Source organism: Cololabis saira, chromosome 20, assembly GCF_033807715.1.
Source record: "Cololabis saira isolate AMF1-May2022 chromosome 20, fColSai1.1, whole genome shotgun sequence".
Classification (NCBI taxonomy): Eukaryota; Metazoa; Chordata; class Actinopteri; order Beloniformes; family Belonidae; genus Cololabis; species Cololabis saira.
The window spans coordinates 19,504,222-19,777,971 of record NC_084606.1 but is presented as its reverse complement, the minus strand read 5'-3'; the positions used below and the strand labels follow the sequence as shown (position 1 = coordinate 19,777,971).

The window sequence follows — 273,750 nt, the reverse complement described above, 5'->3', positions numbered from 1 at the left end:
CGGCATGTGGTATATATAAATAAATGCTAAATACGTGTCAAATTGAAGGTTGAGCAGCATAAAACATCAGGCAGGGGAGCTGAATTGTTGGTGTCCCTGCACCCAGTTCTTCCTCTACCTGTTTTCTTGCCTTCATCACAGATCTGTCCTCGGCTGCACGGTTCAGTGACGCAGTCGAACTCACACCTTGTTCACATCCCCTGGACTCTGAAACTGACAGCCGAGTCAGAAGTCTGTGGCTGCATAATGGCAGAGGAAGACGCAGGAAGCAGGAAGAAGGAAGAAGCCAAAGGCGTTAAAACTGAAACCGTTCCAGATAAACAGCAGCATGTTGGAAAGAAATCAACTTCACCTGTTTCAATGGAAGATGGTAGAACAATGCGCAAGAGCCACAAGACAGAAAAATATTTATAATAATCTAAGAATGGCATAAACAGTCACGGATGACAGGAAATTCCATTCTCGTTTGACTCCTTGCTCACAATTGTTAGAGTAAAATAGTTTGTGCATTTGTAATGAATATACGTGCAAGCTTGGTTTCAGATTTCATTGCTTCTATTCTTCCTGGTTGAGCAGACAATATCTCATTTGTCCCCCCCCTCAGAGGGATATTCATGAGGACATCTCTATCTCCCTGGGAACTGAGAATTTTGGTTTGAAACCAATTTCTCTCTGTCTCTCTCTCCCTCTGAAACTATCCTATAACAGGTTGGCTCAAGGGTAGCACAGAAAGGAGGCCACACATTACATTTAAATAGAATATTTGATTTAACATAGTTGAAAGGAAATGAAATGTATTCACAGAATGTGCATTGTGAAATAAACTCAAACCAGCCAAACCCTCGTAAAGAGAGACTCCAAAAACTTAAATAACATCAGCCAATCAGCCAACTTGGCTGTAAAGTGAGTTGGATTGTGACAGCCCTGCGGTAAGCCGACCTCCTGAGGCGCTCTTCCCCTGTGGGGGGCTGACAGTAAATCATCGGGAACAACTCTGTCTTCATCCCAGCATCAATCCTCCATCTAGTTCAAGAATGGTCATTTGGAAAAAGCTAAAAGTTTAATGACGATGTCACGCAGCATCAGCAGGTAACACAAATGATCTCTTTCATTAGAATACATAGTGAGACACCGATAGCAACAGATCAATATCACGGAGTTACTCTTTTCGCTGTAACATGTTCAAGATTACACCATTTGTGACTAACAGGCAATACGATCCCTCCTGCTTCGCTCTTTACTCTTGACTAGGGTTGCCACCCGTCCCGTAAAATACGGAATTGTCCTTTATTTGAGAAAAAAATGTTGCGTCCCGTATTGAACTAATACGGGACGCGATTTGTACCGTATTTTCATTAACTTTTACACCATATTCTAGTTGAATTATTGAAATAAATTAACCTTTACACCAAATTCTAGTTGAATTATTGAAATAAGTAACTTTTACACCATATTCTAGTTGAATTATTGAAATAAATTTACTTTTACACCATATTCTGGTTGAATTATTGAAATAAATTAACCTTTTACACCATATTCTAGTTGAATTATTGAAATAAATTAACCTTTACACCATATTCTAGTTGAATTATTGAAATAAATTAACTTTTACACCATATTCTAGTTGAATTATTGAAATAAATGAACTTTTACACCATATTCTAGTTGAATTATTGAAATAAATTTACTTTTACACCATATTCTGGTTGAATTATTGAAATAAATTAACCTTTTACACCATATTCTAGTTGAATTATTGAAATAAATTAACCATTACACCATATTCTAGTTGAATTATTGAAATAAATTAACTTTTACACCATATTCTAGTTGAATTATTGAAATAAATTAACCTTTACACCAAATTCTAGTTGAATTATTGAAATAAGTAACTTTTACACCATATTCTAGTTGAATTATTGAAATAAATGTACTTTTACACCATATTCTGGTTGAATTATTGAAATAAATTAACCTTTTACACCATATTCTAGTTGAATTATTGAAATAAATTAACCTTTACACCATATTCTAGTTGAATTATTGAAATAAATTAACTTTTACACCATATTCTAGTTGAATTATTGAAATAAATGAACTTTTACACCATATTCTAGTTGAATTATTGAAATAAATTTACTTTTACACCATATTCTGGTTGAATTATTGAAATAAATTAACCTTTTACACCATATTCTAGTTGAATTATTGAAATAAATTAACCTTTACACCATATTCTAGTTGAATTATTGAAATAAATTAACTTTTACACCATATTCTAGTGGAATTATTGAAATAAATTAACCTTTACACCAAATTCTAGTTGAATTATTGAAATAAGTAACTTTTACACCATATTCTAGTTGAATTATTGAAATAAATTTACTTTTACACCATATTCTGGTTGAATTATTGAAATAAATTAACCTTTTACACCATATTCTAGTTGAACTATTGAAATAAATTAACCTTTACACCATATTCTAGTTGAATTATTGAAATAAATTAACTTTTACACCATATTCTAGTTGAATTATTGAAATAAATTAACTTTTACACCATATTCTAGTTGAATTCTTGAAATAAATTTACTTTTACACCATATTCTGGTTGAATTATTGAAATAAATTAACCTTTTACACCATATTCTAGTTGAATTATTGAAATAAATTAACCTTTACACCATATTCTAGTTGAATTATTGAAATAAATTAACTTTTACACCATATTCTAGTTGAATTATTGAAATAAATTAACTTTTACACCATATTCTAGTTGAATTATTGAAATAAATTAACTTTTACACCATATTCTAGTTGAATTATTGAAATAAATTAACTTTTACACCATATTCTTCACCTGTAGGCTATATTACATCTGGGCTGATGTGGACATACGTAGCATAGGAGGCTATTTCAGTTGCTAGTATGGTTGTCTGTCTGTACAGTCATGCACGTTCAATGCTATTAAAGCACTTTAAACTTTAAATCAAAGCATTTTGTTTTTTCATATAAAATAAACACATTTTTATTCAGTTTAGAAGTTTTGGGGCTTGTTTTTGGCTCCTGCGCTGCTGAAATCAGGGCGTCCCTTATTTCTATTTCTGAAAGGTGGCAACCCTACTCTTGATGCTCCGTTTGCAGTCTGCCTGTATTGTTTCAGATCTGGATGGAGAATTGTTGGAGTCTGGAACATGTTCCTGCTGCCGTGTCTCAATGAAGTACCAACAAACCAAAGCATTCAAAGCATATCTTTTAGAAAGTGGCCTTATGTGTCTTATGTAAAGAGCTTTGAATTGTATTCTTGTAAAAGGTCAAACGGCAAAACAGACTGTCCCTTCTCTGAGCCGTGTCTTCATGAAATTAAGCTGCTGCTATCTGGAAGATGATCTGCAATAACATTATATCTATTAAGTGCTTGATGCTGACCAGTTGCATCACTCGGTCTACTGGGACGTTACATAAAAGCTGAGATTAGATCAGATTATATTTTCAAAACGTTTTATGTATTGACTCCATTGTGTGTTTTACTAATACTGTATCTAAAGTTTTAGCAGGACTCATGTGTCCTTCATAGGGCTTATGTCATGTCTTTTTGGCATGACACAGGAACAAAGAGACTCCACATGTCTCCACTGCCTTGTCTGTCCCACACAAGGAACCACTGTTTACTTCTTAATGACCTGTGTGTGACTTTTGAAAACGTCAGAGCCAGAAACAAAAAAAAAAAGTCCGTTTCATCTGTGTGTATGTAATGTTTTAGAAAGAGGCATAAGGGAGAGTAAAAAGGATGCCGGTCTGCTGGAACTGACTTCATGAATATGTTTTGACACCTACATCTGTTGAAGGCGCCTCACGTCAGCTTACCACTCCTGGCCTCCTGCAGCTGTTTCATCGCTCGCTCTTCTGTCACCGCAGATATTTACTGCTTCTGAGACACTGGGATAGAGGCAAAATGAGTGAAAATATAGAAAAAAACATGATGAACTTGTAAGTCTGTGTTAGTGTCAGAGCTCCAGTTTGTCAAGCCCCTACTGGTGTACAATATTAAAAGGTGCCTGTTTTGCTTGCTTACAGCCAGATAAGTCTTACAAGGAAATATGTAGTAGGAGTAGTGTTTGTCCAAACCACAGTAGTCAAGAAAGGAAACTGAAAGACTAAAAGAAACTTAAAAATATACTCTGCTAGTTTTAATAGCATCTTTAATGCTACATGGTGCCGGTCTGTTACCATGTATTTATAAATATTTTAGGCAAATCGTGTATTTTCTGCGTCTAACTCCATCCAACTACAACTGACAATCCTGCGTCTGATTTTGTGACCTTCCAGACCACCCCAGAGCTCTGTTTTTCCTTTTCATCCGCTCAAATAAGTGAGCCACTGATGGACTTGTGTAGATCGGTGACAAGCTGATGCTGATGCAGTCATTTGAATAAAGCTTGTGGGAGCCGAGCAACATCCAAATCATGCAGAACACTGGGTCCTAAGGACCAGGAATAATGAACACTGCTCTGATGAATCCCCGTCCTGAATTGTTTTCTTCCCTCTGTTCTCTCCTTACCTCCTCTTGTCTCTTCTCTCTCTTCTGATTGCTTGTCTGCTTCAGCTGCTCATGGTTACCGACACTTGATTGCTCCAGTTCAGCATTGGAGCTTCCCTCTCTCCCATATCCCAGCGGCAGATCACTCTAGCCACACCACCATACCCAGCCTTTTTAACCGTATGAATAATTGCTGTTGCCTAACTAATCTGACTTTTGCAGCTTTATTTATTTATAATGTGAGATAAGTGTAATGAGCTATGAGCTGTGTGAACTATTTTGTAGATCCATTTGAAGTCCATATGGTTTTTTTGAGGGAAAAAATATGACTAGTCAGACATTTTGATGTTTGTTAACTGTAATGACACCATTACACCAAAACATTACTTCAATTCAAGGGCGTAGTTTTGGTCTCAACATTGGTAGGGACGATAGCATAACCTGCATGTACACTTTTTGCTGGGGACGGGACATTAATAAGACCAAACAGATTGGGTGAACGGGGGTCAGGGCTACATTTGTCACGAATATGAACCTAATTAATTGATAGGCTAAATGATCAATGCTAAATAAATCTGTATCGACTTATACTAACTTCCATGTGTATTGGTTCACCTGATACACGGTTCGATTCAAACCTTTGTTTTCAAAAACTACTAAAGAAACATTTTGAAAACTTCCAGAATATTCCAGGATTTTATTAGCAATTTAAATTGCAATATTTGAACATAACTTAAATTATATTGACATACACAATAAATGTATTAAGTGTACTTATTAATAATCTCTTAACTATCCAGAATGCAAAAAATAAACATTTGTTTCAAGACCACTCAACATTGTCTGTCTAAATAAACAAATTAAATATAACTGAAAAAAACTAAAATAAATAAAAATGGAACCTTCCTTCAGGTTAAACGTGCGTTTGAGGGGAAAAAAAATGGACCGGGCACATTCAGCAAGTGAAAAAGGGTAAATGTAAGTCTGAACATAATGAAAATAATTAATAATGGTAGGGTCAATTTTATCCTTACAACCTTTGGGAAGACAATCTAAATTACCTATATATCTGAACTCATTATATAATGCAAATAAGGTTGCTTAAAAGTTGGTGGGGACAATTTGAGCCTCCTGAAAAGTTGGTAGTGTTATGTCCCTACCGTCCCTATGCAAACCTACGCCCTTGCTTCAATTTAACACTCTTTAATGACAAAACTTGACAATAAGGCAAAAAACATCTTTGTTTATCAACTCAACTTTACTCAACTCAATTCAAGCTTTATTGACATTAACGATGTACAGAGTACATAGTATCAGAATGAAATGTCTTTGTACAGCTCAAGCTACAAAAAGGTGAAGAGATGCAAGCAACATGCATGTAATGGTGCAGTATTGATCTTCTCAGCTGATGCACATGCACTTCAGGTTCCTGCATTCTAGTGCTGTGTGCAGTTTCCAGAACTCTTTCCACAGCTCCTCTGTAAAAGGGGGTGAGGATGGGTGAAGCGTGGCTCTGTCCAAGGCATTTTTCCCTCTACTTCTTCTACACAGTGGCATAAGTGGCTTTGACAGGGAGTCTGTTTGAGATGTGTGCACCGAGGAATCTGGTGTTTCTGACCCATGAACAGCAGTGGGCTGAGCATGCAGGCAATGGGGGATACCAGTGTTCAACATGATGGATTTTGATGTTCTGTTTCTGATGCACGCTAACTGTGGTCACTTAGACAGGAAGTCTCATTATGTGCCACTACAAGCTCTTGCAATCATATTATTATTTCATAATTGTGGATTGTTTTAGGCAATCCACAATTTAAAACAAGAGATGCATGAAGTGTTGTATTTTTATGCAAAATAAACACAGCATATTCAAGTCTTGCTAACTCTAATGTGTGACAGTTTATCCTACTACGTCATGACATGGAGATAACCTTGATAGCTCAGATTCTGCCACAGACTGAAGAGGTTGTGGGCGTTCCTGAGACAGAAAGATTGTGGTTATGCATCATGATGGTGCTGCCCAGCCAATGGGAAATGGGGACTGAGCCAGTGTAGTGTTAGATATATATGAAGCTGGCACACTGTATCAAATGCACACTAAACATTAAACAACATATCAGGTGTTAACCTTTCACTATTTCATGGAGGAAAAAAAATTGAATTTGATGGCAGCAGTACATCTCCTAAAAGTTGGAACAGGTTGATGTTTGCCAATGTTTGGCCTAAGGTTTTTCTCCCAGTAGGGGCGTTTTTACCTGCCATTGTTTATGTTATGTTTATGTAATAATTGCTCAGGTGTCATGTTCTGGGTCTCTGGAAAGCGCCAAGAGACAACTTCTGTTGTAATAGACGCTATATAAATAAAATTGAATTGAAAATTGAATTGAATTGTGGATCCCATCTTCTTTTAACAACTGTCTATAAACATCTGGGAAGTGAGGAGACCAGTTGTTGGAGTTTTAGGAGAGAAATTGTGTTCCTCTTCTTGTCTGCTGCTCAACAGTCCTGCAACTTTGTTGCTAAACTTTTCATTTCATGATGCGCCAAATGTTTTCTGCTGGTAAAAGGTCTGGACCGCAGGCAGGCCAGTTCTCTCCTCCGTCACATCTGCAAAGCCGTGCTGTAGTTAAGGATGTAATGTGTGCTTCAGCATTGTCTTTCTGATATATAGATGGTCTCCACTCAAAGATATGTCTGGATGTGAGCATATGTTGCTCTAAAACCTCTATATGCTTTCATTATTGATGAAGCCTTTCCAGATGTGTAAGCTGCCAACACCAAAGACACTCATGCCATACCAGCAGAAATGCAGGCTTTTGAACTAAGTACTGATAACAAGCTGGGTGGTCCCTCTCCTCTCTAGTCCGCAGGACATGGTGTCTACATTTTCCTAAAAGAATTTCAAATTTTGATTTATCTGAGCACAGATCCCTCTTTTCATTTAGCCTCAGACCATTTTAAATGAGCTTTGGCCCAGAAAAGATGGCAGCATTATCGTGTTCACATATGGCTTTTTCTTTGAATGATAGAGCCGTCATTTGCATTTGTGGATAGTACTGTGAGCTGCAGTCACAGACAGTGATCTCTTCAGTGATCTCCTGCAGAGAATCATGTCTGTTTTTAATGTGGTGATGCCTGACAGCTGAAGATCATTAGCATTTTGATCTCCAGCCTTGTCCCTTGTGCATGGAGACTCCTCTTGATTCTCTGAACACTTTTGATGACATAATATAAATGTAGATGCTGGGATCTTCAGTGATAATCTTCCATTGAGGAACATTTTTCAAAAATAATCACAATTCTTGGAATTTGTGGCAGATTAGTGAACCTCTGCCTATCTTTACCTCTGACAGACTCAGATGAAACGCTCCTTTTACTGACCTGTTATCAGTTAAAGTCAAATCCTCCTCCAGTTGTTTCGGATTCGGGCCGGTTATTTTTCCAGCCTTTGTCCTTGTATCAACATTTCTGAGATGTATCACTGCCATCAAATTCAAAATGAGCTAATATTTCCCACAAAATAACAAAATGTCTCGGTTTCAGCATCTAATATGTTGTTTATGTTCTACTGGGTAGGAAATATGGGTTTATAATATTTGAAAATCATTGCATTCTTTTTTCATTTACTTTTTCCACAGCATCCCGACTTCCTTGGAGCTGGGGTTGTATATGTTCACCACCTTCATTTTTACAGTGAAAGTTGTTGACAGCACACTCAGGAAACAATGATCAACCTCTACTTTGTAAATTATTCTGATTTTATTTCCATAAATGTATATTTGATTTGGAGAATGTAACATCTTTCCCCTTTAGAAATCCAGCTAAAGTTAAATCCAGATAGAGAGAGTGGGATTTTTAGACATCAGACAGATCTGTGCATGAGTGTATATGTGGCAAAAGACAGGAAAAGATTACGGCTCTTCTCTCTCTTTCTTCTTTTGTTGATTGGGAGGAGTGACATGGAGCGAGGGAAGTTTAAAGTGAACAATGACAGGCATGACAATCACACCTCTTGCAGACTTATTTGCCTTTGCCTCTTGGCAAGTTAAACTGTTAAATAACAAGAGGCTTGGATAACTGACAGATGGAGGAAATGGAGGGGAAATAACAAATACAGTTACAGAGAAGTGCAATTAAATGCATTTATACAGCTTGCATAGCTATGACATTGTATGAGGGAGTCTGACGGAGCAGAGAAGTATGTTAAGGCCTTTTTAGATTAGACTTCATCACTTTCTCTGGACAAACAATTTGTATTAAAAGTGCATTGGGCAGTGGAAATGCAAGTTATTACCTCATCGGTGCCTGAAGCTGAGTTGAGGGGACGGAAGAGGAGTCAGGACTTGTTATCGGACGGTACTACATAACATGGCGGCCCGTCGGTCTGTTTTGTTGGCGTCGCTGACTTCACCAACGTCAGAAGAGCTGGCTGATGCCTGCTGGGTGCAGGAGATGGAGCAGGTACCAGATCAGGGCTGAAAAACACTGGAATTTGCCCAATTTACGTAGCACAAAGCGAAATATGACAAGTCTCGTCCTCCTCAACTCAGGTGAAGAGGCTGCAGGAGATAAGGTTAAACGAAGGCAAATGATTGGCTGGGGCGACACCTGAAGGGAACAGCCAAAATAAAAATGAAAATAAAGCTTGCATGAATGACTGCACTCAAAGATATAAAATCTTATTTCTTAAAATGTTAATCTAATAAATATGTTCTGAATTCCACAATTCATGAACATGTTACAGCATTGATGCAGACGTCTACAAGGTTAAAAACAGAATTATAGGCCCAAAAGATACAGAATTTCAGACTAAAAATAACTTTATAATAAATAATAATTTTTTAATTAAATACTCAATCTTTTCTGTGCATTAACTATCAGTACATGACCTTTGCCTTCGGCTCTATGCGTTTTTAATGAAGTTCACTTGTGGGCTTTGAATAAAATCTAGTCAGGATGTTAGCTAAAGGGAAGCCAACGGCCAACAGCCAAATCCAACACTTTGTTGCTAGGCAACCAAGCAAAGGTCCCTGTTTCAGAGGATGGATGGACAGATTTGATGAGAATAATTTAGTAATGCAAGTTTGTATCATAGGTTAGGATGAGATCAGTTAAGTTAAAAAAAAAAGAAGTATCTGAACCTACAGGTTTAATTGTGGCAACTAAGTTACATGTTCCAACTGACTGCAGTCCTGTTTGTTCTGCCATCGTGCTCAGCTTTGAATTACCCAGGGTCAGGTGGAGTCGGCTGTTTCATCAGTGGTTCACATCTGTTGCCAATCTGGGGACTTGAACCCGAGTCCACCAGGTTCAAGCCTGCCTCTGTAACCACTCAGCTTGCACTCAGAGTTGTGATTTAGCAGGGGAAATTATTCATTTTCCTGGTTTCTTTTTAAATATTTACTGGCAATCTCTAAATATAGCAACCTGGAAAAAGATATTTCAAAGTATTTATTAATGCCGACCCGCGGCAGATCTCTTCCACCAAACTCCCACAGGCTGTAATGCCTGTGTGTGTGTACTTTAGCTTCTTTACAGGTAGACTATTCAGCTTTGTCTTGGAGCCTCCTGGGAGGAGAAGAGGCTCGTATTGAAATTTAAATTCACCACCATCAACAGTTGTGATTAACCACAGACTCACAGCATGGTGCATACTTTTCCCCACATTCAAACAGGGAGGCTTGAAGGAGCGACAATAGCTGCAAATGCATATATTTGTACTTGTAATGAGGCCATGACCCACCAATTAAGCAGGACTGGAATGTCTGCATATGTGTGGGTGGACCCGTGGTCCCTGTAGGGGATGGAGACAGAGCCCAGCAGAGAGGAACCGACCCCATTCAGAGTTGGTAATCCAATTCTGAAAGCTGTCTTTCAGAGACGGAGGTGTGTGTGTGTGTGTGTGTGTGTGTGTGTGTGTGTGTGTGTGTGTGTGTGTGTGTGTGTGTGTGTGTGTGTGTGTGTGTGTGTGTTGGTGTGTGTGTGTGTGAGTGCACTTCTAGCAGACGACATGGGGCAGTAAAAGTAGCAGAGAATACTTCTTTAATGTGAATGGAAAGCACTAGAGGGATCAGTTTACTCCCCTCCACCATTCTCTTGTAGTCATTTGTCTTTTTTTTTTGCAAATCTTTAACTCTCAAAGGCCTTGGAGACACTAAGGACCACTGCTGCAACCCCACCACCCCCACAAGTAGCTCTGTGTCCTTCTGCTCGATACTGCAATGGCCAAGTACTCTTATCAGAGGCTCAAGTTTCACACTGGTGCTCTTTGAGATCCTAAACACAAAAAATGGCTTTTAACTCAGTTACATCGACTGATGATGCATCAATTTGACTTCTGCTATACAAACCTTTACACTTATATGGGTAAACAACTCTATTCAGCTCCCTAGGTGCCTCCAAGCTCAGCGGTATCTGCGCCTCTGGACTCGGAGGCACCTGTGACGGGTACCGTGTGCTCCAGACGAGAGGGAAAAAGGACCATCTAGACCAGGGGTCGGCAACCCGCGGCTCTAGAGCCGCATGCGGCTCTTTAGCGCCACCCTAGTGGCTCCTGGAGCTTTTTCAAAAATGTTTCACCTTTTTTTCCCTTTTTTTCTCCTTTTTCTTCTTTTTATCTTCCTTTTTTCTCTTTTTTTTCTCTTTCTTTTCTCTTTCTTTTCTCTTTTTTTTTCCTTTTTTTCTTTCTTTTCTTGTTTTTTTTGCTTTTTTCTTCTTTTTTTCTTCCTTTTTTCTCTTTCTTTGGGCCAATCCCAATTCTCCTTCACTCGCCCTTCTTTTCTCCACTCGCACTTCTTTTCTTCCCTAAGCCCTAAAAAAGAAGGGGGAGATTTTAGGGCACTTGAAATCTAGGGCACTTGGCCCAGGTGCCTGTCCCAATTCTCCCCCTACCCCTCGTTTCCATCCCTAGCCTGATCAGGAAGCTGAGAGCCAAAAGCTGTTTTAATGTCAGCTGTAGCGCTGTTAATATGGCACTTATATTCCATATAAAAAAATGTGCACAGAAATATTTACAAAAAAAAAAGTTTGCAGTGTATGTGCTGCTACTGCTGATGAGGTGTCCTGTCCACCATTTTCTCTAAAAGGTTCAGGAACCTGTCCATGTGTTCTTCATATAGTTTTGTACTTGTGTGGTTTTACTCACTTGGAAATACTTTTAAATTGTCTAATAAAACTTGTTACACAACAGTTTTCTCTTCTGGGGTTTCTCAAAGTAAGGTAATGTCTCAAATTATAAACTGTACAACGAGATCAATAGTAAAATAAGGATAGTGAGAGAATCTGCAGTAAAAAAGGCTTTATTTGCTATATTCAAATACAATTTTTAAAAAGAAAAAAGTAAACATTGCACGCAGAACAAAGAAAGGTGCTGTTCCATATAAAAAAATTTGCACAGAAATATGTACAAAAAAAAAATTTGCAGTGTATGTGCTGCTACTGCTGATGAGGTGTCTGGTCCACCATTTTCTCTAAAAGGTTCAGGAGCCTGTCCATGTGTTCTTCATTCTTTTGACATCTTCTGTCTTCTTTGGCGGCCTCAGCTTGAAGGAAGTCCTGCATAGAGAGTTTCTTTTTTTTGGGGATCGGGGGGAAAGTGGACCTGATGCCTGAAGCTCCAGCTTCCTCTTCCAGCTGGTGAGGCAGAGCTTGAGGCCGATGTGCTGGCGTCTTCCAAAGTGTTCTGAGATAAAAAAAAGATGGATACACATGTTGATTACACACATGACTGGACTATCATACACACCCACAACATCATACCAGGTTCATTATCACTGTATAAATAAAGATTACCTCTTTGCTTTGCTTTGCCTCTACCTTTCCCTCCAGTTCCAGCTCTTTGATGAGTTTCCTGTAACAGAAAACAGTGATGAATAGTAGTTATACCATGGTTAAGGACCCCATCACAGATATTCTGCAAGCAGATAGCTAGATCACTCACTCCCACAGTGGTTTAGCAGCATATTTTTTCTTAGTAAAATTCTCCTCGTTGGTAGTCCTAAAGCTTATTAGGTGTCGGACCTGATCCGGAGTCCCTGGAATGAAATGTGATTACTGCAATGCACAAACGTCCTCGTAAAAAAAAAAACAAACAACAAAAAAAAAAAACGTTTGAACTATGATAACAGGCAGCAAGCAACGTTATTATTACTTCGTAACCCCCCCCCAAATAACGTTGCTGCCTTATAGTAATGTGAATTATACAACAAATTTGTAGAAAATATGAGAGTTAACGAGTAGTTAACAGGACACGGCAATGTTATCTACCCGACTCATCATGAACAGCCACATATTATCTTACGTTAACTCAGAATCAGAATCAGCTTTATTGGCCAGGTTCTAACATTGTCCGACAAGTAATTTGACTCCGGTAATTTCACTCTTTGGTATTAAAAATAAACAATAAACAATGTGGTATTTCTATGTACTGTTCAAACTGTTAAAACATACAAAAGCACTGTGATTTTTTTAATTCCATGGGACATTATACTTACATTTGTGGGTTCAATATCCTCCTGCTCTTTGCGGTTCGCCATTTGACTCAAAAAAAATGAAAAAATGCTTGCTTGCTCAAAATCGAGACGAGTCTGTAAAGCATGTTTTCCTCGGTCGGCGAGCTTAAATAGACGCAGCCTACGGCGTAGCTTACGTAGGTTACGTAACCACATTCCGGCGCGATCTTAGCGAACAACGGACAAAAAAGGGATGATGTACATTCACTGAGTGAATATTATGAAAGTAAAATATCGGTTTGCGCCGAGAAATGTAATCAAAATGCATTTTTATGCAGAAACTAACTCAAAATATTGATTTTATTCCCAAAAAAACAGGAAATGTCCTCCATGTTTTTTTTTTTGATTCAGTCCGCAAATGACGACGAAAAGCATTCTGGGAAATTTTCATACCCCCTCGCTCGCCAAGGGTGCGTCCCAATACTCCCCCTCGCCCTCCTTTTCTTCCCTAACCCTAACTTTTGCGCGTTCCCGTGAAGGTAGTGGTGTCCCAATTCCTCTTTTCACCTAGGGGGAGGGGGCATAACGAGGGCTAGGGGCTGAGAATAGCCCCTTCAAATCGAGGGATTTCAGATGCTGACTTGGCGAGCGAGGGGGTATGAAAAAAAGAGGCTCTGCGTCGATTTGACTCGCCGACCGAAGGCAAACAGGCAGACTGGTCTCAGAGAAATAGAGAGAAATAATCCTGTGACTCGTCAGATTTGTTTTGGATGTTTCTGATATAATAGTCTTCAGAAACCACAAAGTAATCCAGCTGTTATCTGGGTAATTTTTTACACACTTTCAGATAAAGTTGCGGAAGATCACGCCAGAATAAAGGGATTTATGGTTCCGCGTTACACCAACGCAGAGCCTACGGCGGAGGTTACGCAACCTACGCCGTAGGCTCTGCGTCGATTTAACGCGGACCCAAGCTCCGGACCCGGCAGACAGAAATCTCTAAATTTCGGAGCAAATTTCTTAACAGGCGTAGCTACAACTGTTAGATTTCATCTATTAAACCAACATATTCCTAAATGATTTATTTCAGCCGGCGTGATTCTCAACAGAGCTGCGTCCCGGGAGAGAGTGTCTCTCCCGGGGCTGACGGAGCAGCCTGACCCGGCGGAAACGTCTCTTCTCAGGCTGTGAGCTGAGGCTGCTCCCCGGGGCCGGCGGCTCTTCTCATCTCCGAAAACATCGGGTCAAATTTCTTAACAGGCGTTATTTGGATAAACTGAGCCCCGGTTGGGGATCTTAAGGTTACCATTATACCTGAAAAAATATTAAAACTTAATAAAGTGCCATATTAACAGCGCTACAGCTGAAATTAAAACAGCTTTTGGCTCTCAGCTTCCTGATCAGGGAAGGGATGAAAACGAGGGGTAGGGGGAGAATTGGGACAGGCACCTGGGCCAAGTGCCCTAGATCTCAAGTGCCCTAAAATCTCCCCCTTCTTTTTTAGGGCTTAGGGAAGAAAAGAAGTGCGAGTGGAGAAAAGAAGGGCGAGTGAAGGAGAATTGGGATTGGGCCCAAGTCAGCATCTGAAATCCCTCGATTTGAAGGGGCTATTCTCAGCCCCTAGCCCTCGTTATGCCCCCTCCCCCTAGGTGAAAAGAGGAATTGGGACACCACTACCTTCACGGGAACGCGCAAAAGTTAGGGTTAGGGAAGAAAAGGAGGGCGAGGGGGAGTATTGGGACGCACCCTAAGTCTTTATTTTCTCTTTTTTTCTCTTTTTTCTCTTTTTTTCCTTTTTTTCTTTCTTTTCTTGTTTTTTTTTCTTTTTTCTTCTTTCCTTTTTTTCCTCTTTTTTTTCTTCCTTTTTCCTTTCCTTTTTAATCTCGACATTTCGGCTTTTTTCTCGACATTTCGACTTTTTTCTCAACATTTCGACTTTTTTCTCAACATTTTAACTTTTTTCTCGAGATTGTACTTCAACATTAATCTCAACATTTTTACTTTTTTTCTCTAAATATTGACTTTTTTCTCCACATTTTGACTTTTTTTTCGACATTTCTCCTTTCACCATTTGTCTTCATTCTAAGGTTTATACAAGACCTTTCATTTTTTGCGGCTCCAGACATATTCGTTTTTTGTGTTTTTGGTCCAATATGGCTCTTTCAACATTTTGGGTTGCCGACCCCTGATCTAGACTGTAATCAGGATTACCGTATTTTCGCGACCATAAGGCGCACATTTTTTTTTTTTTTTTTTTTTTAAATGTGCCGGGCGCCTTTTGAAACGGTGCGCCGTGTCTATTACCTGAATTACGGTAATGTAAGGCCGGCCACCATGAGAACGGTAAAGGGAGAAGGGGGCGGGTGAAGCCCCCCTGAGTTGCGACGTGAATGAGACTCCACTGAGCTGTTTAATGCGAAACAGATGATGAAAACTTTTAAGGATTTGCTTGATGTGTAAAGTGAAATAAAATACAATCAAACTAAGTTTTGCTCCGCTCTATTTAAATAAGCACACTTGTGTGTGTGTGTTCTGCAGCGCGTGTGTTTTGCATGTCGGGAACCAAGGAAGCACCTGCCGTGGGTTTGCAGGGTCCGATCGCCGCATCCCCGCTGCAGATCCAGTGCTCTTTCCCCGGGAGCCCCTGCTACAAGTCCATGTGGGCTCCTGCGGTCCTGGCCGGTCGGAACCGGTGATTTTCCCCGGTTAAAGCAGCGGCTGGAGCAGCGCGGTGATGCGCGTTGCTGCAGCCGACTTCCTGGTTCCCCAAGCGGTCCGATCACCTGGTTCCTGGCCGCTTTACGAGAAGGGATTTCTGGGGTCTGTCTCAGGTCAGATCAGCTTCACCCTCCGAAATTTGCAGCCAAATCTGTCGGTTACAAACCCGGTACCGGATCCCGACATGCGCGTGTGTGTTCGCGACGCGACACACACTTACTGGTTTATGTGGCGCTGGCCTGGCGCAGCTGATGGACAGAAACTGTGGTGATTTTTAAAAGAAAAACTTTGCATAAGACATTTCCAGCCGGAGTCATTATAAGGGTGAATGAAAAGAGGGGGCTGGATGAAGGGATGATGATCAAGAAGCCGAGACAGGTCTGGAAATTCGGACTGGCGCAGCTGAATTAACGGAGCTCCTGTCAGATAGGCTACAACCCGGTACCGGATCCCCGACAGCGCGTGTGTGAGCGGGTCCAGCGCGGGGGACCCGGGACGCGCCCGGGACCGCCGCGGGACCAGCGCGGGGGGGACCGGGTCCCGGTAGAGCGCGGGGGAGCAGACAGGGAGCGGACCCGGTCCAGCGCGAGGGAGCAGACGGGGAGCGGGACCCGGGACCGCCGCGGTCGGGAGTTTTAAAAGAAAAGCGTTCCCTAAAGAGACTTTTCCAGCCAGAGTGAAATGAAAAGGGCTGGATGGATGAGGAGATGATCAGTGGCTGAGACAGGTTTATGTGCAGCAACCCGGTTGTTTTTTAAAATTCTTTAATGCAGAAACAGAATATGAACCTTTTTGAAGGGTTTGATTGATGTGAAAAGTGAAACAAAATATCAAACTAAGTTTTGCTTCCGCTGTATTTTTAGCGCGTGTGTGTTTTGCAGCGCGCGTGTCTGCAGCTCCGTCTCCTTAGACGGCGCCTTTTGGGTCGGTGCGCCGTATGTGTGTTTTAAAACCAAAAATGACACACAAAACTGAGGGTGCGCCTTTCCACACAGTGCGCCATATGGTCGCGAAAATACGGTAAGTCCTAACATTTAGCTCTGTGATGGTATGGCCTTGTACCAGTGCCCTAAACAAAGGAATTTTTACATTTGTACAATTGCATTATTAATACAGAAACATAATTTATTTTTTGTCTTTTACACTGTTCAAAAACAGCCTTGTGTACAGAGTTTGCCGCGGTGAGTTCGGGAAGTAGTTGAGTGAAAGTGGAGTTGAGTCTTTTGAATGATGCATGGAAGGAAGCTTAGGGCTGTTGAATTATTGAAACAAGGCAGCAGAAACGTGTGCACTCTCCTCAATGAAACACGCAGTTGTTACCATATACACCACGTCTTCCTGACACACAACATGAATCATTGTTCTCCACTTATGTTCCGTGTATGTTAGAGATGCGAGACGATGATGGAAAGATGCAGTAGGGTGAAGTGAAGTGATTTCAGGGGGGGGAAAAACAATCAAGTGGAGCAGATAACTGGCACATGGCTATGCCTGGGAACATAAGAGAGAAAAGGGGGAAAGAGGAAGAGGAGCTGGTAATGAGTGGGGCGAGGGACCCCCCATAAGGCCCACCAGGTCCCAACAGGCTGCTCGGAAAATGGAGCGCATCAACAGAGCGGTCGTTATTTTCTTTGTGAGCCCAGGAAACCGGAGATGCTCCACTGCCCGACTACTGAGTGACATCAGCCGCTTGGGGAGAAGATACACACAAAAGTCTGCTTTAAAAACACACACAAAGGCCTAACCACCAACACCTCTTACACAAACACACAAAATCCGAAATGATCTAGATATTTGCATACACTGCCGTTCCAGTCATCCTCCTGTCTTTGTGTGCTGACTCTTTATCTGCTGGTGGACTTAGGACTTCCTCATTATGGGAAAAGGGATTTTAAAAAGTGTTTTTGTGACAGCCTGGGCATTAATGACTTAGTTACTCCATCCATCCATCTTCTAATGCTAATCCAAGGTCAGGTCGCAGGGGCAGTAGTCTCGGTGGGGGAAGCCCAAACTTCCTTCTCCTCGGCCACTTCATCCAGCTCATCTGAGGATATCCCGAGGCCTTCAGGGACCAGATGAAAGGCACAGTCTCCTCCAGCGTGTCCTGGGTCTTCCCCGGGCCTCTTCCTCATGGGATGTGCACAGAAAACCTCACCAAGGAGAGAGCCACCTCATCTGGCTCCTCTCAATGAAGAGGAGCAGCAGCTCTACTCTGAGATCCTCCTGTATGACTGACCTTCTCACCCCGCCTCTTAGGGAGCGATAGGGACACTCTGGAGAAGAAACTGCAATCTTGTTCTTTCGATCACTACCCACAACCCCCTTCCCTCACTAGAGAGCAAGACCCCGCTATCATAAACTCCCTCACTTGGGGTAGATCTGATCCCCGACCCAGAGAGGGGAACCCTACCCTTCTCCGACCATAGTCTTGGGTAGCGGAGCCAGAGGGGGGGCAAGGGGCAGTACTGGAGTTGAGGGGGGATGAGGGGGGATGGCATCCCCCCTGTAAAACTGCCATCCCCCCTTTCCATCCCTTATGCCATTTCATCAATGAATGTGGTTTTACTGCTATTTCAACATTTAGACTCATCACCAGAAAAATAACTTATTTGACAATTTTCACCTGTTTCAAGTACATTTTCACTTGAAATAAGTAGAAAAATCTGCCAGTGAGACAAGATGTATCTTCTTATTACAAGCAAAAAAATCTTGTTCTTGTACTTATTTCAAGTGAAAATCTACTTGAAACAGGTGAAAATTGTTGTTTTTTCCAGTGATGAGTCTTGTTTTAAGTTTGTTTTTACTAAAATGAGACATTTTAACTAGAAACTAAATTTGACTAAATTTTGACTTATCCTGTGAAGGACAGCAGCATATTGATAAGTTCAGTTCAGTTCAACTGTTGCTATGTCCTGCAGTATTTCTGCAGGTGTTTTGGTCAGTGCTATTATTTGTAATATATTATATTATTTGTAATCAGCACAAATTATCTGTCCCCATATGATAAAATCCACCATCCCCCCTGATTTTTTTTTACAACTCGAGTACTGGCAAGGGGGCGGTCACCACCGGGCCCACAAGCTCATAGGGCCCAATGATAGGGCCGTGTGATACGTTCATCTATAATCGTAAATTGTAGGCTATAATAACGATAAAATGTGCATTGTGCGGCCAGTGTAGGTTAATTCTTACTTTACAACTGTCCTGAACGCATCGGGTCTGTGAGCCAACGCTGATTGGCTGTAACAGTTACAGCCAATTTGCCGACTCGGCACGTTTGCTGCCATGAAGGAGATGAGCGCGAAACTTTAAAAGAGGACTAAGCATGTACAAAGTTTTGAATGTTACCTTGTTTTCCACGTACCTGGATTATTATGTGCGGGCCAAGGGTTATGGAAGAGTCAACTGCCATTGGTGAGTCAGTGTAACCTTCATAAATAATTTCTTTATCAGAATGTTGTGGTAGCTTTGACCACCTGCCTATTTGAATGAGCTTTGTGTTGTTATCAACTAGACTAGAGTCTATTCTCTATTATAGAGCTCAGAAATTATGTTATAGACCGCTGTGTCTATATCTATCTAAATAGAATGTAATTTTAGACCAATTATGTTTTTTTTGTATTTAAGCTGTATCAAAGATGGAACTGAGTCAGTCCGTGACTATCTGAGTTTTCAGCACCATGTGATTTACAGCTGTCAGGTGTGTGTGTGTGTGTGTGTGTGTGTGTGTGTGTGTGTGTGTGTGTGTGTGTGTGTGTGTGTGTGTGTGTGTGTGTGTGTGTGTGTGTGTGTGTGTGTGTGTGTGTTCTTCTGAACAAGTTTGTGACTTTACTCTGCTTTCTGCAGCATAGGCCTACAGGCTTGCTTGGCTCAATAAAAGTGAGAATAAATGTTGTTTCATGGGTAGGATGGGGTGTTGTTGAACGTTAAAATGACTATCATAAGGGCCCATTGAGAATGCTCCGCCCCCTCAGTACTGAGGCCCACGCTCCGCCACTGGCACTGCTTATCATGCCTGTTTCAGCATTTCTTCCTAAAAGTAATTTGAAATGAAATTGAAACTGATATTTTAAGGTGCTGCTTTAATTGTTTGGCTTAAAATATATACTATATATATGTTCCCGATAAGGTATAGATTCTGAGGTGTGAGTGATGGCTTAGAAAAATTCAGAGGACATTTGTGGTTTCCACAAATACAAAATGTCATCATTTTATTCTGGTAACTGGGCTTCAGCCTGCTTTAAATAGTTCGGAAATCATGCAAATCGATTTCATTCTTATCCCAAGAGTAGAGATGTTTCTTTTTGTGGTTGAGAGACGTGTGAAAGTTCAAGTTAAAAATACCTTCTTGGTTTTGGGATATCTGAAGGAAATTAAATCAAAAAGAAAGTGCACTAACTGTCAGTCACTGTCAACTTTAATGGCACGAATCTTGTTTTTTTTTTCATAAACACAAACAGCATTTACTTAACCACATCATCTCAGATTTAGCTATGATGAAACAATTTCCTTGATTCTATAAGATTCATGGTTGTGCAATAATATCAAATCCACTGCTCTGAAGCCACTTCTCACATGTTTTTTTGGATGCTTCATACCTTTAACGCGCCAACCCCTAGGTGTTTGTCTAGCTCGCCATCCGATGAAAGAAAGAAAAATCATTTTCTTTGATGCTTTCACTATTTTCTTTCTCTCAGACTCGGGCAACCTTCCCTGTCCAGATAACGAAGCACTAGTTTGAATTCACATCACAGCTCCTGTGTGGGCACAGGGTCAGAGCGCAGCGCTCTCCTGAGGGAAGCACAAATGTGTGCATCTCAGTAAACAGCAGGACTGTGGGTGGAAGCGTTAGGTCTGCAGAGGATTCAGCCGCTGGAGCTGCTGCAGGTGGAGGAAGACAAGGGCTGTGTGTTTTTGATCTGCATTTCATTCCTGGGAATCCAGATAAATTATTGTATCTCAAGAATACATCTTGATATACAATCAAGGAAAGTATTCCATTATAAATGTTCTTAGGAGAGGTGTGTGATCAACAAGTAGCTTAGCATACAATAGTTACACAAAAAGAAATGGCTTCAGACTTGGATTTGTGTGGGACTATAAATGGTTCTTTCCATATTCAAGTTGCAGCTAACTAGTATTTAATGCATAGACATGAAAGCATATCAATCTTGGGATCTCCTGTAATTATGCTCAAGACATTTCTGGGACGTCTGGTTTGCCTGGAATGAAGAAGACAAGATGTTTTTCTAGCTCTCACTGCAAACATTTAATTTTTCATCTCAACACTGGCCAACTGAATTATTGTTGAGCACTGAGTCAACATACAGCGGAAACGATGTCTAAATCAGGGAAACATCCCAAACGGGACTGTGTAGGTTATTCTTTATTTAGTCCAGCCAGCAAGACTAGCAAATCACCACCGTGCTCAATCAACAATGACCTGCACACGCTGAGGACTTCAAGTCAACATCCCCTATTTTAGACATCGAGCTGGACCAGATGCAGGCTGTGGTTTCACATCTTAGTGTGGGTGTATCCGATTTTATAATCCAGGCCGGAATGTAAACCATCCAATCTGGAGAACATTGGCATTGTGGGTTTAACAGAGTCAACAGAGGGCTCACTTCCCTCCTGATGTTTCCAGAACTGGACAAAACCCATCTCAGCCTGGCACCTACAGTACACACAGCCAGGAAGACTGACCATGTCTTGTGATCATCCACTTTCACGGTTGGCAAGTAAAAGAGTGATGAGGGAGGCCTGTAAGCGAGGTAACTGGGAAAACTGCGCCACAGGCTTCGTTTCTATGATGAATATAGAACCAAAGTTCTGAAGTTGGCAGAGCACAGGGATGTTACGTATAAACTTCATAAGAAAGGACCCTCGTTCCTCCACCTGGTGAAGCTCCACATCCCTCTAGTAAACGACAACATGAAGTGCCTCAAGTCAATTCATTTGACTTGTTCAGCATGAATTCCCAACTCAATGAACTTTACACATTAAAGGAGCATGAGGCAGGATTGAGGCATGATTTATGAAAAAAAATGCGTATATGTTTTAAGTTTTCTAGTAATAATGTCAGATGAAGCGTTCCAAACCCAAAAGAATGAGACCTCTAGTGTATCTCTCCTTTGCCTTGAACAGGCTGTGTGCTGCAAAATGTGCTGCAATTCCGGACCGGAATTTCCCGCGCTGTCCTGCGGATGTGACGTCACATGATGCTGCATGCGCGTTCTCCCCGTTCTCCCGTGCCGGCTTCGCTGTTGCCTGCAGTACCCCCAACGGTCGTTGTAGTGCTAATGAGTCTCATTTCTTAGGCCCCGTTTACACATAGCCGGGTATTTACAAAAACGAATATTTCCCCCTCTACGTTTTGAAAAATTCCATCGTTTACACGAGATTGTTTTCAAAATCTCTTCGTTTACACGAATCCGCATAAATATGCTGTTAACGTCATGCCAGCCAATCAGAATCCTGGAAAAAACATCAACAAATGACACGTGTAACTTCCAGTTAAGGCTGATTTATGGTTCCGCGTTACACCAGCGCAGAGCCTACGGCGTAGGGTACGCGGCGACGCACACCGTATGGCGCGCATCGCCGCGTACCCTACGCCGTAGGCTCTGCATCGATTTAACGCGGGACCATAATTCAGGCTTTACTTCCAAGACGGAACGAGAGTCTTTCGTTTGGAGTGACAGAGAAGTGGAATTACTTTTAAGTGTGACTTTAGAATATAAAACAGGTAAAATACAAGAAAATATTGACGGTGGCCAAACTAATTGTAAACACAGGTCACACACATGACGCTGGTGCCGTTTCTGTTGCATAATGTGACGTTCTGAAGCCTAAATCTCCGTTTTCCTCTGTTTAGATGCAAATGTGAAAACTGAGTTTTTGAAAATCTCCACTTTGGCCGGAGTTTTCAGAAATGATCGTTTTTGGTGACTTTGAGCTCCGTTTTCGTGTAAACGAACGACCAAAACGCATGAAAACGCCTCAGTTTTTGCTCCGTGTAAACGGGGCCTTATTCTTGCCTCAAGCTCCTTTAAGGAGTTAAAGTCAAGAGAGTTAAATACTGTCGAGTTAAGTCTAAAGTTGTATTCAATTTCAGTCCAATTCACTGCAGTTCGTGCATTGTTTGTTACAATTCATAATCCAATACCGTTCAATTAATTGTAAAACTAAAAATGTATGTAAGACAAATTCATATAAAAATGAACCAATCGAACCCAATGCTGCTCCATTTTTGTTTTTAATTTGGAGGCTCACCCTGACCTGTATCATCATCCTGCTAACAGTGAGATGCAAAAGGTTGCTGTCCCAAGTTAAAAACAAGAGCAGACCTTTGGAAAACCGTTGTCTGCTGTTGAACCTTTTTTGTTGAGCCCACGAACTACAATACCAGGTTTCCGAAGCCCCTTTTACATTGGCAGATATCCCGTGTTTAGCATGTCTCCTGTCCGTTTCACATTAACTGACATGGGGTCAAGTTTCAAGTTGTCCCCCTCAATAACCCTCCCCCAAGGGAACACTGCTCTGATGTAAATAAGTTGATGCAGGGAGGTGGAACCTGGGTGGGATTACTGACGACAAGACGAGGAAATCTGCAAGCTCCTCATTCTCAGAGCTGAGGGAACCGTAAATTGGTCTATTACACAAACCATAATATGCAACTGGGTAGTAAAATGAGAGACCTTGGCTTTACAAGACGCAAAACTCGGGCCATTGACAAATCGAAGAGCCTAAGAAAGGAGTTTTGTGGTCAATGACCACAATGGGAGGAGTGGCAGAGGAAGATTGGACTCCTCTTATTCCAATTTGTGCTATGTGATTTGTGGGAGAATCCGCTCTGCAAATCCTGCTGCTATTCAGGGTAGCATGGATCTGGCATCCGCTGCATCTCCTGCACCGAGCGAGCACTGCATCAGCCAGGTCTCCCGATGTTGGTGAAGCCGGCCAGACAGACAGTGGAGAAGTCATGTTACACAGCACCACTAGATAACGCCTCCTGACTCTTCTTCCCTCCCTTAAACCCGGCTTCAGGGACCAGGGAGGCAACACTAACCCTTTTTATTACACTGTCCAGAGCATGTCAAACAAGAGTTCCACCCCGTGTTGTGTTAGTGGGAGTTAAACAGGGAAAAGTACCGGAAGAAAATGCTTGAGATGGACATTGAAATGATTAAAGCAGTCCTCAGTTATGTTTTTAGAGAACAAAACATAAGAGGAACAGCTGACTCATGGGTTTTTTCCCCTTTTTTCCCCTCCCTTGCAGGGCTATACTCACATTCTCTTACAGCTACTGTTTTAGATGACGCATGATCTCAGTTGTATTAGCTGGAACATTGACGGGATGAACTAACCAGAAAAGAGGAAATCTTCTAACAATTAAAACAGCTCAAGGCAGGCATAGCTTTCCTCCAGGAAACCCGCCTACATGGTTTGAACCTGTGGCATCTGGGGAGTTGCTGAGTGGGATGTGTGTTTCACTCCCACTTCAGAGGAAATGCACGCACGGCGCCGCTATTCTTATTGATAAAGACATTGCTTTTGAGACCTCTAGTATTATATCTGATAGAAACTGATCATTTATAATCAATCGCTTTTTTTCCCCGTTTTTTGTAAAGGATGATTCATGGCTTTTTTCTTAAAGCCTGCAGCTAAGGCTCGTCATCTCAGACCACGCTCCCCTGACAAACATTTATAAATTGTGGTTTCAAGGAGGGGTTGAGAACTGGATAAGTTGTTGTTGCTCAAGGACGGGTGATTTGCAACACACATATCTACCCATCTTAAAATGCTCTGAAGCACAAATACAACACCAGATGTTCATGAAAGCATATATATAAGGGGTGTGTTAATCTGTGTTGAGCTCATGGAAAGAGATGCTCAAAGCAGAAGTAAACTGAAATTGCTGACTGTGTTCAGGACATCAGACACTATGCTGTCTCGCCTTTTCTGAACTGCACCAAGAACACTTAAACCTCCCGACTGAGTTGAAAGCCAGTTGCTCAGGAGCAGCAGTGATCTCTATGAGAATGGTGAAAAATGAAACAAACTCCAAGCCAACCAGTTGCATGGATTACTAAAAGTGAGTTTGGATTATAAGGTTAAGTGAGGTTATAAGGATGAATTTAATAAGAAATTATACATTTTTCTATTAAAATTTGTATTCATCAGAAAATGACTTGTATGTCAAGGAAACAACAACCGAGGTATGAACAACTCTGTATTTCTCATCTCCTTAAACACTTAAGAGATAAACTTGAGGAGCCAATTAACACGTAGGACATCATATTAGCAATCGTGTCCGTTGCAATCAGGCATATCTCCTGGCCTAGATAGGTTCTCATAAATATAATACACGGCGTATTCTGATCTTTTGAGTCCGGATTGCTACCTCCTTTATTCAACCAGGTATGCATCTCTTTGCTACTAAAAAAAGACAAAAACTGATTGGACTGTGCCTCTAATAGACCAAGTTCATTGCTTAATTCAGGCAAGTCAAGTTTATAGCACATTTCAGCAACAAGGCAATTAAAGGTGCTTTACATAACAAATACAATACAGAGTCTGGGCACACCTTCTCATTCAAACAAATGGGGAAGTGTGTCCAAAATTTTGGTCTGTACTGCATATGAAGAGGAGAAAATAAAAAGTCACAGTGAAGTGACAGAATAAAGAAAAGTAGACTGAAACTAAAGTTACAATTAACTACTACATTGTTTAAAGTTAAATTCAGAATAGTTTAAATAATTCAGTCTAAGGCAGCTGTAAACAAATATCTTTTTAATCTTGATTTAAACGAACTGAGGGTGTCAGAGCGCCTGCAGTTTTCTGGAAGTTTGTTCCTGATCTGTGGAGCATAAAAGCTGAATGCTGCTTCTCCACGTTTGAGTCTGATTCTGGGGAAACGGAGAAGACCTGAACCAGAACACCATGGCAGCAACAGGTCCCTGATGTATTTTGGTCCTAAACCATTGAATGATTTATAAACTAACAGAAGTGTTTTACATATCCTCTGATGTACAGGGAGCTGGTGTAAAGGCTCCCTGCACAAAAGTGAAGATTGTTGCCAAAGGGCTATTCCAATGTATTTTTTTCCAGCATTGTTTGGGTCTCGGTCTGGTCATCTCCTAGATTAAACATTTGTATGCGGGCCCTTCAGCTTCCTTTCTAACAAATAATCAACACTGATTAGAATCTGAGCTGCACTGTGGGACCTGTCAGGGCTGTTCTTTTAACACACTGTTTGTTGTCCCAGTTGGGGAGGCTAGGACCCAAATACGGGACACTCAAGAGGCCGGAGTTGCAAGTATTAACGAAAAACACTGCAGCAGGCAGGAAAACCCCCAAACCCAGGAGATACTATAAACAAAACTAACAAAAGAAGAATATAAAAACTTAGTTGTGCCTCCAGGGCAGAACACATTAAAAAAAACCAGAGCTGCTCTACTAGAGCACAACGTTGGGGATGAGGATGAGGATGAGGGACTCCTGCTTTTTTCAAAGTCAACTGCATCCTCACCAGATACTGCGACTACAGTATGTTAAAGGTTACTATGTTTGATTTGATTTGATTTGATCTTTATTCATCTTGAACAAAACAATTAAAAAAAAAACACACCATACATCAACAATAATAATAAAGCACAACCAGTTTTGTTCAAGAAGGGACAGGAAGAAGCAAATGCTTATCTAGTCCGGCCCCTTCTTGCAATATAAGAGTATCCGATATATAAAAGAATAATAGTAGCAATAACAATAATAATACGTATATACAGTATATACCCTTCTTCTTGACATATAAAAGTATGTCAATATAAAAGTAATTAAAAGACATGTGAATCAATAATAAAAGTAGCTAAAACGAAAGGCATCAAGCACAGTAGAGAAGAAAAAAAAGTCAATGAAAAAAAAAAAAACAATCACCATAATAAAAGTAGCTAAAAAAGAAAGAAAAGCATCATGCACAGAAGAAAAAAAGACAATGAAAAAATAATAAAATAAAAAATCATGGTCATTATAACATCAATTGTTGGTAGTTCAGTATGAGAATCTGCTTATAGCAGCGTTTGAATAGCCTGATGTTCTTGCAGACCTCCACACTTTCATCAAGATTGTTCCAGAGTGTTATACCATACACTTGTTCAAGTTACAAACCAAACTAAAAGTGAACAATCAGGAAGAAAGTTTTGAAATAGTGTACAAAACTATAAAGTAAGTATAATATAAGTAAAGGGAAGAGCAGGACAGTAGTGTTTTGGGTTTTCTGGTGCTTCGGGTTGTTGCGACAGGCTGTGAAAGAGCAGGAGAGGAGAGACAAGCCTGTCAGCACGTTAGTGTTCAGCAGCACAGTAGAGCCCGTTGTTCTTTGTTAAAAAGTAAAGAATAAGCTTCTAAAGCCTGCAGACACAACTGAAGACCATGTCAGGTGGGGTTTTGAAGCCCTCTTCCAAACAGGAGGGAACTGTGATTATTATCTTTTTGGTCCATGTTAGTGGTCTTTTCTTCTAGTTGCTCAATGTTTGCACAGACTTTTTTCTGGTGATGTACTGAGGCTATTTCATTCCTGAACACAGAGATTTGAGGTAGTTTTAGCTATGTCAGCTATGCCATTGAGTAAAACGAAGCTTTTGTCTGCCAGACTGAGTGTCGCTGCATTTTATCATCTGGGACTTTCTCTTCTGAAATCCCACATAATTAAGCCACTGGAAAGCCTTCACAACCTCATCCTCTCACTCCAGCTTAGGTTGTGATCGTGTCCATTTCTCCCACCTATGTCAGAAATTGCAGCGCCCATTCTGGTGACTATACTGCTATTAACTCAAACGCTTATGTGGGCCTTTCAGAGTCACCACATAACCCCTGCATAGACTTTGGCTGTTGCTAGAACACCCAGGCTGTCTCAAAAACAGATACAGAAAATGAATGATGACAATTATATTTTCATAGTTGTTAAGCCCACGCATGATCCAGTTCTCCCTAATGGTGGATGCCCTTTAGGCCAGCTTTATGTGGTTTGCTCAGCACCTAAGGTGTCTTTAAATGATACAGGTTTATCATTAATCACATAAAATCAACACTGGCAATCACACCTGCTTGTAGTAGGACCCAAATGTACGAGAGGAGGCCCCATGTGTAGTCGGAAAGAAATTCATATAAACAAAAACCACTGCTAGGCAGAGAAACTAAAGAACACGGCGTACAACAGGATATGAAACAGTACGGACCAGCAGGGAGGAAGAGAAAGACAAGACAAGATATACTCACAGGACTGACAAGACACAGAAGCAAAACAATCAGGGCGGATGGGAACATGGGAATTCACAGTAGAGCTAAAACGCCAATACACATGCTTTCAAAATAAAACAGGAACAAATCAAACCAAATCACAGTGACATCGAATAGGAGCATTAAAAACTAGGAATAAATGATGTAATTGGCAATTCTAACCCGACGCCAAGCAAAACAGAATTGGTGTCCATTCCCTGCCGCTCAAAAGTTCACTATGCGTGACGTGATAGAGGCGTTAATCAAAATAACCTTGTAAAATTAGAATTTTTTACACATTTAGTGCCAATTAAAGACTGAAACATTAGATGCGGGAAAAACGACTAGTTTTTACCTCCATCTGTATGTATGGATTTTTTATTTTTTTTAATTTATTAACATACAGTACAAACAGCTCATCATACTCATACTGAACTACCAACAATTGATGTTATAATGACCATGATTTTTTATTTTATTATTTTTTCATTGTCTTTTTTTCTTCTGTGCATGATGCTTTTCTTTCTTTTTTAGCTACTTTTATTATGGTGATTGTTTTTGTTTTTTTTCATTGACTTTTTTTCCTTCTCTACTGTGCTTGATGCCTTTCGTTTTAGCTACTTTTATTATTGATTCACATGTCTTTTAATTACTTTTATATGTCAAGAAGAAGGGTATACACTGTATATATGTATTATTATTATTATTATTATTATTATTATTATTATTATTGCTACTATTATTCTTTTATATATCGGATACTCTTATATTGCAAGAAGGGGCCGGACTAGATAAGCATTTTCTTCTTCCTGTCCCTTCTTGAACAAAACTGGTTGTGCTTTATTATTATTGTTGATGTATGTGTTTTAAATTGTTTTGTTCAAGATGAATAAAGATCAAATCAAATCAAATCAAACAGCGACAAAAGACGACATCAGTTACAATGATATGTATCTAGGTGTGTATGTGTGTGTGTCTGTATGTATGGATATCTGTTGGATACCTGACATCCTAACCTGCAGTCCCGTCCCCTGACCACCTCTGTGTCTGCTGTCGACATCCGCTTATATACCGTAGTCATCTCTGTAGTGCACCAACTAATCATGTATCTGTCATATGTACATAGAACTATTAGTTCTCCAGCTAATAAATAATTAATACTAATATATCTTGTCTTTTGTACCTTCGACAATATGTCTGTGTCTCATGTCTCTGTTCTTCATTCTCTCTGTCTCTTTTCCTGCCCCACCCGGCTGGTCTTCTGCAGGCGGGCCCTCCCTTGTGATCCAGGTCCTGGTCCAGGTTTCTTCCCTCCTAAAGGGAAGTTTTTTTCTGATCGCTGTTTGGCTTAAGGTTTTTCTCCCTCTAGGGAAGTTTTCACTTGCCTTTGTTCATGTGATAATTGTCCGGGGGGTTCTGGGTCTCTGGAACCCGCCTGGAGACAAACACGTTTCTCTAACATTTTGCTTAAAAATGGTAAATTAGATACTAGTCTGTAGTTATTAAGAACATCTTCTTCAGAAGGAGCCTAACCACTGCTGTTTTAAAAGCAGCAGGAAAGGCACTGGTCTGAAGAGAACAATTTACAATATTTATAAGCTCATCTTCAAGAGATCCATAAAGTGTTTTAAAAAGTGATTTGGGAATTGCATACCAAAGGCGGGTAGATGTGATTCCTTGGGAGAAAAGTGTCTTAAAATCCACCAGGTCAAACCGTCCAGTGTATCCTCAGTTAAAAGCAAGGCTCAGTTATTTAAAATAATTTTCTGTTCTGATAAAATGCTAGATCTAATAATATCAATTTTACTCCTAAAGTGGTCAGCTGTTTCATGTTTCAGTTAAAAATAAACAATAAATGTTGTTGTCTACAATCAGGTAATTCATTAAAAATGTTTTGTTTAGAACATTTAATAAGGCCATATTAAAAGTTGCTGGGGTTTTACCAGTTACCGGTTATGGACAGATGGGACGCAAACAACATAGATGTGATTTTTTTTGTTTTAGTCCCACTTGAACGGCCCTGACTGTGATATGAGTTTGTATTATCTTCATTGTCTGGTGGAACCGCTGCCAAAAGGGGGTAACAGGGGGCGCCTGTGCTTGGGGTGATGACCTGTGTAGGCACCATAGAGGAAGACGGGGTGTGAGTACCAGATTGTATCGGGCTGAAATATTTTCCCCGGAAGTGTGCATTTTTTCCCCACAATGGTATTTTTTTGCCATGTTAAGCTAGGAAGGTAGTTTTTCACCATGTCTTCACATTCAAAACGTCATTTTTGGCAATTGCGGATTAATCAGTGAGCGCTTAGTTGACGTTACATTTTTTTATTATATTTATATAATGTATTATGACTATTTTGCTTAGACATTTACAGATTCAACAATGAGAACATATAGAGACATACACTTCTGTAAAGTCAGAAGCAGCAGATCATAGTGGAGGTAAAAGGGAGAAGAAACATATAACTGCTGTTCACGACACGACCTTCTTTCAATGACTTCTCTCTCTCACTCTGTTCCTGGTCTTTTCACGCAAACGGTCAAAAGCCAATCACAAGACGGAACGCCATCACGTACGGGAGACCTGCGATTAAAAAAAAGCAGGTGGGAAAAAAAAGCACCGACACCGGTAACGCGCCAGTCACTCGTCTGGACAGTGTGTCGAATGTTGTTTGCTAACACTTTGCTACCTACTCCGCTGGAATGCATCCTGCCCACCCGCTAAAATGTGGAACGGTTGCAGAACAGTTTAAAAAATTGTCAATAAAGATAAGATAAGATAAGCCTTTTATTCCAACATTCACACTCAGGCATTACAACTGTCCACACAAGAGACATCAATTCAATCTATCAAGGTTACAAGATAAGGCTTAATGTGAAGATTTGAGCTGAGCCAAGGGTTCATATATTCACATATTATATAACGAATTTCAATTCAAAAGCTTTTTCTAGCTGTCATTTTAGTTTGACTTGGCATTTGAATAGCGAATAAAGACCTACCAATCAATAATCTTTGTGATTTTAGAGATATTATGGCTTTGTGTGCAGTCTATTGTGCTAACAGACCAGCACAACCAGCTCTGGGCTGCCCGGAGGGGTCCGGCCGGGGATTAAGCTGAGCTAAGCTGCCGGCAGCGGTTACCTTCGCCCCCGGCCAAAGACCGCTAGGGACAGTTACTAATTCATACAAATTAATGTTAATTAATGATAGTGATATCTTAGTATGAGACACCTAAACAAGAATGAATAACTGAATCATAGAAATTGCACTTTATGTTTGGTCTTTTCCTGGCAACAAACAACAACCGAGAGCTGAAGTTTGTTCATCGGTCTGTCCCGACGGCATGAAGTTTTGATCACAGTCACATCCATCTGGCACGGGTGATCAGAGATGACAGAAGTCTGCACCAGCCAGGCTTTCATCTCATCCCAGATCCTCTCATTGCTTCATCACTTTTCCCCTTCATCTGCCAGCCTCCTTTCCAGATTTTTCCTCAGTGAAAGGGTGCACAAAATCCAAAGAGGAAGCAATATGTGGATGTGTATGCCAAAAGTCTGAACCTGAAAAAAAAAATTGAAACTGAAAAAAAAAAGAAGTGAAACTGAAAAAAAAAGATTTGAAACTGAAAAAAAAGAAGTGAAACTGAAAAAAAAAATTGAAACTGAAAAAAAAAGAAGTGAAACTGAAAAAAAAAGATTTGAAACTGAAAAAAAGATTTGAAACTGAAATAAAAAGATTTGAAACTGAAAAAAAGATCTGATACTGAAAAAAATAAAATTGAAACTGTAAAAAAGAATTTTCAGGTTCAAATTTTATTTTCAAATTAGCAAAACTTTTGGCCTTGATTTGGCTCCATAGATGTGAAGATATAATTATTAACATGACGTGTAAGAAAACATATAGGAGAAGCAAACTCCGGAGGCAGTAACAAATGATCCTAATACTCTGCTAATGTGTCACAGGAGTCATGATAAATGAGATGATAATGAAATGATAAGATAGCTTGAAGCCGGCCAAGATGGGTTTACTCATCATAGTGGTCTTGCAAATATTGCAAGAATCTAACAGTTTCATAACAACACAACATGACTGGGACTGTAGATGGACTACTTTGGAAACAAAGAAACACTCATAAATAGCCCATTGCTCATTCATATGGTATGTGGTGTGGCTAAACTAGTGAACCTTGACATTTATCTACCTCCTTCCCCATTCCTTTTCATTTCTTGACTTGACTTGTAAAAGTAACTTGAACTTGGAAAAACAGCAGCTCCTTGACCTTTACAGTTGAGGTTTTAAGTGCCTCAGTTGTATAATTTCTACATGACAGGACTATATGGAAAAGTTATAAACCCAGCCACTGCAGAGGAGCGAAAGAAAACAAGAACAAATGTTATACTTGATGTTGGCGAGACTTCCAAGTCCAAAGGAGCATTTATTAATAGCGGGGACGGGTGTTCTGACACATTCTGAGTCATAAAATGCAAAATCACAGTGAAACCTCTGTGCTGAAGTGCCTCTTTGTGCTCTGTGACTCACAAAGCTGGACCACATTTAGCTCGCACATATCCGTCACCAACACAGCCTGACAAAAAGGCTGCAAAGTGTGAAGCTGAATTGTCGAGGCGGTACAAAAAAAAAAAGTTGAGATAGGAAGTGAGATATCAGAGGAAAAGTAAGACATTATGCAGTGACACTTTTGTCATTTAAGAAAGAACAAAGCTGCTGCTGTGGGTTGGCTGTCGGGGCCGAGGCCAGATTTCTGATGAAAAGTCACTATGACTGGTAAATTTACTTCTCTCGATGGACCAGGAATGAGGAACGTGTATTATGCAAGACTACAATAGACGACAAAACCCTTTACATCTCCCTGGAATAACCATGTCCCTTATCGGTTGATAACACGTTTGTGTGTTTGGTGTGTCATGTTTGTATCCTGGTTTGCATTTTTATTTACCTCCCCAAAGAGATGAGACAGGAAAGGGAGGATTTGTAGCTTCAGGAAATGAAGAAAATGGAATATATATGCGTGGTGATCATTTCATCACAGGTGATGATTACTAAAATTACTGTTAAAGGCCATAGTAGTCAAATGTGATGATATGATATGAAACCCCAAATACTAGCTTGTCACTAAGCATCAAGTATAATCATGATGTAATTAGTTTACATGAAGTCAACACTGGACAGATGGCCAAAGCAGAAACATAAATACCTCTATGTTGGCAGAAACCTCAAAACCTACTCACCAACAGTCGGGTTCAAAAGGATGTTTTCACCCGACAAGACAGGCTTCATGGCACGGAGGGAGGCAAAGTGCCAGATGTGCTGTTCTCATGTATAAAAAGAGCAAACAAACACTGAGTCAACTCCAGAGGGGCCGGATTATTGTTTTCTGAACTTCTTCCGATATTTACTTTGGGGAAAATCCGGTTCCTTCCTTCATTCTTGAGCCTTTCCCAGAGCTCTTTAGGAAAATTCCTCTTAGTTTGCTTCTAATTGAAATTATTTGGAGAATCTTCACTGAAAGTTTAATTTAGTTTGGAGTCACCTTTGTGAAGGACATGTACTGTACATCTGCGAGTTCCATCTCCTCTATGTTTATTGCCTATCTTCATACACTTTTTTTTTTAATAATACTCAGAGATACCAGCAATGACTGGCCAGAAGCCTATAAGACAGTTTTCTCAACATTGTATTTTTTTTTTTAAACATATACAGTATATGAGGGTGATCGGGGGTGTGGGGGTGAGGGGTGGCATCCGCTGCAAGTCTGAAATGAGAGAAACACAGGGAAACGCACAACGGGCACACAAGCCTTTGGAATCTGCAAGAGAGAAAACAAACGAACAGAAACGGGAACAGGCAGAGACATAAACAGCAACCGTTCCAGGTAGGGCTGCCACCTTTCAGAAATAGAAATAAGGGACGCCCTGATTTCAGCAGCGCAGGAGCCAAAAAAAAGCCCCTAAACTTCTAAACTGAATAAAAATGTGTTTATTTTATATGAAAAAACAAAATGCTTTGATTTAAAGTTTAAAGTGCTTTAATAGCATTGAACTTTCATGACTGTACAGACAGCCAGCCATACTAGCAACTGAAATAGCCTCCTATGTATGTCCAGATGTATAATATAGCCTACAGGTGAAGAATATGGTGTAAAAGTTAATTTATTTCAATAATTCCACTAGAATATGGTGTAAAAGTTAATTTATTTCAATAATTCAACTACAATATGGTGTAAAAGTTAATTTATTTCAATAATTCAACTAGAATATGGTGTAAAGGTTAATTTATTTCAATAATTCAACTAGAATATGGTGTAAAAGGTTAATTTATTTCAATAATTCAACCAGAATATGGTGTAAAAGTAAATTTATTTCAATAATTCGACTAGAATATGGTGTAAAAGTTACTTATTTCAATAATTCAACTAGAATTTGGTGTAAAGGTTAATTTATTTCAATAATTCAACTAGAATATGGTGTAAAAGTTAATGAAAATACGGTACAAATCGCGTCCCGTATTAGTTCAATACGGGACGCAACATTTTTTTCTCAAATAAAGGACAATTCCGTATTTTACGGGACGGGTGGCAACCCTAATTCCAGGTCTCTAAAACTGAATCAAGCTAGGCTACTGCGGTTATCTGTCCCCCAAAACTGTGAGGTGAGTATGTAGGTGAGTGAGCAGGTGTGTATGTCTGTGTAACTGTGTGTGTGCAAAGTGAAAAAAAGGTTTTACCTAAACTGCAACTACAGGGGAGGAAAGGACGGCACAACCACGCCACCCGAGACATTTTATCTTAACTTATTAACTTGTATTTCCTTGTTTGGTTTTCAACCCCTCATGACTAATACCTAAACTGCAACTACAGTGAAGGAAAGGACGGCACAACCTTGCCACCGAGATGTTTTACCACCTTCAAATACCTTCCAAACTTTTATTTCCTTGTTTGGTCTGAAATACGCTGCATATAAGGAAAACATGTTTTTCTTACCTGTAGTCAATGTTTGGTTATAGTGGTGCCTGGAGTTCAAACCAAAAACTTGGTTTGCGCTTTCAATCTTAGGTTTGCTGATTATAGTTTGTAACATAGAGGATCATTTCTCTGTACGTACAGTGACAAATCTGTACGAACAGTCTCCAAATAATGTCCTTACACCATAAACTATCTGAGAAGAAGTGGAGAATCCCCCATGACATCACTCATACCTTTCTGACGAGTGCTTATAGGCCTCTTTTTTTCTCCCATCTGTGTGGTTTCTTGTTGAAAATGTGCAGAACCAAGAGGCCTGGAAACTGGCTGGAAGAACCCCACCTTATTTCAGTCATAAGTAGTTACTTTAGCTTTGCTGGCTTAACTTATGCTAACTTATGATGCAAGTTAATACAGTAATACTACATTCATTCTGATCAATTTTGTGCAAACATCCTCATTTGCTGTTTTTCTCTCACTTTCCGTCTTTCAGGGGGACATACTGAAAGAAAATAATTGCAAAAGACTGATTAAGGCATAAAACATTTGCTTTGAGCCGTCAGCAAAATGGCAAATGTCAAAAAATTTAAGAGAGCAGCTTTCATTATCTGTCATGTCTTTATTGCTGCTTATGAAGTGTGTGTGTGTGTGTGTGTGTGTGTGTGTGTGTGTGTGTGTGTGTGTGTGTGTGTGTGTGTGTGTGTGTGTGTGTGTTGTGTATTGTGTATCTGAATCAATCTGTGTTGAACAGCATAATAGTAGAGTCAAGAATTTTCACTCGAGGATGAATTGAAACCATTCAAGCTTTATTCATCACATTTACAGTCTGTCATTACAAAGCTTTGGAACCCTTAGTGCTGATTGTCTCCAGCCTTTTGTTCAGTCCTGTCACCGATCACAACGTTTCCACGCAATCACAAAAAGACGAAAAATATTTCTGAATTTACAGATAAATCCTCAAAAAAGGAAACGGAAATAAATAACATCAGATCAAAGAGAGGAGAATTATCAATTTGATAAAGAACCACTCCCACTTTCCTTCCCTGCGACATAAAGGATCACCAGAGACACAAAAAAACGTTCCATCTGCATAAAGGTTTTGCTTTGTAACAAAACAATTATTATGATAACAATAAAAACAGCTTTGTTGGGACAGGGTAGCAGCTGATGTGAAGATGATGAGATTTCAGCCAAGCCTTTTTTACAGCCCCTCCGGCATTTTCAAAGAATTGCGGGCACTTTAGACATGACAGCACGGCTATTACTGAGACACTCGGACAAAAAGCACAGCAGCAAACGCCTCTTACAACCAAAAGAGCACTTACAGCAACTCACAGCCTGGGAGAAATGCATGGTAAAAAAATAAAGATAAAAAAAAAAACAGCTGAGAGTGAATAGACACGTTCATGTACTGGATCAGCGTCAGACACAGACTTGTGTGGAAAAAGACTTGCTTTGATGACATCTAATTTATTTACCTTTATTTGAGCCTGTAACTGACAGAAAACTATACTTTACAGGGGTTCGAATGTATTAGAGAATCAGTAGTATACCAGTTATGTACATAATTGCAGTGCGTGAATGACTATGAGGATCCAAAGTGTTCAAAATGACGTAAATAACTCCTTATGAAATAAATAACTGGAAAACAATTTGACAGAACAAATAACGCAGTGTAAAATAAAAAAAATAAGAAAATTACATTTTTTTTACCACTTTTACTGAATTCCATTATTGTTTTTCTTTTTGGGAAATTTCACTTTTTCCAGTGTAAATGTGAAAGTTTCATAGCTGCCTTCACCTCATTAGTTTTTGTGAACAGATTCATATTCTGCAATGAAAGGGGTCCCTTTGAGATGGTATTTTGTGGTAAAAATATGCTTTAAAAAAAAAAAGAAACCCAAGAAACTTCAGCTCTATAACAGATATAGCATATATTCAGTTTGATTGAAGAAAATGATTATTTACTTCATGACGTACCATTTATCTAATATAGGATACTGCAGATCTATAAAAAACAAAATTAGTGTCGGACACAAACATATAGTGCAGCATATTCAGTGTTTTCTTGTCACTTTACAACATTCTGATTCCTATTTATTTTACAGCAAGCTCACGTGTGGTTAACACAAGTTAAAATATTTCTGAGGAGCATCGACTATCGGCTACTTTCAAGGATGAGACTGGAGATGTATGAAATATTCTTACTGTGAACAAATCCCATGAAAAGACCAATACCCATGATGAACGGATGTTATGAAGTACTCTCTGTCCAATTGGTGAGGGACAACTGGTGACCTGTCACCTCATTACTGTCATGATTATGTCACTCATCTATACAGATACAGTATTTGCTTCAATTTTCCTGAAAGCAACAGAAAGACTATGTGCCAGCGGTTTTAAAGGAGACGTCATAGGGTTTTTTTAAATAGTTTTTGACATTTCCTGAGATTTTAATGAATTGTCTGTGACGTACTTTGGTCAAAATACAATGTGGTGCAATTTACAACCATGTCATTACAACTCTGTTCAAAGCTGACAGTTTTAGGTAGCCGAGCATGACTGAATAGAAACAACTGGACAAAGACTCTGTGACATAGATTAGCTACGCAACTTGCATCCCTGGATCCTTCCAGGCCAGCACAGAGCTGGTCGTGGTGGTTTATTAGTACAATTAACAGCCCAACGAGCCTTATGACCTTTAAAATAAGAATAATTATACTCGTTTAGGTCTTAAATCACAGCTCAGCAGTTAAGTTCACCAAAAGTATTAAGTAGCTAAAGTTATTACAGCAAACCGTTTGACTTGATAGGAAAAAAAAGCACACCTTCAATTATGTCAAAATTTGTGGTTCAATATTACTTAATTATTTTAAAACTTTTTTGTTTTGGACTAGGCTGTAAGTACTTTGATTTTAACTTTAAAACTGAACATCAGGTTCAGAAGAAATGGACTCACTCGTGTTGCCAGCCCCTAGTCAGCATTCAAGGAACTGAACGTTTTGGGATTTCCGCATTAGTGATGGATTAGCAAGACAGAGAGGTCGTTTCTCAACATACTTGTCTGCAGTTCACTTGTGAAACAACATCAGTCACAGTCGAAGCTCTGCTCCAATTCAAAGCAGGTATCTGGTGTAGTACGATCACAATCCCTGGAAATGCTCCTGCTCCAGGCATCTCACTCAAGATGTATAGACTTGAGATCGCAAAGTATCCCAGAAGACATGGCGGAGGAGATATCAATAACAGAAAAAGTTATGACTTTGTTGTTGTATAGTGGAATATCGTTTAATTTCATATCGTTTAACTTCAAACCACTCCACTCCAGTGCTCCAAGGGTTTCACGGTCTTAGCAAGGAAGTTTGTTGTGTTCTTTTATGGGATTTGTTATAAGAAAAACCAAGCCTCGTCCCAATGATTGAATTAATTCGTACACATATTTGAACATAATTTAAATATTTTAAATAAATAACATAAATTGCTGCAGATCTCAGGAATTCAAAGCTGAGGTTTCCCAGCGTTTTCACATCTCAGTCTGATATCCACTTCATAAAATTCTTGATGAAATTACTTTAACCTCATTCAAGCCTTTCCCCCGGCTGCTCAGCTTTGCATTCCTGTCAGAACATCAGAGCTTTGAGTGTTTTCATTACTCCACGCTGCAGTAACACCGACCACAAAATCATTGTGTGGTCGAGCACTTACAGGACATGAGATGCTGCTGAATGAAAAATTAATTTTGAAGCACCTACACTTGTTTAAATATGCGGTTTCAAAATTGATCTTTCTAGATGTGCATTATGTAAAAGAGGTTTACAATGAAAATGTCCTATTGTTGCCGCATGTCACTCTGTCTCTGCTGACTGAAGTGATAAATTAGTACCACAATGAACCCCTTTTCTTCAGTGATTCATGTCAAATAAAATAAAAAATACAATAAAACCTTGGTACGCTCTATCCCCTGATAATAAATAATACACACAGTAGTTCTGATAAGTCTCGCTCACAATATTTCTTTGTGTTGCCATGCTAACGTGGGTGGCCATGGAACCTGGAGCTCTTACTCATCTTATCAGGAAAATAAAAGATGAGGCCATGGTGACCTTTGAGTTGCCTTTTAACTGCAACAAACACCAGTAAAGATTTATAAAATAGATAAATAAAATTTGAGTGGTTGTAATATGTCAGCCCTGTTATTTTCAGAAACCAACCCCTGTTCATTTTCATTTTCTTCTCAACTTCAAATCTGGACAAGGAATACTTAAAATCATCCCAAAACCATATCCAACTCCATTCTACGTTTTTAAAACCATTCACAGTTTCACAAACAGACAGAATTGCTTCTAACTGGCTGAACCCTGGAAGAATAAGGTAAATTCAATAAAACCTTAAATATCAGAATAATATTTTTTTTAAATGGATCCCAGATGTTGACAGTTGTGACTGTTCAAGCTCTAAGACAGTTCGCCTGGCTTACGAACGTCATCAGGTTTGAAATATCCAACATCTGGCTTCATTCCTTCGATTTAGGGCTCAGAATGAGCGGCTTTTACTTAGTTGATAAGAAACCATTTAATATTCAAAAGATTTGACCCTTCATAGCGTCAAGCCTATAATATAAGCCATAAGAATTAGAGATATTATTGCAATAACATGTAAGCAAAAAAAAAAACAAACAAGAAAAACACATACAAAATCTTGCCTTCAACATGAAATCCCTGTCAATGCAGGATGTGATCGCAGCTGATGGTCCAAGGCATAGCAAGGTGCACAAAAGCAAGATGTTAGTGCCTCCCTCTCATTAAAGAGGCTCACAACAAGGTAACAGCAGGGATGACAGGCTGGAAAATGGAGAAAGGGATGCTGAGGGGAAAGCAAGGGAGACCAAAGGCTAAAAAGACTCAAGTTTTTAGACTTCAGGTGTCCGCATTCTCAGTGTGATTCTTAGCAGTAATGGACAGTCAAACTGGGTATCCCAGCAAAGAAGAAGAGAAGTTGTTTTGTGCTGTTGTTGTAATGGTTGGAGGAGTTCTCAACGTCTCTGGAGGCCTGACATCTGATCTCCTTATGTCATTGTGCCTCTGGACTGTAAGTGGCATACGTTAACGAGAGAAAGGGAAACAGAGCTCAAAAAAGAGAATAAAAAGCAAGTAACAGGATCCCAGTATGAAGCACACAAAGTGCGCTCTGTGCCTTACAATAGACCCGATATCGCCACTTCTCTACTGAGTCTAAGTCACAGATAACAGATTTCTCTCGAAAGCCCACATCCATCCACCGTAGCCAGCATGCACAAATTATTAAATGAGCCCAGTTCCAGTTTAGTTCCAGTGTTTTTTTCCTGCCTTTTCTAGGTCCACAATGCCGTTCACAGGTCAGGGAGGGTGGAGATTTAAATTCAGACCACTTTGCTTAATATTATCCAAAATAGTGTCAGCAAGGAAGAGAGGAACCATATTTCATCCATTTTCTCAAGGACACTTTTGTTCCCAAAGCCCTTCACCAAACAAGACTAATTTTTGTCTTGGAACCAGGATCAGTAGAACAATGCAGTCTGCTGGGCGCTCATTATGTACAGATTCTTCAGTCTACGAGGCCTTGGTGTTTGAAGATTTATCCTCCATCTTTTTGATTCCTTCTGCAGGCTTTGGGGTAGATTTGGACCCTTGAGCTTTAGGGGCTGTTGGTTGGTTGCGGCTGACCTGAGAATGACGAGGCAGGATGGTGTGTTTGGACTGTTGGACGGTTTGTGTCTTCTGTGGAGTCCAGTTCTGATAGTTTCGACGGTGCCGCAGTGACTGGGAACGAAGAAGCATCCGTGTGTATGATATCTCTGGCGTGATGTACTTGCGGCAGACATCATGCGTCTCCTGGCTGATATTTACAGGGAGGTCGTAACCAACTATGTCAACTTTTTCATTTGGCTGCCAGGGGCGGAGATCCTTGTTTTTTATCTGATCGCCTGTACGGAAAAGTGGCATATGTCCACCAAAACAGTTTTTCATCAGCCTCTCTTGGTGCTGCTGAAGGAGTCGCACCTCCCTCGACACGCAGCCTGGACCAAGAGCTGACAGTTTCCGCCACAATGAGGCATTAAAGTAGTCGTAAAGGTACGCATCTATGGAATTCCAGGCTCGGATCTTCGCAGAAAGACCTGGTGTCAAGCTCTTTTTAGAACCTGCCGTCCGCATGTTGAGCTTTACGTACAGGATGTCCTCCAAATCCCAAGAGAGGAGATGCCGAAGGAGGACTAGAGATTCGTCAAAGTACTCTGAAATCATCACCAAGGTGAAAACTTGTTCCACCTCTGCCACAAAGGCTTGTGCGTACGTCACATCTGTCGGTGGACGATCTTTGTCTCCTCCCAAGTCGAAAGTCAAGGTGTTGTGTGCGTACATTGACTCGTTCTCTTCTGGTCGGTAGTAGCGGAAGGGCTTATCTAAGAAAGCCTCCAGTGAACCATTGGGGACCCTTTTGAAGCTCTGACAGTGACGACTGTAGTAAGTGAACAAGGACTCAAACATGGAGGCTGGCTCCCTTAGGATTGTCACATATATTGTGTCATTCGGCATCAAGTGTTGTAGTTCGCTCTTATTGAAACGCAAGTGGTTTGTGATTATGTTCGGTGGCATTGTGTGGGGATGGACGAGGTGGGCATTGAAATTGCGTGGATAACAGAACTGGTGACCACAGGTTTGTACGGGCAATGCCACCGTCAAGTTGTTAAGGTCCGCAAAACGAAACAGCAAGTTCTGCATGGTGGTGCTGGCCGTTTTGTGGGTCTTGAGGAACATGATGTTGGTGTGTTTCGGTTTCAGGCCTGGGGATGGATGAGAGCGGAGGGTAGGACATCCAAGGTGGAAGGCCTCCATGGTCCTGATGGTAGAAAAAACAAGTTATCAATTATAAGCTATGTCGCTTTACAAAAAAACTTCTAGATAGAATAATGACTCTGGAGATAAGTTCACAGACTGGACAGGTAGTTGGGCAGATGGAGCTGTAAAACAGATTGGTATAGGGCTGGGCGATATGGACCAAAAGTCATATTTCGATATTTTCTAGCTAAATGGCGATACTCGATATATATCTCGATATTTTTTCTGTGCCATAATTGGGGTTTCCCCCAAAGCATTATAGCATAGCATCTCTGTTAGCTTCATTTTTTTCTGAGGCAAACCCTTAAAAAAACTAAAAAACTAACTGTATTAAACAGTTTTAATACAAAGCCTCGTGCCAAATGTCACACAGGTTCCTTTATTAACAGAGGTCTGCACAATATCAAAATGTATAAAACAAATGAAATAAAAATAAACTTCCTGCATATATAGAATAAAAATGCTTCTTGAATAAAATAAAACAAATATCCCTTTCCTGCATAACAATTAAATTAAAATACACTGTGCAATTAATACAATGTAGACAGTAACAGCAGACTTTTCCACTGAGGTTGACAGTTGACAGTGCAAATAACAAAACATTTGTGCAAATCTCAAATAAAACATTCAAGTCCATTTGTCACAAAATAAGCTATATCAAAATCATTAAAAAAAATGTAAAAAAAAAAATAAAATAAAAATATATATATATTTTTTTAAATCGATATAAACGATATTGTCTCGTACCATATCGCGTTTGAAAATATATCGATATATATTAAAATCTCGATATATCGCCCAGCCCTAGATTGGTACAATAAGAGGTGTGTCCGGTCTACTTTGCTGCTATATTCCTTTTGCTTCGTTGGCTGCTTCAAGTGATTGGCTTCTTGGAAAGTTACTGCTCGTTACTCATCAAGCATTTCTTCAGGAGTTTCTGAATATACTCTCGTAAATCTACTGGCTTTCAAGCCAATGAAGAGTACTTAATCTTATGCATGGAAGAGTCATTGGTTTCCAGCTTAAAGAAGGTGAGTAACACAGCACTGAGATTCTGACAGCTAGAATTCCCTACTTCTGTTAGAAGGCTATTGTGGATCACTTATATCTGCTGCATAACCAAAACTGCTGTCACAGACAATACATGGGATGTGGTTGTGCTTTCTGTTCCACGGAGAAACCCCTGAGAGGCGTATCAGGGTAAGTACTGTAGCTAATGAAAGCTATTAGCTATGTCTACAATGACAATTTGGTACAAATCAAGCTGTCCACTTTGACTAAGAGGACATTTGTATTAGAAATTGAGTATGTGTGATGTAAAGCAGTTTATTTTTAAACTATCATACTCATGCCGTTACCAGATCGCTAGTAATCAAACGTGGTATGATGGCATCATCCACCGAAGTTAACAAACCAATAAAATGTCATGAAATTTGGTGGAAATATAAACTAAACCAGTTTGTGACCAAATGGGCAGTTGGTGTGCATAGGAGATGAAAGAGTGATACATGTTAAAGGGGACCTATTAAGGCATCTAATACCTATTTTAAACAGGCCTTGAATGTCTTAAAAACAAGCATTTGATTGTTTTTGCTAAATAAATGAGAAATTCAGCCTCCGACCCATGTCTTTATCATCCCATTCTCTAACTTCCTTCTCTATGCGGGATTCTGAGTGGGCAGGGAGGCTATGATAATGAGGCACTGTGCTGATTGGCTGCCTGAATGACGCGATACACCGCTACCGGTGGAGTTAGTTGTGGGCGTGGTTTCACGCATCGGAGGCCAACCTATGTAAATCGCTCCCGTCGTTACGTAACGACAGGAGCAGAATCTGAACGGCTCGTAGAAGCCACGTCACACTGGACGGCTCATCCGGGCGGCTGTACAAACACTGCAGAATTTGGTTGCTTTCCTCCTTCTCTGAGTTGGCAGGCTGAGGGGAGACCACTTTATATATGTTAAAGCAAAGAGAAAACATGTTTTTCATAATAGGTCCCCTTTAAGTTACACTATATTGTTGAATCTTTGTTGATTTTTCTTTTAATAGACTCTCCCAGGATAAACTCCCACCGCCTTTCATCTTCATAGACTGATTTGTTGACGGAAAACTGTTTATAGGATAGTTCATACAGTCAACTCTCGAAGTGTGAAATTCAAATGGTTTCTTAATGATAAAACACTCTGCCTTTGGGCTTCGATGAACATAAATTAACACCTCTCCTCTAAAAGCAGAGTCTATGGGTGGAAGCTGGGGAGGAGGTGGGATCTGCAGAGTGGCAGTGAGATCTTCAGGGGGAGAGACATCACAAGGCATGTGAAAGTAATTGCTCCTTTAATAGATCTACTGCATTAACGAGATGGAAACTGGAAAAAGAAATGCAGAGAAAGCGAGCGTGAGACGTTGCTCGAGATGTCCTCCTGAACCAGCTCCATGGGTGTTACAAATCGCAGTATAAAAGCGTAAAATCTAAGTCAGTCACACCTTCTTCTGATCCACTGCTACAGTCCGGTCCTGGACCTCAGTTATGTACCTTTATACAACCCCATCATCACATTCTCCTAGGAACTTTAGGAAACAGAGGAACTGTGTTTGACATGATTCAGTCTGCACTGCTATATGAGAAACTCCAGAAGACACAAGAGGATTGCCTAGATTATTGACTACCTGTTAAACAGAGTACAGTTTGGGAGAATGAAAGATTGTGTGTGTCTGAGTGGGTGGTCAGCAGCACTGAAACACCACAGAGTGCTGTACTTCAAAATATTTGTCTTCACTCGCTACAGCTCAGACTTAAAGTATAACTGAGACCTCCTGTCATCTGAAGAAATACACAGATGACTCTGCTGTCGTGGGACATGTCAGTGATGAGTAGACTGGGTATAAAAAACTAGTAGACCGCTTTTTTTCTCATCTCATATTGCATGTGAACCAAAACAAAGTTAATAACTGAAGGACTACGAATGAGCCAAGAATTATTTTCAACCTGGGAGAAGATGTGAAAGGTGGTGAAGGAGGTAACAAGGTGTTCACACGGTCAACAGCCTGGACTGGAAATACAACACTGAGGCATAAGCAAGGAAAATGAAGACTCATTCTTAAGGAAGCTGACATCCTTCGGCATTTGTAAGAAGTTATGGCACATCTTCTATCTTTGTGGTAGTTTTATCTGAAATCATGTGTGGTGGAGTAGCAGCATCAGAGCCAGAGACTTGAAACTGAACAAACTTGCTGAGAAGGCTGGCTGGGTTCTGGAGCTGGTTGTGCAAATAAAAACGCTGAATCCTTAACACAACATAGTGATTAAATAGGGTCTCAATATTCAATATAATTTATTTTGAGGATTAATAAAGTATTAGTGAAATGGACTGAAAATATTGTAACGTCCTCAGCTGTTTTCTTTCTCTCTTTAATGTTCATCATGTTGGAAAAGGTTACAAAACCATTTTCATAAAAAGTAAAAAACATCAAATAAATAAAAATCACCAATCCACTCACTCATCTCATTCTCATGAGAGAATGAGAATACGCAGTTAAATTGAGTATAAATGGAGAACATATCCAAGAATAGTGATGGATACCGTATCACCAAAATGTAAGTTATGTTTGAACGAAAGAGCCATAACGCATCTGTTAGGCACGATAGTAGTATCACGGTTTGGGCTTTTTCTTGTTTTGTTTTTTCATTTCGACCAGAATGGTTTTCCAAAAAGTGGGTTTTACCTGGTTAAGCAACCTGCGGTGTAAACCCACATTTAAAAAAAGGGTGTGTTAATGACTTTGAAAATGTACGTGAATGCAACCTAGAAGGCTGTAGGTTCTGTCCAGGTCATGTCAAGTCTTTCAGGCTACAGTTTGGTCACTGTCACACAGCGGCTGTTTAGGATCAACAAAAATATATAGAGACACAAATACTGTTGAAAGGGACAAAGCCACTGATTGATGTGTCTTTTTATCCCCATCTTTTGTGTCGCTTGATTGTTTTTTGGACTAATCTTTATATTTGACATTAAAAGTCTGACATCTATGTAAACACAGCGTGCCAGAGAGCGGGGCCGGCTGGTCACTCCACGGATGATGTCTACAAAGGACTGTGTACCAAGGGGAAAATAGTTTATAGTGAACTAAAGGATTTTTTAAAATAATGAACTTAATTCAAGCGAAATGTAATGGAAAACCAGAACTGAGAAGTTCATGTCAGGAAATCCACCCACACCGCTGCCAAGGTCATGGGCGTTCAGAGAGGCAGCAGGTGTGTGATGGGTATAAATATTATGGGAGTATTTCAGTCACTCACCAGCTGAAGTTGCCCCCATTGCGTAGCAGAAAACTGGCAGTACAGATGACGATGAGGACCAGGAATATCTTCTTCTGCGACATCATTTGCTGTTTCATTGGAACTGCGGGGAGGGCAGAGAGAAAGAGAAGGAGTCAGATGTGTGATGACAAAGATAGAGCAGAAATGAGGGCAAGAATATGTGAAACAAGGTGAACAAAATGGTGAAAATGGATGTGATGGAAGAGGAGAAAACAAGTAGAAGATTGAGTGGTAGAGAAGATGTAACTAGGTAAAAGGGAAGAGGCAAAGCAAACATGCATGTATTCAGTAGATATTTACTGGCATCTATTGGCATAAGAACACACTTTGTCTGTTTCTTTTATCAGGAATAATATGATTTATATCTTTATGACTGTCCTAATATGTAAAAGTCCTTTACGCTGTCGCCTCCTCATTGGCTCAAACCCTGGTCCGGTGTTTCTGTACTTTAGATCCCAACAGCGCAAAACAAACAAGCTGTAGAAACCAGCAAGTCTGTCACGGGTTGGAGGTGGAATTACAGAGTGAAACATATAAAAATAGACAAATATGTGAACAACGTCGTAGATCCTATATGTCAGGACTAAGGGGGGCAGGGCTGACCCCTCGTGGGGATGCATGCGTGGGCTGGGTTGATCTGTGCATGGAGTTTACCAGTCTGCATATGCAAAACCTCCTTGTGTGAGCTGAAAGTCATTTTGAGATGAAAAAAGATTTTTTGGCAGAAACTCAAAACTTTTATCTACTTTTATCTTCCGCTTAATCAATCGGCTTTGCAGCATGAAAACTGAGTTTATTACACCGTGAGTCAGTTTCGAACCTTTAAAAGTCATGAAAAAGTTTAATATGAGACCTCGGAGCTCATAAAGATCATTTCACAAGAACAATAAAGCAGTGATGTTGGAAAAAAGTGAGTCACAAAATCAAAGTAAAATTTAAAAAAAATTTAGTAAAAAGTTACGTATGAACGATAAACTCCATCATTTTTTTTTTAAATACGATAAAAAGCCTCAGACGCTTTTCCTTTTGGTATTTCAAAAAGGGTCCCTTTTTTCTTCAATGACAACAATGTGTTTGTTGGACCTGGCACTTTCCAAAAATGGGAGCAAAACAACACATTTTTATATAACTTCTCACATTGCTGATGTAGGAGCATAAAGTGATAATAATAGTGCCCCCAAAGATGATTGGACGTTGTGATCTGAAGATCTTGGCCTCTGAGTCACAATCAGCCAAGTAATCAAATTGATTTGTTGTTAACTTTAAAATGCATCTGCAAGTCAAAAATTTTAAAAAGCAGTTTTACCCAACATTGCTTGTAATAATGTACACCAAGTTTGATGAGATTCAGACCAACCGTCAAGGAAGACTTTGTTTAACTTTCACCTTCAAAGTTTTTTGAAAATGTTGTGTAAACGTTAGAGGTAGGGGTTGGCATGCAGGTTCATTAGACTCAGGGACATCCAAAGGCTAAAAAAAGAAAAAAATATGACCATGAAAGCTTGATCCCCGTCTCTCAGTTTCCCACATCACTGTTAGCAGAGCGGATGACCTCATTAAATAATTTACCAAGGTACGATATTTCTTACTGTCGTTACAGATCTGTTACTGTAATTTGAATGAAAGCAAGAGGATGTCTCAATGTGGCGAGTTGTGTTTCAGAGGGCAGACCTCAAGATAAATAAGTAAATAAAACAGTTTTGTAGAGCACTGCATGGTGTGTACTGGTGTTTTGTCTGGGTGAATGAAATCTGAATACCTCTATCTGCTGTGACCCACATGCTGACTCAGTCAACGGTAACTTATCTTCTGAGGAGGAAGATACACAGCAAACACACAGCGCTGGTTATGTGCTGCGTTAGTCTCAACATACTGTGTGTTGGTGTATGATTCTGATGATTTCTCTGGTGTGATATGGTCTGAAACTGGCCTTATGTCGCTCAAGTAAAAACAAAACAATATAGCTAACATTGTGCAGCATTAACTGTGATGTCAGAGCCATCAGCTCTGGCATCCAGCTTCTCCTGGCTGCAGTGAAGAAAATCCTTTGAAGTACAAATGTGTGCACATTTGCTGATATTATCATGATTTGTTGCTTTAATGTTCTGTTGAAGATGTGAAAAAACTGCTTCTTAGTAAAATATCAAAGTCTTGGGTCAGATTCTTCCAGCTGAATGACCATGAAAATCTCCAAGAAGCTGAGCCTGGGAGAGAGCGCAGGATATGCTGTTCATGTGGAAAACTGTCATGTAATGACATGTTTGAGGTATAATTCAGTGCTAAATAAATATGCAGAGGTTGGACACTGTGACACAAACAAAACAATCAAAAGGTGGAGGATTATTTTCTCATGAATTTCAGATGTGGTACTAAGACGAGGCTTATATTATGTAGTGTACCAGTGGTGCTTAATGTCTCTTAACCCTGAAAAAGTCTTGAATATGTGAAATCTTCATGAAATATCATAGGATATAAAACTGAAACAAGTGTACTGATCACGCCGGACATTACTGTTATAACAAAAAGGAGAGTACATCCGTAGTTTTTCTTACTCTTCCATTTTCATTCCTCTGCCATCATCCTCCCTCCACCTCAGCCGTCAGGATTTTTTCAGTAAGTCCCGTTCAGCTTTCCCAAGCATGTGTTCTGCTAAATCAGGAGAGATATAGCCACTGCTCGACTTTGTCCGCTGAGGAGAAGCTTGAACAACGCTCTGATGGGATTGCAGGTTGGGTATAAACGGAGGTTGTTGTACAAGATGACACGACAGAGCTGAAAAAGTCTCAACATAGTCACTGGTTAAAACATAGCTCTTTAATAAGCTGACTTGGATGATATAATTTGTTTACTGTGTTTCCTGAGCTGTCTCAATGTGGCAGTGAGTTCTCAACATTGCCTGAGATCTATGAAAAAACAACAAAAAATGAAGCTTTTCCTGTGCATGAGGCCATTTATTTGAGTGTTTGAAGCCACAATGAAGTCAAAAACTCAGCAATAACTCAACCCTGAAAACCTCTCATACAGTGAGCCATTCAGATCTCTGTGGGATACTGTGAAATCTCATAAGCCTATATTTTATGGGGAATAGTAAATCTCAAATCTTGAGATACATTTAACCATTTTATTAAAAAAAATGACCTGTTTTTTAATTTGATGGCTCAACGCATCTTATGAAAAGTCAGGATTTGAGCAACAAAAGGCTGGAAAAGTACGAGGTTCTGAGAGGAAACTCCTGGAGGAACATCTTCCAACTAATTAGGTTACTTGGCAACCCGCCGACATAACTGGATATATAACAAGAACATTTCAGAGAGGCAGAGCCTGTTAGAAGTAAAGATATGGCTGAAAATCAATGTTGGATGCCTGAGATTTTCAAGACCTCAGGCAGTAACACTTTTAAAAAAAATATGAATTTGTAATGGGAATCCCTGCCTGGGCTTAGGAACGTGGAACGTCACCTCTCCGGTGAGGAAGGAGCCTGAACACACAAGGTTGAGAAGATCCGGCTAGATCAGGGGTCGGCAACCCGCGTCTCTAGAGCCGCATGCGGCTCTTTAGCGCCACCCTAGTGGCTCCTGGAGCTTTTTCAAAAATGTTTGACCTTTTTTTTCCTTTTTTTCTTATTTTTTTCTTTTTTTTTTCTCTTTTTTTCCTTTTTTTCTGTTGTTTTCCTTTTATCTCTTTTTCATCTTTTTTTCTTTTCTTTTTTCTTCTTTTTTTCCTTTTTTTCTTCTTTTTTTCTTCCCTTTTCCTTTCCTTTTTAATATTGACATTTCAAATTTTTTCTCAACATTTCGACTTTTTTCACGAAATTTCTACTATTTCCTCGACATTTTGACTTTTTTCTCGACATTTTGACTTTTTTCTCGAAATTGTACTTCAACATTAATCTCGACATTTCGACTTTTTTTCCTTGAAATTTCGACTTTTTTCTCGACATTTCGATTTTTTTCTCGAAGTGCATAATGAAAAAAAAATCTTCCCCCAGTTATAACTAATATAGAAAACAAGCAGCATGTGTTGCCTTCATTCTAAAGCTTATACAAGACTTTTCATTTTTTGCGGCTCCAGACAGATTTGTTTTTTGTGTTTTTGGTCCAATATGGCTCTTTCAATATTTTGGGTTGCCGACCCCTGGGCTAGATATAGTTGGACTCACGTCAATAGAGGGCTCAGGCTCCAGAACCAATCTTCTCGAGGGTTGGGCTCTGTCCCACTCTGCAGTTGCCCGAGGTGAGAGGCACCGCGCAGGGGTGGGCATACCTATTGCCCCCCGGCTCTGTACCATTTATGCTCATGCATCCAACAGCAGTTCAGAATGGCCTCTCTTTTTGGGGACCTTGAGTGGGGTGCAGGAGAGTGCCCCCACCGGGGACTCCCTCGTTCTGCTGGGGGACTTCAGTGTTCACGTGGGCAATGACAACGAGACCTGGAAGGTCGTGATTGGGAGGAACGGCCCCTCCAATCTGAACCTGAGCAGTGTCTTGGATTTGGACTAGGGCTGTTCGATTAATCGATTTTAAATCGTAATAGCGATTATGTAATTAGAACGATGTTAAAACGTAAAAACTCGTAAAATCGATTTTTCACTTTTTTTTTGTTTTTTTTTGTTTTTACCTTGTCTGCACACATGTTAATGATTGATGGAAATACCTCTCAATACCTGCGACAAGTGCCCCATCGGAGAGGCTCTTTAGTGTAGGAGGGGGCGTTGTAACATGCCACCGGGCATCCCTCAAGCCAGATGCGGTAGACCGGCTCGTGTTCCTTGCAAAAAACTTGCAAATGTGAACAGCAAATGTAATGAGTGACATTACACACCTCTACCTCCTTCCTGGGTTGCATTATTATTTAGCATGCAAAGACCCAGTTTAGTTTAATTAGAAAATGTCTTGTTTTATTTAATTGGAAATATAACTTACTGTATGTTTGCAAGTGCTGATTTTTCAGTGATAAAACTTTATATTTTATTATATTTTTTAAAACTTTTTTTCAACTTATTTTACAGAGTTTTGCACTTTATTCATTCATTTTTGGTTTAATAAGAGCAAAGTTTGCACTTAAAGCCCAATGGGGCAAATGTTCAATAAAAAAACAGCATATTTGCAATCATTTCTTTGCCTTTTGTCAATTCACAAAATAATCGTAATCGTAATCGAAAATCGGATTTTGAGAGAAAAAAATCGAGATTTTATTTTTGGGCAAAATCGAACAGCCCTCATTTGGACTTTAGTGCTCATCGAGGACATTGAGTCTGAGTGGACCATGTTCTACACCTCCATCATCTAAGCAGCTGAATGGAGCTGTGGCCGTAATGTCGTTGGTGCCTTATGGGGACAGAAATGGAAAAATATCCCAATATTCCACAAACTGGTCTTCTGAGTCCCTTTGGGTTTCGGGACAGTTGTTACTCTTCACATTATTTCCTTTTTTTTTTATAAGACTGGTATATTTCCTCTCTTTAATGATTCCTATGTTCTATCGTGAATAAAATATATATCTTCTCCTCGACTCAGTTTAATATTATGATGCATTTTCTTGTGAAACACCAGTTTCAAATGAGGTGAAATATATAAGCTGACTCGTCCTACGTAAAGACGGGTCTATAAAGGATATCATTTGGACTGCATGCTTGACGTTTTGTCACAGACATTTGATTAAGAGCCTCAAGAAATTGTGTCAACTTTGAAAACAAAGATCATAATATGACTCATTTAAGACAAAGAATATTAAAAACACCAATCAAACAGCTTTTCCTAAGAACTATAATTAGATTACACACCGAATTATACTGGGCTCGTCATCCTCAACCACAGCCTGCTTTAAATGAAGCACTAATGAGATGAAAACATAGCGGTGCAGACTAATTCACTCCGATTCAGCCGATCGTCAGCCCGGCGAAGCGGCACATGTTGCAGGAAGAGGAGCTGGGTGACTGTCCCGAGTGAGTGTGTGCATTGGTGGGGGCAGACTCTGTGTCACAGAGTTAATAAGAAAGGGATTTAAGTGGCTTTCAGAAGACAGACCTTTTCCCCTTCCTCCTCCATCCTCTACTCCTTTGACCTCATCGCTGCCCCCCCTCCTCACCCTGCAGCAACCCCCTTAGCCTCTTTAATTAAAATGGTCTGATTGGGTTACATTAACGATCACTGAAGAAACGATAGCATAGAGCGGACACCCAATCGCAGACACTGATCGGAAGATAGAGAGGGATCTTATTTGTTTATTGATTTAATGATAAAGTAAGTCACCTGCACAGTTTCTCTTTATTGCAGTATCTAGTGAAATTTACAGTATAAGCATTTTGCTGCCCAATTAAGTCCTCCCAGGCACAATGAAAGCTGCCACTGAGCATTTGTGGTATCTATCAGTAGTGACCCATTGAAGAAAAAAGAAAAGAATCCTTCAGGTTAATTGGACATTTCACACGTCAAATAGCTCTTTGTCTTTTGTCTCTTTAGCCGTTTGCAACTTAGCATTATACAGACATAAAAACAGAGCAGCAGAGATTTTGTTACCATGCATATATTACAATTACAAACGGTATCTGAGGGACAAAGGCTTTTGCAACTTCAAAATTAAGCTGGAGGCTGCACCATAGTTCATTACAACATACGCCATCTAAAAGGCATGTAAAAACCCTTCATTTTCCAATGAGTCTAATGCTTGCCATGTTGTGCTGAGAGATACTGAGTAGGGATGGGCGGTATGGACTAAAAAATGTATCACGATAATTTCTGGCATTTATCCCGATAACGATAAAAATGACGATAAAAAAAATACCAATTCAACTCCACCTTTTTAACTATAAATCTATCTCGCTCTCAGATCTGCCATGTTTGTTACACAAAAACGTCATCAATGGGAATTTATCTTTCTTTCTTTCTTTCTTTCTTTCTTTCTTTCTTTCTTTCTTTCTTTCTTTCTTTCTTTCTTTCTTTCTTTCTTTCTTTCTTTCTTTCTTTCTTTCTTTCTTTCTTTCTTTCTTTCAGGCTCATTTCTTTCTTTCTTTCTTTCTTTCTTTCTAGCTCATTTCTTTCTTTCTTTCTTTCTTTCTTTCTTTCTTTCTGGCTCATTTCTTTCTTTCTTTCTGGCTCATTTCTTTCTGGCTAATTTCCTTCCTTCCTTCCATCCTTCCTTCCTTCCTTCCTTCCTTCCTTCCTTCCTTCCTTCCTTCCTTCCTTCCTTCCTTCCTTCCTTCCTTCCTTCCTTCCTTCGTTCACGTACATAACGCAGAACCATAAATCAGTTTTACACAAAAACGTCATCAACGGGGATTTATCGTTTTTACCGCGAGATGACAAATTCTTACCGTGGGGAATTTTTTTGACAGTATATCGTTAACGGTAAAATATCGCCCATTCCTAATACTGAGCAACAACTACTTAAATAAGGTAACATAACTGAAAGCTATTTTCCAAAATTCACAGCCAGCAACACAAGATTAAAAGGGCTATGGAGCACAGACAGACAGGCTGCAGCTAAAATGCTGATATGTGTGACAGCATGCACAGTTAGAAGATGAACCGTCGCTGCAGAAAGATCACTGTGATTCGTCATACCGAATGAAAACGGTGACATCACCTTCTCGGTTCTGGATCTCTGGGTTGATAATGAACCTTCACGGGGATCCAGAAGATGAAGAAAGATTGTTGCCCATTTGAAAATCTATGTAAACACACTTACAGCAGGGACTGAGATAAAGAAAGTGTGTTATTATAAAACCATTACGGGCAAAGGTGACGATCCTCTTAAACTGATCCATAGATATGAACTTGTGAGGGCGATGGCTTTAGACTTTGCACAGTAATTGTATGCAAAAAATATAGCTGAGGGTCAGGAAAGGAGCCTGATGAAGATATGTGAGCTCATTCTTTGCTCTGATCAAACAGAAGATACCTTTGTTCAGTTCCGCTGAGGTCTGGCATGCTTGGTTCCAACCTGGCCGACTTCATGACAGTCTTTACAGGGCAAAACAGGTGGGAGAGCGACAATATCTATTATACTGTACTTACTATGTTTATAGTACATTTATTCAGTTTACAGTACACCTGTTCAGTTTCAGTTTCTTTTTTACTGTATTTTTTTTTTCATACTTATAATTTATCTTTATCGTTTATTTAGTTTGAGCTGCTGTAGCACCCGAATTTCCCCTCTGGGGATCAATAAAGCACTATCTTATCTTATCTTATCTTAATTTGGAGCTTGATGAGTTCTGAAGGCATGGAGGAGTCTGACGTATAACATGCAGAAGTTTGAATATTAACGGTCTTATCTGACACACTATGAGTCTCAGACTATATATCTATCCAAGAGTTTAGATTAAATAAAGTATTTACATAGAAACAGTTAATTTTCAAGTGCTCGTTGGTGATTGGCTGATAAAGGCAGTTTTCTTATTAGAATATAGTTGTGTCATCCACAAACACTGCTTTGCCTCGACTCTTAAACCTTTAGATTCAGTGAAACAGTGTTTCTAAAATCGTAACTGTCATTTATGTCAATCTAAGCTATGTTTGCTTATGAAGTACGTGAGGCTCAGTTTATTTTTTTATTATTTATTATTAAGATAAGATAAGATAAGATGTCCTTTATTTTCTCCCTCAGTGGGGAAACTTATTTGTTGTCAGCAGTACACACGTATAGGGGAGGGGTAAAACGACTGAAAAGTCAGAAATAAAAAATATATAAAAAATACAAAAGATACGTATAAAATATAAAATGTGAACACAGGATATGAACAGTATATACAGTTTAACAGTGCAGAAAAGCAGGTGGAGTGTTGTGAGGTAGATTGGCAGATATTGCACATTTTTATCCCATATATTCTTGTAACATATGGGATTAGAGTTAACTTGTAAATGGTGCATGAGTGTTTTCTGTGTGGCTGTGACAGAGAGATCAGACAAAGATGTGGGAAACAACCACAGGCACATCACTCTTCAGTGCTCCCTGCAGGTGATTGAAAGTTTACTCCGTTATTTTCTTAATTCACATCCATTTTCCTGGCAGTTTTCCTTTTGCTGTGTAAAAATAATGTGGTATGTTCAAAATGTCAGCTGTTAAGTAATTACAAAAATAAAACAGAGCTATCCATAAATCTCTGCTTATCCTGGTTTGGGGTGCAAGGACAGCTGCCAAACAAGAGTCAGACCTCTCCCCAGGCCACCTTCTCCAGCTCTTCCAGGAAGACAAGCTGAAGATGGAGGGCTGGGCATCCCTACCTATCTCATCTCTTAAAGAGAGTGCAGTCACCCTCCGGAGAAAACTCATTTTAGCCACATGTATTCAAGATTTTGTTCTTTTGGCCACAACCAACGGTTCATGATTATACACAAGAGTAGGAACCTTCTTTATGGGCTCCGCTCTCTCTTCATAGTTACAGACATAGAAGACATTCAACCCTTTTCTGAGTGACAGCCTCAGATTCGGAGGTGCTGATACCTCACACTCGGCTGCAAAACTGCTCCAGTGAGTGCTGGAGATCGCAGCTTGATGACACCAACAGGACCACATCATCTGCAAACAACAGAGATGACGTCGTGAGGCCAACCTCCCACTCCATAAGTTCAGACTCTGGAACGGCACATAATAGGGCTGCAACTAAGGACAATTAGTCAACTAATCGGATTCTGAATCTCATAATTAGTGAATTATGTAGCTCTTAGCTTTTATATGTTGCATGAGGTTGTTTAAATGATGTGCTAATTTAAAATAAAAGACAATAAGAATGGACACTTCATTCAAAAATACATCTTTTGATGAACTTTGCCAGTCCCCGTGGTGTTGCATTATCCGCCATATTGTTTACCTGGTGCCATACTCTATTGCACATGTGCAGCAGCGATAGGAAGGATGAAGCCTGACTCTGTCGAAATTTTCTTTTTGCTGACAATAGTCGACAATTAAATTTCTTTAGCAGACCCAGTATTCCGTGCTCACACGGCCCACAAAATACGAATGAGGGACATGGCCGAATGCCTTTTCAAACTCCACAAGCCCATGTGGAGTGCTTAAGCAGGTTCCCATGCAACTCCAGCAAGGATATGGAGGGCATAGAGCTGGTCCAGTGTTCCACAGACAAGACAGAACCAGTATTGTTCCCCCTCAATCTACAGACCTTACCAGGGCTACTGTGATTCCCCTATAACTGCAACGGAGGGAGGGAAGGAAGGAAGGAAGGAAGGAAGGAAGGAAGGAAGGACGGAAGGAAGGAAGGAAGGAAGGAAGGAAGGAAGGAAGGAAGGAAGGAAGGAAGGAAGGAAGGAAGGAAGGAAGGAAGGAAGGAAGGAAGGAAGGAAGGAAGGAAGGAAGGAAGGGAGGGAGAAAAGAAGGAAGGAAGGAAGGAGGGAAGGAAGGGAGAAAAGAAGGAAGGAAGGAAGGAAGGAGGGAGGGAATGAAGGGAGAAAAGAAGGAAGGAAGGAAGGAAGGAAGGAAGGGAGAAAGGAAGGAAGGAAGGAAGGAAGGAAGGAAGGAGGGAATGAAGGAAGGGAGAAAGGAAGGAAGAAATGAAGGAAGGAAGGAAGGAAGGGAAAAAGAAGGAAGGAAAGAAGGAAGGAATGATGGAAGGAAGGAAGGAAGGAAGGAGGGAAGGAAGGGAGAAAAGAAGGAAGGAAGGAATGATGGAAGGAAGGAAGGAAGGAAGGAAGGAAGGAAGGAAGGAAGGAAGGAAGGGAGGAAGGAAGGAAGGAATGAAGGAAGGAAGGAAGGGAAAAAGAAGGAAGGAAGGAAGGAAGGAAGGAAGGAAGGAAGGAATGATGGAAGGAAGGAAGGAAGGAAGGAAGGAAGGAAGGAAGGAGGGAAGGAAGGGAGAAAAGAAGGAAGGGAGGAAGGAAGGAAGGAATGAAGGGAGAAAAGAAGGAAGGAAGGAAGGAAGGAAGGAAGGAAGGAAGGAAGGAAGGAAGGAAGGAAGGAAGGAAGGAAGGAAGGAAGGAAGGAAGGAAGGAAGGAAGGAAGGAAGGAAGGAAGGAAGGAAGGAAGGAAGGAAGAAGGAAGGTTCAGTCCCACTTCTTAAGGAGAACCAGTGCCCCACTATGCCAGTCCAGATGCACTGGCCCTGAGGACAGATAAGACAGCCCCACATCACCCAGAGCCTTGAGGAACTTGAAGCGCCGCCCGGCAGCCGTGGAGCTGTCACAAAACCAGCCCCTCCTGTGGTTTCTTCACTGTTGCTGGAAAAACACTGCTTTCCCTTCCTCAGAAGAGTTTTTTCATCAACAGGCACAATTGTAATCCTTAAGGGGTATGTTTATTAAGTCAGTAATTAGTTTATTTATGTGTCTTCCTGCTTGCAAACTGGGATACAAATTGCTTCCCTACGATTGAAAATACAAACACAACAACTGCTGCATCACACAAGAATGCCGAAAGTAGCAGCAGTGCACAAAATGACACATGGAAGTTCACAAGTTCATAATGCACACACTTTCTCTAAGACACACACACACATATACACACACATATACACACACACACACACACACACACACACACACACACACACACACACACACACACACACACACACACACACACACACACACACACACACTCACAGCTTACTATGACCTAATGAGGGTATGAAACTAGCTTCCTCCTCCGGGGTATCAGCAGCTGCTTCACTCTGTGATCTTGTCATCTGTGCTGATGTCATGTGATGACCTCTGACAAGTGAAGCACTTTTGCAACTGTGTATGACTCCTTGTAAGGTTTCAGAGAAACAAAAGCACATACGCACAGTTTGAGACGCCATCTTTTTTTTAGCCCCAAAGTTTAAAAGGTATCATTTATCTTGTGCTGCCTGTTTTGTGCTTCTACACCAGGGGTATTCAACTAGATTCAGCCGGGGGCCACATCTGCAAAAGGACTGTATGGAGAGGGCCGCACAATTTGAAAATGTGGGGGTTTTCAAAATGTATTTTGCACTCAAAGACGAAGACTTATGTAAATATAATACACTTGTATACATTTGAATATATCTAGTTTACATATTAATTATGTATTAATTGTCTCCAGATTTAGTAATTGTGAATGTTAAATATAATATTCAGATAAAGAAATATTATTTTGAATGCAAGTTCATTTTGAAACCATGCATTGTGCAAACTTAATGAAATTGATATTGACCTACTTTTAATAAAACACGCCATAATGACAAAGTACCACTTTCCACCAAGATTTCCTTATTTGAATATTATATTAAGCATTGAGCACAACCATTTTAGTCCATAGTAGCCAGTTATAAAAATATTATAAAAAAACAACAACAAACACCCCCTTTTTTGAAATATGACCAGGGGCCACATAAAAGCTCCTGGCGGGCCGCATGTGGCCCGCGGGCCGCCAATTGAATATCCCTGTTCTACACCATCTAATGTATAAGAAATGTCAAGTCATGATGATCACTGACGACTGAGGAACTTACATTAACTTGTCACAACTGTCCCTTTTCCCTCAAACACACACACGCACGTACACACACACGCACGCACGCACACACGCAAGCACACACACACACACGCACGCACGCACGCACGCACGCACGCACGCACGCACACACACACACACACAGGGCACAGCTGCTGCTGCTGCTGACAGATGGCTCAGCCATCAGTATCAAAACGACTATTGCTCTGAAAATAAAAAAAGCCCCACCAAAGCCCAACATCCTGTACTGCCCAACACTCTGAACACAGGAACAAACAGACACTCACACGCAGTCTAACCTGACCGTGTGTTCTTGTCTGAAAATTGGAAACTGCACAAGCAAACCAGTGATCCTGGAGCAGCAGAGCGAAGGCAATCAGAGGCTCTATCCCAAATATCAGTGAAAGCTTCAGTTGAAACAGCTCCTATGTGCGGCAGGGGCTTTCCTTCAAACAAAGGACAGGAATAAGATAAGCTTGACTCTGCTGAATGAGGCTGTTGGGTAAAAGGTTAGCTGAAGGACTTAGCCCTGAAAGAGTTTTTAATTTGTTCTGCAGTATATGTGTTTACCAAAGCATCTGAAAAACCTTCGGCCGTCTGAGATCAGCTGCTTCCTGCATGTAAACATCACAAAACAAAATATATCACAAATCTAGAAGCATCTAGGTTTTAACACATCACTGGAGCCCTCCCGGCTCGGGTGCAGCTCGCCCAGACGTGTGGCCTCTCAGTGCAGAAGAACATTTTCTTCATCCCTGCAGGGATCATCGAGCATCCCTTTCAATTATTACCGTCTTTCAATATAAGACGCAGTGATGCAGGTCTGACTTATTTCTCAGGGGACGCAGTCTCATGTGTCGACCCCAGTCGAGGATGTGAACGCCGTCCTGGCAAACAGCAGCAGAAATGTGTCTGCAGCCACTTCAAGACATTAATTTCATGATGGGAGGATTTACTCCACGGCGGTGCTGTAAAAGGCTGAGACTTTTTACTTAAAAGATGAAACATGCCACACAGCCTTACTTCATAACTCAGCTTCTTGAAAATCCTTAAGGCTCTTTTGGATGATCGAAGAAATCCGCTCATTTTCCAGGAAGGCTGTTTGCTTACTTCTGAGGCTTTATCTTTGAAATCCCCAAAAATCCATCAGCGATATGAGGCTTGAAATTATTTTCCACACTTCTGACTCACTCCCTGTCCCTACACTCCTTCACCTTGGCTAAGAGAAGTTGTTTTGTTTTTTTTAATCCTCAAATCACATGAATATTTTACATCTATTTCATGTGTTTATTTGAAGCCTGTATTAAGGCATCATGTGCTACACGGTCAACAAAGACAAGCTTTAGAAGTCCAACTAGTGGAGACGAGTGCATCACAAACACAGAGACCAGGAGCTATTTACTCACACTTGACTACACATGTCATTTTCAGCAATATTCCATATTTATTATCTCTGTTACATATTGGGGGTGTAAGCACAGTAAAAAAAAAATTACAAAATACTGAATTTATTGAATTTAATTATGTGTGCTGATGAGCTTTTACAGAATTGAATGTAGGCAGACGAGAAGCTGCACTCATTTCATTACAGGTCCAATTAGTTGGTATTTACAAAATCAGAAGCATTTTCTGAGTTCAGAATTCAACACAAGTGAACAATGAATACAGCTCTGCATCAGCGTGAAACAAACACTCCTTATCTTGTTTGCTTTGAGAGGATAACAGCTTCTGTCTGCACCCGTGAACAGACTGTCTGTCATTCTGCTCTTGCCCGACAGCCTCCCTTCTATCCTTATTATTTTAATCTGTAACTCGGTGACCCTCCCATCACCAGCCCCCCATCCCTCCAACCTCGCCCTCGCCCCTTCTCTCTACACCCCCTCCCCCCTCCAGCCCTTAGTGTTTACAGTGAGGGAAGTCAGTGTTTTCTGGCCTGAATCCTTCCTATAAACACATGTCAGACACCGTTCTTGGACCTGCTAGAAAGAATTGCATCAAGTGCATGTTTGTGCTTGGGGCACGTATGTTTACGTGTGCATGCTGGTTTTCTTCTGGGGGGTTTTTGTGTGGATCGTTACTTGTCTGCAGGCCGGACTTCCCCGTGGACTCACACAAGCTGAATTTATCTCACACCAAATCACCCTCAGGAGACTGAGGGGCGGAGGGCTGGGGGAGGACGTGGGGACGGGTGGAGTGCAGGGTTGAGAGAGGATGATGGAGGGGGGCAAGAGATGGCAGCAAAGGGAGGAAGATGAGATTTGACAAAATACAAAACACAGAACAATGGAGGGAATGAGCCATGAGACTAAATGCAGGATCAACATCAGGCCTTTTACAAACGTTCTTATTGATGAAAGTCTTATAGATCGTTTCTCACCAGCAACCGCTTTAAACCAAATCCGGGGAGAGAACAAGAAGAGAGAGGGAGAAAACATCCCAAACACAATGCTCTCTTTGGCAAAGTCATGCAGCGAACACGATTTCTCTTCTCATCTCTTTGAATGGAAACACCCTCAACGTCCCCTTTCGTCTGATCCCCACAGCGAGAAGTGCTGCATCCTGTCTCAACTTTTTTTATAGAGTCTGAGCAGCATGGACAAAAACTAACGGAAAAAATACTTGAAATGAATGACAGGAACTGGACTTTAGTCCAACCAGTGGTTCAAAACTTCTGGAAATGGATGTGTATGTTTATTTTTCATCCTTGTCTATGACTGCCTTTACAGTTGGGAGCAGCAATTAAGAAGAAAACTCTAATTAAAGTGCTTAACTTAAGTTAGAGGTCCTAAACGTGAAAGGATGCTCTTTGTTTGAGACAGATGTGAGTTTGTGACCATATTTTAGTTCAGCTGGACTGTGTCTGTGTGTGTGTGCATGTGTGTGTGTGTGTGTGTACCTTTTGAAAATATCCCACCCTCCCCTTCTGCATTCATATTCTGCTCAGCGAACCCAATGTGCTTTCGCGCCTCAGCTGTTCTTTTACATCAGACAGCTTCCTTCTTTTGCCAAATGAATTTGATCTTCTGTGGCAAAGCCAGTAAGAGCCTTCCCTTCCCGAACATGTCGAGGTATCCATGTAGGCATGAGCTAAATTGACCTATGCTATTATAAATACTTTTTCTCTTGCTGCAATTAAAAACCTACAATCAGAAGGTGTTTCACAAAACCCCCTTCGGCTCCAATTATGTGCCCCGACCAGATGGATCCAGTGGGTTTGCTTGAACCGCAGCTCATTTTGGTGTTTTCCGTATTTGCAGATGGCAGCAGAGCTGCAGTGCTCCACTTGGAATATTTTCAACCTGCCTACTAAACATTAATAAGAAAGTCTGACTTCTCCAGCCTGATAAACAAGAAAGATTTATGGATCCAAAGATACCTACTTCTAGCCGCACCACTGGGTATTTTCCGCCGTAATCTTTTACCAAAACCCTCCACTTGTCTCCCACACCACCTGTAGGAAGTGCCGTATATCCAGCTGGAAAGCTTTGATTCTGTCTGCACCAAAAGCAAAAAATAAGCCAAAAGAGGCCACCTGCACGCTGCAGTTAAGCTGGATGCTGTCACAGTAAGAGACAAATAAGGAACATTAGAGGAGCTGCAGAGTAGAAGGTAAAAAGTATGTAAATGATTGTTTGCTTTCATGAGGAAGTTGCAGATGCTGCAGATAGGGGAAGGTAAGGCAAGTTTATTTGTAGAGCACAATTCAACACAAGGTAATTCAAAGTGCTTTACATCAACATTAAAAGCGGCAAGACACAATTAAAACATAAATAACAAATAAAATGAAATAAAATGATAAGAAAAGAGGTAAAATAATAGAAAGCACAAGTTTTTAAAAAGTAAGGTCAGTAGAGTACAGCAGGTACACATCACATTCTTAAAATGGCAAGAATTACGTTTCTATACGGTCAAAACGTACAAAGGCCGGGTCAAATACAGTATTACAAAGTAATCTGTGTCGATTCGTGCGGTGAATCAAACCAATTTGACAATTCTACGTCACAATGCCTGCATTCAGGGCTTATCCATAACTTTGCGCGGTTTTCAAAAAGTATTTAATTTAAGAGTACGCTTAAATAACAAATAAAGTGAAATAAAAAGATGAGAAAACAGGTAAAATAATAAAAAGCACAAGTTGTTAAAAAATAAGGGCAGTAGAGTACAGCAGGTAAGTATTTAATTTAGGAGTATGCTTCAGTAAACAGTAATGTTTTTAGGCCTGATTTAAAGGAGCTGACAGTTGGAGCAGACCTCAGGTCTACAGGAAGTTTGTTCCAGATGGGGAGGGATAGATAGGTGAAGTCTGTGGCAATTAGTATGAATATCAAAAGAAATACTGTACATCTGGATCAGGTACATCGCAATATATAAAGAGACTCTTTCATTAATTCATAAAAAAAGGAAGTCTGTGCGATCTCTGTGTGCACAAGGCAATCATTAACTTAAAACACTAGGAAAAAAGGTGCATGCAGTCGTCCTTTAGCGACCCATCTCAGCTGGTCTGGTGCTATTTAAATGCATCGCACCGTTTTCACAGACTTGCACACCATTACAGATTTTCACAATATTCTTATGTTTGCTCACACCCGCAGGCTCACACTATCACATTTAATTTTTATGTTCATATACTTGAAAATCAAAAAAGTCTAAGAAAAGCCCAACAAGAACCAGAACTTCCTAGTCAGGATATAAAATATTATGCAAGCTAATGGTGGTAGAGGATTATTAGCTTATTTCCTTAAGATAAGTGAATTATAAAACTGCTGACAAGAATTTGCCTTTAATAGTGATGCAAAAGGGAGGTACAGTGATTGCAGCTTGACATGAGGGTGAGGTTGGGTGGAGGTAGAGATGGGGTGGGGGGGGGGTAAATCCACTCTAAGCTCTGTGACTTAACTGCACCTTGCAAATTTGAGCAGCCAACCGTGTAAGATATTCTCATCTTAAAATAGAAGAAGCAACAAATACTGTGATAAATCTGGGAGCCGTGAATTAGAGCACTGCTTGATGATGCGTTCATGAGGGCTACCGGCCTTTTAAGCATCGGCAGACATTAAACCGGTTGAAATCTGTACTTTTTCTGATGTCATCCAAATCTCAGACTTTTGGTTCCAGTCACCACTTCTTGGTGGGACAAACAAAAGAAGACGGATGGAGGAAGAGAAGAGATGGTGCTCTGCTGATGACGAAAATCCTTCTCTTCACAAATGAAGCCCTTAAAGACCGATCTTGAGCATATCTTAAAATATGCACAGAACCATGTTATATCAATGGAGCAATCTGGTCTCATACTGCAGGCTTACTTGTGATCCTTAAATTTGAAAAGCAAATCTCTGGGTTTATAGTCTAAATACTAAAATACTATTTATCAGTCAAGTTTTGTAACCAGTGTTCATTCTATTAGGAAGCAGGATGCTTCAATCCCATGCCAATCTGCATTCTGACACACATCCATGATTCCATCTGTCCATCTTCTTCTGCGTATCCGGGGGCAGTTTGAGGGGGCAGTAGCTTAAGCAGGGAAACCCAGACTTCCCTCTCCAGCTCATTTGGGAGATCCCAAGGCGTTTCCATGCCAGCCAAGAGACATAGTCTGTCTAATGTGTCTTGGGTATTCTCAAGGGTCTCCTCCCACTGGGGCGTGCCTGGAAGACCTCACCAGGGAGGCGTCCAGGAAGCTTCCTCATCAGATGCCTGAGCCGCCTCATCTGGCCCCCCTCGATGTGGAAGAGCAGCGGCTCTACTCTGAGCTCCTTCCCGGATGACCGAGCTTCTCACCCTGTATCTAAGGGAGAGCCCAGACACCCTGCGGAGGAAGCTCATTTGTGTCCATCACTTTCTCATGGGTGAGGATAGGAACGTAGATCTGGTAAATAAAGACCTTCCCTTCTCGTCTCAGCTCCTTCTTCACCATGACAGATCGATGTAGTTTGCAAAACTGTAAACGCTGCACCAATCAATCCCCTGCTCTATTCTTCCCTCACTTGTGAACAAGACCCCAAGTAGGAATGGGCGATATTTTACCGTTCACGATATACCGTCAAAAAAATTCCTCACGATAAGAATTTGTCATCTCGCGGTAAAAACGATAAATTCCCGTTTATGATGTTTTTGTGTAAAGCTGATTTATGGTTCTGCGTTAAATCCACGCACAACGTACGTGAAGGAAGGAAGGAAGGAAAGGGGAGAAGGAAGGGAGAAAACAAGGAAAGGAGGAAGGAAGGGAGAAAAGAGGAAGGGAAGAAGGAAGGAGAGAGCAGGAGGAAAGAAGGAAGGAAGGGAAAAAGAAGGAAGGAAGGAAGGAAGGAAGGAAGGAAGGAAGGAAGGAAGGAAGGAAGGAAGGAAGGAAGGAAGGAAGGAAGGAAGGAAGGAAGGAAATGAGCCTGAAAGAAAGAAAGAAAGAAAGAAAGAAAGAAAGAAAGAAAGAAAGAAAGAAAGAAAGAAAGAAAGAAAGAAAGAAAGAAAGAAAGAAAGAAAGAAAGAAGGAAGGATAAATTCCCGTTGATGACGATGAAGTTGAATTGGTATTTTTTTTATCGTCATTTTTGTCGTTATCGGGATAAATGCCAGAAATTATCGTGATCATCTTTTTAGTCCATACCGCCCATCCCTAACCCCAAGATACTTGAACTCATCCACCTGAGGCAGGATCTGATCCCCGATCTTGAGATGGCACTCCAGCCTTTTCCAACTGGTCTCAGATTTGGAGGTGTTGGTTTCTCATACCAGCTTCTTCACATTAAACAAACTTCTCCTGTGACAGTTGCAGGTCATGGCCTAATGAATCCAGCAGAACCCCATCATCTGCAAAAAAGTAGGGTCCTCAATTCTGAGGTCACCAAACCAGACCCCCTCCACCCCTTTGCTCATGAACAGAAACGATGAAAAAGGTAAACTTTGGCGAAGTCCAACCCTCAATGGAAACATGTCCAACTGAATGTTCAGCTAATCAACACGAACCTGTGTTCTACAGTTCAGGACTACATGTATGCACATTAGGGCTGTTCGATTAATCGATTTTAAATCGTAATCGCGATTATGTAATTAGAACGATGTTAAAACGTGAAAATCGTAAAATTGATTTTTCACTTTTTTTTTTTTTTTTTTTTTTTTTACCTTGTCTGCACATATATTAATGATTGATACCATATTAATGATTGATGGAAATACCTCTCAATACCTGCGACAAGTGCCCCATCGGAGAGGCTCTTTAGTGTAGGAGGGGGCGTTGGAACATGCCACCGGGCATCCCTCAAGCCAGATGCGGTAGACCGGCTCGTGTTCCTTGCAAAAAACTTGCAAATGTGAATAGCAAATGTAATGACTGACATTACACACCTCTACCTCCTTCATGGGTTGCATTATTATTTAGCATGCAAAGACCCAGTTTAGTTTAATTAGAAAATGTCTTGTTTTATTTAATTGGAAATATAACTTACTGTATGTTTGCAAGTGCTGATTTGCTGATTTTTTTTTTCAGAGATAAAACTTTATATTTTATTATATTTTTAAAACTTTTTTTCAACTTATTTTACAGAGTTTTGCACTTTATTCATTAATTTTTGGTTTAATAAGAGCAAAGTTTGCACTTAAAGCCCAATGGGGCAAATGTTCAATAAAAAAACAGCATATTTGAAATCATTTCGTAATCGTAATCGAAAATCGGATTTTGAGAGAAAAAAATCGAGATTTTATTTTTGGGCAAAATCGAACAGCCCTAATGCACATGCTTAACATCAGCCCCGATTGTTTCTTGTGATGCCTCTGTGCAGTTTTGCCAAACTGAATGGAGAGCTATAGTCTGAATAACTGAGCACACGAGAACAATAACTCTTCTGTTCTCACGATTTCTTCTCATTTTAAATATGTCAAAGCAGATGGCCCACTGCCTGCAGCAGGACTCTGGTCTGGAGTGAAGACAGAGGCAAAGAAGCACAAATAGATTGAGGAAGACAGTATATGTTTTTTTTTCCTTCTCATTTTGTACGGCGCAAGGTAATACTGCTATCATAGCTAATATATATATAGTGCTGGATGTGGACATGTATGCAAATTAAAACTGATTCCAGAAACAAAGATGAAAAAGACAAAAAAAACAAGCCTACATTCCCCCAACAGATGATCACTGAGATCAAACATTTCCGCTTGGTCACTGACATGAAAAATTAAATCAACTATGTGTGGAGCAGATGGGGGGAAATTAAATAAATGTTTCCTGTGATGTGACTTCATCTTTGCACTTAAAAAAGCTGAGCAACACTCATTATCTAGTGTTATACAATAAAATGCATATATTTAAATCTTGTTACTATGTTTATATAATTAACAACTGAGTTGTGTCTTGCTCTTCATTTAACGCCAGTTTTAGATTCAGATCTGAGATATTAATGCCTCTGGTTGCAGACTTGGCACTGCGAATGCGACACTTGCCTTCTGTGGTGCTTGGGTTCATGGTCAAATAAACGATTTTATTGACAGCAGATGCGGTCAGAGGCTTATTAGGAGTAAAGTGCCTCTGGACTACAGAAGAGGTGTGGTAATTGGAATATATCCATATACTTTCTCATACACGGCACATTCTCCCCAGTCATGTGGCTGTAGAGTACACAACATCCATACTCAAGCAGATGTACCGGCAACTGGACGTAAAGCTAACTCTGTCAATAACTTAACTGTATGTATTAATATAAATGTTCAGAGGAGTAATAGGGTTATAAAAATAAATGCTCACCACAACATGGTTTAAAAAAAGAGAAGAAACAGAAGAACACACTATCATAATACATAAAGCTAACAAAGAAACTGAGAGTTTCATTGATTAAGATGCTAAAAATAGGTTTCTTTGATGGCTTTACTGTGCTTTAAAAGGTATCTTATCATTAGCTGACGTGGTACAGTGTAGATAATCACTGTAGACTGATTTTGTAATACACGCCTTCCTGTTTCGTACTTTATGGTGAAACAATCAAGAGCATAGATGGTACATCACTCTTTCCTAAGAAAGAAGTAACCCTAGTTAACCTGGAGGTGAATCATTTACATTTTATCTTACTTAGAAAGTTCCTACACTCAGCTCTTACTTTTGTTTGATTACAAAACTATTTCCTTTGACTTTATTGTCTAACTTTTAATTAAGTTACTTTACCAAAAGTTACTGTGAGTCTTCTGTGCTTTTGAAAAAGAAAAAACTGACAAAAGAAAACAGAAAAGGTCCGCCCATGTGTAAACTACTGCATACAATCTTCAAGACAGAAATCTAAGTGAGCTATTTGAAACATTTAGGGGACAAATGTATGTCTCAGACCATTTAAAGACGGAATACCAGAAGACATCTGTATTCGCTTTATGGTTTCTTAATTACAGACTTTTCATCAGTGATAGAAAATTCCTATCAAGTGTTTGTTTGGAAATTGTATCTCTGCAAGAGTTAAAGGATGTCTGCATCATAAAATATTTAAACTTGTTAATCCGCTCATAAGATGATTTGCATGAAGACGAATCATGAATTAAATATTCAGCCGATGCCACGGTTGAACGCTTCTAAAAGCAACGACAGTTATAGAAACGTGGATTGAGATGGCCAGTGAAATCATAATTTTACAGGGAAAAAAACAAACAAACAATAGAAAACAAGATGCGATATGTAGCCAAGCATTGTGCCGCTAACTGTCCCCCCTCTTCCAACTGGCGGGCACACAGGAGGGCTCAATTCTTGGAAATGCCCTCTCCGTCGCCCTGTCCGTGAGACACTGCTTCAAGTGTTCAAGTCTTGGGGGTGGGAGATTGACCAGATTAGATCGGGATAGCATCTGCAGGAATGTAGACGATGTACTGGCCAATCTGAGTCCTAAACCTCAGCTACGGTCGTGATTTGTGGGTAGTGACCAAAGGAATGAGACCACGTGATTCTCTTAGAGAAAGGATGAAAAGTGCTGCCTTTCGAGAGGGACTCTAGAGCTGCTGCTCCTCCACATCGAGAGGAGCCATTCAAGGCGGTTTGGGTATCTGGATAGGATGTAACCATGATGCCTTCTTGGGGAGGTGTTTTGACATGTCCTACCAGGAGGAAGCCCCAAATTTCAGCTAGGATATGCTGGAAAGAGTACATCCCTTAGTGTTCCCCTGGAGGAGATAGCCAGGAAGAGGGAGGTCTGGGCCTCTCTGCACATGTGCTGCTGCAGCCACAACCAAACTCTGGTAAGGGGACGTTAATGGATGGATGGTTTTGCTATGCACATATTATTTTTATATTCCTGGTCATGTAAGAAGATGGCTTAACACACTGAGGCCACGTTTACACGTAGCAAAACAAAAACGGATATTTTCCCCTCTACGTTTTCAAAAATATCCTCGTTTACACGGACCCGCATGAAAACGCTGTTAACGTCATGCCAGCCAATCAGAATCCTGGAAAAAACATCAACAAATGACACGTGTAACTTCCAGTTAAGGCTGATTTATGGTTCCGCGTTACACCAACGCAGAGCCTACGGCGTAGGGTACGCGGCGACGCACACCGTACGGCGCGTATCGCCGTGTACCCTACGCCGTAGGCTCTGCGACGATTTAACGCGGGACCACAATTCAGGCTTTACTTCCAAGACGGAACGAGACGAGAGTCTTTCGTTTGGAGTGACAGAGAAGTGAGTTACTTTTAAGTGTGACTTTAGAATATAAAACAGGTCAAATACAAGAAAATATTGACGGTGGCCAAACTAATTGTAAACACAGGTCGCACACATGACGCTGCAGCGTCATGTGTGAGTTTTTGGTGCATAATGTGACGTTCTGAAGCTTAAATCTCAGTTTTCCTCTGTTTTCCTCCGTTTTCCTCTGTTTTCCTCCGTTTTCCTCTGTTTAGACGCAAACGTGAAAACGGAGTTTTTGAAAATCTCCACTTTGGCCGGAGTTTTCAGAAATGATCGTTTTTGGGGGCTTTGAGCTGCGTTTTCGTGTAAACGAACGGCCAAAACGCATGAAAACGCCTCTGTTTTTGCTCCGTGTAAACGGGGCCTGATTTGTGAATATTTTTATTTCAAGAAAAAGTGACCACTTCAAAGGAAAAGTAAATAAAGCAAATAATAATCACATTTCCCACGTCTGTAGTGTTTTGTGAGTTTGTGATCGCCTGCCAACTGGTTTTATGTTTAAGATCCTAAAAAAAGTCTTCAGCATTTGCAAAGATCGTGCTGTGATAATGTATCTCACCACTGGGCAAGAGTAGCGAAGTAGGAAGTGAGAGGAGAGGAGGGACATCAGGAGGGGAGCCAGACAGTGCAGGTGAGGCGGCAGTAACAGAGTCTGCCCTCCTGCTGCTGAGGCTGTGTAAGACTGTTATCACATTTCACATGCTGCTCAAGCATGTAGGACAAACACTGCTTTCAGACAAACAAATTGCTTTTGAACAGGAAGAATGTGTCTACAGAAGGATATTTTTCTACTGTGACGACATTCAGTCGGTTCTTGTGATTTTGAAGGGCAGTGTGCTTGGGTTGTAACATGGTTTTAGCTCCGCATTTAACTTTCTGTTGGGCTTTTAATTGTGCAAGTCAGAAAGAAAAAACACAACCAGAATCTTTGAGACAAAAAAACCCTGCAGAGAATGGCAAATGCTGTTCGGTTAACAAGAGCCAAGATGCTAAATGTAAAGTTAGAGCAACACTGCCTGCAGCATCTCCTAAATCAATAAAAAGACTGCAAGTTGTTGATTATAGTCCTAAGATTAAAAAAAAAAAATAGGACTGCCCAAACTCATTATCAGCAGACCTGCCTTTAAGAAATGTTCAATGTGGTACAAAAAAAATGGCAATTCTCTAATATGAATATGAAGCAAATCTACAGTAAAAAAAAATTAAATAAATAAATAAATAAGTCGAATCACAGAAATCTGTTCTTTTGATCAAACACACGTTGGTTTAACCTCTTAATGCCTGATGTAATAAATGCCTTCCCCAGATCCACAAAGCACACGTGGACTGGTTGGGCAAATTCCCATGAGCCCTGCAGAGGGTGTAGAGCTGGTCCAGTGTTCCACGACCGGGACGAAAACCGTATTGTTCCTCCTGAATTCGAGGTTCGACTTTCGGCCCTGTTATCCTCTCCAGTATTTAGTTTATCCTTTTTTATCATATTTTATTTTCATTGTTTTATCTTAATGTTCTATCTAAATATTTTAGTCATTATTTATGGTCTATTTTATACATTTTACTGTCTTATTCCTTTAGTTTTTAATGTCTTGCTTTTTAGACATACTTTTAGGATTTTATGTTATGTTATACTTTTTAAACTCTTTTAGTGTATCTTATCCTGCTTTCTTGTAGCTTTTATCTCCAGTGTTTCCTCATGGGGAGCCTCCATGCTGGGAGTGACTCTGGCCTGCAGGGGGTCGTCCTGGGGGTGGTTCTGGCCTGGATGGTTGTGGAGCTCTGCACCACGGCTTCACCGCTGTGGTGTGGACTCCTCTATCCATCCGGGCCGGTATGGTCTCTGTGGGCCCCCCCACCCCCCTTGTAGCTGCGGGCTATGAGACCTCCTGGCCTGGACGGCTCCCCGTTACCGTTTCCTCACCTGGATCCTCTGTGCCTAGCCATGTCTGCACCGTGTGTCTGTGTGTGTGTCTGTGTGTGTGCGGGGAGGGCGGGGGGGGGGCATTAATACATTTTATGTTTATGTTTTATGGAAAGCACTTTGTGTTACATTTTTTTTGTATGAAAGGTGCTTTATAAATAAAGTTTGATTTGATTTGATTTGATTTGATATCCTGGCGTAGACTGTCCCGGGGAGGCTGAGAAGTGTGATCCCCCTGTAGTTGGAAAACACTCTCCGGTCCCCCCTTTTAAAAAGAGGGACCACCACCCGGTTTGCCACCCCAGCGGCACTGTCCCCTTCTTCCATTTATCTATTTTTACAAGCTTTCCAGACGGGAAGTGGTAGCCTCGTGGTTACAGAGGTGGACCTGGGTCTGGAGGACCCAGGTTGAAGTTCCCCGGTTGGAAACAGAGGTGAGAGAGGCCCTTAACCCCCCAACTACCCCCCGGGTGCCAGAAAAATGGCAACATGTGGAGTTACAGTGACAGCTACGGTGTTCAGCTATCGAATGTCCAGTTTCTATATAACAGATCCTATAAATAAAGTATCGTATGGCTCGCTGTTACACAACCTGAGCCAACGCTGTGAGCTCTTATTGACCAGTATCAGTTTTTCTCCTAGAACTTTGTGCCTTGTCTGGCATAAGCTGTCTTTCCCCTCAGAGGAGGGTTGTGTTTCCTCGGGGGGCATGGGAACGGCATGATTCAGAGGGCAGTGGTGGGCCGTAAATACAACACTAAACTTATCTCTTTCTCAACTGCTTGCTTCAGTGTCGTCTGTGTGTGGTGGTCTTCTGATGCAGCTCAACTAACGTTTCCTCTTGAGTGTTTGTGTGTTTTTATTGGGATAAATTGAGATGCTGACCACGATGGATGTCACGTGGCTTGAGAAGTTGAGAGAAAAACATATATATCATTGATAACTGTTTTACAGCTGATCTATAGGTTTTTTGCTGATCCAGATGGAAATGTTTGAATGAAAGTAGGAAAATGTCATAGAAATGCTTTTTAATATTTCAAATAAAACAATTTCTGATTTGTTTGCATGAAAAGAAATTATGTATAAACTGGAATGGAGTAGTCTTCATTATGCGAAAGGACTTAGGTACTTGGAACTTAAAATCATTAGTTCCTCTATATTTCAATGTATAATAATACTTAAAATAATTAATTATAATGCATTAAACATGTAATTATAACTTGTGATTTTAACTATGAAAATGTGCTCCTTAGATAGGATTAGTACACGAGGAATATGGAATTTCATTATTTTCTTGTTTTCTATTATAAAAAGCATGTCATTAATTTCATTGTATTACTTGATGGGATTATGTAACGTTATAAAAAAGATGGTTCCTCAGAAATCTGAGGATCATAGCGTGTCTAAATGGGACAAATCAAAATCAGAGCTTTAGTCAGCCAGAGTCAAATAATTAAAGCAGCAGCCAAACCAGCTAGTTGGCATTAATAATGAATAATGGATTTTCGTGCTGCGTGGAACAGCAGGCCCATCCAGATACAAGACTTTGCACGCATAATCTCCCTGCCACAGGCATTTCAAATCCAGGGTTTGCTGGAATCTGGCTATCAGATATCAACAAGTAGATGAAAACATTTGCACCAAGGGCAACTCCCTGGAGCTGGGCCCAAACCCTGACAAAACCCTTGTCCATCTGTCTTCATCTGGCACCGGCAGCTGTAGTGAAAACCGCTCTTTACAGGCCAACGTAATAAAAGCCTTTTTCAATTTTTATCTTTTTCCGAGGGATAAAGAGCAGTTTTGAATTAATTTTGAATAACCTAAAAAAAAAAACACTTTACATGCTCCTTTTCATTTGCATCGCCTCTATCACCTCAAATGTAAATAAGGTGAAATTTGGTGCTTGCTTCACGAGCATGCAGGCATGTTGAAAGCTATTTAATCTCCACAAATGCAAAAACATGCACATTTCCATTAATCCATTGAAATGACTGCCACTTTACAAGCTCCATTTCATTTGCAGCGCCTCTAATGTCACCTCAAATGTAAAGAACGTGAAATTTGGTGCTTGCTTGCAAAAGCATGCTTGCATATTAAAAAAAAACAATCTAATCTTAACCACAATTGCAAGAAAATTCACATTTTCTTGCGATTGTGAACCGAGACTGTGTTTTTCGGCTCACAATGTGTATTTTTGGTCGGGTTCCTCCTGCACAGCGCTAGCCCATAAACCAATAAGGAAGATGGTGTACGTGAGCTGTATGTGTGCCGTTACAAGCTGGCCAGGGTCAAATGAAGCGTTTCGTTAACGTGGAGCGTTAATCTAGGTTCACATCCACAGACTCTGAGCTGAGATTGCCACACGTTAATTTTTAATCATTACGTCTCTAATCACTTAGCCTTGCAGTCCATCTAAACCGCCCGTCACAACCTTGAGTTATACAAACGGAGCGGAGCTGCTGGTTCTGACTGCCTCAGTGATGAACATCATCCTCCTGCCGATGTGACACGCACGGACACATCGCTTCCTCTCGATGGCGTACGGGGAAGAACAGCAGACAACAGCTTACCATCTGCTGGGCGCTTGTTTGATTGTCTCTCATTTGTTTCCTTTCCTGCGTGCCGGTTCTCGTGCGAGCCCTGTGCTACTTTTCCCCCCTCATTTTGCAGCATTACAGCTCTGTAAAACACAGCCCTTCTTTTTCCCCCAGATCAAAATCTGGAGGGTTTTTCCAGTTCATCACCTCTCATCATTGCAAGTACAAATTTCATCTTAGTTGGCTTAGAAGGTTAAATAAAAGGTTAGATAACAAATCAAAGTGGATTAAGGAAGGTATTCTTTTTTTTTAAGGCAGAAAATCCGTATGAGTTTTTTACTTTAGCTTTTTGGATTACTAGATGATAGAAAAACTACACATGCACTTGCTTTTGTGGCTAAAAAAATAAAATAAAAAATCTGATTCCCCGAAAAAAATCACGGATTAAATTTATATCCGTCTGCTTGGTGTACTCGGGAATACTCAGACTGACCTTTGAGGCTTCAAGGCTTCAGTTTTGAGACAATAGGCATAAACAGGGTGACTGTTACTTGGATGGATTAAACGTATATACTGACTTCTTTGACTCCTTTCTTCTTAGCCAAGCTGTAAATACTGGTGCCTTTTTGGCACAGGGCCTAGACAGTGCCATCTTATGGGACACTGTAAAACAGGCGGCCATGGAACCATATATCAAAGTCTAATACTGTGTACATAAACTCCTTTTTCAGAGCATTAGTCTCTAAAGGGTGCCCTCGGTTTAAAAAGACTCCAGTGATGAGGTTTACCGCAGCCATGAGGTGAATCTTTGAAAGCACAGTGAGCTTTATCAAATCAGATTTTCTTTTGTGTGGCTTTGTGTACTTGTACACATGCAAGCATCTATTCACAAGCGTGTGTGCGGTTGTCTGAACTCCCTCTCCCTCCCAGTCTCAGTATTGTTGCTATTCTCCAAACAGTATTCATCAAGCAGTCTTGTATCAATCTGGAACAAGGAACAAAAGCTGAACAAAAATAAAAAAGGGCAAATCTTTGGATGACCTGCCAAAGTCTCCTCCCCTACCTTCTGCTAACCTACTTCCAGGAGATACAGAGCCGTAGAGAGACGGATGCACAGAGATGAGATACGTAGACAGACGGATCGACGGGGGAATGTCGGCGACGGCGTGCAGACTCTGGAGTGGTGTTACACAAACATGCCTAACAGAAGGGAGTCTATTGATCAAGATAGTTCCTCCCTACTCAAAATCCAGCATCAGAAGTTTGTAAACTAGATGCATTTTAAACAAGCCAGAACGGACTGATGCTTTAAATACAATAAACAGAGCATTTCTCCATTTCTCAAACACAATAAAACTTCCTCTTTTTTTGTTGCTGCAAGCTGTGAATACACCAGTTGTGTCCCCGATAGGGAAGAATGGATTCAAATATGTGATTATATATTTTATAAAATATGAAATCTGTGTATGGAAGAAGAATTTTTTTTTAAACAGCACCTGTAAAGGATGATGACCTTAAACACTTTCAAAACAGAGCACCTGAAGTTCTAGAATAAGCGTTTGCTCTCCGAGTCCCCGAACATCCTCTAAAAGAATGGTTCAGAATTAGAGGGTTTTTACATAAAACCCACCAAATAGGGACTGAAAGATAGATAATTGTTTGAAAAAAGCCTTTGCCGACTGCAATACTTCTAAAAACAGTTGCTAATACCAACCTTGCAGCTCCTTTTTCCTTTTGTACGTATAATAGTTTCATTCATTCGTCCGGGTTTCTCACCACTATGTGGGTTCAATAGACCAACCATGAAACCCATAGTGGGTTCTAACGTTGGTTCCTCTCTCTGTACCTCCATTTGAGGAGATATGAATGAGCATGTGGTGCTGATGGGAAATAACATGGGTACTGTGTTTTTGGAGTATGTTCTGGGCTCCACCTTAGCGCTGCATGGATTTTCGATTGCGCAGGTGGACAAAAGATTTCTGACAGACCAACAGGAGTGCTTTCAGATGGTGAAATCCTGGACGTGTGACTGTGAAGGGACACCTCTGCACCCCAGATGTTGAACATAAATTTCAGTCCATGCTGTCCACTAAGAGAGTTCAGCTGTGTTCCCAGCCAATTCTGCAACTTCAACCACACGCAGTAGCGGAGAACCGCAGAACCGCAATACCACACATACTGCAACAATATTTCATTGATCCTGTTAGAAGATGAATAAAGTTTTATTCAGTTCAGGAAGTGGAGTGCACCTTGGACATATTTCATGTCATGACAGGGCTAATAAAGTAATCTTGTTTGAAATATTGAGGAAGTGATTATATTTAGGACTTTGAAAAGGTAATCTTTTCCTAACGTTACTATAGTCACGTAAACAAAAACCCTAACTTTAACCCTAGATCATACAAAACTAAGACAGACATAACCAAAATAATCCTTATCAGGTCTTAAAATTTGTTATCTAAAACCAAAGATACAAATGACAGCATCAGCTATTCCACTGGGTTTATTTGTTTGATTAAAGTTAAGCCAGAATGCATAACAAGTCTGGAAAACATTCTTCCTCGTTCCATCATCATTGAGAGGGCAAGTGACAGAGATGTGCTAACTAAAAGTACTTGACTAATTGATCATCAGCATCTGTAACCACCTTTATTAAAGACATATCCTCTGGTCTGGTGCATTCAGGCGTGCATGAACTCAAGGAGGTAAGATATTGTGATGCCCGATAATGACTTCAAAGAAGAGATTGTCGGTGCCCAACGGTAGCAGGAAGGGTTGTAAAGCCATTTCCAAATATTTGAAAAAGGCTATTCACAAGTGGAAAACATTCAAGACAGCTGCCGAATTTCCCAGAAGTCGATGTCCCAGCAAGTTCACAGCAAGTTCAACTGAAGGTCGTGGTGCAGAACACCCAGGGAAAAACTGCAAGAACCCAAGAGCTTCATCCGAAACAGTCAGGACCTGGACAATGCAGTTAGAAGAAGACTGAACAAGTAAGCCGTGATTCGGCTTTGATTTGCAGCAGCAGGACCTGAACAACTGAATCACTGGGCCTCATTCATGAATTCTTTCTCTGCAGTTCTGTGAGCATTTTTATCTCCCGTGCATGGGAAAAACTCACACCTCATACATTGGGAGCTTATTAACTAGCATAACCTCACCCCCTCCCAAAGACATATAATGAGTTGTAAAGGTGCATCTTAATTTTCCAGGTCTATTTTCAAACATGGTGCATGTTAAAAACACAGAGAGAGAGAGAGAATACGATTAATTTCTATGACACGGCAATATACGTTTTTAACTTAAGTGGAGCAAGGAAAAGTCGTTTTATTTTTTACCTGCAAGTAGGTTACATGGGCATAACAAGGACTAGCAAGGTGACTTGAGATCATATCTTCTGTCCAATGAAGCGTTCACAAGGTGAAGTGAAAATGCTCTGATATATATCCATATATAAAAAAGAGACCACTATCTGTATAAAGTTAAACAGTAACATTGTGAAGTCTGATCATGACAGGGGATATTTGTGAGCGCTCCTCCTTTGTCGAGGCTGCGGTCACAGCCAGGAATAGATTTGATCCGTACCAATGACAAGTTTGGCACCACTAACACTTTCATGAGTCATGCAACACAATTAAACTTTTGTCCGCATATTTATTCTGCTCACATCTCAGAAATGAGGCCCATTGCGTTGACCATTAACTCCACTGTATCCTTATATATACCGTCATCTAGCTTGTTTTAAATTGATTCATCAAAGAAGAAGATAGTGAATCCAGCACAGCAGAAAATCTACAACAAAATGTCCAATGTCCAAGTCCAGACCTCAACCTGACTGAAAAACTGACTCAACACACTGAAGCGATACCGGAAATAAAAGTGGAACAAAAATTCTCCAAAATGATGTGAGACCAATAACGTCATACAGAAAAAGGTTATCTTTAGTTGTTGCGTTAAATGTGGATATGAATTATTAAATCACAGGGTGTGCTAATATGCTCTTTTTTCTTTTTGGTTCAAGGTCTGGGTGAATATTTCATGTTCTCCTTTTCCTGCAGACTTTTTCCTCAGGCAACAGGAATTATATAGGATCTGCGTTTGCTCTACGTTTCTTTCATTTAACCAGAGGAATGAAATGCACAGTTATTCCAGCACTAAAGAAAAAAATAAAACATGCTGTATATGACTTTGGCACATAGCCTGCATGGATAAAAGACGAACTGGGACAGATGGTGTCAGATTCAACCCAGCCGATGAGGAAAAGACCTCATTTAACTTACATCCAAGGACAAAACCAATCAGCAAATGGAAAATAATCAACTCTCGGTTGTGGAAAATATCGAGCTCGCGCAACAGTTAGAGTTATAAGGCTGGATTCATGTGCGCAAAGCGCTTTCTTTGGTCCCACTTTGCGCGGGCAATCTTTCATGATTTTTTTGTCGCCATGGGTTATGTTTAAACTCATGACTGACCTGGCGAAATCGATCATCCAGACAACCATCGAGAGCCCAAAGAAAACGGAGAACTTCCACTCTCATTGCCACATCGCATCACACATCACACACAAAAACGACGCATGAGGGTTGTTTTTTTTATCCTTATAGGACATAAACAGTGAAAAAGAAAAGAAAGGAAGAAATCCCCTCAAGAGGTCTCACACCGTGAAATGTGGGCCAGATCAGATTGGATTTTAGAGTCGTGCTGAATGAAATCAGTCCGCTGCGAATCTCTAAATGGCACATGCACGTCTGGATACATTTTTCCATAAATCCGCGTCTGTGGCGGCGCCGCGGATCGTCCCCGCAGAGGTGCGTTATGGCACAAAAGCCACACACACCTCTAGATCTAGATCTAAATCTAAATGTAAATGCCCGCCTGTGCCACACCGTCCCTTGTTTATCCACTTCACATCACACAAGACAAGCTGTTGCTGCGTTACGGCGTTATAAGCGGCCATGCAGGACGGGGATGGATGCCGATGCCACACAAAAGGGACGCACGCATGTACAGTCCACGTACGTACCTTCATCTCCAGGGAGGATGTGAGGGTCGTGGTGATGTCCCCTAGTTGGGCAGCATCCAGCTGATTCCGCCGCTCATACTCGGTCTCCTCCTCCTCCTTTATCTGTCCTTTACTGTTTCTCCTCCTTGCTTTTGTCTATTCTCGCCCTCCTGTGTTCAGGTTCCCGTTTGGATATTTTTTTTTCTTATTTAGGTGTCACAAGCGGTCCTGTCGTCAGTGACTGGAGCCTCCTCGCGCCTCCTCGTGCTATAAAGGAGGTTTCCTCCCTCTCTCTCTCCCTCCCTCTCCCAGAGTTGTGCGTCTCTCTCTCTCTCTGTCTGTCTGTCTCTCTCTCTCTCTCTCTCTCTCTCTCTCTCTCTCTCTCTCTCTCTCTCTCTCTCTCTCTCTCTCTCTCCTCTGGGTGACCAATGCGTTTGCGCTTGTGACGCGCGCGTGTGTGTGTGTGTGTGTGTGTGTGTGTGTGTGTGTGTGTGTGTGTGTGTGTGTGTGTGTGTGTGTGTGTGTGTGTGTGTGTGTGTGCAGGGGCGAAAATCCTGTTTCATAGTTGGGGGGGACAATAAACAGTAACATTTTAGAGAATAAATCCAGGGGGGGACAAGGAATAAAAGTTTTAGCCTTCCTTTAATACAGCATTTTGACATTTCCATCTCTATCTTGCAAACAGGCAGAAGACCTTTCTTAGAGCAATACAAAACAATGGTATTAGGTGGAAGGTGGCAATAATACAGCACATCTGACATAATACACTTCAAAAACCCAAAATCTTAACAAGAATATCTGTCTTATTTCTAGTTAAAATGTCTCATTTTTAGTTAAAAAAAAATCTCATTACACTTAAAACAAGACTCATCACTGGAAACAACAATTTTCACCTGTTTCAAGTAGATTTTCACTTAAAATAAGTAGAAAAATCTGCCAGTGGAACAAGATTTTTTGCTTGTAATGAGAAGATAAATCTTGTTCCACTGGCAGATTTTTCTACTTATTTCAAGTGAAAATTTACTTGAAACAGGTGAAAATTGTTGTTTTTTTCCAGTGATGAGTCCTGTTTTAAGTGTAATGAGATTTTACTGTTTATTATTATTTTCGATTTCGGTTTCAGCCACAAATTTTCATTTTGGTGCATCACTACTAAATACTACTGCATTGTTCCAAAATTATTAATTCTGTCTCAAATTATTCTAGGGGGGGACAGCTTTACTAATGGGGGGGACTTGTCCCCCCTGTCCCCCCCGGGATTTTCGCCCCTGTGTGTGTGTGTGTGTGTGTGTGTGTGTGTGTGTGTGTGTGTGTGTGTGTGTGTGTGTGTGTGTGTGTGTGTGTGTGTGTGTGTGTGTGTGTGTGTGTGTGTGTGTGTGTGTGTGTGCAGGGCCGAAAATCCTGTTTCATAGTTGGGGGGGACAATAAACAGTAACATTTTAGAGAATAAATCCAGGGGGGGACAAGGAATAAAAGTTTTAGCCTTCCTTTAATACAGCATTTTGACATTTCCATCTCTATCTTGCAAACAGGCAGAAGACCTTTCTTAGAGCAATACAAAACAATGGTATTAGGTGGAAGGTGGCAATAATACAGCACATCTGACATAATACACTTCAAAAACCCAAAATCTTAACAAGAATATCTGTCTTATTTCTAGTTAAAATGTCTCATTTTTAGTTAAAAAAAAATCTCATTACACTTAAAACAAGACTCATCACTGGAAACAACAATTTTCACCTGTTTCAAGTAGATTTTCACTTAAAATAAGTAGAAAAATCTGCCAGTGGAACAAGATTTTTTGCTTGTAATGAGAAGATAAATCTTGTTCCACTGGCAGATTTTTCTACTTATTTCAAGTGAAAATTTACTTGAAACAGGTGAAAATTGTTGTTTTTTTCCAGTGATGAGTCCTGTTTTAAGTGTAATGAGATTTTACTGTTTATTATTATTTTCGATTTCGGTTTCAGCCACAAATTTTCATTTTGGTGCATCACTACTAAATACTACTGCATTGTTCCAAAATTATTAATTCTGTCTCAAATTATTCTAGGGGGGGACAGCTTTACTAATGGGGGGGACTTGTCCCCCCTGTCCCCCCCGGGATTTTCGCCCCTGTGTGTGTGTGTGTGTGTGTGTGTGTGTGTGTGTGTGTGTGTGTGTGTGTGTGTGTGTGTGTGTGTGTGTGTGTGTGTGTGTGTGTGTGTGTGTGCCACAGCCCGGCCCGGCGTCACATATGGTCAAAAACACACAAAAGCAGATTTAAGCCCGTGGACTAATCCTGAAGGAGAATCATGTGTACTCAGCGCTGGATGACAGACAGCAGTCAGATATTTTGGACGGCCAAGGTACCAAACCATCAAAACAGCGCTTTATGGAAATAAAAGAGAAACTAAATTACGCAGCAGTTCTTACATGTTTTTTTTTATTTCTTTGAAACATTTTGAAACCAAGATATGTCATGTTTCACACTCCAAAAAAAGAAGAAAAAGCCAGAGACCTCTTTAAAAATGTTCTGTCCTGTGGCTCCACACAGCTGCATGAAGTCATTTCCCCTTGACTTCAGTAACAGTGATTAAATGCAGCTATGTGGAACCACTTGACATCACATTTTTAAGTTATAGTCTTATTTTTACTCTATTTTTTTTGTGCAGATTTGGACATTGAGGCTTTTGCTGCTTTGTGGTTTTCCCATTCGTTCTCACAACTCTTATAACACATTCAGGCATTTCAGTTGTTATTTTGTGCCATTATTCTTGCAAACACATCTAAAGGTGCACAACAACAGTTCTGGTCCGTCATTACAGTATTTTTCATTATAAGATTCTTTCTCACATATTCTCAGTTGAGGACATGTCAGCTACTGCAGGCCGGCCAGTCCAGTAACTGCCCCCTCCTTCTCCTCCTCCGCAGCCATGCCTGTGTACGCTGCACAGAATATGTTTTGTGATTGTCTTGTTGTTTCGATGGAAAAAATGTCTGAAAAAGTGCAAATGACGTTTGGCAAATGACGTTTGGCTGGATATTTAGAGTTGTTGCCACAATACAATATTAGTTGGGCATTCACAATGATCCCATGAAGGACTAATAAAGCCTCAATAATGTATTTTACAAAGTATTACAATGTTTTACAATCAAAAGATGTTCCCTTTCATCAATATTATACAGTCCAAGAACAACAAATGCAATAAGGCCACCAGGTCTCTGGTCACTGAAAGCTGTGTTAAGTTTGTTCTGATGAACTATAAAAAAGAAGAAGGAAAGACACTCCCCCCGGGAGCTCCCGTGTGACACAGCAGCGCTGGGCTCCGCTTCACCAGCACTGTTGGTTTTTGCGGTTTCAAGCAGAGGAAGACTGGAGGCGTAACAGCGGTAGACGCAAACTCTGTTACAGCTCCATGCATGTCACAAAGCTCAAAGGCACTACAGCGGTGGAGCAGACTGGCTGTGTGACTGGGGCTTTAAAAGGCTCCATATTGTAGCTCTGCATGGTAATCCTGCAGTAACTCACCCAATGTTCCCTGGTGTTAACATATTCCTCCTTGAGTGTTTGAGATTTCAAAACGAAGCCTATTAAAATGTGAAATGGAACTTTAGAGCACTAATATGTAAATTTACAGCAAACAGGGATGTGTTCACTGATTCAAAGCCCCCCAAAGGCTAAGAAAATGAGGCCTCCCTCATGCATTATTCACCCTCTTTGTGTGACAAGGCAGTTTGGTATGACTGAAATTACTAATTGTCATGGATGGAAGTTCAACCTTGTTTTTCCTTTTTCCCCCTCTATATCAGTGAGCAAAGAGTTCTCATAATGTGGCAAACACACAGATAAAAAAGGTCAGCTTGCTAACTTTTTTCCTGGGAGTGCATGCCGGCCTCCGAAGTCTTCCAACTGAAAAAATGTTGCTGTTTCATAAGTGCTTTCTATCATTAAACTTAACTTTCTCAGTAGTTAATCAGCTGCGAGCTGCCACAAATTACTTTTGGAAATCAGTGAGCATCCCCAGGCAAAAGAGAGCAAAGAACGGGTTTGTCCCTTCAAAATAATAGTGAGAATAAACTCATGAAAAAGAATTAGATTCCCTCCAACCAAAGTAGGTCAGGGACAAATCTTAATCTGATTATAAAATTATAGTAACTGCATTACTGGTCAGGTAAAGTGTATTGAAGTTTCTCCCCTCAAATACAGTCAGAATCGAGACAATTTTCTCCTTTACAGTATTTGACAGTATTAGAATCTTCCTACAGTTCTTGAAGTACGCGTTAATATTGAGTCAGCACTACTTAAAAGACAATAAAGTCTGTGACCTCTCTGAGCTTTCTGGCTTTTACCTTTTATTAAACCGTGCTGCTTTGTGAGCTCCCCTTCTCGCGTTCGCTGCAGTTCTTTGGTGTGTTCAAAGTGCTGCTGAGGATACTTGCTGGATCATAACCGACAGATTGAGTAACGATCTCAGGGGCGCAATGATTTAATGAGATTTTGTGTTTGGAAACGCACCCTGCAGCTGCAGCATATTCCCTCTTCCATATGGGTTATTATTCTTTGGTTGGAACGCCCTGCTTTGATGAGGCGACGCAATCTCTCCTTCCTATTGATTGCGTGTGTGATGAGCTGTAGAGTATGTACACAGCTTGTTAAACACACCGCTGGCAGTACACTATAATTCGTTGTTTTTAATCTTGTTTGTAGGTCAGCAATAATGCATGACACCTCTCCTCTGTGCTGAATCGGCAATGTTTTTTTTTGGGGGGGGGGGTCTGTTTTCTTATTGATTATTCATATTCTTTTATTTCCTATGTGACCGATTTGATCTGAAGAAACAGATTACTTATTGATACACCTGGAGGTTTAATGCAAACATTTCTTTTCCATAAACACTTCAGTTTAAAGCATTTTAGTGACTTGTCGAGAAAAGAAGGAGACTATTTATGCAAATTTTACATTACCTTATCAAGGACTCATATTTAAAAGCTTCTTGTGCGCTGGGATTGAAAAAAATGAGCTCTACACTACCACTAAAGCGGTATTTTCTTTGTGGATTGAAAAGAAGCAAAGCTGGTGCAAAAAATCACAGAGCTTTCATTTTTACAAACATGACCCCAGCTCTCTTTTGTCAGACAGCATCCTCAAGGCACGCTTCACTTCATCTTCTATTCCAGCTGTCAGGATGCAATCAGCAGCCATGAGGATGGCCTCGGCTGGGCTGCAACATTACTTTGACCTCTGCGGGGTCCTTCACGCCGCTAACAGGCCCCACCCGTCCGGCCCTCTGGAGCTGAATAATTCAGCATTAAGAAGTAGTGGATAGTGTCGCTGGTGGAGCGCAACCCGGGGTTAACGGCACGGTTTGTAATCTGTCACAGAAATGTTTTTATTTCATATGCTACGGTCTTTTTCATGTTTTAAAAATAGTTCCAGTTATATTTCAGCTGAAATGAAAGTATGCACGTTGCATCACTTTTTTACAGTTTTAGGAACATAAGAGAAATGAACCCACGGCCTGACAATGTTACCAGCTGGTAAGATGATAACATAAATAAAACCATGATAAGACAGTTTAGACATTTGCCAGCTCAAACTCCAAAGGTCAAACAGTTAATAATGGTCAGAAGTGTTAATTCACACACACTGAGCTTGATGTGGGTAAATCAAGATGTCTAGTCAGGAAAATGTTTCTTACTCCGGTGGAAGAGATATTTTTGCTTAAAAGAAGACAATTTTGACTAGATTTATATTAAACTTATTTCTACAAGGGCTGTTTTTGCAGAGTAATGAAACATGCCAGGTGATTCATCTTCCTATCAAGAACAAAGCACACCACATAGCTTTTCGTTTTTGGTTCGCGCTTGTCCGTCTAGCTTTGAAATTAGCCGTATAAGGCTTAAGGTTATTTATTCTGAACAATGCAGGTTATTTACATGTTTTCGGCCTGACGAGCAGGCAGTCATCTGGGCAGCCGGCTGCTGTTCTCAAACAAAGAACAGAACTGTTCCTTTTGTCCCGAGCATCTGATTAACCTCCGTGTTCTTCTGAGTGTGTGTTTGCATTTTTAGTGCCAATTACACGAGATTGTTTGAGTTGTTAGTATGCAGTGTGAGCATTTCAATGATCCGTGTTCCTCTGCGTTCTCGCCGCGAGTCTCCTTCCCGCTCCAGAAATAAACTTTGGCTTGTTTTCCTTCCCTGCTTGGTGACAGAAACTGGAGCTGATACACGCTCTTAAAGTATTTAATAAGGAACCGTAACAGATCCCAGGTCAGGTCTACGGTAACAGAGCAAAGTTGCAATATAGTGCCTCGTTTATTATAAGAGATAAAACCTCCACTGTTCTGGACAGATCTGTCAACACATTGTGTCAGCACTGCTTTACACCGTTTCCACCATCCCCAACACACACTCACACACACACACACACACACACACACAAACTGGATTCTACTTATGCTCCCTTTTTCATTTATTTGCCCCTCCTCCCATCTTATCTTTCATTTTCTCTGTCCCTCTGTCCAGCCTCCTCCATCTCACCTTTAATCCCTTATTCTTGTGCCTTTTCTCCATTTTTCTCCCCTGCTCGGTCCCTCTCTGTAAATCTGCCGTGAATGTTGTCTGAGTACAGTCATTAGGTTTCCCTTCCCAGCATTCTTGTGCAGGCATCTCTACCTATATGTGCGCGCTAACGAAATCCCCCCTCCCTTGGGCTCAGGTGTCCCCGCGGTTCTCCCCCAGCTTCTTTGAACAAAGAGCTTGCCGGTGAGGATAAACACAAGGGCAAAGGTTGCAAGGAGTTTTGCATTTGCTGAATAAATTAACCACCGCATATTTTACACCACATATTTTACACCACATATTTTGCACCACATTATAATCATCTGCAATCTTCTTCGGTTTATCTTTGCTATCAAAAATATGCAAAGCAGCATGACAGAGACCTATACTCACACACACACACATACACACACACACACACAGATGCTGGCCTCCTCTGAGCCTATAAAAACCTGGGAACCAGTCAGCAGCTTAACCGCGGGCTCGCCCATATTGAACGTGGTATATTAATCTAAACGGCGCACATTATGAGATTGAACTCCACGCTATTGTAAACTCCAGGAAGCAATCACCATTACTGGCCCCTACAATCTTAGTGGTTTAGTTTGTTCCGTGAGCTAGAATTTGTCTGACCCAACAAAGATAAGAAAAACATAATAAAAAGAAACGATGCTGCTTCATCAGCTTCAACGTTTTTCCTAACAATTAGAAGTACCATATATAATTATGAGATACCTCAATCTGAACTCTGTATTTATTTTCATGCACAAGTGTAGTAAGAGATGTGATTAGCTTGCCAAGTCTAAAGCATATTATGACATTAAACTAACCAAGGATCCATCAAGAAAGACCTTTTTTCAACTGAAGTAGCCCTAAGGAGGGTTTATACGGCACGTGTAATACACAGTGGCAATGTAAAACCATTGAAACTTTTCTTTTTCCACAGTTTTTACCATCCTGTTGTTTATCTGCTGCTAAAGGAATCTCATTTGTATCCCTTATCTCCAAGCCCCCACAGACCTATCAAACTTTATTTTTTTATCTAACGTTTCTTTTTTTATCTAACGGACAAAATATTTTTCTTAACAACTTCCAGTCTTGTGGCAGGGGTTCGTTAGTAAAGAAAAAGCATTCGTCAAAGTCGTTAATGACTTACTGTTTAATGTAGACGGAGAAGGATGCCCGGTTTTTGTTCTTTCATATTTATGTGTCAGCTTTGATGCTGCAAGTCTGAAAACTTTGGCAAGTTTTGTTCATTTTGTACATTTGCCTGTTCTGTCTTTGGGCCCGTTGGTTCTAATCTTGGCAATTTATCGGGAAACGCACAGGCTGATAGGAATCTAGAAAGATTACTTGATTCAAATCTCAATTTTGATGTTGAACATGTTATTTAGTCCTGCTGTTTCTTCTTTTTTAGATTAAACAACATCAAAAATCAGTCTATTTCAATGCAATTTCCTCCCTCCACTGTGCCCCGTTGCTTGGAGACGCTGCATTCAGACTCATTAATGAGACTAAAAAGCACGAACACGTCACCCCTGTGAGTGTCTACCTGCACTGACTTACTGTTAAATGTTAAATGTTGTATTGATATCAAAATCATACAAACAAAGCTTTCAATGGGCTTGGCTCTAAATACACTACAGAATAACCGAGTTGGTGTTTTAAACCATTGCAACCCTCAGATGGTGCCCTGTTAACTACATCACCATACGTGACAGGCAGAGTTTCATACTTTTCTATTATGACCTTATTTAATGAAACTTATCCCCTCACTGAACTCAGTCGCATGAAGTCTTTTGCTACCTTGAAATTGCTTCTTAAAATATTAATCCTACCGAAAGCCTCAGGCAATGTTGGATATATTAATCAGACATTTTAATACTGCGAATGCCCGTCTGACCTGACTTGCCCTCTTCCCTTCTTGTGAAGCACTTTGGAACGTAGTCAAGAAACACAAAAGGGAGGTTTATCTCAGGACTTATAAATAAGTGAAACATGCATATCAGTTAAAAGTTGCGTTAGGAAACTGCCTCCGGCTTGGTTTTAAAAAAAAGGCAACAGCTGGATAACCTAAGGTCAAATAAGAACTTATAGCAGCGGCAGGACAGCGTAATGAATAAATGAACACGAGCGTATGCACGAAGGGAGCGGCAGCTGTTTGGTATGTTGACTGAAGTCCATCACAGGTATTACAGAGACTTCTGCAAAAAGGGAAGAATAAATATCCCTTAAAAGAACTGCTTGAAATGGTTACTTTAATTTAAATGTGTATTCAGGATCATTTCACACAAGCAGTGAACAGTTGAGATTATAGAGTTACTTGATGTTACAATATTCATATTTCTATTTGTAAGGAGAAGCTTAAGAACTCAGTATTTTTATTTATTTATTTATTTATTTATTTATTTATTTATTTATTTATTTATTTATTTATTTATTTATTATTTTGTTTTAATTATTACTTCAAACAGGGGCTGGATGACCCAAAGAAAGCCCTATGTCATATATTCCTGGACCCCCCCTCCTACACAGGACCCCAAGGGATGCGGTCAAATGTCGTCTCCAAGTGTACAAAGCACATGTGGACTGGTTAGATGAACTCCCACGCCCCCTCCAGGACTCCAGCGAAGGTGTGGAGCTGGTCCGGTGTTCAAGCCGGACAGAACACTCATTGTTTCTCCTGAATCTGATGCTGGACTATCAACCAGACCCTCCTCTCCAACACGCCTGCAGAGACCTTACCAGGGAGGCTGAGGAGTGTGGTTCCCCCGTAATTGGAACATCGTGTTGCAGAGGCGTGTCGACCAAGGCATCCTTACAACATCCAGAGGCCTTGAGGAACGCGGGGCGGACCTCATCCAGTCCTGGAGCTCTGCCACCGCAGGCTTTTTAACTCTCGGTGACCTCAGCACCAGTAACGGGCGAGCCCATGACAGAGTCTGTAGACTTAGCAGCCTCTAAAAAGACAAGTTGGTGGAAAGAACAGGAAAGAAGTTGAAAATAGAAATCACACACAGCATTTCCAGAACTCTCCTCCAGTCCAATATAATTGTTATTGATGGGCCTCGCACTTCAGTTATGAGTGAGAAGAAGCAGAGCTGAGAGGTTTCATTAGCCCTTTTCAGATCTGTTGACGATAAAAGTCCCATTCATCCTTCCATCTGTCCATTATCTATACTTGATTATTACTGTCCATCAAAATCCATCCCATCCATCCTGGGTCACGGCGATCTGCTGAAGCCTTGCCCGTCTCTCCTCGGAGTGATGAGACAGTTAAATGCACGTATAACCACAGACAGACGGAAATAATGACAAATAAAGAAAAAGATGAAAAGTGCAAATTTGAAGTTTATATCTGACTGCATTACTCAGCAACAAATCTTCAATTTACAGGCTGAATATAAAACAGCTAACAGGCATGTGGGGCAGGTATAATATTTCTTTGATAATTCTGAAAAGGCTGGACGGATCGATAGCTGGTTTGGCTGATATCAACATTTCCAATAATGATTGTGAGAGATTGGTGCTGCGTCGCTCTGCATTACTCACATATGCAAGATGCCGCTTGCTTTTGTAAATGTCCTCATCAATCTAGAGGTTAGTTCTCTCCATCTTTGGTCTGTCATCTCTTCTTTGATATGCTGTGGGATTTTCACCAAGGCGCCCTCAGTTGATCTTGTTTTTTGTCTATTTTTTGATAGATGTTTATGCATCAACCATCTTGTGTTTTTGGAGTTATAATTATTAAGAGGTTCATTTACAGATAAGGTTTAAGTTTTATAATTATCTTGTTTATTATGTTGGGAGATTTCTCCATCAAAAAAGATGTGGACATGATCTGACATAGCCAAAGCATTTGACATTATAACCACGTCTAGTCCCTGACCTCCACTGGGAGTAAGTCCAGTTACTTACTGTGGTAGCTCACTAATCAGACATGGACTAAACATATAAATATCAAAGTTCCCAGCTCAAATGAAATCATTAACATCAGCAGCCTGCATCAAAGTGACAGCATTTCAATTATCTGATCAATGAAGTGTGCACAGAACATCTGGGATCTTTATACTGCAAATAATGAAATGCTTTTTGCGGTTTTCAGTGCTCTGCAGAGGAAATCATCTTCAGCTGAACCCTCCACTTTCTATTTTTTCCTATGGTTAGGAAAAATGAAATTGAATAAAGACAGGCATGTGAAGGAGGATATATGTTTCTTCATGCTACCTGATGGTTAAAGTCATTGGAGTGGCTTTGGGTCTGCCAGGAGAACCCGAGAATTTATGTTTGCAGGTTTTTCTGCTTTATAGTTCATAGAAGAATGTTTTAATGCGGAAGCTATAATTAACCACTTGTTTGATTATGGGAAGTGGGTCACTTCCTCTTCAAAGTTTCTGATTGTGTCTGGAGTTATGTGGAGCAGAAGGTTCGGAGATTGGGGTGAGATAAATGTAATTTGGGTAGATATGGTGTCCTTGAAACTTATCCTCACATGCTTGTCTGAGTATGACATCCCAAGGGCATAGCGTGCGTTGGCACTATTGTCTGTGATCTAGTGATATTTGGGTGAAATAATCAGTCCCAGAGAGGTCTTTACAATTTCCAAAAGACAGTGAAACTGTCAAACAGCATCCTCTTGCCATGCCATCCTCTTGGCAATGCAAACATGGAGGAAGATGAAAATATACTTTTCTTTTTAGTCATTTAAACCAACACGATAAAGGTGAAAACTATCACAAAGCATCCTAAATTACTCAAAACAATTGCAGTGAGAATCAAGATGAGAATAAAGTTAGTTACAAAATTCATACAAATGAGACCATGGTGTGCACTTCACTTCATACACCACTGTCATGCTTTGCCTCTTGTTCCTCTTTTAAGGTCACGTCTTATCTATTTCATCATCACTTCCTCCCTCACACGGACACATCTCCTCAGCCCCTTCAGCAAACTCGTCTCTTATTCGCCGTTTTTGTAGTGCAAGATCATTTTGGCAAAAATTAACACAAAGTGCAGTTCATCAACTGACCACTGGGGGCTCCATTGACTCCCATGTTAAAATGTCCAACTCTGCAGCAGAAAAAAAAACAAAACATTTTCAGCCCGGTTGAAAAAACTGTTTTGATCTCCATAGCTAGTTTCGTCATCTGTTGGGGTGAATTATTTGAGCCACGTCAGGCAAATTCATAAAAAGCAATACAATTTATTTATAATATGAGGAATAGATTTTTTATTGGCAGTTGGTTTAAACAATGGTTAGCCATTGCCATTTCCTCATAAAACATGGTACAAAACAATCATCATTTGGTTTTAACTCATTGTTGGTTAAATGCAGCAATCATTTCTGAGTTTGCCACTAAAATGACTTTTGATATTCTTATCAAAAGTCTTATTCAGGAAGGTGTTCTTATTCAAGGTGTTTTTAATTTGAGTTTTATTACTGGCTCTGTGGCACTCTGAGATTTTAGGATGAAGAGTGCCTTACAAATAGAATGCATTATTATTATTATTATTATTATTATTATTATTATTATTATTATTATTATTATTATTATTATTATTATTATTATTATTATTATTATGGATCAGCAGACTAACTATGGGTAAATGATTCAAAAGTTTTGAACAGTTTTGAATCAAAACTGTTCTTCAGAACAATAGGAGACATTACAGATCATCTACTATGTGATATTTACAGTCTATGGTTTGAATCCTGATTGTGTGTGGGGTTTTCATATTTTCCCAGTGGCAGTTTTTTTTTTACCCAAAGCTTCCTCCAACAGCCTAAATTGTATCAATTTATATTCAAATAAATTCCTTCATTAATTTATATATTTCATTTCATTTAATGAATTATCAATATGGTTGCAGTAACAGAAAATCGACACGTGGGGGCGGCAGTGAGCGCTACGTCACCATGACGTCACAGACATGGCGGCTGCCGTAAACACGTACAGTCGGTTCGTTTCCGTCGGAAGAAAACTGGGAAGTTTTCTGTTAAATTCAGCTTTTATCTCCCAGGCGGCGGCCTACCCCAACGAGATGTCCTCCGCCAGGCCGACCAAGGTTTGACAATGGTTTTCTTCACGCTTTCAAAGCATAAAAACTCTGTTTTCTGGAGTTCTGGTGTGAATGAATCAGAAACGTCAACTTTGTGTGTCTGAAGTGAGCAAACTGCTCACAATGCTGCAGCAGCTACTGCAAACTGACCCGCCACTGCTGCAGATGTGCAGATGCAGGTGTTTCATGTGGGTTCTGTCCTCCACAGCTGGAGTTTGCGGTGCAGATGACATGTGACAGCTGTGCGGAGAAAGTTAGAGCTGCTCTGGAGGATAAACCAGGTGAGGAGGCACCAGGGGCACTCATAAGTTATTATTCTGCATTAAGTCTGGACTGATATTTCTTTGTTTGTGTCAAAATCTAATACATTTTTCCACTGTTTGACAGGTTTTAGCTCACTATTCGTCTCACCTGCCTATATGCAGTCGTTCACACTCTTATGCAACTAATGTTAGGTTATGTCAAAGTCAGTTACATGAACAAGTTTAAAGCAACAAGAATCTAAGTGCCTTTATCAAAGTATTAACCAGAGGTGTCAAAAGTATTCACATTCATTACTCAGGTAGAAGTATAGATACTAGAGTTTAAAAATACTCCTGTAGAAGTTGAAGTATCAACTCAAGTTTTTTACTCAAGTAAAAGTATAAAAGTACTGGTTTCAAAACTACTTAAAGTATAAAAGTAAAAGTAATGTAAGGGGGAAAAAAGCCATGAAGGACAAAAGCCATTGAAAATGAATCCATCTTAGTATAATGCAAATATATTAAAGAACCATATATGTGTACTATTGAGCATTAACATGTGTTTCAGAGAGCAGGAGATATGATGACTAGTTGCCTATAAGTATTGTAATGGTGCAAAAAGTCAAACTTCAGAGGCATGTTATCATTTATCCTAACCTTTATTGGAATGTACATCCAAGTTTAGTTGCAGGAATCTGAGGGAACGGATGTAAGAACAAAACTGGACAAGAACATCTGAAACAACCACAACCAAATTCACTCTGATGGCACAATTTAACTGGATAGTTTTTTTTTAAAGGCCAAAATGAAATAGAGTAACAAGGCTGTTTTTAAAATGTAAGGAGTAAAAAGTACAGATAATTGCGTGAAAATGTAAGGAGTAAAAGTAAAAAGTCGTCTGAAAAATAATTACTCCAGTGAAGTATAGATAACCAACATTTCTACTTAAGTAAGGTAACGAAGTATTTGTACTTTGTTACTTGACACCTCTGGTATTAACACTGTACTGTCTGTGTCATTTTATTTCACCAACTGTAATTTTGGAGATCAAACCAATAATTAATACCAATAGGTATGTTCAAATAGTATTTTGGCTTTAAAATGAGCGATTCCATCTGTTTAATTGATGCTAAATAAACTAAAAGTGTCCCATTAAACCACTTACTTGGTACAAACCACACTGGGACTAATGGATATCAGAAAAATATGAATGTTTGGACTTTATCTTGATAATGGACATTATGTGTGTCATTCATCCGTCTGGTTGTGTGTATGTGTCTGCAGGAGTGAAGTCAGTCAGTGTTGATATCGGTAAGAAGGAGGTGCTGGTGGAGTCGGCTCTGACCAGCGCAGAAGTGCAGGCTCTGATAGAAAGCACCGGGCGTAGAGCCGTGCTGAAGGGCATCGGGGGATCAGAGCAAGGTGAGGGACACCACACATTTTGAATGTACCAAACAAGAGCAACACATCTGTGGACAAGTTTTAAATATTCTCTATTCACAATTTAGGGCTCAAATACCTCGGTTTATTTGATTACACTTAAGCAAAAGTGAGAAAAATATCTATTTTCATGTCAAAATAAAAGTTTAAATTCAATTTGATGAGAATAATTATTTTTAGGAAGTGTTGTCTAGCTTTCACTACCATCTGTAATAAAGAAAATGCCCAAAGATAATGTTAGACCTCCATCTTAGTCATCTCTTACATCAACTTTGTATTATTTTTTGCCACTGACGCCCATCGTCAGCAGTGGCAATAAGATAATAATAATAATAATAATAATAAGCTTTATTTGTATAGCACCTTTCCAAACACAGTTACAAGGTGCTTTTACAAAGCAGAATTAAAAGGCAGAATCCAATAAAATGACAAAAATATAAAAACATAAGAGCATAGAAATACAATAAAACATTAGAAAATAGTAACATTGGATATTATAAAATACATTTTTAGATGTTAAGTAAAAGCACATTTAAAAAAGTGTGTTTTTAAAAGAGATTTAAAAATGGACAGAGATGTGGCTCGCCTGATCTCCTCCGGCAGGTCATTCCAGAGCGACGGGGCCCTGATAGCAAAGGCCCGGTCGCCCTTAGTTTTTAGTCGAGATCTAGGAATCACTAATAGGGACCCGCCGGAGGATCTCAGGCTACACCTTGGCTCGTATGGGACTAAGCAGTCTTTGATGTACTCAGGGGCCAGTCCCATCCGGGCCTTAAAAGTGATCATTAAAATCTTAAAATCAATTCTAAAACGCACAGGTAGCCAGTGTAATGAAGCTAAAATCGGGGTTATGTGTACTCTTTTATTTGAATTTGTGAGGAGTCTGGCAGCAGAATTTTGGATAAGCTGAAGTCTGGAGAGATTATGTTTACTTAGGCAGGAGTAGAGTGAGTTACAGTAATCTAAACGGGATGTGATGAATGCATGAATGACAATTTCCAGGTTCTTGGGAGACAGAAAGGACCGGATTTTGATGACACAAGCTCATAGACCTGCACTGGACATCATGGCGGAAGCAGCTATGAGACTGAAGAAGGCGATGACAGAAGAAGCGAGGAAGACCAAACGAGAGAATGACTCAGTAGCAGACTGAAAAAGCGTGACTCCGAGTCCCACTGGGTACAGAAGTACCCAGCAGGGTTGTGCTGTGCCAGCTATTGTGACTCTTGACCGCTCTAGTTAAGGAGATGGTCCCACCAGCAGCTGCACAGTGTTGAAACATCCCAGAAGCGACTGTTGCTTAGGTAGGAGCTGAGTCTATTTTGACCCCTCAGTAGTGGCTAAACCACGTCGACTTAAACACAGCAGACCGAGTCGACGGCAGGTCAGATGCAAGAACGGCACAGAGAATATGGTTGATTTTCAAAATAAAATACCACAAGCTTGCCCTGAGTCTTCGTCAACATTACTCTTAACCTGTGGAGGGTCAGAGTACGAGGAGAGGTTCTTTTTAGAATTTGAAAGCACATTATATTTGACACATCTCATCATTTTTTACAAGGAACATAGCAGAAAAGACGAAAGTAAGATTGCTGTGTGATCTCAACACTTGTGGGTAAAGTCGGAATTGCTCATATTCTGAAATGCTCCATGTGGTATCAGAGTTTGAACTGATGACTGGGCACAACCGAACCGCAGCTGTACAGCAGCATTTCTGCAGAACGGCCCAAAGGGGAGTCTTGGACACTGTCGTAAAAGTGACCAAACCTCATGCCTTAAAGGAGCTTGAGGCTCCTTTTAAGAAATGAGACTCTCTAGCGCCACCCTTCACCACAACGGCCGTTGGGGGTACTGCAGCAAACAGTGAAGCCGGCACGGGAGAACGGGGAGAACGCGCATGCAGCGTCATGTGACGTCACATCCACAGCCCAGCGCGGGAAATTCGGGACCGAATTGCAGCACATTTTGCAGCACACAGCCTGTTCAAGGCAAAGGAGAGATACACTAGAGGACTCATTCTTTTGGGTTTGCTTCATCTGCAGGATGCTTCATCTGACATTATTACTAGAAAACTTAAAATGTATACAGATTTTTTTCATAAATCTTGCCACAATCCGGCCTCAAGCTCCTTTAAAAGAAAACCTGACCTTGAAAATTGCTAGTTTCTTTGACTGCTGCTCTTATTCCAAGGTAATGGCTCTAAATGCAGGTGTGATTCGGCATAAAATACTTCAACTATAAGATTTTATGTAACATTGGGACTTTTACAGCTCTTAAAATGAGGTCAATACGACCCCGAATGAACAGCACACGGTGTACTGTACTAGACTCGACATGCCACTATTTATTTAACAGAAACTAAGTCAGGACAGGAGAATTATCTGTGGGAATTATGATTTAATCGCCTGTAGAAACAGCTTTTGTGAAACTAAAGAACTATGCTATTATAAGACTACCCGGAATGAGAAGAAATGGGTATAAATGATGGATGGATGGATGTTATAAGACCCATATTACTATAAAATAATTTTAGCCAAGCTTTAGCTGTTTGATAGGTGGCCTCACATTTGAGGAGAATACTTTTTGGCGGACTTGAAGACTAAGAAGTGCCCAATTCTACCTGTAAAACAAGCTCAAGTCATTGCTTCTCCATCAGTATCAGAGTGCTGCTCTGTTCTGTTTACAGAGAAGGAGCTTTTTACCCCTTAACCCTTTCGCATGAGCCATACATTTTCAGTCTTCATAACTGGAGAGTTGCTCCTGGATTTTGCATTAGTTTTTGTTAAACACTGTGTGAAATGTCAAGTTGTTGTTCATCCGTTTAATTAATCCCAGTCTTTAGCCCGTTTTTCAGTTGTTTAAATATCTGTTTTTGTTTGTTTCTTCAGTTCCACCCCAGTAATCTCAAGTCTGCAGTCATGAAATGTGATTTTCAGATAGCTGTGGTACTTGCGTCACATCAAACGTTTCCGTGACAACAGCACAGATTTCACAATTGCCAAAAAGAGGCCCCAGTGTTCAAATTGTAATGGATGGAAGAAAAACTGCTTTTGGCCTAGAGGGAGTTCTTGTTATGGTGTTGTCACATTCGCTGCATGTCTCCATATTTTCATCTCCAAGGCACTTTTAGCCACAGATACAATCTAATGTGAAATTTGAATCAGGCCGCCTATGATGCGGTTGTAATGCTTTCTTCTTTCATCTCTGAGCTGCAGCCTGTCTCTATCAGTTCATGTGCATCTTCAGTACAAGTATGGTGTGGGTGAATACTTTTAGACTGCTGTTTTAGGATGTTTGTGTGTTTCATGACAGACCTGGGGGCAGCTGTGGCTATGCTGGCCGGAACAGGATCAATTCAGGGGGTGGTGCGTTTTCTACAGCTGTCTGAGCAACACTGTTTGATCGATGGGACCATCGATGGATTGGAGCCCGGGCTGCACGGCCTCCATGTGCACACGCTGGGGGATCTCACACAGGACTGTCTCAGGTGGGACATTTACTTCGTTGTAGAAAATCATCAAGGTGGATAATCCTGTTGATTGGAGGTTGGGGTGCTTAACTTGAGCATCCTCTGCTGATTGTTCATATATTTCCTGTGCGAGAGTAGCAGGAATCTGAGCAGCTGTATATGCAGAAGGAGAAAATTAAGGGATTCATTGACAGTGTTTTTCAATTTCCGAGTGAACATGAATTATAATATTTTGAACTTTGTCAGGGATACATAATACAACGGCTACACCAGCCAATGAAATGTCTGCTACTTATCTAGATTTAACGTCGGGGGGGGGGGGGGGGGGGGGGGTTAAAGCTGGCCTTTACAGTAAAAAAAAAAAAAGAAGCGCCTGATTAGGCTCAAAACTGCACAAATGTATCTTGCTTTAAATATTGAATGGAATATGCACAAAATCAGTAATAAGGATAGTCAAAATATTCTGAATGTGCAGAATATGGTCATAGATGCACTGGAAAGAGGGAGAAAACGGTACTGCAGGGATTCAGAGACAGGTCAGGACTGAATGCTGGCTGGTTTAGCAGGCAAGGTTACTCCCCTACTTATGAACTTTTCCAAGTCCAAACTTTCAGACATAAGAAAAAAGTCCAAATCAATGCATAAAAACAAGTTTCAGATCTGCTGAGTGGCAGCAGCAGCTGTCCACGATGCTGCTCAGACCTGCTGTCTCATCTATGAAGAGCAGGTGAACACCACCACCCGCAGTGGAGTCTCGTCATCATCCTGAACCAGTGTAGACAGGCATCGATGCACTGGTTTTTGAGCTGCTGTATATATACACACACACACACACACACACACACACACACACACACACACACACACACACACACACACACACACACACACACACACACACACACACACACACACACACACCAGTGTTACATGGATGATAAAATTCCATAAATCTTCCATCACGTCGAATAGACCCAAGGATGCTGTTACAAACATGCTCCTACTTTTTTTTTCCTGTTACACAATTTTTGCAGTTGCATATTTGTACGTTGTTAATTATTTGTAAGATCTTCCCACTATTTTCACAAAATGTTACGTTTGAAATAATTCATAAATCATTGCTTTGTTTTTTTCATAGCATTACAAGCTTTTTTTAACAGCTTTATAAGGATGAATTGTTTTTAATTATTATTTAACTTTTTTGCTTCTTTTTGCATTAAATGGCAAACTAACTCATACAGCTTCACATTGTTTTGAAATGTGGCAAGAAAAATATTTCTTGCATGTTGATCAGCATCTCCTCCCTGCAGCTGTGGAGAACACTTTAACCCATCTGGGAAGCAACATGGTGGTCCAGGAGACTCTGAGAGGGTACAGCCAGTTTTCTTCTTTACAACTCCATAAAACAATTCTTCATTTAATCATTTACTTCTCTTAGTGAGCTATTTACAGTGATGTTGATCAGCCGTGGCATCAGAGCCTTGTTGAGAAAGAGAGAAGAGATAAATTAATTAAGATCTCCTTAATTAGGGCTGAATCATTTCTGTGTGGTTGGAAAAATGTTGGAACTATTCAACTGTACAAATGAAATGCAATAAATCTTGTGAGAAATGAGCTTTCTCTGGATAATTTTATAGTTGGGCGTTGTTAAACTTATCGTCTTGTGGCTCCATGTTGTTTTGATATGCAGCGTTGTTTTGCAGCATGTCGGGGATCTGGGAAACGTCGTGGCCGGACCTGATGGCAGAGCGTTTTTCAGGCTAGAGGACAGTCAGATCAAGGTAACGGAGACCCGTCCAGCTCCGGTACATCCATGTAACACCCGCTCGTTTCACTTTCACCATAAAACAAATACACAGGAAAACAATGTGATGATTGAAAGATGAATAACTTTCCATTTTGTGAACAATTTAAAAAAAATGGGGGGGGGGGGGGGACAATGACAAAGCCACAAGTTCTCTCAATTTCTGTCGTACAGGTCCACAGTCTGATGAAGGGGGGGGGTTATTAGTTTGAAAACTGGATGCATGAATGAAACGACGGAACGATGTGCAGATATGTTGAACTGGGCACGTGTTTGTGGCTGCAGGTGTGGGATGTGATTGGTCGATCTCTGGTGGTGGATGCAGGAGAGGACGACCTTGGTCGAGGCAGCCACCCTCTCTCCAAACGGACCGGAAACTCTGGTGACAGGTACATGACACTTTGTAATTAATTAAAGCGTGGCAGAGAGGGAGTTGCCTGTGTTGTAGACTACAGAGGACGTGTGTAAGCATGTTGTGAAAGTTGATCGATTCATTTATTTTTGAAGAGCGCAGAAGGAGTAATATGAATTGATTCTTTTAAATGGTCATTTTTAAATGATATTTTATGGCCATATGGCAGTTTTATTTTATAAGGTTTTCAACATTATGTTACCCATGAAGACATTATGAGTTAATTAGTTATAGTGTGTGTGTTTTTTTTTTTTAATGTAAGCAGTGATACTGGGATAGACCGTTCATCCATGTTTCTGTGTTGTTTTATCATTTGACATATATTTCAGACAAAAAAAATGATGTAAACTTAAAATTTTCCAGGTAGAATAACATTAATATTCATGGTGTAATAAATCCACATTAATTAATCATTAAAGGAGTGTCTTCATTGACGAATGAAATAATTATTTCTTAGTCTGAGACTAATTCAGAATATAAAATACTGCAAAAACCTTATTAATATGCATCACATTTGTGTTGCACCAATAATGGTCCTAAATCCAGCAGATGAAAGCAGATACTATCGTAAACACACCACGTTCAAGTAAAAGAAGAGGAACACCATGTATAAACAGAAGTTATATTATTATTCCTTTGTGAAAGTTTTTAAAGTCTATTTAGAAGAATGAGCTCTGATTGTAGATATTGACGTCATGTCTCAATCATTCAAAGATAATAACGCCGTACATGTGCTCTCTTCTGCAGGCTGGCATGCGGGATCATCGCCCGTTCGTCCGGACTTTTCCAAAATGCCAAACAGATCTGTGCATGTGATGGGGTCACGATTTGGGAAGAGAGAGACGTGCCGATGGCTGGTAAAGGCCGGAGTCAGGCCAACAGGGAGACACCGACGGCAAACCTCTGATCCTCGCACACAAACGTCGCTGACAGGAGTTTGAACTGAGACACCCTCCTGAGGGGAAACGGGACATTTTGTTGACAGAGGGTTAGAGCTGGAGATGAAACACAAAAGCACTGATGTTGGACAGAAAAACAGACATGTCATCTATATTTTGTGATAATTTTCTTCGTAGTAAATTGTAATTATCTTGCACTTGGTCCAGTGAATGACTGACATGGGGTTTGTTAAATCATACCGCTGAAAGCATGATATGCTGCTGTTGCTGTCACCTGTATGACGTGTATGCAGGGTCTCGAGAAGAAGCCATTCCTGTCTTTGTTCTGTTCATTTTAAATCCATAAGGTGGTGTACGTGGCTTGAGCAAGAGATTAGAAACTGCTGCGGAGGAAGAGTCAAATTCCATCCCGAGTGAAAGGGCAGAAGAGGGTAAATGAAAGAGGGAGGCCTTGAGGGACTGTGTGCTCAGCTGTTTTTTTTCAGAATGGGGTGTTGAGTTTCTTCAGCTCTGCCGCCACCACCTTCACAGCCATAAACTGAGGGGAACAGATCGTATTTAACCCTCAACCCTTTACTTGTGAAATTTTGTATCTGATACATGAATGTAACATGATAAACAAACTGCTACCAGATGAGATTCAGTATATTTTTTTTCCTTGACGAAAACATCAATATTAGGACATGCTGGTGTGCACCGTATCACTTATATGAGAGGGAATCTAGTGAATTTTGCATTGATTTGTATTTTTTTCCCCTCCAAACTGAGCATCTGTGTTATTCCACTGATGCCTGGATCAGTTTATTGAATTTTCCCTAAATGTTCAGTCGTTGTCTTTTTCCACTTCTGTATTTGGCTGAGTGAACCTTGATGGCTATAAATAATTGCCTTCATTTATTGATCAGTATGGGATTTTCTTTTTTCTTCTTCTTTAATGTCTGAATAGTGGATATATACCCTTTATAAACTGATCATTCAAAGATGTTAGATTAATAACAATAACTGTTGGTCAGTTGGTCTTTAATTTGCACAATCACCATATACAAAGATACAAGTAACAATGACAGAGATGCTACATAAATAAATGAATTAAAAAATACTTTCATCAATACCTATTCTCCTCTGCAGGTGTCAGATTTCACACAACCTTGCAAATTTAAGATCAGAATCAGGTTTATTGGCCAAGTTTGAACATGCCAGACAGGGAATTTGACTCTGGTTATTTCCCTCACTGTACAGTAAATAAACAAATGGCTCTTATAACATATATACAGTTTTAAAAGTGAAAGGTGCAGCAGTATGATGTAGACATGGTAGTTAAGATGCTCCCTGGGAAACACAAACCAAGAGACAAGGTAACAGTGTCCCTTTAATTGATCTGAATCAACCAGAAACCCAAACCCTGAACTACTTTGAATCCCACCCACATGGGGGAAAAACTGTCAAGAACTCAAACTAGCCTTGAACCCGGCTCCTTATTAGGTCTACTGCCATTTTCAACTTCTCCTCACTTGTTGCTTGTCTTTTAGGCAAGGCAAGGCAAGGCAAGTTTATTTGCACAATTCAACAGAAGGTAATTCAAAGTGCCTTACATCAACATTTAATGCAGCAAGACACAATTAAACAGTAAATAACAAATAAAATGATAAAAGAGGTAAAATAATAAAAAGCACAAGTTGTTAAAAGGTAAGGGCAGTAGAGTACACCAGGTAAGTATTTAATGCACCTTTCAAAAACCATGACTGCCTCATACTGCTGCACCTTTCACTTTTTTTTTGAAATTGTATATATGTTAATAAGAACTGTCATTTGTCTATTTACTGTACAGTGAGCAAAAATAACCGAGTCAAATTCCCCGTCTTGTTTGACCTGACTTGGCCAATAAACCCAATTCTGATTCTGATTTCTAGTCATCTTATCAGCTACAGGTAGGTAGTGGAATAGCTTTTTCAATAATCAACTTACAGGTTGATTAGGCTACCATCTTCTGATGTCTATCCACTTATATATTTTTTGTAATTAACAATAACTTAATAAAACAGTTATTGTGACTTATTGTGACTTGCTAAAACAGTTGCACTCTCATTTTGATGTTTATTTTGTGATTGCAGTTATTTGTGTTAAAGTCATCATCATCATTAATAACGGCTGTCATTTGTCCATTTACTGTACAGTACTGTACATTTACTGATTCTGATTCTCCATACTTGTTGCTTGTCTGTTATCAACAACAGTCCCAACGTGGCCGTGACGGTGCGTTGACCATTGCACTTAAAATATAAAATAAACAGACATTGTTTTAATGTATTATTATTCAGAGGGAGGGGGTGTTGTGAGGATATACAGGACTGTCTCAGAAAATTAGAATATTGTGATAAAGTTCTTTATTTTCTGTAATGCAATTAAAAAAACAAAAATGTCATACATTCTGGATTCATTACAAATCAACTGAAATATTGCAAGCCTTTTATTATTTTAATATTGCTGATTATGGTTTACAGTTTAAGATTAAGATTCCCATAATTTTCCAATTTTTTTGAGATAGGATATTTGAGTTTTCTTAAGCTGTAAGCCATGATCAGCAATATTAAAATAATAAAAGGCTTGCAATATTTCAGTTGAATTGTAATGAATCCAGAATGTATGACATTTTTGTTTTTGTAATTGCATTACAGAAAATCACAATATTCTAATTTTCTGAGACAGTCCTGTATGTGGTGGTGAATAGGAGGATGGAGCAGCAGCAGCAACAGCAGCAGCAGCAGCAGCAGCAGCAGCAGCAGCAGCAGCAACACTAAAGGCTGATGTATGGTTCCGCGTTACACCAACGCCGTACGGGTCGCGTCGCCGCGTACCCTACGCCGTACCCTACGGCGTCGATTTAACGCGGAACCATAAATCAGCCTTTATGCCGCGTTCCATTTGTCCTCGGAAGTGGGGATTTCCCAGTTCTCAGTCGGAATTTTCAACTGGAACGCCCCTCGAAGTGGGATTTCCCACTGGGAAAGTGGGAGAGTCTTCACCACCCCCGAGTTCAGATTCCGAGATGGCTGCCCCGGTTGTAAACAGTAGAAGAGAGCTCTGTAAAAATTCGTAGCACTTCATTCTAGTTTTGGTCACTAAATCAGTCGTATACAAGTATTGTTCGGCAAATATTACAATTATTTCTGCAAATAAAAACTACAGATTCCTTTAACATTGATACTTCATGACTAATCGTAACAGAACTTGTATCCAGTACTTGTTCGAACAACCAGCCTCCGAGTCTCTACCTCTGTCCTCGCTTCCCAATCCCACTCCTAAGCTTCCGACGTACAATGGAACGCAGCATTACACCCCCCCCCCCTACCCCAGAATGCCCGACGCTCAAGCGGAAGCAGCGGAACCATTTTGAAATACGGCACCGTTTAGGTAAGATGGTAGATACTGTCATTTAACGCTCTTTTCCCCTCAACATTACTGTACATTATCGCTCTGTGGTCCGCGGGGGGCACAAATGAACCCGGATCGGTCGGAAAGCTCGAGTGTTTCTGCGGCGTTGGCGGGTTTTGGCGGGTTTTCCCGGCCGTTGCTCTGGAAACACCACGGTGTCACACCGTCTCCTCAGCGGACCAGCGTGGTCGGCGCGGCTGCTGCACGGGGAACATTTCTCTCCCGGAGACCTCCGCACAGCCCCATATTAAGCTGTATTTAACGCTGCTTCGAGACCCAAAGCGGGGTTGAGTTTGGTGAATCCTACAACAGTCGTCCCGGGGGTTTTTATTCTGTTGTTTTCTCTGTTCTTCCTCTATAGCAGCATCGCCATCTCTCCGCTCGCCTTCAGCAGCGAGACGGAGACAAAAGCGATCATTTAGAGCCGGGTACACTCGTGTGTTTTTGTTTTTTCGCTTATTAAAGACGTGGAAATGTTGTCGACTCAGCTCAGTGCTGCGTCATCAGAAAACCAGGCTCCCCCAATTGTGCAGTGGCGTCAATTCAGTGGAAGCTAAGGTATGGCAAGGTTATAGTCACAGAACCTAACTAGAGTATCAATCAACACGTCCAGCAAATACTCATCACAGAAGTCTGCTATGGAGCTTATCTGTGTGGTCAAGAAAATTGGAACTTTTTCAAATGCAGAGCCGCTCACTGCAAAAACTCAAAATCTTACCAGGAATATTTGTCTTATTTCTAGTTAAAATGTCTCATTTTTAGTCAAAAAATCTCATTACACTTAAAACAAGAGTCATCGCCAGAAAGATAATTTGTATCTTCTCATTACAAGCAAAAAAATCTTGTTCCACTGGCATTTTTCCACTTATTTTAAGTGAAAATCTACTTGAAACAGGTGAAAATGGTTGTTTTTGAGTCTTAAATGTAAGGAGATTTTTTTTTTTACTAAAAATTAGACATTTTAACTAGAAATAAGACAAATATTCTTGTTAAGATTTTGAGTTTTTGCAGTGTATAATAATTAGTGAAATCGATCTGATTTGCATTTGTAGTTATTCTGTACGTATTAAGTAATAGAATAATCAATACAAATAGACACAGTAGTCTCGCTCACTGCAAAAACTCAAAATCTTACAGGAATATTTGTCTTATTTCTAGTTAAAATGTCTCATTTTTAGTCAAAAAATCTCATTACACTTACCAGAAAAATAACTTATCTGACCATTTTCACCTGTTTCAAGTAAATTTTCACTTGAAATAAGTAGAAAAATGAAAATCTGATTTATCTTCTCGTTACAAGCAAAAAAATCTTGTTCCACTGGCAGATTTTTCTACTTATTTTAAGTGAAAATCTACTTGAAACAGGTGAAAATGGTTGTTTTTGAGTCTTGTCTGTTTTTTTTTTTACTAAAAATTGACATTTTAACTAGAAATAAGACAAATATTCTTGTTAAGATTTTGAGTTTTTGCAGTGTATAACAACTAGTGAAATCGATCATGTTGTTCTGATTTGCATTTCGAGGGCCGAAGAACATAACCTATCTACAAAATTGTCTGACTGGTGTTTTTCACTTTAGATTACATCACAAGGTGGGCTGCACCTAATCAGCCTGTCTGTACGTTATTTCCACACATATGTATAGAGGTATCCTTAAAAAAAAATAGCATTCTACAACAAAACAACACAGTTTTTTGTGTTTTCCCAAAAAAGTGAAATTTTCAGATAGGAGGTTATGTTCTTTGGCCCTCGATTTGTATTTATTCTATATGTATTAAGTAATAGAATAATCAATACAAATAGACACAGAGTAATTCCATAAATGTATTTAAAAAACAAACATTTACATTTTTCCTTGAAGCCGAGGTGTGGCGGCTGCCGTACCTGGCCATACCCAATTGACGCCCCTGCAGTTGTGGCTCAAAACCGAGCAGCGGTGTTAAGCCGGATTTATGGTTCTGCGTTAAATCTACGCGGAGCCTACGGCGTAGGGTACGCGGGCGACGCGCAACGTACGGCGTAGGCTCTGCGTTGCTGTAACGCGGAACCATAAAGTAGCCTTTAGTGCAGCAGCCATTCCTCATCCCATCACTGTGCTCTAGTCTGAATGGGCCATTTCTTTTATTTTCTCTACGAGGAAGTGTGTTTTCTTTCACCGAGAAGCAGCTTACTCGGAGTCATGAGCCAAAAAACATTGGAAATGTCATTCTCTGGTGTCGTGTTCTGCTTTGCCCTTTGATTCATTTACAGGCCACTGTAAAAGTTGCTTCATATGAGGAGGAAAAGGTGTTGGCCAACCTGAGGAATCTTGTCTTTGAGTTTAACTTTTAGGCTCCTGAGTTTTCTCTTAAAGGAGGAGAATTTGACACGGCTTTTACAGCAGTAAACATAATTCAACATCACATGATATTGCCGTGGCTGTAGGAGCAATGAGGCTCGCTTGCAGCAAGGCTGCAGAGTCTTGAGTTTGCCCTCCTGTCTCCAGCAGATGAGCGTGACTCATAGCTGCAGAGAAGGAGAAAATGAGAGGTTTCCAGGGAAATTGGGGAGCTCTCATTAAAAATGCCTTGTGTACACAATCTAACCTGCTTTGTTTAATATGATTTGACTTAATCTGTGGGGAGGTCAGATGCAAATGTGATGTTTTGTAAAATTTGAATGATAATATTGATGATCAGGTGTGCTAATTTCTGTCATTCAGAAATTGATGCACTTTTATGACTTCAAATGAAACCTGGATGATGTTATGTAGATTTTTTTCAAGCCCAGGGAAACTAAAGGAGGAAAAAATTGAGTAAAACTGAGTAGGTGGGTGTTTTGTACACATAATAACGGCAGGCTACTGCTTCTGGTCTAACTAGTGATGGGTTAAAAGCAGAGGACACTTTTCAGTGTGTTTCCATGTATACTGACGAATAAAGTGGTTGTTATTATTGGTATTATGCACTGCAGTCCATCCCTACATAGAGGCATGAGCACTGCTGCATCTGTGGTAGCTGGTGGATACACTGTACAGTAAATCCTTTTCTTATCTCTAACAATGGTCAAGCCCATAACCCCTCTGTTTCTCTGCAGCGCCATGGACAAAAGCCACACAGTGAAGCTCTTTGTGGGCAACCTGGCACTGGACACCACCCAGGAGGAGCTGTCCGCCATCTTCGAACCGTACGGCCAGGTGGTCAGCTGCAGCGTGCTGCGGCAGTTTGCCTTTGTGCATCTGCAGGGTGAGGGGGCCGCGGAGCGCGCCATCCGGGAGCTCAATGGCCGAGAGTTTCGGGGCCGGAATTTGGTGGTGGAGGAATCCAGGGGACGACCCCTGCACTCCACGAAGGTCTTTGTGGGGAACCTGAGTGGCATGTGCACCACTGAGGACCTCCAGCAGCTCTTCCAGACCTTTGGGAAAGTTCTCGAGTGTGACAAAGTTAAAGGTAAACAGATTAGACTCTGAAATAATGTCAGTGAGAAATGTCTGAGAAAAAAACCTTAAGTTTGTGTGAGGCCGTCTAAAACCATTCAGATTTGAAGGGTCCTGTAAAAACAGGCCGTTTATGGTAATAGAGACGCCCACCCACCAGGGATGGGCCGTATGGACTAAAAAATGTATCACGATAATTTCTGGCATTTATCCCGATAACGATAAAAAAGACGATAAAAAAAATACCAATTCAACTCCACCTTTGTAACTATAAATCTATCACCACATTCAGTCTTTGGAGCCAAAACACTGCTCTAAAAGATACTAAATGCTACTAAACTACACCAATTAAATTGAATTGATAAAAACCAATTAAATTAGTACACCTGTACTGCAAAAACTGGAATGATTCAGATCCTCCATGTTTGTTACACAAACACGTATCAACGGGAATTTTTCTTTCTTTCTTTCTTTCTTTCTTGCTCATATCCTTCCTTCCTTCCTTCCTTCCTTCCTTCCTTCCTTCCTTCCTTCCTTCCTTCCTTCCTTCCTTCCTTCCTTCCTTCCTTCCTTCCTTCCTTCCTTCCTTCCTTCCAGGCTCATTTCTTTCTTTCTTTCTTTCTTTCTTTCTTTCTTTCTGGCTCATATCTTTCCATCCATCCATCCTTCCTTCCTTCTTCCTTCCTTCCTACCACCCACATGAAACTGCCCTGGAAAGTCGCCTAGTGGCTGCTTTCTTTGACTCTATAAATTTTGAATGATCGCCAAACCAATCAGAGCGCACAAGGCTTTAAGGAAGTGGTTTTTAAAGAGGCAGCAGCTGGAACGGAGCATTTCACACAGCTTTCTAAAACCTTCGAATAAACATGTGTTCTAGTGAAGTTGTAGCTGAAGTTACGTCTGGAAAAAGGAACAAGGGGTTCAGTGGCTAACGATACTATTTCTGGAAAAGTAATGAGTGAATTTCTGTCACGAGGCCACAGTGATCTTTATCTATGATTTTCTTCTTCTGCAGGCTACGCCTTTGTTCACATGGAAAACAAAGAAGATGCACTTCAGGCCATTGAGGCCCTGCACGGCACCTCGTTCAAAGGCCGGCCCTTATCTGTAGAGCTGTCAAAGGTCCAGCCCAGTAAGCAGACACCCACCGGGAAAATCCCGTGCGTTAACTGCGGCAAGCAGGGCCACTACGCCGGAGAATGCCCTGTGGGGAAGCCGTCTCTGGAGCAGTACCAGAGCCAGGCAGCGGTCCTGGCTGCAGCGGCGGCCGCTGCTGCTGGCCTGCCTCTCCAGGTCCAGCAAAGTGTCCACAATTCAGTCTACAACACCTCCACCTTCGACCCCACGTACGCAGCTCTCACAGGGATCACCACCGGTTCCCGTACCGATGGAAACCCGGTTAATCCCGCTGTTTATGGCGCCCTCGCCAGTCAGGTGTACGGTGCCAACGTTGCTAGTCAGCTTTATGGACAAGTGGCCAGCCAGGCAGCTCTTACATCAGGAGCTACACAGGTGTACAGCTCGATGACGCCCAACATCTACGGTCAGATGGCTGCATCTCCAGCGGCAGCGGCGGCGGCGGCCGCTGCTGCTGCATACAACGCTCCAGTTTACACCCCGACTATGGGCAACCAACCCGTCTATCTGACTGCTGCTCACGGAATAGAAATGCCAGCGGCGGCAGCTGCGGTCAATCCCGCCTACACTGTAGCCTCTGCGATCTACGGCGCCGCCACACCGGCCTACGCCCACATCAGCGCGTTGGGAGCTGGGGACCCTGCCACGGCCATCTTTGAGGCCGCCAGACAGGCACATTACTTCGCCCAGGGGCAGCAGGTCGTGGCCGAGCACCAGGCGGCTGCAGTAGCCGCCGTGGCGAAGTCCGGTGAAAGGGACCGCAGCCCCCTGCGAAGGTCCACACCTTTGTTACCAGACCCTGTGATGAAGCCATTTATATACCAGAGGGCCAAACCGCGCAGACCCCTGCTCCCCACGCCAGCTGGACGTGCCGCCGAAGAGGCCGCAGAGGCCGCAGAAGACCCCATGGCTAGGTAGGACAAGACGGCCGACTCTCCAATCAGGTCTGCATCATTACTAAGTCTTTAGTTCCAATGTGTTCTCATTGATTTTATCAGTCTCTTGTCAAAACTCATTTGTGCCAACATGTTTACCAATCTTCTCCTCTGCATTTCCCTCCATGCTCGCCCATCGCAGGTACTACGCAGAGTACTACCAGCAGCTGCAGCAGTATCCCCAGTTCCAGTACGCCTACCCACAAAGCACAGTGACAGCCATCCCTGGCATTCCGGGGGTGTCTGCAGTCCCCACGGTTCCCACCGTCCCTGCAATGTCTGCACAGCTGGACGCCCTCAGGCCAGTGGTCCCCGCCGCTGCGGCAGTGGCAGCCGCCATGGCCGCGCCCAGGGTGTATGAGCCGCCGTTGCCGCCGCCCGCGCGCAAGGAGGCCATCCTCCGCCGCCCCGAACTCTCCCTTCACACGCCTGAGCCCCCCTTCCGATAGTCGCACTCAGCTGTCTGCCACCCCCCCCACACCAACCGCCTCCCCCTCCCTTTTTGTCCTGAACCCCCCCTTCCCCTCCAAATCCCCTTTTCCCAACCAAACTCGACCACCTTACAGCCGCTGTATGTGTGTGTTTGTGTGTCTGGGGACTTCCCAGTGTGCAGGCTGGAGGTTGAAACTGGGGGTTCCTTGGTTTATTAACCTGCTTTACAAGGAATTGATCAGATAACCTTGGTCCAGCTTGCATGCACACAATGCAGCTTGACAGAGAAACTCCCCATCGGTTGTACGGGCATTTGTTGTGCTTCTCAGTTTCACTTTTTGTTTTGTTTGGGGTGTTTTTTTTGTGCCAGCCTCACACTTGTGCCAGTATTAGACTGACCCAGTCAGTCGTTTCATATGCCTCTCTTTCTGCAACCCAGTTATGATTCTTCTAAGGCCAAATTTCCAATAAACGACATCAGCCATTCTCCTTAGGCCTCGATGATCAGTTAGGGCAGCTAATTTGAAACCTTTTTTGCCTTATTTAAACATGTTTAAATCTGCAATGTAATCAGATGAGGGTTCTGACGAACACACTTGGCGTACCGGCTGCATTGTGCTGCGTCCAGCAGAACCAAGGTTAATGCGTTGTGGGCGAGGGTGGGTGTTTGTCTTAGATGTGAAGTGAATGCTGTATGTGTGAATGCTTGAGACGTGCGGGCTCTTGACCGTGCAACGCACAAATGCAGTTGCTAAGGCTGCACCTTTGCAGAAGAGAAAAAACAACACAAAACGAAAAAAAAAAAAAACATAAAGCACACATATACGTACTGTAATGTATGTTCGGATCTCCTTTTGACCCTCTCGTGGAATCCCATCCCCACCTTTTACTCTTACTCCAGCACTGAAAGACACTGCTTCCCCTCTTTCTCTGTCTTTAACTACAGCTGCCTACCTCTTCCTGTAAATTTCAGTGTAGATTATGTTCCAGACATTTCACGCAGTCAGCAGTTCCTGCTCCTCCCTAAAGATGCAGGCTCAGCAGTTCAGCGTGGGAGGATTTCAATAAGTATTGTAGATATTCTGTATTAATATTCATGTTCAGAGGCCTTTTTTCTTTTTTCCTTTTTTTTTTTTTTAGAGTGTAACTTTATTATCTAGTTTATATGTTATACAAGTCAACCTGGGATGTAATGAATTGTAAATGTTTAAAAAAATAATTAAATATGTGACTACTGAATGAGCTGTTTACAAAGGATCTTTGCATTGCATCCTTTTAGAAATCATGATTATATGTGACACGGTCGACTATGTGCCTATAAGCCTTGAGTGAAGTGCATTATGTGGAGGGATCTCCCATCCTTTTTTCTTTTTACGTGCTTTTGACATGACATTTTTCCAAGTGGGGTAAAATAAGCCCTGTGGAGCTTAGTATCCAGGAGGCTACAAGTAGTGAAGCTTTTTCTTGGTCTTGCATTCCTGCATAAGATCAGTTTCATATTAAATGGTGTTTTGTTTTTTGTTTTTTTTTCCCCTTCTTCTTCGTCTTTTGTTTCTTTCACAAACCGAGCCTCAAAGGTTCATAGTTACCCGCTGGTTTCCAAGCAGACACAACAGTGATAGCACCAATGAAGTGAGAGATGGGGCAGTGTCTTCCAGTTGCCCCAAAACGATCATCCTTTTTTTTATCCTTTTTAAATACCAAGCCGGATTTGAATTCTAATTGCAAAAATGTTTTTATTTGTTTTAACTCAGTTTGGATCTTCATGGACCGGATTTTCCACATACAGATGTACTTTTGGAGAAAGATTTGTTTTCTTTTTTCCTTAAAATGACCGATACTTTCCAAAATTCACCTTGTGGGACAATCCCATCTATCGGGTTCTCCAATCGCTTAAAACAATCGGGGTTTTTTGCAACTACTCTGACAGCGGTCTGAAGCGCACACACACACATGAAGACACTCTGAAATCACCTTACTGCCTCATCACCCCCCCTCCCCCCTCTTACCCTTTCCCCCCTGTGGTTTTTAGTAATTAAGTGACTTTTGCATCTCATGGTGTAATCTTTCTGTGTCGTATATATACAAACACGTACCAGATGCATCCTTTGTAGAATTATGTGGTTTGCGAAAATTGTCTTGTTTGCCATGTATTTTTTAGAAAAGTATTTTACTTTAGCTTTTTTTATAGAAAAAGAGAACAGACACGTTTAAAAAAAAAAAAAAAAAAAAAGAATCAGCATGCTTTTTATTGAGAATATGTACACTATATACCTTATTATAATAAAGAATGTTTGGCTGACTACTGTGGTGAGAGAAAGCAAAGGGTTTGGACGTTTCCCCTTCTTCTTGTTTATGTTTTTCTCCACTATCTGTTTCTTTTGTGTAAACTGACCACCAGACCCATTTGACTGGGGACCCAGGGGGAGACAGGTGTAGATGCTGGCCCAGCTTTGGTCTCTTTGGTCAGGGTAAGTGGGGGTTGGAGCTCCTTCCTCTCTCCAGCTTCTCAACCCAAAATATATTTGAAGGGGCTTTGCTTTTGTTGCCGTGGTTTATTCCCCCCCCCCCCACGCCCCCCTCAACTCCTGTGAGAAAAGCTTGAAATCGATATCCATGCATTAGAAATAAGAAAATAAATGTGAAATTGCAGTGAGAGCTGGGGAGAGGCACACAGATGGAATGGCCTGGATGCATTTTGATCTGTGGAGCAGTTGATGGGTGTTCGTCTGGTCTGGTCTCTTCTAGCTGCACCAAAGTCTCCTTCTCCGTGTGTCTCTATGTTCATTCTGCTCTCAGACCTGCATGTGTAATCTTGTTACTGCCGCAAACAAGAAAAAAAAAAAGAAACAAACAGATAAAGCCCCTCCACAGTCCAGCTCTGAACTAACTATCTCAACTGAATTAGGTCACGGTGCCACCTGGAACGAACGGCCAGTGTGCAGCCTTGCGTGAGCTTGGCAGCGTGAGCCATGGGGACGACTTTTAGCGCGACGCCACCACAGCGGGAGCTTGTTGTCTCTCTCTTCACATCCAAGGTAAATAAGAAAATGACCAAAACATGAAACAAAAGAAAAATCATGAAAGCACTGACCTCTCTTCTCCCCACTTGCCACCCTTCCTTTGACTGTGCCTTGACCAAACACTCCTCCCCGTCTTCCCCTCCGCCATCACCACATCCCGTTCTCCCCGGTCCGTAACCCCTCCTCTGCTGCGTTGGCAGTGCTGTGCCTGGAGCCTCGGGGTCACCTCGCTGGAGGTGACGGGCAGGGTGGGGCAGGGTTACCACCCCTCCACGGGACTGGCCCTGTCGTGCATCAGCGTACCAAGCTACAGATGGTTCCCAGTCTGTCAAGCTGCTGAATGAGCTTGTGAGTGAAGGGTGTGATGTGTCTTGGTGTGCACGAGACGGAAAACGAGGGCGTCCTTTTTTTTGGGTGGCATTTCACCGAGTAGTGAGGCTTGGCATATGCGGACACACCCCCACCTTTCCCCTGCCCGTTGGTCGACTCCCGTCCACCGCCGTATTCGCCGCCCTCAACCCCCCTCACCCTTCCTCCCCTCCCTCTCCCTGCTCAACCTTCCTCTCCCTTTGCGCCTCTTCTCTCCGCCGTCCACACATATATATATATATATACACACACACAACGCTTTATCCGCCGCCCGACCGCCGCCGCCACTTTGGATCTGGGTTTGTGGCTCTGGCTCGGACTAAGCTTCCCAGAACCACCCACCCACCTGACCCAAACACCCCATCATCCTTTGTTACCATAGAGGCCTGGGCATGCAAATGGTCCGCGTATGTGTGGTCGCCCGCCTCTGAACGCGGTAACATGTCGCAGAGAGACTTCAGTGTTGGACGATTCGTTTTACTGAAACTGTGGAGGAGTGGGCTTGCATCACATGGCTGTGGAAGGGATTTCAACTCGAGTTTCCCAAAAGATTCAGCTCCTTCTTAAAAGTGAACCAATCTCAAACTAAAGAGGTTGACAGTTTACTTACCTTTTGGATCCCTCACAGCATGTGTGCCGATCAGAGATGTCCTATAAGATGGGGCCTGTGAGTCATAAGGCCGTTCAGACCTGCAGATTCTCTTCAATCTCAGGATTCCTATAGGACACTTCTGATGCAGCAGCTGCATTTCTCTAATACGGGGATCAGCAGGATTGGCTGGCAGTGTGCTCTGAATGACTTTTGTGTGTTCTTACCGTTAAGACTTTCCATTTGCTGAGTTGAAGAGCTTAATTGCTACCCAGAGTCCTTCACTCGCTGGCTTTCTCTATCTTATATGAGCTGTCTGGCGTTTGCTCTGACTGCTGCAGGATGGAAGTGGCCTGTCTCTTTCTACATAAAAGAAAAATGGAGATAGGGATGAACAAGTAGTTGATAATGAGGTGAGTTGGTGGTTGAATGATCCTTTGTACGAAGCTAGTCCCTAACCGTACCTTCCTGATCGTGGAGGTCATTACTGTCATTTTGATAACGAGTCTTTCAATTCATTTGTCTAATAAAACTGATTTCAGTTCATGAATATATCATCTTGTGTATTTTAAAAGCTGCACATCATATGTATTGGAGATAAAAGACAAACTGATATCCTGACTGCCATAATTTGCACCCTGTCAGAAAACTAGGGCCAGTTCTGTTATATTCCACTTATAAAAGTATTACTGCCTTCTTTCCCAGCCTCCATGATCAGGGCAGACTGAGGCCTGTTTTTTTTTACTTTTTTTTTTTTTTTTTTAAACTTCCCCTCATCCTCTTCACTCTACCAACTCCTCACTAGAGACTTATTCTGGTGCTTGCGAGTTGTAGCTTCCCATGCTCGGGTAAATGCAGCCACGCATCTCTAAAAAAACCCCGCTGCTATGAAATCACAGTCGCACGGTTTGGCCAGCCAAAGTCCGCTGCTGCCTCCCGTCTAACTCCACTCCCCCGCTGCCACGTCTGGCTTTAGCCGGAAAGCTCCCAACATGCTTTTATCGTTTTAATGATACCCCCGCCTGAGTTGCACCTGTTTTATTGCAGAAAATATCAGATGAGATGTGCAAACAGGGAGATGAAGCATTTGCACAAAGTCCAAGCACAACCAGTACAGACCATTTAGCCTTTTAGCTCTGCAGGCCAAAGTCTAGCAGGTTCTACCGATGCGACTTTTCCAGCACAGATTTGAATCAGGCATCATTGATCCTTTCATTCCCTCTTTTATTTTATTTTTTTATACTCCAAAAGTAGGGCTTTACCTCTGACATTACCTCACCTTGGAGAAGGTGGAAATGACATGATTTCCTGCAGAATACAGCGCGTTTACACCTTGATGCAGCTAATGTTGAAAGCACGGACGTTTTTCCGTGGTCTACTTCGTTATCAAAACTCGTTTAGTGACATTATGTTTACAGTCGGTTTAATCAAAGGTTTCAAGTCTTTCTCAGCTCAGTCGTAGCACAGAAATGTAACCACAGTAGCTAAGCCCAAGTAGGTTAATGGACCAAGCTTAGTGTAGTTACACCAAATGCTTGATTAATTATATTATAAATCATTCTAATTTCCAAAGATGTAAAGGGTGAATAAGTAATGTGTTATCTCTAGAGGGGAATCTGAATCTGCTTATTTTAAAGGGTTCCAGCATGAAGCTGAATGTGAGTGAATTTATATTGCTGATCAGACTTTATTTTTTCTCTACATGTTTACTGTGAATAGCTAATTTTAACCTGTATTTCCAAACATGTTGAGGCATTTTTAAGTCTGCATGCAAATCATGAATAAAGTTTTCTTTTTCTCAGATAGGTTGTAGGTCTCGTTTTTTGTGGATATTATCTGGAGTTGTTTATGGTGGGACATTAACAGTATGAGCTTTTACCTGCAGCCTAATTTTAGCAGTGTGGGGCAAGATGATTAGAGCTGCTGTCAGTAGGGTTGCCACCCGTCCCGTAAAATACGGAATTGTCCTTTATTTGAGAAAAAAATGTTGCGTCCCGTATTGAACTAATACGGGACACGATTTGTACCGTATTTTCATTAACTTTTACACCATAATCTAGTTGAATTATTGAAATAAGTTAACTTTTACACCATATTCTAGTTGAATTATTGAAATAAATTAACTTTTACACCATATTCGAGTTGAATTATTGAAATAAGTTAACTTTTACTCCATATTCTAGTAGAATTATTGAAATAAGTTAACTTTTACACCATATTCTAGTTGAATTATTGAAATAAATTAACTTTTACACCATATTCGAGTTGAATTATTGAAATAAATTAACTTTTACACCATATTCTAGTTGAATTATTGAAATAAGTTAACTTTTACACCATATTCTAGTTGAATTATTGAAATAAATTAACTTTTACACCATATTCTAGTTGAATTATTGAAATAAGTTAACTTTTACACCATATTCTAGTTGAATTATTGAAATAAGTTAACTTTTACACCATATTCTAGTTGAATTATTGAAATAAATTAACTTTTACACCATATTCGAGTTGAATTATTGAAATAAATTAACTTTTACACCATATTCTAGTTGAATTATTGAAATAAGTTAACTTTTACACCATATTCTAGTTGAATTATTGAAATAAATTAACTTTTACACCATATTCTAGTTGAATTATTGAAATAAATTAACTTTTACACCATATTCTAGTTGAATTATTGAAATAAATTAACTTTTACACCATATTCTTCACCTGTAGGCTATATTATACATCTGGGCTGATGGACGTACACATCATAGGAGGCTATTTCAGCTGCTAGTATGGTTGTCTGTATGTACAGTCATGCAAGTTCAATGCTATTAAAGCACTTTAAACTTTAAATCAAAACATTTAGTTTTTTCATATAAAATAAACAAATTTTTATTCAGTTTAGAAGTTTTGGGGCTTTTTTTTTTGGCTCCTGCGCTGCTGAAATCAGGGCGTCCCTTATTTCTATTTCTGAAAGGTGGCAACCCTAGCTGTCAGTGATATAATGCAGCGTTCAGTTTACATACAAGAATCTTAAATGATGAGCTAATTTCTTTAGACTTGAAGGCTCTCTGAGCATTTTAAATTGACTTGCTTCATTCCGTTTTAAGCCGGAGACGCCTGTGTTTGTCATTGAGAATCACTAACAGCAACAGGTGCATTACGCGGGCCATAAGATCCCCCCCTGGTGAGAGAGAGGTGGCGCAATTGACCGAACGACACGCCATTCACAAGCCAGTTTTCCCGTGCCCACCAAGTTCTGCCCCCGCCCTCAGGGCCTTTTTAGGCCCAGAACCCGACACCCAGGCGGCGGGTTCTCATACTTATTGGGGTGCGGTCACGTGTGCCACTTTTGACCAGGAAAGGAGCAGCGGCCAGCAGGGTCTTCTGGTTAGTGGGAGCACCACCTCCGCACAGCCACCTCTCACCAGTGGAGTCCTCTCCCCGCAGCCCCCCGACCGTCTCTCCCCCGCTAAAAGAGCCTCTTGACCTCGTCGTTTGTATTTCTCGTCGGGTTTTTTTTTTTCCTCACTATAAGCTGAGGGGGACTTGCAAAGTCCTGACAGAGGCGGAACCATGACGGCAGTCGAAAGCCACATCACATATACCAACTCCTATACGATTGAGCATGAAGAGAAGTACATGACCCAGGAGGACGACTGGGACAGGGACCTGCTGCTGGACCCTGCCTGGGAGAAGCAGCAGAGAAAGGTGGGTTTGCACCTGGGCGAACTCTGGAGGATGATTTATGGTTCTTCTGCGTTAAATCGACGTTGGTGTAACCAGTACTCGAGTTGTAAAAGAAAATCAGGGGGGATGGTGGATTTTATCATATGGGGACAGATAATTTTTGCTGATTACAAATAATATAATATATTACAAATAATAGCAGTGACCAAAACAGCTGCAGAAATACTGCAGGAATGACATAGCAGCAGTTAAATGCAGCCTTCTGTAAGCTTTAAATATCCACTGGGCTTACATCAAATACATCAAAACACAAACATAAAAAACTGTTTTCTGAACTTATCAATATGACTCTGTCCTTCACAGGATAAGTAAAATGGATCACTGCAAAAACTCACAATCTTAACAAGAATATTTGTCTTATTTCTAGTTAAAATGTCTCATTTTAGTAAAAAAAAATCTCATTACACTTAAAACAAGACTCATCACTGGAAAAAACAACAATTTTCACCTGTTTCAAGTAGATTTTCACTTAAAATAAGTAGAAAAATCTGCCAGTGGAACAAGATTTTTTTGCTTGTAATGAGAAGATAAATCTTGTTCCACTGGCAGATTTTTCTACTTATTTCAAGTGAAAATTTACTTGAAACAGGTGAAAATTGTCAAATAAGTAATTTTTCTGGTGATTAGTCTAAATGTTGAAATAGCAGTAAAATCACATTCATTGATGAAATGACATAAGGGATGGAAAGGGGAAAGGGGCAGTTTTACAGGGGGGATGATTTGGACCGTTTTTATTTCAGGGGGGGATGCCATCCCCCCTCATCCCCCCTCACCCCCCCCTCAACTCCAGTACTGGGTGTAACGCGGAACCATAAATCAGCCTTGAGCCGCCGGCTGCGCTTGTGCCGCGGTGCGTAATTACGCACAGGTTTCCCCATGCACGCATTAATGCCTCTGCACTTATATCCACGCTGAGTGGGGTTTTCTTTACTTTTTAACACAATAACGCAATGAATAGAGTTAGTTTTGGAATCACTGACTTCGCTCTGGTTGTATAAAGTTTGGCCTGATATGAAACGGGGCATCTGCGCCTTGGCCGTCCTCACACCTGGCACTTCAGTCCTGCTGGAAGCTGCGTGGGCAGATATTTTAAGCCGCGGAACTTTCTCAGTGTTGTCTTTCAGTTACCCCGAGCTTGCCTTGCAGACCATCTAAATATAATACCGCCCTCATTCTTTTGCTTACATTTAAGTTTCATCTTGAAAATAACACAGCAGTTTATCAGTTAAATCAAAGTTAACCTGGATCAAGCTTTTGATACAGCCTAAATGCAGAACTTGGAATGTATGAGGAAAAAGTAACTTATAGCAATTGCAACAGCTATCTGGGTCAAATGAAAGTAAAAACAAAAAAAACCCAAAATGTTTATAATAAGATCTAGAAATAGCCCATATAAAAAGATGAAGGATATGGCCTACTGTACACGCTGTGTCCAATAAAAATATTTATTTTTCTAAAAAGAAAAGAAACCGTCCACACTGAAATTACTGTATAAAATGTTGTATTATACTATACGAATATACATATTTTACCCTGGTATTTTGTGCTGTACTGAGCCAGCTGAAGAAAATGTGCAGCCGTTGCCAAGGCAACAGGCCTCACATTGCGGAGCAGCAATCATGACAGGTGCGTTTGATGAGCAACTTGGACGGAAATCCAAACGTCACAAACGACGTCTGTCACGGCTAAACAGGACCAAACAGCAACAAAGCTCAATATAACTTAATAATATATAATAATTTGTCCTATTAAGTGTTTACCTGAAAGTGGATATTGATATTTTAGTTTCAAGATGACAAGTCTCAGGTAAGCCTCGATTGTTAACCTGCTATAGTTCCTGTGGTCCAGAAAAGCTTTGAAATATACTTATTTATTAACACAAGGATTTCTGGTAGTCCACAAAGTGTTTAAAGCCTGAAAAAGTGGAAAGTTCAACATTAATTTCCATTTGAACTGTAAGCTAGTGAACTGAAAATCAGCTGACATAGCCTACAATACAACAGCACTTATCTTAAAATGAAACGGTTTAACATTATTTCTTTTCCTACTGAACTTACCAAAAATACCATTCCATTGTATTTTATGGTAACAGTGATAACTAGATAACGAGACCACTTATGTCAGCAGAATCCATCAGACCACATATATTTCCCTTTTAAATATTTGTTTTACATATAAATAGACTGTAATAAAAACTAATGCCTTAGCATTCCCATTAAAGTGTTAAAACCTACATTTTGCTAACGCAGCAAAGAAGATGATAATGGATGTTCATAATCTAAACAACTTTGTTAAAATGTGTGGCCATGGTCTAACTTTCTAATTCTTACCCCTCAAACTTGAATGTTTTTCGCCTTGTCGCTGCTCCTATAACCTTTTCATTTTCATTGATATAATCTCATAAAACCTGATGGTTATTTCTTCTTTTTCTCTATTTGTTAATGGATATCACCAAATGGGAAGCTTAATGCAGTGTTTTGATGGACATATTGAAATGGCACCATCTGCAGTGAATTTACTGAACTTAACTGTCCCTCAGCTATAAAGCTCAGTGACAGGCTGAGAGTTCTCAACAGATGGTAGCAGAGAGAGAGAGAGGCTGGTAGATATAAACCCCGGGTTGTTTTCACAGACCTTCAAATAAACATCAACCTAAAAATAATTTTTTAACTTGCTTGCCTCCAACTCCTCTCCTTCCACCCCTCCCTTCCTCCATCTTCATCTCTCTCGTTTATCTTTCTGCCTTTTCTTTGTTCATGTTGACATCACCTTTTGTCAAAAAAAGTAAAAAGTAAATCTTTTTGTTATATGCCTGCCAATTCACTAAGACTAATGAGGTTTGAACAAGCCTGCATAGCTAAGAAAGCCTTTGGTCTTCACCCCTCAACTTCCCAGGAGAGAACGTCATGCTACTCCGTGGCACTTCTCGGCATGCACAATGCAGCTCAAGGAGCTGATATCAGCCCATAAATATAGCCAGAGCATCATTTTGCAGTGTAATGAATATGAGAGGAAAGCCTTGCAGCACCTGTTGTCTCTTCCATCCTTGAAATTTCAGTGGAAAATGCTGCTCACCATTGGACACGGTAGTAAAGTGTTTGTCAACACACAGTGATGCCGAATCTGATACTGGACATCAGAAATGGTTTGTGCTTGGATGTGTCCATCTCCGGTCCATGTGCATATATTTGAAGTGTACATCACGACATTGGCTTATATTTATGATGAAGCATCTCTTGTGGATTGAAGGAGATGATTCACGGCTTGGCGGTTCAGTGCGATGTAACAGGAGTCGATAGAAATTGTGTGAGAAACTGCATCTCATCAAAGGTACTGGAGGGAATGAGAGATGAAATAGCAGTTACAATATCTGGCGGCATTCTGTCTCTGTCATCTGTTTTCTTCAAAGCACATGTAATACTAGGAATAAGAAGATGAGGTAGATGTGCTCATGAACTCTCTTATTGACGTCTGACTCATGCTGATGTTGCGATGACACCTTGGAGACGTTCCACCTGAGACCACTTCTGTAACAAGTGATTAGATATCATAATCAATAAGTGTTTAAAGATGAATTCTGATTGATTCTGAATACTAAGCTTACAGGAATACCTGTAACCCTGAACACAGGCAAGCTGTCAGTTAGAGAAAGTTAATGCTCTTTTGCACTGGATGCTACATGAATTAACTTGCATCCCTGTACTGTATTTGAGATGAGGAGGCAAATGAATAATGTAACAGCTTTTAAAGTTCACAGCTGTGACTAAAGTGGTCTTCTGTTTCACATTGTTTGAGTTCAACTGCAAACCAGCTAAGGAAATGACTCACTGTAACACAGGCTTGCACTTATTTATAAATATCCATTACTCAGAGTAATCAACTGTCTCTTTTGGCTCATCTATTAGTTGCCTCAACATTTTACTTTTTAAGAAAAATCATGGGCAAACTTGCAAATCTGTATTGTAACTGGTTATGCAAAAAAGTACAATAATCAGTGATCTTTGTCTACAAAACCATTCAAATTTGAAAAGTAAACTTATTTGACTGATAATCATCCAGTTACTTTTTGATTAGTGAGAAAAATGAGTTTGATCTTAAAGGAAAACATTTTTAATAATTGAAATTGTATAATCTCAACTGGAGTGATTTGTTTCAATGTTTAATAGCAGAATATTGGGATATTTTTGTTTATGACATTTGATTGTAAAAACAGTGCATCAGTAGTTTCTTTAGACTTATTTCATATATATAATTTACTAAATAAAACTGGCAAATAAACTTAAATGCCAATATTTCTTTATACATAAGTGCATTGTAATAATGTATTCAGTTTCAAACAATGTGAAATTAACATATTGGCCAAAATGAGTGAATCATCACAAGCCTGAAATGCTACTTAGTTATATTTAGAAATGTGATATTTGTCCACTTGACATAATATAATGTCCCTCTGTGTGGGTGAGGAGAGATCTTTGGGTGCTGCATAATCAGATCTATTCTTGTCTAATCTCATTTCACAGTCCCAACAACTCAGCCAGACAGACTTATTGATCCATCTCCTTCCTGGTGCTAAATAAGGCTATACAAAAACCCTGGTCATCCAGTGTTTCTTGCAGAAGGACCTCTTTCCTTGCTCAGTGGTGGCTACACATAACATTGAATGTTTGGTGTTGTAGAGAATGAAAAGATGGGGTTTTTAGTTATATTGTTGAAAGAAGTGAGACTTGAGCAGCCCAGAAACCTCTTCCCTTCCTTTAAGTTGTAATTCACAATGTTAGTTAAGAAACTGCAGAACCGATTTTAAATTTGCTCTGTTAGATTTATCCTGCTGGTCCATGCTCTCCCACAGCACTTCAATCCCAAGAATCATCAGGAGAAGGAGACATCTTAGATTTCCTCCAGTAACTCACTTTGTCAGGCACACCAGTGACTGAAAAGTTACCCTGTCAGGGTGTTCACTGGACCTAAGAGAATATTTCTTTTAGTAGACCAACAGAATACATAAAATGGGATAAAAATTAGATTACATTTTATTTATCATATTTCATCATCTATCAACAACAAAAGCATTTATAGATTTATTTCTTTAGTTGTTTTAGCTAGAAGTTGGTAAAAAATGACTTGTCTGGTCGTGTGCTTTTCATTCCCTAGAAAAATACTTGCGGTATTTAAAACTGATTTAATACTTTTCTCATGTAATGAATCGCGTTAATTAAATTATTAAACAATCTACAACTGCTTGTCTGCTCCAAACTTTTAAAGTTTGGTCCTGTTGAATCTATCAAAAATAATGGTATTAATAAGTGCAGGATATCGGTATTGCAAGCTGGATCCAGAGAGCATCTGTACGTGGGTCTACGTAAGTGGAGAGCTGGGAGAGCCTGCAGTCAGATCAAATAGCAGTTGCTATTCCAGAAGCCGTGTCCATGTAGGGAGGCTTCTATAAACTGCTTTAGTGCAAGCACAAGACCCCTAGGAGCCTGTTTGAAGGAAGGACTAAGGAGTGTGTGTATAGATCTATCTATATGTGCAGTCTTCTTTACTGTAATGCATGGCATCTTAATAGCACAAGGTATACTTTTTATGTTATTTGCTGGTGAGGATTGTATCACACTCTCAAGACAGAAATTGGGAAAAGCAGACCTGGGATACAGCAAGGATGTCAGAATCCATATGGTGAAAGCAGCAGTGATGAGTGATGGGCTGTGAGAACAACCATCTTGATTTGATCAGAGCAATTCTGCGGCTCTGTAAATAGCGCCGAAGCTGGATTGCTGAAATAAATTGTCTGGTTGACAGCGGTGTTACTTCCATTACAATTATCTCTGCAGAGTTGCTTTTTGTACACACCAGCATCACTAAAAATAAAACTTGCAGGTTGCGCTGCCAGCATGTGATGTATGTTTGTGTCACAAGCATCCTTTTTTATAGCTTTTACCATTCTTTCTCACCCCTGGTGTTGAAAATGAAGCCTAGTTTTATGAGGAAGGGGAAAGCAACAAGCTGCCAAGTCTGTGACCTCGTTGACAATTGTCACACAGGAAACATGGTCAAACACCTGCAAAATGTCATCACGGGTTTTGATAGTGACAGATTCAATTGTTGTGTGTATGCCATCAAATAATAAGCATTACTTTACAAAAAGTGAACTAAGCTCATATCCCATGTCGTGGATGAATGCAGGCTGTTGTTGATATTTACCTGATCCGATAAAGACGAATTCTATGAGAGTCTTAAATGCACAAAACTGCTTCAGGCTTGCTTAATGCGTTAACAACTTTGCAATAGGAGCAGTAAGTGGACTTCTTGTTTGAACTGAGAAGCTCCTGAATAACAAAGCATATACAAGCAGATGCATGTGGTCACTTTGAAGTCACTCAAGATTCAAATAACAAGCTGAAACCAGAGTCTTTCTGGCATTTGACTTGAGCATCAAATCATCTTTTCGTGGTTGTCTAATCGAGGCTGACGTAAAACCACAAGGTCATCTCTGTGACTTGCTCTTTTGGCCAAATGAATGCTGGGAAATATAACCGGGTAGCCTGTTACTATATACAGCCTTAGATCAGTTTCACACATAGGTCCTCATGGTCAAGGTTTCTGTTAAGATTATTTAGCTGACTCTAGATCTGCCAGGACAGTTTTGCCTCTCAAAGAAAGAAGTTGCTTACTGAAATTAGACACAACTCTCCCCCCCAACAAATCATCAGTGTCCGTACAGCCGCTCTGCCATAAATCCTTCCCAACTACTTACACCAGTTTATTGCACTCGCCATCCCTCTGGAGGCCAGTGCTCATTAAATAACAAGACTCCAGCAAAACACTAGAGATAATTGTAATGGAAGTAATGTCGCTGCCAACCGCGAACCTGTACACTCATCTTGTTAATCAATTAATGCAAATTCTTATGTGCAACAAACTAATGGACAGAAAAGTAAAGAAAAACCATTGAGCTGCTATCAGTGAGGGACGAAAAATCCACCGACTGTATTGGCATAGTTGCACATTAGTTCCCGTGCCATGGGGGACTTGTATATGTGTGAAGGTATTGTTGATGCAAAAAGAAATAAATAAAATTGTGGTTATTTCATCAGGGTAACGCCAAACTTAATTCTGATATTTTTAAAACAGTACGGTTTCATTGGCTCAGAATACGTGTGAGTAGCTTGCAGTCCAGATCTGTCTGCAAGTGAAAAGTCATCAGGCCCCATGGAGAAGAGAATAAGTCAGTGAAAAGGTCAATTTAATTCACTTAACTTTTACTTGCATAGCACCAATTCAGAACAAAAGCGGTCTCAATGTATTTTATTCAGAAAACAAGGTCAATATAGTCCAGTTAAGTACAATCCAATTTAGTCCAATTATATTCCAGTTCAATCCTTTTAACTCGGTAACTATGAGTCCTTATCCAACCATTTTATAACTGTGTTAAAATGCCCCTTATAAAACAAACAAAAACAAAACAGCTGAGTTAAGGAGCCCAATAGATTATGAATACATGATTTACTTTGTTCTCTTGTTTAAATAAGGGTTCAAATAAAATAACATAATATAGGTTTACTTTTTTGTTGTATTTTAAAAAACTTTCCAAGTTCTGTTGAAATGAAATTTGAACTCCAGCTGAACATTTAAAGTCACAGTGCTAGGAGATCAAAAATCACCTAATTTTGGTGTTAATTGCAAATAATGGCATAGTCCCAAGAGTAACTGCATTAGACCAGCTGGTCATCTTTGCATTTTTGTTTAAGGTTGCCCTAGGAACAACTGTTAATGTGCTCAGAGGATTAATCCAGTCTTGATTTCCTTATGGAGCTTGTGGTACCATGCCAATGAGCAAAATTAGAATAAGACACTAAGCCAAAATAAAGGCCATGGTAAATATATCAACATCAAGCATTGTCAGTGTAAGCATATTTGCAAATCTAAAGTTACATCATGATGCACAGAGAACAACTGCTACATAAAAGCCTGAAATTCACAAATTAATCACAATTAATTACTGACATTATCTACAGTAGTGTCTAAATTCTGTAACCTATTCTAACATATTTAAAACCTCATCCTCATGAGGCTTTACAAGAGGGTTTCTAGTATTTGGCATCATTTTGATTCACTGACAAACTCCTGCTAGTCGCTGTTAAATCCACAGCGGGCAGCTGTTCTGTCTGTGTAATTGCTGTTGTTTCATCCTGGGTGGATGCACTGCTGTCGTTTGCTGCTGTCGTTTGCTGGTGTAATCATCTCATGCAGCAAACAGGAACTATGTGGCAGTGGAACACAATGTAAGCTGGCACAATGCGTCAAATATGGACACAATGTTTTCCTCCATAAAGTCGGGGCAATTAATACAACAATGTAGGCACATTGTTGCGCCTGAACAACACTAGCCATGCTGTGCATGTAATTCCATGTAGCGAGTTATTTTTCCGGGAAACCATTTCTCTGTTGAGCTGGCTAGGAGGATGTTTGTTCATTTATTGTGTTTTGCCTTTGTTATACGCTCATTTATTTTGACCTCTTTACTCATTTAATGTGTTTGCACAGTGTTGTTTGCTTGTTTCCCTGTGATTCTGAACATGACCTGGAATGACCCAGACGAGGAAAAATTAGGTTGAGATAAGGAAAGGATGGGAGATTTGCTGGTGTGCTGCGACCTGGAATCAGATATTTTCACATTAAAAAGTTGCAGGTGACATTTAATGTGTAAACATGGGTTGGAGTTGTGGCTAGAGGACCAAACATAAGCTCTGTTTATACAACACTCTTAAGTATTAGTCTCACTCTCATTGTGTTTATTGGTGTTTGACTGTTGTCTTTCATTACCTGCTAAGCTTATTCTCTTACCAGCCGCAGTCCTCCAGCCCACTGTCTATCTCTCTTTCATCTTGCATACGCGCGCACCACAAACACACACACACACACACACCCACACATCCACACACACACTCACCCACACCCACACATTCTTGCTCTCTTGCTCGCTCTCTCTCTCTCATTGCTGAAAGAGTCAAGCTAGGCCTTTTATCCTCTAAATACTGGCACAAATCTGCAGGTTTGGATCCCAGCCTTGTATTGGATGCCAGTGGTAGGCTGGTTGTCAACAGGGTCTTTGGGTATTAGCCTGTTAATCCTATATAAAGAAGAGGTGAATAGTTGGGCTGGTAACTTCTTGCTGGGGGCAGATTCATTTATAGTTCAAACTCCAAAAATTGTCCCATTGGAACTTCTTTTTGCAAATGATAAAATAAAGTGATCACTGGTTTTCTGTACTGATTAGACTGAAGTATACTGATCTTAGTCTGGCTGTGTAGAAACTCAATGTTCTTGTTCTTCTGCCAGGAATTTAATGTGTTTATTGATAGACACTTGAATGTGAAAGGTTACGGTATGTTGTTAAAATGAATCATGGAATGATGTGCAGGAAATGGTACACAACTGGTGACTCAGGACATGAGTTTATACCACACCAGTACAAACTCAACATACATTAATGGCTAAAGTTTCAGTCTAAAACATTAAAATGAATAGATATGTTCACTGGAAGTCAACCAAGCTAATAAGTATCATAATTCCGTTTTATTTATTTTTTTGCAGTTTTTGCAATTCCCCTTTCATTACAAAAAAAAGAAATCAAATGTTTTTCTCTATTGTAACTTTAAAGTCTCAGAGAACCTTTAGGTTTAACTACCTCTCCAATAATCTTTAACTCTTCAGTAGGTTGAATTAGCTGTCATAAACAGCTTGTCTCATTTGAAAGGTCTGATTGATTTGGGGAGTGTACCTCATCAGTTCTTATGATTAATAGATTATTCTTTGTTTTATTTGTGTGTACATGAGATAAATGAGATTCCTTGTAGCATTACAGATTATGAAAGTGTTTTGGGGACATAGTCTGATTGAGAAAATTACCATGAAAGGTTTTATTTGTGCAGCTTTTTTTTGTGAATGTTGTGTTAAGAGCAAATTGGATGATGCCAAATTATCACAAATACCAGCAATAGGCCTTCATAAAAATATGACTAAAGCTACACATTTAGATATCTGATGGTGTAACAGTGGTTTAGGTATTCTTATGGATATTGTTTTTAAGATGCTTTGTGTTTCAGATATAAGTTCTTGATTACAGTTGTCTGATCTGTGTCCAGGTGTGTCACAAATGTAGGAACGATTGTTTTCAAGTGTAGGTATTTGTGTACAGTGGGCGCATGTGATTGTGGGCCCTGGTGGTTAATGGGGCATGCGTGGATCTGTGTTAAAGACTCTTGGACGTGGCTGCTGAACAGGTGTATGACAAACGTAGCTGTAGCAGACGCGCGTGAGGGGAGTGCACAAGGTCAACCTTTCAGGCAACGTATTTTTACCCTGGTAGTAAACCATAAATACCTGGTTTATGATAAAACAAGGCACATGCACTGTTAAGATTGGCTGTTTATATGCAGAGATCTGTCAGTTCAGTATTACACTGCATACATAGCCTGTTAGATGTCTGTAGTAAACTACAATGATTAAGACAAACTGGGACAAAATTTACTAGAGGACAATGAAACTGAACATCCTCCTGAGCATGTTAGCAATTGCATCATGAGTTAAGTTATCATCATGTTAAGCTTATCTTTCTAGAAATGAAAGGTTTAAGTTATTGGTTTTAAGTTGCAATAAAACTTGTTTTTGTTGTTGCCAACAAGAAGATGCTTATGTGCAGTAAGTTAACAAGGGCAATAAACACAAATTAGAACCAATTCATGTTACATTCATTAAAATATAATAATCAATATGTGCAGGGGAAAGATGGTATATGATCAGTCTCTCAGTAAGGTTTTTTTTTTTTTAACAGAAAATTTCAGCTGCTTTTACTCCAATGCACAAGTCCAGTAAGCAGTGATGGATGTGAGTTACGTTATTGCACAGATGTAATGGATGAAGATTTATTCTGACACTGAGCTCAGATGCAACTCCTCTTTGTTTTGAGAATAGTTTTTCTTTTCTGTTTTTGTTTTTCTAACTGTCAGATCAACAAGGAGTGGTGTGTGTGTATTCCCTCCACTTAACACTGATGTTACGGCAGTGATCAGCTGCTTTCAGGTGGGGCGAGCAAATTTTCACGCTCCCTTCTCCTGAGAATCAGAAACATGAAAGTGGTCACTGCAGCCTCTTTGTCCTGCTCTCACAGGTAGAGCAGTTCAGTGGAGTTAGAGGTAGATTATGATAAAAGACCGCTTCACTTCCATCCATTGTTCTGTAATAGTTACTTGAGGATCCAGTGGCCAAATGAAATGAAGTCCCACATTTTCCTATTTTTTTTGATTGCTTCCATTTTTACTTTTATTAAAATAATTGGCAACCTCCATCTTACATCCAGCGAAACCAATGAAAAACAGAGTGAGTCTGTGAACGACTGTACGAGTCAAGTCACATTTGAGCTGCTTCTCATAGTAGAAATGTGAAATACAATATATTTTCAAGGAACTTAAATCTCAGGTTTAATTGTACATATATCTCACCCAACATCAAAAGCAATTAAAAAAACACTCAAACAAGCCCTACTTGTTTTTCTGTTGCTTCTTAATTTACAGATGTCAATTTTACTGGTTTGCCTGCAGATGCACCAAATCTTAAACACTTGAGCATAAAACTATATTTAGCTAATAGACAGCTGTAAATATTCTCTATCAGCCAGATCAGTGCCCATTTTTAATCCAAACACCCCAACAACATATTTCCCTAATTAGATCACATGGGTCTGATTGAAGGCGTTAATTAGTTAAAATGGCTGCTGTAGACTTTAGTAATGAAATCTAAATCCTATCTGGACACCAGTGAGACAACATTACAATGAGGTTAGCTGTAAATCAAGACTCGGCTGCTGAAGGTTTATGTAATTATCAATCTCAATAGTTGAAGCGTAAAGTCTTGCTTCTGTGTTTGTCAAAGGACTGTCTGAGGTAGAGTTATGGAGCTGTGTTAGTGTAAAGAGCACCGTGACATATCTGGGGTAACAGTCTGGCCTGATCAAGTCAGTCACAACAGATAAACATGAGCAACATCGGGTCATCAGTGTGTGTTTGTCTGTATCAAGGACGTGGTCGGCTCTGGAGAGCTATTGTGTACAGATACAGTATGTGGACATGTGTGATGTAAACATAGTATACAGTCATATAAAAAAGCAGTAGCCTAAGTCCCACATTGTTGGCGAGGAACTGTGGTCCAGTCTTCTTCATAACATTGCTTCAGTTAATTGAGAACCATAACCTAATCTTGTTTTGTTATCTAGTCAGATGCAACGCTGCCAATCAAATTCATTTTATAGAGTAAATGGTTTTATCCTGACAACCTGTGCAATTAAGATGTATTTTTTAAAGTCTGTGGTCAAATAGTGTCGTCATGAACTTGAACCTTTAATATAGTAACTGAGGCATGTAGAGTATATTTCTTGGTTTTATTTAAATCCCTCTGAGGATTTCACTGCCTGACCTTGTGGTGAACTCTCTTTATCTTTCCAGATTATCTGGAAATGGCCTTAAAACTCTTCCCAGATTGATCGGTGGCAACAACTGACTCTGCATGATAATTACACGTCGTATTTCCCTGGTATTTTGTTAACACTATAATCTGAATGCACCGGGCCAACAAACTGTCATAACGTATATTTATCTCCCATGTCATCTTTAATTTGCAGTTTGGGTTAAATAAATGATTTTATAAACACTTACTGTAAAAAAAAAAAAAAAAAAAAAAAGGCATGTATGCATCTTGCCTGAATATTTTTGAGTTACGTCGGTGTTATTGGATTAGAAAACTGTCCACTGAGTTTTCTGCATCAGGGAAAATTAGCTTCAGTGGGCTCTCTATAGTGTATTTAAGAGATACAGTGAACAAACAAACCTGCACAGTCTGGTGGTGGAAGGAACCCTGATGATTATTTACCCAATATATCGAGTGAATAATGATGAGTTGATTTAACCTCTGTGCCTATTGGAGGACTTACTCAGCTAACAATCACAAAAGTTAAGTAAAATGTTTCTGTTTTATATTGTTGGGCTCAGCTTATACAATAAATCTTTAGCATCTTATACATGGGTGAATTTCAGTTGTTAAGGACTTCAACATCAGATAATGGAGAAATGTGAAGAAAAGACACTGAACGTCTCCCCTCTGATTACTGTAAGCCTCTGATGTCAGCAGCAGCAGCAGCTTCCAGGAGTGCTGTGGTTGCGTCAGCCTTCTAGCAACATTAAAGCTTTAAGCTCGTTCAGATGGGAAGAGGACTCAGTATATGTGGGAGTCAGCAGCCCCTTTTCCTCTTGTGCGTGTGTGGGGGTCTGCAGTTATGTCAGGCATTCAATTGGGTCACCGTGACCTCATTTTACAAGAAGGACTTGTAAAAAGGCCCCAGTCGGGGCCAGCCAGACCAACAGGTGTGACAGAAGAGAAGAGAGGAGGGAAGGGATGATGTTGCGATGGAGGACTGACTTCATGCTGATGGACTCTATAGTCCACCACAAACTATGGAGTGAGTTTAGGTGAAAATAAAGCATTGAATCAGTGATTTGTATCAAATTTTATCACTAAGTTAACAAATTATTGTATGTTCGTGGGTTTGGTTTTAGTCATTCAAGGATTGTTGATGTTTGCTCAGTAAAGAAAACCGATCCTTGATTTCTCTTATACTAACACTTGATCTTTTGACGTATGCGAGACGCCATCCATCACGTTTCTCTGACACTATGATACTCATCATCTCATCAATTTCTTTAAATCCATTTCGTCCTCTTCCCTTCCCTCTGCAGTCTTGTACTCTTACAGTGCAACTCAGGAATCCTGCCTTCTCAGCTGTTCAGTGGTGTCCCATGCCAACCCAATTTAGACTCCGCTGCCTCCTCTTACTAGACCCCCTCCCCTACCTCCTCCTCCTTCTTGCTCCTTTGGTGTTCTACCTCTTCCTTGAAACACGTCCTCGTCTTGTCTCCAGTTTGGCCTGAGGGTCTGTGTGCTGGATTAGCAGTCTGTCTAAATTTGGTCATGCAAAGCAAAGGAGACAAACACCTGCTAGGACCTTGGCTGGTTGGACAGGCGGTCTCTCTTCCTCTTGAGAACCGGACATCAAATTACATCAGAGCCTAGGCATTTCTGCCAGTCGTCCAGTCTTGTTCTCGTTCTTGTTCTCGTCACAATTTAAAATTCATTTAGGTTCTAATAACGTTTTAAAGCCATAATGTACTTCAAAATCCAAATATACACTTCTAGCAGTAAAGTACAACTATATTAATAGTGACAAGATTGCCATTTAATACTTGATTAATTGCTGCACCAAAGAATGAAAAATAAAACGTTCAGCTCAGCATCTGCAACTGCAGTGCAATTCTAATAGTGAAATGAGAGTTAAGTTTAATTTGAAGGGTATGGAAGAATGGCTCCAAAAGAAAAAACCTACAGCATTCATTCAAGTCAAGAACACTTGTGTGGACGTATACATATCATTTTTAAATCTACAAGAGACATCTTTGTAGAAATGGGTTTTACAGTCCTGTTCAAAAGTCTTAAGTGCCTCTGGTGCTACTGTTTTATAATTGTATTTGCTATGTTAACTGATTACTTGTGTTACACACCAATAGCAACTAAAGGCTCTCACATCTCTCTCTAAAACACCTGTCATGGTGAGTGATCAAAGATGATCAGCAGTCATCAAACTGTTGGTTTGTCTGTCAAACTCTCTTCTTCAGTGAATAAGCATTATAAGTCTATGTACTTTGGACGTGTGGCCTCGGGAACACATCTGAAGTAAGGGGGTTATACTTTTAAATTTCTTTCGCTGACACTTGCTGGCTTTACCAACATCATATACCTTTTAATATACAGGAACCCGGCTCTCTTAAACTTAAGTAGAATGGAATCTTAATTAATATCACTGCAAACATCTCGATGCAAAAATCTTCTTAAAAACAGCTCAATTTCTGTTTGGTTGTGAGGGACGTCACGCTATATACTGACTTTTGTTCCTAGAGTTATTCAGTCTGAACAGATTGAGGGTTTATTTTGTTTACATGATGTCGACTGTTACTGGCTTTTCTATTAAAGATGCAGATTATTTAAAAGATTAATCGCTTGGCCAATAATTGGTCAACCTATTAATTGACCTATCCCTAATATTATCAGTATATTTTTCTATCTGTATTTTAATAATGATACTGAAAATTATGGATATGGAAAGTATGGATAATCATTCCAAGTTTCATTAAAAAAAAACAAGACATGGGGTGCCTAACGCACAGCATTTAGTGAAATTGAAGCTTGATTTGAATTTTGCTTCCAAACAATTAGAAAATAAAGTAATCAAGAAAGCAAACAAATATTTTGGCAAATATTCTGAGATTTAGATAGATTAAGCTAAATGAGGCATACTAACAAGTCAGCTTGTAACTTGTAAAAGTGACATTTCTCTGCATCATCAGTGGCTGTTTGTGTCACAGAGCTTGTCTTCCCCTCGCTTCACCTTCAGCACTTCCTCCCAAGGTTGAACAAAGAATACGTGAGCTGAATAAATTCAAATGTTGACTACTGTATATTACCATTTTGTACCACATCAGGTGAATTTATTAAATGCATTTTCTTCATATTTATTTACCTCTATTAAATTCCATATGAAAATGTGAAAGTTTGCATCAGAAATAAATATAATCAAATACTGATTATAAGAACAGTTATGGTCTCCATTACTAGATTAATCATTTAAGGCTCTAATACAACTACAGATGAATTAATATAAAAGAATCAAATGTATTATAGTATGGACGAAGCCTTTTGTTTGGTAGTCTGCTCAGCCAACGGCTAGCCATCAGTCATCGTCATGCTATGAAGAATAGTGAAGCAGTTTGTACTCTCCAGGGACCCGGCGTCACCTAAACGCAGCAGTAATCTCTGATTTCACCACCAAAACAATAAGTGAGACTGAATATACCTCTGTAAACGTTCACCAGCTTCATCAATCGTGGATGCGCTGATGGGTACGCTATGTGGTACATGTGCAAAACAGACCAGAATGTAATCTGTACAAAAGTGAGGGCGACCTGGCGGTAACGCTGATCTGCAAAGTCCGGAACAAAGTTGAGGCAGCATATCGTGCAACAGTCTTGAAAGTGCTTGAAGCTAAATGGGAGGAAGAAAAAGGTTTAAAGGATACAATATCATCTATCAAATATGAAGAAGGGAGTTTTATTGGCATGTATGTCAGTCAATGTGTTTGATAATGTGATTGCAGATGGACAAAAATGATGCATTTGTGGACAACTATGATTTAGTAATGTCCTCCAAAACCTTCACTGAAGCTCACTACAATAAACAGTGTAATTTATTGATTAGAAAACAGGATTATTAATTTGTCTCTGTCAGCTAATAAAATAATAATGTTATGTCTTTAGTTCATGTGGTGAGAAGTGTTTTTTCACCTTCTACATGAAGCATTTTTCTCTTCTCTACTCTGTGCCCGCTTTCACTCAGTCACCTTTACCTTTCTCTGTCAGAACACCAGATTCTTTTCATCCTCCTCAGCTTGTCATTGTTTTGGGTCTCTTGTAAATCCAAATGTCAGGCAAGGGAGGAAAAAAATATGATAATTTTTAACACCCACACAGTGTAGAAGGACATGTCTAGATTCCTGAATTATTAAAAGTACTCCACTATAGTGGAATATGCACTCTGAGCACAAGCCCTGTATCACTGCTAATCAACACACACACAGTGCCTCACTCCACCCACACTATCAACAGTAGTTATTCAGCTCACTGATTCTTCTACACCCCCACATGCTCCCAACACTGGTTAGAGTTTGGCTACAAAATGGAAGACCAAAGGGACATTTACGCTCCTGAAGTTAAACACAGACATCCTGTTGTCACACACTGAAAGCCTCTCAAAATCCCATTTGGCGATTGATTGAATTGTCTAATGGAACCAATCAAATTGTCCTCCACGTGCTGAAGCTATTAGCCATTTTCCAGACAGAAGAACAGCAGGCACTGATGACAGAGAGCCCTCTGCATCGCTCTTTGCATTCTGTTTATGATGCACCCATGACCTGGCTGTTTTGATGAGATATCTTCCTTTTGAAAGTTACCACCTTTTTTCTGTTTTTTTTTTGGCTTAGACTCACAGGACCTTTTGTATAGTACGAATGAAAATGTTTGGATCTTTTAAAATTTATGTTTTAGACATATCTAAAAATACGCTGATGTAATTTTTATTTTCATTAATTGCACACAATTCTCTATGAAAAAGTATAAATCTGTATTTTGAGTCACCTGATCCATAAAAATACCTTTTGTGACACAAGCTCTGTTGCATCCAGTTTCTATCAGTGAATCTTAAAAAAGATGCAAATGTGTATATAAGGCCTTACAGCTGTTTGCGTATATAAGAAAACCAAGACCTTGAGAGAACATTGTAGACATGCAAGACAAGATTGTATCAAGGCATTTTTAGCCAACACTTTGTCTGCCAGGATGAATCTGTCTGGACAAAACCAGGTGGTAAATGTCTCCTCATTATTGCCATCTCTCCAGTCAAACAAGATAATGGCAGCATGACAGTTTTAGTCATTGTTTTTATGATTTAAAGGTGACCTATTATGGCATTTAATGTATATTTTAAACAGGCCTTGAATGTCTTAAAAACAATCTAAAGCTTGTTTTTTCTACATAAATCAGAAATTCAGCCTGTGGGCCATGTCTATAGTTTTACCGCTTCTAACCTCCTTCTCTATGTGGGATTCTGAGGGGCGGGGAGGCTATGATAATGAGGCTCTGTGCTGATTGGCTCCCTGAATGACGTGTAGCAGGGGAGGGAACAAAGCCTCGCTCCGGGGAGAAGAGCAGCGGCTGCATAAACTATTAAAGCGTGTCCCATGCGAGCGTCAGCAACAAAATCAATTCCATTTCTTTTATTTTTTTTGTATTGGACTGTCCTAACTGGCCGTGAGTTTAACGGTTTCAGTGTGGACAAAGAGCGTCCGATGTCACGCAGTTTGACGTGATAGTCGGACGCTGGGATCTTACGCCTGAATTACGGTTCTGCGTTAAAGCGTCTTCTGAAGGTGTTGTTGATCAGCTTCAGGTGCATTGCTTGGAAGATCTGAAACCATAAACAGAAAAAAATGTATAACGGTACTAATAGAGGTCCGTAACACCGGAGCTAATCTAAATACTTAGCCCATGCAAAGATCATACTTGTAGACAAATATAAATGACATAAAAAATGAACGTCACTTACCGCTGACTCGTTTGCGCTCCGGCCGGCGGAGTTAGTTATGGGCGTGGTTTCAGCAGCGGAGGCCAACCTATGGAAATCTGCTCATGTCGTGACTTACGACGGGAGCAGATTCTGAACGGCTCGTAAAAGTCACATGACACTGGATGGCTCATCCGGGCGGCTGTACAGACAGAAACTGCAGAATTTGGTTGCTTTCCACCTTCTCTGAGTTGTCAGGCTGAGGGGAGACCACTTTATATATGTTAAAGCAAGAAAAAACGTGTTTTTCATAATAGGTCCCCTTTAATTTAAAAATATATTTTTACAAAAACAAAAGTAATGTACAGTCCTCCTGTTTATTAATTTTTGTACTGATCTGACACAAAAGGACAATATCTAACATCTAAACCTAAAGTCCGATTGTGCTCGTGCAAGACTGATGAATAAACAGTAGCTGTCTCAGTGATACAGATGTAAGAGTGAGTGCTACTATCCACCATCAGCAGTCACAGCAAGGTCACAAGCTGAGAGGGCAGGCCTCACTCAGCAGTTTTGACCCTGTTCTCAAAAAGGAAGTATCAAGCTCTGTGTGCACGTATGTGTGTCTGACAGGTAGAGACTGGGCTTTGCTTACTGTCAGTGTGTCTGAGAGTGCATATTGTACACTTGAATAGGTTATGCTGCAACCTTTTTCCTCATTCTGTGTTTTCCTCTCAGACCTTCACAGCTTGGTGCAACTCCCACTTGAGGAAAGCTGGGACACAGATTGAGAACATTGAAGAGGATTTCAGAAATGGCCTCAAACTCATGCTGCTGCTGGAGGTCATATCAGGTCAATCCCACTACATACTCAAATACTTCTGCTGTTTACTACCTGACTTATACTGAAAGATGAACATCCAAATCAGGGGAAAATCCTCCTCAGGAGTAAATGAAACATGAATATAAAGCTTTATTTTTTATTGTATTTATTTAAAATAATTTTGATTGTACTTGTCTTTCAGGTGAGAGGCTGCCCAAACCTGACAAAGGCAAGATGCGTTTCCACAAGATTGCCAACGTGAATAAAGCTCTGGACTTCATCTGCAGCAAGGGGGTCAAGTTGGTGTCCATTGGTGCAGAGGGTGAGAGTCCTAAAGTTCCCCTCAAGTTGTTTTTTTTTTTCTCTATGCCCTACGTATTTAATTCTCAATTCAATCAACAAGTTCATGTCGTGAAGAGCAAGGAAGTGTTGATATGATGCAACTGAACCCCAAACATTGCTCAAAGATACCTGCACTACCTCTGCCAGGCCAGTAGGGGGACCACTAGTACGCACTAGTTTTTTTTGTTTGTTTTTAAGTTACTTTAAATTTCAAGCTTTTTTTCGATCATCTAAAAACATGTGCATTCTCACTAATTTCACAGACTCATTTGCTGCAAGTTCTGACAATCAATTTACAATTTTAGTGCTAATTAGATGCTTTTGTAGTCAATTATTAATCTCATTTATTTGATCATGCAAGTTTTGCCAAAATAAAAGTTTTTTTTATTAACACATTTTAAATGTAAAGGTGTTTTTACAAGGGCTTCACTTTTTAAGTGGTTGTTAGGAAGTTGGTGGGAACGATGAACAAATCAAGATTGGACTCAGCAGAGCAGAATTTAACTGCAGCTCTGAAGTGTATGTGGACTAAAGGGATTAGATTAATCATATAAAATATCTGCACATGGGGTAATATTATCCTTTGTCTTGAGAATCGCATAACTTAAGCATGTAGTAAAATTTTATTACAATTATATAATTTTGACATGACAGCAGTTTCAGAAGAGACATCAAAAGTTCAGTGGAAGCAAAGCAATGATGGATGCAAAGTAATAAACGTATTCTCACACCTGAGTTCAAGCAGATCCGACCTCAGCTGGAAAAGTCACCAGACAACTGGAATTGTACTCTTCAATTCTTTGTTTTACATTAAACACTGTTGACCATATTCTGTCCGGTATAACCAGCGTTAGTGTTATTAGTGTCACATGTGTTCTTCTCTCACAGACTTGGTCATTTCTATTGATAACTAAACTCACAGATTTAGAGTTTTAGGAAGCATTTTGTGTTTTTATTTATTTATTTATTTTTAGGGTTCCCAGTTAGAGGGGTCTTACTTTTGATGTTTCCCAGAATTATTGGATCATTACAAAGTCATATTGAGATCATTACAAGGTCATATCGAGAAGCAAAACCCAAAATCAAAGAATTAAAATACAAAATGTGCCTTCTGATGTTGTGTTTTGTAGATTAGTTTAACACTTTTTGAATTAAGTGTAAGAAGTGAATTTCTCTGTTCTACTTCTTTCTCTCAGTTTATTGCTTGAGATTCTTGCTTGAGAATAAAAATAAAACAGCAGGAGCAATGCGCTGCCAGGTTCTGGGGGCAGGATGTAGTCGTTTACTTTAATATTGCAGGTGTAGTTTCCCAGCATGCTCTAGGCAGTGTGTGTGTTACAGTGTGAGCTCAACATGATTGTTCATAATATGTAATATGTAATCTGTGGATGTTATTTGTTGTTGTTGACACACATTGTCCTTTGCTGCTGACTGTACAGATTGTATGACATGATAAGTGAAAGTGTATATACCAGGGGTCCTCAACCCTGGTCCTCGAGGGCCGGTGTCCCTGCAGGTTTTAGATGTTTCCCTGCTTCATTGCACCGTGATACAAGTGACTGTGTCATCAACAGAATTGTGCAGCCCTGGATGAAAAGCTGATGACGATGATTAATTAGAATCAGGTGTGTTAAAGGAGGGAAACATCTAAAACATGCAGGACACCGGCCCTCGAGGACCAGGGTTGAGGACCCCTGGTATATACATATCGTGAGCCCCCTAAAGGGAAATGTCCCATATTAATTCATTAGTACAGATAGCGTGTACCATCTGATTATCCTCTTAGTCCACAATAACTATGTGCTAAAACCAAATGGACTGTTAACAAAAACAGTTATATTAGAAACAGAAGGCAACTTTGGCAGTTTGATGCAACAGAGCAGTAAATTTGACAATCCGATTTTTATGTGAAGTGCTGAGTCATTAAGTAGTTAAGGAGTTACTAGTTCCCACCTACATCATTATTAAACCAGCCTAAATGTGCATCACAGAGCCATCGGGTCTCCCCAGGGAAGTATGAATGAGAGAAAACTTTTGTGTTAAACTTCTCGTATAAGAATTTTCTCCCTCACCTGGAGGCTTTTTGTGGCGTTATAAAAAGCAGACTTTGATTGCATCAACAGCTGATACCAGGGACAACAAATTGGGCTGTGCTTGCGGTTTTGTGTCCATGTTTTTGTTTATTCTGCTTTCCCATCAAACATCAAACAAAACAGCTGCATTTACAAACTGAAACAGGTCTGAGTGGATCAACGTTTTTCCATTTTCGTGCGTCGGATTCACTGAAGCTGTGTGGATTCATAACAAAAGTTTAATGCTTTAAAATGCCTATATTACTTTTTACCTTTAGACGTCACCTCACTGCAAACTCTTTTTAGTGTTATCATAGCTCAGTGAAAGATCCCCAGGACTTTTTAGGTCCATTTCAACTTATTGTATTGTGGGTTTTTTTTTCTCCTTCTAAATGTTACTGAAACAGTTTCCAGAGGGCTGACGTGCCTTAGTGAGGATGATGGGATGTTCCCGACAATACTCTTAGAGATTTTTCTCAGCAGGATTCACAGCACTTCAGAAGCAGCAAGTGAATGATTTGGGGAGTAGAATTTACCACTTTAATAAAAGTTGATATGTCTTCTTTTTGTTTAACCTCTAAAGACAAAATTCAGTGCTTCAAAAGAAATAGTCTCAACTGAGAACATCTAACTTGTTTCAAAAGCAAAGGCGTAAGATCTAACTGGGGAAAAGAGTCATTCACTACTTTTGTAGTCTTTTTTTCTTGCTATAATCATGAATATGTTTTTGGTTTTTGCAGAAATTGTTGACGGTAATGTGAAGATGACCCTTGGTATGATCTGGACCATCATCCTGCGTTTCGCCATCCAGGATATCTCCGTGGAAGGTGTGTGTATTTACTGGCATAGACCTCATCCATTTGTCCTGTTATTCAGTTGAGATTTATTTCAAAATTAAAGCATCACATTTAAGCAAAACATTGGGGCAATATTCATTATATTTCTTTAAAAAGACCAAAACAAAACATGATTTTATTCGGTAGGTTTTATTATTATCCAGTTTGCAAAAGATGTTCCAGAATAATGACAATAATGACTTTTCACATTCTTTTTATAACCATTATCCTTTTTTTTTTTTTTTTAAATGTGTTATTTTTTTCAAAATATAATCTAGTTGGTAGGTGAAATGTATTAAGGCCAAGCCCATCTATATTACCCATTTCTCCTCTAAATACCCAGCTGTCACTGGCTAAAGCCTCAGCACCATCACTTTGATGTTTGGCATTAATATATTTACCTTGCAGAGTGATTTATGTGCTGTCAATTCTCTTTCTGTAATCCAGACAAGCATTTCCCTGAGCTGCATTTGCATGTCATGTTGTTTTGCTCAGCCTTCATGTCATCAGACGGATATCTCACTGTAAATCCTTCAGACAGCCCTCGCTCACGCTGACATTCCACACACATCCCTGTCATCGCAGTCTTTCATATTTTCAGTATTTGTTCTTGACTTTTTATGACACCCCTGCCCTCCACTAGTGCAATGCAATGACTATGCATCTTAAAAGTATCAGTTACACGAGCTTGATAAGTGTATTTGCTACAACTCAAAGTAATTTTTATCTTTTAAGATCGGATCTAGGTCTTAACAATTTGTCTTTTTTCCTACTGTAGTTCAGTCAGAAATATTCAGTTTCTGATTCCTTTTTATTTCAATATTTGAAGAAAATGTCAATCTAAAATGTTCACCATCTCCCTCCCTGGTCTTTTCCAGAGACCTCTGCTAAGGAGGGTCTGTTGCTGTGGTGCCAGAGGAAGACTGCCCCCTACAGGAACGTCAACGTGCAGAACTTCCACATCAGGTTGGTCTGCAGCGCTCAGCTGTGACGTCAATGGAGAACTGCAATCACTCAGCCTCTCGATGTTTTGTTGGGGTTTTTTCTCCTTCTTCTAGTGTTTTTGTGTCTTTTCTGTTTCCTACTGAACATTTTGACTCTTTGCTTGCTGCACAGACTCGCTCTGTCACTGCAGTCATCCAACCTTTTGCTGTTATTTTGGTCCAACTTTGCAGCATTGCAGCTTTCTGTCAAACTGTCTGTACACTTTTCCTATTCCTCTCATCTTGTTTCTTCTCTTTTCCTCCTCCTTCCTCCTCATGTCATGGCTCAGCTGGAAGGATGGTCTGGCCCTGTGTGCCCTCATCCACAGACACAGACCTGACCTCATTGACTACTCTAAACTGAGAAAGGTGGACTATCCTTCTCTCCTTTCTGCCTTAACTATTGATCCAGCCTATTTTCAGCTTTATATATTTATTCTTGCAATGTTCTTGCATGCATTTATTGATGCTCTATTTTTTTACTTTATTACTGCCAAATGTTGGTCTGTTAATGTAATGAAACTGACATGATGAAGTGAAAACTTGTCAGTGTAACAAACCAAGTATAGTCCCAAGTGTGTGACGCTGACTGTGACCGTCTGCAGGATGATCCCATCGGTAACCTGAACACCGCCTTCGAGGTGGCTGAGAAGTTCCTGGACATCCCCAAGATGCTCGATGCTGAGGGTGAGGCCATGAAACAAAAGCACAACAAAGCGTTTTTTCTGTTTTGATGGTGACACACCCTGATAATCTGGACTACAGCCCAGTTACAGTGATTAAATGGGTTGATGGAATCACGGATGCTTCTTACATCAAATCTAAACTATGTTATAAGCAGCTTTCATAAAACAACCCATAACTGCAGATACCATCATCGTGTTCTTTATCCTCGTACTACTCGCTTTAAATTATTCAGTTTAGTTTGTTCCAGAGCTTCTCATTTTAGGTTAGAAATGTGAATATTTATATTCATTTCAAAATCCAAAAATAATAAAAAAAAGCTTCACAGAAAACAAACTACAACTATGTTATAAGATTTTGACTTTAGTCAAAGTCTCAAAGGATTCAACTTCCATAAGTTGTTTATATTTTGATATATTTCAATTGTATTCTTTCTTCCGTTTCACTTCCTCAGATATTGTGAACACACCCAAACCAGATGAGAAGGCCATCATGACTTACGTGTCCTGTTTCTACCATGCCTTCGCTGGAGCAGAGCAGGTCGGATCAGGTTTTTTTTCTCTTATTTTTTTAATGCAACTGATATTTTTGCCATAGTTTCAGCCTTTACAGACTTTTAAACCAAGATACCACTCGTATAGCCACTAATAAAAGTTCTCAGATCTAAATCAGATGTCAAACTGAACATTTTCATGGATAAAAGTGAAAGTTGTAAGAAACATGGTCATATTTTTCAAATGTTTTAACTGTTGTAACTCCATCTCAGGCTGAGACAGCTGCCAACCGTATCTGCAAGGTTCTGGCCGTCAACCAGGAGAATGAGAAGTTGATGGAGGAGTATGAGAAGCTGGCCAGTGAGGTGAGAAGCTGCTGCTGTCAGGTTCTGAGTCTGTCCTGCTCATCCTGTTCTCCCACAGTTCTGTTATGCTCTCTGATTGTCCGACGTAGTCTGACATGACTCTAAAATTTTAGAAGGAGCATCGACATGTAACAGATTTTGGCCCACTTGCATTTTAAATATTAAGGTTTGCAAGACTTAATATTTGAGAAGAGGTTTAATTATCAATATCAAATTCAATTTATATTTCTTTGAATTATGGATTAAAAGGACAATCCTTTTAAAAGGACATTGTGATTAAAATAGATTATGTGAAGGTCAGCACCAGAGTATTGGAAACAACTGTGTACTTCTGCAGCTTTAAAAGTATCTCTGGATTTAATGAATTTTCCCAAATCTGATATCCAGGACAACTACAAGTAGCTTCTGATGGGATCTACTTTCACAAGTCATCACACTGACCTAAATCTAGTCTTTACTTAAAAACTGTTAGAAACTGCAGAGAAGAATTAAACTTTTAGAATAACCTTCCCATTTCCATGGCTTCTGCAGCTGCTTGAGTGGATCCGCCGCACCATCCCCTGGCTGGAAAACCGTGCGGCAGAGCAAACCATGCGTGCAATGCAGCAGAAGCTGGAGGACTTCCGTGACTACCGCCGCGTTCACAAGCCTCCACGCGTGCAGGAGAAATGCCAGCTGGAGATCAACTTCAACACTCTGCAGACAAAGCTGAGACTCAGCAACAGGCCTGCATTCATGCCCTCCGAGGGCAAGATGGTGTCGGTGAGCACGACTGATTTGCAGCTTGATGCTTTTCTCTCTCATAATGCTTGTAAAGAGTTTGCCAAAGCACCTATGGCAGATATAGCTGATGGTACAAACCTCTGATGGTTTCGTCATCTCAGAAGTTTTTCTTTAAAAAAAAAAAAAAATCAATGCAATAAAGCACTTATCTGTTTCCCGCCACAACCTTATATATTATATTCATTCAAAGCCAACTTACCAAGTACAACATTACTGCTGGCTCAATTATAGTCTCTTTCTGTATTGCAGGTTCTGATATTTGAACAGATATTTTAACTTTCAGTGAGCGTCATGCTGATATGTTAAATGTATTTGTGACTTAAGTAAACAGGTCATAGTTTCAGCTCCTTCAGAAGGTATAAAGAAAATTGAATTTTAATTCCAATTTCTGTAATTATAATTATTGGAATGTAGTCAGACCCCAAATCTTAAGTTTCCTCAAATAAAAGGGAGTTAAACATTTTAGTTCTAAGCCCTCCTTTTCCTTCAGGATATTGCAAATGCCTGGAAAGGTCTGGAGCAGGTGGAGAAGGGCTACGAGGAGTGGCTGCTGACGGAGATCCGTCGTCTGGAGAGACTCGACCACCTGGCTGAGAAGTTCAAGCAGAAGTGCGGCATGCATGAGTCCTGGACTGGAGGTAGGGTCGGAAAACCGTACACAACTGCAGTCTCCTATTGGCTGAAGTCACTTCTTAGATGGTCTTAACAGCTTTCACTTAATTTTTAAAATGACATTACTAAATAATCTGCTCTGTACATCATTTGATGCAAAGGTATAATAAAACGTAGGCACGACTACTGCTTGCAGTCTGAACATTTCAGCGTATGAATGAGCATTTTAAAGTACTTCCACTGTAAATCAAATATCCACGTGTTTCAGGTAAGGAGGACCTTCTGTCCCAGAAGGATTACGAGTCTGCTTCTCTGATGGAGATCAGAGCCTTGATGAGGAAGCACGAGGCCTTTGAGAGCGACCTCGCTGCTCACCAGGACAGAGTGGAGCAGATCGCTGCCATTGCTCAGGAGCTGAAGTAAGACTCCTGATTCTAGTGCAAAATTAAGTCTAAATGGATTGAGATGTTCAGCAGAAGAGGATGAGAATAAAGTGAAGAACAAAAGAAGCAACAGATGAGGGGAAAGCAAATTATTAAGAATTATGTGAAAGATGAAAGGATAGTTCATGAAAAAGCAGAAACCTCTGATCTGCTACTTTGTTATTCCTGACAACTCCTCCGGGCTTTTTCCCCAGATAGCCTTGAGGTGATGTCTTTGAAGTTCTATAAATTATAAAAGATGATCAGCATTGTAAGGCCGAATGTGTATGTGCACCACACAGATGTTTTTGATTCATTACTTCAAAAGTAAAACGGTCCCAGATGATTCTTCAGTAACATTTCAATGAATATTCCTGTTATACACTTCCATATATTTTAGAGAATGAGGAGTAAGTTCAGCTTCAACTTCTGGTTTCCTTCACTATTTTTCTATCATAATTAAAAGTGAATTAGGGAATAATCACATTTTAAAGTTACCTGAACACCCATAAGTCAAAAAGTAACTTTTATTTTATTTTCCCATTTAAAAGGAACTAAACTCGGATTTAACACTTTTTTAGCGGGTTCAAATCACTGACATTTTCTGACCGTCATTTCCCTCAGTGAGCTGGACTACCATGATGCTGCTACAGTCAACGCCCGCTGCCAGGGCATCTGTGACCAGTGGGACAACCTGGGCACCCTCACCCAGAAGAGGAGGGATGCACTGGAGGTAAAAACAACGAAGTGATCGCCGCACCAACACAGAGAGCTGGCCTTTGTGTTTTTTGATTTTTGATTTGCACTTAAATGAAACGGCTTCAAGTCCCTGTTTCTGTGACTGCAGCGTGTGGAGAAGCTGTGGGAGACGATCGACCAGCTGTACCTGGAGTTCGCTAAGAGGGCAGCACCCTTCAACAACTGGATGGATGGAGCCATGGAAGACTTGCAGGACATGTTCATTGTCCACAGTATTGAGGAGATCCAGGTAGTCCCACATGCCTGAACATCTGATTGTTCCACTTTATAATTTTTTTTTTTCTTAGTTTAGTTTATTTTCAGTCATGACACAAAAAAAACTAAGAATAAAAATGACAACAAGAAAACGAATACACTGTTCAAAGAAAACATAACAAAAAAGTTTCCAATATACAAATAACATCCAGACCGAAAAAGGGGTAGGCTGAAGCAAAGCTTATTATTTGCCTACCCTCAAAAAGATTAATTAAATTAATGAAATAAAAGCAAGAAGTAAGAGAAAGACGGCCAGTAAAACAAATGGCCTCCATGGGGATAACAAAAATTCCTCAAGAAATAAAAAAGATTTTTAAAATAAAGGTGCAGTCTACATGTTACCTTCATCCTTAAAAAAATCAAAGCAAATTAATGTCTTATTTATGGTTTTACATGTACTTTTAAGACATTCTGACTGTACACTTCCCAACCCATTTTAAAACACAAACTACTACAGTAATTTTATTTTTCTGGTCATGGATGTGACCGTGGCAGGGAGGTTTTTCAGCCTGCACAGCAAGCTGAAATGAGCATGCTCTTAACACTTTTCTTTCTGCCACACAGAGTCTGATCACAGCTCATGACCAGTTCAAGGCCACTCTGCCCGAGGCTGACAAAGAGCGTATGGCCACCATGGGCATCCACAACGAGATCCTGAAGATCGCCCAGACCTACGGCATCAAACTGTCCGGAATCAACCCATATACCAACCTGTCCCTGCAGGACATCAGCAATAAGTGGGACGCTGTGAGTCAAATCAAACCTGGTATCAGAATCATTTGTAATAATGAAAAGTTTGTGTGCATTGCCTGTTTTAGTCTGCTTTCATTTCTGCTTTATTTACTGTACATTTGTTGTCAAAACACAAAATGCAAAACCAGCACCTTATCCTTGTGTACTGCATTTGGTCATCTGGCTAAAAATAAATAAACTGGATACTTCTTGATGGGTCAGAAATAGCTTCGTACATTTAGGTTGGAGCGACACTGAACACTGCAGACTATGAACCCTCAGGGGGATTCCGAATAAGCTCAGATTTTCAGAGCAAGCACAGTCTTGACACGTGTGATAACGTTTTAAAATCTAAATGCAGAATCCTAACAAATAGACAGGAAACATAAATGACTGAAATCATTGAAGAACATTATATCTCAGTGCTGTGATATTCTTCACTTCTTCAGCTAAAAACAAATATCTGTCTTCTAAGTGAAATCTCCCACTTTTTGCTAAATTGTAATAAATATTATAACTAGATTTATGTTGTAATCTGGTCTGCAGGTTAAGCACCTTGTGCCCCTCAGAGACCAAATGCTCCAGGAGGAGGTGGGCAGACAGCAGGGCAACGAGAGACTGAGGCGCCAGTTCGCTGCCCAGGCCAACATCATTGGACCCTGGATTCAAACCAAGATGGAGGTAAAGTGGTACTGAAACACTAAACCAGTCTGTCAGAGCAAATCAGAGGGCAGCTATGTTTGAGGTGCAGTCAAGACGACATACTGTAAAGTGTTTAAATGTACAAAAATGACGAGCTCCTCCTCTGTTTCCTGTGTGTGCAGGAGATCAGCCACGTGTCTGTGGATATCTCCGGTTCCCTGGAGGAACAGATGAACAGCCTGAAGCAGTACGAACAGAACATCATCAACTACAAATCCAACATTGACAAACTGGAGGGAGACCACCAGCTCAGCCAGGAGTCCCTCATCTTCGACAATAAGCACACCAACTACACTATGGAGGTGCAGTGATCTGGCCTGCAGCCATGGCAACGGGCCGACCTTCAGTCTCTTCATCTGCATCTGTGCTTCACCTGTTCATCTCAGGTCGGTTTACTGTTCCTTCTGTTCTGCAGCACGTCCGTGTGGGCTGGGAGCAGCTGCTCACCACCATCGCTAGAACCATCAACGAGGTGGAGAACCAGATCCTGACCCGTGATGCCAAGGGCATCAGCCAGGAGCAGCTCAACGAGTTCAGGGCTTCCTTCAACCACTTCGACAGGGTGAGGTGTCGAACAATCAAGAAAAATCCTTGGTGCTGTAAATGTGGTTTATTTGGCTCAGCAGTGAATAAAGCTCGATTTTATGTTCTATGCAGAAGAGGAACGGCATGATGGACCCAGACGACTTCCGCGCCTGTCTCATCTCCATGGGTTACGATCTGGTCAGTGCAACATGCACTTTTTTGAGCACAGCTGGATATAAGCGGCATTCGTTAAATTTACATGTATAAGTGGCGCAGGCGTCCGCGAGGCTATTTTTATTTATTTAAAGGTTTAGATAACAGGGACAATGCACATTAATAACACATTTAAACAAATATAAAATGTGCCGGAATTAGCCAAAAAGGCTATTTTGCATCCGCTGTCCCTGGACTGGTGTAAAAATAGTCAACCTAAAAGAAAGAATTATTAGATACAATCAATAAAACATTTCCGAATAAAAAGGCTATATCAGAATAGAGATTAAGAGGTAAAAAACTAAGCTAAAATACATACACACACAGGTTAACATAAGCTTAACAACAGACAATTGCTACAAACGAAAACAGAAACAACATGAAGCAGCAACAGTAACATCAGCATTAATAACACAAGACACGATACAATAACAGGCCAAAAACAAACAAGACAAAAGCCTTAAACACAGAATAAAAAGCCATGCACAAAAAGCAACATTATGACTAGACAAACTAATAGGCAACATGACAGGTGACATCAGACAAACACCGACAGGCAGGGCAGCAAGCCACGAAAATTACGCACTAAAATTCAATGTTGACAGCCTTGACCACTAATTAACCACTTTTTTAAATAAAATTTAAAAGAAGAATAATTTGATTGGTTTCTAATCTCAGTTGATAGTAAGTTCCACTCACGAGCAGCCCTGATAGAAAATGCAGACTGGCTAAAAGCACTAGGCTAAATGTATTGGCGACATGAAGCTCGCCAGCCTGTAAAAATCCACAAATTAGCCGCATTGTTGTAAAAGCCGCAAGGTTCAAAGTGTTTTAAAAAAGTAGTGGCTTATAATCCGGAAAGTACAGTATTATAAAAATCTTGATTCATTTAAACTTAAAGCTCACCAAGTAAATGTGAACACATAGTTTAACTTTATCAATGAACTGGCTAAATGTAACATTATTAGTGTTGAAGTCATACATGCATTTGACAGGGTGAGGTGGAGTTTGCCCGCATCATGACCCTGGTGGACTCCAACAACACCGGCGTGGTGACCTTCCAGGCCTTCATCGACTTCATGACCCGCGAGACTGCCGAGACCGACACTGCCGAGCAGGTCATGGCTTCCTTCAAGATCCTGGCCTCAGACAAGGTGAGCAGACAAACTCAGCTCTGAGAGCAATAGTCTTAATTAATACCTTTTAATATAGATAAAATAATTCAATATAGGGGTGGGTATTGGGAAGGACCTCACGATACGATACGCATCACGATACTTGAGCCACGATACGATACACATTGCGATATCCCGATTATTATATTCTACATAGTTCACCGAAAAATGTAAAAATGCATTACACATCTTAAAATCCAAGTTGTATATATGTACATCAGATGATAGTGATGGATCTTAAAATCCGAGTTGCACGTTCATCAGATTATAGTGACAATTCATGGGACAAACTGAGTCAAAACAATGTTTTATTATAACTATACAAGCTAAAGTTACAACATATTTGTATATGTTTTTCATATTATTTACATCATATGAAATTAACATTAAATTTAGTATGAGGTTGCTTTAATTATGTGGCAAATGATAATAAACACAAGAAAGATGGGTACTAAAACCAAGGACAGGCACAGTGATCAGTCAGTATAGATATAAATCCATAAATAAATAAACCTCTGTCCATTATTTTTCATTTTTTAAGGACAGGCAATTGTGTTATATAAAAAATAAATTATAAAATGAAATAAAACGTGAAATAAAACCTGAGCTCAGTGCAGGGCCCTCCCAGGGTTGGTAGAGAGTGGCAATGCCCAGGACTGTCACTTAGGTAGGAGCACTGGGTGATATAATGGGAAAAAGATCGGGGATATAAAAAAAAAAGAAAAATTACATTTTGAATATCGATATTGAATCGGCTGGAAAAGTATCGCGATATATTGCCATATCGATATTTTTGCCCACCCCTAATTCAATATATTAATTTCACATTCTGGGTTTACACATTGACAAACATAGTTTTATTAATGAGACATCCTTTACGTAAACACCTTCATGACGTTGCTATAATGAATGAAGTTCTACATCCTGAGTTAAGAAATACAGCTTTGTTTTAATTTATGTGCACCAAAAAGTGAGTATAACAAGAACCAGCACAACGGACCAGACTTCCTTCCTGAAGCAAACCACACCACCTATGTTTGAAGTGTAACATCAGCCGTTGCTTAGTGACCTGCCACTTTAACAGCTCAAACAGGTCTTTGCCACATTGAGGACAAACATCCACTAAATGAAGGAACTCTTTTCAAAGTGAACCTCAACAAACCGATCAGGAGTGTTTGATAGATGGGAAAGGTTTGTTTTCCTTTTGATTAATCCTTTGTTCTCTCCTTCAGAGCTACATCACAGTGGATGAGCTGCGCAGGGAGCTGCCGCCCGAGCAGGCCGAGTACTGCATCACCCGCATGACCAGGTACGCTGGATCGGATGCCCCCACCGGCGCCCTTGATTACATGTCCTTCTCCAGCGCCCTCTACGGAGAGAGCGACTTGTAAACACAGCCACGACTCCTCACCTCCTCCTCCCCAGCTTCCATTTCTCCTGTTTGGAGAGAGCGATTTAAACCCTTCCACTGTCCTTCTATTTGCCTTGTTCTTATCATTTTTTCCTCTTAAATCTGAACTGTCTTCCCCTTCTCCCCACTTCTTCCATCCCTCCTGTCATACCCATAAATCCTGCTTAGACAGAAAGAGAGCAGAAGACTTTGCTCAAATGTTAGAAAAAGATGTTGGACTGTTCCCTAATGAAACTAAACTATTTGTTGTACTAAACTTACTGTATGTAAGCAGTATACACAGAACATTGCTGTCTTAAGGAGACTTTAAAGAGGGGTTAATGAGAGAGAGATTTTCATCTTGAGCAAAGTATTCTGCTCTTATTCTCTCTTTCTGATTTTTTTCTCTTTTGTAGAAGGGTAATTAAAGACGAAAACATGATAAAAAAAAAAAGCTGGTTGGGTCAGTTGGTTGTGTATTTGTGCAGATGCATGCTATGTTGAAGTTTAGAAACACTGTCTTTGAGTCACAGACTCTTCCTTAATCACACTGAAGCCCATACAGCGTACAAAAGAGCCTGTCAGCAGGCAGCAGCGGAGTAAAACAGGTCAGGTGCTATTACGTTACTAAGGGAAAGTAACACTGTAGAAATGGTTGCCACAGCACTGTGACGTTAGCAGAGAAACTATTTAACCTGGAGATCTTAAAGCCTTAAGAAACTCAGGAACAAATCGAGGATGAATGAGAGCACCCACATGTAAACACTGAACTATAAAGATGCAGACAGAGCTATTTGGAGCAAAGCAAAATGGGTAAATACAAAGATGGCCAGGCTCGATGGTGACTCAGGAATGAAAAGAGAAAGACAAAGCCGTTTTTGCCAGAAAGAACGAAGGATCCACACACCTCCCTCCTCTCTGTCCGAACGTTTAGCTCGAGTTCAAATAAATAAAGAGGAGGAGGGATGCAGACAGGGAGAGATGTTGAGTAGTGAGAGACAACAGGAATGTTGTGGACACAGAATTGATGCTGTATGTGGGACCATGAGCAGGCCCGTGTCATGAGGGAGCACAAAGACGATGCTCTCGTTCTGATATGAAGTCAGCAGGTTGACTCTTCTGCGCATGTTGATGTGCTCCATTCTCCCCATCCTCAGTTCAGTCTGTCCATCATCACTGATGCTACGAAAACACATTCAGTAACACCTTGAAAACCTCAAGTTGGAATAAAAAAGTAAAACTATATTACTAAACATCACTTGTACGTCTTGTTTTTTCCAACACTTTAAGCCTTTGGCTACATCTGCATATACCATTCTTCTGTGGTTGGATTTAATGGTGCCACCTCTCTTCCTGCAGTCCAAACACGATAGAGGTCTTAAATAAAATCCATGAGCATCCCAAATATATGAAATGTTTTTCTGCACAGACTAAACTGTCAGACCTTTAATCTGCGCTGAGATCTTTAGTCCAGTTCTTGTCATCGTTGGGGTGTCAGCAGAGCTGGGGGGGGAAGCTCAGCCCCCTCTCCAGCGCATAGCGGCTCCACTGCTCCTCGTCTCCGGGATGAGTCAGATACCTGCAACCCATCCTCAGCTCAAACTCCCTGAGGTCGCACCACAGCTGGAAGTCCTGCAGGAGGAAGACAAACGATGGCAACGGTCTCACACCACGTTCTGCTACGAGAGTTACCGTATTTTCTGGACTATAAGCCGCTACTTTTTTCATAGGTTTTGAACCATGCGGCTTATACAAAGGTGCGGCTATTCTGTGGATTTTTCTTCCACCGCTCGGGCGCTCTAACCGGAATTAGAATAAAAACTAAGACAAAATAAATGCAAAGAAGAATACGCTACTTCTTCTTTAGCAGATAGAAGTAGAAGCAGATTTCAAACAGATAAATAAATACTGGTTATTTTCTCTTAGTTCTGTCCAGTTTTAATCAGCAAAGTTTCTGCCGTGTTAAAAGACACTGTTAGGAAAGGATCTATTTAGGTACAAACATGTACATCATTTACAGTTCAAAATGGTTCTGTACATGTAGTAAATATCTAATCTAACAACATAAATATTTGCGGCTTGCATATCTTTTTTTTTTTAAAATAGAGCGGATGCCGCTTGTATGCAGGTGCGGCTTGTATATCTTTTTTTAATTGTTTTTTTTACAAATAGAGCGGATGCGGCTTATATACAGGTGCGGCTTATAGTCCAGAAAATATGTAATTCAGGCAAGCCTTTAAGTGTAGGACAACATCTGGGTAAAGAATCAGACCTTCAGCCAGGGGTGTCCCAGAGCTTTGCCCACAGTGAATCTGCGCCTCACAGAAACCTGCAGCAAGTTGTTGACGAGGCTCACAGCTGGAAAACAAAGAGTTGGAGAGAGAGAAGTGTCTTTAAATGCAGCAACAGGGGCAGTTTTCAGAACCGAGGAAGCCTTTCTTACCCTCCAGCGATATGGAGGCCCAGGGCTGGCGAGGGTACATGAAGGCAGCGTTGGTGATCTGCTGCCGGATGTCCTCGTCCTCGTTGAAGGGAAACGTGCCGCTCAGGCTGACGTACAGGATGACGCCCAAAGACCACATGTCCAGAGAGCGGTTGTAGCCGCTGCTGCTGATCACCTCGGGAGCCAGGTAGGCCGGAGTCCCCACGATCGAGCGGCGGAACGACTTCTCGCCGATGATGCGGGCGAAGCCAAAGTCGCACAGCTTCACCTGAGAGGAAGTGCTCGTTAATTAACTAACAGTTAAGCGAGAGCAGACGGCCGTGCCGAGCATGAATGTGAAATCACACCTGGGGGAAGGGGTCGGCTGTGGCCAGCAGGACGTTTTCGGGTTTCAGGTCACAGTGAGCAACATGTTTCAAGTGCAGATAACGCAGAGCCTCCAGAACCTGCAACAAGAACATGAGCAACATCAACGGTTTCTGCATTTTTCATAATCTAGCTTTAAGTTAGATGAGACTGAAACAGCTTCCTGTTTACATCGATGCTGGGAGGTCCAGACTAAACACAAGTTTGTTCTCTTGGGGAGACAATTTAGGATTACAATTTAAAAAGAAATAACGCCATCATACCTAGAGCTGGGTATCGATTCAAATGTCAAGAATCGATTCGATTCAGATTCTTAAGATTCAGAATCGATTATCACCATTAGATTCGATTCGATATTGATTTGGGTTAGTGTTGCCTGGATTATATGACTGTAAAATAACTTGAAATAATAATTTCACAATAATTATTGTGAAATAACTAAGAAATAAATAACTCAAATAGGCATTTCAATATCCATTTAAAGTGCAAAAAAAGAAAGAAATTGCAACAGCTCAAGCAGTAAACTAATTATTTTAGCTTGTCTGATTTATTCTGTCACCAGACACACAGCTTGCCATGAAGCACCCGGCATTTTTCAGGTATTTCATGACAAACAGTGTCCGATAACAGAGAAACCAAACAAGCTATAGTAAATATAGATAATATGAACTTCATTGAACTAATATAACATTTAGAAATTTAAGCTGAAATGTCCAGCATTTTCTCTAAAGAAAAGTTTGTTTAGTTCAGGAGTTTTCAAAACGACTGGGACTACTGGGATTAAAGTTCCCCAGGCAAAAATGAAATAATGGAAAAAAAAATTTTATTTTAATCAAAAACTTTTTTTTTTTTTTTAAATCGATCTTTAGAATCAGAAAATCGATTTTTTCAACACAGGCCTAGTCATACCTGTGTGATCAGAAAACGAGTGATGCGTTCAGGGAGCCGGCCCTTCTCGCTGGACAGGATCATCTCCAGCATGTCCCCATGGAGCTTCTCCATGACAACAAAAACGTGCTCCACGGTTTCAAACATGGCCTCCACCAGAACCACTCCAGGGTGGGACAGATTCTGAACAAAGCACGCAGAAGACACGTTAGAGGTTCAAGGAAACAACTTCAGTTAAAAATACTGCACAGAGCAACAAACACCTGCAGGATGATCACTTCATTCCTCAGATGTCTCTCCTCGGTGGGGAAGCGAGTCTTGTTGATGACTTTGATGGCAACTGATCGACTGGACGTCCTGTGAGTTCCTAAGGAATTATAAATTATATTCAACACCTGGAAAAGTTGGTTCATCGATTGGACCTTTAGGCACTATATTTTTCTGAATTGTAGAAAACAAGAAATGAGTGTCTCGTACTTCTTCTGTGTTGCTGTCTGGACAGTTTCTATTATTCTCGATGATAAAAAAGCTTTGTAATAACTCAAAGTGAGCAGATGAATTTTACCTCCGTACACAACTCCAAACTGTCCTGAACCCAGAATCTCGTCTGTAGAGATCTGATACACCGAGCTGATGTCCTGAAACACATCACGTCAGTGTTACACTCTGGAGTGGGACAGAAAATCAATCCACAAGTCTGCAAGCGGTTCCTCACCACGCTCTCTTTGTCTTGCTCTTTATCTGCAAGTAGGAAAATGTAAAAAAAATTGAGAACCTGACGTCTAACAGTATGTAGAGGGTTTAAGGTTTTTGCTGGCTCACCCCGGTTGTCCTCGCTTTCCCGTCGTCGGCTGCTCTGCATGGGCCTCAGAGCCTGATAGACGTCGCTCAACCAGGCCGCTCCTTCTGCACCCGCCTGGACGCAAAACACCAGCGACGCCGTCACCAGCTCGAAGGAATGAGCGCCAGCGTCCGGCAACGTGGGCACAGAGAGCTGAGTGGGGCCTCGGACCTGCAGCACCTCAGACAGAGGGATTTCCTGCAAGAGAGGAGGAAGGATTGAAGGTGAATATATGAAACATCTCCAGCAGTATCACCTCCAGAAAATACCAGCATGCAGGTGTTATACCTTGTAGTACTTGGTGCTGCTCTCGTTCTGGTACAGTGTGATGCTCTTCCAGTCCAGGATCCAGTAATGTTTTTTCCTCTGGGGAGAAAAAAAACAAAACTTTTAATTTATCTGACCTGTTTGACAACTTTTAGTTTCCAGTTGGGGGGGGGGGAAAATAGTGAAAAAAAGAAGCGCCTCTTGGTGTTTCTGACCAGAGCGTCGGTGTCGGTGTGGTGCAGCAGCCACCCCTCCCTCAGCACTCCTGCAACTCTCTTCTTAGTGTGATGCACCGACTGGACGACCCTCATCAGAGGGATGTTGCTGCTGAAGCATGGACTGGTGGAGGAAACAGGAACAGTTAAAGATAAAACAGCCTCTAGGTGGCAGCGTGGACCAAAAGCTCACTGAACACGTTCAAACCAGGACTCAGATATTGAATTTTGAACTTTAGAGATGGATGTTGTTGGAAGCCACATATAGATTATATTAAGCAGAAATTGTCTAAATCTATTGGTATAATTTACAAAACAAGGGATCTGTTGGATAAAAAATGTCTGCACATACTGTATTTCTCTCTTATCATGCCATACATGTCATATTGTGTGGAGGTTTGGGGGAATACGTATAGAACTTATATAGACCCTATAGTTAAACTCCAGAAAAGAGCTGTAAGAATAATAAATAGTTTCTTATCGTGACACTACTAATAAATTATTTGTAGAGTCATGCATATTAAAATTCATAGATATTGTAAACATTAGAAATTTTGTTTCGAGTTAAGAATAATAGCCTTCCTGCTTGTTTTCAGCATTTTTTTAAATTAAGAGAAACAAATTATAATTTAAGAAGGCTGTGGGTCTTTGAAAGATGTCGTGTGAGGACTAATGTTAAATTATAGATGTGTTTCATTTTTGGGAGTCAAATTATGAAATCAACTTAGTGATGAAGTGAAACTGTGTAAATCTCTGTTGAATTTAAAAAAAATATTGAAAAGTAAAATAATTAAGGATTACAATGCTAAATGATTGGAGTATAATTTGGTTAAGCAGAACAATTTAAAGGGATATTTCTCTTTTTGTTTCTTTTCATATTGCAGATAATCTGGGTTTTCTGTTGGAAAGTACAGGGTAGGCAAATATAAGCTTGGGCTTCAGCCTATTCCTTTTTCGGTTACAGAGTTTATTATTATCTTTTATCGGGGATGACATCATCGGAGCAACTTTCTGACCTCATCTGATCTCGCAGCTGCGCCACCTCGTCAGTTTCGGCCAGTGAGTCCCCGTGCGTGGACATCTCATCTTCAGAGACGTCCAGTGTCAGGCTTGTGTTCTCTGATTCACTGTCCTCCGTGTCCGGGGGGGAGCTGTTACACGTTGCTGAGGATTTTAAGGAAGTGACATCATTATTTCACTGTGGGAGTAAAACGGAAACTAAACTTCTAATTTCAGGAAGTGGGAACATTTCCTTTTAACAATCAATGAAATAACAAAACTCTTGCTGAGTAAACGTCTCAGGGGTGTTTTGCACTCCGCCTGTTTTAAGTATTGCCGGACAAAATCGTTTTGGAGATATAATCCTTTTAAATCTCATCAGATTTTGTCCTCACTTCCCTGAATCATCACATTGCTGATCTCATCCCTACTGAAATGAAGATAACATTTCTGGGAATCGGAGTCTGCAGTCCTGAGTAGGGATGGGCGGTATGGACTAAAAAATGTATCACGATAATTTCTGGCATTTATCCCGATAAAAAAATACCAATTCAACTCCACCTTTTTAACTATAAATCTATCACCACATTCAGTCTTTGGAGCCAAATCACTGCTCTAAAAGATACCAAACTTCCTTCTTTCTTTCTTTCTTTCTTTCTTTCTTTCTTTCTTTCTTTCTTTCTTTCTTTCTTTCTTTCTTTCTTTCTTTCTTTCTTTCTTTCTCTTTCTTTCTTTCTTTCTTTCTTTCTTTCTTTCTTTCTTTCTTTCTTTCTTTCTTTCTTTCTTTCTTTCTTTCTTTCTTTCTTTCTTTCTTTCTTTCTTTCTTTCTTTCTTTTTTTCTTTCTTTCTTTCTTTCTTTCTTTCTTTCTTTCTTTCTTTCTTTCTTTCTTTCTTTCTTTCTTTCTTTCTTTCTTTCTTTCTTTCTTTCTTTCTTTCTTTCTTTCTTTCTTTCTTTCTTTCTTTCTTTCTTTCTTTCTTTCTTTCTTTCTTTCTTTCTTTCTTTCTTTCTTTCTTTCTTTCTTTCTTTCTTTCTTCTTTCCTTCCTTACGCATTTAATGCAGAACCATAAATCAGTTTTACACAAAAACCTCATCAACGGGAATTTATCGTTTTTACCGTGATATGACAAATTCTTACCGTGGGGAATTGTTTTGACGGTTTATCGTGAACGGTAAAATATCGCCCATTCCTAGTCCTGAGTCAGCTTTGCTGCATCAGTGGGTTATGAGACCGTCTGAGGGGACTTTTCAATAAACCTGCGTCTGTCACAGGCCTGGAATATGAAATGAAAAGCTGCTCACCGTCCCCGTTGATGCCTCTCCTCTCTCCTGGACAGTCTCTGGGGACCAGGGGCTCACAGCGGCGATGGCAGTTAAACCTGCAGTCTGGGAAATGAAGGCAGAGCAGCTGTGGGAGGTGGCGGAGCGGAACGGGGGCTACTGTGCAGATGAATTCAGTTTTAACAACGTGAGCTTTAATCAAAATTCTAATCTACCGGGAAACACCATCCCCCCTGACAGGACGAGCCCTCGTACGTCAGCTCATTTCCACTAGCACCTACACGGCTCTGCTCCGTTTTAAAAGGCTTCTCCACTCAGTGATAGTACCGGTTAGTATCTCCTCTTTTCACACATATTTGGCCGGGGTCCCGGCCGAGTCGAGCTGTAAAAATGTCACCGGCAGGCCTCTGATTGGCCACAGAGTAACGCCTACTAAACGTTGGTAAAGTGAAAAATAGCAAGGAAACCAACTCCACGGTGCAACGAGGAGGTCCACTCGTTTCTGTGCCTCTCGGCCGACAACTTCATCCAGGAGGAGATAAATGGGGCAACGCAGAACGAGAACGAGGCCTTGGCCACATTGAGGTGGTACTGAACTGTAATGGGAAACGACCGAAGCGGGTCAAAAACTACTATAGAAAAAGGGAAGGACTGATCAAAGAAGCCTTTAAGAACTTGAAGTTTGGGAGTTAAGTTGAATTTCTACAATTTAGCGGAATGAAAGTGCTGTAGATCAGAGAATAAGGCGTCATTGTGAGAATTTGGGCTTCATTTGTGGGAAAACCTAAATGTTTCCTGCATGACAACGTCAGCCAAAAGCTGCTGACAACCTTCCACCGATCCTCTATTGAGAGCATCCTGACCTGCTGCATCTCGGTGTGGTTCTCCCACTGCACTGAGGCAGAAGAAGCAGCTCCAGAGACACGGTACAGAGGATCGTGTGCTCCCAGCACCTGTTGGACCCGGTCCCCTCTGGCAGACGGTACAGGTGCACCAGAACCACGACAAACAGACTCAAAAACAGTTCCTTCCCCAAAGCAATCACCTTAAACACGCATCTGACCACCTTCACACGCAAATCTTCTGGAGATTACATTTTTTTTTTTTTTTTTTTTTTACTCGCACTATATATTTTTTTTCTTTACTTATATTGCACTTATATAAGGACCAGCACCTGCGATGAAGCACCTGTAATTTTGTTGCTATGAAACATGAACAATGACAAATAATGAATCTTGAATAAATAATAAGGAGTTAAGCTTTGTTTTTGTCTTCAGTTTACTCCTCCGGTTTTAACCATATAGTAACAAAAAGACATATTACACTAGGGCTGGGGATCGATTCAAATATCAAGAATCGATTCGATTCCGATTCTTAAGATTCAGAATCGATTATCACGTTTTGATTCGATTCGATATTGATTTGGGTTACTGTTATTAAAACTGTTTTTTGAGCTGTTGCATGAATTATATGACTGTCTAGTTATGCAACATATTAATACTAGCATTATATTGAGATTCAACAGCAAGTATTGGCAGCTAATGATGCTGTAAGGACCAATCACCTCCCAGAACGCTGATAGAACTGCTTTCAGAAACATCATCTGGGTCAGAATTATAAAACAGATCCAGGGAGGAAACAGAGGACGAAAGAAATCACTTTTATTTTTTCCCCATTTATGAGAATTTGGTTTTGCAAATTTATGCAAATGTAACCCCAAGACAGAATATAAAGCAAAGAAATATATACAATTTATGCAATTATAACTGAAAACTTTAATGTTTTCATACCTTTAAACATATTTAAAGGCAAAAACATGGCACCAGTTATTCTCGTGTCCAACAAAATATTCCTTTTTTGGGCATAAACAAAAAAGTACTAAAGTTGTAATGTAATGATGAAAAAAAATTGAATCGATCTTTAGACATATGAATCGATTTTTAGGAATTAATATGAGAATCGATTAAAAATCGGAGAATCGATCTTTTCAACACAGGCCTATATTACACATAGTTTACATGTAATGTAGTTTTAACAATTCAACTAGTCGTGGTTGCAAAGTAAGCTCGGGGCATTACGCCTCCACCACCATGTTTGACACGTGACATAAGGTGTCTGTGGTGATGCTGCAATCCCCAAACTTTCAGTATTAGTCATGACTTTTAACCTTTAACATGTTAACTCAGGCCAGTAGGGTCTGAGTTAAGAGAGCGTTAATGAGATGTAGCTTTTGAGGTTTTTTTGCAATTTCTCCCATTGCCCTGTCCGACCTACTCCCGTAACTTGCTGTAATAAGACATGATTGCATTAATTGCTTCTCTATGATCAATACTGATGTCTTTCCTTCTTGGCATTGTGTTAACATGCGTTTGAATAATCCAGAGGATCAACCTGGAGAAACCTCTTCTTTTCTAGAGGTAATCACCAGAGGTGGACAGAGTACTCGACCCCAGTACTTGAGTAAGAGTACAAATACTACTGGTCAAAATTTACTCCGTTACAAGTAAAAGTAGTTCAGTCAAAATATTACTCGAGTAAGAGTAGAAAAGTACTTGCTTTTAAAGGTACGTAAGTATCCAAAAGTAAATGCTTTTAAATTTACTTTAAGTAAAAGTAAGAGTAAGAGTAAATTTCTTATTTTCCACATCAGTAAATTACTATATTTTTTATAAATTAATTTAAGGATCTTTTAACTCTTGTTTCTGAGAATTAACTCTTTGAAACCAGCTTTTGAGTTGTTGAAAGCAGAGAGGTAGTTCTGCTTCGGCAGACACAATAAACATTTGAAAATAAATGTCTGTGGTTTTTCTGTGCCCTCGTTTTTTTACTCGGTCGAACTCAAACATTGAGTTAAGATACGGCCAAGGATTTTGTGAAAGTCCCTGCTCCGAGTCCGGCTCATTATCAGACTCAGACGACTCAGCGGATTGTCTTTCTTCTCCTGACGCAGGCGTAGCCATTGTTGCGGCTCTGTCTTGACTTGTTGCGGCTCTGTCTTGACAAACGCAGGCTACTTTGGCGGTATTGTTTTGCGGAGGCTTGACGTATTTCCGCTTTACGTACATCCCAGTGGAGAGCGTGCACTGTGATAGGTCTCCTCCTTTGACAAAAACAGCTTGTGTCCAATAGGATTTTAGGGAAGAAGAAAAAAGAGCAGACCTGAAAGTAACGAGTACTTTTCAGCCTTCCTAGAAATTTACTCGAGTAAAAGTAAAAATATTTGTCTTGGAAATGTATTCAAGTAAGAGTAATAAGTACCAAAGAAATCTAATACTCAAGTAAAGTACAAATCCTCTGGATATGTACTTAAGTACAGTACTCAAGTAAATTTACGTTACTGTCCACCACTGGTAATCACACCTAAAACCCCCGACCTCACCTGAGCACTGCAGCCCCTGCCTGAAGAGGCCCTTGAGCAGGCGGTGGCAGTTCTGGCAGACGGTGGGTTTGGTGTAGCTGTGGATGTGGAAGGTGTGAGGAACAGGAGCCCTGTTGCCGACGCCCAGCCAGACCGGAGGCTCAGCCCAGGATGGAGGCCTTGATGAGGGTTTGGACATGCTGATCTAGCGGTGACAGAGTGATTTGAGTTGATCTATGATCACTATCTACGCGTAAATGGGTTTGGTTCATGTGATTGTGCTGGTGCTTTCTGGGGGTTATTACCTCCTCCAAGCTGCCTCCCGCTTGGCTTGACATTGAGGGTGTTCGTGGTTGTCGTGGTGGAAACAAGGAGAAGCTGGTGCTAACTTGTCGCCGTGTTCGACTGCAGTCGTTCGGCAACAGCAGAGCACAGCGTTTATGGAAGTCTAACCCGCAACCTACGGGGGAGGCAGACGACAACAAGAACTCAACATCACGCAGATGACCTTTTATTGCTCATGAGGAAAATCTCTCACTCGTATGCTGATCTCTGATGTGGTCGCCTTACCGTCACACTTCAAACCCTGCCGAACGAGGCCCCACAGCATCTCCCCACAGTGGTGACAGAAGGTGGGGGTCCGGTACGACTGAACCACCAGAGAGTGAGGACGCATCCTCATCTCGGTCACGGAGGCCGACCCTGATTCAGGCGGCAAAAAAGAGAGCAATTATACTCACAAGCACGTAAAACTGAGAAAGCAAGGATGCAGATTCTACTGAAAAATATTAGTAACCTGCACTGACAGCATCTTCCTAAGCTGCTTTATAAAGTTACTGTGAGTCTCCAGGAGCAGCACAGCAGAATGCATTAAAAAAAAATGAATGAAAGACAGTAAATATTGACGGTTAGTTATATATTTTTGCTGCATGTTTGTTAGGGCTGGGCGATATATCGAGATTTTAATATATATCGATATATTTTCAAACGCGATATGGTACGAGACAATATCGTTTATATCGATATAGTTTTTTTTTATGATTTTGATATAGCTTATTTTGTGACAAATTGACTTGAATGTTTTATTTGAGATTTGCAGAAATGTTTTGTTATTTGCACAACTGTCAACCTCAGTGGAAAAGTCTGCCTGTTATTGTCTACATTGTATTAATTACACAGTGTATTTAATTTAATTGTTATGCAGGAAAGGGATATTTGTTTTATTTTATTCAAGAAGCATTTTTATTCTATATGTGCAGGCAGTTTATTTTTATTTCATTTGTTTTATACATTTTGATATTGTGCAGACCTCTGCTAATAAAGGTACCTGTGTGACATTTGGCACGAGGCTTTGTATTAAAACTGACTGTTTTTTTTAAGGGTTTGCCTCAGAAAAAATGAAGCTAACAGAGATGCTATGCTATAATGCTTTGGGGGAAACCCCAATTATGGCACAGAAAAAATATCGATATATATCGAGTATCGCCATTCAGCTAGAAAATATTGAGATATGACTTTTGGTCCATATCGCCCAGCCCTAATGTTTGTTTTCTGACCCTGAATCAAAACAGTTCAATGCATCATGACGTCTCATCCCGTACTAAAAAAACAATTTCACTTGTTACCAAAGTTACACTTAGTCAATCAGGTGCGATAACTCTGGAATCAAATATGAGACTTCTGGTCACCTGTCTTTTCGTGTTTCTTCTGCAGGCTTCAGATTTAAGTTGGCCAGAGCTTAACTACGGGGGCTACAGCTTCCATTACTTTGAGTTTTAGCAGCTTTGCAGTGGTTCTAAGTGGAAAGACTTAAAAAAGCAGCGGAGGAGCCTGTGCTCCACAGATAAGCTGACAACCTGCTTCTGAACAAGGCATTTCAAGTACCAGGGACATGGATTTACGTATTTAAACAGGATTCAGAAAATGGGTTTTGCTGTAAAGGGATTTAGTCTTTTATGCAGCTTTTGGGGGTGAAAACCCTTTCATGCACGCAGACTGCAAACCACAGAGCAGGAGGAGACATCGTCATGAGATATGATCCACCTCTTGTAGTCTTTTCCTGAGCATTGAAAAGGCAGTCAGGATAAGGAAAAGATGGGAGTACAAATGTGCAAGGACGAGGATGCTTCATTTGCTAAACGTTGCAGCTCTTATCCTGGCTGCCACTTAAAAACTTCCAGGTCATTTCACCTCGTTAGGAACAACCTTCTTAAGCAAAGGACCCTTTAACAGACTACCCTTCCTCTCAGACTCTCCGCTGAGGTGATCAAATCGCATCCTTTTAATGCCCAAACCTGGGATGATGACCTCGATGAGGTCCCCGTCCTGCAGATCGTCGGAGGGAGTCAGACGCTGAAGCAGCTGCTCTGAAGCAGGCTGATGCCTGAACAACAGGATCTTCTCCCCGGCTCCCACCACCGTGCAGTCCGGAGCCTGAACACAAACACCCCCAGGCTCAGTCCTCCACAACATGAAGCGCTGCAGGAGCATGGTTTTAATTTCATTCATATCAAGGATTGGCAGGTTGTGGGTGAGAGTCAGTGATCCCTCAGATTTGATAAGAACCATTCAGACGTCAGAGATACACTACTATCTAGAAAATATCAAATAGAAATGTTGTCGTTTTATCATGTGCAATAAACCTGTCTCTTTGTAAGTGCAATAACCGCGAAATACCTCACGTATTTTTGAAAATATTTTTCTCTTGTACATACTCTTTCTACTTTTTATATTGCTCTTTTTTTTATTATTTAACGATTTATTGGTTATTTTTATTTTTTTGTATAAACCGTTGATCGTGTGTGTGTTTTGGCTGCTGCACGACTGAATTTCTCCTCTGGGAGATCAATAAAGTCTTCTATTCTATGTGTTGCACAATCTGAATATTTTTGTCATTTTGTAACTACTGTAAGGCATCTTATGAGACCAGAAAAAGCTGAAAATGTTTTAAAAAACAACAACAAAAGAGCTGCAGAGTTGCTGATGGAAGTTTTAACTCAGTAGAGCTCATGTACACCACCTAACCCATTTACAGTGAACGCACATGCTAAATGGTTCATGTATGATGAAAGCACTTAAAAATGCTCACAGGATGTTTATAACCCCCCCCATCCACGCGGCTGACCTGTTGCCTGTCTTAGTTTGAGCTCTACAGCCTGTGTGTGTGTGTGTGTGTGTGCGCGAGTGCACGGCGCAGGAGGAGAGGCTGTGGTTGGAAACTTTTTCTGCGCTCTTGTCAACCACACAGCTCTTCAATTAAGACGAAAACCAGGCCAGAAATAGACACCTGCAACACACGAGCTGCAGCGGCTGACTTAACGGACCCCAAGCTGTTCTCAAACTCAAGTTTAAGTAGGTGTGTCAAACTCAGAGGACAGAAGTTTAATTATACCCCTAAATGATGCAAAATAGTGGACGTAGCCACACTGAAACTGAGTACCGGTAAACAAAGAAAAACACATAGAAGACTTCTAGTTAAATGTTATACTTAACGGTATAAAATGCTGGTTAAAGCAGGTTGGTCTGCAACAGCATGTTGCACCTTATCATTCAGGAACACGTAGTTCTCCTATATTCATACGCTGACCTTCCAGACTCCACTTTATGACACTTCTGAGGCTCGAAGGAGCATCTGTATGTTTTCCAAGTGGGACTGTGTTAAGGGTTGGAGCACAATGAGGTCTTCATCGGCTCCAGAATCGCCTCCTTTCAAAACCACGGCCCCCGTCTTTATCTGATGATGGGAGATTACAGTTACCTTCCTCTCGATGACCTCTGCGGCCAGCCTCCGGGCATGGCGATAGCTCAGGTTGCCAGCAGGGACTCGGACCACCTCCCTGAACAGGCCCAGCTGGAACTGGACCAGAGCTGCTGACGTGGGACCGGAGGGGGTCACTGCGGGAGAGAAATGTGGATGAACGGGCAGATTTGTTGCAGAAACCTGAGAAATTTCAAAAGCGCCACAAAAGAGTCTCACCTTCTGATCCCGCTTCATTCATGCTGCAACATTTGACCGGGTCCGCGGGTTTGAATCAGCCGATCACTCTGTCATCGAGCACTCTGCTGGCTCTGGTTTCCTCCTTCTTGTGGGGGCTCGGCTGTCGCTGAGACAGGAAGTAACAACAGACACTCACCTCTAACGAAGGCTCCACCAACACAGCAACACCCCGGCCTGCTCAAAGTTACACATAGCCCACCCTCTTCTTTGAAATGTTTGAAAGGATTTCTGCTCAAAAAGGGCAGGTCAGGAAGGTGTGAATGAAAACACGCAGGACAAAGCTTGAAAAGTGGAATTTTGTTTTTATTGGACCTTGGATAAAATACACGTTCAACTGACCCCATCAGAATCAGATCCAGGAAATCACCTGCAAAGTAGCAGTTCCCACGCTTGTACAAGACCGACACGCCTACAAATACGTCCCATCCCCGGCTAAAGGAAGATGCACTTATCTCCAGAAATATTTGGACAAAAAGCACATAAGAGAAACAATCGGATTCATCTTTGAAGCTTTGGATCAAAACCTTCCAGCTAAAATAGTCCGAGATAAATATTTACATCAGTAGTAGTTGTATTTTGCTCGTTCACGTTTATATGTGGATGGAGTTTATTATTCCCAATATTCCAGTTTTCTACAGAAGCACAGAGACGCTGAGTAAGTGAACGATACAGCAAAGACCCGACTGGCATGATGGCTTGTTTACAAGAAAAGAATCAGCTACAAACTTTACCAACTTATATTAAGGTCATGGACATGTGTGTGTGTGATTGAATGAATTTCCCAGCATTCTTTAAGTGTGAACATGTGGCAAACAGTAAAAGCAGACAGAAAGACATGAATCTCTACATTACTTGCTGTTAAAGCACTTTTCCTCCCAGAAACATCTTTCCAAAGCACTTTCATTCACTTCTTAACTCCTTCACTTCTTTCCTTCGATTAAAAAACTCATAACCAGCACAAACGTACACATTCGGAAACTAATCGGATAGTTCGCCCTTCTCAGAGTAGCTCCATCAAAGCTGATTTCAGGCATGTGGCCGTGATGCACAAGCACCAACGTGCAGCAAATGCCTTTGAAATCAACTCATTTTCATTTTATTATTTTTAAACAGCGTGTTTTAGACGTCCTTGCACCATCAGAGATGGTAGAAAGGTGCAAGAGAAGCAAAAAACAAGAGATATCTTGCCCATCTTTCTTAGCTGAGGATGTGATGTCACCTCAGTCTGGATTTAACTTGGCATGATGACACTAGTACATTCAGTGAACTGCTCTGTTGTTAATCATCTTATTTTGGTGGAAACTCCTTTTTCTCCTGGCTTTCCGAACAAAAACAACAGTCACGTTTAAATGCCACCAGACCTCACTAAAAGTAACATTCAGGTCACCAGTTTCCTGCACCTTCAAAATAAAAGCTCAACACCAAAAGAAGAAGTCAGCACAACAAAAATTCACCGGTCACATTTGTGAGGGTTCGATTGGGACTGATGAGATCCATCTGTACCAGCATTAAAAACAAAACTGAGGATTGTTTTGCACAAGTAGAAAAAAAAAACAATTCATAGCAACGGTGAGTGAAAAACAGAAACAAAAACTCACACAAAGGGAATGTTCTTAATAAGAGTAAACAGCAGCTGATGCACGGCACCAGCCTTGAACACAGGACAAGACTTGAATATCCCTGCTGTAACCACTGCTTTAAACCGTTTAAACGTCTCTTAAACCTAATTTTCTCACTTGTTGTCTGAGATACATCCCTGCTGGACTAAATCTTGAACGTTTTATTCTGGAAGTCATTTCAGACAATTTTTTCCAGATCTTGTCCTGCAGAAATGAGCCACAAGGCCACGAAAACAAACACATTTTTTGTTTTTCTGCTCTCCGCAGTAGTTAAACGGACATGTGCCCGACACAGAGCAAAACCTGGGCGGCCGTCGGCAGGTTTCAGTGATCAATATCGTACGTTTATCAGCATTTTGACGTTTTATTCCGGTGCCAATTTCTCTACTTCCTTTTAACCCTCTGTTTCTTTCATTAGCAGTCTCCTCCCTTCACACGCAGTCTCCCCACCCCCCCAGTTAGGACCCTCTTTGACCCATTCAAATGTAAACAAAAACAAAAAAAATCAAAGTGCACAATATACAAAGAATTAAACGTCAAATAATTTAAAACTGTATATACATAAAAAAACAAAAGGCAAAATGTGAGGTTGAGATGGTTAGTGCTAATGTTTCTTTGCCAATCCCAGAAAACTCGACACGTCTGCTTTCTCCCAACTCGTCTAACAGATTGTACCTACGTATATATTTATATATTTTAACCACCTGCGGTAGTCATGTAATGGATGGTTAGAGTAAGAAATGCTTCATGCTACGTGTGGAGGACATCGAGTGCAACGCAGCACTTTGAGCCGAGTGTCTGCACGAGAGATCTGGTCACGACGTGAACGTGTTGCTCTGCGGCGGTGCTGTGAGTCGATACCGTGATGCATTCAGGTGCAGACGTTCCGCTTTCTATAAAGCAGCATGCTCATAAATGTGTATCTAAATATTTGGGACCCATGGCAGCGGTTTGTACAGCGAAGCAGCAGCGACCGTGACATCATCGTGGTAACGCCTCTTTCAATGTCCTTTAAAAAAAAAAAGAAGAAGAAGAAAACAAAAATAATAATAAGCTGCAGGTGCCGAGTGTTCGATTGAAGTGCAGACAGCCTCTCCGCGTTGGGCCACTTGCCTCCGCGCTCTCCTGTCTCTCTACCCGACCAACGAGCAGCGTCTGGTCAGGTCCACGTTGCTGGCGCTCATCTCCCTGCGGTCTGAGAGGCCGGAGTCGGAGTCCTGGAAACAGTTTCTGCATGTTAACCGCTGCCTAAACCTCCTTCCTCCTTGTTAGCTGTTATTCCAGTAAAACTTTTTCTGAGTGAAACCCTGCAGCAACCGGGACAAACACGGCGGCGGTGGAAGCAAATATACCTGTGTGGTTTCCTCATTGCTCTTGTTCAGGAAGTTCAGGGAGCTTGCTCTCTTCATTCTGTGCAGAAAAACCAGAACGATAAACAATGAATATTGATAAATGCACCCAGAATTAATCAACCGACCCTAGCTGATTCAGTTCAGTTCATATTTATTTCGAGCGGTGCAACATTTACAACATAAGTGACCTGCATGCAACAGAAAATTAAGCGTATACCTTTAACAGTAGATGTGCAGGTTCAATATTCAACGTATTTCATTAACACCCTAGCTGATGAATTAAATGTTTTATGAAATGGCGTCCACGTTTTTCCAGATTGTTCATGTGTGATCCAACCAGAATCATCAAGTTTTCCAAAAGCATTCATCTCATTTAACTTCAACTGCAGCTGCTGAGGTGTGGGACTCTCACCCTGGGTTGCGGGGTTCCTGAGGTCCGCTGCCCTGCAGCTTCTTCACCAGCATCTCGCTGCTCCTCCTCAGAGCATCCCGAATCTTCCCGAAGGAACCACTGCGGCGCAGAGAGCCGTTCCCATCCTGAGGACGAGACAGAACCTTTTAATCAGAGAGCTTAGAGGATTAGCCGTCACTTTCCACTGATTCTGGTTTGATCACAGCAGACGTCTAAGAAATAAACCTTAACTACAGAAATGTGTGTTTTCCTGCTTAGAGGTTCAGAGTGAACTTAAGACTGATCTGGTTAGAAGTCAGATGAATATTCAGGGACTTGCCCCGTTCCACTCGGCGGAGTCGTCGCCCTCCCCGTCTCCTCGCTGCCCCGGGCCGTTGACTCCGTTGCGACTGTGTCGGCGGTCGCTCCCCCCGCCTCCCCCGTCCTTCAGCAGCTCCATCACCTTACTCTGGTTGATTGCGTCGGTACCCTGAGACCAGACAGACGCACGCGAGACAAAGGGAGACGACAGCTGAGCAGACGGAAAAGAAAGTTACAGCTTTTAATACGACGTCTTACACAGCAGGAGCGCATTCTTAGACTTTCTTTACCTGGCGTACAAGCGTAAGCTCTGTAAATCACTTTGGTGCAATTTACGGGATCATCAACCACAGTCTGAAAGCTTGATGAACTAATCAGGTTACTTAAAAGGAAAAAGGAAACCCTGCCAACGGTCCGGACAACCACTGCACCGGCAGGATGGGGTCTCTCGGGCGGTTTGGGCCGTACCTGTTTACGTGACTTGCTGGCGCACTCCTCCAGCGTGTCCGCTGCCTCCAGCTTGCCCTGCCGACGGTACAACGCTCCCAGGCTTTTCAGGGTGGTGTTCACAGTCGGGCTGTTGAACCCAAACACAAACCAAATTGGTATTTAGATGCAGAAAAAAAAATACAGCCTGGAGAATCTAATTTCCAAAAATGATAATTAGTGGAGGAACTAAAACGTAGTTTAGGCTCATTGATTAACCTCCAACTAAACATAAGTTCCTGTCTGTGGTTTAACAACCGTTACCATCTAAAACCATTAGTCTGGATGAGATGGCATCTAGAAGAGGGATCGGTGGCCCAGATGAGGGAAACGTTTGTGTCAGAGATTCAAATAACAGTCAAGTATTTTTATTTTATTTCCAGTTTTAAATCAGTTAAATCTCGACAGTGAAGCCATTCCTTTCACTCCTGAAAACCAGCTGCCTGGAGCCATAACGCGAGCTGAGGACACTGGGATGTTATGATGGCGCTTTAGTGACCTCGTACTTTACAAGTGGCACTTTCACTTTTTTCTGGGACAAACAGAACTGAGAAGAGAGATTAGCTAATCTAAATGTGTCCCGTCTCTTCAGCTTCATATCACACCACTTTGATAGGTCGGATAGTGGAATGTGTAGATACGTACAAATGTCTTGGTACAGTAAACAGTACAGTACATGACATTTGAGGCAAATTGTGAGGCTGTTTATAAAAAGGGTAACCAGCATCTTTTTTGCCTGAGAAAACTGTCTGGTTTGGAAATTTGTCTCTTAGAAAGTCTGAACCAGATGGTGAAGTGGTCTAGTCAGATAACGAGAGAGCAGCAGATGAATCTGGACATGCTGTTTTGCAGACAGATACAAAGGCTGTCTGGATGTATTTTACATGAAACCTCTCATCCACTACATGACCACTTCCAGCTACTTGAACCAGGACGCACGTATAGAGCACCAAAATGCAAAACCAAACCTTTTAAACATAGTTTTATACCTACTGCTATAATCCTCCTAAATAAATGTTATGTTGTGATTATGGTTTATGTTCATGTTGTATGTATGTACTGATGTTTTCTTGATGCTGGACTCGCTAGACCAGGGGTCGGCAACCCAAAATGTTGAAAGAGCCATGTTGGACCAAAAACACCAAAAACAAATGTGTCTGGAGCTGCAAAAAATGAAAAGTCTTGTATAAGCCTTAGAATGAAGACAACACATGCTGCATGTTTTTATATTAGTTATAACTGGGGGAAGATTTTTGTTTCATTATGCACTTCGAGAAAAAAGTCAAAATGTTTAGAAAAAAGTTGAAATGTTGAGAAAAAAAGTCTAAATTTCAAGGAAATAGTCCAAATTTCATGAAAAAAGTCGAAATGTCGAGAAAAAAGTTGAAATGTCGAGATTAATGTTGAAGTACAATCTCGAGAAAAAAGTCGAAATGTCGAGAAAAAAATCTAAATGTTTAGGAAAAAAGTCAAAATTTCAAGAAAAAAGTTGAAATGTTGAGAAAAAAGTCAAAATGTCGGGATTAAAAAGGGAGGAAAAAGGAAGAAACAAAGAGGAAAAAAAGGAAAAAGAGAAGAAAAAGGAAAATAAGAAAAAAAGAAAAGAAAAAATAAAGAGAAAAAAAAAGAAAAAAAAAGGAAAAAGGAAAAAAGAAATAAAAAGAAAAATAGAAAAAAACAAAAAAAAAAGGAAAAAAAAAGGTCAAACATTTTTGAAAAAGCTCCAGGGAGCCACAAGGGCGGCGCTAAAGAGCCGCATGCGGCTCTAGAGCCGTGGGTTGCCGACCCCTGCGCTAGACCAACTTATTGCAAATTAGGGTAAATTCACCTTCAGGTACAAGAAAGTTGAAGTAAACTGATAAGTTAAACACAGATTTCATCGCTGAACTATTTAAAATTTGTCTTTGAAGAGCTAAAAAAAAGGAGGAAAGTCTACAAGGGAAGAGTTGAGTTAGAGTTGCATGGTTATATCTAAAAAAAGAGTTGTTCACTCTTTTTCTCCCTAATTTCTTCGCCTCTGGGACACTGAATGATTCATGCTGCGCTCACGACTGTTTATCGCTGCAGAAAAACGACGTCTGATTGAAAACTGGCCCCAAGAGCAGAATAATGAGACAAACACCTGGCAGGTTTTGGTCTGTTGCCTTCGACTGAGTGGAAACAGACTCATCGTGTCGGGAAACGACAAACTCAGAGTAAGCACTGAGAGAGCAGCACCTGCTTGATGTTATTGATCGTTAACAAACGTTAACAGCATTTGGTGTCGAACAGAGACGTTTCTGCTTCTCCACCCGCTGACTCAGGTTTGCAGAATCACCTCAGTCATTCAAGGACAACTGTGACTGCAGTGATGAACTAGTAACAAGCCTTATTGTGGTAACGAGTGCAGCATGAATAAGTCACGGTAATGATTGCAGCAGCGCCGTCCTCCCACAGTCTCACAGGACTGTGGAAATACCCATACTGGCTTTTATTATTTAGGTTTTCTAGTCGCTTATTTCTGGTAAATTCAAACGTCAGCCTCACCTGTCGACCTTGCAGGCCTTATACCAGCTCCCGTACTCCACGTGAAGGCTGGAGTCTTTGGGTTTACCCTGAGGAAGACGGCAATATACAATGAGATACACAGAGATGGAGATCAAGATGAAACTGTTTGGGACATGATGTCATTAAACAGCAAGTTAAAATGTCTCTGTTGCCCCCATCTGTGGTGCAGCTTACAGATGAAAGGTCAGGCTAAATAACTGACCTTGCTCTCCTCCCTCTCCTCCGCGTGCATCCATATTGGCTTATTGTCATCTGCAAAATGAGCACAAATGAAAAGTTACACAACTGGCATTAAAGATCCCCTGACTGATGTAATTCAGCGTGTAAACGCGGCTTCCCATCCTGCCAGGGCCCGCTCTCGTGCTGAACATGTGAGCATGTAAAGGCTTGACAGGCTTAGCGCGGGAGGCAGGAGGGAAACATCAACATTAAGCCGCTTCACACGCCAGCGTATCGCAGAATAATCCCGTCTCCCGCTGAGAGCTCGGCCGACGCACGACTCTGGGCGTGCTCGGAGCAGAACCTGCAGGATGCGGCTCTTGTCATAGTGAAGATTTAGCTGAGCGTGACTGTAAATGGACACCAGGAGCTGGCTCCTCCCGGCATTGTCCCGGCGCTGCATCAGCGGGTGGTGGGGGGTGGATAGACTCGGTTCAGAGTGACTCAGCTGTTTGACTGCAGAATTTACCGTATTTTCTGGACTATAAGTCACGTTTTTTTTCATAGTTTGGCCGTAGGTGCGACTTATGTGTGAAATTATTAACACATTATTACCGGTATATAATTTCACATGTTATTTTCACTCTAAACCGCAAAGGGGCGAACTGCAACTGATGATGAGTCTGATGTAAGCTGCATAGAAGAGGAAGCGCTGCATCTTCCACCTCCGGAGTTAGCGTAGTTGTTTAAAAGTGACACCGAGGAGGAAGATTTCATTGGATCTTAGTTATTTGGAGCGACACGGATGGTTTGGTAAACTTCTTAGCATGTTATTTATGCTATAGTTATCTGAATAACTCTTAATGTGTTAACTTAACATACCAGGCACATTCTCAGTTGTGTCATGTAACGTAAGCATCCTGTACAATTATTCAGCCTGTTGTTGCCTCTATTCTATCTTTATTTTAAATTGCCTTTCAAGACGACATGTCTGTTTTTGGTGTTGGATTTTATAAAATAAATTTCCCCCTTAAAATGCGACTTATACTCCAGTGCGACTTATATGTTTTTTGCTTCTTTATTATGCATTTTATGGCTGGTGCGACTTGTACTCAGGAGCGACTTATGGCGCTTTTGCATTAGTCTCACTTCTCCTCGGTTCTACCCGCTATGGCCCCATTTTGCGCTTTCGCACTAGGGCTGAGACGGGTAAAGCCGCTCCAAGTCGATACAAGGCGAGGTTCTTTGCGGGCTGAGCAGGGACTATATCTGACGTCATCACCCTCCGCGCCTCTGATTGGTCGGGGGGCGGGGCCGGCAGACGTTTGAATCAGGAAGCGGGAGTCAGAGCGAGAGCGACCCGCGGCTCGCGGCGATTTTATTATAAAGCGCAAAACGTCTGTTTGGTGATCCAACTCTGAGGTGCAGATGTTCATAAACCTGGTGGCTGTCGAGAAAAAATTTAAAAAAGGGTGTAGACGGGCTGTTTTACTCTCAGCCGCTCGCGGCTCCAGCTGATTTCTCATCAGCGCCGACATGAACAAAGCGGTTGCGCAATCGAGTACGTCACAGCAGCTTCACCCCAACCTGCCCACTTCTCCCCTGGCAGTGCGAAAACACACGTGTGGAACCGTGCCTTACCGCGCCGAGCCGAGCCGGGCTCAGCCGATACTAGTGCAAAAGTGGCTTTATAGTCCGAAAATACGGTACTTACTGTTGACGGACCCGAACTCCTTCTCGTGCGCCCTGGTCAGGATCTCTTTGTACAGGACTTCAGCATCCTTGAACTTCCCCTGCTTCAGGTAGCAGGTGGCCTGAGGAGACACAGCACCGATCCAGGTTTATACACCAACACCTCACATCCATCTGAGCCCACCGCTGAGATGCAGAGACAATATCAAGAGTCCGGCATTAAAGTCCCACCAGGTTGTTTTTGGTCTTGGCCACGTTGGGGTCATCCGCTCCCAGCTTGGACTCGTAGATCTCCAGCGCTCGTCTGTAGTAGTACTCCACCTCGTCGTACTTGCCCTGGTTCTGGCACAGCAGGGCCAGGTTGTTCAGCTGCTTGGCCACATCTGGATGGTACTTCCCCAGCACCTGGACACAGCACCGGACCCATTCATGCACATTTGCAAGGCAAACCATGACTGTGTCAAGTTTGTATTCGACTGCAGGCAAATAAGAACAAAACTGAAGAAGGACATTTCAGTGGCGTCTAAGCGGCCCCGGTCCTCACCTTCTCTCGGATCTCCAGGGCCCGCTTGCAGAGCGGCTCGGCCTCCTTGTACTTGCCCCTCTTGCCGTACAGCACGGCCAGGTTGTTGAGGGTCGCAGCCACGGCCGGGTGGTCCAGACCCAGCGTCTTCTCCCTGATGGCCAGGGCGTCATTCAGCAGGTGGGCGGCGTCTTTGTATTTGTTCTGGTCCCTAGAGAACAAGAGAAAACAGTAGGAATGGGCGATATTTTACCGTTCACGATATACGGTCAAAAAAAGAATTCGTCATCTCGCGGTAAAAACGATAAATTCCCGTTGATGACGTTTTTGTGTAAAGTTGATTTATGGTTCTGTGTTAAATCCACGCACAACGTACGTGAAGGAAGGAAAGAAAAGAAAGACAGAAATGAGCAAGAAAGAAAGAAAGAAAGACAGAAATGAGCAAGAAAGAAAGAAAGAAAGAAAGAAAGAAAGAAAGAAAGAAAGATTCCCATTGATTACGTTTAGTAGCATTCAGTATTCTTTTAGAGCAGTGATTTGGGGGCTCCAAAGACTGAATGTGGTGATAGATTTATAGTTACAAAGGTGGAGTTGAATTGGTATTTTTTTTTTATCGTCATTTTTATCGTTATCAGGATAAATGCCAGAATTTATTGTGATCATTTTTTTAGTCCATACCGCCCATCCCTAGAAAACATACAAAAATATTTAATAAAAAGGACAAGTGAAAGAGTGTTTCACTTGTGTTTGTGGTGGATACGACGCCCCCCTCCCCCTCCCACCTGTACACCAAGGCCAGGATGTTGAGCATGGTGGCCACGTCCGGGTGGTCGTGTCCGGACGTCTTCTCCAGGTCCTCCAAAGCTTGTTTGCAGAGCGGCACGGCCACCTCGTACCTGCCCTGGGAGGCGTACTGGATCACCAGGTTGTGCAGCGTCCTGAGGCGTGCCGGGATCTCATAGCCGCCCTGCTGGGCCGCCACCTCCCCACTGGGCTGAGCTGGAACACAGACAGACACATCGGGAAGATAAAAACACCAGATAAAGAGCTTGTTTATTGAACTTGGAAAGTTGTTGGGTTTTTTTTCCACATATTTTGCTTGAAAAGAGCACAAACAAGTTCCTTTTATCAAAAAAGTCAATGTTAGAGTTTGTCCATATTGAGCAAACCTTCAGTCAAATCTCCTCCAGTAACCTCACAGCACGTTTGCTCGTTGACAAAACTAAATAAGTTCTTGTGCTTAACGCATGCTGTGTTCACGTTACGCCGTCTTACCTTTTTTTCCTTATTTAGCTGTAAAGAAGACTAATCCTCCGACTCAGCTAGTCTAAAGAGCTCAAGTCTTTCAAAAGAGACCGGATTGCACTGCTCAGTGGGTTCACCGTGTATTCCCTCTCTTGAATATATATAATTTAAAAACAAACAAGGGCACAAACCCTCAGAGATGCATCGGCGGACAGTCCTCCATGAATAAATAAGAGCACGGATGAGCACGCTGCCCGGATAACGAGGAGGAAAACTAAACAACTGACCTTCTTTCATATCTGCATGTTGATTCACTTCAGTGATGCTTTGTTTTAAAACCAAGACAAGAAACAAACTTGTTCCTGATTAGCTTAAAAAGACCTTCATATCCATGCATTGGCCAGTCCTGGATGCTGCCCCCCCTCAAAATAAAACAATGATGAATCCACCGCTCACAAAAGGATGTTTCTCATGATTAACTGTTTGCCTGTATTCATCTTATCAAACACTGAAACCACTTTGGCTCAACCAACTGCTGATGTGCATCTTTCATTACAATAAAAGCTCTTATAAGATTAGGAGGGTTTTTATTCAATTAAAATCAGATGGGACTTTAATGTGACACCATGACTGGAGCATTAAGTGTGTAGTAATGAGCTTGTTTGCTACTTTGTTTATCCAACTTCCTGGCACACGGCCTCTGAAATCCACTGTAAGGCGCTTCGTGGAGACTGTTGAGCGGTAAAAAAATTAACTAATAAAGCCGAAGTAAATAAAACCCTCTGCTTCCGTCTGAGGAAATGCAAAACATCTGTGCCGGAACAACAACACTGCTTTGACGCTTTGCACGTTCAAAACAAAACTCGCCTGCGTGCTGTTCATTCAGACCTCTGCAGGAATGAGACACTTGTTTCTCTCAACATTATCACTAAAAGAGCGCAAACTAAAACCAATATATATATATATTAGGGCTGTGCGATTAATCGATTTTAAATCTAAATCGGATTTATTAATCACAATCGATGTTAAAAAAAGGAAAATCGGAAAATCGATTTTCCTTTTTTGCAGCTGGCTGCATTACAGACAGAGCTCGTCTAGTCATCTTTGTTTGGTCAAGAAAATGGTAAATGTTGTCACTTTACTAAACTCAAGGAGGATTTACAGTATCTTTCAATTGCACTTCATTCCCAATATGGACATGTGTTTGCTATTTTTCTTTAAAAATAAAGATAAAATATTTGAAACAATTTATTCCATTGTCTTTTGTAGTTTTACCAAAAAAATCGAAATTGAAATCGAAAATCGGGTTTTCAGAGAAAAAAATGGGGATTTTATTTTTGTCCAAAATCGCCCAGCCCTAATATATATATATATATATATATATAAAAATGTGTAAACACTGATCTACCCTCTACCCCAGAAACACAACTTCTAGCTATCCGTCGTCACTACTGGCAGTGGATAAGGATTTCATTGGGATGTTTTAGGCTTTGAACCAACATTTGAAGAAGAAAAGGCTGCCGGTGTCCTACCTGGTCCCTGGTCATCGTCGTTGGGGAACAGGTCATCCAGACTGTCCTTGGACGTGTCTCCTCCTCCGCCCCCCCCTCCTCCTCCTCCTCCAGAGCTCTGGCCCTTCTCGTCCGACGGGGACACGTCGTCGTCGAACTTCTTGATCTGGTTCATGAACTCCAGGTGCTTCTTCTCCTCCTCCAGCTGGGCGACGCTCTGCTCGCTGCGCTGCAGCTTGCACTGCGTCCCCGCCAGCTCGTCCCTCAGCCACTGGTTCTCCTGGCAGAGCCGGCGCACCTGAGTGCGCAGCTTCTGCTTCTCCGACTCCACGGTGCTCAGGTGACTCGACAGAGCGATGATCACCTGCAGGAAAATTCAAAACAGTTCAAATCAAAAAACTGCTCAAGACGTTCAACTAAACAGTTTTTTATTAAACAAAAGCTCATACTCAAGGTCTCACCTGCGCCTCTCCCAAGCCGAGCTCGATGGCCTCCAGACTCTTGCGCAGCAGCCCGGACTTCTCCTGGGCGATGGGCGGCTGGGTGCAGTCCAGCAGGGAGTTGAGGAGCTGGGTGTGCTCGCCGCGCAGCGTCTCCAGGCCCTGCATGACGGCCTTAGTGTTGAGGACGATCTCATCCTGGCTCAGTCGCTCAAGAGCTTCTTCACGTGGATACACCATGGTGGACATTGCCAGGTTTCACACACACTGTGCAGGGAAGGTTAAAACAAAAAAACACAACAATCAGCTCTTTGTCTTTCCCCTCTCTGCTGCTCAGCACTCGGTGCTCCGACCACTTCCTCCTTCTGCTGATGGGATTTACTGAAAACCGAGAGACTAATCGGAGGATGGAAATACGAGACGCAAGAAGAAACCAGCTGAGAGCAGAATTTATATAAATATCCTGCAGTCGGGCAGGAGATAAGGGGAATAATCTCAGCATCCACTTGTGCGACCGTAACGAGCACTAAAGCACAGCATGTGCCACAGATACCAAGTAAAGGCCATAAAGCACATTAAACAGTGGAAGTATAATCAACTAAAGGTCCCCTGATACACTAACTACTTTACATAATGTAAATAAAACTGAAAACAAATGGATGAATGACATGAAACATAAGGATGCATCAAGTTTAGGACTTTTATTATCCTCTAAACGAGAGGTCAGTGGTGAAATGATCCCGGGGGTTTGAAACAGACATCTGTCACTGACAAATAAATTACATGGAGAACTAATCAGCCAGCAGGGGTGCCCTCATGAAAACAGAGAGAGATAGCACCAAACATCCCCGTCACAAATAACTAAAGAAAGGATTTAAGTGCAGAAAACTCCCACTGATGGTGAACAAAGGACCACAGTTACACAACCGTCCAGCAAAACTGCTCCACACAGGAATAAAGTCAAGTCCCTGGCTTGATTTAACTTCTGATGCTGAGCATCTCTCATGTGAACAATACTGAGGAGTCTCATCCACCAAAACCAGATGTTGGGGGGGGTCAACAGATGACAGATGAGCTGACCTCAGTGGAGAAACAAATCCTGATGATTAAATCAGTCTGTGCCTGCCAGCAGCAGCAGGACAGATCAGGGGCGTCAATTGGGTATGAAGGTACGGCAGCCGCCACACCTCGGCTTCAAGGGAAGATGTAAATGTTTGTTTTTTAAATACATTTATGGAATTACTCTGTGTCTATTTGTATTGATTATTCTATTACTTAATACATATAATAACTACAAATGCAAAGCAGAACAACATGATCGATTTCACTAGTTGTTATACACTGCAAAAACTCAAAATCTTAAGAATATTTGTCTCATTTGTAGTTAAAATGTCTCATTTTTAGTAAAAAAAAAAATCTCATTACATTTAAGACAAGACTCAAAAACAACCATTTTCATCTGTTTCAAATAGATTTTCACTTAAAATAAGTGGAAAAATCTGCCAGTGGAACAAGATTGTTTTGCTTGTAATGAGAAGATAAATCTTGTCCAACTGGCAGATTTTTCTACTTATTTCAAGTAAAAGTGACAATAAGATGTGCAATTATACAACGACAATAAGATGTGCAATTATACAACGACAATAAGATGTTCAATTATACAACATGTGCAATAATATAAGATGTGCAATATCTGTCAATCTGCCAGTCTACCTCACAACACTCCACCTGCTTTTCTGCACTGTTTCTTAACTGTATATACTGTTCATATCCTGTATTTATACATATTTTATACGTATCTTTTTGTATTTTTTATATATTTTTTATTTCTGACTTTTTCAGTCTTTTTACCCCTCCCCTACACGTGTGTGCTAAGTGTACTGCTGACAACAAAATACGTTTCCCCACTGAGGGAGAAAATAAAGGATATCTTATCTTATCTTATCTTAAAATTTACTTGAAACAGGTGAAAATGGTCAAATAACAAGTTATTTTTCTGGTGATGACTCTTGTTTTAAGTGTAATGAGATTTTTTGACTAAAAATGGGACATTTTAACTAGAAATAAGACAAATATTCCTGTAAGATTTTGAGTTTTTGCAGTGAGCGAGACTACTGTCTATTTGTATTGATTATTCTATTACTTAATACATATAGAATAACTACAAATGCAAATCAGATCGATTTCACTAATTATTATACACTGCAAAAACTCAAAATCTTAACAAGAATATTTGTCTTATTTCTAGTTAAAATGTCAAATTTTTAGTCAAAAAAAAATCTCCTTACATTTAAGACAAGACTCAAAAACAACCATTTTCAAGTAGATTTTTTACTTAAAATAAGTGGAAAAATCTGCCAGTGGAACAAGATTTTTTTGCTTGTTTGAGAAGATAAATCTTGGGGAAAATGGTCAGATAAGTTATTTTTCTGGTGATGACTCTTGTTTTAAATGTAATGAGATTTTCTGACTAAAAATAGACATTTTAACTAGAAATAAGACAAATATTCCTGGTAAGATTTTGAGTTTTTGCAGTGAGCGAGACTGCATTTGAAAAAGTTCCAATTTTCTTGACCACACAGATAAGCTCCATATCAGACTTCTGTGATGAGTATTTGCTGGGCGTGTTGATTGATACTCTAGTTAAGTTATGTGACTCGTAACCTTGCCATACCTTAGCTTCCACTGAATTGACGCCACTGCCAGCAGCAGCAGCAGCAGCAGCAGCAGCAGGACAGATGCGGAGGCTCCACATCGTGACTTTCCTCCACCTTCGCAGCTGTGATGATGGAGGCACCTGTCCTGCCCCCCCACCCCACCAGCTCCCCCTCCCACCCGCCTCATTCACACACTGCAATGCACCAATATCCACTCTTGCCTCCCCAACTCCTCACATCTCCTAATGCAGGAGCGGAGGAGGTGAAGCAGCGACACCAGCTCGACGCCGGCGCTCATCTGCACCGGGGCCATTTTAGGTGGATGATGATGAGGAGGAGGAGGGAGGAGGAGGAGGAGGAGGGAGGATGGTGGAGGCCCGAGGCCAGGGAGGGGGGATGAGGCTGCACATCAACGGAGGTGACCGACAAGGACGAATCTATCCCAAATAACCCAAACCAACCATCTCTGTTCCGAGAACAGAGCTGTGTGTAAACAGCTCGGCCCGGACGTCCAGCCTAAAGGCTGATTTATGGTTCCGCGTCACACCAACGCAGAGCCTACGGCGTACGGTGCGCGTCGCCGCGTCCTCTACGCCGTACCCTACGCCGTCGATTTAACGCGGGACCATAAATCAGGCTTCATACACATGAGATGCCAGATATAGCACCTGCTACATGGGAATACTGATTAAAAACGGTATTAGTTACATTAGGCATAAATAAATCAAATAACCAGGGGGAAAAAAGCGTTATTTCACTACCAAAAAAAAAAAACCCAAACAAACGCCGACTGTAGATCACATATATGCTTAAATTGCTGTCTGATTGTTTAAAAATTGTACACGTTCATTTCTACAACATGTAAACAGCTACAGACTATGTTATCGGGATAAACGCGATGGATGTTTGTTACCTTCATCGAAAACAAGTGCGATGGTTTCCGACTTTTCCCGTGAAGCTGCTGAATGTTGTGATGCTCCAGACGAGCTGGTGCAGGGAGGAAAACTGCTTCCGGTGGGGGTTTCAAAATAAAAGCCAGCCACATACAACACCACCGTCGAGTTTTACATATCAGGAACCAACAGTGTCCTTTTATTTCTTGACATTGATTATATTAATGTTTCAAGTCAAAATTCTGCTAAAGGTTTATGTATTATTGACTTAAAAAAGTATATTTAATTTCATGGGTGCAGATCCAATTTCTGAAAAACATGAATTGTCCCCCCCAATATTAATACCCTAAATTATTCAAAATTGAACAAATGTATTTTCAGACTTAAAGGTTGAATATGTAGAATATTTATTAAAAATATATTTCTAAAAAAATAATACATCCACGGTGCGTTTTGAGGTGTACAGAATGAAAGCAATGGGTCCTTTTTTTTTTTAACTGTTTACCAGCATAACTGTGTTAAAACATGATCAGTTAGTTTAAACAACTTGTTTAGGGCTCCATATTTCATCCATATATCAATTGATCGTGCATAAAGTATTCCCATAGGATAAAAGGAAGATGGTGAGAAGAATTTGAGATGAGTAGACACTACATGCCCAAAACCCTTAAAATTATGATTTACGAATATAACAGTTAAGTAAGCAGTGACACACACTGTTGGCTGTTTAGGACAAATAAACAAGAAAGGTAAGCACAATAAATGATTCCCTGTGCAGTATTTTTTGGTGAGTCTTTACCAATTCATGGCATGATATGTTGCATATTGGCAAAAAATTAAAAATTAAAATCACGTTGGTGTCCCCCCCAATCCTGACATCGGATCTGCACCCCTGCCAACAGTGTCCTTTTATTTCTCGACGTTGATTATATTAATGTTTCAAGTCAAAATTCTGCTGAAGGTTGATTTATTATTGACTTAAAAAAAATTGGCTGCTGAGGGAAAAAAACGTTAGGTTAAGGACAAAAGCCATTGAAAATAATGAATGCATCTTAGTAAAATGCAAATATATTAAAGAACCATATATGTGTACTATTGAGCATTGACATGTGTTTCAGAGAACAGGAGATATGATGACTAGTTGCCTATAAGTATTGTAATGGTGCAAAAAGTCAAACTTCAGAGGCTTGTTATCATTTATCCTAACCTTTATTGGAATGTACATCCAAGTTTAGTTGCAGGAATCTGAGGCAACGGATGTAAGAACAAAACTGGACAAGAACATCTGAAACAACCACAACCAAATTCACTCTATCCGGATGGAGCAATTTAACTGGATAGTTTTTTTTAAAAGGCCGAAATGAAATAGAGTAACAAGGCTGTTTTTAAAATGTAAGGAGTAAAAAGTACAGATAATTGTGTGAAAATGTAAGGAGTAAAAGTAAAAAGTCTTCTGAAAAATAATTACTCCAGTGAAGTATAGAAAACCAAAATTTCTACTTATATTATATTAAGGTAACGAAGTATTTGTACTTCGTTACTTGACACCTCTGGGAACCAACAGTGTCCTTTTATTTCTTGACATTGATTATATTAATGTTTCAAGTCAAAATTCTGCTAAAGGTTGATTTATTGACTTAAAAGAAATTGGGTGCTGAGGGAAAAAAACTGTCGTCACGAGTATCTTTACTTTAACAGGAGTTGTACAGACATGGCTCCCAAATTACGTAGTTAATTTTGAATAAATATAATAAAGACATGGGTGAAAACATGAGAGTCACTTTGGCAAGCTGTGAATTTCTTCTTCCTTCAGCTCAGAGTGCCGTTTTAAATCTGTTAAACGTGTCTACAGAGCTGACCGTTAGTGAACACCCACGAAATATACAATATATATTAATTAATATACCCACGAAAATAATATTTTTTTAAAGATGCACTTCCGATGTACAGAACTGGCAGTTTTCCAAGAGTTGCCGGCCAAAGAGTCAGCAAAAAATCAAGATGGTTCCCATCGGTGCCCTATGAACGATGCAGAAGACACAGCCGCGCATGCGTATAGCCGCGCAAACAGCATGTGATCTATTTAGTGGAAGGACGAAAAGAAAAACAATAAAACGTACACAGCATCTTTACATACACTTTGCTTCAGCTAAACCTTTAAAATTTACAATTAGGTGGTGATGTGATATTAACGTTGGAGGTTATCACTGACTATTAAAATCACGGCTTTATAAAGCGGGTAGAGGGAACGAACCATCTTGCTGCGCATCTGCTCTTTGATACAGTCGACGTCACCTTCATTCAAGCATCAGACACCAGGATGCTGACGAGCAGTGCAGTGAAAGCATCCGTACTCTTATTTAATGTACGGAGTTTAGGCAATCACTTTAGAATGAATATATATATATATATATATATATATATATATATATATATATATATATATATATATATATATATATATATATATATAATTTATTGTATATATATATATATATATAAAAAAAAATATATATATATACCGGTATATATATATATATATATATATATATATTTTTTTTTTTCTTTTTTTTGCAGTTTCATTATGCCCTCTGTTAAGTTAATCTGATATTTTTCCCTCGGAAAAAAAACCCAAACATTGACAGCACAAAAGGACAATACTACAAATCAGGGATATTTTTATTAAAAAATGAAAAACAAATGAAACAGTTAACACTTCCACTAGTCACCCTACATCTGTTCCATTGGCATATGCAATCATGAAAAAGCATTACTACAAAACATGTCAAATAAAGGGGAAAAAATAACTAGAATACAATATAACAATAACTATCTGATATGTACAAGCATCATAGTTTATTATAATTGTTGTTATAGGCAGAAGGCAAAAAAACAAACAAAACAAAAAAACTGTTGAAGAAAAATGGCATGTGCAAAATACTCTCCACGAGTCCACAAGCTCAGGATGCTCTGCTTTCACCAGAACCTCGACAGCCACAAATCTACCGCCTTCACGAGCGGGCTCTGTCTCCCTGACGACAGATGGACAATTTTACAAGCTGTAAGGTGTGTTTTCAGAAAGGCGAGCTTGTGGAAACCCGGTGTAGAAGCCTCACTTACAAACAGAGAGACACATTTCTGAAGCCGGATGAGAGAAAAGACGCTGCTGATCAGTGATGGAGATTATCGATGGACCGAACAGTTCCTAATCTCTAACCACAGACAGAGGAACCATCTTCACAAACACAGGTCAACACACAGGTACAGGTAAGAAACACAGCGACTGGTAGAAGACACACACACACACACACACACAGAACAACCAGCGACTGTCAGAAATGTGAGAATGAGAGGAAAACCAGAAACACGACAGCGCCGGAGAAGTTTTCAGATATTAGCACCCCAAAAACCAACAAGTATATTTAGTTCTAACTACAGTTTCACAAAACATCTCTGTTTTAGCAGTGACTAGTTACGATGCCTCTCTTTTAGTAATAATAATCCTGGAACGACCTCTGACCTTGCACTGACTACATTTAAAAAAGCAAAAAAAACATTATCGCAACAATCTGACGCCAATTCAAAGCAAAGAGCTTTTTAATCAAAGATTGTTTTTCTAACAGCGGTTTTTAGGTATTTGGACGTTCCTCGGTTACATTTGTGTGAGGGAGGAAGACAACTGCAGGTTTCATTCCAGATGTACACATTTTGACTAGTTAGTTATTCACAAAGGGTTAATCAGTTTTCCAAAGAGTTATGACATGATGTTCTTGGAGTTTTGAGCTGCCACATTGTGGTGAAGCCTCCTTGAGGGAAGCAGGTTGAGTCACTTCTAGGTTGCTCTCTAATTTCCTCTTCCTCGCGTCTCAAAGTCTTACTCTTCTGGGTCTGGTAGCTGCCTCTGGCGCAACATCCACCGCTGCTTCATCGACCTCAGTACCTTAAGGTGGACGCAGTTGGAGCAAAACTGTTTCTTTTGATAATTTCTGTGTTAGTTGGGATGAGAGACCGCAAGACCCGAAGCTTCTTTAAAAACAATCAATTATTCCTTCAAGCTAAAGTGATATTTTGATGTGTAAAAATCTTTTTTTTCTGCTATAAAGCATTTCTACTGGAAGTTAGTGTCCACTGGGGGGTAGTAGAAACGCGCGGAACAGGGCTGACGTATTTAAGAGATTTTTAAAACTTTAAAACCAATGTTTAATGGATGAACATACAGCTGAACATTTACACAGAAATAGAGCAACATAAAATATATAAGTGGTGCACAAGTGATGAGTGCACGTCCAAGACTCTTTAGTTTTAATCTTTACAAAGTCTTGAAGAGAATAAATCCGACTCCTGCAAACTCACCTCCTCAATTAGTTTCTGCTAAAATAATAAAAACAGATAAATTTAGTGAAATGGGAGTGAAACCAAGGAATTTCACTGAAATATTAAGCTTCAAGATGCAAATGTCAAGCTGAGGAGACTGGCAGAGTCCACACTTCCTCACTGCAGCCGACCTTCATCACATTATATTGATCCAGACGTTAAAAACAGAAGTGATCAGAAGTACAGCTTTAAAAACTATATTACACAATAACTACAGGACTGTTTCACTAAAAGCCAGATTCACAACTGAGGGACCCAAAACCTGTTTTCGTTTAGAAACCTGCTAAATATTGAGTCTTATATGATTTATTCAAGTAGTACCAAAGGATTATGTCTCTGAAAGGGTCTTAAAGCACATTTGTTCATCTCTAAAAACAACACACAGCCAGCGTGTTTGTACTTTGCTTTGCCGGATAATTCAATGTGGAATGAAACGTCCAGTTTAATAAAAGGTTAAATCGACGTCTAAATCTGACGACGGGACGTCAACGTTGACGGATACTCGGGAATAATTGAAGGCAGTCGATCGATTGTCTGTTCGGGTTGACCGTCCAACCATCAAACATCGTTACCACCCTCAGAAAGCCTCAGGAAAACCTCCTTTCATAAAGACGCTAAATGGAAATGTAAACTAAATGAGGTACATTCAAATGTTGGGTTTTACCCTAAAGGTCTATCAGCCCGACTGAGTGTTCGCTCAGCGGGGACTGATGAAAGCAAACGAACACAGAGAGCACTCGGAGTGTGAAACGCCGTCCAGCTGCAGACAGCTGGAACGAAGGTGCTGCCGACGTCACAGCTGGAACACTTTAACACCGAAACACAAACAACCGCCCTATTTACCTCTAAACTAAGAAAAGACTTCTTAAATAAAGACATTAACGCTACAAAAATAAAATCCTACTTTTATAATACTTTGGTGGTGATGCAGCTTTACGATGTAGGTGACACGAGACCGTTAAAGCTTTTCAATAGTGAAGTTATTCATTTTTAAAGGATCAATTATATCATTACACTGACATTTCCCCGGAGAAGATTTCATTTGTAAGTTTTGTTTGTTTTCTACATTCGACTTTGATAAAAGTCTTGAAAACAAACCGATTCACCTCCGTCTCGTGTCAGGCTACAAAGTGAACTGGATGACCACTGCAGCCCGGAACCCATAATCAGTGATATTGATCGTCACGACAGCAAGACACAGTGTCAAAACACACACATCACACACACACACACACACGTCAATTTCAGGCCCTTTTGTCATGTCAGATTAGTAATGAATAATCATTGTTTCTTGAATTGTTGAGGTTGCAGCCACATTTACTTGGTTGGTCCCAGGCCTCCTCTCGGGACCCGGTGCTCAACTCACTGGATCCTGGAGGAGGCGCATAGCAGACCTGCCGCAAATTTGGAAACCCGTCCAAATACTTGCTTTTTTTTGTCATTCCCCCGAAAGTGATGGTTTTTTAAGAAGTGTCGGGGGAACCAGGAATGCTCAAAGACTTTAATCAGGTCAAGAAAGCTGCCAGTTTGTGCCAATAAAGTGTTTTTCTGAAGACGGCTCGCGGCGGGTGCTTTGTGCTTCACTGTGGACCTATTTACAGTAAAGACGCTCGGACGACTGCAACATGCACTTGCTGCATATTTAGTCGCGGTCAAAAGGCGTCATCCACATTTCAAGAGCTGCGGTCACTCACAGGGTCCACGTGCGGTCAGGAGTGCAGATGAAGATAAAGAAAAGTCACATTACAGAAGCCCCTGACCTGAAATATTTCAAATTTTTTTTTTAATACTATAACATCCACTAGGCATCACACAGCTTGAACGGGAAGGTTTACTGCATTTCACTACAGCACGATTAAGAAAAAGACACTTCCCCTTTATGTTTATACTCATTTTTTTCCTTTTTTTTTTTACTTAGACACCCAAATGACCTGTTTTGGTGCAGAGAAGAACTATTTAAACCTGTTAAATGGAAGCCCTTGAAATTAAAGAAGGGTATGAATGTTATGAAAGGGTTTGTAGGAGCTTTATTTTGTTGTTATTTTTTGTCTGGTGGCATTTTGTGAGCTGTGGACACTTCCTGTTTGCACTCGTTCATGCAAACATGACTTTTTTTTCTTTTTTTTTTTAATTTAAGATGCGTTTTCTGGCACATCAGTTGTGTTATCAGCGAGATCGGCGCATGCGTGTGGGGGTGGGGGCTCAGGCGTCGGTGGTTAAACGTGAAACCAGTTGGCTGTTACATGCGGCTGCATTCGTTAGAACGGAAACGTTAATGGCAGTTAGCTAATAAACTTGTGCTGTGATCCCCTTTTAAAACACACACACTCACACACTTTTACATTCACGTGTGCATGCACACTCACTGCACACACAATCACACAAAAAAAGGGGGCATTAAAGTGACTAGTAACAGCGCTGCACCCCAACGCCACCCTCCTCCTCGTCCTCGCTGTCCCTGAAGAGAAATAAGACGACTGCAGCTGTGGCGGAAGTAAACGAAGTAAACGGTCCGGCTTCTTGCTTAACATCTGTTACGCACAACTGCAGGCGCCGGCGGGCGGGATCCGTGCAGAAGAGCGTGTGACAGGATTGAGGAGAGTGCACGGTCAGGTGGGCGGTCGGGGGGCTGAAGCGAGCCCGACCCTACGAGGGAGGCTTGCTGTAGCCGAAGAGTCCGACGGGTAAGTATTTGACGTGGGTGGGCCACTGCGCCGCCAGCTGGAAGAACTTCACGTCGTTCCACTCCACACCATCGATGGACACTGGAGGGAACAAGCAGGCAGTGAGTGAGGGAGGAGGAAACGCTGAAGCAGAGCAGCTGTGGGTGGGGGGGACTAGGACGCACCTTTTAGGATGGTCTGTTGCTGCTTGGCCGAGCAGATGAGTCGGCTGATGCCTTCGATGACCTGGCTCTTCGAGTCCACGTCCTTCTCTTTGGGCTTCTTTCCCAGGAAGATGGTGGGAACTGACGGGAGCCAAGGAGAAGGGAAAACAAAAAAGTTACGTACAACAATGGGTTTTTAAAAGGGGGGAAAAAAGAAAATATTAAGAAAATCCTCAAATTTAATTCTGACGTCTTGTCTGCATAATAGGAATGGGGGATATTTTACCGTTCACGATATACCGTCAAAAAAATTCCCCACGGTAAGAATTTGTCATCTCGCGGTAAAAACGATAAATTCCCGTTGATGACGTTTTTGTGTAAAGCTGATTTATGGTTCTGCGTTAAATCCACGCACAACGTACGTGAAGGAAGGAAGGAAGGAAGGAAGGAAGGAAGGAAGGAAGGAAGGAAGGAAGGAAGGAAGGAAGAATGAAAAGAAGGAAGGAAAGGGAGAAGGAAGGGAGAAAAGAGGAAGGGAAGAAAGATGGAGAGAGCAGGAGGAAAGAAGGAAGGGAGAAAACAAGGAAAGAAGGAAGGAAGGAAGGAAATAAGAAAGAAAGAAGGATAAATTCCCGTTGATGACTAGTTTGTGTAACAAACATGGCGGATCTGAGAGCGAGGAGCTTGAGTCATTACAGTTTTGCAGTACAGGTGTAACTCATTTAATTGGTTTTTATCAATTCAATTTAATTGTTGTAGTTTAGTAGTATTTAGTATTCTTTTAGAGCAGTGATTTGGGGGCTCCAAAGACTGAATGTGGTGATAGATTTATAGTTACAAAGTTGAACGAGCAGGTAAATTATGAGTTGAATTGGTATTTTTTTGGTATTTTTTTTAATCGCCATTTTTATCGTTATTGGGATAAATGCCAGAAATGATCGTGATAAATGTTTTTGTCCATACCGCCCATCCCTACTGCATAACATTTAATTTGTTACCATATAAATAAAATGTTTTATTACAGCGCTACACTCTCAGAGTATAATGCTTTTAACAGGAAATTATCCAACTTTACAAGAATAATTGAGATAAATACTAGTGCTCGTATGTCTGTGCAGGCGGCCGACACCATAGACTGGACAAATGGACGAAACATTGGGTCACATGACCTATTGGTTTCTGAACAGCGGTTTTGAAGCCTGTTTTACTTCGTGCTTTGAGCTTTGGTCTCAGCTCCTTCAGCTGAACCCACTGAAATATAAAACCTGCAGCGCTGCCGTCAGACGTTTGCAGCGGGATAAACCGTTTAACATGTTGACTTCAGTTCAGCCAACGCTGGGTTAATACAAACGGCTGGTTGCTTCACTAAATGTGATAGTATGATGATTATGGATGAGCCAATAATAACAGATAGGCATTGGCCAAGCCAACTGTCAATCAATCATATTAGAAATACATGTATTGATTGATATAAACTCTCCTGGCGTGGTACAAAACATGTACAAAAACATCCTCCCCCTCAGAGTTGTCATGGGTGTGAAGTCAAACGATTGAGACCAAAATGGTTGTTGAACCAGGCTGGAAAACTGTTTATTTCTGCTCTGAAGTTGAACATTTTAACCTGTTTGAACTCGTTACAGAGCACTGTACGGCAAAACCTCCAGACACAGAGACAGTTTCTTCCCCCAAGCTGTTGCTCTGATGAACTCTCATCACTCAGAGAGTCTCAGAGTAATCAATCACCGTGCAATAATAATAATAATAATAATAATAATAATAATAATAATAATAATCACAATCATATGCTGTAACAATGCAACTTTCAATAACCGTCTACCTCATACTGCTGCACCTTTCACTTTTAAATTGTATATATGTTAATCAGAGCCATTTGTCTATTACTGGGCAACACTGATCTGCCTCACCTTTCTTGTTCTTCTCCTTGGTGACCACAGTCATGGCCATGGTGTTGACCAGCGGCTGCGGGTCGCTGCTGCCCCCTCCTGGTAGTCTGCTGACCTGCAGCGAGCGGAAGGCGCTCTTCAGCGTGTTCTTGCAGCCCGTGTCGCGGCGCTCGCCCTCCCGCCGCTTCTCGGCCAGGGAGGCCAGCCAGTAGTCCACCTGCAGGCCGATGGCGTCCACGCTGTGGGACATGCTGGGGCTCCTGCGCACAGAGAGAGATGGTCTCCAGCTATTCCACAAGCCATTTCCTACACAACCATTTCAACGTGTACTAATCACTTTCGTTCATCACCACTGTGTAACAGCCTTCACATCTATCTACATTTTACTTTGCAGCAGCCCAGATTACGTGAAATTCAAAACTGCTTGCACCAAAACAATAAAATTCAAAAAAGAAGGGATAAGGACTGATTTTAGAAATAAATTAGAAATAAAATAAAGAGAGAATGAATGAGTGTCACCCTTGCACTGCTAGGACGCTGCCCATGGAGGGGGAGGAGGGGGGTGTGGCTGCCTCTTTGATCATCCCTGTGGGGGAGCCGTGTGATGGGGGGGACGTGGAGGGGACAGCCAGGCTCACCGCCACGCCCTCCTCTTGATCTCCTGGGAAACCAGGAAAAAGAAAGCCGGATGGTCAAAAGCTGATTGGGACTTGGTGGGTGGTCAGGATACTCGTGTCCAGACGCTCACCTGTTGGAGAAGATCCGGACTCGATGAGGCCGACCTTCACCACCTGAAAGGGGGGGGGGAGACAACAAAACACTGAGTACAAGCAGCAGCAGATTTAGGTGGAAAAATTGGAGCAAAAGTGGTTAAATCTCACCCCGATGAAAGGAATGAACTTCTGGTAGGAGTCTTCATCTCGCCTGGAACAAACAAGAGTTCACGTTACTGCTAATAGACACGCTGCAGCCGTCTCCCCTGGGTGTGGCACTCACGTTCTGTGTTTGCAGGTGAGCATGGCCTCGGCGATGGGCAGCTGGTGTGTGACTGTGGCTCCACTGATGTATTGGGTGATTTTTCCTGCTACGTCCAACTGATCTGGAGGTGATTTTAAAAAAAAAATGCAGAAATATATTAGTGCTGCGCCATTTGAAAAGGACAGACGACGTGTAGATCTCACATGTGGTACCTGTATGAGGTGGCTCAGAGCGACTGAACACGTCTCGCCACGCCCCGTCCAGGAAGGACGAGCTGTAGCGGTTGTCGAGGGCTCCAAGGTGTTTAGCAACAGGATGGGAGCCTGAAAAAGACGGGATTGTTTTTCAGTTAGAACTCCGATTTTCTTTTGTTAATTCTTTTTTTGTATTCTTTTGTTAATTCTTTGGCATCCTTGTAAGATTAATTTAATCTGATTTAACTTAATTACAGAAAAGTATGATATTGCTAACCATGTCTCTTTTTTTTTTTTAGGGTTCCTCTTACGTCAGTTTATTTTAATTTTTATTTATTTATCTTATTTTGTTTTTTTAATTTATTTTTATTTTTAAAATTTTTTGTTGCTGCTGTTTTGCGTGTCCTGTATTTTAGTTTATTACTTTATTTTTCCTATTATTATTGTCTTCAGTCAGGGTTTGATTGGTAATCGGTACTTACTTTGGGGCCTGTTTGTAATTACGTATTTTGCAGTGTGTGTGTTTTGGGGTGTTTGTTATGTTAAGTTTTGTGTCCTTATTTATTTTATTCATTTTTTTTTTATTTTTTTTTTTATTTTTTATTTATTTATTTATTTATTTTTTTGAGTGTGTATGGTAAAATATAAAACGGGGTATTCTGTCGAACCCTTTAAAAGAAATGTTTATTGTGTAATATAATTTACATGGATTACCCAATAAAGAAATATGTTAAAAAAAAAAGAACTCCGATTTTGAAAAATTTGTTTTTTCAGATGTTGAGGTGTTGCAATTATATCTGCTGGTAATCCTGGCGTGTTATAATATCTGTTAAAAAGCGAGCATCCATGACGGTTACTGATTTTGAGAGAAGGAGGAGGAACTTGTTAACAAAAGATGATGTTATTCTAGGACTGTCCCCGTCTAATGGAGATCTGAACAACTGAACATACAGACGCACAATAAAACCTTTCAGAAGTTTGACTCTAACGAATAAGGACTCACCGAGAGGCACCACCAGGAAGCGCATGTGGTTGAGCCAGTCGGACGTCTTGTTGGCCAGCTGAGTGACGAAAAACTGCAGGATGGCTCCCAGGTAACTCTGGCTGCCCACGGCAACCACCTTCACAGCTCTGGGCATGGACGAGTTACAGTTACAGCTACAAGGAGAGAGGGAGAGGATGGGAGTGATGAGATGAACGTGTGCATCGTTCAGAGAAACTGTACGAGTCACGTGGCTGGACCGGATTTAAATACAGAAAACCACTGGAACTTCAATTTATCTTTTTGGAAAAGAAAAGAGAAAACACATTATGAAGTTCAAAGTTCAGTCAAGCTGAGACAAGAATCTCCTGGTAAACGTGTAAATGTAGTAGTGAATGTTCTAGAACTTTTAGTACAAGCGTGCATGTTTTTGTGATCATATTTCCACTCACCTGCTGATGTGGATACATTTGTTATTAGTATTTACACTGTAAATGCATGTGTTCACATTAACCTCCAACTAAGTTCTCGTGAATATAAGTAATGCACCAGATTATGGTCTTTGAGAATATACATTTTTATTTTGAGGAATAATCTAACAAAATCTGACATTTTATTTCTGGAGCCACATTTAAATGGCAGTTTCTTCCAGGTTAAACTTACATGCATCCTTAAAATGCACAGATACCCACAGAAATTATAAAAAAGGAACAAATATTTTAAACTTTTGGATTGTAAGGACCTGATGAAAAGCTAAAGAAAATACACTTTTTCTTCACGGCAAAAAACGCTAATCTGGAAATAAGCCTAATGCTCCTAAATTTCGTAAAAATTGTTTTCTTTTTAAGCAAAAATATCATTGCCAATGGGGCAAATTAGAAAAATAGTCTGGGGGACTTTTTAGAGATTTTGCTGATTTTATGGTAATATTACAACTTCAAAATTCAAATTTATAGTTGAAACAAAGAAGTTGTGGGGAAAAAAAGATGTAAGAGAGATTATTATTTAGTAGCAAAGTAAGACAACAGAGAAAGATCAGGATGAAAAGAGGAGAGAACGATACACGGCGCAGAAGAAAGGGGTATAGTATAAAGTATAAATGACTCACAACTTTTGTATGCGTGTAAGCACGGCAGACAGCACTGCCTGGATTTCTGCTGCTGAGCACGTGCAGACCACAGGGTGCCTCTGTCCTTGGAGCTGCTCTGCCACATACTGCAACGCACAAACACAACAAAAAACTAAGATATGTGAGGGAGAACTGACTGGAGCGTCGCAGCGGGAGGATCAGGGCTTACCTGCCCCTGCCAGTCGGTGCCGTTCACCAAGATGAGGCTCTCGGGGAGCGCAGAGTCTGACAGCAGAATCTGGTTCAGCTGGTCATACACAGCTTTCCTCAAGACCTGCACACACACAAACACACACACACGGCACATGAACCCCCTACGACAACACAATGGCTCTTGATTATGACTCAACATGTACATAATTAATGTCTGAGCTGCAGGCCTGTCAAACATTAACAGAGCGTGTTTTGCTTTTTACACAGAGCAGAATAAAGAACAAAGGCAGACGTTCCCTCGGTGGGAGTTCAGGTTTATGTTTATGTGCTCGGCTTATGTGGATCTTGGAGAGAAATCTTCATCACTGTTCTAGCGGGAGCAGATTGAGTGCATGGGCTCGGTACCGGTGTGCTGTGTCCCAGCTCCGGGGATCTCTCCGAGTCCGAGCTGTTGGTGCGTTCGCTGAGGGGTTTGGACAGTTGCCTCTCCTTCATGGGGGTGCTGCCGCTGCGTTTCTGCCTGGGGGTGTGGACTCCCTCCAGCCTGGGGGAGGAAATAACAACAACAACTCCAATTAAACCAAACTGTCATAAGTCAAAATAAGACTTCGTCCCGAACCGCAACTTGTGAGGCGAAAAATTGAATTACAAAACAACAATATAAAACTTTTTGGGAAAAAAAAGGGAACTTTCTCTAAAATGCAACAAAAACTAAGATGATTTATTAGAGAATCGATCCAGTAAAAAACTCTTACTGCAAAATTGTAAAAAGCTCTGGTTTGTCAGCATTTCCAGTAAACAAGATTGAGGGAATCTGTCTCAGATGAATGAAAAGAAGGCGAACAGAGCCTCTCCATCACGAGAAAGGTTTCAATTTACTTTTGGGAAGAAAAATAAAACTGACATCTGCTTCAACGTGCTAAATGTAACCAACACCATCCAGATTTATGGTGTAATATGTGTGCTTAAACCTTGTGCAAGCACAGAAAAATCCATTTACAAATACGCACATTATATTTTGAAATGAGTTTCTTTTCAGAGTAACTGATAACAGCTGATAAAAGTTTACAATGTGCTTAAATAAACAACTCTGTTCACAGCCAACTCTGTCTCCTCACTAAGTCAACTCAGCGCAGCGTTGTTGACGTGGACAATTCGCTCGTAGAGTCATTGATAACTTTCATGAGCTATCGTCACATACGGATACCAGCTATGTGGAGCCGCTGGCTTTTTCCTGGCACCCGTCATGCTGTGAACTTGGGGTGGACAAAGTCCAGAAAATACTCATGAGACACACATGGATGGATGGATGGATGGATGGAGTGGCCATTTTGTGCCTCAAGTATTTTCAGAAGCTTTCCATCTCTTTCATTTCCTCCATTTGTTTTGGTCACTTCGCATCTCTTTAAGGTCATTTTAGGTCCCATTTTGGTGGTTTTGTCTGTCACTTTGATTATTTTATAATCTTTTGCTGTCTCATGTACTCTCTTTGATATCGTTTCTCGGTTTTATTATCGTCAACCTCAACTCAGTATTGTATGTAATAATGCTTGAGCTTTTTCATGTGTATCATTGTCTTTTATAGACAGCATCAGGGGCGTGTTGTACGAACCTGCAGCCAAAGACGATCAACTCATATCTAACATAAAAGCTGGTGAGGGATAGAGAATTAATCTTCTCTGTGATTCAACCAAAGCATTAAGTGGATAAATAAATGAAAATGTAACTTTTAATCATGTGCTGTAGTTCACGCTTTGTTTTCAAGTGCAATTTTGGTTACCTTGGTGACGACATGGGCTGGATTTCATTTTTGCTGCTCTTCAGGGGTGTGCGTGGTTTCTCTGCCACCGACACCATGATGCAGGGTCCCACCTCGGCAAACAGCTCCTGGTCCGTTAGCTCCTGCACACACAAAGAGACACTTACAATCCTAATGCCATCCTCTGACACGTCGCTTTTAAATTAACTTTTGGCTTTTGTCTCACTTGCAGCTCAGAGGAAAGTGACTAAGATAAAAAACATACAAATAAACAAACACTACAATTATTGTCCCCGTGTCGCACAGTCTTCAAGACAGGAAAATAAATAAATACCAGAGTGTCTGTTTCAGACTGGATCTCATCCAGCTGCCGGCTGCGGGAAAGTTTCATCTTCTCCAGAGGAGGCTGCTCCCCCTGCTGGACACACGAGAGAACAACAATCACAGGGGCTGACAAGACACCAAATTCACCACATAGTTACAGAGCTCGGCTTCAGGGACGAATCCTAACAACCAATCAGAGAGAGCCATGGGGATGCCCACAGGATGACAATTTTCTCTGGTATCTTTTAACCGAGAAAACAACACAGCACAATTAAATCTCAAAAACACTCTCACTGGACTGAAAGTCTTTTCTTCTGAACATATTTTAAAAACTGTGCCAACTGCAGTTTATCTCAGAGTTGGCCCGATTAAATACTTTCATTCAGCAGACCGCGAATGCAGAGAAATGACTGGATTTTTACTACATGGAGAAAAGGTTGGCCAATATTTCTGATCATTTGAACTTTATCGCCTTCTCCACATTTTTATTACATCGTTGTCGTATTTATTATCTCGTCAACCCTGAGTTTGAAGTATTTCATGGACCTGGAATAGGCTTTATGGCGTATAAATCAAGTTTATTGTGTATTTATTAAGATGACATGGGTTAGAGATTAAAAACGCAGAAAGAATGATGCAGTAGAGGCACGAAAAAAAGAAACAAAACAAAATCCCCAAAAGACAGTAAATCTTTCATGGTTTAACTCTTTTCCATCACCACAATGCATCACAGTTTTATGTAGTTATCACAGTTTTATTCCTGTAACACATGTATTACCTGCAGAGGATTTACAACATTTAATCTTTACTGCACCCGAGAGGTGTCTCACTTTACAGCCAGACACCTCGGGAGGAGGTCAAGATTTACTGTCCTCCACTGTTTGGAAGGAGGGAGGGAAAGATCACCTCAGACAGTCTGAGCTACTCACCGGACTGAAAGTGTCTCGCCCCAAACTGCCTTTGCTGTTCAGACTGCCAAACTCCGTCTGCGAGCTGGACTGCGACATTCCTTCAAAGAAGGGCCTGAAAAAACAGAGACGAGAGAAACGTGTGACTCTTAACATTCATACGTCTTCACTGTGGACAACGCTAACCATCCATGACCGCAACTAGGGTTGCCACCTTTCAGAAATAGAAATAAGGGACGCCCTGATTTCAGCAGCGCAGGAGCCAAAAAAAAGCCCCTAAACTTCTAAACTGAATAAAAATGTGTTTATTTTATATGAAAAAACATAATGCTTTGATTTAAAGTTTAAAGTGCTTTAATAGCATTGAACTTTCATGACTGTACAGACAGACAACCATACTAGCAACTGAAATATCCTCCTATGCTATGTATGTCCACATCAGCCCAGATGTACCGTATTTTCGCGACCATAAGGCGCAACTTTTTTTTTTTTTTTTTTTTCAAATGTGCCGGGCGCCTTAAGAAACGGTGCGCCGTGTCTATTACCTGAATTACGGTAATGTAAGGCCGGCCACCATGTGAATGGTAAAAAGAGAAGGGGGCGGGTGAAGCCCCGTGAGTTGCGACGTGAATGAGACTCCACTGAGCCGATTAATGCGAAACAGATGATGAAAACGTTTAAGGATTTGCTTGATGTGTAAAGTGAAATAAAATACAATCAAACTAAGTTTTGCTTCCGCTCTATTTAAATAAGCACACTTGTTCTGCAGCGCGCGTGTGTTTTGCATGTCGGGAACCGAGGAAGCACCTGCCGTGGGTTTGCGGGTCCGATCGCCGGTTCCCCGGGGCAGATCCGGCTGAAATTCCGGTGCTCTTTCCCCGGGAGCCCCTACAACAGTGCAGGCGGGCTCCTCCGGTCCCGGCTGGTCGGAACCGTCCACGTTCCCCGGTTAAAGCAGCGGCTGGAGCAGCGCGGTGATGGGCGCTGCTGCAGCCGACTTCCTGGTTCCCCAAGCGGGGTCCGATGACCTGGTTCCCGGCCGCTTTGCGAGCAGAGATTTCAGGGGTCTGTCCCAGGTCGGATCAACTTCACCCTGCGAGATTTTCAGGCAAATCTGTCGGTTTGATCTCCGGTAACCAAGATGCAGAGGATGCGCTCAGGAGCCGCCAGGCGCTGTGACGCGCGCTGCTCCACCCCGCTGGGGAGAGACGGGCTCTGCGCGGTGGAGAATCCGCACAACGGGGTATGAAAAGTTTATTTACTGTTGTGCAGAAAGTGACTGACACCGAGGAAATTCGGACTGGCGCAGCTGAATTAGCGGAGCTCTTTAATGCAGAAACAGAGGTTTTGCTCCCGCTCTATTTTTTAAATAAGCGCTTGTGTGCTTGTGTGTGCGTTCTGCAGCGGGTGTGTGTGTTTTCCGGCCAGCGTGTTTTGCGGCACGCGTGTGTGCAGCTCTGCTCTGTAGACTGCGCCTTTTGGGTCGGTGCGCCATATGTATGTTTTAAATCTAAAAATGACACACAAAAATGAGGGTGCGCCTTTCCACACGGTGCGCCGAATGGTCGCGAAAATATGGTATAATATAGCCTACAGGTGAAGAATATGGTGTAAAAGTTAATTTATTTCAATAATTCAACTAGAATATGGTGTAAAAGTTAATTTATTTCAATAATTCAACTAGAATATGGTGTAAAAGTTAATTTATTTCAATAATTCAACTAGAATATGGTGTAAAAGTTAATTTATTTCAATAATTCAACTAGAATATGGTGTAAAGGTTAATTTATTTTAATAATTCAACTAGAATATGGTTTAAAGGTTAATTTATTTCAATAATTCAACCAGAATATGGTGTAAAAGTAAATTTATTTCAATAATTCAACTAGAATATGGTGTAAAAGTTACTTATTTCAATAATTCAACTAGAATTTGGTGTAAAGGTTAATTTATTTCAATAATTCAACTAGAATATGGTGTAAAAGTTAATGAAAATACGGTACAAATCGCGTCCCGTATTAGTTCAATACGGGACGCAACATTTTTTTCTCAAATAAAGGACAATTCCGTATTTTACGGGACGGGTGGATACCCTAACCGCAACAGTAGCTCTCAAAACAGTCTAGTTTGGTGAAAACGTGTTCAAACTGTAGGTTTCTGTGTGTACTAGTTACTGCACCTCTGTCGCCTGTTCTGAGCATAAGTCTTATTTCTTTCTATAATGTAAAACATTATGCAGCCACATTCTTATATCTTGATGTAGATCTGCATCGAATAAGACTTGAGCGTTCCAGTTCAAGCCAGTAAGCTTTCAATCTACGTCTTCAAAATTCTGACCATCAGAGGGCGCTCTGAGTCGTTACAAAGGAGAGACAAGTCCCCTCAGTGTGGCACTGGCTGTGAAATGGATAATCAGAAGGCACCAAGCATGTCTGCAGGTGAAGCAGCAGGTCTTCAGGATGTCTCTGCTCTCACCTCAGCTTGGGTTTGGGTGTGCTCAGGATGCTGTCGGTCTCCTCCATCTCCGGCCCGCTGTCACTGGGGTTGTACATCTCCAGGCTGTCGTACAGCTCATCCAGGTCCTCCTCCACCTCCTGGATCTGCTCCCTCGACACGTGCTCCAGGCCAAAGCCGACCTGAAAGAAAACACAAGCTCAGTCAGACCGAGCAGACAGCAGCTTTGCAGCTTTGCTGATGCTCATTTCAGATTCTCCATTCGTCACTTCTGTTCACACATAGGGAAGCTTTAAAAATGTGTCAACAGCAGCAGTTCAGCACTGTTTAGCATCTTCTTTGTTGCATTTTTCAGTTTATAATACGCAAAACCTTTTGACCATCATGACAGGTCCAGACTGCAGGCCGTTAGTTTAGCCACTAGGCTCTTCTGTCAGGCTGAAGATGTGATGAATGCAGAGTCGTGTTTAGCAACCTGCTCTGAGGCGCGTTCACAGGTGGAGAAGTTATCCGTGCCAGCTGTAGCAATGAAGGCTCGTACAATCACAGACTTTGCCCCCTCCGTAACACTGATTTTCATTTTACACCAGTCCATCTTTAATGTTGTGGATTCAGTGATCGACTGTTTTCCCTGACGATGGTTTTCAGAAGTCAGTAAGGAAGACTTCAATAAGAAAGCTTCTGTTTTGAAATGAACTATCTGTAGGCCCGAACATCACAACCAAAATGCATTTTTTTCAAGTATGAATGAGTACAAAGATTGCTTCGGATGCTCTTTTACCACTCTGTCGCAGCTTAGTTATGTTGCAAGGATAGAATTTAAAATGAACGAAAACGTTCAAATTAAAATGTTTTTTTTCACATGACTTGACTTTTGGCCGTCATTTCTAAACCACCGGAAACGTTTGCACCGATCCAGATACGGTGTGACATCACTTCTTCACCGACCAAGACGTAGACGAGATGCTGATCGCCGTGTGTGAGTCATCGCTGTGATGCTCACCACCGTTTCCATTTCAGAAGATGTTTTAGTCACACCCACGCTACGTCCTTCTCGCAGCATCTCCGTGTTCAAAGATAATGAGATTGGCAATGAGATATGACAAATGTGCCAGCAAAGACTACAAGAATAGCACCCGGGTTGCAATAATAAGCCGAGGAGAGAAGCGTGACACGCATACACACACCACTCTGTTCTATTTTCAATGACAATGTTTGTCTTTTTAGCTGCCAGCTGAATCTCACTTGCTCTGCCACCTCTCTCTCCCACACGTCTGTTTGTCGTCAAAAACACTGAAAACACACCACGACTCCAACTACACCACAGAAGCGAACCCACCGGCTGACTTTTTGCTTGAAAAGTGGAACAGAAAAGCCACAACAGGCGGCGGGTAGAAGCAGAAAAATAAATAAAAGTGAGAAAACCAACTCACCTCATCTGTGACTTTAAACCTTTTCAGCAAAGCGACGAATTTCTGCTTGATGTTGGGTTGCTGCAGATGGAAGAAGTCGAGAAAACCACAATATATCATCTTCTAAATGTCCGTGACATGGGGGCAAGTCATAACAGGGAGCATCAAGAAAAATCTGATTGATGACACAATGTCGTGTTATTAAAGTTTAATATGTAAGAAAATTAAGCGCTACCGAGGTCATCTGAGTAACTGCAGAGTGCTGCTTATTCATGTAAAAAGCAAATCCACTTTAAAAGGAAGACATAGTTCATGTTAATATTTAATAAGTGTGACTAAGCACCCTTGCTCTTCTCTTTAAAACAACCACGTCCCCTTTTTTATATCATGTCGGTCAACTTCTTTTCATCTGTGGACTTTAATTTTGACTGATTCTTTCTGAATGAATCAAACTTTCTTAAAAACGTACAATCTTTAAACACATGTAGTGAACATAGGGACAAGAGTGCGGCGCATTTGACATCCTGTCTTTTCTTTGTTTTGTTTATGGAAACAGCTGCTTCTTTTAGCTCCATCGTGTCAACCATCTACCTCATCTCCAGGCAGGTGATCATTCTCAGATTGTTTCTTAAACTATGATGGTGGAAGACGTGTCCGCGGTAGTGGAAAAGATGCAACTCTGTTTCAGTAAAGGTGTAAGTATTGGGTCTCTAAGCAAATAAAACAACTAATTAGAAAGCTGAAATGACTAAAACTAGAGTAATCAATCAATGCGAAAGCCTTTACAGGAGCAGTCTAAAAACTGCCTCCTTATGTTTATTTGATGTGAACGTCTTCTATGGGACACTGATCTAATTTGACATGGAAGACGGTGTCTACAGGTTCGACTGCAGCTGCGTTTATAAGGTCTCGACCTTGATTCACGCATCAGTGCACTACGATTAGTTGACTGGCATATTTGAAAATGCATCTGTATCTCATTTCTCCCACAAAGTTGTTCGGGATCTTCAGTCTCGTAAAGAAGGCACAGCAAGAGTTGGCTAAAGATGTCCGACAACCGGACCACCGATCAAACAAACTCTTCTCTCAAAGCTGCAAGATGCTTAGAAATATTTTTTTTTTTTAAAAGCACTTGTGCACATATCTGATTGAGCTTTCATAGGTTCAGATAGTGTTTTTAAAGCTTTAAAAAATCCGATGCAAAGTCCAGGATGGGGTGAATATTTCTATAATCGAAAACGACTTGATGTGGGAACATAAAAAAGCCTTTCAATTACATTTCTTGTGGGTCCATGGAAACAAAAACACAGTCAGCTAAACTGGTCTGGTGATTTTATGCAGAGAGTCAACTTCCCGCTGGACTGGAGGTTTATAGATTTGTGTGCGTCTCGCTCCTGAGTGTGTGTTTCCCACCTGCAGCAGTGCAGGTCTTTAGTGTGTGCTCTCTCAACAACCCAAGCACACAAACAAGATGCACACATTGCAGGAGCGCTGTAATTTGCAGTACTGCCTGCAAAGTTTGACTTGTGACCCCTGACTTTTGTTTACAGATGTGGTTTGCGGCACCTTGCCTCAATATTGTCCTCTCAAGAAATTGGCCTGAATGTATGGAGGATGAGGACAATGAAAATGGATGTATGGATAAAGCATCATTATGGGGGAGATGGGAGTTGTTCGGGAGGACAAAGGACCGGCGGCTGCAGCCAGAGCCAGACGAGAGGAGGGGGCAGGTTTGTAGAGTCCAGGAAAATCTAATTTAGCTGGAAGGGTTGTTGTGCAAAGCAGGTTGGCCAAACATGACTTCAGGGCCAAAACACAGCGGTGCGACAGAGGACACCAGGCAGGGACGGATGGGAGAGAGACCAGGAGCAGGGACGGATGGACTAGGTGAGAGAACCAGGGCTTTTCTCTTACTCTGGTGATGGCAGCATTGGAAGGGAGCTTCCGCCTCGGCTTCTTCTTTCTCACCTCGTCTTCTTCGTCATACAGATACTGAGAGAAGCAGAAGGAAAGGTGGAGGGAGAGAAATGTAGGAGACACAGGAAGGAGGATGTTGAGTAGTGGTGCAGTACATCATTATATACCAAGAGAAAACAGTCATCAAGGTTTCACTGCCATCAGTCTGGAAGAACAAGGAAGCTGGCGTCTTGCGTCTTTCTTGTTACAAACATAATTTGAATTAAAACACTCAAAACTATCAATTAATCTTCCATAATCACAAATGTTTAACTTGTCTTCTGGAAAGCCGTTACAAGATATTGTCCCAGTGACACGAACACTTTGATTTTAGACTCAATGCGTTTAAGCAACTGCTGCAAAACTGTCTTCATGTACAATGTGAAATGATCCTGTAAAGTCCTGCTGTAAGTTTAAAGTGAACCCCTCATCCATCCCTCCTCTCAGTCAAAGCCCTGATGCTCCCGTCTCATCTCTCTTTGCTGACAGTTTGCTCTTTTCCCAACCACTCACACTGATGGATGCAGATTTCCCCTCGTGCCTCCAGGCAAGCCGCCGCTTTCTTCCTCAAAACCTGAGGCGCAAAGTAACGCAATAAAGAACCGGCGAGCGCGGAGCTTTGTTTGATAGTCCGACTCGTGCTCACGCAGCCATCGCACAAGGAGACAAATAAGGTTAAAAAACGAGAAGATCAAGCATATAATGTTTTGAACAGATGAACCATCTGCACTCAAATAACCTCATTTAAGTGAATTTGATGAGAAATATTTTTCAGATGTGAAAAAGACTAAATCTGCGAAGCATCAAAGTTTGTTGTGTTCATGAAGACAGATGAAAAGGATCCTACTGATGAATCAAATCAGAGCAGAATGTGTTTCTTTATACTTTATGAAAGTTTTTTTCCTGACAAGTTAGTTTGGGCTAATGAATTAATGCTTAAAAATTACCTCAATATTTATTTTTAAAACAAATACATATGGCCGAGCGGTATATCTGCAACTGGGGTGGTAAAGATCTAGACATTAAACTGACTGTTTCAATGTTTCGGAGTTTTCATTATTCAACCACACCTGTCCGTGGATGGGATCGTCGCTGCCTTCCTGCTCTGAGGAGTAGCTCTCTTCCTCTTCTTCAGAGTAGTTGTCAATGTCAGGCGAGCGATCTAGAGACAGAGAAGATGCTCAGATCCACTGAGAGACTGAAATAAAACAACACAACAAGGGAAAGGTGAGAATGAGGTGCGTACCGGACATCTTGGCCTTGGGTCCCTCGTGATCGATGGGCTGGCTGGACAGAGAGTAGACTCGGACCTCGGCGACGGGCACCGAGGCGTCTTTCAGCTGGCTGTGCAGCCCCAGGACCTGGGCCCCCTCGCTCGGGTGCTGCATCACCTGGAAGGGGAGAAAACCAGAGGAGGCTCATTTAAACGTCTTTATAGGAAGTTGCAATAAATCTGGTTGAGTTACGCCTCACAAGCAGTTTAAATATTTAGAAGCAGGGAATCAGAATTGATTATTTCTGTCTAGTGATCGACACAAAGGGATCATTTGCATCTCTAAATCAGCTGTAGATAATGTGCCCTGCTCTTCCAGCAAAGATTTATTTCTTAATTATCTGAAACAAGACATTTTATGTTATACGGATGAGTAAAAACAACGACTAGTTGATCTTGGAAAGATAATATTAAAAATCCTCCATGTCATTAAGACATACAGGTTTTTTGCAATATTTTCCAACTTAAAAACAAACTTTGTTCCTTTTTTTTTTCTGATTAAAGTCCTGGCATGCTTCAAGAATAATCATCTCCCCGAGCAAACTGCTAAATAACAAAATGGCTAAAAAGAAACGACAGGACTGACAGACCGAAGGCGTCAGATGTTCAGAAATCTCAATCATGGTCCTGCCAGACGACGACGGATACTTATCAAAGCTAACGCTAAAAAAACATGAGATAAAGAGGAGAAATGAAGACTATGGCAAAAGAAGATGGTATTATAGACACAAAGCCGATGAACAGACAACAGAGAGAAGAAAATGGAGAGGAAAAAAAAGGCGAAAGAGAGCGAACAAAAATAGCTGTTATGGATTAACAGAACCAGACGACAACAAAGAAAATGTCAACGTGCGAGAGCGGGGCGATCATTTCTCTGGGACTCTGCAGCAAGCAGCTGCTTCACCTCCCTCGTGTGCGTGCGTGCGCGTTTTATCTAACAGAGTGACAGCCAGCCTCTCTCAGCAGTCTGGTCACACCAGCAGAGTTAATGAAGTCTGAGCAGCTTATTACGGAGACGGCCGCAGCCACAGATTAAAGAGGGACATCACTGCTCTACGTTCCCTCGCCTGGCTGAGGTTCTGCTCAGGCTCCTCACGTTTCACATTCTGCTGTCAGAAGCTTCCTGCTGCCGCTAATTTTAGCCACACAAAGACAATTATGCAAATCTGGCAAACAGCATGAAGGCACAATATGCATATTAAAATGAAACACTGCCCTTTTACTTGCTTTTTTGTTTTTTTCCCCTCATTTGACAAATGTTTTCCATGATGCGACTGAATCCACTGATGGATTAAATGCAGGGTCGTCCTCTAAAACTACTAAAGCTTTTTTTAATTCTATTAAAAGAGCTCCCTAGATAAACTACAGCATCCAACTATTCAGCTACTCTAGATGACTTTCAAGTACAACTGAGGATCCTTGAATCCTTCTTGGACAGGATGTCTTAATTCTCCTTGGGGAAAAAAAAAAGCAAGGCTTGCCAACTTTTATCTGCATAAAATGTCCAAATCAGACGTATCTGTCCTCAAACAGACTTAAAAAATTAATACATACATTCATTACGTCTAAGCCAGACGGAGCCGCTGATCCAAAACGCTCCACATTTTAGCATCTTTACCTCTTCTCCAATCTTTTCAGGTCTTCCCTCCTCACTTTAAGGCCCAACTCTGTCTGATATTAAGGATCATATTGCTCCCTCTAACCTCATAAAAAGTATTTTGTTGAGCCCAGAGCTTCGTGTAGATGCCAGGATTTCCAGGAAAAGAAGTGGAGCTCAGGGTTTCCAGCTGGAACCAGCGTAGAAAGCAAACACAGATGACCCTCTTTGCTCTTAAAACTAACCTTTTCAAAAAAGCCTTTGCTCAAATCATCTGTTTATGCAACAGACTCATTAATACACTCCGTTTTTTAATCTTGTGTGTATTTTTAACAGGGTTATGTGATGGTGAACACAGTTGGTTTGAATCTTGTATTTCCCTGCCTGTATGGCTTTGCTTTTATTTTATTTTATTATCACTTTTACTGCTGGTTTAACTCGTATTTTCCTGGTGAATGCAAACCGCGTGTTTAAAAGCAAGTAGCAAAAGCAGCAGGAGCAACTTCCAGTCTCAGTTTCAGACAGTGTACCTGCTTGATAGTAGAAACGAATAACAAAGCCCCCAGAAAATCATCCGTTTATATTAAAGAATTTAAAAAAAGAGGGATCCTTATGAATCCCAAAGTGATTCTAATGGGAATCCTCAATTAAAAAGTCTCCACTTTAGACCCACAAATCATTGTAAACCCTTAACTTGAAAACAACCTGTCACATCAAAGTGAAATGATGCCATCACAACAACGTTTCTCTGCAGCTCTGAAAGCCCACATGTGGCACCGGCATCGTATTATCCATCTGAAAGACCCAGAACTTTATGTAGATTGTGCCAACAAATTCATTTCTGCAGTGACTTTCATTGTGGCTCTGAAGGAAATGAGTTTAAACCTTTCATGCGAATGAGACTGCGTTTGTGTCCCGCCTTCCCCTTTGTGGGGCGCTTTGCAGTCATCCTGTCAGCTGAAAGAGCTCCATGCATAAAATTTGACTTTATTTTATATGCAGGCACAGCCTCAGGCAGCCAACATAGTAGAGTACCGTCCTATTTTAGATCGGGAGGGCTTTTCATTAGAAATTAAAGTCTGATTTCAGGTGGCATGAATTTGATTAGACTATCCTACTGTTGCATATGTGTCTGCATCTTATAGAACAAACCGAGTACTTGCTTAAGTCTGTATTCATGTCCTTGCTTTTTTCTGTCTAGAGGTCAGTCGCTGTGACTTTGACTTCACTTTTGCACAAGAATAACCAACATCCAGATGTTCCCAGACAAGAACAGACGACACCATAAATAAAAACCCGTCCAGAACAGCTTCACGTCGCGGCGCTCGGATGACATGAGAAGCTCTTGGCAGAACAGGCTGAAGCTTAATTGGAAGTCTGATTTACGGAGACATTTGTCCCAGCGAGGAAAGGACAGCGAGGCCACAGATTGAAACCTGGCGTCTGAATTTAAAGAGCACTCACTAGAATTAAGTTTGGATGAAGGTTGACATTAAATACGCTTCGAGTAGCATCAAAGTAAATGAATTTTTCTGAATGATAAAGGAGGGATACGAGAGTCGATGCACATAAAGGACACCTGCAGTGAACTCGGCGTGACACAAATATGGCGCTGATCTTAGTAAGTAAGCAGTGGTGGACAGTAACGGAGTAAATTTACTTGAGTACTGTACTTAAGTACATATCCAGAGGATTTGTACTTTACTTGAGTATTAGATTTCTTTGGTACTTATTACTCTTACTTGAATACATTTCCAAGACAAATATTTTTACTTTTACTCGAGTAAATTTCTAGGAAGGCTGAAAAGTACTCGTTACTTTCAGGTCTGCTCTTTTTTCTTCTTCCCTAAAATCCTATTGGACACAAGCTGTTTTTGTCAAAGGAGGAGACCTATCACAGTGCACGCTCTCCACTGGGATGTACGTAAAGCGGAAATACGTCAAGCCTCCTCAAAACGATACCGCCAAAGTAGCCTGCGTTTGTCAAGACAGAGCCGCAACAAGTCAAGACAGAGCCGCAACAACGTCTACGCCTGCGTCAGGAGAAGAAAGACAATCCGCTGAGTCGTCTGAGTCTGATAATGAGCCGGACTCGGAGCAGGGACTTTCACAAAATCCTTGGCCGTATCTTAACTCAATGTTTGAGTTCGACCGAGTAAAAAACGAGGGCACAGACAAACCACAGACATTTATTTTCAAATGTTTATTGTGTCTGCCGAAGCAGAACTACCTCTCTGCTTTCAACAACTCAACATCGAATTCTCAGAAACAAGAGTTAAAAGATCCTTAAATTAATTTAGAAAAAATATAGTAATTTACTGATGTGGAAAATAAGAAATTTACTCTTACTCTTACTTTTACTTAAAGTAAATTTAAAAGCATTTACTTTTGGATACTTAAGTACCTTTAAAAGCAACTACTTTTCTACTCTTACTCGAGTAATATTTTGACTGAGCTACTTTTACTTGTAACGGAGTAAATTTTGACCAGTAGTATTTGTACTCTTACTCAAGTACTGGGGTCGAGTACTCTGTCCACCTCTGTAAGTAAGTCTCTCCAATATCATGAGCTCTGACCAGAGCCTTCCTCGGGTCAGAACATCAAAGATGTCGCCCGTCAGCGTTGGGATCACTGTCATACCTCTGCCATGTTGATGAGGCCCAGGGCCAGAGTCTTATAGCCCAGGATGGTCCGGTTCTTGTATCGCTTCCGTCTCTGCAGCATGATCTGAAGCTTGTTGGCGTCCCTCTTCAGGAAATGTGGATACTGGAAACAAAACCACGCATGTCAAACACACCCACACATGACAGGTAGGGATGGGCGGTATGGACTAAAAAATGTATCACGATTATTTCTGGCATTTATCCCGATAACGATAAAAATGACGATAAAAAAATACCAATTCAACTCCACCTTTTCAACGGGAATTTATCTTTCTTTCTTTCCTTCTTTCCTTCCTTCCTTCCTTCTTTTTTCCCTTCCTTCCTCCTTTCCTCCTGCTCTTTCCTTCCTTCTTCCCTTCCTCTTTTCTCCCTTCCTTCCTCCTTTCCTTGTTTTCTCCCTTCCTTCTCCCCCTTCCTTCCTCCTTTCCTTGTTTTCTCCCTTCCTTCTCCCCCTTCCTTCCTCCTTTCCTTGTTTTCTCCCTTCCTTCTCCCCTTTCCTTCCTCGTTTCCTTGTTTTCTCCCTTCCTTCCTTCCTTCCTCGTTTCCTTGTTTTCTCCCTTCCTTCCTTCCTTCCTTCCTTCCTTCCTTCCTTCCTTCCTTCCTTCCTTCCTTCCTTCCTTCCTTCCTTCCTTCCTTCCTTCCTTCCTTCCTTCCTTCCTTCCTTCCTTCCTTCCTTCCTTCCTTCCTTCCTTCCTTCCTTCCTTCCTTCCTTCCTTCCTTCCTTCCTTCCTTCCTTCCTTCCTTCCTTCCTTCCTTCCTTCCTTCCTTCCTTCCTTCCTTCCTTCCTTCCTTCCTTCCTTCCTTCCTTCCTTCCTTCCTTCCTTCCTTCCTTCCTTCCTTCCTTCCTTCCTTCCTTCCTTCCTTCCTTCCTTCCAAAAATCATCTTTACACAAAAACGTCATCAACGGGAATTTATCGTTTTTACCGCGTCATGACAAATTCTTATTGTGAGGAATTTTTTTGACGGTATATCGTGAACGGTAAAATATCGCCCATTCCTAATGACAGGCGAGTGGATTTGCAGCTCTAACTGACGAACACTAACATGAAAGCGTGCGGCGTTATCGCCCATGGTATCGTCTCAAACCACTTGCTCACATCTGAACTATGACGCTACCCATCATCACGTCTCTCTCCAGGTGCACTATAATTGGAGCAAAAGTGATTCCTGTATCAATGTGCAAAGCTGTGACATGACCCCGCTGCTCACTTTTAATAGGCTTCCTCTGTGCACCGCTGTGGCCGCACTGAGCTTCATATATAATGTATAATGCCTAGCTCAGTGCAGCTGGTGAGATCCAGAGAGAGAAACTCCCTGACCTTTTAGCAGCGTTTAGAGTCAGGGAAATAGGAAAGATGATTTAGAGCAGAAGAAATCCTACTGGGAAGTCCACTAACCGTGTTCTGCCTGAATGCAAGGAGAGAGCCAATGCCTGCTTGCACAGTGTTAATGTATAAAGGGTTGAGATTTAAGGCACACAGCACCTCTGTGCAGCCGTTACAGCATTTATAAATCAGAGGGAAACAGTTCACATCAGGATTCATCAAATCAGAACATAGTATCTCAAGGGAGTCATGCTTAGTTATTATACTTTGAAATAAAAGTGGGAGCTTACATATGGTTTACTCCGAGGCTTCTGCAAAACACTAAAAGATTGTCTAAATGGGTTTTCAATGACAGGTAGTGTGTTGAAGAGTGAAATATATCAGCACTGACTGAGATATTGTTACCTGTGGATCAATACCTGTGATCTTAGCTATTCTGGCTGTTTCCTCTAATGCCACAATAATATAGATGTCTGTGTTTTTAAGAGGAAATTCTCATTTATATTTTATAATAATCACAAGAGCACAGGAAAGTCTCAGCTTAGCCGCCTGCTGTCTCTGAGCTGCCTGAACTTTAGTCCGTACCTGCAGGGAGAAGGTGAGCTGCAAGTCTGTCTCCGTCAGCCCCGCTGAGGACAGCAGGATCTCGTTGGAGCGCAGGATCCTCTTGGAGCCCTGAGGAGGCAACGCAGGGATGAGAGATGGAAAGCAAACACCAACGTGAAAGAGAAAGAGCAGGAAAACATGGCATGATTACTGCTGGTGTGCTGAGACTAACTCCAGCAGAGTTGCAGCAACAAACTCTCATCAATCACACGCAGAGGAAAGACCGAGGGAGGCTGACAAAAAGGGATGTGTGAAGAAGAAAAGCTGGTAAAGAGGCAACCGCAGCAGTAGGGAGAAAGATTAATCAGCCGCAGGTGAATTATGCTCAACAGAAAGAATTTACTGGTTTGCTAAAATAGAAAACAAGATGAAATGTGTGGAGTGTGAGATCAATCCAATGAGCAGGCAGTAAATCAGGTTCCCTGAAGTGATTTATTTTAACTTCTACTCACTTGGCTGGATGCTACCTTGTATGGTTAGATAAATTGACTTTTATTTTAAACCCATCTTTAAAATACAGAGGAGGAAGCTTGGAGCAAACCCGACTCCATAGAAATGGAAAATGAGACACTTTTACATGTTTACTTGGAAAACTCAGTGGAAGTAAATCTTATGTCTGCACTAGACGACTTTGCAAAAACTTTAGTAAGATTTTCAAAAGACTAAGATATGAAGAACTCACATCTAAGTACTACAAAACCAGAGATTTATTTATTTATTTTTTAAGATGGAGGATCCTATGAGGTAACATTTTACCCAACACAACTACGACCAGATACCTTTTTGAAGCTCATCATGATATGACAATAGTATATTTCTCCACAGGATAATGAACTGCATCTACGGATGAATGTGTGTGTGTCGTTAAATATATCAGTGTATCCGGTTATCATCCCAAACCTCTTCTTTCCTTTGTCCCTAACAGGGCTATCCTTCATCTCCATCGCCGGCTCTCTAAGGCGTCTCATACCTGCAGTTTGACGGCGATGACCACGGAGGTGAGGTCCTTGTCCAGCTCCTTCAGCATGATCAATTTCTTCAGGGTCAGGTTGAAGAGCCTGGAGGACACAGACACACCGAGATTAGATTCAATATCCACTGCGTTCGTGATCAAAATGTCAAGAGGGATCCATGCGTCCCCCTGGAGCTCAGCTCTTTCACACTCGTACGAGGTCTCGCTCAAGAAAAATCGACAGTTTTGATGCTCATTTATCAGCATCAACTTAGGTGTTCATGTGTCTTATTCTTCTCCTTAAAATATGAGTAAATTCATATTTTTATTGCTGCATTTAAAATGATGAAAAGAAGCTTGTTACTTTGGAAGACTTCTGTTAGTCAGCTACTCCAAGACTGCAACCTCATTTTGACATTTTAAAAATGTTTGTAACAATTAAACAATATATGCTAAAAACATCTGCTAAATGTCTGAAAATTCTTTTAGTTTTATAATTTCCAGATAAAAAACTGGAACATTGTGATTGGATTACACAAAATATCTTAATAACCAGTGAATATGCTATTACATGATTGCTGAGTACTCCAGGGCCGAGAGTTTGGCTCAAACAAACATAAACAGCAGCCACAACCATACTTAAAATCACTTTGACGCAATCCTATGAATCGTTACCAGGATCACATTTGTAATGATAATAAGGATGCACTAAAGAGTAGCTTCACATGGAGCAAAACTAAAGTGAAAAATACATTTCAAAGAGGCGTTAATGGCAACTCGGTATTTATCTGATGACGGGCTGATTCATTCCAGCCCACGACGGGACTGAAAATAGATCGCTATTTTTGTAAAAGTCTCCTTTTACCAACTGAAAAAAAACAGCTACATCAGAGTTCAAACACACACACACACACACACACAACCACACATACACACACACACACACACAACCACACCCACCCACACCCACACACACACACACACACACACACACACACACACACACACACACACACACACACACACACTACTGGATGTCTTCCATGTTAGACCATTTTTTTAAAAATTGCTAAAGTGGGAAAAATAAATAAACACACATAAGGCAGACAGACCGAAACACTTAAACAGTTCAAAAAACACAGAGAGATGCACAAGACAGTGAATACTTTAAGAGCTGAGTGAAAGAACACACACACCCACAACCACACCCTCACACACACACACTTGAACAGTAGCTGTGCAGCCAGGGGTCAGTCTGTTCAATAATTTATCTGTGAGGCTTAAGAAACAGAAAAAAACACTGAGCCTGAGGAGCATAAAAAAAAAGAAAAGAAAAAAAAACAGAGAAATACACAAAAGAAATGAAAACAAAGAAAAACCTCACAATGTCAAAGTATTACGTGCTGGTAGAAATGCAAAGGCACACGAGCAGAAAGGAAAGACGGGAAAGAAGCACGGAAAGAAAGATAAAGCAGGAACTGATAAATAAAGAATGGAGATGTGGAAGCGGAGAGGAGGAAACAACAAAAACCCAGACAAAAAGAGGAGCCAGAAGGAGACATGAAAACTGAGGGAGACGTAAATAGAAAAGAACGGAAATGACAGCTGACACTTTGTGGAAAAACAGATCAGCTGTATGACATTGCACGTATTAAAATAATGAAGAGTGACATTTTTAGGAGAGAGAAAACATCTTCATGACCTACAAGGACAGAACCTCTCTTCCGCCACACGAATCTGGTGTCTCAACGGAAAAGACAGACAGCAACAGTAATAGCTAAAGTCGTGCCTGGATCAATAGGGCAGCCAGGACAAAGGTTATATGATGACACAGATGTTCTCACTAAAACTTCTCTTTATGACAACTGTAGCGATTAAAGGCAGCCAGAGTGGACAAAAGAATTGTCGTTCTCATGCAAAACCCTCCTCTCCACCCCTAAGCTGCTTCTCATCTCGTCTGAGACTCCCGTCAAATCCACTCCACTCGCTGCCTTTCATCTTTCTTTGCGTGCTTCCATCCAAACCCCCAGAAATGGACCCACGGCCTCGACCGCTGATGCAACCACAGGGAAAACTCAGCAGCCGATACCTCAAAGCTAAAGCTTTTCCAGCGTGAAGATTAAAGTGAGCAGGGGAGGTCGAATCCATGAACACAAGCAAATCAATCTTTTTTTTTTTTTCTCCTGATGCAGGGGGCAGCTAAGTTCAACTTCTGCTTACACCTGCTGGATCTGAGTGGGATGAATGGTGGTGGAGTGGAGGCAGCAGAAGCCTGGTGCCAGGGGTCGATGTGAGATGAAGAATGCTGTTAGTGATGTGAGAAGAGAGGATGAGACGTGGACCAGAAGGAGACAAAGAAACATGGATCAGTACTTTAAACCAGCTAATAGGGCTGGGCGATATGGACCACAAGTCATATCTCGATATTTTCTAGCTAAATGGCGATACTCGATATATATCTCGATATTTTTTCTGTGCCTTAATTGGGGTTTCCCCCAAAGCATTATAGCATAGCGTCTCTGTTAGCTTCATTTTTTTCTGAGGCAAACCCTTAAAAAAACAGTCAGTTTTAATACAAAGCCCCGTGCCAAATGTCACACAGGTTCCTTTATTAACAGAGGTCTGCACAACATCAAAATGTATAAAACAAATGAAATAAAAATAAACTGCCTGCATATATAGAATAAAAATGCTTCTTGAATAAAATAAAAAAAATATCCCTTTCCTGCATAACAATTAAATTAAAATACACTGTGCAATTAATACAATGTAGACAGTAACAGGCAGACTTTTCCACTGAGGTTGACAGTTGCAAATAACAAAACATTTGTGCAAATCTCAAATGAAACATTCAAGTCAATTTGTCACAAAATAAGCTATATCAAAATCATAAAAAAAAAAGTAAAAAAAAAAATGTATTATTTTTTTATTTTTTTTTTAATCGATATAAACGATATTGTCTCGTACCATATCGTGTTTGAAAATATATCGATATATATTAAAATCTCGATATATCGCCCAGCCCTACCAGCTAACTTCCTAGAACCTCAACGCTTACAGGTTCTGCAGGAGGAACCAAACAACTGTAAATAAAGGAAGAAGATCCTGTGTTGTGGAATATCATAGTGTGTATTGCATATTTTATGACGAGTGTCTCCCTGGTGATGTTTTTAAGTTGTTTGCATTTATCGCTCTTGCAAAATATTTGGGTCTGGATGTCAAGTGCCACTGTGTTTGGAGAGGAATAGCTTTAGTAGAAGAGTACAGGAGGGGGTGAGCATTAATCTCAACCGTGAAATAAGTGATTTATCTCAGTGTTCCTCCACCAGACACAAAAGCCAATGTCTAATACAGAGCTCCAAATCACACAGTTCCAGGCTTTTGATCCTGTTTCGTTTCCGCATGCTTTCCCAGCAGGAGGTCAGCCACGGGATTCCCCATTCAATGTGGACTGACACTCTCTTTTTGGTGTTTTTTTTTGGTCCTGAATGAGATTACTACATTTATACTGAACAAAACAAACTAGACCAGACTGGAAAATGAACCACAATTGTTATGAGGATAAAAAGCCCGTTGGAAGCATCCTAATAGTTACCATGGAATTACCGATCTTGGCTGATTCTTAGTTTGATCAGCTTGACTAATGACTGGATTTTTAAATTGGTCAAACAAAAGCATAAAAAAAAAGCATCATACCTGTTAATTTTGTAATACAGTAACTGTTTTTTAGGTAATTCATACTTCTGACCTGCAGCCCCCCCCTCTGATCATCCCACTGCTTGCTTCCACCTGTCTGTGTGGATAAGGAGGGTCCCCCCTAATGATCCAAGTCCTGGTCCAGGTTTCTTCCCTCCTAAACGGGAGTTTTTCTTGCCACTGTTTGGCTTAAGGTTTTTCTACCACTAGGGGAGTTTTGACCTGCCATTGTTTGTTATGTTTATGTAATAATTGCTCAAGGGTCATTTTTTGGGTCTCTGGAAAGCACCTAGAGACAACTTCTGTTGTTATAGACCAGGGGTCGGCAACCCAAAATGTTGAAAGAGCCATACTGGACCAAAAACACAAAAAACAAATTTATCTGGAGCCGCAAAACATGAAAAGTCTTGTTTAAGAATGAAGGCAACACATGCTGCATGTATCTATATTAGTTATAACTGGGGGGAGATTTTTTTTTTCATTACGCACTTCGAGAAAAGTCTAAATGTCGAGAAAAAAGTCGAAATGTCAACATTAATGTTGAAGTACAATCTTTAGAAAAAACCTGAAATGTTGAGAAAAAAGTCAAAATTTCAAGAAAAAAGTCAAAATGTTGAGAAAACAGTCAAAATGTCGAGGAAATAGTCAAAATTTTGTGAAAAAAGGTGAAATGTTGAGAAAAAAGTTGAAATGTCAAGGAAAAAAGTCAAAATTTTGAGAAAAAAAGTCTAAATGTTGAGATTAATGTTGAAGTACGATCTCGAAAAAAAAGTCGAAATGTCAAGAAAAAAGTCAAAATGTCGAGCAAATGGTCAAAATTTTGTGAAAAAAGGTGAAATGTTGAGAAAAAAGTTGAAATGTCAAGGAAAAAAGTCAAAATTTTGAGAAAAAAAGTCTAAATGTTGAGATTAATGTTGAAGTACGATCTCGAAAAAAAAGTCGAAATGTCAAGAAAAAAGTCAAAATTTCGAGAAAAAAGTCAAAATGTCGAGATTAAAAAAAGAAAGGAAAAGGGAAGAAAAAGAGGAAAAAAAGAAGAAAAAAGGAAAAAAGAAGAGAAAAAAAATAGGAAAAAAGAGAAGAAAAAAGAAAAAAAAAAAAAAAAGTCAAACATTTTTGAAAAAGCTCAAGGAGCCACTAGGGCGGCGCTAAAGAGCTGCATGCGGCTCTAGAGCCGCGGGTTGCCGACCCTTGTTATAGACGCTATATAAATAAAATTGAATTGAAAATTCTGTACCCATTTCATGGTGATTGCATATATGTGCTTTTATTGTGAAGTGGGCAGAAGTCTGAGGATGCGGTTGTTGTAAACATTACGGTGGTGAATAAAGTTAATGTTCAACTTCAGAAGTGTGTTTTTTATGTGTAACAATACCCACACCTAGAGATGTCTTCTTGAGTGTGAAAGTATGAAATGAAAAAACAGTAAAATTTTTAATGAAACTAAAGAATAAAGAAAATTTGAAAACACAACTTTGCATGCTGTCAAACTTAAGGATCCTTAGAAAGTAAATTAGAGTCATACAAAATAAAAATTGACAGGACAGAATTAAGAGACTACATAAGAGACTGGAATGAGTGTAATTAAGTGTTACGGTGTCGAGAAAAAAAACTTAGAAATCTAGACGTGCTGCTGGCAAATTTAAATTTGCTTTGCAGGTACGTTCGTCCCTCGGACCTAAGTTACTATGCCCAGAAGTCTTGGGGAGCCAATCAAATCAGTCTATCCTTGTAGAGAGTCTCTGGGCGTGCTTAACAAGACGACGAAGGAGCGTAAACAATGTAGATGGCTGCAGCTGAGGTTTAACAGCCATTTGAATCATCTTTGGCATCGACAGTTAAGGACTTGGACTTTTACTTTGAAAATTAAAATCTGATCATGCCTTTGACAGGTATATGGATTTGCAGTGTTGCTGACAGGCTAAGTTTAATTTACTCTTCTACATTTACTCGTTTCTGTTGCTCTGAATAGGTCACCTTGTTCGTTGCTCTGATTGGTCATAATTGTTGGATACGGATTGTTTTCAGACTCTACATCTTTCTAGATGTGCGTCCAATACTGATGCTATACTACTTTATATCGTCTCCATCCACTAGCAGACATCAAAAATCGTATCTTCTGGTTTACCTGCTCTTCCTTCTTAACTTATGATGATACATTTATCATTTACAAAGCTGATGAGACAATAGATGATCACGAGATCTTGGTCGTTGGGCATCATCAAAGCTTAGACAGCTGTCACTGACTAAAGGTCTTAAAAACACGAGCTTTCCATTAAAGCCTCACAGAAGCATTATTATTCATTGCAAAATTAAAAGAATATGTAAACACTATGACTTTTGTAATTGCTGGTAATTAACATTTTTCAAACTTGTCTGACACCTGCGCTTTTATTCAACTACAGTAAAGTTCCTGTGAGAAACGAATCCCAGCCTTCGCTGCCCGCTGTAACAGTGTTTTCACTATATTCTCCAAGGGGAATCACATGTTAAAGGTCTCAAAGGCCGGCTGCAGACAACACTTCCTTTCTGGTCCAATTCCTACTTCTGCAAAATCAGCTTGACAGCCTGTCATGGCACCTCAACGGTCACTGCACATCATTATCAATCAGGGCAAAATGCTATGTGCTTGTATAGAACCTTCTCATCCACATCTGGGTTTTACAAAACACTTTACCAAGTTTGTTTTTTTTAGACAAACACACATATGTTGCTTCTATCACAAACACTCATGGCCAGCTTAACAAGAGCCAACAAGGAGAGTGAAGGATGACTCAAGGAGAAATGAATCAACGCAAGATGGAGAGGAGCAGATCGGCGTCTACGATCAGCATGAAGGTTTTCTATTTTGCCTTGTAGGAAAGCAGAAAACCTGCCTCGTGTTCCTGCACAAATAATTACAAACCAATTTCTACAGAGCAACAGCTGAGATATAATTATAAGCAGCAGTGCATAATGTTAAAAAAACAACTAACAAAACTGTCTGTGTTCCTGGGAGTGTGGCTTCGCTTTTGATTAAGTCCCAGAAGAAATGAAATCTCTTGGAGCCATTTCTTGTTGTTTTTTTCCCCTTTCATAGATAATTGCATCCCACACTCTCAAGGTGATGGTGCAGGAAAACTTTAGGCATTAATTGACTATACTGCAAACAGATGTTACTGTTGTTAACTCTGATGGTTCAATTAAAACCTGCAGCAGCAGGGAAGCTCTACGTGCAAAGATTCAGTGTTTTTCAGTCTTAAACGAAACGGCTTATTAATCAACTGTGAAGTTTCACACAAATGACGTTGAAAGTTGATACCGGCATCTCTGATGGTTAACGTGCCTCCCATCAGTTTTGTAAAACAAATATCACCAGGAGAATGTGAGATCACATGTGACAATTTACACAAATGGCTGAAAGAACAAACAACAACAATAGGACAAAACCACAACCGCCAATAGTGCAAGTGAAATCTGTGAGAGCTTCAGTTCCTCCTGATTAAAAATAAAAACTAAAAAAGGGGTGGGGTGACTCAATGCTTCTTAAGTAAAACATGTTGACATATTTTTCTTGGCACGAACATTAGTTTCAATTCCTTTGATGCCTGATCTGGCAATTTTACAAGCTCTTGGAGTTTCGACAGTTCATAGGCTGAAACACGTGGAAACCTTTTTTTCAACAAATCTAAATCAACTTCTGTCATTTTCACATTGGATATAATTTGATTGAAGTCAGTCTATAACATGTTCATAGTATGCACCGATAGCTCCTTAATAACCAGCTAATAATTAGTTCTAATGTCAAATTTATGGGCCTTTTTTTTAATTTGGTGATTTAAGGATTCTGAAATGTTCACACCATAATGTTATTTCCTAGGAAGTTATGATTTTTGATGCATAAATCATGAATCTTGCACCGTTTTACAAGTATGTAAAAGTTGCTGATGAGGACTATACCACATATTTCAAATTAAAAATGGACTGATGCTCCCAAGATGATGATTAATAATTTAAAAATACTTCTTAGTTCATGCCTGAGGATATTTATCAGCCAGTAAACGGGCATGATGCATCTACAGTTGGTGCATTTATTGTCATCTCTCTTCCCATTCTGCCATGTGAAACCGTGTCAGTCTTGATTCAGATCACGTAATAAAAGACAAGATTGGACAAGAGCTGTCTGCAGGGTGTTTCAGAGTGTGTGTGTAATTCAGCCTGTTGGAGAAACTCTCCATGGACCTATAAGACAAACTGAAAAAGACCTGAGTATGAATCACCACAGCTCAATAGATGTTGAATGCACCTTTGACTGATAACGCCTCATATTTTCCCAGCAGTTGCTTATAGCCGATTTATTCATTTGTTATAAGAAAAACAAAAAGCATGGGCGGATGAAACGGGGGAGCTGATGGAGGTAGAGAACGGTTCGATAATGTCTGTGGGCAGAGTGACCTATGATGTTCTTTAAATGCCAGTCTCTGTGGAAGCAGAAAAAGACTGTACGCCTATCTAAGGTAAAGAACTCACACACTGAAGAAATAAGACATAAAATACCATGAAGAATCAACCTGATGAAAAAGCTAAGCTACGACAGCAAAGAGCGTCTTACATTGAGTCGAAGGTTCATTTTCCATTTGCATCAATAATCTGTCCATAAAATGTGAAGAATGGTGGCAAATGTTTGTTTATTCAAGGTGAAATCTTCAATAAGCTTGTTTTTTTTTTCTTCAAAAACCTCAAACTAAAAGACCTGATGTAGTTTTTATATTTAGAGAAAATTAAATACGGTATTAGGGGTTGCTCTGATAGGTTTTCTTATATTTGGGAACCTATTCTTTCTTTTGTTAATTCTTTGGTATCCTTGGAAGACTAATTTAATCTGATTTAACTTAATTACAGGGAAGTATGATATTGCTAACCATGTCTAATTTTTTTAGGGTTCCTCTTATGTCAGTTTATTTCAATTTTTATTTATTTATCTTATTTTGTTTTCTTAATTTTTTTTTATTTTTTAATTTTTTTTTGTTGCATCTGTTTTGCATGTCCTGTATTTTAGTTTATTACTTTATTTTTCCTATTATTATTGTCTTCAGTCAGAGTTTGATTGGTAATCGGTACTTACTTTGGGACCTATTTATAATTATGTATTTTGCAGTGTGTGTGTTTTGGGGTGTTTGTTATGTTTTGTGTCCTTATTTATTTTATTATTATTTTTTTTTTAATATATATATTCCATTTATTTATTTATTTTTTGTGTGTATGGTAAAATATAAAACGGGGTATTCTGTCGAACCCTTTAAAAGAAATGTTTATTGTGTAAGATAATTTACATGGATTACCCAATAAAGAAACATGTTTAAAAAAAAAACCTCAAACTACAACTTGCAAGATTTAATTCAGTCACAGATCTCAACGACTGTTGGGTAGATTTCTATAATATTTCCTTTCATGTCCAGTGAATATGTGGATTTTTTTTTTTTTTTTTTTAAAATATTTTTATCCCAATTTTTTCCCATTTTTTCCACCCAGTGTACCTACCTAAATCAGTCCTGGGCATTGCTCAGCTTTTTGCCAACCCCGGGAGGGCCCTGCACTGAGCTCAGGTCTCCTCCTTACTTGGGGAGTGAGCAGGCGCTTCCTTTCACCAGACACGTTATTCCAGACAGATTTCTAACTCTGGTGAGCCACATGATATACTGATGATATAATGATATACTAGAAATGTTGAAGACTCGATGATCAACTCAAGGGTAAAAATGAACAGGGATTTGTAAATATTAATAGCAGCAAATCTGCTATGTTTTTAAACCTCACATTTTATAGCATTGTTTGAAGTCCTTGAATGATGAATTATGTTGTTTGTGAATCACTACTCATATCAGTCACATGTGGATGGAGGTGCAGAAACCTTGTCCATAGAACTGGATCAGTAATATTATATACTACTAGCTTTGATAAGATTGGAAAGTGTTACTAGCGGAGTCCATGTACTCTCCTCCTTTGGCGGTTACACATTTGGTAGTTGACATGTACTGTAGATACTTTTTGATGTAGAGACGAGTTGGTGGCAACTAGAGTAAGATGCCTGTGCAAACAGTCCTGTTTACACACTTCCTGTACACTTACAAAGTTAAAATCAATTTCACTGTAGAATTACATGGGATTACTTTCGTAAGCGCTAACATTAATAACCATTTTGCTGATAACGCGTATTACTTTCTTGCTCAAAACTGCTTTGTTTCATGTCATTTTGTTCCCTAACGAAGTTTACCCTCCTTTGTAGCTAATAAATAAATATAGAATAGCAGGGTTGATTATAAGCATTCAATTCTGACTTAGCCAGCTTAAAAAAAAAATCATGCATCATCATGCATCTAGGGCTGAAGGACAAATGACAAAATTGACTCTTTATCAAGACTAAATGTGACTATGAAGTCAATGTATGTAATGAACATGTTAGGGATGCAAATTATCGATTATTTCATTAATTGACAGTTGATAACCTTATCGATCGATCATCGATTAGTTGATAAGCAGGGTTTTTCCCCCATCTGAGATACAAACATAATTTTTTTTGCTTATATAAAATACAAAGGACATTTTAATGTATTCCTTAATAAAATATTTATTTGATACAAAAGTAACAAAAAGACATTTTTGTACCACAAGGAATATAATATAAAGTGCACTTCAAGGCTATTAGTAGTAGCAGCAGCCATTATAGTGTAATTTGTGTCAAGCAAATTTTAAGTTCTAGTTACGTTTTAAGTTGGAGTTTTGGCAGTGTTCAAAATAAAATGATGAGACCTGCTGTATTGGAGCACATTTTGTTTTAGTTAAAACTGTAGTGGGGACAGATGTTTAGAGAAACCTATGTATGTACCGGGTGAAGGCTGATTTATGGTTCTGCGTTACAACAACGCAGAGCCGACGCCGTAGGCTACGGCGGCGGCTCTGCATCGATTTAAGGCGGAACCATAATTCAGGCTTTAGGGGAGCATAGGAGAACGGACCAGAAGAATATAGAGTGGATTAAAAATAAAAGTTAAGCACTGAGCTACATGTGCCTCCCGTCTGGGCCATTGCAGACTCATTGCCTGAGCATGATGTTACTAAAACCAAACATATCCGCCGTCTCTTTCTTCTAACTTTATGTGCGCAGCGCGGCGCAGCGCGTTGTGTCGCATTGAATGTGGTCCGGGCGTAATACCAGCTGGTGAAATTAAACGAAAAAAATAAATAAATAAATAAATAAATAGATTAATTGTAATCGTTAATTTTAATCGGGTAATTTCATAACGGCAATTAATCGAAAATCGATTAATTGTTAACATCCCTAGAACATGTATTGAAGGAACTGAAACTACTGCAGATGTAACCTTTAAAAGGTATGCAGTTATGAGTCACACAGCCTCATATTTTGTTGACGCACATCTAGTTTTGATTACAGCTTCAATTCATTATGACATGCTTTTGATGAGATTATGTAACTCACAACAATCAATGTCATCCAGAGATGATGGCCCATGAGGTGACCTCTTCTCCAGCACATCCCACGGACATTTAATGCCGTTAAGGTCTGGAATCCAGTTTTAGTAATTTCCTTAAAATATCTTTGTTGCTTGGAGCAGACCAAAAATGTGACCAGTCTCAGACAGAGTCATATATTTTTTCATGACCACAGGATGTGTGTTCTGATTGGTGGCTTTGGGAATGAGAAACCACTTACTGCATTAGTTAGGGTTAAATCAACTGCTACCAGCCGTAAAATTTCAATCAACGCAGTACTCTACCAAAGGAGGCTCTGACCTCTCTGGTTAAATTCAATCCAGGTGGTGATTTTGCACCTCGACATTATTGCCCTGACTGGTTGAAGAAGTGAGACCATCTCTGAAGATTATGATCGCAAACATAATCTGTTTGGGCTGTTCTGCAGAAACATACGACATTCAGAACATACAAATCTCTTTTAAACCTGCTTCAGAAACTCAAAGCTTGTAAGAATCGTCACCTTCAGATATGTTTTACGGTTTAAGATCCTGTGTGAATAGCTCAGATTTTCTCAAACTGAAGGGAAAATTATCAAACAGCATGATTCTCAAAAATGTCCCAGAATTTCATCATTAGGAGCAAATCTTTTTACTAGGAATCTTTGTGAACACAGCCCCAGGATGACGCTTTAGAAGAATAAATGCACCCAAGCGCATGTTAAAATGTGTGAGGAAACGTGTTGGTGTGAATGCCTGTGGCTTTAAGAGGAAGGTGGCTCTAGTCGCCTTGACAACTGGTCGGGGTGACGCGACCTTGAAGTGCCATACAAACAACACAACAGGGTAAGTGCCCAGAGGAAAACACGTTTGCTACACACACCTTCTCATTTAGTCTCGGATCTTAACCCTCTTTAATTTTTGTTTGTGCTCCACATTTCCAGCTATTGCTTTTCTTTTCACCTAAAGTACAACAATTCTTCCTCTCCTCCTTACTGCATGATTAATCTCCCACGTCAACAGAGCGTCATTTCCTCCCTGACTTAAGGACAACCATCCTTTTCTACTCTTCCTTTCATAATAACTCATCTACTCCCTTTTGCCAAATCACTCACTTCCTCCCATCTCTTTCTTAAGTAACATGGCGTTCTCCCCTCCCCTTACTAATTGTGATCAACGGCAGTGTCAGTGGAAAAGAGCTCAATCCTCCTTCAACCCTCCTCCTTTATGAGCTTCTCTTCCTCCGCTACATGGATAAGTCTTTCCTGAACACAAGTGAGGCCAAACATTTTGTAATTCTGAACATGCAGCAACACAAACTCAGATCCAAGATCACAAGATCTGTGAGAATTGTGGCGATGATAGCTGTAAATTTGGGAGATAAAAAAACTGGCTTAACTGAACAAAAACTAAAAGCCTTCGTAACTGCGTTCCAATATATTCAATAAAAGACAAACTGCAGATGAATCTCCACGTGTTGATTACTAAGATAACTAAAAACATAAAAGCCAAAACAGGAAAAAACAAACAATAACCGTTATCAGAAGAAAAACTAAACTGTTAAATTTATCAATTACTTTTGCAAATTTTTATTTGCTCCAATGATAACATGTTTGCATAGATAAAAAGACTCCACGTGAAGTTAAAATTAATTCAAACACACACACCAGTGATTAATGAGCGATTGAGAGAGTTCAAGTGTAAACACTGAGCCAAGCTCATGTCCTCTACATCCACTCAACATCTTTTCCCAGTGGCTTTGATTTGTAGGACACTTCAGTAACCTTTACTTGCAGATATAAATGTTTGTGATCACATAAAAAAAATTTAAAACTTGAAATATAAAAAAGGGACAGTCTTTCAGCAGCCTTCATAAATCCCCAAAACCAGAAATCCAGCACTGATGGTCAACAACTTAGATTTTTATGTTTTGATGTGTCTGACATCCAAAATGTGCGTGTGCGTATCTGAGCTTATGTGGCTTAAAAACTCAAATTTTTTATCCAAAAAGGTCCTCAATAAGCTTATTGGCAGTTCATACACTAATGTGCATCCCCTAACACACACACACACACACACACAAACAGCCATTTGGCTTAACTTAAAGTTTTAAAGGTACGTAAATGTGTCAGCAACCTAAAAGCTATTTTTTTTTCTTCTTTTGCTTTTATTTCAATATGTAAATAGATTCACCTAAAGCTCTAATATTGTATAATATTGTATAATAGCAACAAACTATTAGCAGTGGAGCTGCATCAGTATACGTTTTGGATGCAAACAGACGGATCGACTCATGGAACTCCAGACTATGAGGTTTAAACTTTATCTTTGCGACCAGTTGACCCCAGCTATAGTCATCAACAAATGTGATGCAACATAAGCCTCTTTAGTTGGAAAAGACTTCGCAAGGCAATAATGGATGACATTTTGATTACTGTAGGTTCACAAGTACCAGAAATATGCACCCCAGTCATGGCATACAACTCCTATTTTACACATTACCTTGACCCTTTCATATTTGAATTATGAAATACCAGCGCAAATGTTTGTTGTTTCTTTGGTTTGGACATCATGCAAACCTTTCACATATTCACAATGACAGTCTATTCATGCCATCAAGGGCATTTGTTCTTCTGTTGACAAAACCTCAGAAAATCAACATTCAATATTGTCATTCTGGATTTAAGTGTTCAACTGCAAGAAGTCTTTAAATACAATTCTGTTCAACAGAATGCCCTGAATAAATGTGAGGTTAACATGGATAATGTGCAACTAAACTTAAACTAAACTTTATAATACATAGAGTGTTAGCAAATGTTGACGTGATGTGTGCATTATGCTTCAAATGTTGACGCACCTAAATGTTGCATCATGTCATAAAGGGTAAATATCAACTGAATACTTAAGTGATTATCCAGCACTGTTGTACATTATGTCAAATATCAAATATTAGTCATGTACATACTAGGGCTGGGCGATTTTGGACAAAAATAAAATCCCGATTTTTTTCTCTGAAAACCCGATTTTCGATTTCGATTTCTTTGGTAAAACTACAAAAGACAATGGAATAAATTGTTTAAAATATTTTATCTTTATTTTTAAGAGTTTAGTAAAGTGACAACATTTACAATTTTCTTGACCAAACAAAGATGACTAGACAAGCTCTGTCTGTAATGCAGCCAGCTGCAAAAAAGGAAAATCGATTTTCCGATTTTCCTTTTTTAACATCGATTTTGATTAATAAATCCGATTTAGATTTAAAATCGATTAATCACACAGCCCTAGTACATACATGCGTACATATATATACACATACATACCGTATATACATACTCACACACACATATATATATATATATATATATATATATATATATACACACACACACACACACACACACATATACATATCTCTTACTATCATATTTCTATTTTAGGATATCCACTGCACAATGAGGGGGAAGGGATTTTGGCAGAGCAGCCTTTTATTTTTGTAGAACTTTCTATTTCAGGGGCTGAAAAAAAAAATCACTATACAAACAAATATAACCAAGAATTAAATGTTTATTTTCAGTTGTTTATTAAGAAAGCCAGCTTGACCCCATGGGTGTGATTCCTTTTTATAAATAAATATAAATGTGTCCTATAATGTATCCAACAATAACAACGGCTAGTCAGGAGATCCATTTGCTGATTTATCCGGTGTGACTACTATTGGGTGGAAATCAGCTTTGGTACTAAATAAGCACTAAAAGCTCAAAACATCAGGCCATTTTAGTGTTTTTGATTCTCTGCCAACAATAAATCGATATCCTGGCAGCACTATGATGCATGTGGACCATCTGCCCCCTTGTCTGTGTAGTTTCTTGTCTTGACACGAAAGTCGACTGCGTCTCCGTCAGCTGGGAGAAAGTTCTGCCCGCTGTGACCCTCAACAGAACAAAGTGGATAACGCTGCCAGATGGAGGCATGGAGGTTAAATCAGAGTAGCTCTAACACTGGAAGTTTATCTCAATTTTCCATCCTGGAAAATGCTGCTGCAAATCACTGGATAACCTTCATTTTAAAAGCCAACATTTTTCAAATAAACATTTACAAAAGCTTTCAAAACATGAAGAGGATCCAGCACAGAGCAGAGCACTGGAGGATGTCACTTTTTGAAGCCCCCTCTTTAATAGCGCAATCTGCTTGCTGAACAGAATGAGTCACAAAGCTCTGCAGTCTGCTCTGCTTCTCCTGCACGACCCTCTGACAGCTCTGAAACAGCCAATGAGGGGCTGGGGGCGGCGGGGGGTACAGAGCAGAGCGTGGAGGGGGGGAATGTGGCCAAGACATCAAGCACAAAAAAAGAGATGCTAGAGATGGGGTTGGAGCAAAACAGGGAACAGCACGTACGTGCATCTGTGTGCATCTGCGTGCAGGTGTGTGTGTGTGTAGACTACACCCCTCCAAGCCTGAATAGATGATTACCATGCTGGTCACATCAGTAGTCGGGCTCCAGTGAGGCGGAGGCTTCTCCCATCCTCGCTCACAGTGTGTAGCAGACTGATGCTCCACCCACATAAAAATACACAATAAAGGGAGCAATGTTCCAAATGCTGAAAATGAGTAAGGTAGTTTGAATACATACTCAGATACATGAAACAATTGTTAGTGACAGAACTAATACACTATAAAACTGCTGGATTTCCTTCTTTTTTATTACTTAATTAAAGGACATCTGTTCCACCCATCATGACATGGTGCAACATACCTGTGCTTTTACCTTTCAGGCTCAGTTTGACACATCAACATTTTCAAAACACATGGACTATTAGATCTTTTTTTTTTTTTTACTGACAAGGTAATGTCCATAATTTGTAAAAAAAAAAAAAAAAAAAAAAGGCTTAACCTTGGAAAATAGTCCTTATTTCAGTTTCTAGTTCTTTGGACAGGCTGGGAGATGGAAAAAAAATAATGATGTTCCTGAGAAGTCTTCCTAATGTAAGAGGTTAAAGACTACTGGCCAGTTATTGGATCAGTTCCCGGTGTATTTCATGGTCAGCTTTCAAATTTGACTCCCACCATTCATCGTCTTTTCCTCCCTCTGCCCCTCTTCCTGTCATTTAGCTACTAAACCATAAAAGTGTTGTTTTTTTTTTTTAAAACAACAAATAAATACAATAATGATAAGTGTTTACCTAAATTAAAGGCCTCATTAAAATTCACAAGACCTCAAACTGCAGCTTCATTTAAATGCCGAACATAAATAATTACGATGTGGTTTATTCCAGGGATCACCGTTTCATGATTATTTAGGTACCGCTCTAGTTTGAGTAAAACCAAGATCAATATTTTATGTCTATAGAGGTAGAGTGCTTAATGCTGTCACGCATGTCACGCATGTCTCTGCAGTGACTCAGTGATAATAAAGTTACATTCAGAAAGGCAAACGTCTGCAAGTGGGAGGAATCACGCTCAACACTGACTCATGGAGTAGGAGATGTTGTAGTTTCATCTGACGAACCGTTGGTCAAAACCAACCACCGCTGTGTCTTGTTGCTCCGATAATAAGAGATAAAATAAGTAGTGCACACAAAAAAAACCATTGAAGGATGCTGTTCAGCAATCGTGTTAAAACTCCAAAAGGTGTCATCAACGTTCTGATGCGGCCTTCCTCAGTAGCAACAGTTTCTAAGCAGAGGCACGAGGAAACCTCTGGATGATGTCAACAGAGAAGACACGCAGCACCACATGGACTTATAATGTCTCCACCATCAGAGTCATGCGGCGATTTACGTCTGTGTTTGTCCAATGGGAGCACTGCTCTAGTCCTGCTGACACGCATTACAAACCGATAACGCTGCCGGCTCATTACTCAGAACGAGTAGGAAAGCTTACAAACATGCACACAGAGGAAGCTAATTATGCTTTGGCTGATCAATATGCATGAATGCCTTGCCATTATCTCAGACACTGAGGAGGTAAAAATTGGGTGGGGGTGTGTGTGTGTGTGTGGGGGGGGGGGTTGCTAGAAGGAAAGACGAAAATGATGGACAACCAAAAGACACTAATCTTGTAATGAAGCAGCCAGAGTCTGGTGGTCTGACTGCCAACTGGATTATGATCATAGTATAAAATGCATCTATTATTTAATGTCAAACCAATATGCAATCACTAATTTTCTCCGAACCACTTTGGTTAATGGTATAAAAACATCACTTGCAACATCACCTCAACTGGTAGACCTTACTGGCTTGAAACAGTAAAGACCTAATTACCACAAATTTAATCTGTTTTGTTGAAAACAAATTAGGGTAATAACAACATTCTTAAAGTCATGCTACCGGGTTTTACTTTCTACTGTTATCAATTAAAATGACATGCCGACGTTAAGAATGAAAAGGTTGGTGTGCAGTGGTGGACAGTAACGGAGTAAATTTACTTGAGTACTGTACTTAAGTACATATCCAGAGGATTTGTACTTTACTTGAGTATTAGATTTCTTTGGTACTTATTACTCTTACTTGAATACATTTCAGAGACAAATATTTTTACTTTTACTCGAGTAAATTTCTAGGAAGGCTGAAAAGTACTCGTTACTTTCAGGTCTGCTCTTTTTTCTTCTTCCCTAAAATCCTATTGGACACAAGCTGTTTTTGTCAAAGGAGGAGACCTATCACAGTGCACGCTCTCCACTGAGATGTACGTAAAGAGGAAATACGTCAAGCCTCCTCAAAACGATATCGCCAAAGTAGCCTGCGTTTGTCAAGACAGAGCCGCACAAGTCAAGACAGAGCCGCAACAATGGCTTCGCCTGCGTCAGGAGAAGAAAGACAATCCGCTGAGTCGTCTGAGTCTGATAATGAGCCGGACTCGGAGCAGGGACTTTCACAAAATCCTTGGCCGTATCTTAACTCAATGTTTAACTCGTTCGGCCGAGTAAAAAACGAGGGCACAGACAAACCACAGACATTTATTTTCAAATGTTTATTGAGTCTGCCGAAGCAGAACTACCTTTCTGCTTTCAACAACTCAACATCAAATTCTCAGAAACAAGAGTTAAAAGATCCTTAATTTAATTTAGAAAAAATATAGTAATTTACTGATGTGGAAAATAAGAAATTTACTCTTACTCTTACTCTTACTTTTATTTAAAGTAAATTGAAAAGCATTTACTTTTGGATACTTAAGTACCTTTAAAAGCAAGTACTTTTCTACTCTTACTCGAGTAATATTTTGACTGAGCTACTTTTACTTGTAACGGAGTAAATTTTGACCAGTAGTATTTGTACTCTTACTCAAGTACTGGGGTCGAGTACTCTGTCCACCTCTGTTGGTGTGTAGTGATGATTATGAAGTCAATTTGCCTAAAAACCAAAACTGGATTATGGCAGTAGATGAAACATTAGTAGATCAAAGGTAGTTTACCGCCCCCCCCCCCCCCCCCCCCCCCCCCCCCTTTTTTTTTAATTACTGCCATCAATTATCAAAATCGATGCCATCAAAGTCATAATAGAATATGATTGAGTTCATGACGAATCATTTAATCAATAAAAGGTGCTGTATTGAAGGCTGAATAAATCTGAAGTTTAAAAAAACAGAGAAAAGATAAAAAACCATGTGGGTAATTTCAAGAGTCAAGTTTTACATTGAACCTGAAGTCTTTTTGATGAATGCTTAAAACCCAGTAATTAAAGGCGATACAAACAGAAAGCAGAGAGGTCTTTAAATTTTCCTCACCCAGCCAAAACAAGTGGTTTTCTAATTGGGTTACCTGGGATTAATTAGGGTTAAGTGTTCGTTTAGAGGCATCAATGTTTGCAACTGTGGTGTTTTAAGTGGGATTGAAGAACCGCACAAGTTAAGGAAAAAGAAAGTACAAGGAAATCATTTAAGAAGCTTGTACCATTATATGGTTTAGCATATAGTTAACTCTACACATCAAAGGTCTGCTTTGTATTTTTGAACTGGATACAATGGTTTTTATGGTTGTTTGTTTTTTAAACTCTGCAATATATTTAATGCCTTAGAACATTGGGATTCATTTTTCATAAGTGTTTATTGATATTATTTGTCCTTTTTTATTTCAGTCCTAAATAAAGTTTCAGTAAACAGTAACAATATAGAGTGCTGCTACATTATAGGGCCTTTAAATCGGTTAATGGTACTCTGAATGTCCGATGTAAATCTAATCTTTTCATCCATGGCTGCTTTGGTTCCTTTGCTTTTGATGCATAACAGCTTTTTCAGGTCAATCTAGCAGAAGTGCTTTGTAAGGTGGATTGTAAAATGCAATAGATGAGTTTAAGGAAGATGCTGAGGTTGGGCTTGTTCATGATTTGGTTTTTACCGGAAAAGCTGAAAGAGGAAAAAGAAGAAGAAGATTTTCTGGAGGAAGATTGACCCTCGCTGCCAGTCCTGCCTGTCCTTACGTCCTGGACATCCTCCTTTTTCCAAAGGTTATACATTAATACATGTGTGAAACCTGTCAAACTCAGACTAATGTGTGCTTCCATTAAATGATGGCAGTAGATGTGCTTCCAGGTGTCTGCTTACTTTTTAGCTTCCTAGTTTCTCATCTCTCTCCGTAACACAAGCTGTCCACCACTGTCTGCCAACAAAAAGCAGCGCTTGCGCTCCTTCTGCCTCTCACCTCCTGCTCACAGCCTGATATCCATTCAAGGCGTGTTCCAGTTCTCCTCTGGCAATCCACAAATCTCCATCTGTCTCATCTGATGGCACCACTGTTCCCATCCTTCTGCTGCTGCCCCCCCCACACCTTCTTATTATTTGTGGTAAGTGTTGTTGTGTTGTTAGGATTGTAGTTCAGCTTATCCTCAACGTATCTTGACTCTCTCCTTCACATCCGTCTGATCTTTTTGAGGCCTCTTCTAGTAGTCCTTTGTTCTCCTTTCTGTCTAAAACACCCTGAGCACTAAAAGACAATTTGTCCCATATTTAGGACTAATAATAGGATAAACCTCTGTCCTTATTTACTGGAGCAGCAATGAAGTTATAAAAAAGAGCAAAAACGCCTGCTGCTTTTATTCAGTTGTTTGAAATCATCACTTTACCCAGTTACTAAATAAAAAGACACGATTGTTCGTCCTGTAAAATATTGTATTGGGTATTTATTTGGACAGAGACTGCGTGGACAGGTCGTATTTGACGCTTGGCTTGGACACTTGCTACTCGGCGAACCCTGCTGCTGTGTTTAGCAACCTGGAGGAGCTCCGGTGAAGCTTTCTCCTCCAGCTGCAGTAACATTGTAAACAAGTAAAGTTGGAAGGGACACAAATGTTTTTTTTTTTCTTTTTTGCTTGGCTTTTTAGCATACACCGTAGTGGTAACAATTGAAGTTAAAAGACTTGAACTCAAGAGATTTCCCAAGGACTAAGGGGGCTGAAGGTAATTCCCTGCTATCCCAATCAGCAGAGACCACCGCCAGGTAGGGCTGTTCGATTAATCGATTTTAAATCGTAATCGCGATTATGTAATTAGAACGATGTTAAAACGTGAAAATCGTAAAATCGATTTTTCACTTTTTTTTTATTTTTATTTATTTTTTTATTTATTTTTTTATACCTTGTCTGCACACATATTAATGATTGATACCATATTAATGATTGATGGAAATACATCTCAATACCTGCGACAAGTGCCCCATCGGAGAGGCTCTTTAGTGTAGGAGGGGGCGTTGTAACATGCCACTGGGTAGACCGGCTCGTGTTCCTTGCAAAAAACTTGCAAATGTGAATAGCAAATGTAATGACTGACATTACACACCTCTACCTCCTTCGTGGGTTGCATTATTATTTAGCATGCAAAGACCCAGTTTAGTTTAATTAGAAAATGTCTTGTTTTATTTAATTGGAAATATAACTTACTGTATGTTTGCAAGTGCTGATTTGCTGATTTTTTTTTTTCAGAGATAAAACTTTATATTTTATTATATTTTTTAAAACTTTTTTTCAACTTATTTTACAGAGTTTTGCACTTTATTCATTCATTTTTGGTTTAATAAGAGCAAAGTTTGCACTTAAAGCCCAATGGGGCAAATGTTCAATAAAAAAACAGCATATTTGAAATCATTTCTTTGCCTTTTGTCAATTCACAAAATAATCGTAATCGTAATCGAAAATCGGATTTTGAGAGAAAAAAAAAATCGAGATTTTATTTTTGGGCAAAATCGAACAGCCCTACCGCCAGGTAGTACTTCTGGGCCAATCTGAGTACCTCTCCTACTACAGGGAAGTTTTTCGACCCATAAAAAGGTTCCTGAAGGTCTCTTTTACAGGGTCGGTCCTGGTAATGGGGCCACCCGATCAAAGATCGAGCCCCTGAACCCCTGAAAGACTGTGGGCTGCCATGATGCTGGACAGTGGAGGCTGAATGAAGAGAAGATTTTCAGTACCTCTTTATAAACACAGCAACTGTGTGAAAGTATGCTTCCTGCTCTCGCTATCACACACTCAAAAGGTTACATTAGCCCTTCCCCTTAGAGACAACTTGTATTGTAATAGACGCTATATAAATACATTTGAATTGAATACACTAACACAAAACAAATACATGATTGTATTAACAAAAAATATTTTCTAATTCTTATATGAATCGATAACAACAAAAATGAATTAAAAATCATAAAATACCCACAAAACGCCATGCTTTAATCCCATCTGACTCAAAATGTAGAAAGGGAGGCAGATCAGTGCCTTGTCACACCGACTACAGATGAACTCCAAATTTAGAAACAGCTCGTTTGACCATGGAGGTGTGCTTGAGAAAGCAAGCTGTGGCACTGTACCGTTGAGGTATTTCATCCACAACATGACACAGACGTTCCATTTAGAGCTCAGGAAATCCTCCCAACTTATTGAAAAAATGTATTAAAAAAAAAAGAGCAAAACTTCTACTTTAAGCTCTCAACCTCAGTTAAGTGCCTTAGATTTAAAATTAAATGCCACAGATTAACTTCATGACCGTCTCTTCAAGACATTCCTCAACATTCAGACCTCCCAAAAAAACAGACATCACAACCACTATATTTGAAGTAACTAGCGGATGCCTAATGACTTGGCAACAGCAGAGAATAGAAACCAAAGTTTTGATTGACTGAGCAACTGAACAGTCAACCAACCTTTCTTACTTTCCTCTCTGCACTGCCTGCTTCCACTTACGATGCCATGATCCCCCTATGCAAGCATGTGTGTTTGCATCGATGAATAAGCATATCAGTCTGCCAGCACGTGTGTGTGTGTGTGTGTGTGTGTGTGTGTGTGTGTGTGTGTGTGTGTGTGTGTGTGTGTGTGTGTGTGTGTGTGTGTGTGTGTGTGTGTGTGTGTGCAAATAAAAATCAGTGAGAACATGCATCTGTCAGTCTGAATGTGTGGGAGAAACAGACAGAGAATGAGTGGGTGAATGAACGCTGGCATAAGTAGGTTACAGATAATGCATAATGTGGTCGGGACGTGCGAGTGCCTCTGCCATATGGACGATGTGAACCCTGTGCATCACCGAGTGAGCTGTATGTAGCTTTCCCGTACAGGTCTGGATGTCTCTCAGTGGGTGTGCCAGTCCTCTGACTCACGTTAAAACCGAAGGCAGAACAGAAGAGACAGCAACAGTGAAATACTCTATATAAACTGTATGCGTGTGTGCTTACATGTGTGCAGACGTACTGTTCAACACATTGCTCATCAAGACCGAATCGAGTCATAGCTCTTCATTCTGTGCTTGTGCCCACAGCAGGGGACCTACTTGTGACTGCATGAAAGTGGGTGTGCAATTCATTTTTTTTGATGTTGTTACACTGGGCTATCTAGTGCAGATATGTGTGTGGGTGGATGCCGCCTCGTTCTGAAAGACATGAGAGTTTTACTCTCTGACTCTGTGTGTGTACATCTGTGCAAATGAGAAATCCTGGGAAAACTAAATAAGGATGGGAGTGAAGGGGAGAAGTCAGCAACAGTAGGTGTTGGGAGGATGGTGGAAGCTCAAAGCAGGAGATGAGATGAAGTGCGGAGACCAAAAATAAATAAATAAATGCTAGCTTAAGCAAAGACAACAAGAAGGTGAATGTGTTGAGCTGCAGTTCAGGAGTATAGTGATTAGGGGTGGGTATTGGGAAGGACCTCACGATACGATACGCATCACGATACTTGAGCCACGATACGATACACATTGCGATATCCCGATTATGCGATATCCCGATTATTATATTCTACATAGTTCACCGAAAAATTTAAAAATGCATTACACATCTTAAAATCCAAGTTGTATATATGTACATCAGATGATAGTGATGGATCTTAAAATCCGAGTTGCACGTTCATCAGATTATAGTGACAATTCATGGGACAAACTGAGTCAAAACAATGTTTTATTATAACTATACAAGCTAAAGTAACAACATATTTGTATATGTTTTTCATATTATTTACATCCGTGATTCCCAACCCCCGGTCCCCGGACCGGTACCGGTCCGTAGAGCCGTTACTACCGGGCCGTGGAATGGCTTGTGTTCCGATCATAATTAGGGCTGCAATGATTCGCCGACGTTGTCGACAAAAAAGCGATAATCAAAATTGTCACCAGACGTTTTTTTCCCAATGGAGTGAGGCATCTCACTTCACTTCACCTCATACAATCTCTGCCGAGAGCAGCGCTGCACGACAGGGTCTCAGCAGCTTTTCTTTTTTTTGCGTCTCAGCGCAGTTGCGGGTAACAAAACTTGGCACTGGCGGTTCTAGGATTTTTCTGAAACAGGGGCCATTATGGGGCCAAATGTAACCTTCACGGGCCAACAGTATTAAGCCCCTTTCACATAGAGGGCGCAAAGCGGGACCGCCGCCGGCTTTCCCATTCATTGTGTATGTGCTACCGCAGCGCAAGAGTGGACCGCTCTGCTGGCGAGCTTGGCGGCGCGCGAGAGGCCACCTGCCACGGGCGTTTCACCTGCCTGCGTCTGAATTGAACATTTTTTAATTTCATCGCGCTGTGAGGGCATCTCGGTGCGACCAATAGGAGAGAAGGTGGTTGTCATCCTGCTGAGGACCCACTCCAAAACAGGCTGTCAAACTGCTCCCTGTTCAATCTGAAGTAGACCTGGTCATCATGGAGCTGTAGCTCCAACGAGCCTGGATTCCCCCAAATCTTCTCAAGTCTTCTCATGAGGATTTCATGGACCCTCCTTGCTGCTGCTGCTCGTCTCCTCCTCAGAAGAACTAAAGCCAGCATCCCCCCTGAAATAAAAACGGTCCAAATCATCCCCCCCCTGAAATAAAAACGGTCCAAATCATCCCCCCCTGAAATAAAAACGGTCAGAATCATCCCCCCCCTGAAATAAAAACGGTCAGAATCATCCCCCCTGAAATAAAAAAAGTCCAAATCATCCCCCTGTAAAACTGCCATCCCTCCTTTCCATCCCTTATGTCATTTCATCAATGAATGTGGTTTTACTGCTATTTCAACATTTAGAGTCATCACCAGAAAAATAACACCAGAAAAATAACTCATTTGACCATTTTCACCTGTTTCAAGTCAATTTTCACTTGAAATAAGTAGGAAAATCTGCCAGTGGAACAAGATTTATCTTCTGATTACAAGCAAAAAAATCTCAGATTTTTCTACTTATTTCAAGTGAAAATCTTTGAAAAAAAATTGTTGTTTTTTATTTACTTTTTGTATGAACAGCAGCAAAGTTGAATAAAATATCTATTTTTCCCATCTTTCTCGTGTTTATTATCATTTGCCACATAATTAAAGCAACCTCATACTAAATTTAAGAAAACAATTTTTGCATTTTTTTGTCATATAATTTCATCCAAAACTTGTATAAATCGAAATGTGTTTCTTTGAGTGGCAGCCCTGTCATGGCTTGGCGGACAATAAGTTCTGGTACCCGACCGGACTGAACAGCGCCATGCACAGGTGCTGTATGCAGGTTAGGTACAGTCAGCTGCAGAGATGAGCGGACCTCAGCAAACCTCCATGAGCCGTTTCTTTACTGGTTGTTCGAGTAAAAGAAATGGTGATGAACAAGTAGAAAATCCTACCAAAAAGAAAAGTAAAAGCTTTAATCGCAAGTACGACATTATGTATATAAAATACGGATTTGTTGCAACGGGCGATTTGGAGGCGCCAAACCCACTATGTATTTTATGTGGAGAAACGCTCGGCAACGAAGCAATGAAGCCATCCAAGCTTCAAAGACACTTAAATACAAAACATCCTTCTCTCAAAGACAAACCAGTGGATTTTTTCGAAAGGAAAAAACGTGAGTTACATTTGCAAAAGCAAGTTTTAAAGGCCACAACATCAGCTAACGTTGCTGATGATAGCCTGCATTTTAAAATGCATAGTTTTTTTCTAAAATGTTTATTAAAATTGACATAAATTGTCAACCGGTCCCTGAGCTTTTTGTTTATACTTCTGCTGGTCCTTGGCTCAAAAAAGGTTGGGAACCCTTGATTTACATCATATGAAATTAACATTAAATTTAGTATGAGGTTGCTTTAATTATGTGGCAAATGATAATAAACACAAGAAAGATGGGTACTAAAACCAAGGACAGGCACAGTGATCAGTCAGTATAGATATAAATCCATAAATAAATAAACCTCTGTCCATTATTTTTCATTTTTTAAGGACAGGCAATTGTGTTATATAAAAAATAAATTATAAAATGAAATAAAACGTGAAATAAAACCTGAGCTCAGCCCAGGGTTGGTAGAGAGTGGCAATGCCCAGGACTGTCACTTAGGTAGGAGCACTGGGTGATATAATGGGGAAAAAAATCGGGGATTAAAAAAAATAAAAATAAAAAATAAAATTAAAATAAAAAAGAAAAATTAAAAATTAAAATCTATATTCAAATTTTTAATATCGATATTGAATCGGCTGGAAAAGTATCGCGATATATTGCCATATCGATATTTTTGCCCACCCCTAATAGTGATGGTGTGTTGTTGTAGGGGAAAAGAGCAAATTACGTCCAGAGTGAATATATGAATCTAGGTGTGTGTTTGTGTGTGTTCCCCGAGGGCTTGTGCTGCCATCTGTACACAAACATGTAGCTCTGATCTACATCTGGACTGCAGGGAGGGAAGGAAAAAGAAAAAAGACAAAAAAACATGGCTTGCATGGATCACATCCAATCATGGCTACAAAACACAAACAGGAGCCATCGCACAATTAATACACTTATCAGTGTGTTACGTAAGCCTTTCAACAAATGGCTTGAAACGAGCAGAAACTGTTGTCGTTGTGGTTTAATGCTCTTCCTGTTCAGAATGTTGATTTCAGGATAAAATGTGTCGCTGTATCTGAGATAAAGAGTTCACGGTATCTTCTATGGGTGTTGTTGTGTTTTCGTATTCGTGAAAGAAAAACAAAACATGAATCCAACATTGTTCTGAGATCCACTCAGGTCAGTAATTTTGTTTCTCTGAGGTTTCTGGCTCCCCGACAGGCTGGAAAATTCACATTTTCAACTGATCTGATCCAAGTCAGATCTTCTGAGACACTGACTGCAAACAAACAACTAAGTGAATTGAAAGTGCAAAGAAATAAATAAAACACCTATGACTGCACATCTGTTTTTGGGGTTCTTTTATTTATGGATAATTAAATATAATATATATATATATATATATATATATAATTAAATAAGAAACATTTCTTTATGGAGAACCTTTCACAGACGCCAGTCACAAAGTGCTTTACAATAAAAATATTATATATAGAGAGAAAAGAAGGACTTACTTCCTTGTTTATATTATTATGCTCAACATTCTGAACACAAGCTGGTCCTTTTCTTAGGAACTGGTGTCTTTTTTTAAGTGAAAAAACCCAAATTGATGATATCATTCAGTATTTTCTGTAAGAGCTGAAGGAGAACTGGATTGGGCTTGATGCCAAAGCAACGGGAAATACCATCATAATTCTAACTGTAAATAGCATTTATAAAGCGCTGCTGCACTGCTGTTCATTCAGTTTGGATCTTTGCTTCTTCTTGATTTCTTTCAATTAAAAAAAAAAAACAAAAAACTAATGGTTTTCAACCATTTTTCTACATGTTCTTTCAGATGCTGCGCTGATTAAGGTATTTATATTAGTGATCCTTGGACTTTTCCTTTACATTTGTTACATTGGCTGTAGCAGATTGAGCCTTCCAAAGTCCAAAGCCCAAATAATGGCTGAAATAAGACCCCAAATCCAGATGAGGATGCAGGGGAGGAAGAAAGCAGGGAGAGATGAGACGGAGGAAGTTTAAACCATTTCTTCTCTTGAGGAATGCACAATCACTGACAATTAAATTAAACAAGCTTGGAGCGCTGACGAAGACTCGGTGGGATTATCTGGAATGCAGCATTTTTTTAATGAGACTGTTGCAGAAGCATATACCCAACTACAATGGCTCTCTAGCCAGATTTCACACTCGTACAAAGATGCTGCAGAAAGAGTTACAAGAGTAAAGGACTGCAGTGTTCGATGACAACAAATCATGAACATGTTATTGTGAAAGCGCAGATCATTTAAACATTTATCTGCAGTGAGTTTCTGTCCACGACTTTGGTTTATTTATTTTTCCTCAATTTATTTAGCAACAATATCATTTCTATTTGAGGATTAATAAAGTACAACACAATACAATTTAATAACCACCTACGTTTTTGCTGATACACATTATTTCAGGGAGATTGTGAGCTGTGAGTATTAGGAAGAACCGGAGAGAACTTCCCACAAATTACACAAAAAAGGAAAGTCTTTGCCATCTTCTTTGTTTTTAAGAGAGTATTATCCAAAGAGTGAGCGTACGGGTTAATTACAAGCTTTGTTTTATTGATGTCCCACATTCAGCATATTAACTAGACAGCTGGATTAGCTATAGCTGACATAAATCGCCATTTATCCTCAAAACTGAGCAAAATAAATTAAAGCAATATAGGGTTTATATTCTAATAACAGGATTGCATTGGATTAACAGGAATGAGTGTTTTTCTTGTGTTTTTTTGTTTAGACTGCAAACATTTCAAGCCAAAAATGGCACTTTGAATTAGTAAAGATATAGAGAATCTGTTTTCAATCAGAAGCAGCGATGTGACGCAGCAGGCCTGGTAGGGAAGCCGTGGGAAAAGCTACGACTGCAGGGAAACCTGCACCGCCTCAGGGATTCACGACAGCTCCATGAGTATTAGCAAAGACCATTTCTGCAGAAATGAAAATGCACTTGGAGGCAGATCCATCACATCTTAGAGAGGGGATGTCGTGACTGTCAGGCAACACTGTAATGATGGAACTGGTGGGGAGAGCAGAGGATGAAGGAAAGCAGGGAAGACTGGAACAGCACCTACGACAAAAAGGGCTATGATTTAGCTTGTTGCTGACATCATTAGTGAGCTACTTTAGTGGGGGAAAAAAGCAACTGTCAAAAAGGTGAGAAAATTGGAAGGAAAAGGAAGGTGAGGAAACGAGCGAAAAACAAAACAAAGGCTTGAAAGAAACGGGAAGCATGTGACAGTTTGATTCCTCCGTCAGTTCACATCTCTGCCTTCTCACTTCTGTCCTGCCCCAGCTGATCCCTTCCCGTTCAATAACCCCATCTTCAATACCATTCTGTTCTGGAAAAGCCTGTTTTTTTCTTCCTATCACCCTCTCCACCTTGTCCTCCCCCTCCTCCTCACCTTCATCCTCTCTAGTCCATTTTCTCTCCTCCAAAGGCTAATCCTTCTTTTCACTGCTCTCATCTTGGCACTCCCTCTCCCTTGACTTCTCGCTATATGCCGTCTACTTCTCATCAACAAGCCCCCTTCTCTCTAACTGTCTTGTTTCATGTGTGATTTACACAGATTTTCTGCTTCCCCCTATTTTGACATTCAGACTGGAGGGGCATTTTGTTGGTAGACCATTACTCAGGGCAGAATCACCTTCATAACCGACTTACTGCTGTACTGAAGATTTTTCTTGTGATTTTCAACAGTATTAGTAAGAAACGTTAACACCGACAGGTATTATCTTTTAAAACGCTCAGGGATTTTCTAAATGATGCAAAACCAATTTGCCCTGCAACAGCAGAATAACAGTAACTCCTCCGTGTATTGTATTCACAATTACAAGAGACCCTAACTTGAAATGTGCTATACAAATAAACTTGCCTTTTGTAAATTATACATACAGTGAGGAGAACAAGTATTTGATACACTGCCGATTTTGCAGGTTTTCCCACTTGAAAAGCATGTAGAAGTCTGTCATTTTTATCATAGGTACTCTTCAACTGTGAGTGATGGAATCTAAAAAAAAAAATCCAGAAAATCACATTGTATGATTTTTAAGTAATTCATTTGCATTTTATTGCATGACACAAGTATTTGATACATCAGAAAAACAGAACTTAATACTTTGTACAGAAGCCTTTGTTTGCAATTACAGAGATCAGACGTTTCCTGTAGTTCTTGACCAGGTTTGCACACACTGCAGCAGGGATTTTGGCCCACTCCTCCATACAGATCTTCTCCAGATCCTTCAGGTTTCGGGGCTGTCGCTGGGCAATACAGACTTTCAGCTCCCTCCAAAGATTTTCTATTGGGTTCAGGTCTGGAGACTGGCTAGGCCACTCCAGGACCTTGAAATGCTTCTTACGGAGCCACTCCTTAGTTGCCTTGGCTGTGTGTTTCGGGTCGTTGTCATGCTGGAAGACCCAGCCACGACCCATCTTCAATGCTCTTACTGAGGGAAGGAGGTTGTTGGCCAAGATCTCGCGATACATGGCCCCATCCATCCTCCCCTCAATACGGTGCAGTCGTCCTGTCCCCTTTGCAGAAAAGCATCCCCAAAGAATGATGTTTCCACCTCCATGCTTCACGGTTGGGATGGTGTTCTTGGGGTTGTACTCATCCTTCTTCTTCCTCCAAACACGGCGAATGGAGTTTAGACCAAAAAGCTCTATTTTAGTCTCATCAGACCACATGACCTTCTCCCATTCCTCCTCTGGATCATCCAGATGGTCATTGGCAAACTTCAGACGGGCCTTGACATGCACTGGCTTGAGCAGGGGGACCTTGCGTGCGCTGCAGGATTTTAATCCATGACGGCGTAGTGTGTTACTAATGGTTTTCTTTGAGACTGTGGTCCCAGCTCTCTTCAGGTCATTGACCAGGTCCTGCCGTGTAGTTCTGGGCTGATCCCTCACCTTCCTCATGATCATTGATGCCCCACGAGGTGACATTTTGCATGGAGCCCCAGACCGAGGGAGATTGACCGTCATCTTGAACTTCTTCCATTTTCTAATAATTGTGCCAACAGTTGTTGCCTTCTCACCAAGCTGCTTGCCTATTGTCCTGTAGCCCATCCCAGCCTTGTGCAGGTCTACAATTTTATCCCTGATGTCCTTACACAGCTCTCTGGTCTTGGCCATTGTGGAGAGGTTGGAGTTTGTTTGATTGAGTGTGTGGACAGGTGTCTTTTATACAGGTAACGAGTTCAAACAGGTGCAGTTAATACAGGTAATGAGTGGAGAACAGGAGGGCTTCTTAAAGAAGAACTAACAGGTCTGTGAGAGCCGGAAGTCTTACTGGTTGACAGGTGATCAAATACTTATGTCATGCAATAAAATGCTAATTAATTACTTAAGGAGCCGTCTGTAAGAAATGGCCAAAACTGGTACTGCAGTCACTTTCAAAATATTGTTGAGCGGCGTGTACCCTCCCCCTCCTCCCCCCGACCAGAGGTTGCCAGGTAGGCTGCAGAATGCAGCAGGAACGTAGGCTGCGATAATTAGAGCCGAGCTGGCAACCCGGATGCCGAAACAATACTGACTTGGTGATTGGGAGATAGGTGGAGGGTGGAGCTTCAGGCCAAAACAAAAAATGACAACATAAACATCAGTTGAGGGCTGCAACTCCTCTTTTTAAACTGGAATATCCTGGCTTGAGTGCTGTTGTCAGTGACATAAGTATTTGAAATGAACATGATTTTTAAATGTCTGTTGACATATCGGGGTCATTTTATGATTCGTTTTATTATTGCTCTTACATACAGCTCCTTTAAAAATCATACAATGTGATTTTCTGGATTTTTCTTTTAAATTCTGTCACTCACAGTTGAAGAGTACCTATGATAAAAATTACAGACTTCTACATGCTTTGCAAGTGGGAAAACCTGCAAAATCGGCAGTGTATCAAATACTTGTTCTCCCAACTGTAGGCCATAATGTTGAAACTGACACAGCTAGCAAATCAAATAAATAAATATCAAGTGGGAATCACTGGTTGAGCTTACGTCAAATGAGCCTATAAACAACTGCGGAAGTTGTTGATGTGTCCACTCCTGCAGACGTCTTTCAATCTGTTCACAAATGAATGGCGTCAAGCTCAAATTGTATTTACCCCTCAAGTGCATTCATTCTTCTCTGGACTAGATCAAAAATTTGACAGTTGTTTACCACATACATTTTCAGTCTGCTTGGGTTGAAGGCATGGATTTGCAATAAAACATCCTCTGAATGGTTGTTGTTCAGTGTAGTGTGGAATGACTCCCTGATGTTCACTAAAGTGGCTAATGTCCAACTAAAGCATCAAAACCCTGGCATATACTAGAAGATGAGTTCTGAGTCTCTGACCATTGTAGAACACCAAAAATAATATGGTTATTTTTTGACAAGAACTTTCAGAAGGAAGAAGACTGACCTTTTAATGAAATCATGACTTAAAATTTTCAGAATCGTTGTGTCAGCAAGAGCTGCTTGTGCATTCATGTTTACAATCTGTCTCTTATCAACACCAAAATCCAGGCAAAGGTTCAAACTGAATCAGTGGTTTATCCAGCCGAGTAAAGCAACTTTAAGCCAAGGCAGAAGCATGTATTTTTGGAAATCCCTGACAAAGTTCAGGATGGGGACGCCTTTGAGAAATCTTGAGCTTCATCCGTCACTTCATCATCTCTCCGTTCATGCCCTTAAGAAACACATTTCCTCTTTTCTCCTCTCTCATTTCTTCCCTGCTCTAGTCTTTCCTTGCTAAGGCTGTGCAGTGACTAACAGTCACTTTGCTGACATGAGCTGACACTTCGCCTAAAGCAGGAACACCCTGCCAGGACGTGTGTGCTCAAAAATGCAAAATAAATCTCCGTCTGATGTACAGTCTTGTGAAAAAGAAAGTACACCCTCTTTTAAGTCTAAAAGGTTTTATTTACCAGGATATAACAAGGAAAAAAAAGCATCTGGTTCGTCTTTGGTCCTACAAGTAAGAAAATAAAACCTTTAATGACCAAACATTCTCTAAAACTAAAGAGAGGACATTTAGTCTGTAATGCACACACATGTAGCAAGGCCCAGATACCGGGAGAATATTGTAGTGCCATATAAAAAAAGAGACCAGCCAGGATATCAGTCCTACCAAACATGAATTTTCTTCATGAAAATTCACACAAGCTGACATATCTGCTACTTCGTGTAGGGCTGTACGATGTAATGTAGCAGCATTAACTTTACGATAAGGACATCCTCCATAATCACATAACACAACATTTGGTTTTAAGTAGGACAAACTGACTCAAATTTGCTGTGCTATAACTTTTTTGCAGAATAATACAGACTGAAAGCTTGAGCAGTTCTCCTTTTTCTATAACTATTCAACAGAAAAAAGCACACATTTTGCTGTTGATACAGTGTTTGTTCCTTTTTCCAATAAATGAGAAGTGAACATCAGAAGAAAATGCCAGGATGATAGCAAAGAGACACAAGATGCATTGACAAGGTTCATTGGTTGAACCTCTTCAAGATAATCAGGCCAATTTAGTCTCAGTTCTCTGCTTCTAACACTTATCCACCCTCTGTGGATTGTAACATGGAATCTAAAGATACGCAACCAGCAGCCTTTATGTCCAAAAGAGATCTGAGACAAACCAGTATTTGCAAAACATGCTCTATTCATTACATATTCAACTCATCACTAACATTCCTGTAAATATGTGAAGTGGCTGGTAACAACGTAGGGCTGTGCGATTAATCGATTTTAAATCTAAAATCGGATTTATTAAACACAATCGATGTTAAAAAAAGGAAAAATCGATTTTCCTTTTTTGCAGCTGGCTGCATTACAGACAGAGCCCGTCTAGTCATCTTTGTTTGGTCAAGAAAATTGTACTTCATTAAATTGCACTTCATTCCCAATAGGGAAATTTGTTTGCTATTTTTCTTTAAAAATAAAGATAAAATATTTGAAACAATTTATTCCATTGTCTTTTGTAGTTTTACCAAAAAAATTGAAATCGAAAATCAGGTTTTCAGAGAAAAGAAATCGGGATTTTATTTTTGTCCAAAATCGCCCAGTCCTATAACAACGTCTTCAAGACTTCACCCAGACCATTTCATTCAGGAATTAAGAAACAATAAAATAAAAGACTCAAAACGCTATGATCCTCTTGCCCACCATCTCGAGTGTGAGATTGTGCACCATTTCCCCAAGTTCACAGTCCGGACTTGGAGAGCGGATGTTGCAGGGTGCTCTAAAACAAATAAATCCATCCAATACCCAAGCATGATTGACCTCTAAAGTCTGAGTCATTTTTTATTGTGAGTGATGCGTTCAATGTTCAAGCTTGGCACAGTTCCTGGTCTCCTGTACAGTTGGAGGAGGTATGCTTGGGCACATACACACTGTATGCATGACATATAGTGCCACACAATGAAGGAAAAGTCAGCTTCTAACTTAGTCCTGACATTTAATGTGTAAGAGAGCTGTCTGACCTGAAAAAAAACCCCCATTGCCATCATATTTTCTGTGCCGTTTGGCATTGCGCCGATTCTCAGAGACCATGCATGCTTCAAGTTAACAAAAAATAATAAATCACTTAATGATGTGTCATGTGGGTGCGTCAGCTTAAAGAGACCCCTGGTTTAGATTTATTGGGTCCTGTTTAACAAGATAAGAAAGAAAAGAGCAATACCGTCTCTATCAATATCATGAAAAGTACATATGTAACACAGAACGGCAAATGCAGCACAGACTACAGGTAAGGTGAGGAAGAAGCTGATGCAGTGCGGCAGTGAGAGCATGAACATAATCACACATTCACAAACAAAAGAGCGTAGTCCTCCAGCTTGTGGTAAAAGGTCGACCATGTTATGAATTCTATGCAACGCTGTGAGAATATTTAATGCAGCAGCGACATAAACATATGACAGCACAACTCATTCATTTGCAGAAAGGTGCAGGAACCACAATAGCATGACCCTCCGTTCATTTTTCAGTAAACACAGTTTACGCATTGCAAGCTGGCTGCCTGCCTGAATATACAAGACACATGAGCTGAAATAAATAGAGGCGGCTTCAATAAACAAACTGATGTCATTGTAAGGTGGATTTAGGAACTCGGTTAGTCCATTTTTCTCTTTTTCTTAACTTTACACATAGCTGTTCCTCCATCTGTCTCTAAAATGTTACGTGCAATGATGCACAAACTTAATTTTGTCATGACAGGCCGTTGTTTAGTTTTTGTGGGGATGCCTTCAGATACTGCGAGGTGATAAACACGGCTGCTTTTAAGAGCAGCCATTAGTGCTATGAGGAAGGATGTTATAAGTTCTTCCTGCAATATTCAATTCCTCATGCCTCAACAATTACAAGATGTAGGTTTAAATAAATGCCTGTTTCTTTTATGCACTTATAAAGACCTAGTGTGATTAAACCCCAGACACACACAGGAGGGAAGGCAAGTTGTGGCTGTCCATGGATTATGGGTAATGGTGCCTTCTTGCAACATCACCTGTCTAAAGTCTAAAAGCTGCTTCTAGCTGGGATGCACTAAAAGGTGAAAAATCTACATCCATGTTTAGATACGGTGAGCCTTTTAAGTGACTAAAGTGGATGCAGGCAATAAAACCAGTTTTTAAAAAAGCATTAAAAACAATACCATCCAAACTCACTACATAGTTTACTTTGCAAACCCAAAGCATTAGACGTATCTGTTCCGAATTAAGAAATAAAGATGAACACACAGCAGATCGATTTGGTCTCAAATGTGATTTCAACAATGAACAAAAGGAGGCTCATTTAAGGAGTCAAAAAGCATGTTTTATTTGATATCAGCCATCCATTTATTGAGGATAAAAGCAAGACATGATGAGGAACATCTACAGTAAGTTTTATCATAAAATTACAATTTTATTCAAGATTTTATACACGTGATCTCAAAACTTCCAGGTAAACTCATAATCTCACAAGTCTAACCAAACAGGCAGCGATCAGACCCAATCTGCTTCTGAAACATAAATTGGGCTGAAGGTGAAGCAAATCCGCAGCAGTTTCATCCATGGTGAGGCTCAAGGTTCATACTCTTTGTTATCAATGGAAAATAATTTCAGAGGGAGAGAAAAAAAAAAGAGCATGCAAACAAAAGGCACTCCGTTGGATTAAAATGTCTTTATATAATTTGACGTGTCCTCAAAGGACATTTTAAAAACCTTTACATACAGTAGCAGCAAGTCACATTAAGTTGTTAAGCACTCATACTGAAACCAAATCTAACATGAACGGGAAAAAAAAAGGAAAAAAATAGAAACCTTGGCTCAGACACAAGTGCAAACCCCCCAAATGAATGTGTTGGAGCTACAAGCCTGCAGCAACATATATTTCAGTTAAATCCCAATCCAAACCGCAAGCCAAGCTGTAACCGTAAAACTTCTGAGGTTAAAAAGCTGATCTCCACAAAAAGACCAGCGTCTCCAATAATGTGATCGTGTGAGCACATTAGTTCCAACATTGCAAGTACTGCAAATGCAGGAAGACACACACTCCCAAGGTGTCTGGTGTGCTGAAAATATGAGCAAACATAAAGAGCAAAATATCCTATTTTTTTTAATAGCATGTTTTCCCTTAAGTTCTCTTTTCCTATCCCCTTTCCAGTGCCTCCCTCTCTCTCATCTCCTGCCGCCGTGCTCTACTTCCCACAGCCGCAGATAAGAACGCACTGAGGCCTGTTACTTCCTAAGGAGGTCAACCTATATGCAAGCATTTAGTCAAACACATGTGGAGCAATTTCAGTTCTGTCAGAGTTGATCACGTGTGCTTTCAAGGAGAGAGAAAGAAAAAAAAAACATCTGGCAAAGTGTTGCAATGACTGACATGTGTTGCAATGTTTGATGTCTGCACTAAAAAAATAAAAAAAAAATACAATTGCAAGCAAGTCTGCAAAACATGTTTTAAGGGTTTGCACTTTGTTATCGAGGGCATCGGGATGTTGTGCGACTTGTCCCATCAAAACCTCCAAGATTGAGCATGTGATCTGCACTATGTGGGTGGTTGTGTTCGACGAGATAACACCGCGTTTGTGCTGCGAGAGGGAAGAAAACGTCTGGCCAATGGGCACATCCTGTGTTGCATTAAGGAGATATGAGTTGATTGTGACAACAAATCATCCAAAGATTGGATTTCACTCCTGAACAACACCGCAGAATCAACTTCTTGCCGTCAAAACACACGCACAGACACAGTACAATGGACCCTTCATTAAAACGATTACAGATTAATGAGCAGAGCACCCGCCTAATCCAGTTAATCTTGAGAGAGGGAAGCGATGCCATCGATGCTCGATCTTGCATTGGTGGCGAGTGATCATATCAGGCTGTCGGCCAATCACAGCCACTACTGCCCAAATAACATCCATCATGCCAGACTGTGAGGATCACTGTGACAGTGTGGGTCAAGCTGAGGAGAAGCCGCTGAGCTAAAAGCTATTACACAACTTCTGTTTACATCCATTACTTTGCTCATACTGGTTACCCCTCATAATTCTTTGCTTCCCAAATTCACATTGTTGTTAAGACCTACAACACATAATGTGCATGAAACATGTAGACCTCATGCAATGGTGAAACCAAGGTTTTATAAATAACAATAGAGAAGACCTGGCTGCTTTCATGCAAGTATCATCAGTAACATCGAGCCACAGGTACTGTGTCAAGGTCAATCTCTGTTAAGTGCATTACAAGCTTGTATTATCACTCAGGGGAAACTGTGTAACCTGAGCTGGGGAAGATTACAAACATGTGCATGCATTATTTGCATAGTTGTGGAGTTGCAGCCGAGGGGTACGAATGCAGCAGCTGTTGAGTGTGGGCTTGGTTTGTGTGTTGACAAAGGATCTGCGGGTTTGAATGTGTGTATGTGTTTTTGCAAAACTCCAACAGAGACGGTGCTGTACTTCAGACAGACGATTCAGATAAACAAACGGTATGCAACATGAGAAGACTTAATCCCAAACCCTGGACACCACACCCTCCACACCTCCATTTCTATCTGCAAACAGTTCAGGATTCAACAAGACATAAAAGGGACTATTTGGAAGGTGTTTTGTCCTAACATGATGCAAACTGGGTGTGTGTGGGAGTATAAACCATTGGTCTGCATGATTTGTGATTCTTGACACAGCATGTCCTTTATGTGAGCAGACACCAGTCTGCCCTTTTTCATAAACACATTAGTTGAAAACAAACAATAGATATGTCCATGACATAGTCATAAGACCTTGGAAATGGGGATAAATGTGTGTGTGAGAGAGATTCTGCAGCGGGATGACTGCCAGAAAACAAAAAAAACTAACTTTGAAACACCGCAACAAAAGCCTCCTCTGACCACAGCCGTTTCATATCGCAATCAACCAGAACAGCTCAGCCTCATTTGAGATAAACAAACAGCAGCCAACAGCATTATATTCATGAGCTGTTTCCCTCAAATTGCTGCTCATCGCCTCTAAAAATGTAGCAGTTGTTCAAATCGGCGGTATTTGGCCAGAAGGCCCAGCAAGAGCAAATCCTTTTCATAGACACTGATTTTGGAAAAATGGGGATAATACAAGCGTAAAAGTAAATTCAGCATCCCATTAGATCAGTTATTCTGTCGTCAGTTTTAACAGAACTTTCAGAAATAACCTTTTTGTGTTTGTTTGTGCACACACTATAATTATGTAATACTTATTGAGTGGTTTATTGGGATGAGCAGTAGGCTCTGATCATTTTCCAGTCAGAAGTGTAGAAGAAGATGGAAGAAAACAAGCTGGGAATAAACCAAAAGGACAGACGGAGTTGTGACTGAGAGCAAAGTCCAGAACGGAAAATGTACTACGGGGAAAGTTCTGATAAGCATTTATAAGTCATGCATCTTTGTTCCAACTTCACAACACCATCCCTACCTAACATGAAAACGTTCCTGCTGCAAAATATTTCATAAGATGTCCTATTAAAGCAAGATTCAAGGCATCTAAACTGCACAGAGGAGAGTTAAGGTTGAGTAACACCCATGCTGCTACACTGATGTCTCTGTTGTAATTGTGCAATTCTCTAGACCTCGTTTGACCTCTACAAGGATCTAAAAGAGGCTTTTTGGTCATCCGTCTCTGCAAGTCAACTGAAAAATCCATCAGGCCAAAATATATTTATTAGTCGTAAAATTGCATCATGAAACCAACTATCTCAGTTTATTAATATGCAAACCCATCTTCAACATCATTTGAAGGAGAAATTTATGAATTAATTTACAACACCTCTTTTGAACTTGTTCATTAATAATCCAATATCAAAGATTCACAGACAGGGAGAACCGTAATGCTCGCCGATGTAATTTCCAGTAATTATGTCATCATAGATTCAGGCCCAAATTACTCAAATTGACAGCCACTGCACATTTAATACTCCACACTTGTACATGACCTTTTTAACATCTATAATCCACTTTATACGTGTAGGTGAACAAGCCATAAACACTCATGTAGCACCTCTTATTACATTTATAATTTATATACAGTTATACGCACGTTTCTGCTGTGAACATCTGACTGAAAAGTCTTATTCTGGTTAACAACTAAGTGTGAGCAGAGCAGATGCCAGAGCACCCAAGTGCACGTACCAGCACTTTACAAATAAAAAAGGTTTTCATAGTTTTAATGTCATAGCTAAAATTTTTGTGTTGGCTCATTTTCAAGCCAAAACTGACATAGTCACCCTGAAAATTATTATTCTTCGGAAGGCCTGTAAAAGGGGCTTTCAACTAGAAATTACAGCGCAGAGAGGCGTACCAGTAAAACACTCTCTGTGTGGGCGAGCTGCTTTTTAAAGCAGGGTGAGAGGTTTTCACTACAGGTTTTTACAGCCTGATTATGCTGAGAAAAGTGTTGTTCCTTTTTTTTTTTTATTTTTCCTTTCCAGCCATTTTAACTACAGTATCTTTCCTCTGAATAACATCAACAGAAAAACACCTTCCACAGACTTTACGAGGCCAATGAGTAAACAGCTCGTTGATATCAATGATGGTTTTGCACTTTATATCATCCCTCCCTGAGGCCTGATATTTGAATCCTTCATAAAAATAAAAAAAATTGTAGAAAATCCTGGAAAGCTGAGTGAGGAAGCAGAAGTTTAGGCTTTACATTATGTCTTGCTTTCTCGGGCGGACGAGCTGAGCCGACTTTGTGCCACTCAGCTGAGCGGATGTATGAGCAGAGGCCAATGCGGGCAGCTCGGCCAGAGCTTCCTAATAAACGCTCAGTTTGTGCATGTATGCAGCAGCCTGCTGGCGCTCTTTCCATCTGTGTGCACTCAGGAGCGGCGTTTATGGGGTAATGTAATACCGACATTCGAGGAACGGCGCCCCATGCCCAACTTTTGTGTTGCAAGGCAATTACAGCGAGTAAATCAAACAAATTAATGCAAAACGTAGAATTAAGGTCAACCTTCATCTCGGCTCCTCGTTCCTCAAAGCCCTCAGTATTCATCACAAGACGGGCAGATTTATTTTTTCCATGCAACTACACTGCCATGGTTTATTTTCATCCAAAATGCTGAATCGTTAAGCTGATTCTCTCCTCAGAAACATAAACAGAGAGAAGGGTTCATGTTCAGTGCTAAAAACTATTTACTTTTACGACACAGGTCTTGTTACATCCTTGTCAGATAAATGTGGTTGGTTAAAAATGACACTAAACTGGCAACACCTCCCATATCTAGTCATCCAAATCGTTTCACACCCAGTCTCACTTTGCTTCGTTCACATGAGATAGTAATGTTTGAACAACACTGTCATTTAACCATTTACTTTAGAAATAAAGGTCTTTTGCCAAAGTAGGATAGTAGTGAAATGTTCATTAAAAAAAAAAAAAGAAATAGGCAGGAAAGATATCTTTTCATGGTTGTGTCCTTGATCACAAGAGCAGTATTTCACAAGAAATGGGTGACATGAACCCTCTCATACAGGCATTTCACAATATGCTGGAGCTTTTAGAAATGAGCCACCCTGCCGTTTTATTGTGTACACACCAAGTCTGAATTAGCCGCCTGATTCTTTGGAAAGGAGCACTAAACCTTTGGCCGCTGACCACAACGAATCAGAGGGAACGACTCAGTTATAAGGACAGTCTGCCAGAAAGACACTCCTTTATTAGATTTGCAGCTTCCCATCTTATTTTTTTCTGTTTTTTGTAAATCAAGAACATTGTGACTACTTTAACTGACCACCAAATGGTAGAGCAGGTGACGCGCTCCATCTGTGGACCCGAGTCATGGGAAATTCTCCCTTTTGTTTTGCAGAGAGGCCTTCTGTAATGATGCAAGGTGACGAGTTCAGGGCTGAGCTCCACTCCTTGAATACCTGACGCAGGGAGCAACCTGAAGAGTCTGTAACCGAGCTCTGCAGGATGCTGGAATCCAAACCATGTGCATGTTTGAGCTCCGGCAGGAATGGCTGACATTCCACCTGAGAGAAACTCTCAGGACAAATGAGAACTGCTATTCTTTACATACTATAGCAAGGATTGCCATTAGTAAGGTGAAGGTGTCAAGCCTGGTAGCACAGCAGCAGCAGTACTCATCAGGGGGATTATCATTTGTATTCAGATCCAGAGGATGAAGGTTTCCAATAAATGGAGCATGGAGGATGATTTGTGTATGTGTGTGTGTGTGTGTGTGTGTGTGTGTGTGTGTGTGTGTGTGTGTGTGTGTGTGTGTGTGTGTGTGTGTGATCATGACACTGCAGAATCAAGGAGAGACAGCAAAAAGAAAAGAAAAACCGCCCATTACTCAATGGTGAAAGCCCAGTTCTGGAGCCAGTGAAATGATTTATCCCTCTCTAGTAAAGATGACTAACAAGGTCAGGAGGACAGATGAACATAGTGATGATATCAAAAGCAATTGTGTTGCATTGCTGAATACGAGAAAGGTGGAGCTGATTTTCGGATGTACTTTTGTGGCCTTCAGAACAAGCACTCAGGCCGCTGTGGTTTCCCTCATTTGTAGATGGATGCAAGCACACAAACAAAATCTGACTTCCGACCTCTGAGAGTTGATATCGTCGCTCACTTTCTATTAATTCGTCTCCCTCCAGAGTATATGGCCAGAAAATATAGTCATGGGTGAATACATGTAACATTTTTGCACCATTTCTAATCGCTGTTTCTTAACATATCAGGATTTGGTGGAAGCAAAGAAATTTGAGCGTGGGCCTCAAAGGTCATGTTCAGCCCCGCAGCAGAGTGTAAACAACATACCAAGTGGCATTTTGGGCAGAGAGGAAGAGGTTAAAGCAACAACACCTTGGCTAAAGGGAGGAAGTTGGTAGTTCTTGCTGCAGCAACAAAGATTAAGCAACAAGAAAGTTAGAAGAAGCAACCAGATCACACCCAGCGGACGCAAGGCATCACATAGACTGATGTAGTGTTTAATCTTTAAAACCCAGTGTGTCCCCGGCGACAAATTTGCGTAATTCCCATAGTTCCTCAATGGTTTGCACTGTTGGAAAAATTCCAATGGTCCCTGAAGGCCAAGAAGTTGTGCTTTACAACCAATCTACAGTTATTATCGTTATATCCCAAGCGTTACCAGAGTAAGAGCAGACTGACAAGAGCATATAGCAGCAAATTTTGTCCGAAAATGTTAGTAAGATGCTCGTCCTGGGTACTGATGAATGGGAGACTGAAGGAGCAACTTCTTGTGTTATTTCTTCGTAGTAAGGAGCACCCATCCACGAGTCGAAGAAAAGGATGAGACAGATGCACTGAGGGCCTTTGAGGGAGGGACTATGAGGACAGAGATGTCCAACTTCCTCTGAAAATGGGAAACTCATGTCAGGGAGTTTTTTTTTTTTTCAAATTTTTTTGATGCTTCAGTTTTCAAACTCCTTTGCAAAAACACATACATGTTGCAGCAAATACAAAATAAATAAGTCCAGGAGAAAAATAACAAGAAATAATAAGCATGTTGCTGTACATGTCAGTCGTGAACCTGCTGAAGACAAGCAACTTTTGGTGTACGGAAAACCACTTTCCATGTGCCATTCCCCGCCGCCATCATGGCCCAAGGCTGGTTCATGGTCATCTTATCTAATCTTCATACAAGTGACCCGAAGAAAGATAATAAAAATGTCAGAAAAGGGGGAACAGAGGACTTCGCCCCCCTCTGTTGGGTCAGACCTCTCATGGAGATGAGCTTGGAAAAACAGCTTGAACATAGCTTACATTCTTCTGGCCTGTTGTTGCACATTTAAAAACAGAGACTCAAAGACTTTCTGTTCAATGATGTTCACATTTCTAATTTAAAATCTGTTATTGATGTTCCATTGCCATGTTTTTTGCACACTTAAACTTAATTCTAATTTTATGTCTATCTTCATTATTACACCACATTAACATGCAGTAAACTGTAAATAACTGCCAGATATTGAAAGCACCAAGTATTCTGGAAAAAATGGATCTTACTATCTGGATCTCACTCACAGGACATTTTCTGAATATTTTATGATTGAAATAAGAAAAAAGTCCAGATGGACATTTCGAGACATAGGTGCAAGATAGAGGTTCTTCTTACTGTAAGCAATCTGAACTTGAATATTGGACCCTTCTGTGTATCTGACCATTAGTAGTAAACTATAACATAAGCCAAAATACCAAAGTATGGCACAACCTAAACAACAGAGGCTGCTAAATGCGTGTTCACAAGAACACGCATGTCTCAAGTGATTATGCTACGTCTTACAGTAGCATCAGCAAGTTACATCAAAACCATGGTAATTTTTTGGTTTATTACAACTGGAACGAAAAGAAAAATCATATCACTGAAAATCTGCAAGTCTGGAAATATGCAAGCTCAAGTTTAAAAGGGTAAACACACTCCTGTCAGAGTAATTTTAAACCACCTCTTAAATTCACATCATGGTGAGTGGGGCTGCCCGATTATAGAAAAATAAAAAAATCATTATAATTATGCTTATTTTGGTTAGCACTTAAATCAAGATTATTCAAAACAACTACCACCAACTTGAAGCATGTTTCAGTTATCAAATTTCCACTGCAAACTTAAAAATTGCATATCAATTAAATGCATACTCCGTAAAAATGCTTCAAGCTTAAACAGCGCAAATGGTGGTAGAGCTGCTCGAATAATAGATTTAATTAATCTGGCCAGAAACACCAGTGTGACTTTGATATTTCTTGGGGAAATCACCAAACTGTAGCCAAATGGATTTTAGGCCGGGTCATTTAGAACAGGAGGAAAATGTGGCAACATTGTGATTGATGGGAGCCAACATTGAAATCACAATCAAAATGAAAAGAACCGTACAGCTGTATTTGCTGTACCTCTGAGTGGGTTGCACAGCTGTAATTTCAAAAGTCACACCCTGCTGAAGAGACGGGACGATTAGAGTCAGCTTGTTTACTCCATCCACTAAAGTCACCCGCTATGAACAAAGCTGTAAAAACATGGTGGAAAACAGAGCTTTAGAGACTCTACCCCAGTGGTGCTTTGACCACATGTCAGAGAAATTTCCTTTAAACCTCAGAAAATTGTGTCAACCTAAGGAAAAAAAAAAGACATGAAATGAAGGCGACAGAGCCGCTGCTTCGTCTTCGCTCACCCTTCCTTGTTTTCCCCTCATTCTCCCCAATCCCTCTTTTTCTGACTCTGAGTGTCTCTGTGTTGCTGCAACCGCAGTGAAGTTGAATATATTTGATGGAGCGTAACAGCCGCAGAAAAAAAAAGCTCCCTCCCAAAAAAAACAGTAAGACACCAAAGTCTTCTAAAATCAGCTGGGGACGTTTGCAAAAAAAAAAATGAAAAAGAAGAAGAATGTGCCATAATCCATTTAGCAAAGGAAAGATCAGGTGACGACACATTTCGTTTAAAATGCTGGCTTAAAACAAGCCATTCAAAATTAAGATAAAAGAATGCATGTGGAATGAATATTATTATAATGTGAGGGAGAAAAACACACCCCTGAGGTTGTGCTTCAAATCCAGTAAAACCCCAAAGCATGTCAGAGAGCAGCATTAAGATGTCAGTGTGCATGCATCGTGTCACGATGAAGACTCTTGTGCTCCAAACAATAAGCTTTAGTCCCTCTAATTGCTTCCAGGAACCTAAATATCTGGGTGCATCTGGAGGGAGGCTATTCTGTTTTAAACAAAAATGTAATCAGTTTTAAGCGGAAATTGGCCTTTGTCATTGGATAGTTGCAGAACCGGCTCAACTGGTGAAATCTTCATTATACATTTGCATTTTTTTCTTTGTGTGGACTAAAAAAATAAATAAACACGCCTCTCTACAAATAGATGTGGACGTTATGCCTCTGTAATCATGTTTACTGCTGCTGTGAAGTCTGTCATCAACTCTCCAACCACAAGTTTGAGCGGGATTGAAAACCAAGTAGCAGGATTACATTACATCCATTTACTGAACACTGGTGTCCAAAGCAACCGACATCAACCAACGCACTAGGGAGCAATTTCGGGCTCAGTAGCTTGCCTAACAATACATCAATGTATAACTTGGGAAAACTGGGGATTCAACCAACAACTGTCTGACTGAAAGATGACCTTCCACGTTTCAGCCATCCCTTTGCAAGTGATACAATAATAACATTAGAAATAGAGTCTGATTAATGGCCATTCTTATGCCTGTAGCATCATAAATAAGGGGCAAACTGCAAACAAGAGCATTAACCTGATACGTCTCTTATCTCCAGTCACATGAGACAGACATTTCCAGCCAGCTGAATCCTGTAACAGACACAGTCAAACAAAAGAAGCCTATTTCACAGTCTTTTGTTGTGGATAAGGTGTCTCACCACTTGTGACCTTGCTGCATTGCCCTTACGAACATACACAACTGTCGCATCACGGCTGCCAATAATCAACGTGTCAAAGAAACTGGACCAGAATAAGATTAGAAACCAGATACTTCTTGGTCACATCTCAGAAATCTTTCCTGCGCTCTCGTCTTCCCACAAAGTGATGTATACGAGCCTCGTGTTTCCGTTGTGTCAGATAGTGAATGCAAACCATCTCTCTACGGCTGTAGTAACAGTCTGCAATCCAATTCTTCATCAGTCTTTTGTGTCTGGACTGATCAAACAGCTGAAACCCTCCACTTGGAAAAGGCTGCAGCTGCTCTAGTGCACAGCCCTACTGAGATAAATGTGTTAAAATACAGTGTTTGTGTGATCTCCAAGGGTGAGGTTGTAAATGCTACTGGATGATCATTATCTGGGGGAACTGAAAAGAAGCCAAATAGAGGTTTGTGGGACACTTAAGTACTGGACTGGATAACAAAGGGTCCAAACAGAAGTAGATCAACCTGATTATTGGTTTTAACCAGACCTTGTGAGTAGGAATGGGCGATATTTTACCGTTCACGATATACCGTGAATTCCTACCGATAAGAATTTGTCATCTCGCGGTAAAAACGATAAATTTCCGTTGATGACGTTTTTGTGTAAAGCTGATTTATGGTTCTGTGTTGAATCCATGCACAACGTACGTGAAGGAAGGAAGGAAGGGAAAAAAGAAGGAAGGAAGGAAGGAAGGAAGGAAGGAAGGAAGGAAGGAAGGAAGGAAGGAAGGAAGGGAAAAAAGAAGGAAGGAAGGAAGGAAGGGAAAAAAGAAGGAAGGAAGGAAGGAAGGAAGGGAAAAAAGAAGGAAGGAAGGAAGGAAAAAAAGAAGGAAGGAAGGAAGGAAAAAAGGAAGGAAGGAAGGAAGGGAAAAAAGAAGGAAGGAAGGAAGGAAGGAAGGAAGGAAGGAAGGAAGGAAGGAAGGAAGGAAGGAAGGAAGGGAAAAAAGAAGGAAGGAAGGAAGGGAAAAAAGAAGGAAGGAAATGAGCAAGAAAGAAAGAAAGAAAGAAAGAAAGAAAGAAAGAAAGATTCCCATTGATGACGTTTAGTAACATTTACTATTCTTTTAGAGCAGTGTTTTGGGGCTCCAAAGACTGAATTTGGTGATAGATTTATAGTTACAAAGATGGAGTTGAATTGGTATTTTTTTTTATCGTCATTTTTATCGTTATCAGGATAAATGCCAGAATTTATTGTGATAATTTTTTTAGTCCATACCGCCCATCCCTACTTGTGAGGCATTATCACCACACAGCAATGAAAGTGGTGGTGTATTTAAAAGAAGCACCCATGCGTGTTTGTCTATGTGCAGGGTAAACACAATGACTGGCTCATTTCCTCTTCACAACCAGCCCAAAAATGACCAGTCATGCTCGACCCCCCCCTGCACCGTGTGTGCCCCCTGCACATACCTGGGCACGCAGCTGGGGGAAGAGCGGTCCACCTCCCAGGTGGCGTACAGGTTCATGTGGACCGGGCGGTTGGAGGAGATGCTGACCGGCTTGCAGGGCTGCATGTGCGGGGAGGGGACGCCCCCGGTCCGCGGGAGCCCTCCGCGCTCCGACATCCCCGAGGCTGGCAAGGGGGGGCTTTCAGACGGAGCAAACGAGGGGGGCCCCTCTTTCTCCAGCGAGGTCGCTCCTTCTCCTTCTCCCTCTTTCTTCTTCTTCTTCTCTTTTCACGGCTCCGGCTGGTGCAGCCGACGGAAAGTTGCTCCGTTTCTCGTGCCAATCACCGCCAAGACCGAGGAGACATCGCTGTCGTCGGGCGCTTGTTCCCCACCCCCCGGATAAAATAATAAATTATTATTTTTTTAAAAGCAGGCGGCAATGACTCCCCCTGCGGAGGTTCGTGCGCGTTGGTGGCTGTTGTTTATGCAGGAAGCGGAAATTTGTTTCGGAGAAGTCGCTCAGCGAGCACTGAGCAGCGGCCGAGCCAGAGCGAGAGCGACGCCTCTTCAGCGGCGCGAGTGCGAGGCTCTGGAGGAGCTGGATCTGACCAATCAGGAGCCGAGCTAAGCTGGAGCTAACCAATCAGGAGCCGAGCTGAGCTGGAGCTGACCAATCAGGAGCCGCGAACACACACGCACGCACACGAGCACACGCCTATCAGTTCAGCTTTATTTACACAGCGCCAAAATCATGACAAATGTATACAGATATACATGTATGTATATACATATACAGGACTGTCTCAGAAAATTAGAATATTGTGATAAAGTTCTTTATTTTCTGTAATGCAATTAAAAAAACAAAAACGTCATACATTCTGGATTCATTACAAATCAACTGAAATATTGCAAGCCTTTTATTATTTTGATATTGCTGATTATGGTTTACAGTTTAAGATTAAGATTCCCAGAATATTCTAATTTTTTGAGATAGGATATTTGAGTTTTCTTAAACTGTAAGCCATGATCAGCAATATTAAAATAATAAAAGGCTTGCAATATTTCAGTTGATTTGTAATCCAGAATGTATGACATTTTTGTTTTTGTAATTGCATTACAGAAATTCTGAGACAGTCCTGTATACACATAAATATCTGTATATATACATACACACTAATATATATATACACATACATATGTGTGTGTGTGTATATATATATATATATATATATATATATATACACACACACACACACACACACACACACACACACATATATATATACACGCATATCGTTAGTCTCATAGCATAATTGCCTAAATTGTATTTGAATGCCCTAGAATTAGGCAATTATGCTATGAGGCTAACGACACACACACACACACACACACACACACACACACACACACACACACACACACACACACACACACACACACACACACACACACACACACACACCTTATATACTCCTGGTATATGACTTCAGAGAGAAAATATGGATTTAAAAAGTTGTAAACCTAACGGACTCTACAGTCTTATGGCTTTTTTGTGTGCGTTCTGCAACACAAAATCAAAACCTTTATATTGAATGATGCTATTCTGGTGTTTTCCTGGGAATCAACATGGGGACATTCCAGCACTTTAGCCTGGTCCTGAGTCTTAGGTGTTTTTGCAACGATTTCCATTAGTCACACACGTGTACAAGCTTTCTCAAAAGGGGAAAAACCGGTTCGTGATATGCCAGTTGGGCTTGCTTTCATTTCAAAGTAATTTGGTCTTTTCTCATCATCTCTGAGAAATGTTAGACAGAAATGTAGAGAAGGGAAAAACCTCAATATATCAACATCTGCTTGGTAACAAAAGTCTGTATTTTTATTCGGGGGAGGGGGGGGGGGTTACTTGAATCTAGTAACCACATACTAGGAGCCATTCTTCACCCTTTCCCCCCCTCCGACATAAACACTGCACAGCTTCCCTCCCAGGGTTTGGATGCCTGTCAGCGCTGCATGAAACAGGTGTGGCGTTTCCACCCTCGGGTGACAAAGGCAGGGCTCCGATGGCAATCTCAGAATCTGATTATGAATCAGAAGGTGACCTCACGGCAACGTCAGTCATCACATGTGGCCGGCTGCCATTGATTTAGCAGATTATCACAGCTTTGATCAGAGCTTACAGCAATATGTGCATGCTCATGACAGCCAGTGGCTGCACTCTTAAGTGGGAATTGGAACCATTTGCCCTAAAAATTTTTTATCAAATTATAGATTGTGTTGCATTCAGGGTATGTCGGAAATTCAAAGTTAAGGACATGTAGGGCCCAGGTGTATACAGGAAGCCTGATAACAGCCACTACGGCAGAATAAAAGGTGACCTTTGCATTGCTGCTTTTTTGTATTACTGAGCAAAATATGAACCAGAAATGGTTTACAACCCAAAATGAAAGTTGTTCTTATATATGCAGTTCATTGAAAATATCTTACATATCGTACAGCATGCGTATAATATGTTATTGGGTGTGCTGTTAAACAAACACTTGTGGTAAAACTCATAACGCGTGATTAATCATTCATTAAAGAGCGAAGGTGAACGTGTCACAGCCTTTGCGTTTGAACCCTCCGTAAGAAGATTGCACGGCACCACTTAATTTTCAGATAATCAGCTGAATGAGTTTAACTCTGTGCTCTTTTTAACGTGTTTCTCTCACCACCAGAAGTGCCGGCCAGTGATAAACAGATTAGAAGCACGCAGATTAATCGCAGGATAATCCCCGGGATTCTTTATACACTGTGTCCCAAATCTGCAAAGTCATCAATTGACACTGCAGGGAGAATCAATTAAATCTCTACCGTGTCTTAGGACACAAAACCAGTGTACAAAGTGCAAATCTCACAAACAAGGCCGGCATCGCCATTGGTAGCCGGGACGACCATTAGTTTAAATGGATAGATTTGCCGTCGGCTCCATTTAGCCCAAATGGCCCAACCTAACTTAAGTTTCAGTCAAAAATTTGATAAAGACGTCTCCCAAGATTATTTGAAATCCAGTAGATCCACATGCCTGAATTATGAGACGGTCACTGTGAAGCAGAGACATTTTTCCATCATGGTACTAATGCATGCTGCAGTGCTGAGCCATCTGCAGTTTGAGCTGCTCTGCATCAGAGATCGTACAGGTAGCGTCATCTGTTCAGCGTAGGAAAAGTGTTTGGTGTAAACAGGTTGCTGCTCCGTGTGAACCAGTGACCGAGTCAGCAGGTAGCTGATGCAGCAGCTATGTAGGTCACTATGCTTCCCTGTCAGGCATGTGACCACAGCGCATTTTAGAGTCTCTACTGCCACCCAGTGAAGGAAGTGTCAGTCAGAGCTCATCTCTGAGAATAATCACTTTTCTTCGCCATATTTAGATTTATGAACGACCCTTAACATATAGTAGCAGTTAATGCAGATAAAACTGGATCATCTGACCATAAAGTTGACGTTTTAACCAAGAACATGTGACCATATGCATGCATACACAATACATGAGAGAACTCTTGTTATCACTTCATTTATTTACAAAAAAAACAGGGAAAAAAAACAAACAAAACAAAACCGAATCTAAAAAGTACAAGTAAAAGAGAGGAAGTACACGCTACTGTTCTCATGTGACACAGATTACATGTGAAGGATCAAAGGAACAAAACCTGTCTGGACTGGTGCTGGTCTAACAGATGATAGACGTTGCAGTCTGCATCCTCTGAAACTGAAATTTGAGGATGTTTCTTCCCCTTTCACTTCCTGTTGGGGCCGTCCCTCACGCAGCGCCTGGTCTCGTGTTTGTCTAGAACTTGAAGTCTTTGTATTTCTTGGCGCCACCTCGTGTGTCCTGTGGCTGGGCCTTCCTCTTTTTTTGCTGTTTGATGACAACGGACAGAGAGAGAGGAAGTGGACTGCTTTTACTATACAAATATAACCACAAAAAAGCTGAAATGATATCAAACACTTGATTTTGCTCAGTTTATAATTCAAAGTACTCAGGGGAAGCATTTCCTTTTTTTAACTCATCATGTGAGATACTATGCAATGTTTCAAAAATGGAAACTTGCACAACAAAACATGATTATATTTGTATAAATCAGATGCTTTACTGGTGGAAAACAGAACAAAAGGATGAATTTCCATCAAGGTGTGATAAAAGACACTGTGCTGGAGTACCTTCTGCTTGGCAGCGTGCTCGGCCACCATGTCGCTGAAGTCCTCCTTCTCCACCTGGGCCTGCTGCTCTCGAACGTGCTCCTCGTACTTCTGTGTCATTGCCATCGGGTCCAGCTCCAACTCCTCGGGGGCCAGCGCCACTTCCACACCTTGTGACTCCTGCCCTCCGCCCGTCTTACGACCTGCCGCGGACTGCAAGCCGCAGAGAGGAAAAAGACACGCACCAAAAAAAGATCAAATACATGAATACCATGAGAGAAAACTGCAACGTTTTAACGATATTTGGGCGGATGAATGCCGACTTACCCCTGACATGTCGTAGATGTGTGTGGAAGCCATCATGGCCGCTCCGACGGGGCCCGTTTGTCGCGCAGGGAGAACAGTGTACAGCTGAGGCGTCTCATTGCTATAAAAACATAAACAAAGAAAGTGAGCAGTGTATATTATAGTCAATGCATTTTCAGGTCAAATTCAATTTTTAGAAGAAAACCTCTAAATGTTAGAGGTACACTTCCACTTCATAATGCAACGTGAAAGACACTATTAAAATATCTATAGCAACCAAACACACAGAAATCAGCATACACAATCTCCAGTCCTAACTATGGACAAAAACTTGCAAAAATGATATTAAAGCAGTAGCTCCTTCACAAGGGTACAGAGGGAAACTCACCCATCCATGGCCTCCTCGATCTTCTTCTTCCTCAGCTCGATGAGCTCTGGAGTCTCCATGCCGGCAGGTACAGATGAGAAGCCACCCGGGGTGATCAGACCACTAAAAAAAACAAACAAAAAAAAAAAACAGGCAAAGTGAAACACAGTACAGGATCAGCATCTCCTTGAAGGTGCCACGTCATGCTTGGATCAATCTTAAGCATCGTGGGAAAAAATTATCAGAAATCTGTGAGCATAAACAAATAAACACGCATTGATACACAGAAAACCTGAAGCAAGAGATAAAAACTGAAGGATAACCACAGACAGTAAAAACAAGACAAGTAAAAACATTTCATCAAATAAACCAACCTTGCATGTAACACTAATCAGAACGACGTAACCACGTTAATCGATCCAACTACATGGAAAATGATGGACATGGTTTTATTAATCAATCCAGCGTGTCTCAGGATTGATGAAAATAACAAAAAGCTGGCTTTTAACCCTCATCTTAATTATGTTAGGGCCAGTCCCAATACACCCCCTAGCCCTACTTTTCAGCCCCACCCCTAAATTTTGCACATTCCCATGAGGGTAGTGGTGTCCCAATTCCTCTTTGCATGTAGGGCTAGTGGGCATATCGAGGGGTAGTGTGTATGAATCTAGCCCTTAAAAGCTAGGGATTTCAGATGCTCACTCGCTGACCGAGGGCCAGAAAGATTTCCCAGAATGCTTTATCATTTGCAGACTGAATCAAACAAAAAAACATGGCGGACATTTTCTCATTTTTAGTGAATAAAATCAATATTTTGAGTTAGTTTCTGCATAAAAATGCGTTTTGATTACATTTCTAGCGAGAAATATATATTTTACTTTCATAATATTCACTCAGTGAATGTACATAATCACTCGCTTGCTCGTTGTTGCGTTGCATCTTCAGATCTCGCCAGAATAAAGGCTGATTTATGGTTCCGATTTAACGCGGAACCATAAATCGCCGGCGGCTCTTCTCATCCCCAAAAACATCGGAGCAAATTTCTTAACACGCGTTATTTGGACAAACTGAGCCCAGGTTGGGGATCTTAACGGTTACTTTTACGCCTGAAAAAATATTAAAACTTAATAAAGTGGCATATTAATAGCGCTACAGCGGAAATTAAAACAGCTTCTAGCTTTCGGCTTCCTGATATGGTGTGACGTATGTGCAAACGTAACTACGCAGTCGCTTACGTACCCGAACGTAAACCACGCAGTGACGTAGCAAGTGGTGTCCCAATCCCTAGAGAAGATTACAGGGGCCCTATGCCTGTGGCTTCATTTTTACGGTGAAGTGGTAGTGAGTGAGGGCTAGTGGTAGAAAGTAGGGTGAACCTTGGGATTGGCCCTAACTCTTCAAAATGTCCTTTAAAGCTTTATATTTTGGATAAACTTTCTCCTTGTTATTAAGTCTAAAGGTGTCTAAATAAATAAGACTTTCAAGTAAAAAGAAAAAAATATATATATATTTGCAAAAAGCTTCATGTCCCCACACTTGGAAACCTCTTGCTTTAAGTTTTTGCTGTAACTTTCATATCAAGTACCTGTCAGCTGGTGTGAAGAACCCAGTTTCATCTGGCTTCTCTTCATCGCTCTCCTCCTCCTCTTCCTCTTCTGATGATTCTTCGTCTGAAGGCTCCAGCTCTCCCCAAGGTGTGTGATCCACCTCTTCTTCCTCTGCTTTAGCCTGCACACACAAGCACAACCACAAACGGTAAACTAATGAAAGACAAACAGAAGATCGTCAGCTCCGACTGCGGCTGGCTTCACGGTGCAGTACCAGCAAACTAGCAGCTCACACACCCGAGATTTCACACTGACCATGAAAATGTAATTGAGAATTCCTCCGAGTGGCAGTTTAAGCCTTGCAATCTGGATGTTTATAATAGTTTCTACAGAGTTATGTGTAGAAGCGTAGAGGGAAAACTACAATCTTTAAACAGTTATGTGCAAACAGATGTAATTGGTTTTACGGTTCTCACACTTCTTGCATTAAAACGAGTTAACAGCTCCAGAGCAGTGAGAACACAGTCTGAACTAGCAGAGTTGTACATGTCATCTCCTGTGTGTTCTCTCATGATCTGACCTGGAAGTCTATTGAATTGGTCCCAAACACGTCCCCGTAGAGCGGTTTTCCCATCTCGTCTACTGGCGGCTTCCCCCAACCACCGGCGTGGTAACCAAACGTACAGTTCTGTAGAACAAAGAAGCACCAGGATGTAAACAGAGAAATAAAATAGCAAAAATGAATGAAAAGACTTGAATAATCAGAGAAATATTAAATAATTCAAATCAGTTTTTACCTCTGGGATGGGGGAGTTGAGTCCAGGGATCTTGAGATTTGGGTACGAGGGAGGGGGGCCGTACCTCTGCATGGCTATCAACCAGGGAGGTGGCACCTTATGTGCGTTCTAGTGACAAAACAAAAAGGGAAATAAGCCCACTAGCAACATATTCAGCATTAGTTTCCTCGTGTGTAAGGGACTCGCAGCTGCGTTCGTGGCCTTGTTAGTGTGCTGCTGTAAACAAAGTCCTGGCACGTCTCGGCTAACATGCGACGTGTTTTCACAGTCTGTATATTCGTATATTAATTAATTTCACAGCAGTAACAGGGAGAGTGATACATTAGAACTCGTTGAAAAGAAATGCAAGATGATAGTGGAGCTTACTGGTCCTACTGGCATCCCCAGAGCAATACGCAGCTCATCAGACAGATCTCCTGGCTTCTTCTCTTTCAGACGGGTTTCAAATTCTTTACCCTGCAGGCACATAAAGTTGGTCATTGAATAGATCTTAACAGACAGAAAACGAATCGAAAGAGAAAAGTGAATGCCATACCTCGTAGTAAAGGTCTCCGTGGATGGTGAGTTTGGGTTTGATCTGCCACTTGAAGAAAGCATCGTGGAGTTTCTGGTAGTCGATGTCGATCTTTCCCATTTTGGGGCGAACCTTCTCTCTCATTTTGGTTTTCATAGTTTTGGCGTCTTCCTGCAAAGACATGACAAAGCAGCCCTTAACAAATGTTCTTGAAGAAAAACAAAACAAAAAAAAGTCAGTTAAAGGGCCACCCACCTTCTCCTGCAGAGCCTCTCTCATCTCCTGGATTCCCGTTCTCTTGATGAACTCCGGCAGCTCAAACGGGGGCTTCTCTATACCTCTCTTTCCCTGCAGGTACTTTCGTTTAAAGCACCAGTGACGGGGCACCGGTACAGTGTTCCTGGTGGCTTTTAAGTGGACCAGCAACTTGGGCTCTTGGGCCGTCACATCATGCATCTCCACAACATCTGGACGAACAACAAGCTGGAGAAGAGTGACATGAGAAGAAGAGAAATCAGTATTTGTGGGTCTGATAACGTTCTGACATCATTGAATCGCAACATCAGACTCGGATAAGTTTATCTTAACGTGGATTAATCTTGACCTACCTGCTTGAGTTCAGCCACAGTCAGCCTGTTCATCCTCCTCAGCTTCTTCTTGGACAGTTTAGGTACATCTGGTCTGATTTCCTGCAAGTGAAAACCATGTCAGATATACAGTATAAAAAACAAAAAATATCAGAAACAGGACTTAATCATTCCAGTTATTTTAAGAAATAGAAGGATACGAACATCATCACTGTCGTCACTGTCCTTCCTCTCCTCCTCAAATCCCTTTTTCCTCAGTACGCCCACCGTCTCCTGTTTTTCAGCCTTTTCAGGCTCCTTGTCCTTCTCTTTCTTCACATCATCAGTCAACTAGAAAGGAAGATTGCATTAAAAGTGTAAATACAGAGACTAAAACAACACCTGTATCACAGGTGGAGGATAATTCAACAGCCTGCTGTAGTCACCTTAAAGGCCTCAAAAATCCTCTTGAAGAAGATGAAGTTGGGGTCATAAATCTCTGGCTCTTCGGTGACGTATTCGATCTCGACCTCTGGCTCCTTCTCCTTCTCCTTCTCTTTATCTTTATCTTTGCCCTTCTGCTTGTCGCTGCCCTCCTTCTTCTGATCCTTTTGCTCCTTCTGCTGCTCCTTCTCCTTCTGCTGCTGCTGCTCTGCCTGCTCCTTCTTCTCCTGCGCTCGCTTCTTCTTGCTCTTCTTCTTCCGGTTCCTGCGTTTGCGGTTTTTCTGAGGGAAAAGGTTGCATCATAAGTTCAACAACAAATTTCCCAGTGCACTAACTTAAGATCACAGTTCAGACTACACACATTGTCTTCTGTGGTAAGTGAATAAAGTGTCTTACATCTTTTTTAGACATCTGGCTGTCATCATCTTCTGTCTCAGACATCACTCCGGCAGAGGAATTGGTCACGTCCATCTCTGTTCCTTCATCTTCATCTTCCTCTTCTCCAGAAAGAAATGCAAATGATGGTGATAATCAAATTATGATCTCCCTAAATCTCTAAATGTTTTCATCCTTTGGAGTCCCTTTTTAAAAAAAAGAGTTCTTATGGTCTATTTTCAAATACATTTGCCATTAAAAATCGAAAAGGTTCAAATTCTCCCTCCCTACCCTTAAGCTAACCAGGTGAACCGGAGACTGGTTGGCCCTGAACTTTCTGGATCTCTATGAGATGAAGACAGGTTGTTTTGTTTCCTGATTCAGGTGAAGAACTGTGCTGCAACCACTCTAGGGTCGTTAACTTATTAAAAAAATGGCTAATAATCAGTTCTTTTGCCAATACTAGATTCTTCCATCTGCTAAATTTGGACCAAGTGAAGCCATACAGACCGTACAACAATATCAAGAGTTGTGTATCCTTTTATAACCACAAAGCCATGTTATGGCTCGGCTTTTAACTGGGAAAAGAAAATGTGAGTTCTGGCATCACTCCAGCGGCTTCCGGTCAGATATAGACTAGATTTTAAGATTTTATTGCTTGATATTAAGTTTTATATGGCTTGGCACCCCCTCATTTATCCAGTCACCTTCGTATTCACAGTCCTGTCAGAGCACTCGGGTCACTCAAGCAGACGATCCTTGCCATTCAAAGATCCAGACTCAGAAGTAGAATAATTCGATGGCAACGCTCACCAACTACTTTATACGTTACACCAGGTTTATCTCTTAAAGTGGCCGGTGAGTGTATGCAATAAAAAAAGTTATATTTCCAGAGAAAATGCAAACATTCATACAGTGCTTAAATTGGATTGAAACCTTAAACAGGCTGTAGCTTCTGCAGCTAGATCTATCAGCAGCACTGAACCCCAGTAACTGCCTCATTAATAATTATAACAATAATAAAGCTAAAGGATTTAACTGGAGTTTCTGAGAAATCTGAGTATACATGCGTAGGAAGAGAATCAAATTAAGTGAGGAGCGTTCGACTCTGCAACGCTAGGTGGTAAGATAAGGTGCACGAACGTCTTCTTCTGCTACTGTGCTGTTGTGATGCCGTGACTGTTGTGATTCCTGCTTCTGCGGTCTCGTCACTTCCAGAAGGGGGAGTCCCAGGCTAGTCAATAGCTCAGCTAACCGTGGTTTGCATTTACATGCTGGAATAGCTGGAATTAGAAATGCTATATCTGGCTCTAATAGCTCGATTTCAAGAACTCCAGTTTGGTTCGAGTACAGCCCGACTTAGGTGTATACATGGCTTTTAAAACTCCTATATCAGTCGGACTTAAGCAATAATTCAACTTTCCCTTAGTGTATGTAAACGTACTGACTGCGTGTGAGTGGAGCAGCTCTGACGCTCCGCAGTGATGTTCAAACACACACAGCTTTTCACTTTCATGACAACAACTCAACAGTGTGTTTTTCATTTGCTTAAATACTTTTCTTTGATACTGCAAGTGAACAACAAAATTATTCTGTGCCTTTTATGGAAGAAATAATTTTTCATATTCTGTAACATATTGATCTGCAGCCCCTCTCATCTATCTCACGCAGTTACGAGATTGTCACGTCACTTCCAGTATTTAGGGCATTCCCCTTTCGTTAAGAGCCGTGTTTTGTTCATTTGTTTCGGGATTTGCATTTGTGTTCTGGCTCTTGTACATTTGTTTCTTAAAACGCGAATTTGTTTAAGAAAATGTACTAAAGTTGAATGGGTTTTCTAAATGTAATTGTTTTAGAAATTATTCATGTGTTTTGCACTTCTCAGGCGCCATATTAGAGGCCTAAAAACTAACACGCGTCCGTTAAAGTTACGCTATGTAGCATGAAAACTTGCCTTCAGCTCACGATGTAAACAAAGCAATGACCTCATCTTGACTGCGATTGGCTGAAAGTGTCGGATTCCCCAAAGATCTGTTATTGTGAAACTGCTCTTTGATACACGATTTATATGAATTACATTTTGATTCAAAATGCTGATTGTCACCAAAAGCAACGAGTTTGCAGGCATGTAAAATAAATATTCTATACGTATGGTTTGTTACGTTTCAACTATGATCTAATTGTAAAGGGGGGGGGGGCAGTCTTTCTATTCTTTCTTTCAACCTGTAAACCACTTTTTCCAACCATTTTGGTAATGCTTTTAGATGCCCTACATAAATACATTTGACCGTGACCTTTTTCTTCACCCACTTCTGTCTGATTTGATCCAAACAGAAAGCGTCGATATTTCAAAATAAAGTGACAACATACTACAGCACTCATTTCTAAAAAACAAAAACCCAAAACCGCGCTGCTTTTTTTTTTTTAAACCAACAATACAATTATCTAGTACAATTATCAGCTGTTAGTGATTGGAGCACCTTAAATTAACTATATTTATCTTTCAGCAGAAGCTGCTGAGGAGATTCTGTGCTGACCTGCTGGATCGGTGAGCTGCTCCTGTCTGATCTCCTTCAGTTGGAGGATCTTCTCCAAAGCCTGAGGGATCTTGGGCCCACTGATACTCATTTCCTCATTGTGCCACATCTACAGCAAAGGAAAGAGAAGAAAAATTTACCTATAAGTATACCTATCAAAACCCCTGAAAAGGAAAAGAAAAAGAAAAACTGAGGCAACGCCAGGTACAGATGTAGGTGCAAAGCATGTAAATAACTTAATTCCTTGTGAGTTAAAAACGACAAAAGAGTAGAAGATCCAACTAAATCTGATTTGCAATTTTACAGCAGAGATATGACAGTATTACATCATCTAACAACATAAAACCTTCAGTAGGTTTTAAAAGTGTATAATATATAACACAGTCTCACTCCAGAGTTAAAACAACCCACACAGGAGAAAGAAGAGATTTACCTCTCTGTTATCTTCTCCAGGAGGAGGGGGCACCCTTTGTTTCTGGGGTGGCAAAATAGAGACACCAGGAGGCAGCGGCCCACGAGGATCCAACACTGAAACTGAAGGGTTTTGCATGTTATACACAAATGTTAAGATGCAAACATTTACCGTTAAACTGTGGATAAAATGTCAATCTGAGAAAACGGTTTGAAACTAAAACCTGCTTACAGCAAAGATAATCTAGTCACTCATTTCAAGAAGCTTTAATCAAAAACATGTAAGGTGCCAAATATATACGACAAAGTGTGAGGAAGCCCCGTAGAGTAAGTGAACATAAAAAAGTTCAGTTAGACGTGAGAAAGATGAGTTAGGATGCTAGTGAGGTTAGAAGGAGCTACTTTCACAAGAACCATTTATGGAGCTGAATGTTTTCTCGAGGTCTTTTAGGTTTTTAAAAGGTAAAGCAAACCTCTGATGGGATTCATGGGGCCGGGCTGCATCTTTGCCATCTCCTGCTGCCGCTCTTGTTCCAGCAGCACTGCAGCCTGATACAACAGAAGAGGAAGGAAAGAGGACAGTAAAGTTTAAGTAACATAAGGCAGCGAGGTAGAACGTGTTGTTCCTAAGTGTATCAAAAGGTACATGGAAAGATTATTTACATTTTTCTAAATGTATCATCATTATTAATGTCTTACTCTTTTCTGTTGCTCTAGAAGGTCCTGTTCATCCCCCTGTCACAGCCAGAAACAACAAATCAGTGGCAGTTGATATATCAAAACAATCAACGAGCATATGTGCATTAGATACTCTAATATGGATCTTGAATCAATTTAATTCTCATTTATATTTAACCATTACTTTTCTTCAGTCTTTTAAGATACTTTAACTTTTTATATGTAAGTACCTTCTGATCCAACAGATTAATCACATTTATGCTGTTTGGTGTAATTTAATTCCTCAACTGCTCAGTAAACACACGGTGCAGCCGCCTCACCTGCTGCTTGGCCCTCTCCTCCTGCTGTAGCATCATGGCTGCTCTCTGCTGAGCCATCTTCAGCTGATCATCCTGCGATATACCGGGAGGGGGCAAATTTGCGTGCTCCATTCCCATGCGCATGCCAGGTGGGCCGGGGGCTCCAGGTGGCATCATGCCCATGGACTGCATCATACCCATGCCCGGAGGCATTGGTGGCATGGGCATCGGAGGCAAAGGAGGAATACCTCCCATCTAAAGAGGAGGAAATATGTGAGATGGAGAGAAAGAACGCAAAGCTTCCAGGTGTGAAAAATCATATTATAAGGTTGCGTGCCAGGGAAATCTGACTATGGTGAATTTAGTATAGTACAGCATAATATCACGTTGTCTAAATAAGGCTGTTTCTGAATTTTGTTTCTTTTTTCTCTTAGTTATACATTTATATCCACTCACAACTGTCCAAATACACGTAGCTTTCATATAAACTCTGTATCATCATCGATCATTCTCCACATGATGTAATAAACACTCTGATCTCTGGATACACTTTCAATCTTGGTCCAAGCGTGAAATACTTTCAGTAAGAAGGTATTCCACATGAATCGTTTGGCCATTTGCTGATAACATCCAGTACTAACTTTCAAAATATTACAGGGCTATACATCAAAACAGCTGTGTGAAGCAAGAAAATCTGACGGTGCTATAAATTATTTTAAACTCCTCATGCCCAATTGATGAAAAAGAACTGAACTTCACGTTGTAAGAAAGGAGCATGTGTGTAATGTTCCTAAATTGCACATTCGCTCAGCTCCTGTGACATTTTTTTTCCCCTCAAGTATAACCCCATCCAGGTAATTTCTACAATTATATCATGGAGCATACTTAGTAGTACAAATGTATAGCAGTTCTTTGAGACCAAACAAATAAAGCCGGGCATACACTGTGCGATTGTCGGCTCGTTTTGAACTGACTATTTTTTGAATCGGGCCAGATTTCAACCCAATCGTTGGTCGTGCCTCGTGCAGTATACGTGGGGTATTGACGAGAGAGTAACACCTCACAACGAGCTCCCGATCACAAATCGTGTGCTCGCAAGTAAATACATTTTGTTTGAAATCCTGGTCGCTCCTCGTGAAGGTATCGCACAGTTGAAGCAGCTACGACCTGATTGGCCTCATCCTTTCGCAGAGAGCATGTGCAATCTCTGATGTCACGTCAAAAACTATTATTTGTAGTTTAAAGTGTTGCAAATTCACATCACAAATCATGTTTTAAATAATAGCAGAAAAAAAGACTGTATTTCCCACGTCTGCCCAGCCAATTCCTTGTCCAATCACGACGTTGTCTAATCTTTTTTCATTTATCACCACACAGAATGGCACAAATTGCTATGGCAGCGCGTTTTTTTTGCTGAGCATCTTTGGTGTCTCCCACTTCGGGGTTCCTCCTCTTCCACTTCTTTTTGACGTTGCAGTTCCAGTACACAGAAGTCCGAGCTGAGTATTAACGTATAGTGTGAGCAGACGGGTCGCATCCGAGCATCGGGACGTACAGTGTGAAACCATTACTCGTGGGCTGCCAACTTTTGAACTCAGCGATCTAGTCGTGCAGTTTGAGATGGGGCTGAATCAAACTATTTAAAATATCGCACAGTGTATGCCCAGCTTTACTGACTGAAGTGATTAAATTCTTAATGAAACAACAACAATGAAACATGACCCTTCATATAATGTGCAGTCTAGCACCTCACTGCATGCAGATACCATGTAGAGCAGCGGTTCTCAAATGGGGGTACGCGTACCCCTGGGGGTACGTGAGATTTTAAAATATACATATATTTAAAAAGTAGCATCCATGCAAAAATCCTTTAAAAATAAATATTTCATAAATAATTGAAGAAAATATAAGTCTAAATTCATAAAATGAATTTTATCTTCAGGAGTAGGCTATTCAACTTATTATCCTAAAACCCCAGAGTATCCCCCACACCAGGATGGTTCCACCTAACCTGTCAATCACCTGGCTTCACCTGTCAATCACTTGGACCAACCATGGAGTTGTGATTGAAGCATAACAGCAATATTTGTATGTTTAATAAATCAGTTACTGATGGCACAGTGCTCTGTTTTAGGTCTTTTTTTTTACAACCAAAAGTGCTTTGCGCTGGTTAGGGGGTACTTGGCTGAAAAAATATTTCACAGGGGGTACATCACTGAAAAAAAGTTGAGGACCACTGATGTAGAGGACTGAATTTACCTGCGGGGGCATTGGTTTGTCATCATTAGGTTTACTGAGGAGGATTCCAGTCTACAGAGGGAAGAAAAAATGGGTAAAACCAGCAAGGAAATAAAAAACAGTTTCACTTATTCCAATGAAAAGCCAATCAAAAGGTTAAAATATTCTGCTTTACACAAGTGAACTGAAAAGTCATCAACAGTGGAGTGTGTAGCTCCACATACAAAACAATCGTGCTAATTACAGTGTAGGAAAGCTGTAGTAATGTGCATGTCTTCACTGGTACATTTAACAGGAGGATCGGTGAAGCTGGTGTGTGTGAAAGCGTAAGCAGTGAAGTCCAGGTGTGCCTTACCTGGATCATGTACCCCTTTAACCTGTCGATGAGCTCCTCTCTCGGGCCTGGTTGAAGAAAGATAGGAAGTAGAATTTATTAAAGGATAGCCCCTTGAGATGTAACATCTCATTTTCAAGGGGGTCCCATAAAACATACAACATTACAATATATCACATTACAATACAAATACACATGACATAAAACAAACAGACATCTTGCTCACCCCCTCCCACACACAACCCCTACCCACATAAGTCTAGTTACAAAGTAGGCTAATTAAATAACCGAAACAATGAGATATAAATAACATAACAGAGAGAAAAGAAAAAATAAATAGATAAAATAAATAAAAATAAATAAATAGAAAAAAGGACACAAAAAATACATAAATAAATTAAAAACATAGGCAATTTGTTTTAAGATGAGAATATAATGACAACTTAAAACAATGAAAAGAGGTAATAGAACGCAAAAAGAGGGGAAGATCATTCCAATCTGATGGAGCTTTAAAATAAAATGATCTTTTCCCAACCTCTTAAAATTCTAGGAACAAAGAAAACAGGCAATTCATATGCCTGAGTGAGTATGGAGAGTTATATAGAATCTTATATAGAATCATGAGTTCTTTTAAATATGGAGGACAGTGAAAATAAACACATTTAAAAAGGAACTGAAGCCAGTGAAATTGCAGTCTAGATTTGGGTTGCAACCAGTTGAATGAATCAAACATAAAACAATGACGTGTTTCTGAAAGGACAACGTAACACAAATCTACATGATGAATTAAATAATACAGTCAGAGGTTTAGGATGGGTATCTGGAGTATTTTGATAAACAATATCTGCATAATCAACAGAGGTATTTGAGAAATTAACCTTTTTCTGACAGGAAGTGTGAAACAGTTGATTGAACGGTAAAGTGAAGCGAGACACCCAAGACTTTTAATATTGAATGCAATGCCGTGATTCCGACCTCAGGCACAAAAGACTTTGTCTTTGCGTTTGAGACGACTTAAGAAACACGTAGTTGATGCGTTCAAGGGCTGAAGCGGAAACTTAGCGAGGGATGTAAAAGCGAGCTAGATATTTGACCACAAACTTCAAATCAACCGAGTCGTTACTTTTTCCAAGTCAAAATCCCCCGTGGAGCCATAAAACAGTGCAGAGTCCCTCTAAGTGGATGTAAACACACGACAGGGCTGGTTTTCTGGAGTCATGCGTCTCAACGCTCCTCGCCACCGTTAGCATGTGGCTAGCTGCATCCACTGGTCTTTCAGCAATATGTGCATCCATTCTCGGGGTTTTCCTTACCCATAGTCGGGGCTCCCAACTCCGACAGCTTGCCCTGAAGATCCTGGAAGCTCCATGTGTTCAAAGCCGCGATTGCGATCCCTAAATCGGACGGGACAGAATCGGTGCCTGGAGGTCCGTCGGACGCCATGTTGAAGTCTGCTCAATGGAACAGCGGCGCGGCAGCCGAAACCTCGCGAGAGCGAGGATGGGATTGGGTCAAAGCATTATGGGAACTGCACGTTGCACACTGGGATCTGAAGTTCAAAAATACATTCCGACTGTAACCTCTGGATGTCAGTGTCTGTTCAATTAAATATTGATTGAAAGCTGGGTCGGCGTTCAACCGTGATCCCTTTTCTCTTTATTGTTCTTATTCTTATTCGTATTATTGTTGTTATATGTTATTATTATTAGTATTGTTATTATTATTATTGTTATTATTATTGTTATTATTATTATCATCCCAACTTAATCGTCTTTTTGAGCCCTTGATATACTTGAAAACACCAAATTTTATTTATTTATTAAAAAAAAAAATGTTCTTTCATAATTTTTTTAACTCACCACATTTTGCACACACAACAGTTGTCATGTAAAATTACATATTTTATGGGCAGCGGTTTAGAATATTATTTTATTTTATTTTTTAGATTTCGAGCTTTGCATCCGGTCATATAACGTAGTGACCTATTGTAGACTTTCATGTCCTTTATCCATCTCTGTATAGATTTTGTTGTATCTGCATCTGTGAATGTAATGTTTAGCTAAAATAATCAAGTTATTAAGCAGTTCCCCCCTGGTGCAGGTGTTGAGAGAGAGGAGGATGATCACAAAGCTCCATCAATGATGGAAAATATCTCGCACCCATGCAGGGCACCATCAGTGCACTGAGCAGCTCCT

At 40.6% G+C, this 273,750-nt stretch overlaps 7 protein-coding genes and 1 pseudogene across 11 annotated transcripts; 3 read left to right on the top strand and 5 right to left on the bottom strand.

The window, feature by feature from the left end:
• Window positions 1–35,773: 35,773 nt before the first annotated feature.
• gal3st3 (galactose-3-O-sulfotransferase 3) lies at window positions 35,774–78,980 on the bottom strand. Its single transcript, XM_061709813.1, has 3 exons — window positions 78,710–78,980; window positions 46,136–46,238; window positions 35,774–41,839 (listed from the first exon to the last, which is right to left on the bottom strand). Exons 2-3 carry the CDS (start codon window positions 46,231–46,233, stop codon window positions 40,552–40,554), a joined length of 1,386 nt encoding a protein of 461 aa, XP_061565797.1. The 5' UTR covers window positions 46,234–46,238; window positions 78,710–78,980; the 3' UTR covers window positions 35,774–40,551.
• Window positions 78,981–91,165: 12,185 nt separating this feature from the next.
• Window positions 91,166–100,570, top strand: LOC133420591 (copper chaperone for superoxide dismutase-like). Its single transcript, XM_061710316.1, has 8 exons — window positions 91,166–91,300; window positions 91,503–91,575; window positions 92,821–92,958; window positions 96,289–96,463; window positions 97,756–97,816; window positions 98,149–98,226; window positions 98,535–98,638; window positions 99,409–100,570. Exons 1-8 carry the CDS (start codon window positions 91,166–91,168, stop codon window positions 99,566–99,568), a joined length of 924 nt encoding a protein of 307 aa, XP_061566300.1. The 3' UTR covers window positions 99,569–100,570.
• A 2,350-nt stretch (window positions 100,571–102,920) lies between these two features.
• On the top strand, window positions 102,921–114,693 carry rbm14b (RNA binding motif protein 14b). 4 transcript variants are annotated; one of them, XR_009770641.1, is made up of 5 exons: window positions 102,921–102,971; window positions 106,066–106,418; window positions 107,421–108,456; window positions 108,620–111,380; window positions 111,818–114,693. XR_009770641.1 is itself a non-coding variant. In XM_061710700.1 (4 exons), the coding sequence occupies exons 2-4, from the start codon at window positions 106,070–106,072 to the stop codon at window positions 108,924–108,926; spliced, it is 1,692 nt and encodes a 563-aa protein (XP_061566684.1). In that variant the 5' UTR covers window positions 102,921–102,971; window positions 106,066–106,069; the 3' UTR covers window positions 108,927–114,693. The 4 variants fall into 4 exon arrangements, 2 of the variants coding, with proteins under 2 accessions (XP_061566684.1, XP_061566685.1); XR_009770640.1 differs by having other exon boundaries at window positions 108,620–111,947; window positions 112,133–114,693; XM_061710700.1 differs by having other exon boundaries at window positions 108,620–114,693.
• Window positions 114,694–116,220: 1,527 nt separating this feature from the next.
• actn3b (actinin alpha 3b) lies at window positions 116,221–150,275 on the top strand. The gene is made up of 21 exons (XM_061710321.1): window positions 116,221–116,595; window positions 135,592–135,706; window positions 135,879–135,998; window positions 138,831–138,917; window positions 139,805–139,892; window positions 140,200–140,278; window positions 140,515–140,596; window positions 141,048–141,133; window positions 141,360–141,452; window positions 141,984–142,214; window positions 142,726–142,873; window positions 143,116–143,266; window positions 143,894–144,002; window positions 144,117–144,257; window positions 144,848–145,030; window positions 145,562–145,696; window positions 145,840–146,019; window positions 146,133–146,279; window positions 146,375–146,440; window positions 147,451–147,609; window positions 148,863–150,275. The coding sequence occupies exons 1-21, from the start codon at window positions 116,461–116,463 to the stop codon at window positions 149,019–149,021; spliced, it is 2,694 nt and encodes an 897-aa protein (XP_061566305.1). The 5' UTR covers window positions 116,221–116,460; the 3' UTR covers window positions 149,022–150,275.
• On the bottom strand, window positions 148,464–163,739 carry LOC133420598 (serine/threonine-protein kinase D1-like; annotated as a pseudogene).
• A 230-nt stretch (window positions 163,740–163,969) lies between these two features.
• klc2 (kinesin light chain 2) lies at window positions 163,970–179,608 on the bottom strand. Its single transcript, XM_061709784.1, has 14 exons — window positions 179,531–179,608; window positions 175,982–176,227; window positions 175,542–175,884; window positions 173,547–173,763; window positions 172,786–172,975; window positions 172,473–172,646; window positions 172,264–172,363; window positions 170,593–170,642; window positions 170,370–170,437; window positions 167,826–167,934; window positions 167,377–167,526; window positions 167,058–167,182; window positions 166,646–166,703; window positions 163,970–166,510 (listed from the first exon to the last, which is right to left on the bottom strand). Exons 2-14 carry the CDS (start codon window positions 176,207–176,209, stop codon window positions 166,427–166,429), a joined length of 1,896 nt encoding a protein of 631 aa, XP_061565768.1. The 5' UTR covers window positions 176,210–176,227; window positions 179,531–179,608; the 3' UTR covers window positions 163,970–166,426.
• A 6,044-nt stretch (window positions 179,609–185,652) lies between these two features.
• On the bottom strand, window positions 185,653–256,518 carry LOC133420856 (phosphofurin acidic cluster sorting protein 1-like). Its single transcript, XM_061710719.1, has 24 exons — window positions 255,989–256,518; window positions 209,300–209,387; window positions 208,309–208,398; window positions 206,375–206,500; window positions 202,111–202,255; window positions 201,935–202,026; window positions 200,823–200,900; window positions 198,930–198,989; window positions 197,518–197,678; window positions 195,064–195,157; window positions 194,145–194,228; window positions 193,832–193,953; window positions 192,457–192,595; window positions 192,068–192,172; window positions 191,878–191,984; window positions 190,791–190,945; window positions 189,806–189,916; window positions 189,612–189,714; window positions 189,497–189,539; window positions 189,364–189,406; window positions 189,135–189,276; window positions 188,637–188,875; window positions 186,733–186,852; window positions 185,653–186,649 (listed from the first exon to the last, which is right to left on the bottom strand). The coding sequence occupies exons 1-24, from the start codon at window positions 256,141–256,143 to the stop codon at window positions 186,531–186,533; spliced, it is 2,721 nt and encodes a 906-aa protein (XP_061566703.1). The 5' UTR covers window positions 256,144–256,518; the 3' UTR covers window positions 185,653–186,530.
• Window positions 256,519–259,500: 2,982 nt separating this feature from the next.
• sf3b2 (splicing factor 3b, subunit 2) lies at window positions 259,501–273,018 on the bottom strand. Of its 2 annotated transcripts, none has more exons than XM_061710344.1 (22): window positions 272,869–273,018; window positions 271,577–271,623; window positions 271,243–271,293; window positions 269,005–269,238; window positions 268,706–268,741; window positions 268,480–268,555; window positions 268,029–268,129; window positions 267,596–267,704; window positions 265,080–265,183; window positions 264,686–264,964; window positions 264,465–264,590; window positions 264,282–264,362; window positions 263,929–264,156; window positions 263,695–263,844; window positions 263,526–263,615; window positions 263,160–263,267; window positions 262,943–263,050; window positions 262,401–262,543; window positions 260,837–260,938; window positions 260,470–260,569; window positions 260,164–260,355; window positions 259,501–259,861 (listed from the first exon to the last, which is right to left on the bottom strand). In XM_061710344.1, exons 1-22 carry the CDS (start codon window positions 272,996–272,998, stop codon window positions 259,790–259,792), a joined length of 2,667 nt encoding a protein of 888 aa, XP_061566328.1. In that variant the 5' UTR covers window positions 272,999–273,018; the 3' UTR covers window positions 259,501–259,789. The 2 variants fall into 2 exon arrangements, with proteins under 2 accessions (XP_061566328.1, XP_061566330.1); XM_061710346.1 differs by having other exon boundaries at window positions 265,080–265,180.
• Window positions 273,019–273,750: the final 732 nt, after the last annotated feature.

What these genes read in the sequence shown, in the direction of transcription:
- gal3st3 (XM_061709813.1), bottom strand. Translation starts at nt 46,233, where the DNA reads ATGAAACAGCAAATGATGTCGCAGAAGAAGATATTCCTGGTCCTCATC. An exon ending in AATGGGGGCAACTTCAGCTG is followed by an intron (nt 41,840 to 46,135) that starts GTGAGTGACTGA and finishes TTCTACCATCAG; the next exon opens with GACCATGGAGGCCTTCCACC.
- LOC133420591 (XM_061710316.1), top strand. Translation starts at nt 91,166, where the DNA reads ATGGCGGCTGCCGTAAACACGTACAGTCGGTTCGTTTCCGTCGGAAGA. An exon ending in CTCACACAGGACTGTCTCAG is followed by an intron (nt 96,464 to 97,755) that starts GTGGGACATTTA and finishes TCCTCCCTGCAG; the next exon opens with CTGTGGAGAACACTTTAACC. An exon ending in GTCCAGGAGACTCTGAGAGG is followed by an intron (nt 97,817 to 98,148) that starts GTACAGCCAGTT and finishes GTTGTTTTGCAG; the next exon opens with CATGTCGGGGATCTGGGAAA.
- rbm14b (XM_061710700.1), top strand. Translation starts at nt 106,070, where the DNA reads ATGGACAAAAGCCACACAGTGAAGCTCTTTGTGGGCAACCTGGCACTG. An exon ending in CGAGTGTGACAAAGTTAAAG is followed by an intron (nt 106,419 to 107,420) that starts GTAAACAGATTA and finishes CTTCTTCTGCAG; the next exon opens with GCTACGCCTTTGTTCACATG. An exon ending in GCAGAAGACCCCATGGCTAG is followed by an intron (nt 108,457 to 108,619) that starts GTAGGACAAGAC and finishes CGCCCATCGCAG; the next exon opens with GTACTACGCAGAGTACTACC.
- actn3b (XM_061710321.1), top strand. Translation starts at nt 116,461, where the DNA reads ATGACGGCAGTCGAAAGCCACATCACATATACCAACTCCTATACGATT. An exon ending in GTGCAGAACTTCCACATCAG is followed by an intron (nt 139,893 to 140,199) that starts GTTGGTCTGCAG and finishes GTCATGGCTCAG; the next exon opens with CTGGAAGGATGGTCTGGCCC. An exon ending in CCTTCAACCACTTCGACAGG is followed by an intron (nt 146,280 to 146,374) that starts GTGAGGTGTCGA and finishes TGTTCTATGCAG; the next exon opens with AAGAGGAACGGCATGATGGA.
- klc2 (XM_061709784.1), bottom strand. Translation starts at nt 176,209, where the DNA reads ATGTCCACCATGGTGTATCCACGTGAAGAAGCTCTTGAGCGACTGAGC. An exon ending in CCAAGACCAAAAACAACCTG is followed by an intron (nt 172,364 to 172,472) that starts GTGGGACTTTAA and finishes GTGTCTCCTCAG; the next exon opens with GCCACCTGCTACCTGAAGCA. An exon ending in CAGGAACCCCGCAACCCAGG is followed by an intron (nt 166,704 to 167,057) that starts GTGAGAGTCCCA and finishes TTTTCTGCACAG; the next exon opens with AATGAAGAGAGCAAGCTCCC.
- LOC133420856 (XM_061710719.1), bottom strand. Translation starts at nt 256,143, where the DNA reads ATGTCGGAGCGCGGAGGGCTCCCGCGGACCGGGGGCGTCCCCTCCCCG. An exon ending in GCCTCATCAACATGGCAGAG is followed by an intron (nt 202,256 to 206,374) that starts GTATGACAGTGA and finishes CTCCCCTTCCAG; the next exon opens with GTGATGCAGCACCCGAGCGA. An exon ending in CAAGGAGAAGAACAAGAAAG is followed by an intron (nt 186,853 to 188,636) that starts GTGAGGCAGATC and finishes GGCTCCCGTCAG; the next exon opens with TTCCCACCATCTTCCTGGGA.
- sf3b2 (XM_061710344.1), bottom strand. Translation starts at nt 272,998, where the DNA reads ATGGCGTCCGACGGACCTCCAGGCACCGATTCTGTCCCGTCCGATTTA. An exon ending in ACAGTGACGACAGTGATGAT is followed by an intron (nt 264,363 to 264,464) that starts GTTCGTATCCTT and finishes TTTCACTTGCAG; the next exon opens with GAAATCAGACCAGATGTACC. An exon ending in CTGTGGCTGAACTCAAGCAG is followed by an intron (nt 264,157 to 264,281) that starts GTAGGTCAAGAT and finishes ACTCTTCTCCAG; the next exon opens with CTTGTTGTTCGTCCAGATGT.